Source organism: Dendropsophus ebraccatus, chromosome 5 (genome assembly GCF_027789765.1).
Source record: "Dendropsophus ebraccatus isolate aDenEbr1 chromosome 5, aDenEbr1.pat, whole genome shotgun sequence".
NCBI classification, from domain to species: domain Eukaryota; kingdom Metazoa; phylum Chordata; class Amphibia; order Anura; family Hylidae; genus Dendropsophus; species Dendropsophus ebraccatus.
Genome location: NC_091458.1, coordinates 103743149 through 103993343, shown reverse-complemented (window position 1 = coordinate 103993343; position 250195 = coordinate 103743149). Strand labels below are relative to the sequence as shown.

The 250195-nt window shown below is 43.5% G+C and overlaps 5 protein-coding genes across 12 annotated transcripts; 4 read left to right on the top strand and 1 right to left on the bottom strand.

Moving 5' to 3' along the window:
- The first annotated feature begins 16493 nt into the window (after positions 1 to 16493).
- MGAT4A (alpha-1,3-mannosyl-glycoprotein 4-beta-N-acetylglucosaminyltransferase A) lies at positions 16494 to 62708 on the top strand. Of its 3 annotated transcripts, XM_069970861.1 has the most exons (16): positions 16494 to 16679; positions 20725 to 21059; positions 33820 to 33987; positions 40942 to 41082; positions 42804 to 42937; positions 44023 to 44069; positions 45518 to 45631; positions 46018 to 46093; positions 49989 to 50103; positions 52596 to 52726; positions 54243 to 54350; positions 54994 to 55187; positions 57069 to 57147; positions 57488 to 57554; positions 58952 to 59064; positions 61173 to 62708. In XM_069970861.1, the coding sequence occupies exons 2-16, from the start codon at positions 20966 to 20968 to the stop codon at positions 61200 to 61202; spliced, it is 1611 nt and encodes a 536-aa protein (XP_069826962.1). In that variant the 5' UTR covers positions 16494 to 16679; positions 20725 to 20965; the 3' UTR covers positions 61203 to 62708. The 3 variants fall into 3 exon arrangements, with proteins under 3 accessions (XP_069826962.1, XP_069826964.1, XP_069826963.1); XM_069970863.1 differs by lacking the exons at positions 16494 to 16679; positions 20725 to 21059; positions 33820 to 33987 and adding exons at positions 34516 to 34578; positions 36469 to 36509; XM_069970862.1 differs by lacking the exons at positions 16494 to 16679; positions 20725 to 21059; positions 33820 to 33987 and adding an exon at positions 35966 to 36054.
- Positions 62709 to 69315: 6607 nt separating this feature from the next.
- Positions 69316 to 81178, bottom strand: UNC50 (unc-50 inner nuclear membrane RNA binding protein). The gene is made up of 6 exons (XM_069972395.1): positions 81073 to 81178; positions 78090 to 78401; positions 76925 to 77045; positions 76191 to 76330; positions 74392 to 74493; positions 69316 to 70000 (listed from the first exon to the last, which is right to left on the bottom strand). Exons 2-6 carry the CDS (start codon positions 78367 to 78369, stop codon positions 69864 to 69866), a joined length of 780 nt encoding a protein of 259 aa, XP_069828496.1. The 5' UTR covers positions 78370 to 78401; positions 81073 to 81178; the 3' UTR covers positions 69316 to 69863.
- A 58-nt stretch (positions 81179 to 81236) lies between these two features.
- Positions 81237 to 84627, top strand: COA5 (cytochrome c oxidase assembly factor 5). Its single transcript, XM_069972397.1, has 3 exons — positions 81237 to 81476; positions 83228 to 83311; positions 84409 to 84627. Exons 1-3 carry the CDS (start codon positions 81378 to 81380, stop codon positions 84448 to 84450), a joined length of 225 nt encoding a protein of 74 aa, XP_069828498.1. The 5' UTR covers positions 81237 to 81377; the 3' UTR covers positions 84451 to 84627.
- A 6905-nt stretch (positions 84628 to 91532) lies between these two features.
- Positions 91533 to 164595, top strand: INPP4A (inositol polyphosphate-4-phosphatase type I A). 5 transcript variants are annotated; one of them, XM_069970855.1, is made up of 25 exons: positions 91533 to 91666; positions 115209 to 115390; positions 118251 to 118295; positions 118550 to 118668; positions 120024 to 120140; positions 120980 to 121059; positions 123658 to 123769; positions 124193 to 124283; positions 124473 to 124620; positions 126782 to 126912; positions 127978 to 128082; positions 128231 to 128339; positions 129874 to 129891; positions 131282 to 131465; positions 133319 to 133537; positions 135945 to 136197; positions 139032 to 139064; positions 140701 to 140873; positions 142192 to 142315; positions 144112 to 144238; positions 145895 to 146035; positions 146808 to 146905; positions 148262 to 148374; positions 154312 to 154466; positions 163412 to 164595. In XM_069970855.1, exons 2-25 carry the CDS (start codon positions 115300 to 115302, stop codon positions 163542 to 163544), a joined length of 2919 nt encoding a protein of 972 aa, XP_069826956.1. In that variant the 5' UTR covers positions 91533 to 91666; positions 115209 to 115299; the 3' UTR covers positions 163545 to 164595. The 5 variants fall into 5 exon arrangements, with proteins under 5 accessions (XP_069826956.1, XP_069826958.1, XP_069826957.1 ...); XM_069970857.1 differs by having other exon boundaries at positions 91534 to 91666; positions 135945 to 136083; XM_069970856.1 differs by lacking the exon at positions 129874 to 129891 and having other exon boundaries at positions 91534 to 91666.
- A 39313-nt stretch (positions 164596 to 203908) lies between these two features.
- UBE3A (ubiquitin protein ligase E3A) lies at positions 203909 to 249091 on the top strand. 2 transcript variants are annotated; one of them, XM_069970854.1, is made up of 11 exons: positions 203909 to 204106; positions 215924 to 215968; positions 222425 to 222735; positions 225091 to 226337; positions 237769 to 237913; positions 239416 to 239621; positions 240008 to 240172; positions 241118 to 241273; positions 241383 to 241456; positions 247163 to 247306; positions 247991 to 249091. In XM_069970854.1, coding segments are annotated over exons 2-11 (2571 nt in total). In that variant the 5' UTR covers positions 203909 to 204106; positions 215924 to 215966; the 3' UTR covers positions 248112 to 249091. The 2 variants fall into 2 exon arrangements, with proteins under 2 accessions (XP_069826955.1, XP_069826954.1); XM_069970853.1 differs by having other exon boundaries at positions 203909 to 204367.
- Positions 249092 to 250195: the final 1104 nt, after the last annotated feature.

The following is a 250195-nucleotide window of genomic DNA, read 5'->3' as shown; positions in this document are numbered from 1 at the left end:
CTTGCTGATATGCAAATGGAGCACCTTTAAAGGAAAACCCTCTGCTTTCCTTACATGAATGTTTTAGAAAAAAAAATATTTCCCCATAACAGTGCTCTAGCAATTTTACTTTATACTCTGCTTGTACTCTGAACTCTACTCTAAGGTAGACTTCTACCTTATAGAATAGATAAAGTAGGTCTTGTTAACTTAGCCTTGTCTACACCATGGGGGGGGAGGGGATTTATTAAACTTGTGCCCAACATACTTCAGGGAAAAAGGTGCAGATTTTTGCACAAACCAAATCGGTGCCTTTTCCCTGAAGTACAAAGTGGGGAGGGGGCATGGCTTTCTCCTGCGCCTAATCTATCATTGGCAAAAATCTACACCAGCTCACCTGATGTACATTTCTGCGACTGCCGTACAGCACCCTCGGACTCCCCAGAATTACTGAGAGACTTGCGCCTTTCAGTAAATCCTTGTGGGGTACTTTTACGTGGGTCTTGATAAATGTCCCCAATGAGTGTGACCGAACAAGACCAGGTGAGCTGACCTCATATAGTCCAGTATTTTACATATTTTACAAGGTCTGAATCAAGTTTAATATTTTATCATCAATATGCATATATTGTTGGTGCTGCATAAATGTTGGTGTAAATAATTTATAACACCTATGCCGGCTATTACTGTGCTGTATATATGTTTATTAGAATCATCTAGCCTGATGACCGATTGTTAGCTGATTGCTTTGCTTTATACAAGAAATGAATAAAAACAATTGTCAGAGCTTACTGTGCAATATCTGAAGTATCACTGGCTGTTAACTTACATAGGATTACATTATATAGAGACTTCACATCATCCATGTAAAGTGCTTAAACAGCTGCATAGAAGGTACCGGGTGACAGCATCAGATGTGCCTAGCCCGGTGTATTGGTGTGATGTCACTAAATCTCCTCTGCAATGTTCCCTGTCTCATTAATAGAAGATTGTTGGCAGAATAAGACCACTCAGTCCATCTAGTCTGCTCTTATATCATTTCCTTTCTTATTATCTTAGGATAAGTATATGTTGGCAAGGCATGTTCAGTTATTGTAGATTTACCTACCACATCTGCTGGAAGTTTGTTCCAAGGATCTACTACTTTTTCTATAAAATAATATTTTCTCATGTTGTTTCTGATCTTTCCCCCAACTAAGCTCAGATTAATAGCCGTAAAAAAAGCACAAAGTTACCCTGTGACTTTAGCTCCATTCTCCAATGGACCCAGTAGGTGCAAGCTGTTTCTCTACAGAACATTTACTGTAAGGAGGTAAGAAATTAGGCAGCGTAGGCATGTGTGTGTCTCCACTCTCTCCTGACCTCCGATGTTGAAAGAAAGAAGGGTTGGGACATGTTGAATTTAAACACCACAACCAGAAATGTCTTGCGGTGACTTGCACTTGCACTGACTTGCACTGAAAACACACGCATACCTGCCCCAGTTGAGTGTGCATGTGTATGGTGGGTTGGCAGGAGAAGCTATACAAGCTTAGAGAAATGTATGGCTACCCTGACAGTTGTAGTCTAATCTAGTCATGCCAACAGAGTTATATAAATAGACAGGACAGAATTGAAAGATAAGTGTAAATTGGTTTAACAGATCACCAGCAGCAGTCAGGCGAACAAGGTCAGGTAATGGTCGAAGACAATTCAAGGCAGAAATCCTAGGACATAGAGTCAAACTAACATCTCAGGTATGCTAAGAATAAGGATTTTTAAAAACACAGTTAATACATTTGCGCAGCCTGGAGTAAAACATCTACTAACCCCTAATAATAATAATATTAGATGGTTATATTCCTATTCTATGTTACATCAAACGTACAAAAGAAAAAGTACTTTACAAAACACATCAAACACGTAAAAATCACTAATGTGTAAGATGTATGTGTATGTATATGTGTGTGTTTATGTGGCGGTTTAAATTAGGATGTAATAAAAGAGAAGCCCCATGAAACTAAAAATTGACAGGAAGGCAGGGGGTGCGGGAACATAATAAAAAAAGTATACTTAGCAGTCCCTGTGCCTCCGTTGTATCGCTCCTGGGTCATTCTGACGGCTGGCATTTTTCAGCTAGCATCCGGATACGTCACTGCAGGAGGTCGTTGGCTGTCAGTGAGACCCGGGAGTGGCACTACAGGGCACGAGGATAGGTAAGTATACTTTGTTTATGTTCCCGCGCCCCCTGCCATTCTGTCATTTTTTTTATTTCATGGGACTTCTCCTTTAACCTAAAATATTAAAGAGGTTTTCCACTTAAAACTAAGGATAGGGGACAAGTAAGAGACCATCACCCCTTGGCGATCTCCAGATTGTTTACAGCTGTGGGTCCAGCACGTGACCCATGGCTCTATTCATTCCTTATGGACCTGTGCTGTACTCGGCCCTCTCCCTGACGGTTCCATAGAGAATGAATAGATACCAATCCTACTGAGGCTCTAGAGATCGTACACATGATGACCCTACACATATATGCAGTGACTTACAGGAGAAGTCATTCACTTATCTTTTTCATCTCTCTCAGGCCACAACTCCTCTGTAGAAGCGGCATGAGAAACATTTTAGGTTCCTTGCTCCAGCACATATAATATAAGGCCCCTCTGTGCCCCCATATAGTATTCAGGTCCCCTCTGTGCCCCATTTAGTAGTTAGGTACCCTTTGTGCCACATGTGATAAATCCTTTCTGTGCAGTACACCAGCATCTACTCTTCATCAATGCTCTGTGAGCACACTAGTTACGTCACTCAAGTGTTGAACTGATGGGGAAGAGAGTGGCCTCTTGTGACCACAGGCATAATGCTGTCTGCGGCCAAAAGAGTATTTGACTAGACAGAGAGCCAATGCCTCTTTGCCCTGTCAATCAGAGTGCCACATTTAGCAGTAAGTGCTCATTAGAAATGCTTACAGTTAAAGGGCCTGATGCAGCACCTGGCGAATGAGTAGCCCCCTAGGAGTCTGTTAAAGTCAGCCTCAGTGTCCTATTACACAGAGCGATTTTTAGCGATAAACGACTAACGATAAACGATCGCAAACGAGATTGTTTATCGTTAACCTGAAATCGTTCACCATATTACACAGAACGATAATCGTTAGTTACGATCGTTACTACGATCGTTATTGCGATCGTTCCTACGATCGTTTATTCCTTCTGATCCCAGTGAAACAATGAACAATGTGCTATTACACTAAACGATTAGTGAAAAAACGCAGAACTTTAGCGAACAAATGTGGAATTACAGCAAACGATTAAGGATAATTTTAGGTTCAGATCTAAATCAACGATCAACAACATATGAACGATTTTTCGATCGTTGCCTGCAATTACACAGAACGACTATCATTTAAATTAGAACGATTTTCGCACGATAATTGTCCCATGTAATAGGGCCCTATTACATGGAATGACACGCAGCAGACTGTCACTGACATAATTGTGATCTTTTAGTATGTTGAAAAACCACAATCAGTCAACATCGTGCACTTAGGCTAACTATTGCCTTTCAACATATAACACTAAACTATTATCGTCCTGAAAGGACAGTAATCGGCCAAGTAAGGCCAATAATCGTTTAGTGCAACAGGGCCTTTACTTGTACCAGGTTGTAATGCTCCCTTGCATCTCATTTTAGTTAGCACCTTTGCAAGATTTCTCTGTTTTAAGGTATGCTTGCCTAACAAACCAACAATTGTTACTAAAATGCTATGAACAATGCTCTGTACTCTAATAATAATATTCTGTATGCAAATCAGGGTTTGATATTAGGTGTACATACAAGATAAAATAAGTCAACAACCCGCATATAAACCATATAAACTCATATTTACTATAAAAAGTCTTAAATGTGAATTTTTTAATGTGGGTACCAAGGCTGGACCTCTAAAGCAATGTGTCACTGTAAAACACCTATCAGAGATGCTCTCCTCTGTTACAGCTATTTTGGGACAGGCGAGTGACAAGTTTTATGCAAGTCATTACAACTCCCACATGGGTTTTCATAAATTCCTGTTTGGCAATCCTGGAAATTTGATTTTCCATTTGATTATTCATCATGAGTATTTTTCAGTGCTGTGTTTACAAGGCAACAGCTGGATAAGCTTGGGGAATTATCATTAACAGCAAACAAATGAGAACATGTACTGATATTACGTACTACAGGAGCCTGAGAATGTGTGTAACTATCGCCCGCCCTTGGCTGAACTTTCATTGCCCGGATTCCACCTAGAAGGTGAACAATGAAACCCAGCACCATAATCAGAAATTGGAATTATTTACTGCTGATGTAGTTAGCACGGATGAGGGCTAGGAGGATTCTGTCACGCAGCTGGAGACTTCTTCCATTATCGGTATATATTGTTACCAGCTCATCAAAAAAGATGTAAATAATGAAAGCAAATCTTCATTGTTCCCCTTCGAGAGACTTCTAAGCCTCACTAATAGCATGTGTGGTGGTTATCTGGAAATCCCCTTTAATTGCTAGTGGAGTCACTTTTAATTCATACTCATTTTGTGCAGATCACTAAGACCTTGTGTGGTGGTTACCTGGAAATCCCCTTTAATTGCTGGTGGAGTCATTTGTAGTTCATGCTATAATGTTGTGCGGTCTGAACAGAGAGGATTTAAAACTGCTGCTGGTTCTAGACCACAGGTGTGAACCCTGTGTGCAGTAACCTGGAGTGCTAGGTGTTGTATTTAGCAGTGGGCTGGGTGCTAGGGGTACCAACTAGGCACTTGTCATGGTGGCCATGAATGGTATGCCCACCCCTGGGTATACTAACACAAGGCTTTGTAAGGTTAGAACAATTGTAGATGTGGGTGCAGAGTAAACACAGGACTCCAGTACTTCACCATTTTGAGCAGTTTACTGAGTATATCTTTAGTGCAAATACACAAGAACACAGTTGTGAGCAATAAGGTTCAAAAATACAGTGAACAACAATCTTATCTTATGACCAGGTAGTCAGGGATTTAAGTGTAAGGCAGATCTGTGTACTTTAGATTTCGGGTTAGGCTAAGGATTTAGTCGACTTAACAGGCTAGAGGCTACCAAGGGGCCTTGTCTAAGTAGCACAGTACTCTATTGGGGGGACTAAACATTGTGAAGAAATCTTTATAGTTAAATCACATACTCGCGGTTTTGATAGATACCGCCTACTGCCAGAAGAGATCACAGAGTGCCAGGTCTGGTAGTACAAGTCAAGGTGTAGCGAGCCACTCAGGATTCTTAAAATGGCCGAGCGAAGATCAACGGAATACTTTGCCTTTATCTGCTCTTTGCTCCGCTGCAGAGGAATCCTAATGCTTTCTGGAGCATTCTGACTAGTGTAGAGAATGTCACCCCTGACATAGACAAGGTTTTCACTGTTGGATACTTACCTAAACTTTAGGTTTCGCACTGCATAGCGTACTTGCAATAACTCTTGGAAAGAATCAGTAGCATTTAGGGGGAGATTTATCAAAGGGTGTAAAATTTAGACTGGTGCAAACTGGTCAAAGCAACCAATCACAGCTTCTCTTTCCTTTGACCAGAGCTGGAAGCTGAGCTGTGATTGGTTGCTGTGGCCAGTTTGCACCAGTCAAAATTTTTCCACCCTTTGATAAATCTCACCGTCACGTCCGGGGCAGGGAAGAGTGAGCCCTATTCTGAACCCAGACCCCTATCCCTACCTGCTTGGACGACCTGCCCTAAACAGCAGTCCCCAACTGGGCGGCGTTCCCTACACTGGCTAAGTGCAGGAGGGGAGATGAAACAGTACAAGTCTGGAGGAAGCAAGGGCAACAACAAAAACAGGAGAACTACAAGTCCCAGCAGACCTAACCGTTAAGGCTAGACAAAGAAGAAAGATAAACCAAATACCAACAAGCCAGGTCAAACCAGGAAGTCACGTCATACACAGAATCACAATCCAGAAGTACCACAAGTCCAAGCCAGAAGTCAAACAGAGAAAGCAGTCCAGGGAAACAAAGAACAAACCAAACAAGCCGAGTCAGAACCAGGAGGTCACGTCAAATCCAAATCAGAATCCAAAAGGCAAGTCCACAATATAGATGAAGAGGTCAAACACAGAAAGGAGCACACAATAAACGCACGAGCCAGCCAAAAGACTTGATCACGGGCGAAGCATGGAAGCCTCCACCTGTTTAAATCAGAGCAGGGAGGGAGTAAGGAGGCAGCATCAGCTCTGATTGGACCAGCGTCTCTGTACTCTGACAGGCTGAACAGCATGCCTGTCAGACAGTCCAGACGCCTCCCCCCTTTCCAGCTGGTGTGCTGAGAGAGCAGTGGAGGCATCTGCAGGTATGTTCATAACACTCACCCTTAGTCCCTGTCAGGAGACCTAGCCTCCAGGCCAGGCCCTGAGGTAAACTTCTGCAAGAACAACTTTTTCTCTTCACACTAAGTAGAAGAGGACAAAAGACCCTACCCAGGAACTAACAGTGAGTTAAAAAAGTTTGAATCACCCCCCTTTTCCCCATTTTATAAATAAAAATAAATAAATAAAAAACAAACAGGTAATGCCGCGTGCGTAATTGCCCAAACTATTAATTTCTTTCATTCCTGATCTCTCACGGTAAATGGCGTAAGCGCAAAAGACTGCGCATTTTTGGTCGCATCAAATACCAAAAAATTTTAATAAAAAGTTATCAAAAAGTCGCATATGCACAATCAAGGAAACTATAGAAAGTACAGATCATGGCGCAAAAAATGACAGTTCAGACGGCCTCATAGGCCAAAGAATAAAGCGCTATAAGCATGGTAATAGGGCAATTTTAAGGAACATTTATTTTTTTTAAAAGGTTTTAATTTTTTAAAAGCCATAAAATAAAATAATCGTTAAACAAGTAACATATCGTTGTAATCATAACAACTTGAGGAAGATGCATAACAAGTCAGTTTTACACCAGCTTTTTTTTTTTTTTTTTTCAATTTCACCAAACATTTAATATTTTTCTGGTTTCGCAGCGTACTTTATGCAAAAATTCAGCCTGTGATTGCAAAGTACAATTAGTAGAGCTCAGAACATCCTAGATAACAACCTTGATCTTTACAAGTACATTCGGAACTATGTAAACAACATAGTTTTCATGGGAGAGTTGATTGCAATGGAATTTGCCATAACTCCAGGCAGCTTCTTCCCTGCACTGGACGTCGGTAGTCTAAAACCGACAGACTACACAGAAGCCTAATATTATCGCGTAACAGCGTAGGAAAGGATAGATTTAGTTCTGGCATTGCGCCCACAAATACCTCTTCTCCAATCAGAAGACTAACGTTTACACGTCTGTAGCCCTCAACCAGCAGCTATGGACAGCACTATGGATGAGCATCTGTACCTGTTTGCAATACACAGACCCATTCATTGGTGAATGGTGATCTGTGCTGCAATTGCGGCCTGTACTAGGACCTGTCAGGATCATGGCCTGGGGCCATTTAAATGAATGCGCCTGTAGTCTGTCCGCAATATTTTAAGGGGGGGGGGGATGCTGGAACAAGATCCCTCCTTTTCTTAATTGTTCTTTTCATGTATAATACTGGCTCCAGTCTGGTTTCATATCCATAGCAGCACATCATCACATCATCACAAGTTTGTCAGGTCAATGCGTTGGCACTAATCGTATCTTTAATCATTCATTTTTCTGCCTATGTAATGCTCTTATCTTATTTTACTTTGTATATGCTGCTTTGAAGTTAAACATTAGATAGCTAATTACAATCAAATATACCTGTAGAAGAAAAAGCGCCAACCATTGTGCTGCACCCTGTATCCTAGAAAATATCAGTCTTGCGTTGAAGCAGTGAAATCATTTACGGATTGGGAGGCTTCATTTATTTAAACAAAGACATGTTTTTAGACTAAAAAAGGAAAAGATATGCCTTTAAAGTCACATCCGATCTGGAATCTGTTGGTGCTATATAAATAAAAATTATTATTATTATTATTATTATTATTATTATTATTATTATTATTAACTAGCATGGTGGTCTATGCATTAGGAAGGGAAGTAAAAAGAGTTTATTTTATTCAAATCAGATTAGAATCATTGTTGTTTTCTTCAAACTGCCACATGTTGCATACAAGTATATTGAGGGCGTTCTTGACAGAAGGTCAACCTACTTACTAGACTTACGATAGGCCCATCTTCTTATATCAGAGTCTCATCTGTATACAGTTTACATATAAGGAGATTAGCAAGCAAATAATATATATGCTGAATAGGTGAACTGTACAAATCACACTTCTCTGTAAATTGCAGTGACAGAACCATGGTGCTAGATATCTCAAAACAGCCCTGTCCCTGGGGAGGACAAGTTATCCTCGTACAAGTGCTCATACCCTTGGTATTTGAGGTTTAGTGTGACAGCTACTTGTGCCTTATGTATATACCTTACATATACCTATGCATACCTTACATATAAAATGGTGATGTGGATGAGAAATATCCTACTAAGCATCTTACACTATGTTTGGGTATCTTATGTTTGTTGTGTGTACTGTTACTTTATCAAACACTGCTAAACAGCATAAACTGAGATATATTGTCAGTGCAAGGGTTAAAGGGGTTGTCCGGGATAAAATAACATTTAAAGAAGGAGTTCACTTTTTTTTTTTGGGCCCCCCCCTGGTAGCCTGTGGCATGTATACTTACAGAAGATGATCGGTGTCCTGCGGCGTAGCTCCGGTCCCGTCCCGCGGTGCCGTACAAATCCGGCGCGCGCTCACTTCCGCCGGCTGCTGTCAGTCCTCTGCTCTGTCCTGTCATTATACGCCGGAAGTCACTCGCTTCCATGCATTCTCTATGGAAGCGCGTGACTTCTGGCGTTCAAATTGCAAGGCCGAGAAGGAGTCACAGCGCCGGCGGAAGTGAGCGCGTGCCGGATTTGTACGGCACCGCGGGACGGGACCGGAGCTACGCCACGGGACACCAATCATCTTCTGTAAGTATACATGCCACAGGCTACCGGGGGGGCCCAAAAAACAAAAAAGTGAACTGCTTCTTTAACTATGCTGGGGGAAATGTTAGTGATACTTACCTGTTCTGTTCCACCACTGCTGCTGAATTTGGGGCCGCTCTCCGCTGTTCACAGTGATTTTAAAACATTCGGTGACGTGCGTTCCCACCGGAAATTGAAGCTCAGCACAGCACGCTGCTGACAGCGGCGGAGAGCAGGCGTCCCGGAACCCAGCAGCAGGGGTGGAACGGGACAGGTAAGTATCACTAACAATACTCCTGCAGCCCCGGCAGCATAGTTAGATGTAATTTTTCCCAGACAACATATATCATCACATGTAAGAAAGATTAAATGAAGTGAGCTCTGGGGGAGTAGTCTCCCAGATCCAACTCTTTCCGGGTGAAAATCAATCACTGCAAAAAGTCCCCTCTCCCCAGAATGATGGAACTTTCCAGGTTAGTCCTGCCTTGAAAAGGGAAGTGGGAACAACTCCCCCAGTTTGAGTACACAGCGCTTTGCTCATCTGCAAAGAGATGGTGACAAGGACCAAAATCCACAAACTATGTAAAGTGCTGTGGAATCAGTTGGTGCTATACAAATAAAAGCATTATTAGTAGAGCTTAGGCCTCAACAAGTTTTTAGTTCCTTGCAAACCTGTTAAAGCAAGTAATAAACTACATTATCTATCATGGGCTGTACTAGTCATAACATGGCAAGGCTATGTGCACAGTTTTCTGGGATTGTTTTAGGTTTTTTTTAGAGCTTTTGCTGTAGCCCTAAAAATGTCTTTTTTTTTTGTAAATCCGTTTTTATTGAAAAAGTTTTTTAGGAAATAACAGGAAAAGAAAAGATGGTGATAGGTAGCACATTGTCACACGGGACACCGTCCCAGAGGAGCACAACATATAGTTCAACCAAAAATAACATCGTTAATGAGTACAGCATTATCACATCAACAGACAGTGACGAGGAACACTGAGTGCACCGGCATTGGTCATATCTGTATTCTCTTTCAATCTACCAAGTGCTTACTCAGACTGTCGGAACTAAAAGGAGTATACGGCTTCCAAAGAATAAAAACAAAAAAAGGGGGGGGGGGGGCACAGGAGGAGGAAGAGGGAGTAGGAGGGAAGGGGAGCAGAGGGGATAGAATGGAGGGTGGGGCAGGAGGGTGAGAGAACCCCAACACCATGTCATCTCCAGGGAACTGCGAAGAACTGGGCCCCCCTGAGGGTGCTTACGTGAGGTGTTGTGCAAAGAGCGGACCAGTCTTATACCACGTCCAGGGCAGTTACAACCTCTCTACCCTGGAGCCCTGGGCCTGGTCCTCTGCCATCAAAGACTCCATTCGAGACAAAAAGTCCATTTCGTGTACCCACTCAATAATGGAGGGCGGAGCAGTGACTTTCCAATGACGAGGGATGACCGTACGGGCTGCCGTCAAAAAATGACGCAGCAGGCCTTTCCTCACTGCAGAGACCGGTCCAGGGATCAAGGAGAGCAGTGCCAAACCCGGGGTGGGTGTGATGGATTTGCTAGTTACCTGTGTGTAAATTGCAAAGACCGCTCGCCAAAACGGGCGCAAGATTGTGCAATCCCACCAGATGTGTAGCATCGTGCCGACCTCCGTGCCGCACCGCCAGCATAGTTCAGACACCTCAGGGTAGCACCGGTGGAGTAGCTGAGGGCACCTGTACCACCGCGTCAGTATTTTAAAATTTTTCTCTTGGGCCAGACAAGCCGTGGGCATTTTGTGAGTCAGTGTGAAAATCTTAAGTTGATCAGCGGCCGTAAGGGAGACCCCAAGTTCCCCCTCCCAAGCAGCGATATAGGATAGGTCTCGGTCAGCATCGCATTCCAAAAGAATGCGGTATAACTGCGAAATGACTCTACTGGGCTGGGCGGACTGTAGCAGCAGGGACTCCAGGTCAGTAACAATGGCCATCCTGATTCCTTCCGGAAATTGCAGCCTCAGGTAGGCCTGGAGTTGGGCATACACCAGCGATGACAGCGTCTGCTCGGGTTTAATCAGTTGAAGCGCAGCAAGAGGCTGCAACGAGTTAGACCCACTAAGCACCTGTATTATCCGGACACCCTCGGACGCAGACCAACACAAAAATTGGCCTCTGCCACAGGCCGGTGGGAAGGCCGGATTGTCAAATAATAGACTCATCAGTCCCGGATGATGGGACAGGCCCAAGCGGGGCAGAACAGTGTCCCAAACCCGCAGGAATTCACTGGTCAGTAGGGCAAACAAAGACGTTTGTGGGCGCTGCACTGGCATGATCCATGGAAGTGATCTTAAAGCTAGGGGGGTCAGTTCTGCCTCTAGCCCTAAAAATGTCTTAACGTGACCCTATCACAACAAGCTGCTGCTGGATCAGCAGTGGTTTCTTCTGTTATTCCGGAGGTTTGGGTCTCCATGGATTGGGAGACGCAATAAGACCATAATGCTAAATAAGATCCAAATAAGTCCTAATGCAAAAAGAAGGCTTCTTTAACAAGCACCACTACATAAGGTAGTACTATAGAGTGTGGGAGATACGGTCGCTCAAATGCTTGTGTTCGCTAGCCTGTGCCCCCTCCTTGATATCAGCCTAGGTTCTCAAACTCCTTACCCTAAATCTAGCCTTGGCTGCGCGGGACATGTCAGTAATGTATACTTGCCTGTCCTGCTCCTGCTCCACCGCTCTGCACCGATATTAGTGTTTTCATAACAGCCAATGATGTACCGCCTCCACCGGAAATGGCTGGTCAGCATAGAGTCTATCCTGTCACCCATTTCGTATGGGAATGGGATGTCAGCAGATGTTATAAAAACAATGACAGAGGCGCAGAGCAGTTGTACGGGAATCAGCAGCGGCGGGGAAGCAGGCCAGGCAAGTATACATTACTGACATGTCCCCTGCAGCCTCAGCAGCATGGCTAAGTATGAATTTTTCCCAGACAACCCTTTTAATTATTTAGTTTTAGACACAACCTAGTGTGCTATCACCCTCTCAGCTTGAATAATGATAAAAGAACACTGTGTTTGAAAACAGTTGCGTGATGAAACATTCATTGCCGTGTTTCTGGGAACTCTCCCAAGGGAGTTAATGCACAATAACCACTGATTTCCATTATGGCCCTACAGAGAGAAAGCACAGACATTCCCTGTATTTTCCCTGTCTCCATCATTTTCTGATGTGTCCATTTCAGTGGACATCATATCCAACTCAGAACAAAATGAGACACAATCATAGATATTGTTTTACATTCCTTTCTGAAATCTAAGGGCATAAAAGGTCTTTGAAGGGGAAACTATCGGCAGGTTGCACCAATCTAACCTACTAATAGCCCCCTATCGCAGCACAGGGCGCTAGGAAAGTCTCTTATCTTCACGCTCTGTGCCATTCCTGTGCAGTTTCAATCTAGTGCTTTGTGACGTAAGGCCATTTTGAGCACTGACCCACCCCCAGAGCGCTGATCTTGCCTTTTTAATGATTAACAGTGGAATGGGCTGGCAGGGGTCAGGCCGGATAAGCTCTCTAGGGTAAGGCATTACTCAAAATGGCCTTACCGGATACAGGACTACATTGAGGCCAGGTTCACACGCTGCACACTCCGTGTCACAGAACGGCCGCAGTCTTAGAGGTTCATCCCGGCCAGGACAGTAGTTTGGCTGGATGAACTTTATTTCTTTTTATTTGGAATGCAGGCGCATTCAGGTGTGCAGTGTAAAGCCGGAGCCCCACTTTACATTGTCTGCACTGTCAGTGTACATTTCAAATTTTTTGTGTGGCAGCATGGAATCCCAGTCAGAGTATATACAGTACAGTGTGTATACACTCCAGCTAAGATTCCATAGCAATTAAAGTAGGTTTAGATTCCTGAAGACTGTCAAGCTGCAGCAACTTGTGTCTCATTTTGATTAGTAATGGTATTGGTAACATTGTATTGTGATCATCTAGATTTTTAATTAATTAATTTCTAATTAAATTCTGGACAATACCAAGTTTCTGTATAGAAAGCATACCTGTCACTATAAAAGCTTCTGATGTGTCCTCGGTACATATCAAAAGTCTTTATTATCAGTCGGGGTGTGATGTCGTGCTCATACCCCAACTGATCAGAAGAACAAGCAGGGAGAGACATGCTATGCTCTCCTCTCCCTGCTCTGTGTCTGAGACCAAGGGGCCCAATAGCCATTTTAAAGGGTTTTCACTGTAAATATTGTGATCATTGAGGTGACATACTGGGCGCTAGCTTAAAATAGCATTGAGGGAAAAGCCCTATAGAGCCGGGCCTGAGAGATAGACAGTTGGCAGATAATTAGTGAGAAATGTGAGACTAGTAGGGACCTGTGTGGAATAACACATGCCAGCAAGAGGCTTGTTAAGTCTACAGAGACCTCAAACATATACTGAACTGGGGATGATTGTTATTCTCCTCTTTTAGTTGTCTTGTTAGAAATGTTCCAGCCATAGCGCCTCTTACTGAAATCATGAATATGGTGATTAATATACAATATAATATAATAAATACTGCATGCTTATATATATACTGTGTACAGCGTATTGAGAAATGCCTTTCCAGGCCCGGTAGTAAGTTGTATACAACCAGGCTCATATGGAAAGATCAATACACAATATACTTACAGGCTACACATATCATCTTGTGTTATTTGCACCTCCCAGTGACACAGCCATCACAGGCTCACTACTGGTTACAGGCCTCCGCCGCTCTCTGTTCTCTCCTCTGTGGCTTAAGGTTGCTTTCACATTATTAGCAGGAGACGACTTGGTTAACAATTCCTATCTGGCTAATATGGCAATTGTTGGTCTTCCCAGAGAATGTCTATACAGTTAAATTATTTTTGCTACAATTGGCTCAGAGATGTTAGATTGTGGATGTTAGATCACTATGTTCCGATGACCTGTGCTAAGGTTCTGGTGTGATCACTGCTATCGTTTGGTCTTGTAGATATATTGGAGTGTAGAATTGCCAATATGAGGACTAGCAGAGCCGGTTTTTACAGGGATGGAATTAAAAAACAATGCGTCTATTCCTGTGGGATTTTCAGACAGGGCCATTGCAATTGGTATTATACAGCAGCTGTAAACCAATAGTAGGGGAGGAACCTGCACAGAGAATATAATGGAAGAATGTAATTGAAGGATCTGACTTGCTTCTATGTTTTAGATCTTTGAATAGTTTGCAAAATACAGAACAAATCATCGCTATGTTATACATGCCTTAGGCCACTTTCCCACAGTAATGTATGTATTTAGTCTGCACTTTGCCTTGGTAACCAAGATTAGTGGCTGAATCCAGGACATGGAAGAGGTTGAAATTCTGAAACATCCGGTTTGTGCAAACATGATTATTGGCATTTGAATCCAGCTGCCTGGAGAGGTGAATGCAGCCTGAGGACTGCCTGGAAAACATGGCTACAGCCATAGATAGCCAGGTTCGCTCATCTCTAGTTGAAATCCTTCCATTACATTTTTTCTCCATTTTGGCTTATAAATGCCAATGCAAAATACTGACCAAAATCCTACTGTTAGGGCCCTATTACACCAACAGATTATCTGACAGATTTTTGTAAGCCAAAGCCAGGAATGGATTTGAAAAGACGAGGAATCTCAGTTTTTCCATTATTACCTGTTCTCTGTTTATAGTCCATTCCTGGCTTTGGCTCAAAAAAATCTGTCAGATAATCTGTTAGTGTAATAGGGCCCTAAAGCTATGTTCAGACTATGCAAGAGACCGGCCATTCTGTGAGACGGATGATCTCTGAAAAGATCATCCCTGCAGTACCAGCCGGATGATCTTTACGGCTGCCGGAGCCGCTCGCTCCACAGTGTGCACTGACAGGGTTTTCTATGGCCGCTATTCAATGTCACACTGTTCTGCTGTCATTGCTAGCTATTTACCTCTCTCATACAGTTTCCCTGAGGCTTACAGGGAGTGCACAGGAGGCATCCACCTGTATCTGCTTTTCTGAGTGTCCTCTGTATATCCTGGCTGATAGAGACAGAAAACACTTAGCAACAGTGAGTAAGCAGAGAATTTGTAAGATAGAAGCCTCTTGTGACATGCTTTTCAGATGACTTTTTTTTTAGTTGTAAAACATTTGTAATTCAAGGGATTTCCAGTTCTCTTTAGCATGGAATGGGCTGTCGATACTGCATAAAAAATTTGTGATCATTTTGTGCCATTTTACGCCATTACGCCATTTTGTGGTCTATATTATGGCCATGACAGAGTCCTGCATTGTTCCGAAAAGATCACAATAGGGATACTTTGCAGTTTAGTTCAGGTTATTAGTCCCTGTCAGTTCCATTCAAATGAATGGGACAGATGTAGACATTTCTATAATATGTAGACACCCTATACAAGCTTACAATACTATACAGCCACTGATAAAGGAGATATTGATGCTGCCCTGTTATAATTGGGCATATGCCTCACTGATATAGGGGTCATCATTTTCATGCTGCCTGATCTGCAAGTTATTGGGGAGGTCCTCAGTGGCTTTACCCACCCTGCCAGCCTTGATTAATGAACCCACCCTCTACTATAGCAACAAGAAGAGATCTATCAATCTTGGCTGTTGAGGTTGGGAGAAGCTGCTGAGGATCACTGTGCTTCAGGCAGCATGAAATGAATGAGAGGTGCCCTCAGTGTTGGACTGGGGTATCTGGGGCCCACCAGAGGAAATGATCCTGGGGGTCCACCAATGAATAACCAGTGAGAAATGACATGTCAGTCAGTGTTAGTGCAAATTCTAAAGCTTGGGGCCCACCGGAGGATTCTCCGGTCCTCTGGTGGGCCAGTGGTTCCCTTGGATGAGGTAAGTCGTGTATACACACTGTTGCTTGGTAGTCTAATAGCTTATTATACAGCCAGCTCTTTATATACTACTGCCAATGGCCTTCTTGCTGTATACAAAAACCCTTTCTCTTTTGGATTTCCTTTGGGGTGGGGGGGGGGGGGGGGGGGGTAGGGAGCAAGTGACTGGCTGGTACAAATGGCCCACCAAGCCCATTAGTATCAGGAATTTCATGACGTTCATGGTTAATGTTTTGTTATGAGGTTTATATAAGTCTCTAGTTTCAACGTCAATTTATCCGAGTTTCCCAGGGACGGTATGGACTCCACATAAGACTTCCATCGCTGCTTGTCTAGCGAGTAAAATTGGTGATACCTTTGCAATATATGTCTGGTGCTTATTTCATATGTATTTCTACACCTCTTCTATTGTTTCTATGGACTTAGTGTGCTGTATTACCTGCCTAATAAAATATTGGTAAAGAGAAAACCCCTTTGTAATGTAAAGTCCACTACCCTCCCAGCTTCTCCTATCACATCTCTGTGAGGGTGGCACTAGCAGCCCCGGCCTGTATGATGCTCTCAGCCCTCATCCTCCCCCCGGCTGGAGCACTACCAGGGGGGCGTGGCTTTGTTGACAGGCCTTCGGGCGGCTCCACTGATGCCAGTTAGGGCTCCGCCCCCGGCTCTCCGGGATTGGACGGCGGTGATCGGTGGGCGTGGCGCGGGCGCACGGCTGTTGTCGGTGTAGGTGTAAGCGGAGGCGGCAGTGAGGGACAGATCTGGGGTGACGGGATGTACGGGGACCCAGCTAGAGTCGGACACAGCATGGAGACCGGGGTGTGGAGTACGGCGCTCAGGGGATAGACCGTCCCCGGAGGAGGAGGGAAGAGGTGAGTGGCCGCCGCACGGTGTGTGTGATGCGGGACAGAGGCTGTGCCGGAGAGCTGGCAGCCATGCAGGGCAGGGTGTAGAGCACAGAGAGGGCATGCGTGTGTACTAGTCAGGTCTGCGGGCCCCGGGCAGGAGGTGCTGGTGCTGCCCTGTGCTCCCCGGGGATGCTGAGCGGCGCTGCAGGGGTTAATGCACGCTGGGCTCCCGGCCTGTCCTCCGAGGTCACCCCGTGTCCTACAATAGTCCTGAGCGCCAGACCCTGTACACACCGTGCGACTTCTACTACAGAGAGAGATGGTGCACCACCACGGCTACTGTGCTCCACAGCCATAGAGCTTATAGTGATCCCCGCACATGTGGTCCTCATCATTTACCAGCCCCAAACTACTGGCATAGGGGGTACGGGCAGGGTGGTCATATCATAGGGGGTAAGGGCAGGGTGGTCATATCATAGGGGGTACGGGCAGGGTGGTCATATCATAGGGGGTAAGGGCAGAATGGTCATATCATAGGGGGTACGGGCAGGGTGGTCATATCATAGAGGGTAAGGGCAGGATGGCTATATCATAGAGGGTAAGGGCAGGATGGCCATATCATAGGGGGTAAGGGCAGGATGGCCATATCATAGGGGGTAAGGGCAGGGTGGTCATATCATAGGGGGTAAGGGCAGGATGGTCATATCATAGGGGGTAAGGGCAGGATGGTGATATCATAGAGGGTAAGGGCAGGATGGCCATATCATAGGGGGTAAGGCCAGGATAGCCATATCATAGGGGGTAAGGGCAGGATAGCCATATCATAGGGGGTAAGGGCAGGATGGTGATATCATAGAGGGTAAGGGCAGGATGGTGCATTCTATCATAGGGGGTAAGGGCAGGATAGCCATATCATAGGGGGTAAGGGCAGGATAGCCATATCATAGGGGGTAAGGGCAGGATAGCCATATCATAGGGGGTAAGGGCAGGACGGTCATATCATAGAGGGTAAGGGCAGGATGGTCATATCATAGAGGGTAAGGGCAGGATGGTGCATTCTATCATAGAGGGTAAGGGCAGGATAGCCATATCATAGGGGGTAAGGGCAGGATAGCCATATCATAGGGGGTAAGGGCAGGGTCATATCATAGAGGGTAAGGGCAGGATGGCCATATCATAGAGGGTAAGGGCAGGATGGCTATATCATAGGGGGTAAGGGCAGGACGGTCATATCATAGAGGGTAAGGGCAGGATGGTGCATTCTATCATAGAGGGTAAGGGCAGGATAGCCATATCATAGGGGGTAAGGGCAGGATAGCCATATCATAGGGGGTAAGGGCAGGGTCATATCATAGAGGGTAAGGGCAGGATGGCCATATCATAGAGGGTAAGGGCAGGATGGCTATATCATAGGGGGTAAGGGCAGGACGGTCATATCATAGAGGGTAAGGGCAGGATGGTGCATTCTATCATAGAGGGTAAGGGCAGGATGGTGATATCATAGGGGGTAAGGGCAGGATAGCCATATCATAGGGGGTAAGGGCAGGATGGTCATATCATAGGGGGTAAGGGCAGGATGGTGATATCATAGGGGGTTAGGGCAGGATGGTGCATTCTATCATAGAGCCTAAGGGCAGGTGGCTGTATAAGGAAACCCCATAGACCCCCTGTAAACCTACACTATATAATCCGCTCTTATAAATGTTATTAATGATTGGTTGTTATAGGGAACAAGGCCGCACCTGTGTGCAAATACCTAGGCTACGAAATCCAGCAGGGCTCCCGACTGCTATCATGCACTTTCCTGTTGTTTACCTCTTGGGTGGGATGTAGCCGATCTGCTGCCCAGAAGGTGATATGCCCTGCTGGGATGGGGAGATAAGAAATCCTGTCCAGCCATGGGCTGTAGGATAACATGCGGCCCCTGTAGCCAGAACAGGGAAATAAAAATAGTCTACATTCCATGACTGCCCTTCATGCACTTACCTAACCTTGTAGAGTAGTATTCTGCATCTATTGCAAAACTACAACTCCCATCCTGCCATCCACGTGCTGTATGATAAGATGCGGCCCCCTCCTTAGAGCAGGATTGTGCCTATAGTTAGCACCATGTTATGTAACAACCTGGATAAAACTAAGGGCTGTATATTTATTTTTTATAAATAAGTATCAATGTATATGGTTCATTGCACTGACACTTTATATGAGGAATATCCAGCATATACTATAGCAGAAGAAAGAATTTCCTTTAAGAAATCCAGCACTCTGCTTAAACACAGAGAAAGAAGCTATAACAAGAAATCAATCCGTTTAGTACTAGGCTGACAGAGTGGAGGAGTAGGGTGAAGTCATTGGAAAGCTAACCCCCCCTTGGGGACGCCGTGGTTGCACCTTGTAGATTTTGCTCCATTAACATCACGTCTTGCAGGTAGCATTAGCACTGACTTCCTTTCACAGTATGGTAAGCAGCGAGCAGTGCTTGCAATTTCCCACCATAAAGAGATGATGGATGTCATTTTCTTGTAATATTCCCGGTGATTGGCACCGCAGTTAGGCATTAAACACTTTCTTTTGCGGAGTGGCTTTAGCTGAGCACGGTGAAGACGTCTCGGGGGTTAATAATTGATGTCTTCTCGCAGTACTTTGACACCCGTGTAGGCTCAGGGCTTTTTCAGCCGCACTCTTAGCTCATCATGTCAGTCTGAAATAACATTGATGCCTGTGTCTGATGTCACAGCAGTCACCGCTAAGGACATCTCTTGCCTTCATGTATAGGGGAAGTGTACTGTGAAGACCCAATTCCCATCAATGACACACAGTATCTGACGCAACACTTTAGGCTTTTATCCTACACAGAAATAAATAAGATATCTATATATTTTTTTTGTATAGGTAATTTTGTATATTTATATATACATACATATTTTTTTGTATAGTAGGTAATAATACATTATGATGCAGTAGCGGCTTCTATCATCTGGAAGTCACTGACCTGTAGAAAGGGACTGGTACACAGTGAATGTCCCATAGCAGACAATGTCTTGTGGCATAGAAGCATTTGTTCCTGCCATAGGATGAAGAATAGGAGGCAATGTTTGCTGAACGCATTAACCTGTCATGGCATTCGTGCCGTCTTACCCACAAGCCATCAGGGCGGTCCACGATAGCTTCTGCCTGCCCTGCTGACCTTGATTAATAGATGTCTCCCTATACCCCAGCAGTAAAGGTCCCCATACACCTCAGACTTTGTATTGCCGTCAGTCTAAGATGTAAGGGGCTCTCCGAAACAACCACCGAGAGATTGTGTCATTACAGATAGGCGTTTGGCGTGATAGAAAAGCACTACTTAACCCCTTTGTTTCGGGAGAAATAAGCCCCAGCGAGAACTGTCACTGCAGCTTACTCCATCACTCCCTATGGAGAACACAGAATTACTTGGCAGTGCCGAATGTGGGGGGAGAACGGGGGCCAGACAGGAGAGATAACTGATGGCCGAACAATCATTTAGTAAAGGCGTATGGGGACTTAGATGTCGTGCATGTCGGCTGTTTATTGCCTTTCAACATGACCTATTACACCAAACGATTACAGTCCGGAACGGCCGGTAATCAGCCAAGCAGGGCCGATAATTGTTTCATGTAATAGGGCCCTAAGAGGAGAATATCACAGCTGTAGAGCTGTAGTCCTAACAGTGGCATAAAAAAAACAAATTATTCTTTTTAGCTAAGAGGAGAACGGACAGAATACAGTGCTCTCCTAGTTATGTATTGATGGGTGTATACCAGTCACCATGCTGGGGGGTTTTGGAGTGTTCTTATAATGGCTTAGTATTATGGTACGTTTACTCAGAGAGATTTATCTGACAGATCTTTGAAGCCAAAGCCAGGAACAGACTATAAACAGAGAACAGGTCATAAAGTAAAGACTGGGATTTCTCCTCTTTTCATATCCATTCCTGGCTTTGGCTTCAAAAATCTGTAAGATAACTCTCTGTTACGTGTGAACGCACCCTTATGCTCAGCCATAGCTCCAGACCTTCCTTTACTGATATATACTTTCTTGTCTTTAGATTGAAGAGAAAGAAAGTAGCCAAGATCTCCAGGTGAAGTTGGCAGGAGCTGGTCTGGAGATGTAAAAGGACGTCATTATGTTGTGTGTAAACAGCCGAGCTGAGAGTGCCCTGTGCTGCCAGCCGATGCCCTTCCATTGATGCCGACCTGACGCTGTGTAAATAAAGTCAGACCTTTTTCAGTTTTTCATCGCTGATACCTAGAGCCGACATTACAGAACCACTGTGATGGTGCAATGAAATGAGGCTCCGAAATGGAACTGTGGCCACCGCATTAGTGTTCATCACTTCTTTCCTGAGCTTGTCCTGGTACACAGCCTGGCAAAATGGGAAAGGTAAGGAGTACTATAATAATAATAATAATCTCATGTATCAATAGTCTGTAGGGTTAAAGGAGATGTCTGGTGAAAATTGTTATTAAAGTATTGTATTGCTCCCCAAAAGTTATACAAATCTCCATCATACACTTACAGGAAATGCACATAAAGTGTTTTTTTCCCTGCACTTACTACTGCATCAAGACTTCACTTCCTGGATAAAATGGTGATGTCACGACCCGACTCCCAGAGCTGTGCGGGCTGTGGCTGCTGGAGAGGATGATGGCAGGGGGATGCTCAGTGTCCCTCCAGTGCCCTGTGTCCCTCAGTGTCCCTCTGCCATCATCCTCTCCAGCAGCCACAGCCCGCACAGCTCTGGGAGTCGGGTCGTAACATCACCATTTTATCCAGGAAGTGAAGCCTTGATGCAATAGTAAGTGCAGGGAAAAAAAGCACATTTCCTGTAATAAGTGTATATTCGTGATTTGTATAACTTTAATAAAAATTTTCAATTTTTCAATTTCACACGGTTAGCAGTGTAACCATATTACACGTGAGACTTTTTTATGGTCAGGTGGCATTGGACAGATAATGAATGCCCTTTACTTTGTCACCTGAACACACACAAACTATTACACTAACATTTTAGAAAAAGACAATGTTTTCCCATCATAATATTTACGTTCTCACACATTGACATAAAATTACTATCACTTTGATCTGTGCCGTGAACACAGTGATCCAAGATACTTGTGGTATAGGCAGCTCTGGATATGCCTTCTGATAGGATATACCTTAAAGGGGTTGTCCAGAGAGCATAATGGCTTCAGTGCTTTTCTCCAATTAAGATATGGTGCCCATAGCAGACAGTCCAAGGTCCATTAACCATACACAGGATATGCTATTGCCATATATATTCCAGTACAGTAAAAAAGGCTAAGTTAGTCTAGCCAAAGTAATAATAATAATAAAAAAAAAACAATACAGACATAGGCTGGGTTCACACTACGTATATTTCAGTCAGTATTGTGGTCCTCATATTGCAACCAAAACCAGGAGTGGATTAAAAACACAGAAAGGATCTGTCCACACAATGGTGAAATTGAGTGGATGGCCGCCATATAACAGTAAATAACTGCCATTATTTCAATATAACAGCCGTTGTTCTAAAATAACAGCAAATATTTGCCATTAAATGGCGGCCATCCACTCAATTACAACATTGTGTGAACAGATCCTTTCTGTGTTTTTAATCCACTCCTGGTTTTGGTTGCAATATGAGGACCACAATACTGACTGAAATATACGTAGTGTGAACCCAGCCATATATTGTAAAGGAGTTATTCAAGGATTGGTTAAAAACAGCAACTTATAAAAGAAAATAAAAGCATATATAAAAGCAAACAATACTCACGACTTAAATACATATATATTCTTCAAAGACACGTGTCATATCAGAGAATGATGAAAGACTTAAAAAAGGTTTCAGGCTTTATAAAATTCAAGTGTCCTTATAATGTCAGAGAGACATCTTAAAAGTTTTGATTTAGAAGGTTAGAGTTGGGAGGAGAGCTCTGTAATGGAAAAGCCAGCGAGCCCAGAACTAAAGCATTTAGCCCAGCGCTTGTCCCAGCTCTAATATTCAGATCCCAACTGATCAAAAATTTTTACATATCTTTGTGACCTGTTAAAAGTTGTTAAAATTGAAAGGGACCCTTTCAAGGGGTTATCCACCTAAGCGCCAAAAAAAGAAATTCTCCCAAACCTAGCTGCTCTTACTCACCAAGCTCCTCCTGAGTATTTTGAGCCGTCTCCCATCTTTCTAGCTGCTGCCGTTCCTGAGTTACAAGTTTTCTAAAAGCCGATCTATATCCATAATAGGAAACTACATTTCCCATCATGCATCTCCCTGATTGGTCCACTTGCCCCCTTAACTTTTTTCCTGTCCTGACCGCCGTCCCCTGTTTGTTTTTTTTTGCCCCACTGATTTAGCATCACATTACACTAAAATGTATTCCATACTAGCTGATGATGTAGCAGAGCTGACATGTGCATAGTGTTGCTATGTGCTGCATAACGTGCATAATCGGGGGTGGGGGTGTAGTGTAGGTTTAGATATCTGCTTGCTGACTGTAAATGAAAACATTCTAGTTCTATCCAGGCATCCCAGAAAATCAATAACACTTACACTATACAGAGCTGTGGCACAAAGACAGGTACATATGCCTGCATTCACTGACAGCAAGCAGCGATAGAACTATACGTTTTTTATATCACAGAAACCTAGGCTCAAGGACACAAGGAGATGATACAGATAATATCTCCTGGAATCTGGGTTACCAAGTGAATAGACAGCTAACCCAACCCACAGAGAGGAGATCACATGTCCTGTGTCTACAAAGGGAGGGGGGGAGACAGAAGATAATTTTCGACTTCCAGAGCTGGTAAGTATGAGGGGAAAAAAACAGGGAAAGGGTGCAGGATAAGTTATATATGTATATTAGACATGGGGTGGTATCGGGAAGCGGGATAGTTTTGAGTATTATTTGGATAACCCCTTTAAAAGTGACATTCCCATTTTAACTAACATAATCTTGTTAATGAGAAGTCCGGCCATTTACATCTGTCTGACAGGCAGCAGGGGAGAACATAACAATCAAGCAAGCTTACCTCTCTCCCCGTTCTGATGGCATCCTGCCCCAGTCACTGACTCACTGTGTGGGCTGTCCATCAAGCGGGCCGTGACGTCGGCTGTGCAGGAGATCCCAGATCACTGGAGAAGCAGAAGGAGAGTTTGTTAGGTCCCCCCTCCAAACTTGCTTCCTTCTTCTCCTAACCTTGCTGCTCCTGCTGCTCTTTCCCTCTTATTGTTGGCAGCTCGTTGTCTAGATCAGTGCTTCTCAAACTGTGAGGTGGGCCTCACCAGTGAGGCGTCCCCTAGTTGCTGGTGAGGCCCAGCTGAGGAGGCAGTTCTCACAAAAGTGACCATAAGCTGCAAAGTCCTTTCCCTGACTCCAACAATCTCTGCTTTAGGAACATTTTTGACTCATTTTGTACTTATTTTATGCTATACAGAGATAAGGAGACAAATGGAGGGTAGACTGAGCAATAGTTTTTATATTTGCATGGACTTCCATCACAAATGATGAGGCCTCAGCTACCCCTTGGTCAGTCTGTGAGGCCCAGGCATCATTTTGTCTGTTGGGTGAGGCTCCAGTAGAAATAGTTTGAGAAGTACTGGTCTAGATCATGGGTCTCCAAACTGCGGCCCTCCAGCTGTTGCAAAACTATAATTCCCATCATGCCTGGACAGCCAAATCCAAAGCTTTAGCAGTCCAGGCATGATGGCAAATGTAGTTTCACAACAGCTGGAGGGCTGCAGTTTGGAGACCCATGGTCTAGATTACCGACCACCACTCTGCTCTAAAAGCAGCAATCTGTCTGCAATATACATATTTATATACATCCTATATACACTATGAGGGACTGGCATACTCGTTATGGCAGTCGTAGATAAAGCCCCGCCCCCTTTTGTCCGGACAGATTTATTAAGAGGCACACGCCTCTTAGTAAAGCCAGGCATTGCGCAAAAATCTACACCTGCTTTGCATCATACAGACGATGTTGTCATAGTGTTTTTGGTTTCATATGCTATAAATATTATAGGGCTGAGCTGTAAATGGTTTCTATGGGAAACAAAGACAGTTTCCTTCTCCTTCTTGGGTTTTCTATGTCTCCCCAGCGTCTTTTGACTTTCAGTTCCTGTTCTGTTGCATCCTGTAATATGGTTACTCTATTTCTGTAATGTTAATAAACTAAAGGTTATTCCAGGTTATGTGTCTGCACTGTAAAGCAGCATGTCTTATTGCAGTTCTATCTAGCATGTTACAGACTTGCCAATAGCAGTTACCACCGGGATTTTCGGCACGCTGTGGAATGTATGTATAGGAATTTTTCTCTATTGCTGGACTGTTTCCTGAGTGGCAATAGATGTGATGCTATAGGCATCACCAGGCCGCAACCAGAGCACATGTAGTAAGCAGCGCACACTGCTGATGTCCTGTGCTATGCCTCACTCCAGTTATTGTGTGCTACATCTCTATATAGATCGCAGGGAGGGAAGGGCACATGCCCTAGGGCAGTATTTCCCAACCTTTTTCACCTCAGGGCACCCCTTGGAATTTTTTTTTTCCCTCGGGACACCCCTACCAAATGACATTCTCCCCTTCTTTGCCCCCATAGTAATTATTCTCTCTGCTGCCCCATGATACCCACCGACTGCAGTTAACCCCCTCTGCCCCTGGCTATGATGACACGGGTCAGCTCCAATGCAAGAGAATGGTTTTTCTGCAACCTTATTTCATATAAAAATAATTTTGTGATGTAAGGGTACAAACACACACAGCAGATACGCAGCTGATTTGATACTGTGTTCAGTTATTTAGATCTAATCTGCTGCATATCTGCAGCGTATCGCAGCAGTAAATACGCATCGTATATGCCGTGTGTGTTTGTACCCTAAGGGTACCTTCACACGTACCGGATTCGCAGCTGAGAGTTTGAAGCGAAATCTGCTGCGAATCCATGTAGTGTGAAGGTCTATGGGGTTACATATCCGCAGCGGAATTTTTATTCTGCTGCTGATATGTAACCAGGCCCATGTCTCTCCCCCCCCACGCTAGACCTGGAAGTGTGATGCATTATACATACCACATTTGTGTCGACCCCTGTCCTCCATCTTGTGACAGTGACGTCATCTTCGGGAGGCCGCTCCAGCTATCCCTCATGCCGGCCCCCCTCTGGCATTTCATCAGCTGCTCAGCCGCGATTGGCTAAGCATAACTGTGCTCATAACTGAGCAGCTGATGACACGGCAGAGGGGGGCCGGCATGAGGGACGGCTGGAGCGGTCCGGCCGGCCTCCCGAAGATGACGTCATTGTCACAAGATGGCGGACGGGGGCGACACGAATGCTGTAAGTATAATGCACCACGTGGGGGGGGGGGGACACGGGGAAGGGGGCCAGTCACATACATAACACACATTACAAATGTGTGTTATTTTGTGAATTAAAGTTTAGCGCCGCACTACCCCTTTAAGTGTATTACAGATTAGGTAAGATCACATAATATATACAAACATATTCACAACATGAGATTTAGATGACAGCAGTGTTGGCATTCAGTGAAGATTTCGCTTGGCATTTCCTTAGAAGTTCTGTGGGATAATTACGTTCACTGTTCATCCATTGTGTTCTGCTTTTGAATCTACAAGTATCCATTTTGCTTGATTTATTGTGCTGTCCTATTCCTGCAGACATCATAAGGTTTGGGACATGAGGAGCCCCATAGGATTGGTCATGCTTCCCATTACATAATAGAATCTATTTAGTCATTGAGAGCCAGAGAGTATTTTAAAAAAAACATTTTACCCCTAGGTATACTTAGTTATTGCATATATGTTACAATGAATACTGTTCATTAGAGATGAGCAAATAGTATTCGATCGAATACTGCAGTATTCAAAAGATTGGAGTTCGATTGAATATGTGATCGAATATTCGAATCTAAATTAACTTTACTAAAACAGCTAAACAATTTTTTAGCTGTTTTAATAAAGTTTACTGCTCCCTGGGAAAGCAGGGAAGCAATATTACAGGGATCGCTATTACTGGAGTTAGCGGTCCCCAGCTATGATGACGATTCGTGTAATAGTTAATATTTAATTAATAAAGAAAATTTTTGTTCTAAAAAAGTTATTTTTGTTGTTCAATAGCTTAACCCTTAGAGGACCGGGCCAATTTAAATTTTTGCATTTTCGTTTTTTCCTCCGTGTTTAAAAGGCCATAGCAGTTACATTTTTCCACCTAGAAACCCACATAAGCCCTTATTTTTTGCGTCACTAATTGTACTTTGCAATAACAGGCTGAATTTTTGCATAAACTACACTGTGAAACCAGAAAAAAAGTGTGGTGAAATTGAAAAAAAAAACGCATTTCTTTTATTTGGGGGGTTTGTGTTTTTACGCTGTTCGCCCTGGGGTAAAACTGACTTGTTATATATGTTTCTCAAGTCGTTACGATTACAAAGATATATAACATGTATAACTTTTATTGTATCTGATGGCCGGTAAAAAATTCAAACCATTGTTAACAAATATATGTCACTTAAAATCGCTCCATTCCCAGGCTTATAGCGCTTTTATCCTTTGGTCTATGGGGCTGTGTGAGGTATCTTTTTTTGCGCCATGATGTGTTCTTTCTATCGGTACCTTGATTGCGCATATACAACTTTTTGATCGCTTTTTATTACAATTTTTCTGGATTTGATGCGACCAAAAATGCGCAATTTTGCACTTTGGGATTTTTTAGCGCTTACGCCATTTACCGTGCGAGATCAGGAATGTGATTCATTAATAGTTCGGGCGATTACAGACGCGGCGATAGCAAACATGTTTATTTATTCGTTTATTTTTATTTATAACATGGGAAAAGGGGGGTGATTCTGACTTTTATTAGGGGAGGGGGCTTTTTACTTATAACATCACTTTTATTTTTACTTTTACACATATACTAGAAGCCCCCCTGGGGGACTTCTAGTATATGCACTCAGATCTCTCATTGAGATCTTTGCTGTATAGATATACAACAAAGATCAATGAGATCGGCACTCGTTTGCTTTTCGGCAGCCGAAAAGAACGAGTGCCGAGTCGGGGGACGGCGCCATCTTGGAGCGGTCCCCGGCCGGCATCAGGTACAGAGATCGCGCCTCCGGTATAACGTCCCGGAGGAGCGATCTCCCCACTATACCACCACCGATCATCTGCAGCCGGTAATCGGAGGCAGCTGTCATCTTTGACAGCTGCCTCTGATTACCTAATTAGTGGGCACTGTGTGATCGCTACATGCGGTACCCTGGATCGCGGCGGTTCAGAGCGCGGCCCCGCTCTGAACGCGGGTAGGCGGCCCTGGACGTACGGGTACATCCAGGGTCGCCTATGGGTTAATTAAAACGAATACATACTTTTGCAATTAAATATACTGTAAATAAATATGTATTTTTTTTTTATTAACAGTATATTTAACTGCAAAAGCATGAATTTGTTTTAATTAAGCTATTGAACAATGAAATAACTTTTTTAGAACGGAATTTTTTTTTATTAACTAAATATATTAACTATTACAGGAATCTTCATTATTGCCGGGGATCGCTAACCCCGGTAATACCGTGCCCTGTAATACTGCTTCCCTGCTTTCCCAGATGCATTCCAGAGGTGTTTGCATCACTTTCTAAAGATGTCTTGGACTTGGTGACCTCCAATTCGTCGAATCTTGATTTCCAGGTCCCAAGGATTTTTCTCCCATAGACTATAATGGGATTCGATATTCGATCGAATAGTCGAATATCGGGAGCTATTCGAATCAAATCGAATATTTCACTATTCGCTCATCTCTACTGTTCATATAATAGTGTACCATTAGACTAGGGGTAAATCTGGATGTGCACAGTCAAACAGATTATGTCTCTAATCGCTGATGTTCTTCTCTGCTACAACAATGGTATTAAAGCCAGAAATTCAGGTGTGACTGCAGGTGACCCACTTTGAAACAAGGGCCTACAGAGCTGAGATATGAGGAGTAGTTTAGTGGGGTTCTGTTCTGGCTTTTTCCAATTTTAAAGCAAACAACATAAATTTCACGCCCCCCCAAAAAAATGCCTGCAAAAAATAATGGACACAGGAAAAAAATGCAGTTTGACTGAATGATAAATTTTGCCTATTGTGTCTACACAGCCTTAGGCTATGTTCAGACTACGTAAAAGTACGGCCGTTGTTGCCATCGGCAACAACAGTCTTACTTTGTACAGAGTGGAACACTGCCCACTTAGTATACGCTCCGGCTGGGATCCCATGCGGCGCCGCAAAGAACTGACATGTCAGTTTTTTGCGGCCGCAATTCATGGAATTGCGGCCGCAGAAAGACCTGTCAGTTCACACAATGAAGCGAGCTACTCCGGCCGCTTACTTCATTGTGTGCTATGAGAGTTCTGATGCGGGCATGCGCTGATGCCCCGCATCAGAACACTGCGGCCGGAAAGATCATCCGGCCGGTACTGCAGTATCGGCCGTGATGCTCTTTGCAGAGACTGGCCGTTCCATGACCCGTTACGCCATGTGAACATAGCCTTAAAATGTATGGCAAAAATAAAGCCACACTGTGCACATCACCTGAAAAGTAACTCATTGAAGGTTTGATCCAGTATTCTAGGAACAACAGATTTAAATTTTTATATGTTGCTGGGGGCTGGTAAAAATATTAAATAAATAATACTCGCCTACCCAGCTCCTGTTCCAATGGTTTTTGGGCTCCTGCTGGTCTCCGCTTGTTGCTATTTCTGGGCAGGTCCATGTCGCCTTGGACATAGCAAAGAGCAGTGGGAAACCAGAGGCTGCTGGACTGGGAGTTCTGGGGGACCAGGGTAAGTGAGTACCCATTTAAAATGTGTCTTCCTTATATGTGTCTTTAAATGTACTTGCTGATTTTGTTTTGTTGGTCTGTGGAATTAAATGTTTGTACATTATAAGTTTATTCACTGTAGTTTTTACTTTTTTACACAAGTTTGAGTATTTTTCCATTTGTACTATTACAGACCACATACAACACCAATGCTTGTCTGTTATTGCATAACATTAGTTTCTCTATGAACTTTCTATGTCCCATTGCCTAAATGTAACGTTTCTCTGTTCACATGGCTCGTAGTATAAACTATTTTAGGCAGGTTTTGGTCCCCTCCCTGTTGCACATATGGGAGGGAGTAGAAAGCTCTCCTTTATTCTTGGCTGGTGGCTACAGTGCCCAGCTGTGAGATGTGTGTGATACTGTGTGGGGCAGCCGACTGCAATCTACTGTACACAAGAGTTGCACATTTTCAGAGTGGAAATGCAAACATTGCAGAACGTGAAATGAATCAACCTATTGACGTGCACTGAATAAAGAGCTCCTTTCAGCCCTATGTTTTTATAGAAAAACTCTAGCACTTAACAAAAATGATATGTTCCACAGGCAAAGGCTTCATTTCTGGAAGCTTTCTGCTTCGGCTTTTGAAAGGGCAGAAAAGCAAACATCACATCACATGGTTATTTCCTGGAAAATGGGTGTTGTGACTTTATTAATGGTGGGCTATAAGCTGAAGCAGGAGTAGCGCTGGTGGGCGCCAATCTGCCAATATGGCACGCCTGGCACCAGCTTTGGCGGACTTGTGATTTCATATAATATATAAATCCTGTTTTGTTATAAGACATGCATGGACCTAAAGTATATGAAATATTTGTCGCCGTCAATAGAAATTCCATAATGTAGGCAATGTCATTTTATATTTTTAGACACAGAGGCCTTTTCTTTGATAAGCTGTGTGAGCTATCCTGTACTATTGACTCATGGTACATTGTGTACAGTAGGAGGTATAGGTTGCTATAGGCTGCACCCTTGCCTTTTGTCTTCTAGTATTTATAAGTAAAGTTGTCAATCTTGCATTCAGCTTTCCTCCAATGAGTCTCCAATATGTTCTTACTGCTGACCAGCAAAGCTGTTTTTATTGGCTATCCTGCAGAATAGCACAGGGCTGCCGTCTAGACACAGATCTGTCTAGCGCAGAGCGAGCAGCACATTCCTTGCCCACTTGAATATCATGGTTTTCTCTTGCTCTTTTCTTCATTATTCCGCATATAGTGGGTACTGCATCATGTCGCTAGAATCATGTCACATCCTTCCCAAGAACTTCTACCTCTCCTATTTCTTTATTTGCTGTTTGGAGGAGAGAATAATACATTAGTCAACCTTAACACACATACCTAATGTACATGATCCGCCCTATTCGGGCGATAATCGTCCTGTGTAAATGAACAATGTCGGCTGATCGTTGCTGTCGTTTGTCTTACAACATGTTGAAAGACAAACAACTAATATAGCAATGATCTGCTGCCGTCGCTTCGAGGAATACGATCAGCTGCAGCAGACCGCTACTATCTGCTATGGGATGCCCAGACGATCTACCGATCACCCAGACAACTAAACTGCCCGCCCCCCGTGATGGCAGCAAGCGAGAGCTGACAGGGCTCTATGTCACCCCGTGTAATAGGGGCTTTAGTGGAACACTTGCCCTAAAAATAATGACTCTGAACAACTGACCCCATTAACATTCTAAACACTATACAGATTTCTAGCTGTGTTTTATCTAATAGCGTACCTTTAGCAAAAAAATGTTTAAAAGAAATCATCAAAGGTCGTGATGGCAGGCAGTTTCACCATATACTCACTTTTTTTTTTTTTTTACGTTTTCAATGTTTAAATCAGTGTTATACATACGACCAAATTCTGTTAAAGAAAAAAAACAAAAAAACAGACCAAACAGGGGTAGTCCCAGTCCTGAGCTCACGCAAGCAAAGACACCTGTTCATCATGCAGGTTGTATCAACTGAGGACAATTAACTTGGGCTAATTATATTATAAATTTTTGCAAATTATTTTATGAGCTCTGTAGCTTACCAGGACACAATGCTCTTTGTTATGCAACAATTCAGTCTGTATAATGTCACTGTGTGGTTACAGAGTTTTGGTGCTGTGTGACAGGAGAGCTGACCATACAATGCGAGCACACCCAGGATCCTCTGCTTCTGAAAGTGGATGCACAACACCTGTATACATGCACAGTGAAGGAAAACACCTAGTGGCTATTTGTATAACATTGATTTAAACATAAAAAATAGAGAGTACTGCATATTGCAAAACTGCTTGCAATCACAATCCCTGTTGATTTCTTGAAGTTTGTTTCCCATGACAGTGCCCCTTTAATGTACCAAGATTCCCCAGGAGAGAAATTGGGGGTTGGTGTCAAGCAGACAAGCCTCTAGTATATATGGGATTGTGTTTTTCTCATATATTGGCAGCTCTGCACTTGAACGCAGCACTTGTAAGTGTATTGAAGTTGCCCTATATTGGGAATTTCTGTAAAACTTTGACTCTTCGTGCGTACGGAAAATTCTCCGGAAAACACACAAATATTTTCAGTTTTAGCAATCTAGTGATTTTTCTCCCCTCCTACTCACAACCAATGAAACATGTGCTTTAGTTCCTTTTTCCTTGTTGTTCTTGATATCTGTTTCTCCAGCTCGTCTTGTTTGATGCATACAGACAGCCGCCTCTATTCCCACCGGAGAGAGCTGCTACAATTCTAATTAATACGGGTCTGCAGGCGGCTTTATTCACTAAGCTGGAAAGTCGCTGATCACAGAATTCTAGACGAAAATCGTCCACTTTGTTCTGCTTACAGTGTATATTTATAAACCTGAAAGACAAAAAAGAGGAATGCTGGCAAATAATGGGAATTTCACATGGGATGCTCCATTAACCATGTAGTCACTGGATCTGAAGCTCCAAGTAGGCAAGGAGAGACATGGTGGAATGGCATTGTGAGCCTCATTTCTTGCTAGTGTGCCTCCTTTTTTTTTTTATCCATGCCCAGCACAGTGGAATATGTCAGCATTATTACGAGAAGCAGTATATGCATTTATATACTGTAAAAAAAATCATTGTGAAAATTATGTTTCCTAATTGTAGTGAGACATTTAATGCATTTTTTTTGGGATTGGTATTGGAGGTCATTAAGTGGTTAAAGGCTGACTTTAAATAGAAGTGATACTTGCCTGCCTAATTCCGTGCCACTGCTGTTCCTGTTGTGGCCGACTACCGCTGATCAGTGCTTCCTGCGCCATGTTTTGATGCACAGGAAATACCCACTAATGGTGCGTTCACACCTACAGGATCTGCAGCTGATTTTCTGCAGCAGATTTCATTTAAATAACTGAACACAGCATCAAATCTGCTGCAGATCTGCTGCAGATCCTGTAGGTGTGAACGCACCCTAAGGGTGCGTTTACACGTACAGGATCTGCAGCAGATTTGATGGCGCAGATTTGAAGTTGCAGATTCAATGCAAAGTAACTCTGGGCCATCAAATCTGCTGCAGATTCAAATCTGCGCCATCAAATCTGCTGACGATCTGCTTTAGGGTGTGTTCACATGTACAGGATCCGCAGCGGATTTGATGGCGCCGATTTGAATCTGCAGCATATTTGATGGCCCAGATTACATTCAAAGCAAATCTGCAACTTCAAATCCGCTGCAGATCTACTGCGGATCCTGTAAGTGAGTGTTAGTCAGTATGTGGCTGAGGTGGTTTTTACTGTGTTGAGACACCATAAAGTCAAGATCAACAGGATGGGTCACAATTGGATAGGCGTAGCAGAGGATCAGGTAGGTAAGCGTCGCTTATTTTTTATTTTATGGAGAGAGGTATCCACATGATTTTCATTATTATCTATTGAGAACACAAAAAAGTACAATAACTACTGTTTCTTAAAATTTCTGAAATTCTAAATTGTAGTGATTTTAATTTTTTTTTTTTTTTTAAAGGAAAAAAATAAAACTTTCTTGACTAGCCAATTTCATATGGTCAGTGGAAAAACTGTGTTTTTTTGTTTTGCTTTAGCCTATCACTAACTATATAGCAAATCTGAAGTAAGGAATATGTAGTACAAGTATCCCAATGGGGGAACAGTTTTTTTTTTTTTTGTATGTGTTCCAAATTTTGTTGGTCATATTTTTGTGACCAGTGTTTGTAGTGTAACCTGGTGATGGGGATTATTCTCTATAGTGATAATGAAGTAGGAAAGCCACTAATGTAACTAATTGGAACCCATTGGTATTATTTGTATTTCTGCAGAGAAATTGATTGCTTATCAGCGTGAATTTCATGCTTTGAAGGAACGCCTACGTATTGCCGAACATAGAACTCTCCAGCGCTCATCGGAGCTCCATGCTATTCTGGAACAATTTCGGAAGGCAGTGTCAGAGGCAAATGGGAGCAGAGACGCATTAAGTCATTTTTCAGGTAAACAGGCCCGACTTTAACTATTCAGAAGGTATCTTACCAAGGGGGTATCCCCATCTCCTAAAGTAATTGCATATCACTAGGGTATGCCACCATGAATGGTGAGGGGCCAGTTGATCATGAGAATGAAGGAGATGCAGTGCTTGTGTACTGCTGCATCCTCCTCTAATTTTCCTGCACAGCAGCGCTCCTATATGTATGGGGCCATGGTACGGTTCTGTAAGCCCTTGTGGCGAGGAAAAAAATAATAAAAAGAGGACACAGTGTTCCCAGAGGTCAGACCTCCACTGATTATCAGGTGATGGCATGTCCTAGTGATCCTATCCGTGATTGGGTATATTCCTTTATATGGGTTATCCAGTAGGCATATGTGGCCCCCAAGGGTTGATCTTGAGGCCACATGTATGTGTGTGTATATAAGATCTATTTATATGCCTTTTCCAGGACTCTGCATTATTTCAGCTTCTGTTTTCTACTTTCTTACTTGCGGGATCTTCTATAAATAAATCTAGCCCAGGCCCGGCTTTTCCATGATATCCCAGGCCTGGCTTTTCCATGGCTCCAGCATTTTTGTCATGTTGCAGAATCCAGGTGCTTATTTTCTGATATATGTAAACTGTGCTCTTGGTAATACACGTCTGCTTTATGCGTTTGTATTTGTGCATAGATGTGAAAGAGGGCTCCATTAAGATGTTTCCGTTCTTGGGGTCAGTGTTTGCCTGCAGTCTCGGCAGCATATACTGACTGGAGATTACATTTATCTACAGATGCCATGTTATATACAGGCCAGTGGTTTGTGATGACATACACTAGGAATCCCCTGTAGGCCTATATTTAAAAAGCATTTGGTATTCTAGGATTTATCTATGAGGATAGCGTTGCTGAGTGTGCAGAATAAAGTAAGAGTATTATTTGGTTGCATAAGTATGGCTTACTTGTAACACTCACACTTTGGTCAGATACACACCAGTCAGCCATTACCGGGGAAGTGACTAACATTGTTAATCTATAAGCTGTCGGTTCTTGATGATATGTTAGAAGCAGGGAAAACAAGCAAGTGTAAAGCCTTGTAAGGGTAGGTTCACACTGCGTTTTTGCAGTCCGTTTAATGGATCAGTTTTAAAAAAAAAATTATATTGTAAGGCTGGGTTCACACTTCGTTTTTCAATCTGTTTTTTTTCTTTCCTTTTATGCACAAAAAAAAAAGGAATGCATTTTTGTACATCCATTTTCCATTGATTTCCATTATAAAAAAGGGGATCAAATCAACGCACATCCTTTTTTTAAATTTATTTTTAGCGTACACAAAAATGTGGTTGACCCCTTTTTTTTGTACATTAAAGGGTGGCGTCATAAAGCAAAGAAGGTACAGTCAGATGTGTGCCACATACATATATGTGAAGGAGAACAAATGTGTAAAGTAGCTTACATCACTGTACCATTTTTCATCCTTATGCATCTATAATCACTTCCTGGTTTTCTCTCTTAAAGGGGAGCTATCAGCAGGTTAGATAAATCTAAGGAGGAGGACGCTGAGGAGGAAAGTATGTATCTTACCTTCCCCCTGCGCTGTTAGTTGGGGTAGACTCTGAACCGGAGCACCCTTAGGAGCGCCGCCGCATCATCTGGCCCGCCCCTTCTAATGATAATGGGGGGGGGGCAGGCCTGATGACGGGTCAGTGCTCCAGAGGGGAGTTTACGGCCGACTAACAACACAGGACCAGCGCTGAGAAGGAAGATAAGACACATACCTTCATCAGAATCCCCGGTTCTATAGGGGGATATCAGCAGGTTAGATTTGTCTAATTTGCTGATAGTTCCCCTTTAATTGTGACCTGCTGTTTCCATGCAACTGTGCAGACACTTTCCCACAATCCCCCTTTCTGCATGTCAAGGAAAAACCAGCTGTCAGTACTAATGGCACAGATCATGTGACTGTAATTGACCACAGCATTATTGACTCGAGAAAGTGGTGGTCTGTAACCAAGGGCAACCGGTTTTGAAACAGCAGCACCTAGGGGATTGGTGAGTCTATATCCCTCAAACAATACATTGTAAGAAATACTGGTACGTTGGAAATATGTTTTATTTAACATAATGCATCAGTATATTTGTTAAACAACCCCTTTTAAAATTTAATGTACTGAAACGAAAACTGTGAAACAGAAAGAAAAACATTGTGTGAAGCTAGCCTAACTATAAGGCGGCTTGATAAATCTCCCTCTCTATTTGTACACATTCATATATGACTTACAGATGTATTACAGATCATAGTGCATCCATATTACAGATCTATAGTATTGATCCATTACACTGATGGGATAAATGACACGCAAATGGTCCCTTTAAAATATGACTAATACGGGGGCAGCGTGGATGAAGTGGTGTATTCTTTCCAGTGTCTGCTGCCACCTCTGTCCGTGACAGGAACTGCCCAGAGCAGTAACAAATCCCCATAAAAAAACCTCTCCTTCTCTTCAGACTGGAAACTATACCACTCCCTGCAGAACATACAGCAGCTGGTAAGTACTAGAAGGCTTGAGATTTTTTTAATAGAAGAAAATTAGAAATCTGACACTTTCTGGCTCCAGTTGATTTTAAAGAAAAGTTTTTGCTGAACTACCCCTGTAAAGGGGTTATCTAGGGCTACAAAAACATGGCCCTTTTTCCTTCTCTCTTGTCTCCAGTTCAGGTGTAGTTTGCAATTAAGCTCCATTTACTTAAATGGAACTGAGTTTGAAACTCCACCCAATCTGGAGACAAGAGCGGGGGAAAAGTGGCCATGTTTTTGTAGCGCTGGATAACCCCTTTAAATCAGATAATTTTTAAAAACACATTCTTTTTCATAACCGTAAAGACATAAACCTAAAAAGAAAACTCAGAATGATCTGATGCATTGTACATACTGTATATGCTTTCTCTGAGTAACATGTTATTTAGTCAGTATCGAAAACTATGCCATGACAGTCAAAGGACCATGAGACAGTATAAGTAAACAACAAAAAATGGAATCTCAAAGCAATAAAACATAGAAGTGCCTGATATGCTTCATTAGTAAAACTTGTCTTCAGTCTGCACATGAGCTCCCCTTAGTGGATGCTGCTGGCAGTAAGAAATGTATCATGTAACTTTGTAGCTGGATACAGGGGATTTAGAGCTTTGCATGAAAAAAAACATCTGTGTGTGTATCCAATATATATGATTAAAGTGACACTGTCACCCCCTATTTGCCTTTTGACTGCTCTCCACAGGTGTAAAGGGTAAATGTTACAGCTTTCATTACTTATTTAATATCACACCTCATGGTGCTTGTTCTGGTAAAAAGTCGTTTTTATCACCTGTGGATTGGTATATGTGGGTGGGGGCCTCGCGGCCTATGTGCCACATCGCTCCGCCCCTAGTGCCACTTAGCCCCGCCCCCATCCGTGATATAATTGCCGCATAGGCCCTGCCCCCTCAGTCAGGGCCGCCATCAGGAATTTCGGGGCCCCATACAACCAAAGTGTCTGGGCCCCCCACATTAATAAAAAAAAAAATTGTGTGTTCGACCCACGCCTTGCTGGGAGGTATAATTTGGTTCAGATCAATTCTAGAGAACTGGCTCATATACCCCATTTTCCCCAGTGGCTTAAAATGTAACCTCTGTTATACAGTTATAAAATTGTAGAAACTAAATGTGAACAAGGTGCAATTTAAATGTCACCATACAGACACTTACTTGTATAGCTGTCTCTTGTGCTCTGTATGCAGTGCATTATATTCACCTCTGCAACGTACAATTTATAGCGTGTCTACAAGCCCAGCGGGGCTCATTATGATGGAGACTAAAACTTATACAAGAGTGGGGTAGGGGTTCCCCTGTATTCAGAATGCTGTTGAGTTTCGAGGGTCTGGGGGGGCTGTTTGATTTGTATATGTTCACCAATATCCCACCCGGTAAGCTCACTAACATAGAATATGTTAATAAGGCTAATATAATGAGGCTGTTCCATGTTAGTGAGCATATACAAATGACCCCCCCCCCCCCCAGGCAGACTAGTTTAGCTCACCCAAGACAGTGATAGCGAATACATGGCGGTGAGAACGCTTTCTAGGAGATCCTGTTTGTGCAGCAGAGGTGTCTTTATCCTGCTCTGCATAGACCCTCGAAATTCAATAATCCCAGACGGGGCATTGCCTAGCACTCAACAGCATTCTGAATACAGGGGAACCCCTACCCCACTCTTGTATAAGTTTTAGTCTCCATCATAATGAGCCCCGCTGGGCTTGTAGACACGCTATAAATTGTACGTTGCAAGGGTGAATATAATGCACTGCATACAGAGCACAAGAGACAGCTATACAAGTAAGTGTCTATTTGAATTGCACCTTGTTCACATTTAGGTTCTACAATTTTATAACTGTATAACAGAGGTTACATTTTAAGCCACTAGGGAAAATGGGATATATGAGCCAGTTCTCTAGAATTGATCTCACACACAGACACCAGCACACATGTATACAGACACCAGCACACATGTATACACACATACAGACACCAGCACACATGTATACAGACACCAGCACACCAGGGCATGATGAAGTTTGAACTTCTGCAACCTGGAGAAATCACCTGATATCACCTGCAGTCCTATGTAACACCACATAACACAGTGGTATCTCTGAGTACAGATAATGTAGTAGATTTCACCTGCAGTCCTATGTAACAGCACAGATAACACAGTGATATCCCTCTGAGTACAGATAATGTAGTAGTCACCTGCAGTCCTATGTAACAGCACAGATAACACAGTGATATCTCTGAGTACAGGTAATGTAGCAGATGTCACCTGCAGTCCTATGTAACAGCACAGATAACACAGTGATATCTCAGTACAGATAATGTAGTAGCTGTCACCTCGGGGCACCCCTACTAAATAATGTTCTACAAAAAAAGGAAAGTGTCATACAGTGACTCACAGGTGACGTCTTCTTTGATCTGAGGCGTCACTTTCCCTTTTCCTCTCCATCCAGTCCAGTCCTCCATGATGATTCCTTCCAGATACGTTTCATCTTTTCAGAACCTGCGAGACAAACAATTTAGGCTCCGCACATTTCTAACAGCTTCCTTTCCTTTCTCCCCCCTGTAGGCTCCCATAGTAACTGCACTGTTTGGTGTTATGTGCAGTAAAGCGAGTAGGAATGTGGGATGCCCCCTGTATGTAGGATCCCCTGCTGTGCCCCCTGTATGTAGGATCCCCTGCTGTGCCCCCTGTATGTAGGATCCCCTGCTGTGCCCCCTGTATGTAGGATTCCCTGCTGTGCCCCCATGAGCTAATAATGCCCCCAGAGGTGCCCCCATGAGCTAATAATGCCCCAGAGGTGCCCCCATATACTAATAATGCCCCCAGAGGTGCCCCCATGAACTAATGCCCCCAGAGGTGCCCCCATGAACTAATAATGCCCCCAGAGATGCCCCCATATACTAATAATGCCCCCGGAGGTGCCCCCATGAACTAATAATGCCCCCAGAGGTGCCCCCATGAACTAATAATGCCCCCAGAGGTGCCCCCATGAACTAATAATGCCCCCAGAGGTGCCCCCATACACTAATAATGCCCCCAGAGGTGCCCCATACACTAATAATGCCCCCAGAGGTGCCCCCATATACTAATAATGCCCCCAGAGGTGCCCCCATATACTAATAATGCCCCCAGAGGTGCCCCCCATGAGCTAATAATGCACCCAGAGGTGCCCCCATATACTAATAATGCCCACAGAGGTGCCCCCATATACTAATAATGCCCCCAGAGGTGCCCCCCATACACTAATAATGCCCCCAGAGGTGCCCCCCATATACTAATAATTCCCCCAGATGTGCCCCCCATATACTAATAATGCCCCCAGAGGTGCCCCCCATATACTAATAATGCCCCCAGAGGTGCCCCCCATGAGCTAATAATGCCCCCAGAGGTGCCCCTAAAAAAACAAACATCCTACTCACCTAATCCACGCGGTGCAGGCAGCAGCTCTCCTCCTCCTCTTCGGGCTCTATCTTGCGAGCCGCAGGGACGGGACTTCCGGCAGGCGTGATGACGTCACATGATCACGCCTGCCAGAGAGGTCACGGCCCGGCCTCCCATAGGCTGCTGGTATGAAGTGCCGGCAGCCTATGGGAGAGAATACAGGAGGAGGACGCTGACAGGTCCTTCTCCTGTATTCTGATCGCTTTAATGTTCCGCCCGCTCAATGTGCAGGCGGAACATCAAAGCGATCTGTGCATCCCGAGAAGCTGCGCGGCCGCAGCTTCTCTGGGTGCTCAAAAACAGGTGGCAAGGGGGGCCGTGCCCCCCCCCCATGTCTCTTAGGGTCCGGGCCCCATAGGGCAGTACCACTTGTACTGCCCTATCGGCGGCCCTGCCCTCAGTAGCCATTGGTGTGGGACAATCTAAGGGATGGGGCCTAGAGCTTTAGGCAGGCCCTTCCAATGGCTGCTGAGGGGGCGGGGCCTATGTGGTGATTATGTCACGGATGGGGTGGAGCTAAGTGGCGCTAGGGGCGGGGCGATGTGGCACATAGCCCGCGTGGCCCTGCCCACATTTACCAATTCACAGGTGATAAAAACACCTTTTTACCAGAACAAGCACCACGAGGTGTGATATAAAATAAGTAATGAAAGCTGTAACATTTACCCTTTACACCTGTGGAGAGCAGTCAAAATGCAAATAGGGGGTGACAGTGTCACTTTAAGCTGCACATGGTTTATACTTGGTTGGATCTTTAAAGAGGTACTCCACCACTCCTTACTATGTGCTGGATTATAAAGCTTGTATTTATCAGCAGTAAGGAAGTCTTCCAGCAAAGCATTTATAAAATATGACCTGTTACTTTATATCATGTTGTTCCGTTTGCTCCATAATAATTCAGTGTATTACGTTGTACTAAACTACGTTTCCTGTCTTTTTTCCCTTTCAGATGAAGCTCAAAAATTGTTAAAGGATTTAAATTACAGAAAAACTCTTCAAGTGCCAAATATATACTACCATATGCCTCATTTATTAAACCATGAAGGAAGCCTCCAGCCTGCTGTGCAGGTTGGTCTTGGAAGAACAGGAGGTATGAACTTCCAAGATAAATGCATAACTTGTATCTGCCAAAACCATCAGTGCGCAGTGTTTTTCTCATTTTTCTGTTCTTTTCTGTCTCCGTACTGCTTTCCCGTCTTTCATTACTTGGTTTTCCCTCCTATTTCTGGATCTCCTTTAGCATGTTACTTTCCTATTAGAGATGAGCGAACCTGGAGCATGCTCGAGTCCATCCAAACCCGATCGTTTGGCATTTGATTAGCGGTGGCTGCTGAAGTTAGATAAAGCCCTTAGGGCCCTATTCCACTGGACGATTATCGTTCAGATTATCGTTAAATCGTTCGAATCTAAACGATAATCGTTCGGTTGAAATGCAGTTAACAATTAACGACCGAATGAGAAATCGTTGATTGCTTTATAAGACCTGGACCTATTTTTATCGTTGCTAGTTCGCAAAACGTTCGCAAATCGTTTGCATTGAATAAGACGACGTTCGCAAATACGATCATAAGTAACGATTATCGTTCCATGGAAATGAGTGAACGTTTTCAGGTCTTTCGCAATAGCGGTCGTTTGAGATTGTTAATCGTTAATGAATACGCGATAATCGTCCGGTGTAATAGGGCCCTAAGGCTATGTGGAAATCATTGATATAGTCATTGGCTGTATCCATGTTTTCCAGACAACCTTACAGCTTTATCCAAGTTCAGCAGCCCGAGCTAATCAAATGCTGAACATTCGGGTTCGGATCGACTCGAACCCGATTCGCTCATCTCTATTTCCTATGTATGTAATACAGGTATAAGGATTTGTCAGCCAATCCTGATTTTGCTTGGTTCCATTTACATGAAGTACAAGCTTCATCATCATTTTCCGTGAAAAGGACTGGATTCTCCTACTTACTTGGTTGTTTAGCCATGTAAGGGGGGTGATTAGTTGGGATTGGGATTAGTTGTAGCCCAGAATCTCAGATGTCAAAGTAGTTGTCTATGCTTGTGAATTACTAGGGTTGGAGAAATGTTACACTTAATCTTAGCGTAATTATTTAGGGATTATACAGGTTAAATGAATGCGCACCTCTCAATAATTGTGATCACAAGAAATGGGCATTGTTCATATCCAGCATATTCAGCCACATTATGTAGCAAAATACTTTTTGTTTATAAAAACTAGCGTTTCAGAGTGACAGAGATGTCCTTTATACATACTGCCTAATCCTAAAGGGATTTATCCTGTAGATAATTACAGATCTTGCCAAAAATTATACCCCGTTTTAGGGCCCTATTACATGAGAAGCTTATCGCCCCAAAAATCGGTATATTTGAATTTAAGCAATAAAAGTTTCCTGTATATGGAGGCAACAATCAAAAAATCACTAGTGTGTCGTTAATCGCATCTTTTTAGGCTGACCATAAAATTATTGTTAATCGTTCCCTAATCGCTAGTTGTACACGTCATTAGTTCTTTTGCTTTGATCAGAAGGAATAAAAAGATTGTGAGTGATTTCAGGTCGTTCCCAAAAGCTCTCGTTATTGTTAATCAGTAATTGTTAAAAACTTTTTTGTGCTCTTCTGATAAGAGACTCTTAGATCATTAGATGTCTAGTCAGAATCCATGGGCTGTGACATCTGCGTGAAGAAAACTAAGGTTACTTTACAGGAAGCTATGTCATTTAGGTTTCTTTACATGTCAGAGAATTCTGTGTACACATAAAATTTACACATTTTTGTCTTTATTGTTTTCTCCTTTCAGTGTCAATAGTAATGGGCATCCCAACCGTGAAAAGGAAAGTTAAGTCGTATTTGAGTGAAACTCTACATTCATTGATAGATAAATTGTCTCCTGAAGAGAAACTTGACTGTGTTATAATAGTCTTCATAGGAGAAGTAAGTCCGTCTCTTTACTTGACATATAATACATTGCAGCTCTGGGGTCCAGTCAATGGCAACATTTCCATGAAGTCTTAGTTTAGTCTTCATGTTTCCATCTTCAGAAAGTCAATTGGCGTCCTATATAATTGTCCCACAAAGTACTTAGAGACTGTATTGACTGGTTAGCGACAGATACTGGATCATGTTCTTTTTTTGTTTTCTGTTATTTATATTGACATTTTTTACATTTTAGTTGTAATACATTACTATGGGGGCTGCCATCTTGCCTGAGTTTTTTTTTTTTTTTTTTAACAGCATTTAATGACACTTTATGGTAAGCCCCATGGACATAGACACAACATTTATACAGAGGGGGGGCTTGAGTTGTAAGCACTAGTTACTGTGTGTACCTGTGTTATCCATATACCGGTGGCGCCTGTCACTGTACTCCTGTCTGTGTTGATAAGGAGGGCACCACTGGTCTCAGATTAGTTTTAGCCTGAGTAGCCAAAATGAAAACGGCAATATTTCAGGATTATTTTAAAATACAGATACAAGAATTGCCTCACCAGAATACCTCTTAATTCCCAATGGGGGCAGGGAGTGATATTAGTGATTAGAATTCATTTTCACCATTGTGATCTTTGTGGACCCCTTCAGTACCTATAAACACCAGTGGTCACCTACCCTATATTTCCCTTTTATTAAAATTCTTTTGTTATGTCAACTTTATTAGATTCCTCCTCTTAAAGACAGTTTTAAAGTATCAGCCGCCAGTCATCAATATTCATGTTTCTAAGATATGCTGGCACTGAAAAGCCAGCCACTAGGGCTAGGAACCGATTGCTAACAAAATACTATATGACTAGGCGGATATGCCAAAGCTGTTAAATTGTGACCCTCCTCAATATGTTTCACCACCTCAGTGGCTTTGTCAAGAGGCAAGCAGGCTATGTCCAGCGCCATTGCACTGCTGCATATCTGAAACGTAGGGCAAACAATACATGAACCGATCCTAAGGTCTTTGAACTAATTTTGCTATGTGAGCGACAAGAATGATTGTGTGCTTTTATTTTCTCTAACATGTTTTGTTTTTGTAGACAGACCTTGAATATGTCCATAGCGTGGTTGGCAGCTTAGAGAAAGAGTAAGTTCTTGATGATAAATGCCTGGACCTGTATAGCATGTGTTCTCCACAGATCAACTAGGATATTGATAGGGATTTGGTAATTATTCATGACTCTTAATATCTGCTTCAGTAATCTGTTGACAGATGCTGGATTGTCATCCTTTCCCTTTCTGGGAGATTAGATTCGTTTTGTTTCCATGTAGAGTCATGAAAATGGTTGCCATGTTACTAACACTTTCACTATAAGGGTGTTTTGGACGTTTTGTGCCTCCAGTAGCCAGAACGATTCTTTAAAGGTTTGATTTACAAATTTCACTATGCCGATAACAGGAATAGAGTAGATCGGTAGGTGCAGTAATAAGGATATATCGATGGAAAGTCCTGTGACAGTGAGGGGTAAGCGGTTAAAAGCCATGGCTGCCCGAGCAACACAAAAACAGTTGGTGTAGGACATAAAGTCAACTGGAGCAGTCCCATTAACATTCACATGTAAAAGGAAAAAATAGATTAGGCTATGTTCACACATAGTATTTCTGTCAGTCTTTTGGTCAGTCCTTTTTAACTGAAACCAGTAGTGGATTGAAAACATAGAAGCTGCAAAGCTTTCCATTATATTTTTGCCCTCTCATTTCTACCCCTGATTTTGGTTGAGAAAAGACTGACCAAAACACTGATGGAAATGCTGTGTGTGAACATAGCCTAAATGTGGGATAAAGTCTACCCCTCCTGTTACTTTCTTTCATTTTAAAGGGATTTTCCACAAAATAAGTGTAAATGTTTATTGGTACTGTAGTGAGGCAACCTACTGATCTGACTACACTTTTCCTTGGTCATTTAGTTGTAAGGGTATGTTCACACTGAGTAAATCAGGCAGAATTCTCCCGCCTGCCTCAGTGTGCCATAGCCTGTCTATGGGAGAGCTGTCGCACTTCTTTCTGCGGATAGCGGAATACGCCGGCCCATAGAATGGTGTCTCTGGGGCTGGCGGAAAGGCGCGCGGCCGTACGTGCGGACAGACAGCGGAGTTCCGCAGATATTATCCGTGAGAATTCCTCAGTATGAACCCACCCTAAGAGTGCAACATTCCCTGTTACAGCAGGACGTCCTGTCTGTTGATCAGGTGCCTTCTCCTCCAGGCTTGCACTATCCTCTTAGAGCAACTTTTGTGATCATCAGCCATCCGCTAAATGCTGCATGTGTCATCTGGATACATTTTATTTGCCTGTTTGTTATTACTTGCCGGCTGACAGTATGTGTTCTGTCCCTCATCTTCCTACCTACAGTCAGCAGCAATACCTGGCTGTTTAATCAGAACAGCTTGTGTATAGCAGTGCCTTAGTATATAGAGATAATGTAATTTGTGAGGTGGGAGCTCTATTAGAGTTTGTTTTTATAAACTTATATAGTTTTCTTCATGGGCGTAACGTCCAGAATCAGTAACCTTAATATGTTATCTGTTTTATCAGATTCTCCACAGAAATTGGTTCCGGTTTGGTGGAAGTGATTTCTCCGCCTGCTACTTACTATCCAGACTTAACCAATTTAAAGGAGACGTTTGGAGACTCCAAGGAAAGGGTTAGGTATGTATTACAAAGTTACACTGTAATGTTTATGGAAGAAACACTTGCGGGGTTTAGCGCGCTTGTCTGCTAAGAAATAGATTCACGTCTTCTATGTTGCCAGTGTATTTATAGTACTTTACCGTCTGTGTTTAGGCAAAAGCCACTGTTTAAACACCAGTAAAAAAACTGTTGGACAGGGCAATGCCGCAGATCAAACCTTCCTTTGTAATGTTACAGCTGCAATGGCACCACTTTGCTTTCTGATATCTTTCATATATATTAGTCATGAAATCCTTTTAGTATTATATAGTATAGTATATTCTACTATTAACATATTTATATATTTGTCCTCGTGTAACTAAGGTATGATAATATATATTTTGTGCTGTTTTATTCTGTTACAGATGGCGAACCAAACAAAACTTAGACTATTGTTTCCTAATGATGTATGCTCAGAGGAAGGGTATCTATTACATCCAGGTAACTATATTACACTTGTTTTCATTGTAGACTATAATATTAAAATATTCCACACTAGCACGTGGTTTTAACAGCTGTATCTTAGCATTCCTAAGCCAAGCACCTCTTAGGCTGGGTTCACACTTTTTATGCCATTGTTTTGCTCTGTTACTGGAGCAGAACAATTAAAAAAACTGTAATAGCAGATCCATTGCACACTGGTTGGTGCCCGAGGAACCCCATTGACATTTATTGGGGCTTAAGATGGCTTTATAGACATATAATGGAACCTGTCTTATGCAACAAGATGGGGAAAGCAGCAACCTGGGGAGAGAAGCTTTCAAATGAGCCTCTCTAGCCATCAGTGGAGGTCACCTAGACCCTGACCAATCAGCACTATTTAATAAGTCTGCGAGAAGTCAAAATTGACAGTCGGTGTTCCCTCTAACCTTTGGCAGCCACCGTCAACATTCCAGCAATGGTTGGCGAACCAAAAACCTATAAGATATTATAAGATCAGTCAGAAATCTAACGTGGCAAAGTCCTGCACCTACTAACAGCTCTATTCAAGGGTCAAATAATTCCCCCATATAGCAGGACATACTGGTATCATGTAGTAGCTTTGCAGCCTATCTAATGATTAGTTACATCCTTCCCTGTGCCTCTATACCGTAAAAATGCCCCCTGCACCTCCTCATAGTAATAATGCACCATTGTGTCTCCATATAGTAATAATGTCCCCTTAGCCTCCACATAGTAACAATGTCCCCTGTTGTGCATGGCCACGTGCTTGCACGCCCCTAGAAGCTGCATGGCCACGTGCCTGCACATCCCAAGAAGCTGCATGGCCACATGTAGGGCTGGGCGATATTGGCCTAAATCAATATTGCGGTTTATCGCGGTTGTAGCTGCGGTAACGATAATTGAACGATAATTATGACACGCCCCTTTTTTGCAAACCACACCCACTTGCTATGCCAAACGAGCAATATTTTGATTAAAAAAAGTAAAAAAAAAATAAAAGTAATGTCGTCATTATTAGGGGGTCTCAGCAGAGACCTGGACGTGTATCTACAGGGGGTTACATAGGGAAAGGGGTGTATGACTGTAAAGGGAGGGGCAGATATGGGGTGTATTACTATACAGGGGGGCTGATAGCAGTGTATGTCTATATGGGGGGCTGATAGTGTATGACTATACAGGGGGCACGGACAGGGGTGTATGATATACAGGGGAGTGGATAGGGGTGTATGACTACAGGGGGGATGATAGCAGTGTATGACTATACAGGGGGGACGGACGGGTGTATGATATACGGGGGGCAGATAGGGGTGTATGTGTATACGGGGGCTGATAGCAGTGTATGGCTATACAGGGGGGACGGATGGGTGTATGACTACAGGGGGGCTGATAGTGTATGACTATACAGGGAGGACAGATAGGGGTGTATGACTATACAGGGAGGACGGATAGGGGTGTATGACTACAGGGGGGCTGATAGTGTATGACTATACAGGGAGGACGGATAGGGGTGTATGACTACAGGGGGGCTGATAGTGTATGACTATACAGGGAGGACGGATAGGGGTGTATGACTATACAGGGAGGACGGATAGGGGTGTATGACTACAGGGGGGCTGATAGTGTATGACTATACAGGGAGGACGGACAGGGGTGTATGACTACAGGGGGGGATAGGGGTGTATGACTATACAGGGAGGACGGACAGGGGTGTATGACTATACAGGGAGGACGGATAGGGGTGTATGACTATACAGGTAGGACGGATAGGGGTGTATGACTACAGGGGGGCTGATAGTGTATGACTATACAGGGAGGACGGATAGGGGTGTATGACTATACAGGGAGGACGGATAGGGGTGTATGACTACAGGGGGGCTGATAGTGTATGACTATACAGGGAGGACGGACAGGGGTGTATGACTATACAGGGAGGACGGATAGGGGTGTATGACTACAGGGGGGGATAGGGGTGTATGACTATACAGGGAGGACGGATAGGGGTGTATGACTACAGGGGGGCTGATAGCAGTGTATGTCTATACGGGGGGCTGATAGCAGTGTAAGTCTATACAGGGGGGGCTGATAGCAGTATATGACTATATGGGGGGCTGATAGGGGTGTATTACTATACGGGGGGCTGATAGGGGTGTATTACTATACGGGGGGCGGATAGGGGTGTATGACTATACGGGGGCTGATAGAGGTGTATGACTATATAGGGGGCACATAGGGGTGGATAGGGGTGTATGACTATATAGGGGGCACATAGGGATAGATGGTGGATAGGGGTGTATGACTATAGGGGGGACGATTAGGGCTTTATTACTATATAAGGGGCACATAGGGATGAAGGTATGGGAAGTACAGTGCTGCAGCTTAGGAGGAATGAATGGGCTGCAGCAGGCAGGATGCCACACACATAACTTATAGGAGACATTTCTGTGTGCTGCAGCCCATTCATTCCTCCTAAGCTGCAGCACTGTACTGTTAATGATGCTGATGGAACTACAGTACGGCAGCCTCCCAAATGCTGCTCCACCATATCCTGCCCGTGTCCTCCCTGCACACACAGGACAACAGGTGCAGCGCTTCCCGGTCATGTGTGTGTGGTGTGAGATCGCTTGTACGGGACAGGACTGATGGGGGGGGGGGGGGGGGGCGCTCGGACGGGACTGGGGCGGGGGCGTTCGTACGGTACTGATTCGGGAGGGGATACTGGGACGGGTGCAGGCGCATTGGTAACGGGCGGGGGGGGGGCGCTTGTACGGGCCGGGTGCAGGAGGATGGGGCACTCAGACACTCTCACCACTGCTGCTCCTCCTCCACCTCCCGCTCTGATACCGGTGTCCCTGCACATAACGTGCAGCGCTCACGCCGGGCCGCACGTGTGTGTGTTGGGGGACGCTCTGACAGGGGGAAGGTACTGACAAGCCGGGACTGGAGCGGGGAGGAGGCGCTCCGACAGGTCGGACAGCTCAGACCAGGAGATAAAAATACAAAAATACCGCAGATACCGTCCTGGCCAAGTTGAGGTCGGTTAACCGACGCCAGAGACGGTATCGGTATTTTTGCGGTATACCGCCCAGCCCTAGCCACATGCCTGCGCAGCTTAAAGGGAGCACACTGACATTTTCTTCTTCTGTTACTCCCCTTCTCCCATATTAGTTGGTAAGGTTGCGTTCACTCGTACAGGATCTGTAGCAAATAAGCAAATCTGTAGCAAATAAAATCTGTGTTATCAAATCTGCTGCAGATACTGTGTGTGAACTCGACCTAAAGCAGTAGAAATACACTAGATACATGGCATGTACCTATTGTGTTACTTGTACTACAGGTTGACAACCTAGGCTTTAAAGCAAATGTACCAGGTATCGGGTAAATTCGTTTTCAGTATTACCCATGTATAGTAAGTCGCCGACGTGGGGAGGCCGGCGTCGCGGTCCTTTTTTTGAACTGTGGCCCGACTCTCGTGTACAGCGCCGTTCTATTCACGGGTACCGGACCGGGGGTGAAGTACTGGAGGTGGGCCAGCCCGTCCCCAGTGGGAAGGAACTCCCGCCCCTCTGACGCAGCTCCATTGATTCTAATGGAGCTGAGTCATAGAGGGGAGGGGGTGTCCTCCCACTGGGGACGGTCTGCCCCCAGTGCTTTACCCATGCCCCAATACCCGTAAATAGAATGACTCCGTAGACGGGAACCGGACCACAGTTCACCAAAAGGACGACGACAGCGGCCTCCCCGCGTCGGAGCCGTTCTATACATGGGTAATACTTTAAGCAAATGTACCTGATGGTACATTTACTTTAAACCATATTGGTTTATACATATTTATAATGATTTCCCATACACTTTACTGAAAAAATTGTGGGAATAATTTCTTCTATCTTATCAGCTTGAAGATGATATTGTTGCCAAGCAAAATTATTTCAGTACAATAAAGAACTTTGCTCTTCAGCTGTCTAATGAAGAATGGATGATACTGGAGTTTTCTCAGTTGGGATTCATTGGTAAGGACATTATAATTCTATTAGTTTTCTGTATAAGTACTATAAACATCAGTAATTTGATCTGTGCGAGCTCTACCTGAACACTGTAGCTACAGAAATAGGACTAATGGTTTACATCTAGAGTTGCCATTATATTGTCGGAGTTGCCCATGGCAGCCTGACACTGGATTTCCAGCAGTTTTCAGAAAAAACAAGAGCTTCAATCTGTCTGGTTGTAATGGACACAGCATTTATTTTACTCTGGCACTAGGTTTGATAAATCTCCCCGTTAGTTTTAGGAGTACCTGGTTTTAAAGGGTACCTATTAGAGATGAGCGAACCTCGAGCATGCTCGAGTCCATCCGAACCCAGACGTTCGGCGTTTGATTAGCGGTGGCTGCTGAAGTTGGATAAAGCCCTAAGGCTATGTGGAAAACATGGATATAGTCATTGGCTGTATCCATGTTTTCCAAACAACCTTAGAGCTTTATCCAAGTTCAGCAGCCACCACTAATCAAATGCCGATCGTTCGGGTTCGGATGGACTCAAACCCGAACCTGGTTCGCTCATCTCTAGTACCTATCATTCCGCTCATGCAGCAGGATACCTACTCCAAACCCCAGCAGGTACTCAGTCTTCTTCTAAAGCGGAACTGCCAGAAGCTCTCAATACATTTAGGCTATGTTCACACTGCGTATGATTCCGTCCGTAGTTCGTACGCCGCCGTACATGTGCGGCTGAAACTACGGCGTGGGAAAAATCGAGATGCGGCCTGATGCGTACGAACCACAAACATACGCCCGTAGTACAGTTATGCTTCCCTAGCTTGTTTCGAGGCGATCTGAGGCAGGTCATTTACTTGGAAATCTTCGCCCAGCCCCGTAAACCACACAGAACCTTTTGGATCAAAAAATCAAGTTCAATTTGGCTGAAATAAGTACTTTGTACGGGACTGCATGGAAATCCACGGCCGTGAGTTTCAACATTTCCGTCCTCAAACAGTGGTCTTGTTCATTTTTTACGGCGCCGTATACGATCCGGCCGTAAGCTCATACGTAGTGTGCATTGTGCGGGCGTATATCGTATACTTGCAAGCAAACGCATCAACCTCAAAACTACGGGCGTATATTCGCGGTTCGCACTACGGACGGATTCATACGCAGTGTGAACATAGCCTTACAGTGCAGTCTACGGCACTTCCAGCTTTATACTGTGTACCTACTAGGTTTTAAAAGGGAAGGTATCCTGCTGGGTATGCGGTTTTGTAGAAATCTATATTGCTAACGTGTATGTAGTCCCTAAATTCAGCTCCTGGGGAAGGTTTTCCAATAAGTAGTATGTCTCATAGATGCTCAATATTAATATTTATAAAAGAAATGAAGAACATCCTCCCATGTTGGTTGACAAAGCTGTTCTTTTCTCTAGTCCTTGGGTGCCCCCAACTGGTCACATTGTGTAATTTTTCCATTAAAGTATACCTCCAGTGACTGACGGGATGCCGATCGGTTTCCAGGGCAGCAGTAAGCCATCTCCTTACCTCAGTGCTGTCTGATTGTCAGTCTGCTCCTAAAGTCTGCATGAGACAGACTCTACCAGCAGAGCCGCATACGTCACTAATCAATGCTATTCTATAGCATAGCATTGACCAGTATAAACTATCTGATTGCTTTTAAAAGTCGTATACACTAGTTGGCTCCTGGTAAACCTGGTAATTTGTGTGAGTGGAAATACAGTGTCGACCCTTAAGCCCAGATGGAGGACCCTCCTATGCTGTAGTGCACCTATAAAAAAAAGTTTGAAATCATCCCCTTTTCATTTTTCAAATACAAATATGTAAAAAATTTCAAATAAACATATTTGGTATTGCAGAGTGTGGAATTGTCCAAACTATTCTGATGCAATGATATTATTCCTGCACGGTGAACAGCTTAAATGAAAAGAAGAAATAAATGCAAGGATTGCATCATCAGCATCATCTCATCATATTTTAGAAGAAAATAAATAAAAAGTGATTCTCAATTACACTAATATGGTACCAATAAAAAATATTGATCATAGTGCAAAAAATTTAATTTTTACTATTTTTATTTTAATTTGGGAGTTTTGTCATACATGGTAGAGTTTTGAATCTAAGAAGGCGAGGAAGAAAAAAATAAAAATTGTCTACAATGATTCAGTCATTTTTTTAAAATAAAATTTGGGTAATGCACATAACAGTGGATAAGTCAGGCTGTGCCCTTTGCCTGATATGTTACACCCTCTTATAAAACGAGGTAAAAAGCGTCAAAACTCATAATAAATGTAACACATTTTATCTATATTGGCACAGACTACACAAAAAGATTGCTATTGCAAATGTGCCAACAATGTGGCTAATGAAAAGTAGCTTAATATCTGTCTGTCCATCTATCCAGACACCTGTGCTTTTGTCATGCCACATCTGCTTCATACTGAGGTTCAGTTTGCTCTTTTATTGTACGGATACCAATTTTATTTTTGTTCTATTCTTTCAGGAAAAATGTTTCAAGCTCCTGATATTACACTTATTGTCGAGTTCATCCTTATGTTCTACAAAGAGAAGCCTATTGACTGGCTCCTGGACCACATATTATGGGTAAAAGTTTGTAACCCAGAAAAAGACGCAGTAAGTATTGGTAAAATGGCAATTATATTCTATTTAGGCTTGAATGATGTTCAACAATTGGGTCCTGCACAGGACTGTTCAGTTATGGATGTAGCTAGCATCTGCTGGTATAATTATATATTTGGTATAATTGCTGGCATCACCACTCAAACCAGTCAGGTCCTAGGGACAGCACCCAGATCAGGGGATAAATAAGATAAATAAATAAAAAAAAACTGGGGTAAAAATTATGGGGTGATTATTATTGATGAACTAAAATTAGATGATGATATGAAAATGGATAAAGGGGTTTCTGATCATTGCTCCCTAATTAAGAAAATGACTAAAGGTGCCCATACATTTTTAATAACTGGTGCCCAAACAATTGTTCAGTGGACAGTTATCTCTCCCAGCTTACCCATACATACACCGAACCTTCATGTGTTCCTTATGGGGGTAAGCTGCAACCCGACTGCTTATCCCTCCTTGAACAATAAGGTCAGGCGTTGAAAATTCACTGCCACTCACATCATCTGTCAGTGGAGGGTCAGGAGGCCACAATAGACCTTATACTCTCAGCCGAATCTGCTGGTGGCAGTGAGTTTGGGTGACTTTAGTATATGGTTTATGGGCATCTTCATAAATAAACAAATACACGGTTTAAATGCAGAATTATATTATGGTCATCAAGGCCCAAAATACCCCTCTTCAGTCCTACTTGGAGGGGTCCAGGTAACAGCTGTGTATTCTGCTGTCTGTGCCATTTAATGCAATTTGTAGTTAAATTCCTATGCTAATAAGACTGTTTGGTGCACTGGGGGTGCCACCACCACCCCCAGTGCACCGATCCACCCTGGCCAGCCCGCCCCACTCTGTTGATATTCATTAGGAGGGTCTGGGGGCTTGCATAGGGTTAACTACAAACTGCCCCCAATGCTCCAAACTGCCTTGCCGGACACAGGATTACACTGCAAACTGCACGGCGCCACTTCATCCTCAGTGCCCTGTGCGCAATAGGGAACTATAAGTAGGTTAGATTCGCCTGCTGCCATTTCATGCAGGGTTGACACGTCATGGGATGCAGTGATCAGCGTGGACAGGGTGCTGTCAGAAGACCTGATGCAGGGGATGGGGCAGGTATGTTTTTGTTTTATTATTTTTAAAACATCCTGACTTCATTATAATAAAAAAATGTAATTCCATTGAAAGAAACAACAGACATGGCCACACATCCAAATGCCTAACAGTGATAGTGCTGAGAGTTAATAATAACCTCATGATAAGCAGTGTTTGGATGTGCGGCCATTTCTTTTTTTCTCTCCATGGAATTACTTTTGTATATTCTGTCTATTTTCTTTTTTTTTCTCTCTTCATGGAATTATAACAACAAAATTGTATTACCAGATTACCACTATAACTAAACCGTAAATTAACCCATGGCTATATATTATAAGAGAACTCATCTTTTAGCTGGATCCATTATGTTTTGGAAGCAGATGTAAAGTAATACGTTTGTTTGTTTGTTTATTTTTTAAAGAAACATTGTGACAGACAAAAATCCAATCTCCGAATCCGGTTCAGACCTTCCCTCTTCCAGCATGTAGGTCTGCACTCCTCCTTAGCAGGGAAAATACAGAAACTCACAGTAAGTAGAAGTGATGCTTTCCTGTTTCTGGGAAACACATAGTAAGATGTGACATGAACAATTTATGCCAATTTTACAGCGAGGAAGGATTGGGCCTTTATATAGTGACTCCTAGTCATAAGTTACTGGACCCAAGTAGTTTTCTACATATTCTTTTTTAGCAGCTCAGCTCTTGTACTGGGACTATAATATAGATGTAACCATTAATTCTGGGGCAGTAACTGGAAAAAAGCCAAGTCGGGATTGGTAGGGTATAAAGGCATAAAACTATCCTTAACCAATCTGGAGACTGTCATTTAAGGGGCATTCCCATCTAATGAGAAAGTATTACACAAGGATATTCCTTCAGTTTATTATTAGTGGTGGTCTGATCTCAGGGACCCCCAGCAATGTTTAGAATGAAGCACTGGATCTCTGTCACTTTCTTGCAGTCTTAGTTTGCCGCCTGACACTTCTGTTTGTTGTCAGTGGGTCTTTCACTACTAAGGCCTTATTACATGAAGCGATTATAAAAGGGGTTGCTGTATAATACGGCCTTTACTGCATATCCTAGTGATATAACAGCACTTAATGAGAATGGTATTATCCCTTTAATAGTCACTGCATGTTTGTTACTAGATATCAGTATTTGTTTCTCTTTTAGGATAAAGATTTCTTAAAACCATTATTACATAAAATTCACGTGAACCCTCCTGCTGAAGTCTCAACTTCCTTAAAAGTATATCAGGGTCACACTCTAGAAAAGACGTACTTGGGGGAGGACTTCTTCTGGGCCATAACCCCAATGGCTGGAGACTACGTTCTGTTCAAGTTTGATAAACCAATGCATGTTGAAAGGTTAGTAGTTCTTTTATCTTGGAGTGCTTCTTTAAACCTTTCAATTCACTAATTTCACTAAAAGTCAGACCTTTGCTTAGTGAAGCCAGGCTTCCTTTCAGAGTAACATAGCACAACTTATTTGATATGCAAATTAACAGAAACCTTGGCAAATAGTCTGCAGGGGGGAATTATGTAGGCTGTGCACAAGTACTGAGAGAAAATAGAGCTCACATAGCAAGCTGTAGAAGCAAGAGTCATTTTTAATAAAGACACATAGAGAAAATGTGTGTTAAAAAGCAACAATAAGGGAAATAGCTTTTCAAAGCTGTTCATGGCCTTTCTAGTTCTATTTTTTTATATTTTTGGTACAGAAAAGAGCTCCCAAATCTTTTGGGTTGTCCTAATGATAAATTCATCAATGTAATGTTTATAGGTCTCCCTGAACAGTATCTGAATTAGTGTAAGGATCCTGATGATCATCTGGATAATATCACTTGAGCCAGCATATTAACCCTTACATACCTCTTCAGAGGACTGCGTATCAGACTGCTTGCACCTTTCTTACAGCTAGTTAAAAACATAACTTTTCCCACTAGTTAGCTTGCTTACTTACTACAGTATAGTACAGTATTATTACTGTATCCTTGCTTTACCCTGTATCTGTATTGTGTTATCTGTATGCATTTCTCTACTGGAATTGAAATTGTATTTTTACCTCAGAATTACAGCCATATTTTACCTCTATCTTAAGGTGTGTGAACATGGCCATAAAGCAGATCCATTTGAAAGCCATGTTCAATCCAAGTTTGGTCCTGTTGTCCATTTGTCTGCTGGTGCCTTTATTTAAAAAAAAAAACATCTCCTTTATCTCGGTGGCAGTGTCAAAGAGGCAGGGCCTACAGGATCCATGCCCTAGGCCTGCGCCGTCTCTCATGTCTTCTTCCTCATCCTCTTTCTCTAAAGTCTCAGCTCCCAACACAGGGGAAGTAGACAGCACAAGCGCAATAACAAGGTAGCCTAGAGCAAAGAAGCCCAGCCATGTAAGTGCGCCTGCACAGTTTTGGGGTGCAAAGGTGCGTGTGCTGGATTCTCTTGTGGCCGAAGATGATGATTCTGCTTGGGGGCATTGTTTTAGAGAAGAAGGGTGGAGAGGAAGACCCAAGAGGCAGTGAAGGCCTAGGGCACGGATGCTCTAGGTCCCCACCTGTTTGTCACAACACCACTGGGATAACAGATGACTTTCATGAAAACATAGGCATCAGCATGCACGTGGCTTTTAAATGGTACCAGCAGGGTGGTGGGGGTCGCAGGGGGGTACAGATTTGCTTTAAATTACTTTTTTCATTAAACTGAACCAGATAAGCTTTCACACAAAGCTGTTACAGTGTGTGTACAGGAGTAGCATTGTTTTCATATTATATAAATTGTATATGGCATTTCCATCTCTAAGATATTAAAATGAATCTTCTGTGGAGAGGCTTAATAATGGATGAAGTAGTACAGTGACATAATAACCCCCTAGAGGAACATGAAATGTATTTATTGAACATAAGTGGTGTAATGGATGGATGTGTATCCACTATTTGTTTGGATTACTCTGAAGACGTCTTTGCTTTGAGAATGTAATGTTTTAAATGATTTAGAATATCCTTTATATTAAAATATATTTCGTGTTTTTAGTGTTCGGACAGCTTCTGTGATGCAGTGTTTCTCGTTAGAACGGGTATATGATTGTGGAGTCTGCTGTGATTAAGTAATGGTCATATTTGACCAATAATACATGTAATTGTATTTACCTTGTGCTTATTGTGTTTATGTGTACTATAGTCAGTGGTATCAACACTGAACATATGTGATGACATTACAGTGATCTGACCAAGATTTTGCTTTAATTTTTAGGTATCTCTTCCGGAGTGGAAATCCTGAGCATCCTGGAGACTTGTTAACAAATACTACCGTGGAGATTTTACCTTACCAGGTATAGGAACTGTATTGAAGAGTTAGGGTGAAGCTGTTTTTTTAATGTACACTGCTCCAAAAAATAAAAGGAACACTTAAACAACACAAAATAACTCCAAGTCAATCGCACCTTTATGAAATCACCATGTCCAGCTATGAAGCAACAGCTGTGGGCTATATTCTGCTTCTCACACAGCTGAGAAGAACCTTTTGGAGGAGCGTTATAAGATGTCTGTACTCAGCTATTTTGTTGGGCCAAAAGATAGTAGCCCACATGGTTGTCCCCCAAACTGTCATGGTAGTGCTCCTTTATTCCAATAATAATGTTTGACATGGTGATTTATTTATTTATTTTTTAGAAAGATATTTTGGATTTAAGGAAGGAAACCAAAGACAAGCGCCTTTCCGATGGGTTTTTTAGAATAGGTGAGTGTTTGTTAATACTGCTTTTATTGTCTTTGTACAGCAGGCTTATTGTCAGTTTACAGAGCAAGTATTGACTCAATGCTGACATCCTTAAAGGGAATGTGTCACCTAGATTTTTCTTATTGACTGACTAGAGCTAGATACTGAAACATCTTTATCCCAAACTCACTTTTTTAATTTACTGACTGCATTTTTCTATTTCATTTTAGTGCATTATTATGGGGGCAGCTGTATTGCTAGAGCGTCTGCAGCCTCTTCATACAACTTATTTGTGAATGTGTTGGGAGTCAGACCTTTACCAATCTAGTAATGATGACCTATCCTGGGGAAATTACAACAGTTTTTAAAGGCTGGTTAACCCATTTAAAGGGGGAACTTTATTGAGTAGATGTATAGAAGCCTTAAAGGGCATATGTCACCTAAATTTTCTTTTACTGATTAGAGTCAGATACAAAAACTTTTTTTTTTTACTCTAATCTGTTTCAAATTTATGGCTGTATTTTTTTGTACATTGTTATGGGGGCTGCCATCTTGCCTGAGCTGTTTCTAACAGCTTTACAGCAAGCCTAATGGGCATAGCCGACAATGGACAGAGTCTGTCCCCTTGAGATGAATGTGAGACATTACTGAGCATGCTTTGTGACCTTTGAAGAGGTCACTCTACAGGGAGCTGCTGTTGTCTTTTCTATCTACTGGTGTCACATGTTGCTGCAGTGCTGTACAGATCACTTTACAGCAGCCTCCTTTTATCACCACAGACAACAGGAAGTCACGTCTTAAGGCCCTATTCCACGGAACGATTATCGGGCGTATTCAAACAATAATCGTCCCGTGGAATAGAAGGCAAAGATCAGCCGACATCGTTAATGTCGGCTGATCGTTGCAGTCGTTTGTTTTTCAACATGTTGAAAAACAAACGGCTGATACAGTAACGATCTGCTGCCGTCGCTCCGTGGAATAGGAGCGTCTGCAGCAGACGCTGCTGTATGCTATGGGTTGCCCGGACGATCTAGCGATCACCCGGGCAGCCCCCCCGCAGCTCCCCCGGGACTCAACCGCTCGCTGCTGCTGCCGCCGCGTGGAGTAGCGGCGGCAGTGAGCGGGGAACGAGGAGTGAACGAGTGCTGAGAGGGCACATTTGCTCCTCAAGTCGCCCCGTGGAATAGGGCCTTTAGTTTTAGCCGCCATGGTGAAAAGATTTCAGGATTATTTTAAATAATAGATAAAAAAAGCGAAAATTTGAAAAAATGTCACCAAAAATTCTTAAATATGTTTAACATAAAATTATTTTAACAATAAGTTATTTTCTGATAACACATTCCCTTTACGTACTTATGAGGTTGTAAAGTTATCCTTTAACCAAAACTAAAGACACTTTTTTTGTAATTTTATTTAAGGAAAATTCGAAGATGGGGTTGCAAAAGGACCTGTAGATCCTGAGCTAAATCCTATTACAGCATTCCGACTGTCAGTTTTACAGAATTCCGCAGTTTGGATCATCCTTAATGAGGTAAGTAACTCTACTACTTGGTGTGCTGTTGGCGCAAAAGTTGAAACTATGGCCTCTCCAGCTTACATAATAGTCTTATATCATATAAACCTTGTTTACAATTAATCCCCTCCCGCCGCTGCACTGTAAATTTACGTCGCTGCAGCCTATGCCTGATGCTGCAGAAACGTTAATTTACGCTGCAGGATGACAAAGGTGCAGGAGCTGCGCTTGTGTCATCCGCGGCGGGTCCCGGCTATCAGTGTAACAGCTAAGATTGTAACAGTGGCAGGGGACAGAGGAGAGGGGGCAGACATAGGGGCATCAGTTTATGGGATCATTATGATCCCATAAGCTGATGTCCTAAAACGACCTGCATCAATGACCGATGGTTGTGAAAGGGTTGATCTATGTTTTGTAACTATTTTTCTCCAGTGCATCTAAAAAAAAGCAACTTTGCCAATAGTATGTGTTTTTGTGTCTATGAACTGTCTTGTTTGTGGTAGCAGACTACAAATAAACCCTGTGTCATCTGATCCTGCAGTCATTTTTAACGTTAGCCCTTTATGTGGTAATGCATGGCTGAGGATCTGACAATATAGATTTTGTTTGTAGTCTGTAACCATGGGGACACAAGTTTGCAGAGGAGCCTTAGGTAGTTTTTTTTTTTTTTTTTTTTATAACTAGTCGCAAATGTAGTATTTATTCTAAAATTGTTTTTCAAAGGGGTACTCCAGCAGCTGAAAAAAACTGTCACAAAGCTATGCAGATTTGTAAATTGCTTCTGTTTAAAAATCTCAAGTCTTTTTGTACAGCTGCTGTATGTGATGCAGGAAGTTTCTTTGGCATTATGCAGTGCTCTCTGCTGCCACCCTTTGTCTTTGTCAGGAACTGTCCAGATCAGTACAAAATCCCCATAGAAAACCTCTCCTGCTCTGGACAGTTCCTGACATGGACAGAGGTGGCAGCAGAGAGACGTGTGTCAGACTGGAAAGAATACACCACTTTCTAAATAGAAGTAAATTACAAAATTCTGCAGAAGTAACCCTTTAACCCCTAGACGACCCTGGACGTAGGGTTACGTCATGGAAGTCTGTCCCCCGACGACCCATGACGTAACCTTACGTCCTGGGTGTTTCTCCCGCTATGAAGCGCGCTCCGGAGCGGAGTGCGCTTCAAAGCAGGTGGGGGCCGGCTGCAAACAGCAGCCGGGACCTCACCGGTATTGACACGCTGCAGCGATCACAAATATGGTATTAATAAAAACTAGAGATCATGGCTGAAAAAATGACACCCCATACAGCCCCGTAGGTGAAAAAATAAAACCGTTATAAGCGTCACAATAGGCCCATTTTATTAATATTTAATTGCCCAAAAAAAGGATTTCATAAAAAAAATACATATATAACATTAGAGAATCTGTGTAACCTGCATATGGTTGTGTTCGGACTGACCTATAGAATAATAGTATCATGTCGCTGTTACCATATAGTGCATTACGTAGACACAGGAACCCCCCAAACGTTACCATATTGCATTCTTATTTACGATTTCACCTATTTATATCTTCATAAATAATATATTTGGAATTCCATCATACATGTTATGGTAAAATGAATGACGCCATTACACAGTACAACTATTCCTGTAAAAAACAAGCACTTACATGGCTTGTAGATAGAAAACAGAGTGCTAGAGCTCTTAGAAGGGGAGGAGGGGGAAACGAAAACAATAAGATCAAAATTTGCGCGGTCCACTGGGTCATTTTGGGCCTGGTCCTCAAAGGGTTAAATACAGTACAGCAGGCAAATTTGGTAGCAAAGGAAAAATAATTAGGATTATTAAAAATATAAAAGTCGCCCATAGTAAACCAATTCCTGCTCACATTTTTCTATGTCCCTTTGTAAATAGAAAACAGTGACTTCATTCTTCAATTTCCCTTTGCGACGAGCTTCAGAGCAGTGTATGGGCTGAATGAGGTCATGTTTAATACAAGAACTTGATTGTTGTTTGACTGCATTTTAGAGAAGTAAAAAAAAAGGCCATCACTTTCTGTAGAAGCCACAGCCAGTGTAATTTTCCGATATGACATTTGCATATTTTTTTTTAATATATATACTTTATTTTAGATCCACATTAAAAAGGTACCAACTGACTGATGCCAATATTTCTGTGGAGGGGCCAACTCAAGGAGCTGCCATTGATGACAACACCCCAGTATCATCACTGCCTGTTAAATACATTTGCATGCGTCTTCATTTCAATATTTTGTTTTGTTTTCCCCTATTTTAATTCTACCTCTGTGTAACCTACTGTCAATAGAAGATTGTACGTATTCTTCTCTAAGAAATTCTCAACAGTCCTAAGCATTATACTGTGGCTATTCTTCAAAGGGTTTTATTGTTTCCACACATTTTCCATAAGAATTTATATGGTTTCAGACTATCACTTGTCCGGTGTAATCTTTTAGGATGCAACACAGTTTGTGGGTTCTCTTTGTACCATTTTTATATAGGGACTGGCAGAAGAATACCATTTAAGCATATCGCAGACAATGCTTTTTGTGTGAGGGATGTAATTAAAAGAAATCTATTTTGTTTTACTACTTGTGTATTTTGTAGATAATAAAGGACAAAAATCTATGAAGAAAATATATATTAAATATATACACAAAACCAGCTAATATATTTATGAGTGAAAACATCACATCTGTGGTGCTGTAGCGTTTAATGGGGACCTGTCATTCCTCCTTATTTGTCTATTTTAGTAAACACATGTGTCCCCCAGGAAATACCAATGCTGGAACACCTCGGGTATTCTTCCTGGCAGCTGGGTGTTACAAGTTGGGGTTGTGTCCCTACACTGTCTATCCCAGGGATGGGGAACCTTCAGCCCTCCAGCTGTTTTTTAGGGCATGCAAGTTTTCTGCTAAAAGACAGGACAAGAGAGGCATCAGATCTTCCTGAATGACAGATCTTAGTTACTGTCACCTTTGTCTGTATATATGACATGCACATTTATTATATAAGGGGAGAAACAAGCTGGCTTTAACTGGTAGTAACCCCATTGTAAATCTGTTTTCCATTTTTAAATATTTAAGTCAGTTCTCATTTTAAGATGTTTCCATCTACATGATAGGAGGAAATTGTATTCCGCTCCCCTTTCTTGTAATATATATACTTTGAGAGGGGAGGGTAGATAAAAGAACAAGGCAGTCAGCATGAAGAGATGAGATTTTCACCAACAAGGTTACCATGAAAGCAAAGCGTTTATGGGCAGGCCAAGTGTGTCATGCAGAATCCCACCATGTGAAGGGGTTGTCCGAGATTATAATAACGGGCCTCTTTTTTATCAGAAACAACACCATATCTGTTCATGGGCTGTTTGTTATTACAGCTTAGCTTACATGCCTATTTACATATTTATGGCTGAGCATTTATGGACAGACATGGGGCTGTTCCTGGAAAAAAGTGCCCCTCCACTGTTACTCCCAGTCTGGTCAGATGTGGACAGACGCAACTCCACACTGCACAGCTGTAGAAGAAGACCTTACACAAAACTCACTGGTTGTCATATGGTTGCCTTAGTCACCTACAAAAAAAAACTAAACCATTTTTGCAATGTTTTTTCATTAAAGGGTTGGCCACTTTATAGTAAAATAGGTCAGTGCAAAGTATTAGTAAGTGTGATCACTGTATATACTGGCAGCAGCTCCCTGTGTACCTCATAGAGCTAAAAATCAGACTCCCCTTCACCGAGCTGGGCTGCCCTGCTCTGTTTTGTTTCAGTCCATAAAATGGCTGACATGGAGGAGCATGTGACCATGCCCTGTCCCCTGTGTCCTCCATAGACATATACAGGCTCAGTGGTGGACACTGGGGGGCAGGGCATGGTCACATGGTCCTCCATGTCAGCCATCTTATGGACAGATACACCAGAGCAGGGCAGCCCAGCCTGGAGGAGAGGAGTCTAATATTAGCTCTATGAGGTACACAGGGAGCTGCTGTCAGTATATAGTGTGAGTACACTTACTAATACTGTACACTGTACTATTTTACTATAAAGTGGCCAACCCCTTTAAAAAATTTTAACGCTTCCAACATATTTGCAGGGTGCTGAGTGCCGTTTTATTTGTGTGTCGTCACACTGCTCTGATTTATTTAGACATCAGATTAGATAAGCATTAAGGGAAACAACAAGAGTGGCTGGAGACAGAGCTGTCCAATGGAATTGACACTACTGTACAGTAGTCAGTGGTTTGCAATGTATTCGAATACACACAACTTCTTTTTTTTTTTTTTTTTTTAACCACAATAATCGGTAAATTACAATAACAAAAATCTAAGTGGTCTATAGCCTTTAAGGAAGAATCTAACTCAAAGTATAACCCTACAAGATAAAACTTGTCATATCTTTACAAGGAAGTGTGCACATGTAAAGAAGGCTGTAGGTGTGAAACTTAAAGCAATAGGTCAGCCCAACTGCTTTATATTGATAATTTGCAAACTTTTCCACTGACTTGAAATTCTATAAACATACCTACAGCATACCCGTCATTTCAGGCAACTTCTTAGGTTAAAGCGAACCAATCACTAGCAATTTGGTTCTAAAGCTACTAGCCGCACCTAGTAGATGGGGGTAAAACGCTGCCTTACCGTGTGTTCTATGCGGTCTGTGGTACCCTTTATCTGCAGAAATTCATTCTTTTAGTTTTCTTTAAAAATATATATTAGAGTTTCTTGAGATATATTAGAGTTACAAGTGACTTGTGCAAAGTCTGTTGAAATGACAGTGACCACAAACACTCAAAACAACCAGGTGCTGCAAGAGTGTGAAATAGGGTCAAGTTTTCTCAATAGTCACATGTATAATAGAAGAGCTGTTGCACTAAAATGGTATCCTTAATGAGAAAAGAAACATATACATTCATCATGCCCCAGAGGCAAACATAAGTCTGGTTGTCTTATTTATATTTAGATGCAATGTCTGGATATGCTTTCTTTTCATTTTTGTTTATTTGTATGAATAAATCCCCTCAAAACTCCTGTTGATTGGTCGGAGGCTTTATTGCATTGTATGTGTTATGCTTTTTTTCTGAACAGTGGAAGCATTGTGTGCGAAGAGTCTCCATTACAGGTGTCACTCTCGCAGCCCTCCAGCTGTTGCAAAACTGCAATTCCAATTGTGCATGGACAGCCAAAGCTTTATCTGTCCAGACACAATGAGAATTGTAGTTTTGCAACAGCTAAAGGGCCGCTGATGTGGATGATGGACTTCTATTCTACTTTTTTTTTTTTATTCTGCATATGGGTAGAATTACCAGTTGTTCTATTTTGTATGGAGCAGATTTATAAAATCTTGTGCAGAGGAACAGTGGAGAAGATATCTAGAGCAACCAATCTGATACAAGCTTTCATTTTTAGGGGCCTTTTCTGTCTGTGCACTGTATTTACCAAAACTATTTTTGCACACATTATATATGTTTAGATCTTTTCGTTTCAAAGCTTCCAATCAGTTGCTATCTTTTATACAGCAAAATACAATTTTGCCTGGAGCTATATCACTAGCTAGTGTTTTACTATTCAGTTTATAAGTCATGCACAGTTTTTCTCAGCTCCTCCTAGTGGTGGCTCTAGGTAGCCCAGGCTTTCAATACCCGACCAGGTTGTGATTTCAGTATTTCCTTAGTATTGGCTATACCATCCATTATAGCTATGTAAACAGTTTGCAACTCTGTATCCTAAAAAATTAGTCTTAAAAAAATATTTTAAAATAGACCTTTGGACCCATTTAGAATAAAAATAACAATTTAAAATTGACATTTATTCAAGGGAATTTATCACCAGGTTAGGGCATCCTAACCTGGTCATAGATCCTAATAGAGGACACTGCACAAAGACACATGCCTTTTAATATGGTGCCCGATTGCACCATAGTTATTAACCAAGTTTTTATTTTTATGCAGAGAAGGCAGCTCGGTGCACTGGGGGTGGTACCTTTGCCCTCAGTGCATTGATATGGCTGCCTGTCTACTCCTTTCTTAGCACAGTCCTAATGAATATTAAGTTGCTGCACAGACAGCTGTGTCAGAGGGGCGGCCTTACTATTCATTAAAAATGGCACGCCAGAGCACCATGTGCCTCTGCTTAAAGGAAAACTAGCAGAGGGTTTGTGCAGACAAACCTGCCGATAGCCCTCAGTAGCCCCTAACTCCTCTTCATGTTCCTTTCCTTTAATCCTAAGAAATAAATTTAATATCTGAAATTAAATTAAGATATTTGCTCTTTTAACACTACTATCAAATTTATTTGTAAAATAAAAAATTCCTGGAAGTGAATGAATTCTGGATTATTGACCCGATATGTTGTTATATCCATCTCTAGAGCAGCTGGTCAGGTACACACAGCTACATTGTGTAGAAGCTGCTGAATATGCTTTTGTACATTTTACATACACATCCTAAATTTTAACAAATGAAATGTTACATAATAGAGATCTGTACTAATAAAGTGGTTTTGTATTATTTGCAAAATTGTTCACTTGTAAAGTTATTGAAGTTCAGGTGTGATAAGTGCCTACAAATAAGCTAAGAAATTCATTGTATGGGTTATTGTTGGTTTATGTTTGGGTAATGAGGTTCCATTTTGCCATGTAGTTCCAATGTACTTTCTTTTTGTTAAAGGGAACCTGTCACCCCCCGTGCCGGGGTGACAGGCTTCCGACCCCCCGTTAGAGCCCCATATACTTACCTAATCCCGCCGGGTCCCGCGATGAAGATCTCAGCCGCTGCAGCCCGGCGCGCGCGCTGAGAGAGGAGTCCAACGCTCATAAAGAATGACTGAGCGCTGGACTCTCCTGTCATTCTCTATGGGTGTTGGACTCATCTCTCAGCGCGCGCGTTGGGCTGCAGCGGCTGAGATCTTCATCACCCGACCACCTCCAGAAGCGGGACCTGGCGGGATTAGGTGAGTATATGGGGCTCTAACGGGGGTCGGGAGCCTGTCACCCCGGCACGGGGGGGTGATAGGTTCCATTTAAACAAAGAAAACAGTATATATCACTTACTTGTGCGAGTGTGAAATTACCTCTCTGGTCCTCAGCTTCTTCAGTATGCCCCCACAGAGCCTATTAGGCCGCATTCACACGTTCTGTGTTCTGCACGGAACACGGACGTGGAATGCATGTAATGCTGATTTATTACAGCACAGTGCATATGAATACAGTTCCCCCGCTCCCAGCATCTTATCACAGATGCGGCGGGGGGGTCAGAAAACTGTTACATGCATTCCACGTCCATGCGTGAATGTGGCCTTACACTGTTTGATGATCATGCAGCAAGGGCTGCATGGACATGGTTAGCAATGTCTATGTAGCCCTTGTTGTGTATATACAAAATAATTTTCACTTACCTCTCTAGGTTCCCCCGGTGTCCTCCTGCCTGTTCCCTGCTCACCGCGGCCACCGCTGGGACTTCTGATGCCGTCTCTGAGACAGTGCCGTGGCCAGTGACTGGCTAAGTGCCTTGTCACTTCAGAGAAGGGTTAAAAAGTGTCAGCAGCAACTGCAGAGAACAGGCAGGAGGACACCGGGGGAGCCTGGAAAGGTAAGTAAAAATGTTATTTTCCATATACTTTCATTGGTGGCTGACTGCGCACCTCCTTTTACACAGAGCGATGCGTGGTTGGCAGTACATTATCTTTGAACTTGCCAAAAGGCAACGATCAGCCGATTATCAGCTAACTGTTGACTTTATAAAGGTCCCTTTACACAGAAAGATTATCTTACAGATTATCTGCCAAAGATTTGAAGCCAAAACCAGAAACTGACTAAACAGAGATCAGGTCATCAAGGAACGCCTAAGATTTTTCCTCTTTTCAAATCCATTCCTAGTTTTGGCTTTAAATCTTTGGCAGATAATCTTTTAGTGTAAATGGACCCTTACGTGGGACAATATCTACCCAATTATGCCTGATTGGGCAGATAATTGCCCCATGTAATAGGACCCTTTCTTGCAGATGCTATAGAAATCCAGGCCCCTTGAGATGGAAGACACAGGTCCAAGGGGAGAGCCGAGATTGAGAGGATAGCAGCTGCAGCCTGATACACACTGATAATAGTATATGAAGATATGAGACCATTTTCTAACAATTTTACTCAGCTAAAAAGTAGCTAGCCAAAGTACCTCTTTATTTAAGAGTCTTACATAAAGACTTGTTTTTGAAAATACTTGACTGGGAATTTATTTCAACTTGTTAGAGGAGCATCATACTGAAAAGACTTAGCAGGATTTAATATGAAAGACTTTTCTGTTGTGCTTAAAAAGTGGACCTAAGAGCCTGTTTACTTACAATAGATCCCATGTCATGAAACAAGCTGAATCAAATGGCAAGCCAGGGAGTGAAGCAGTAGACAAAGATAAATCAGCAGAATTTAGGGTACAAACACACACACCAGATACGCAGCAGATTTCATGGTGCAGATTTGATGCTGTGTTCAGTTATTTAGATCTAATCTGCTGCGTATTTGCTGCGTACCGCAGCAGTAAATACGCTGTGTATACGGTGTGTGTGTTTATACCCTTAAAGGGATTTGAAGTTCTAGTTAAGAGGAGGACTTTTAATGTGACTCCATAAAGGAAAATTCTGGACCTATCTTGTCTCCTGGATCCAGCATTGAATGAATGCTGCAGGTAGGGCATCATATTGACATATCAGCTGAATATCTTCTTTTGTTCCCAGACTTAGGCCATGTTCCCACTCTGTTTGACACCGACCATTCCATGACCCGGCCAGGTCATTAATTGGCCGGTGTCAGAAAAGATGCAGACCGGACGATCTTTACCGCCGCCGAATTCGGATGCAGGCGCCCGCATCCGAATTCCCCGCGGCTCACAATGGAGCATGCGGCCGGAGCCGCACATTCCATTGTGTGAACTGACAGGGTCAGTTTCTTGTGGTGCTGCTAGGGATCCCGGCCGGAGTGTATACTATGTGTATACACTCCAGCCGGAATTCTATGCTCTTACATACATGTGTGCTGTATAAATCACGGCCATTGTTGCAATTTGCAACAACGGCCGTGATTTCTACAACACATACGTTGTGTGAACCATAGCATTCACATGTTCCGTACAAAACACAGACGTGAAATGCCGGTAACACTGGAGTGTCCCTCCCCCAGTCCCGAGCAGCTTCTGTGATAAAATGCTGGGGGCAAGGGAACTGTATGAATATGCGCCGCGCTGTAATGAAGCAGCCGTGTGGCTCTATTATTACAGCATGGCGCACATTCATAATTCCCCTGCTCCCAGCATCTTAACACAGATGCTAGCGGGAAGGATGAAGGAGACTCTAATTACAGGCATTCCACATCAGTGTTCCATGCAGAACCTCAAGTTTAATCGGTTGGCTTTTGCATTATCTGACCTTGTCTTTTTTTTGGACTAGTACTAGAGAAGATACCTCAGTTTTTTAATGTTTATGTATCACTATAAAAAACTAATTTCATACATTTCTGCCCATATGCAATCGAGGCAGAGGCAACATTCTAAAAAACACATCCTTGTGCTTGTTTACCGCCTTGCCACAGCAATATTTAATTTATAGGCATGTTATCATCCAGAAAGCGCCAATATTAAGGAGAACATCTTGAAGAGCATGTGCCACATATTAGCTGTATTCTCCACTAAGTTCGCTGCTGAAAATGGTTTAAAGTCAGATGATAAAGGGGACATTTCACCATAGCACTGATTGTGCTCTGAGTATACATATGTTACCATATATTAAAGGGGTATTCCGCTCAAAAATAACTTTGCTGCTGGTGGGAATAACATAATAAACAGCGTATTCTTACTTTTCTGCGCTCCCCCAGTGTCTTCCTACGGCATCTTTGGGTCCTACCTCCACTTTCAAAAACTGAGGTGTCTCGTCAGTGACAGCCTGCTCAGCCAATCAATGCCACGGCGCTGTGTCGTATGAATATGCTGTTTGTTATTTAATGTCATCACCATTAGCAACAACATATCAAGTGTTATTTTTGAGTGGAGTACCCCTTTAATTCATTTACACATACTCACATTTTGAGACAACCATGTAAGTATGATTCTTAATCCTTCTTAATGTGTATGTGAGGTTTGATTTTAGGGAATATAGTAAATAGGTCATTGTAAAGACAGTATTTTACAGCAGCAACCGTCGTTTCTCTAATGTAAAAGAGAAAGTCAGCTGCAGGCACCCTATAGGACTGATCTGAAGTAGAATATACAACATTACATGATAGAAGTCACATAGCATCTTTAATTGCAATTTGCTTATTTTGGAAATGGCACCAACTAGCATGAAATATACAGCCCTGTGTAACACGTATGTGACATATAAGGCATAACAGACGACAATGTCTGTTGCTGTAGTATAAGGTTATGTTCACACAATAAAATTTAAGTAAATAGCTGAAATTTTGAGTGAAAATAAAACTGTACATGTAAGTCATTCAGTCGTTACTGTACACGGTGTCCGCATTGCCGCCCAATTTCCCACTGACCTCAATGGAGCGCATTACATTGAAAATATCACCATATTTTGGTATTATTAATACACTGTGTGTGAACATAGTCTAAAGGTGTATAGGTCCCATGATCTTTAGCCCTGAGTTTTGTTTCCTTTCGTTGACCTAAGCTTCTACATAAAAACGTTCCTTTCATCACCCTTCCCAAAGTAAAAACCAAACAACTTTTTTTTTTTTAAACCAGAGGCTTTAACTATATTCTACAACAAAAAAAGGATATTTACAATTTATACAAAAGCAAGAAATCCACGTGTTCTTCACTTCACTCTGTACTTGTAGAAAGCATAGAGCATGGCTGTGAAGTTCCATCCCAGAGCCAGTGACAAGACGTAGAGTAATATCAAAGCAGCAAATGGATATAGTAATACCACCGTGTTTTTCAAAAATGGCAGCGCTGGTGAGAGAAAGGTATAATAATCAGGACGATTCCTCTAGAAATACACAATATTCTTTCACTTTACATATTAAACAAGCTTTCCAATTAAAAAAAAAAGTATAACATACAGCATAAACATATGTAAGCATGCCCTCTTTGGTAAAAACATTGCTATTATGGACACATATCTATATCATAAAAATCAAAGTCTGTCTGTCCTCTATAGACTTCTAAACGCCTGAACCGTTTGACCCCAAATTTGGCACACAGATACATTGGGTGCCCGGGAAGGTTATTGCGAAGGTCCCGTCCCCGCCAGATGTACAGGAGGGGAGGGGGAGGGGAAAGAGCGCCCCATAGAAATGAATGGGAAAATCTCCTCACTGCAAACACAGGTGATATAATTAGCTGCAGCAGACACGGCAGTTGGAGCCTTAGCAACCAATAGGATTACTGCTTTCATTTCCACAGGGAGCAATGGTTGCTAGGGAAGCTGCCTCACAACATCCACAGTAATAACTGGTAGACCCCCTACTCCATCTATACAGTACATGTATACAGGACCCCCTACTCCATCTATACAGTACATGTATATACAGGACCCCCTACTCCATCTATACAGTACATGTATATACAGGACCCCCTACTCCATCTATACAGTACATGTATATACAGGACCCCCTACTCCATCTATACAGTACATGTATATACAGGACCCCCTACTCCATCTATACAGTACATGTATATACAGGACCCCCTACTCCATCTATACAGTACATGTATATACAGGACCCCCTACTCCATCTATACGGTACATGTATATACAGGACCCCCTACTCCAACTATACGGTACATGTATATACAGGACCCCCTACTCCATCTATACAGTATATATATATACAGGACCTCCTACTCCATCTATACAGTACATGTATATACAGGACCCCCTACTCCAACTATACAGTACATGTATATACAGGACCCCCTACTCCATCTATACAGTACATATATATACAGGACCCCCTACTCCATCTATACAGTACATGTATACAGGGCCCCCTACTCCATCTATACAGTACATGTATATACAGGACCCCCTACTCCATCTATACAGTACATGTATATACAGGACCCCCTACTCCATCTATACAGTACATGTATATACAGGACCCCCTACTCCATCTATACAGTACATGTATATACAGGACCCCCTACTCCATCTATACAGTACATGTATATACAGGACCCCCTACTCCATCTATACGGTACATGTATATACAGGACCCCCTACTCCAACTATACGGTACATGTATATACAGGACCCCCTACTCCATCTATACAGTATATATATATACAGGACCTCCTACTCCATCTATACAGTACATGTATATACAGGACCCCCTACTCCAACTATACAGTACATGTATATACAGGACCCCCTACTCCATCTATACAGTACATGTATATACAGGACCCCCTACTCCATCTATACAGTACATGTATATACAGGACCCCCTACTCCATCTATACAGTACATATATATACAGGACCCCCTACTCCATCTATACAGTACATGTATACAGGGCCCCCTACTCCATCTATACAGTACATGTATATACAGGACCCCCTACTCCATCTATACAGTACATGTATATACAGGACCCCCTACTCCATCTATACAGTACATGTATATACAGGACCCCCTACTCCATCTATACAGTACATGTATATACAGGACCCCCTACTCCATCTATACAGTACATGTATACGGGGCCCCCTACTCCATCTATACAGTACATATATATACAGGACCCCCTACTCCATCTATACAGTACATATATATACAGGACCCCCTACTCCATCTATACAGTACATATATATACAGGACCCCCTACTCCATCTATACAGTACATGTATATACAGGACCCCCTACTCCATCTATACAGTACATGTATACAGGACCCCCTACTCCATCTATACAGTATATATATATATATATATATATATATATATATATATATATATATATATATACAGGACCCCCTACTCCATCTATACAGTACATGTATATACAGGACCCCCTACTCCAACCATACGGTACATGTATATACAGGACCCCCTACTCCATCTATACAGTATATATATATACAGGACCTCCTACTCCATCTATACAGTACATGTATATACAGGACCCCCTACTCCAACTATACAGTACATGTATATACAGGACCCCCTACTCCATCTATACAGTACATATATATATATACAGGACCCCCTACTCCATCTATACAGTACATGTATACAGGGCCCCCTACTCCATCTATACAGTACATGTATATACAGGACCCCCTACTCAATCTATACAGTACATGTATATACAGGACCACCTACTCCATCTATACAGTACATGTATATACAGGACCCCCTACTCCATCTATACATTACATGTATATACAGGGCACTACAGGTATACCAAACTGTGACTGGGTAACACTGCCACACCAGACCTGACCAATACCGCCATACTGTGACTGGATAACACTGTCATACCAGACTGGACCAATACCGCCATACTGTGGCTGGATAACACCGCCACACCAGACCTGACCAATACCGCTATACTGTGCTGGATAACACTGTCATACCAGACCTGCCCAATACCGCCATACTGTGACTGGATAACACTGCCATACCAGACCTGACCAATACCGACACACTGTGACTGAATAACACTGCCATACGGGTAAATACAACCCTGCAGGTATACAGGGCACTACAGATATACAGGACCCCAAAACTATACACTACAGGTATACAGGACCTTCACCAACTATATACTTCAGGTATACAGGACCTCCACCAACTATATACTTCAGGTATACAGGACCTCCACCAACTATATACTACAGGACCCCAAACTATACACTACAGGTATACAGGACCCCGAAACTATACACTACAGGTATACAGGAACTCCACCAACTATATAATACAGGTATATAGGACCCCAAACTATACACTACAGGTATACAGGACCTCAAAACTATACACTACAGGTATACAGGACCTACACCAACTCTATAATACAGGTATACAGCACCTTCACCAACTCTATAGTACAAGTAGACAGGACCCCAAATATACTACAGGTATACACAAACTCCACCAGCTATATACTACAGGTATATAGGACTATACAAACTATACACTACAGGTATACAGGACCTCCACCAACTCTATACTATAGTTATACAGGACCCTCAAACTATTCACTACAGGTATACAGGACCCCCAAACTATATACTACAGGTATACAAGACCTCCACCAATTATACACTACAGGTATCCCGGACCCTCAAACTATAAACTACAGGTATACAAGACCTCCACCAACTATACATTACAGGTATACAGCACCAACTATATACTACAGGTATACAGGACCCCCGAACTAAACAGTACAGGTATACAGGACCTTCACCAACTGTACACTGCAGGTATACAGGACCTCCCTCAACTATACACTACAGGTATACAGGACCCCCCCCCCCCAACTATACACTATAGGTATACAGCCCCCCCAACTATGCACTACAGATATGCGAGACCCCTAAAAACTATACAATGTGGGTATACAGAACCCCTCCAACTATGCACTACAGGTATACACTAATTCCACTAATTAACTCAGATGAAACAATACCTTTAGCTTGGCTTCCTGGGCACCTTAGAACAAATCTAATTTACACACTGACACTTTATACCCGGGCAGCGCCGGGTACATTTTCTAGTATGCAATGAAATGTGAAGATTTTCTGCACAAACTTGGATGCTCTTGGGCCTTTTCGTTGATCGGTGTCTCTAGGACATATCAAAAGTTTTCCTTCAAGTGACATTTTTCTTTAAAGGGAACCTGTCACCCCCCGTGCCGGGGTGACAGGCTCCCGATCCCCCGTTAGAGCCCCCTATACTCACCTAATCCCGCCGGGTCCCGCTTCTGGAGGTGGTCGGGTGATGAAGATCTCAGCCGCTGCAGCCCGGCGCGCGCGCTGAGATGAGTCCAACACCCATAGAGAATGACAGGAGAGTCCAGCGCTCCGTCATTCTCTATGAGCGTTGGACTCATCTCTCAGTGCGCGCGTCGGGCTGCAGCAGCTGAGATCTCCGTGACCCGACCGGATCCAGAAGCGGGACCCGGCGGGATCAGGTGAGTATAGGGGGCTCGAACGGGGGGTCGGGAGCCTGTCACCCCGGCACGGGGGGTGACAGGTTCCCTTTAAGAGTCTATTTAATATTAAGCATGTACTGAATGAGATTTTACCTATTATATGGGATTAGATTTACACTAATAAATTTTAGGATAGTAAATACTGCAGAAAATAAAATAAAAGATGGATCTGTTAACTCACCACTGTACCCAAGAAACGTTATGTAGATGTAATATCCAATTGCAACCAACCAGAATGTGTTCCCAACAAAGTATCCAATAAACCAATCTGACAAGACGACATCTGCAAAGGACAATGGAGACTGTGTAAAACTCATGTGGAGAGCAAGAAGAAAATGACAGGAGACTGCAGATGTAACAAAACATTTGGTATAATATCATGATGAACAAATCAGTGTAACTATAAAGCAATTCCTCAAATTAAAGCTATGCCTTATAATAAAGCACAGATAACCTGCTGTGAATGACAAGTAGGGCGGTGGATGGGAAGGAAATCTTCCTCTACAGAGACTACTATCATTTTGAATTGTAGACTATTTTGCGAGTCAGAAGAAAATGTCAGTGAGTAAATACACTCACCGGCCACTTTATTAGGTACACCTGTCCAACTGCACGTTACCACTTAATTTGTAATCAGCCAATCACATGGCGGCAACTCAGTGCATTTAGGCATGTAGACATGGTCAAGATAATCTACTGCAGATCAAACCGAGCATCAGTATGGGGAAGAAAGGTGATTTGAGTGCCTTTGAACGTGGCATCGTTGTTGGTGCCAGAAGGGCTGGTCTGAGTATTTCAGAAACTGCTGATCTATTGGGATTTTCACGCACAACCATCTCTAGGGTTTACAGAGAATGGTTCGAAAAGAAAAAACATCCAGTGAGAGGCAGTTCTGTGGGCGGAAATGCCTTGTTGATGCCAGAGGTCAGAGGAGAATGGGCAGACTGGTTCGAGCTGATATAAAGGCAACAGTGACTCAAATAGCCAACCGTTACAACCAAGGTACGCAGAAGAGCATCTCTGAACGCACAGTACGTCGAACTTTGAGGCAGATGGGCTACAGCAGCAGAAGACCACACCAGGGTGCCACTCCTTTCAGCTAAGAACAAGAAACTGAGGCTACAATTTGCACAAGCTCGTCGAAATTGGACAGTAGAAGATTGGAAAAACGTTGCCTGGTCTGATGAGTCTTGATTTCTGCTGCGACATTCGGATGGTAGGGTCAGAATTTGGCGTCAACAACATGAAAGCATGGATCCATCCTGCCTTGTATCAACGGTTCAGGCTGGTGGTGGTGGTGTCATGGTGTGGGGAATATTTTCTTGGCACACTTTGGGCCCATTGGTACCAATTGAGCATCGTTGCAACGCCACAGCCTACCTGAGTATTGTTGCTGATCATGTCCATCCCTTTATGACCACAATGTACCCAACATCTGATGGCTACTTTCAGCAGGATAATGCGCCATGTCATAAAGCTAGAATCATCTCAGACTGGTTTCTTGAACATGACAATGAGTTCACTGTACTCAAATGGCCTCCACAGTCACCAGATCTCAATCCAATAGAGCATCTTTGGGATGTGGTGGAACGGGAGATTCGCATCATGGATGTGCAGCCGACAAGTCTGCGGCAACTGTGTGATGCCATCATGTCAATATGGACAAAAATCTCTGAGGAATGCTTCCAGCACCTTGTTGAATCTATGCCACGAAGAATTGAGGCAGTTCTGAAGGCAAAAGGGGGTCCAACCCGTTACTAGCATGGTGTACCTAATAAAGTGGCCAGTGAGTGTATATCGAGCTGGGATCCCACTAGCGTGTTATAATCACCGGGAGTCCACCCAGAGATTTCCGCACTGCTCAGCTAACATGATGTGGTCTAGATAGAGACAATTGTGCTGTTAAACATTCATCAGCAATGAAGGGTATTCAAACAAAAGCTTTCCAATAAACACATACTTATCCCATAATGTCCTTACATTTGATAAAGAACAACTGGATAAAGTGCAGAATGACCAAAAGTGGATAGAATGCATTTAGGTGAACATCAAATGCATAACCCCATTCCACGTCATACTCCCTTCCCTGATGTTTTACCAGGTACTTGTTAGAAATGAACCTAAAAAACAAAGCACAAAACAGACACATGGTGAATCATAATGGCCATTAAAAAGAAGGCCTAATGTGTTACAGCTTGGTTAGCCTACTGAAGAAGATGTTGCTCGATTTGGCATTTAGGACCTTGGGAATTTCTTTTACTTGTGCTTCTTCATATTTAAAGGAAATTAATCACTCAAAAAATGCCTATAACGCTAAGGAAACGTGCTGCTACATCACCCTGCACACCTCAAAAACATTTTCATGTAGCCTTCATCCCTGCCCGACATAACCAGCAACTGCGCTTTATGTAAATGAGACCAAACTAGTCATCTAGGCATCTTCCTTTTCGGCAAGTGGTCACCGGTATGACGTTCTGTGAGCATCATTTAAAGTGGAGCTAACAGATTCCCTTTATTGGGAAAATGCACAAATGTTCACTTCACTTGTGTGGCTTAAAAAACACGCCACACTGATTGACTTTGGAAGTGCATAGGTACTAACTGAGATGCAAGCCTTCTGAGTTCTAACACACAGGACTAGTATGGTAACGCAGGCAATGCTGCTGGAAGTCAATATGGAGTGTGATATACACGGTGTCCAGGGAATAACTTACCACATAAAGGTTGCAATCAGTAGCCCAACACCAACGCAGTCAACAAACACAATCCACAGGAGAAGCTTCAGCGTTTCCACAAATCCCATTTGCAAAACAAACCCAAACATTAAAGTGGACACTGCAGGAAAAAAATAATGGAAAAAAAACATATATATAGATAGATATACACACAAAATAGTGTTATATAAGAAACCACGCTTTGATGTCTCCATAATAAAAGAAATAAGAGAATATTCTTCTGGATTCTGCTTACTTCATTACTTCCACAGCTTCCATAGATTTTAAAGAGGTTATTCAGGATTAGAAAAAAATGGCTGCTGTCTTGCAGAAACAGCATAACTCGTGTCCAGGTGGCGTCTTGCAATTAGGCTTAAAGGCCTTTTACACAGGCCGATTATCGGCCAGGGGTGTTGCAAGAAACACTCCTGCAGCCGATCATCAGTCCGTGTAAAAGTGACAGTGATCAGCCAAGGACGGGCAAATCCTTTGCTGAATATGTCTTAAGAAGATGCTATCGGCCGCACCTATTCCTGTGTTCTGTGCTGTCAGTTTGCAGATGAAACAGCAGGGCATACTTACCTAGTGCGCTGCTGCTATGATCCGGTCTCCCGTTCCTTGGCTCTCTCGTCAAGCTGCAGTATCTTTGGGCCGCCGCCTGCTCCAGAATGATTGACAGCTTGAGGGGGTGGGACCTGAAGACACCGCAGAAGACGATGCCGGATCACAGCAGCACCACACTAGGTAAGTATGTATTGCTGTGTAATCTGGAAAATAACATCACAAATATATGTATATATAGCCCGGTTGCTTGTTTTGTCATGTAAATGTCATTTTGACAGCAAACGAGTGCTGATCTCGCTGATCGGCGCTTGTTTACGGCCGCCCATGGCCCACAAATCTTCTAATGTAAGAGGACCCTTATTCTTTTTAATGGAACTAAATTGCAAAACTCCACCCAAACTCTTGGGAGACAACAGTGGTGCTCTTTCTGGGAGAAAGCAAACATGTTTTTCTAAGCCTGGATAACCCCTTTAAGGAAGAATGTGACAGACAACAAATAGAGCACCCGAAGGAGGGAACTGCATGTATAAGTAGTTTAAGGCAAATCCTGCTGATGTGCTTTAAGTTCTTATGCTTCCAATACTTCCATAACAGAACTTACCACATAGCCAAATACTGAGAAGCACTAGGAATGCTGGGTCATCTCTTGCCCACTGATCTTTGGTCTGTTTCCTATATTGGAAGTTTCTGTACACTTTCTGTGGTGAAGTAAAAAGATAAAGCATCTGCCAGAGTGCAAATTCAAAGTCCATGTGCCTAAAGTGAACAAGTCTCCGCAGGTACTTATAGCGCTTGGCTCCGGCTGTGTGTCGCGCTGCATCCCGAGAACTCAGCGTGCCATTGCCTTGTGTCCGAGAATTCACCGATGTGGTGGGAAGCATCTTAAGGGCAATGAACTAGCTTTACATAAAGCCTGCAGGAAGGACAAGACATAGGGTGTTACAAAGCCAGACACACACAGCAGGCCGTAAAGAGAGACCCACATGAGCGATAGTAGAATTAAGGAGAAAACTATGCTTCTGCTCCACTAAAGGTACTAAAAACCTGACATTCACCCTCATCTTTGCTATAGATCCTAATTAACCATGTGATCCTAATAAACCATAGGGCTGAGCTAATCCATACATAAATCAAACATTACACTAACCTCCAAAGGTGCTGGATTATTATAACTAACCTGCTAAAGTACTAAGAAGGACAACTCCCAGCAGGTCCTAGCAGAAGATCATGGAGTGTGATCCTAGTATATGAACAAGATAAAACATGTACAAATAGAGGCCATCACAGTCTATGTGCACTAATGTCTTATCACTATTACTATAGAGGCTATTACAGTCTATGTGCACTAATGTCTTATCACTATTACTATAGAGGCTATTACAGTCTATGTGCACTAATGTCTTATCACTATTACTATAGAGGCCATCACAGTCTATGTGCACTAATGTCTTATCACTATTACTATAGAGGCCATCACTGTCTATGTGCACTAATGTCTTATCACTATTACTATAGAGGCTATTACAGTCTATGTGCACTAATGTCTTATCACTATTACTATAGAGGCCATCACAGTCTATGTGCACTAATGTCTTATCACTATTACTATAGAGGCTATTACAGTCTATGTGCACTAATGTCTTATCACTATTACTATAGAGGCCATCACAGTCTATGTGCACTAATGTCTTATCACTATTACTATAGAGACCATCACAGTCTATGTGCACTAATGTCTTATCACTATTACTATAGAGGCTATTACAGTCTATGTGCACTAATGTCTTATCACTATAGAGGCTATTACAGTCTATGTGCACTTATGTCTTATCACTATTACTATAGAGACCATCACAGTCTATGTGCACTAATGTCTTATCACTATTACTATAGAGGCCATCAGTCTATGTGCCCTTATGTCTTATCACTATTACTATAGAGGCTATTACAGTCTATGTGCACTAATGTCTTATCACTATAGAGGCTATTACAGTCTATGTGCACTTATGTCTTATCACTATTACTATAAAGGCTATTATAGTCTATGTGCACTAATGTCTTATCACTATTACTATAGAGGCCATCAGTCTATGTGCACTAATGTCTTATCACTATTACTATAGAGGCCATCATAGTCTATGTGCACTAATGTCTTATCTCTATTACTATAGAGGCCATCACAGTCTATGTGCACTAATGTCTTATCACTATTACTATAGAGGCCATCACTGTCTATGTGCACTAATGTCTTATCACTATTACTATAGAGGCTATTACAGTCTATGTGCACTAATGTCTTATCACTATTACTATAGAGGCCATCACAGTCTATGTGCACTAATGTCTTATCACTATTACTATAGAGGCTATTACAGTCTATGTGCACTAATGTCTTATCACTATTACTATAGAGGCCATCACAGTCTATGTGCACTAATGTCTTATCACTATTACTATAGAGACCATCACAGTCTATGTGCACTAATGTCTTATCACTATTACTATAGAGGCTATTACAGTCTATGTGCACTAATGTCTTATCACTATTACTATAGAGGCCATCACAGTCTATGTGCACTAATGTCTTATCACTATTACTATAGAGGCTATTAGTCTATGTGCACTAATGTCTTATCACTATTACTATAGAGGCCATCAGTCTATGTGCACTAATGTCTTATCACTATTACTATAGAGGCCATCAGTCTATGTGCACTAATGTCTTATCACTATAGAGGCCATCAGTCTATGTGCACTAATGTCTTATCACTATTACTATAGAGGCCATCAGTCTATGTGCACTAATGTCTTATCACTATAGAGGCCATCAGTCTATGTGCACTAATGTCTTATCACTATTACTATAGAGGTCATCACAGTCTATGTGCACTAATGTCTTATCACTATTACTATAGAGGCCATCACAGTCTATGTGCACTAATGTCTTATCACTATTACTATAGAGGCCATCAGTCTATGTGCACTAATGTCTTATCACTATTACTATAGAGGCCATCACAGTCTATGTGCACTAATGTCTTATCACTATTACTATAGAGGCCATCACAGTCTATGTGCACTAATGTCTTATCACTATTACTATAGAGGCCATCAGTCTATGTGCACTAATGTCTTATCACTATTACTATAGAGGCTATTACAGTCTATGTGCACTAATGTCTTATCACTATAGAGGCTATTACAGTCTATGTGCACTAATGTCTTATCACTATTACTATAAAGGCTATTATAGTCTATGTGCACTAATGTCTTATCACTATTACTATAGAGGCTATTAGTCTATGTGCACTAATGTCTTATCACTATTACTATAGAGGCTCTATTTTACAGACTTGATATATCCTATATAGTATAACATGATACAATATATCTGGGCGCAGCTATATGCCAGTGGTCACACCATGATACTGCTATGGCAGAGGGATAATACATACTGGATCATATGATAAAACAAGATGCCAATGACGACATGAAACCACTGACAGTATGTCACGTGACTGTGGCCCTTGATATCCTACGTCATAGCATCACTGCTGTGGTGGGCACCATGTTCCTTATCTCACCTGGTAAGCTCAGCACCCTGACAGCTTCCTGCAACACAGCCCAGAACACGTAGTGCCCAGTGACGTCATGAGAGAGCGGAAGTGTGGCGACGGCAGCTTCCGGTACGTGGCCTCACGGGAAATGTAGTCTTTTGCACCAGGAAGTTTTTTTTACCCCCATATTGTCGCGCACAATTATGATGTAATAAAGCTGGGAGACCTCTCTGCGACAGAACCGCTCGCATTGCATTTGGGGAAAACATGGCGCTGCCCATGTAAAAGTGTCAATAAAGTGTCAAATGTAGCAGCTGACGGACACAATCGCCATGCCGAAATATTATGAGGATAAAGTGGAGGATGGGCATCCCTGTGCTGGGGTGAAGGAGGATCTGAAGAGCTGCCTGCTGGAGAGTGCCTGTGTACTGGTATGTCTTTACTGATGCCACTCTGCTGCCAGTGCTCAGGAGGGCACCGCTGCTCAGTCCATAGTATACACAGTGCCAGCCTGCCAGAGGGTGCCTGTATACTGTATACACAGTGCCAGCCTGCCAGAGGGTGCCTGTATAGTGTATACACAGTGCCAGCATGCCAGAGGGTGCCTGTATACTGTATACACAGTGCCAGCCTGCCAGAGGGTGCCTGTATAGTGTATACACAGTGCCAGCCTGCCAGAGGGTGCCTGTATAGTGTATACACAGTGCCAGCCTGCCAGAGGGTGCCTATATAGTGTATACACAGTGCCAGCCTGCCAGAGGGTGCCTGTATACTGTATACAAAGTGCCAGCATGCCAGAGGGTGCCTGTATACTGTATACACAGTGCCAGCATGCCAGAGGGTGCCTGTATAGTGTATACACAGTGCCAGCCTGCCAGAGGGTGCCTGTATAGTGTATACACAGTGCCAGCCTGCCAGAGGGTGCCTGTATACTGTATACACAGTGCCAGCATGCCAGAGGGTGCCTGTATAGTGTATACACAGTGCCAGCCTGCCAGAGGGTGCCTATATAGTGTATACACAGTGCCAGCATGCCAGAGGGTGCCTGTATAGTGTATACACAGTGCCAGCATGCCAGAGGGTGCCTGTATAGTGTATACACAGTGCCAGAATGCCAGAGGGTGCCTGTATAGTGTATACACAGTGCCAGCCTACCAGAGGGTGCCTGTATAGTGTATACACAGTGCCAGCCTACCAGAGGGTGCCTGTATAGTGTATACACAGTGCCAGCCTGCCAGAGGGTGCCTGTATAGTGTATACACAGTGCCAGCCTGCCAGAGGGTGCCTGTATAGTGTATACACAGTGCCAGTCTGCCAGAGGGTGCCTGTATAGTGTATACACAGTGCCAGAATGCCAGAGGGTGCCTGTATAGTGTATACACAGTGCCAGCCTACCAGAGGGTGCCTGTATAGTGTATACACAGTGCCAGCCTGCCAGAGGGTGCCTGTATACTGTATACACAGTGCCAGCCTGCCAGAGGGTTACTGTATAGTGTATACACAGTGCCAGCCTGCCAGAGGGTGCCTGTATACACAGTGCCAGCCTGCCAGAGGGTGCCTGTATACACAGTGCCAGCCTGCCAGAGGGTGCCTGCATAGTGTATACACAGTGCCAGCATGCCAGAGGGTGCCTGTATAGTGTATACACAGTGCCAGTCTGCCAGAGGGTGCCTGTATAGTGTATACACAGTGCCAGCCTGCCAGAGGGTGCCTGTATACACAGTGCCAGCCTGCCAGAGGGTGCCTGCATAGTGTATACACAGTGCCAGCATGCCAGAGGGTGCCTGTATAGTGTATACACAGTGCCAACCTGCCAGAGGGTGCCTGTATAGTGTATACACAGTGCCAGCCTGCCAGAGGGTGCCTGTATACACAGTGCCAGCCTGCCAGAGGGTGCCTGCATAGTGTATACACAGTGCCAGCATGCCAGAGGGTGCCTGTATAGTGTATACACAGTGCCAACCTGCAAGAGGGTGCCTGTATAGTGTTTACACAGTGCCAGCCTGCCAGAGGGTGCCTGTATACACAGTGCCAGCCTGCCAGAGGGTGCCTGCATAGTGTATACACAGTGCCAGCATGCCAGAGGGTGCCTGTATAGTGTATACACAGTGCCAACCTGCCAGAGGGTGCCTGTATAGTGGATGCAGCTTTACTTACCATCTTACATTTGCTTCCTGTACAGGAAGGAAAGACTCCTAAGGAGTGTCTGAAGGAAGGCCACTGCAAGGCTCTACAGGTCACCTTCTTTGAGTGCAAAAGATCAATCGTGAGTGTCTCCTATATGTCCTCTATATGCAGGACATTTCTTCCACCTTATTTGTTTATGCCGGTCTATGTCTATTTCACTGTTTTTCTCTTTACCGTGCAGCTGAAGCTTTATATAGCATTTGCTTTGACTAGCAGAGACTACATTTTTCTTACATAGAATAATCCTAAACCTGTTTATTTCATCTGAAAAAATAGGTCATATAAACACCTTGTGTAAGAAATAAAATATAGTATATACATACGTGTTCTGTATATTAAATATAGCTGTAAAATTCTCTGTAAAAAGTATAGTCAACTGAATTTGTGGAATTTGTGGATATGGCCACAGGCCATAGCTTCTACTTTTTCATGGACCCTTTTTAGAATAGATCCAGATGGATCCATTTAATGTGTAATAGGTCCATTAGGTTTCTATTACATGGGCCAATGGCAGCCTGATCAATATTGTAAACGAGCTCCGATCTGCTAGATCTGCTGTTTATGAAGCCTATTACACGGCCTGATAATCTATTGTTATGGATGTCCGTGCAGCCCTTACCCAAACAGCAAACACTTCACCTATCCACGCTCCCAGTCTTATCCCGCACACTGTATGAACGGCCAAAGTGACCATCACTAGCGGTCCCATCCAGTGATTGGCGGAGCAGCCTGTCATTTTAGACAGGCCGCATTGAAGCCTCATCGCGGCCGGAAGGGACGGATACAGAGCGCAGGAAGAGACCGGGAGCGTGGATAGGTGAAGTATTAACTGTTTGGGCAATCGTTAGCCATCGGCCGTGCATCGCTATTACACGTATTAACCAATGATCTTAGGGCTGGGCCTAAAGAAACGATCAGGCAATGATCGTTTAATCGACTGATGATTGTCTCTATTACACGGAGCGATAATCGGCTGAATTGATCCGATTCAGCGGATTATCGCTTTGTCTAATAGGGCCCTTAGTCTCTGAACCCACCCAGAGCCCCTCACTGCTTAGTGATGTGTTATCCTCATTTGCACCTACAATGGGTTAAGTTATATCCTGTAGCAGGGCTTCTTTCCTAGTGGCATGTTCCCTTTGCTTTCAGAATGTCTTATATATTTATATTTCATAGTTGGATAACAGAGCACGCTTCCGAGGAAGGAAGGGTTACTGAAGTGAGAAGGATGATGGAGGATCATGACGTGATTTAGAAGAGTTCTGCCCTGTGAAGATAGAAGATAGCTGGTGCTGTCACACCTCTCGCCTGGGAATGGAATCAGGTTGAGAAGCATTATTGGGAACAATTATTAAGTTTGGGAATTATTTAGTTTTAATAAAATATATAATAAAGTGTTTTTTGTTGCTTATTTCAAAAGATTGTAGATTTTGCTTAAGACTAGATTTTTCTCATCTTTTATGTGTGCTGTAATCCCCACTTTATGGTATATTCACATATCAAGGTGGTGGTGCAGCATAAGTTCACCAGAGTAAGAAAAGCAATCTTTATATAGTGCTAGCATATTCAAAAAACATGTGAAGAACAGCACCAACAATAATATCACGTACAACTCTTTCTATAAGGTTCTCCATGTCACGTTTAGTCCCATATGAAATAATTATGTTGAAAGGAAAGGTGGCTGTTTTTCTGGTCCTGATACTGAACTGTACCAACAAGGTGGGCAAAACACTAGAATTAGAATGCATTTTTAGGTACATGTTCACACACTGTATAGACACTGACCCTTATTTGGCACTCAAAACAGCGGCTGTTGTTCTGAGTATTGAGCAACGGCCGCTGTTTTAAATGCAAATGCAACAGCATACTGCTACTGCTTGTAAAGGAGGCGTCAGAGCCGCCGACCTGCACCTCATTTAAGGATCCTAATCTCCTTGGATTGCCAGCCACACACTATTAGTATATGTCACATCCCAAAGTACCCAGAGAGGACATGACAGATCTCACACCTGGGGATGGAATCAGGTTGAGAAGCATTATTGGGAACAATTGTTAAGTTTGGGAATTATTTAGTTTTAATTAAATATATAATAAAGTGTCAGAAGTCGCCAGAGAAGCTGTGAAATTCACCTCATTTGTGTAACCATCACATCTCATGGGCTCCAAGAACTAAGCTGGGGACGGAAGAAGTCACAGAAGCGGTACAGAGTGGCAGCAGGCTGTGTATGTGTGTGTTATGACTGCAGCAGGCTGTGTGTGTGTGTGTGTGTGTGTGCGCACTTTGGCTGCAGCAGGTAGTATGTGTGTCCTATGGCTGCAGCAGGCTGTGTGGGTGGGTTCACATTACGGAATTTGCGCTGAGAAATTCCAGTGTTCGTACCCACTCGCAACGGCTTGTATCTCCGTCTGTGCCATAGACAGATTCTGCCATCCGCCGAAATAATTGACAGGTCAGTTCCCTTGGCGGACAGCGGAATCAGCTCGGCCATAGAATGGTGTCTATGGCACGGACGGGTACGAGTGATGGAATCCGCCAAACTTCTCTGCGTGGATTCCATAATGTGAACTCACCCTTTGTGTGTGCAAATGTATTTGCATGCTCTGGAGTTGTGATTTTAGATGGTAAAATATGCTGAAAGTTACCCAATAACTGTTGAAAGGGATTCTCCGAGGTCAGATAAAGCAAAGAAAATGCAGCAGAAGCGTGTAGCATTGCTTATTACTGCCACAGTTCAGAAAGCAAAAACCCTTTTTTTTTGGTAATCGTCTTCCCTACCATATGCTCTTACTAACTCCTGGCTGAGCAGTTTCCCCTCACCCCTACATCACAGTCCTTCCTTCTGTTTCTACACTTAGGGTAGCTTCACACATACCATATTGCAGCGGATTTTCTGCTGCAGATCCACAGCAGATTTGACAGTGCGGATTTAATGCTGTGTTCATTCATTTAGTCAAATTTGCTGCGAGACTGTACGTGTGAAGCTACCCTTAGATTACAAACACACTGGGCGAATCCGCAGCGGATTTCTCACTGCAAATTCGCAGTGAGATGCGCTGCAGATCTGTGCTGTGTAAACTTTATGGGCAGACAAACTCGCAGCGGGATGGACATAGGTATGTCAGCAGCCCGCCCCATTAACCCCCGCCGCGGAAATGTATACGCTCCGGCTTGCTTGAGGGGTTCCCGGCACGTCCCTCTCAGCCAATCAGTGCGCTGCCCCGTCGCAGCGCACTGATTGGCTGAGTGGGACGTGAAGACCCGGGAAGCCCCAAAGCAAGCTGCAGCGGGGAGCAGGTGATGTATACGCTCTGGCGGCGGGGGGGTTAACGGGGCGGGCTGCTGACATACCCATGTCCATCCCGCTGCGAGTTTGTCTGCCCATAGAGTGTACAGGGCAGGGATCCACAGCGGAAAAATCTGCTGCGGATACGCCCAGTGTGTTTGTACCCTTAACCCCTTAAGGACGGGGCCCATTTTCGTTTTTGCGTTTTCGGTTTTTCCTCCTTGTGTTTAAAAGGCCATAGCACTTGCATTTTTCCACCTAGAAACCCACATGAGCCCTTATTTTTTGCGTCACTAATTGTACTTTGCAATGGCAGACTGAATTTTTGCATTAAGTACACTACGAAACCAGAAAAAAATTCAAAGTGTGGTGAAATTGAAAAAAAAAACGCATTTTTTTTATTTGGGGGAACTGTGTTTTTACGCCATTCGCCCTGGGGTAAAACTGACTTGTTATGCATGTCAGCATTAAAACGATATATAACATGTATAACTTATATTGTATCTGATGGCCTGTAAAAAATTCAAACCATTGTTAACAAATATACGTTCCTTAAAATCGCTCCATTCCCAGGCTTATAGCGCTTTTATCCTTTGGTCTATGGGGCTGTGTCAGGTGTCATTTTTTGCGCCATGATGTGTTCTTTCTATCGGTACCTTGATTGCGCATATACGACTTTGATCGCTTTTTATTACATTTTTTCTGGATTTGATGCGACCAAAAATGCGCAATTTTGCACTTTGGGATTTTTTTCCGCTGCCGCCGTTTATCGTGCGAGATCAGGAATGTGATTAATTAATAGTTCGGGCGATTACGCACGCAGCGATATCAAACATGTTTATTTATTTGTTTACTTTTATTTAAAACCTGGGAAAAGGGGGGTGATTCAGACTTTTATTGGGGGAGGGGGCTTTTTACTATAACCAACACTTTTTTTTTTTTTTTTTTTTACACTTATACTAGAAGCCCCCATGGGGGACTTCTAGTATATATACTTTGATCTCTCATTGAGATCTCTGCAGCATAGATATGCTGCAGAGATCAATGAGATAGGCACTCGTTTACTTCCGGCTGCTGCAGCCGGAAGTAAACGAGTGCCGAGCCAGGGACGGCGCCATCTTGGACGAGTCCTCGGCCGGCATCAGTAACGGAGATCGCTCCTCCGGGACAACGTCCCGGAGGAGCGATCTCCCCCACTAGACACCAGGGAAAGGTTGCCTCCGGTAATCGGAGGCAGCTGTCAACGGCGATCAGACCGTGCCCGCTAATAGCGGCGGTCCTGGGCTACACGCGGCACCCGGGACCGCGGCGCTTCAAAGCGGGGTCGCCACGCGGCCCCGCGTTGAAGTGCTAATGAGGACATATGACGTACCGGTACGTCATATGTCCTTAACCCTTTGAGGACCAGGTCCAAAATGACCCAGTGGACCGCGCAAATTTTGATCTTAGTGTTTTCGTTTTTTCCTCCTCCCCTTCTAAGAGCTCCAGCACTCTCAGTTTTCTATCTACAGGGCCATGTAAGTGCTTGTTTTTTTACAGGAATAGTTGTACTTTGTAATGGCGTCTTCCATTTTACCATAACATGTATGATGGAATTCCAAATATATTATTTATGAAGATATAAATTGGTGAAATCGTAAAAAAGAATGCAATATGGTAACGTTTGGGGGGTTCCTGTGTCTACGTAATGCACTATATGGTAAAAGCGACATGATACAATTATTCTATAGGTCAGTCCGAACACAACCATATGCAGGTTACACAGATTCTCTAATGTTATATATTTTTTTTTTTTTAATGAAATCCTTTTTTTTGGCAATTATAAATAAAATGGGCCTATTGTGACGCTTATAACAGTTTTATTTGTTCACCTACGGGGCTGTATGGGGTGTCATTTTTTCCGCCATGATCTCTAGTTTTTATTAATACCATATTTGTGAAGATCGAACGTTTTGATCACTTATTTTATTATTTTTTTTTTATATATATAATGTAACATAAAATCGGTAATCCGCTCACTTTTTTCCCTCTTTTCGTCTACCGTTCGCAATGACGCTTGTTATATTTTAATAGATTGGACAATTACGCACGCTACGGTATATTATATGTTTATCTATTTATTTATTTTTATATGTTTTATTTATATAATGGGAAAGGGGGGTGATTTAAACTTTTATTGGGGGAGGGGCTTTGGGGCAGTGTGTTTAGTGTTTTTAACTTTTTTTTTTTTTACACATTTGAAGTCCCTTTGGGGGACTTTTACATACATTAGTTTGATTTTTACACTGACCATTGCTATGCCATAGGCATAGCATTGATCAGTGTTATCGGCGATCTGCTCATTGAGCCTGCCTGTGCAGGCTCAGTGTAGCAGATCGCCGATCGGACCGCACGGAGGCAGGTGAGAGACCTCCAGCGGTCCGTTTTACCGATCAGGACCCCCGCAGTCACACTGCGGGGGTCCCGATCGGTAAGTGACAGGGGACTCCCCCTGTCACTTACCCTTAAACGACGCGATCGCGGCGTTTAAGGAGTTAATGACACGCGGCAGTGCGATCGCTGCAGCGTGTCATTACCGGTGAGGTCCCGGCTGCTGATTGCAGCCGGCCCCCACCTGCTATGAAGCGCGCTCCGCTCCGGAGCACGCTTCATAGCGGGAGAAACACCCAGGGCGTACAGTTACGCCCTAGGTCGTCTGGGGACAGACTTCCATGGCGTAACTATACGCCCTGGGTCGTTTAAGGGTTAAGAGGTTAAAGTGTCACTGTCGTTAATTTTTATTGCAGAAATCAATAGTACAGGCGATTTTAAGAAACTTTGTAATTGGGTTTATTAGCCGAAAAATGCATTTTTATCATGAAAAAGCAGTTTGAAGCTTCTCCCCCGTCTTCATGGTTTTCCTATAAAGAGAGAAAGTAAAGGCAGCAAAAGCAGGACAACAAAGAGTTAATTTACATTCACATTGCGGGCTCTCTCTTCTGACAGTCACCACTGACCTCTCTGACCACTAATTAGGGCTCTGAATAGCTCCCCTGCTGAGCAATCTTTTGTTCTAGGCTTTCAGCTGCCTGCTCCTTCCCCCTCCCCTCTCCATAGACCAGACAGGATCCGACTGATGAAAGAGGTGAAAAAACAGTCGAGATTTCCTGATTCTGAGGAGTAGACGGCAGAAAGGAGAGGAGGGGGGGGGGGGACCTAGGAAAAGGCTTTTTACATGCAGATAATGGCAGATTTGGCTAATAAACCCAATTACAAAGTTTCTTAAAATCGCCTGGACTATTGATTTCTACAAAAAAAAATTTAACGACAGTGACACTTTAAAGTGTAAGTGTAATTTAAATGTCATCTTTCAGGAATCAATAAGTATGAATAGTTCAAGGTTTCAAGAAGCTCTGTAACAGGTTTTATTAAGCAAGAACGTCTGCCGCTCTGTGTCCCTGGTGCCGACGCTCTAGAGGAGTCACTGGAGCGCCGGTGCCATGACAACGGGAGAGCAGCCTCTTGTGACCGCAGGGAAAACACTTCCCGCGGCCACAAGAGGGAAGAGAAGAGACGAGAAGAGGAGACGCCCGAACCCAGGTGAGTAAAAGTGGGTTTTTTTTGTGTTATAAACTATATGGGAGGAAGAGCACACAGCGGGGGTCTATATAAACGGGGGGAGCACACAGTGGGGGTCTATATAAATGGGGGGAGCGATATAAACGGGGGGCACACAGGGGGGCTATATACAAGTGGGGGAGCTCACAGGGAGGCTATATACAAGTGGGGGAGCACACAGGGGGTATATAAAACTGGGGGCAGCACAAGGGGGGCTATATACTAGTGGGGGAGCACACAGGGGGTATATAAAACTGGGGGCAGCACAAGGGGGGCTATATACTAGTGGGGGAGCACACATTGGGTATATACAATTGGGGGCAGCGCACAGGGGGTATATACGACAGGGCAGCACACAGGGGGTCTATATAGTATACTGGGGGAGCACACAGGGGGGTCTATATACTACTGGGGACAGCACACAAGCGGTAAATACTACTGGTGGCAGCACACAAGGGGTCTATATAACTGGGGGCGGCACACAGCGGTCTTTATTACATTGGGACTGCACAGAAGTGCCTATATGCCTTACTACTATACTGGGGCACAGAACATACCTAATTATTAAGTGGGGGTACAGAGGTGTGTAACTACTATAGAAGGGTACAGGGGACCTAACTACTGTATGTGTTGGAGCCTAAAATATTTCTCTGACAGATTCTGGAGGGAAGATTCCCAGCCGGGAGAAGACTTCAAGGTGGCCCACGCTGGATGAGAGAAGACGCCACCTGTGAGTGACTGGATGTATCTGCACTCTGTTATAGCTTGTAGTGATAGGGGTCATGGTGTGGCAGTATTATGTTATGGCATCATTGGTGATATCTATGTAATCTCTGTATGGTGGTAAGAGGCTTATAAGAGGACTACTGGGGGGGGGGGGGGGGGGGGGTCCCGGACATGACTTCGCTTGAGGCCCCAGAAATGCCAAGACCGGCCCTGATTGTTGGACCCCCCTCAGTTCATTTTCTCTTATCCTATAGGTAGGGGATAAGCTGAGATGGTTATACCCCTTTAACAGCTAAACAAAAACAGCCCAAAATACTGTCTGTGAACATCGCCTAAACTAATGAATTATTTACTAAAAAAAAAACAATGCTGGAACTGAGTATTTGCTGGAAAGCATAGTAATAAAGAAAATCTATGTACCCCAAATACCGCCAGTAAAATTTACTGCTCACCCCACAAAAAACAAGCTCTCCTGTGGCTGGGTAGCTGGGAGTAGCAGTGATGCAGCAACAACAGACAGTGCGTTGTGCTCAGCACCCGGAGGAGCCGGCCTTTCCCGTGCACACAGCCGCTGTGTAGCCGGAGGAGGTGACAGGACCGGCCCCCGGGCTCTGACCTCAATACACACCGCATGCACAGTCCCCGGGCAGCGGCAGCTCCAGGGGCGGGGCCAGTGACGTCAGGGGGCGGAGCAGGAATCTGTGCTGGAGCTGTAATGCTGCTGAGAAGAACGCATCATCAACCTGCAAGGAGTGGCTGCTTCTTCCCTGCTGCAAGACACCCTGGTCTCCCCTGCAGCCGCACACCTGCGGGCACCCCGCATGGAGGTACGTCACACCGGGGCAGCAGCCGGCTGAGTGGCAGCTGTCAGATGTGACTGGCAGGCTGTCACTGTGCTGAGTGGATGTGCTGGGCTGTGCACGGGGATGAGAGAGAACAGTGCAGCCGGTGATGGAGAGCACGGTGGCCTGCAGAGCCCTGGGCTGGCTTACTGGCCCGGAGACACAGTGCAGTCCATATACCAGCTGTCTGCCGGCTCCCCTCTCCACACTGCGCCCTCTAATGGTGGGGCCCGGGCATATCATCCGCTCCATTCATCCTGCTCTGCTACAGGACTCTATAGGCTGCTCTGATATACGCACTGTTATCCCGTCATATAGTGTCATACCGTATATATGTATGTATAGGGTGCTACTCACTATATGTGTGATGTATATAAGAGAGCAGTAACCTATATATCATACTGTACGGTATATGTGTGATGTATATAAGAGAGCAATAGCCTATATATCATACTGCACAGTATATGTGTGATGTATATAAGAGAACAATAACCTATATATCATACTGCACAGTATATGTGTGATGTATGTAAGAGAGCTGTAACCTATATATCATACTGCACAGTATATGTGTGATGTATATAAGAGAGCAGTAACCTATATATCATACTGCACAGTATATGTGTGATGTATATAAGAGAGCAGTAACCTATATATCATACTGCACAGGATATGTATGATGGATGCAAGGAGGCAATGGCCTATATATGTTATTTCTGGCCATATATACATGATGTAGGTAAGGAGGCAATGGCCTATATGTGGTGCTTCCCAGTATATGTGTGATGTAGGTAAGGAGGACACAGTCTATATATGGTACTGCCCCGTATATGTGTGATGTAGGTAAGGAGACAATGGCCTATATACTGTATGTTACTTCTGGCCATATATACATGATGTAGGTAAGGAGGCAATGGCCTATATGTGGTGCTTCCCAGTATATGTGTGATGTAGGTAAGGAGGACACAGTCTATATATGGTACTGCCCCGTATATGTGTGATGTAGGTAAGGAGGCAATGGCCTATATGTGGTGCTTCCCAGTATATGTGTGATGTAGGTAAGGAGGACACAGTCTATATATGGTACTGCCCCGTATATGTGTGATGTAGGTAAGGAGGCAACAGACTATACCATATATGGTACTCCCCAAAATATGTGTAATATATGTACAGGGACATTAGCCTTAATATAGTAATGCTAAGTATATGTGTGATGTGTGTAAGGAGGTAATTAATGTCACAGTACATGGATTTTACATTACAGAGATGACCCTCGTAGTGATATTACAGTATAACTAGTATACCGCACACACCAATTTCACAGTAGTGAAAAAAAGGTAGCACAGTGATGTCACAGTACAGGGAGAGTGATGTGATGTGGCAGTACAAAGCCTGATCTAGCCAGTGACATTGAATAATATAGACAGTGATATCACACAACAGGAATAATGTAATGATCTCACAGAACAGAAACAATGCAAAAAGTAATAATCATCCATATTGATTACCAAGTGCACTTTATGTCTAGACTAGATATGAGTGAAATGACAGTAATAAAGCCTTGCGTTGTTATCTCTGAAATCCGCTTATTAGCTGGCTGCCATTATCTCACTGTCGCTCCGTGCTGCTCCGCTCTGGGTGCTGAGAGAGCTGGATCCAGTCCTGGGAAACTGGGAGAAGTCAGCGTACTTGTGGCGGCTTGTGACCCCCTTTTACTGCCAAAAGTGGCAACAAGAACTGAACCATGGAGCAATGGTAAGGGGTGGCCTGAATTGATGTGGATAGCTGTATGGGATTGTGTCACTAACCTTAAAGGAGAAGTTCAGTGAAATGTTAAAAAAGCATTAAGGAAGGGGATGACGACATAATAAACAAAGTGTACCTATCCTCATGCTTCATAGTGCTGCTTCTGGGTGACAGCCTCCTGCAGCTCTTCCAGCTGCAACATCACATACCCGGCTGAGTGATTGCTCGCTCAGCCAATAAGAGACTGGGAATGGATACTGCCCCAGTCACCGATATAATGAGCTGGCATTCACTCAGCCGAGTTTCCGGGTTGCAGCTGGAGGAGCCAGGTATGTGATGTACCCAAATTCCATTCACAAATGACATCCGGTGGCAGTCAGTGGGGCCTTGCAGCGGCGCTATGGAGACAGCACTATGGTAAGTCTACTTTCTTTATTAGGTTCCCAACCCAATTTCACAGGATGGTACTGATCCTGCTTGTTGCAGCCCGTCACAGCGGCATGATCAGAGGGCCCTGCTGTGATTGGCTCTCCAGGTTTCCTCAGTGACACGATAAGATCAGGGAAAATGCTCCACAGGTGGCTCTGGAGACCTAGAAAGGACCCCAGGGCTATTTGTTTGCTCTGCCTACTGCCAGGGCACAGTAAGTGTAGGCCTTGCAGCAGCATGTGGCACAGAGACACAGACAGAATGTATTACAGAAGTATTCCAACACATTATAGCTGGGTTCACACTACGTATATTTCAGTCAGTATTGTGGTCCTCATATTGCAACCAAAACCAGGAGTGGATCGAAAACACAGAAAGGCTCTGTTCACACAATGGTGAAATTGAGTGGATGGCCGCCATATAATGGCAAATATTTGCTGTTATTTTAAAACAACGGCTGTTATATTGAAATAATGGCCGTTATTTACTGTTATATGGCGGCCATCCACTCAATTTCACCATTGTGTGAACAGAGCCTTTCTGTGTTTTCGATCCACTCCTGGTTTTGGTTGCAATATGAGGACCACAATACTGACTGAAATATATAGTGTGAACCCAGCCTCTAAGTGTAAAATAAAGATATTAAATAGTAATCCCATGTGGGGATAAAGAAAAGTGTTAATAAAAAAAAGTAGGAAAAAAAGCAATAATAAAAAAATGGGGAAAATTAGCTGGGCATTAAAGGGAACCTATCAGCAGGTTAGACCAGTGCTTCTCAATTCCAGTCCTCGGGCCTCACCAACAGGTCATGTTTTGAGGATATCCCATACAAAGAACACCTGTGATAATACCTGATGCACTATATCACCTGTAAAATACTAAAGAAATCCTCAAAACATGACCTGTTGGTGAGGCCTGAGGACTAGAATTGAGAAGCACTGGGTTAGACTAATCTAACCTGCTAATAGTCTCCTATAGGTATGAGGCTTACCTTCCTCCTCAGCACCAGTCCCGTACTGTTATGCTGCATTTACACAGACAGATTTATCTGACAGATTTTTGAAGCCAAAGCCAGGAATGGATTAGAAAAGAGGAGAAATCTCAGTGTTTCCTTTATGACCTGTTCTTTCTTTATAGTCTGTTCCTGGTTTTGGTTTTAAAAATCTGTCAGATAAATCTGTCTGTGTAAACCACCATTAGTCAGGGTAATCTTCATTTAGGAGCACTACCCCGCCCCCACAGCATCATCCGACCCGCCCGGTTCTTTTGATTTATCTAACCTGCTGATAGCCCCTTTAAGGCCTTTTCAGGCCTGGTCATTAAGAGGTTAAGAAGAAATATCACTATAATTGCTATAGAAGAAGGCTAGCTGTCAGATACTCCGGGCAATGTTCTTTTGGGACACTTTCACTCCTGACATTTAAGAGGATGTTTTCCTAGGATTACACTTACGCTCGCCTATCAAAAAGCTAGATGGTAAATGTTTGATTGGTGGAGTCCGATCACTGGGACCTTACTGATAAAGAGAATGGGGGTCCTGAGAGCCCCTGTTTGAATAGAGTGGTCATTGTCTCAAGTCCAGTACAGTGCTTGGCTGTCTTTGGCAATCCTATAGAGTTTAAATATCCAGGCACTGCTCATATTTGACTGCTGCTCCAGCTGATCTTGGGATAGACCCTTGCTGGTAGGTATGACACACAGGAAAGAAATTGCTAACGTTATGGTTTGTTTCTAGAGCTGCGTACCCAATTCTGATGTCTCTCTCCCTGTAATCCCTGCTTGTTCAATCCCTTTACATAGTTTACGTTAGTTGCATTTTGTCAGTATTATTGGACATATTTTCCACAGAGCACTGCATTATTAGATCATACGGTTATGCTCCACTACGAGGAGTCTACCAGTTTGTTTACCACAGGTTAATAGAAATTTCTGACTTGGGAATACATACAGTATACCAGCTGGTTTGCATGGTGATTCGCTATCTGAATAAACAAATCAGCCTTCCATGCACGCTTATGTTGTGTTTGCATTCTGTAGTATGGTTCAGGAACCCTTTATAACTCTCATTGCATATGCAAATGAAGTAAATTTAAAGTGATGTCCAGTGCCCCTAAAGGGGTATTCTGACAATTGCTGTGGGACCCCTACCATTTATTACCTCTCCAGTCGATAGGTGATAAACGTTGATAAACGCTAAACTCTTTTGACTTTCTTTTTATCTTGCATTTTTTAAGACGCTCCATTCCTAAAGAAGCAAGGGAAGTGTAGTAGATTGTCCTTCAGCCGCCTTATCTGCCCCTGAAGAAGTCCCTAAAGTGGTCATTCACATAATCTGCATTTTGTAATGTTTTACAGTAGAATAATAGTTTGTTCCTATCTTAAGAAATGTAATGGTATCATTGCAATACCGAGCAGTTACTGAAGCAACGTATAGAAGTTCCTTTTTGCTGCAGCAAAATGTTAGTTCCTTTTCCACCCACATTTGCGGTTTTCAAGTGATATTTCTCTATGGTTATTGAAGCAGTATCAATCTAAGGTCCAGAGCTGTGGCCTAGCTGCCATATCCATGTACTTTGCAGCCAGGACCAGAACGGGTATGAATTTGAGATGAGCATAACCAGGTTTTCCAGGACTCCTCAGGGCTGCATCTAACTTCTTCAGCCACCAGTAATCAAATGCAGAGAGTTTGGATTTAACATGAGTGTGCTTGTGTCCTGCTCATTTCTATTATTAATACATGCACCAAGTCAGGTCACTCATCTTAGTGCACATGTGCAGCACACAGGTCCAAAGTGCACAAATAGAAACCGGCGCAGATCACTGGAACCGGGCGGTATTTTAAAAAAGGGACCGCGTCACTGTGATTTTGAATAAGCGAAGTGGTACATTTGCTTTAAAATGAGGTAAACAACAGATTTCACTAAGTCATTATTTATTTAAAGGAACCTCTCAGGGGGATTGGTTTCATCAAAGGGATTATCCAGGATTCAATAAAAACACAGCTACTTTCTTGCAAAAACAGCACCACCCCTGTCCCCAGGTTGTGTGTGTGTAATACATTTCAGATCCATTCATTTTAATGATAATAATAATTTTTATTTATATACAGTAGCACCAACAGCACTTTACAATCCTGGGGGTACATACATAGACAAAATCAGACATTAAAGAGATATACATGTAATTATCAAACCATACATGAGGAACAAGGGCCCTGCTCGTGAGAAATGGAGATTACCCAGGACTGATCCCTGAGGAACGAAGAGAGAAGATGAGGTGGAGCCAGCAAATGATACACTAAAGGAGCCGTAAGAAAGTTAGAAGGAAAACCAGGAAAGAGCAGCGTCCTTGAGGCCAATAGAGTGGCGCATGGAGAGGAGGAGCTGGTGGTCTACAGTGTCAAAAGCTGCAGAGAGGTCCAGGAGTATTAGTAGAGAATGGTCACCTTTTAGATTTGGCGGTGAGGAGATTATTAGAGACTTTAGTAAGGGCAGTTTCTTTATTATTGAGAGGATGGAAACCAGACTGAAGGGAATCAAGAAGGGAGTTTTCAGAGAGATAGTGGGTAAGGCGGGAGTAGACCAGATGTTCCAAGAACAGGATGGGTCTAGAGAGGGTTTTTCCAGTAATAGGGGGATGATGGAGTGTTGAGGGAAACATGCCATAAGAAAGGGAGAGGTTGATAATTTTAGTTAAGTAAGTACTGGGAGCAGTAGAGAGAGACTGGACAAGGTGTGAGGGAATAGGGTCACTAGGGCAGGTGGGGGGCAAGAGGAGTCTGGAGACTTCTTTCTCCATCACTGGTTGGAAGACCAAGAGGGATGAGGAGGGAATGGGATCAACACTACTTGGGGGCTGGGAGATGATCTCTTGACGGATGGCATCTATCTTGTTTTTGAAGTAGGAGGCCAAGTCTTCAACACAGAGGTCAGTGGTGGGTGTCTGTACTTTGGGTTTGAGAAGAGAGCTGACAGTATCAAATAGGTGTTTTGGGTTATGCAATAGAGAACAGATGAGAGTGGTAAAGTAGGATTGCTTAGCAGAGTGATGAGCAGAGTAGTAGCTTCCGGGCAAAATGGAGAAGGTCTGCTGTTGTCTTGGATTTCCTTTCACATACATTCGGCACACCTAAAGCACCATAGAAGAAAACAAGTTTTAGATGTGTGCCAGGGTTGTGTCCGTCTACGTAAGGCAGTTTGATGTATGGGGTTAGTGCAAGTTTGTCCAGGGTGGTTTTGAGAATGTCCTGGTAGTGTTTGGCAGCCAGATTGGGACAGGAGAGGGAAGAGATAGGAGGCAGTGATCACTGTACAGTAGTGTTGGTTGTTTATGGCATGTAGGTTCCTGTATATGAGTGAGTTCGGGGTGTCAAGAGGAGGTTGAGAATTTGTGACCAAGAAAGAGAGGCGGTTGTGGTCTGAGATCTCAGTGGTAAAATTAGTAAAGTGAGAAACTGGACAAAGTCTGGAGAACACCAGGTCCAGGGTATTCCCATCCTTGTGGATTGGAGAGTGTGAAAGCTGAGAGAGGCCAAGGGAGGAATTCCGAGAAAGAAACTGAGCGGCTGATGGGCAGATTGGGTTGTTAATGGGAATGTTTAAATTGCCCATTATGAGAGCAGGAGTATCAGAAGATAGAAAGTAAGGAAGCCAGATGGAGAAGTGATCAAAAAAGTTACTAGGTGAACCAGAAGGGCGGTAGATGACTGCGACTCTTATGGAAAATGGATGGAAGAGACATATTGTGTGACCCTCAAAAGAGGAAAATGAGAGGGAGGGTACAGGAGGAATGACCTGGAAAGAGGAGTCTGGGGAGAGAAGTACACCCACTCCTCTACTCCACAAATCTAGGGGTATAGGAAAGGTGTAAACCACCATAGGTTAGAGTGGCGGGTGAGGCTGTGTCAGACTTGTAGCCATGTTTCCGTTAGAGACAACCGGTTGAGCGATTTTATAATGATTATGTCATTAATTTCAGTGAGTCTGTTAGAGAGAGACTGAGAATCCAAGTATTGCAGTTAAAGGGGTTGTCCGGCGATAAAAAATTATTCACAGAATAACACACATTACAAAGTTATACAACTTTGTAATGTATGTTATGTCTGTGAATGGCCCCCTTCCCCGTGTCCCCCCACCCCCCACCCGTGTACCCGGAAGTGTGGTGCGCTATACATACCTGTCACGTGCTGACCACGGTCTCCGATCCTCAGCAGTGACGTCTTCTTCGGGCGGCCAGCGGATCTTCCCGAGTGCTGGCCGCCCTCTGCAGCGTCATCCGAAGCTCAGCCGCGATTGGCTGAGCATAACTGTGCTCAGCCAATCGCAGCTGAGCAGCTGATGACGTGGCACAGCTTTAAGAGAAACTATCAGCAATTTCGTGCAAACAAACCTGCTGTTATGTCCCTGTAGCCCCCACCTCTTTCCAGGGCCACTCTTGTTATCTTTGTATGTTCCGCCATTTTTAAGTAGTTTAATCCAAAGGAAATATGTAAGTGATCTCCTTAGGTGCACTGGGGGAATTCCCTGGGCCCCCATTGCACCGATCAGCATGTCCGCCCCCTTCTGTGGTCATGCCTACCTATGCATAAGCAGGCCTGTCTTTTTTTATGCATGCGCAGGAACAGCAGCAAGTCTCCTTACACATGCTGTTAAAGACCAGCTTGCTTAAGGCCCTATTCCACCAACAGATCTGATGACAGATTATCTGCCAAAGATTTGAAGCCAAACCCAGGAACAGACTATAAACAGAGAACAGGTCATAAAGGAAAGACTGGATTTCTCCTCTTTTCTAATCCACTCCTGGGTTTGGCTTCAAATCTTTGGCAGATAATCTGTCGTCAGATCTGCTGGTGCAATAGGGCCTTTATGCTAACCTGAATATGCATAAGTAGGCATGACCGCACCCTGCCTGCGGTTTGGGCAGCATTAAACTAGTGACCTTTAGGAGGGTGGGGGGGGGGGGGACTAATTAAAACAGAAAAACCCACATTTATTAATAATTTAATATGCAATGTTTTGGGCTTGGGATGGGGGTGGCAGTTGTATACTGCATGCCAACTGCAAAATGCCATGGTGGCCCTATAATGATGTTAGGCAACATGTATGGATAAAAGAAAAAGTGGCTGGCATTTCCGTCTAACCTGTTCTCTTCAAATGGCAGCTGTCATTTAGTTGATATAGTCCAGTTTACATAACCACCCCCTTTCTCCCCCCTCCCCCTAAGCTTTCTCTTATGGACGTACATTCTGCATGTTAAATGTCTGGCTACTCTTTTTGCTGTGACTGATTTCCTCGTTCACTGACTCCATGTGACCTCTGATCATGTGCTGACAGTGCAGAAATCACATAGTTACAGCATGAGAACTGTAACTATCAGTAGTAAATGTGACCTGACATCTACCACCAGTATAATGTTGTTGATGTGACCGGTAGCCCCGGTAGCGTGCATCAAGCCGCCTAATATACATGATTATAAAACTGAAGATTTTATGACAATGGTGCTTAGGATGAAGGGGTAACAAAATACCTTCATTCTCTGTGTTACTGTATTCTCTATGGGGAGGGGCTGCAGCTTATCTCTCCCTGAAAAAAGGGGTCGGACGGTGATTTTCCATCACACAGGAAGGCTGCCACTGATCATAATGCTAGGGATGGGCATGAATTTGACACCCACAGTATAGATAGTAAAACGAAAAATTAGAAAAAAATAACCCACCCTAAAAAACAAATAGAGTTGAGTGGAAAGTATGTGAGCTAATTTGTTACTATGTGTTACATCACATTCACATATGCAGCAGTTCTAGTAAACGTCCTAGGATATATTCGCAACCCCATTCAGATGCACGGAACAGACAGTCATAGAGGGATTCATCATTGGTCTACAACTCATGTCATGCGTACATTTGTTTTGCATAAAAGTTTGTGACTTTTTGCCTTCTGCAGCAGAAGAGGTTTCTATGTTGTTTGTGGTTTCATATCCTCCATGTCCAATTTGCAAAAAAAATAAAAAAATTTCCCTGCAAAATCCACTCTAGCGCATGTTTTAACAATAGAAAAATATATTATTAAAACTAGTGAATGTGATAAATTCATTTTCCACTCTCCATAAATATGTAAAGGAATAGTCTGACCGGGATCTTTTTTTTTTTTTTTAGAATGCCCAGGGAAGGAGTAGGTGAAAAAAATAAGATCCACTTACCCCCCTGGCACTACCACCCGCTTTCTGCCACTCAGGTCCCTGCTGTGTGGCTGATTCCTGGTATTGAGACAAAACTGGAGATGTGGCTGGCTCGCTTAGCCATTCAGTAGCTGCCTCTGTCGCTTAATGGCTGAGTGGGCCTGCTATCTCATGTCTCAAGTTCCTTCTCAATACCAGGAAGCAGCCGCACAGCAAGGACCGAAGGTGCAGAATGCAGGCGGTAGTGCCAGGGAGGTAAGTGGATGTAATTTCTTTCACCCACCCCTTTCTTTTCTCTCGTAAGAGATTACAAAGTGTTTTATATTCTCATCTTGTCTGTTAAAAGGCCACCATATTTTTGCAATTTTTTGCATTCCTGGTGTGTATAGTGGGTGGCTTTAATAGAAGGGAGGTGGTCTCTTGCTGCCTGATATTTACTTTAATTTCTGCCTTATTTGTGGCCATCAGACTGCCTGAACAGCCACAAATGTGACAGATCTATTAAGAGGCTGTCCCTTTTAAGGCCCTATTACACAAAGCGGCCTTATTTGACCTATATAGATAATTGTTTCATGTAATAGACAACAACAATCAGCCGACATGCACGATGTCGGCTGATCGTTGTCTTTCAACAGGCTGAAACACTAAGGGTGTTATTACACGGGCCGATAGGGGCCTGATAGTAACTGTAAACGAGCAATGACTCAGCTGACAGGCCGCTCAGCCAATCACTGGCCTCGGCGGGCCGATTTGACCGATTATCGTTCCGTGTAATAGTACCCTAACTATCAGCCTGTTAACGATCTGCTGCCACCACTCAACGTAATAGGAGTGGCGGCAGCAGACCCCTGCTGTCTCCTATTGGCTGCTCGGACAATCTAGTGATCACCTGGGCAGCCTCCCTGCGGCCCCCCGGCTCGCTGCTGGCGCATGTAATAGTGCCGTCAGCGAGCAGGAAACGAGGAGCAAGCTGTGTTTTTTTTTTTTTTGCTTTTTTTTCTAAACAAGCATTATTAGCATTACAATGATGGCCTGTGTTATGAAAGATGGACACTGTTTTTACATAGCGTGAACCTAGCCTAAATTTTTTTTTCTTTTTGTATAAAACATATATGTTAAACAGAAACGAGAACTCTGTGTGAACTGAACCCTAATAAATTTGGCCCATCTTTCTCCACTGACCTTCTGCCAGACTTAATAAATCTCCATCATTGTATTTCAAGTGGATTTGTTGCATATAGCAGTGATTCACAGTCTATGATTCATCCTTAGCATTTTCTTGGAAAGACGGAATAAGAGTTGTACATGAAAAGTTAGCTGGTTGCTGCGGTCAACATGGGCACTTTTCCCTGGAGGCAAGCAGTTTTAGAGGATTCCAGCCTAGTATGGTTCCCTTTCTGTTGATAGTGATCCCAACCACCTACGTCAAACTTCGCAGGCACAGCCAAAGCAGTTCTTTAAATGGAATTAGTGAAAACTGAGCAATCCTGCCTTCGCCTGACCTTCTCCAAAGCCTCTCCGCTCTCTCTCATGTCTATTTATAGCAGCTCATTTGTCTCCAGGACAATAACCAAAGTATAAATTCATTGCATTTTACATAAACCCAGAGTCAGACACTTTAGGTGTACAGCTGTTTTATGCCTCAGATTTACCAGCTTCACTGTATCTGTACGGATTAATAGCGGGTAATTAATGGTAGCGCCAGCATTATGCTTGGCAGCCTCTCCATGACTGAAGCCTCCACTTACACAATCCCCATAATCTGTAGTGTTAGGGCTCTGGCACATTGCCATTTGTGCACAATAATTGTTATTCTTTAAACAACGATAATAAGTGTCGCTGTGTTGTCAGGGGGTAGTATTGTTGGATCATAAAGGATCTTTTTTTTTTCTGTCATACTTAAAAAAAATTTTTATAGATGTTTTTGCTTTTTTTTTTTTCTTTTTCTTTTGTATCGTATAAAGAAAAAGTTATGTTTATATCAAAGTGACTCTGTACCCACAATCTGACCCCCGCAAACTGCTTGTACGTTCAAATAGCTGCTTTTAATCCAAGATCTGTCCTGGGGTCCATTCAGCAGGTGATGCAGTTATTGTCCTAAAAAAACAACTTTAAAACTTGCAGCCCCGTGCCTAACGGCCGGGGCTTAGATTGTGTATGCATTAGGCTGGCACACCCTCTCTGTCCGTCCTCCCTGCCCTCCTCATCTTTAGGAATGCTCCAGGCAGATTGTCTTCTATTCGTCAGCTGTGTGAATACTGAACATGGGCTGGATCGTTAAGCAGCTGTGCAATTTTCAGACAGGAGAAATTGTTCCAGTGGCATTCCTAATGATGAAGAGGGTGGGACGGAGGGGTGGTGCAAAGTTAGGGCGCAGATACTCTCAGCCCCAGCCGTAAGGCACTGAGCTGCAAGTTTTAAAGTAGTTTTTTAGGACAATACCTGCATCACCTGCCGAACAGACCACAGGACAGATCTTGGATTAAAAGCAGCTATCCGAAGGTACAAGTGGTTTGGGGGGGGTCAGATTGTGGGTACAGAGTCGCTTTAAGCAACATAGATGAAGACAGCAGCAGATGAGCTGAGGTGTATGCCTCAAGGAATGTAAAATAAATGGAATAAATTAGGCTTGGATTCAGGAAACTGAATGATGTTCTACTATAAGGCCCCGTTCACACTACGAATTGGCACCGAGATTCCATACGAAACCCTCCTGCGCGGACTCAGCACTAAATCCTGCCTTCAATCTCTTTGAATGGTAGGGCTCGTGCGCCTCCGCTCTCGTGTCAATTCTTTAAGCGGAGAGGTGCGGAGGTGCTCGAGCCCTCCTATTCAAAGAGATTGAAGGCAGGATTCCATAGTGTGAACAGGGCCTTAGGCTATGTTCACACAGTGTATTCTTTTTTGGCTGCTGTTGTTGCCGGTTATAACAATAGCCATTCTTGCCAAAAAAAGAATACACAGTGTTGAATCCTATAGTGGCCCCACAAAGCCTGTATAGCATTGAATGAAGGCTGTAAGGTTCTCTAGTACAGAGCTGCAGCCTGCACATGTTGCTGTACAGACTGGCAGTATGAACTTGTATTACAGTCTTAGTGATGCTACACTCTATATGCATCTGTATTCGTTAGGAGTGCAAGTAAGGCTCATGAGGAGGAATCTCTTTGTACTATAGCAAAAAAAGAATCATTAAAATAAACAGGATAATATCCCCCCTCTTTTGTTGTATAGTTAAACTCAAGTGAGTCTTAAAATAAAATCCTGTTTACTAATAAAGCGGTTCTTACACATTTTCCTTTATTGCTCCTGGCTCAGGGAGATTAACATTCCAAGCCGTATAATCTCTCACTTTCTCTCATTAAACACAAGAGTTCTAGTAACATATTTAGTAATGTTAATTTAACTTCATTCTATGGAGATACAACGTTGCTTAATTGTATCACTTAAAATAATGACCTATTTAACAGCAAGTAAAGGGTCTGTTTAAATTAAAATATTGTCTATGGGAAGTGATGGATGCTTTCTTAAAGGGAATTTGTCACCTACATTTTCTTTTACTAATTGAAGTCAGAGACTAAAACTTATACTCTTATTCTAATTTGTTTCTATTTTCTGACTTAATTTTTTTTTAAATTTCAAATTCTGTACATTGATATAGAGCTGCCATATTGCCTGGGATGTCCTTAACAGCATTTAGTGACATGCTTTACAGCAAGGCTCATGGACATAGAGGGCAATAGACAGAGTCTGTCCCCTTGAGATGAATGTAAAGCATCATTGATGGTGGTGTCACATGTCACTGTAATGCTGTACAGATCACTTTACAGCAGCCTTCTCTTATCACTACAGACATAACAGGAAGTCTCAGATTAAGGCCCTATTACACGCAATGATTTTTGGCCATATTTGGCCATGTCGGCTGATCGTTGCAGTCATTTGTCTTTCAACACATTGAAAGACAAACGACTGTGATAGCAGCGATCTGCTGCCATCGCTCCGTGAAATAGGGCTGGACAATACCAGATAGCCATGGGATCATAGAATTAACTAAACAATACTACGTATGTTAGGGGCAGCTGTACTAGGGTCAATTTGTTAGTAAAAGGGCCTTGGCCACCCTCTATGGAATATTCCTGTCCAATAAATGCTAATGATCCCAAGGTTCATCACAACTATCACAGATGTTACTTTTTGTGTTAATGGCCTGCCCTTAGGTTAGGTCATTGATCTCTTAACCGTAAGGGTCTAACTCTTTGGGGGCACTGTGGTGGTACCTTGGCCATATGGTATGGAGCTGTAAGAGAGGAACAAAGTCATCCATTCCATGTAGAGGGACTACTGCATGCAAGTACAACATAGTAGATTTCAGCTGGCCAGGCATATGGGGTTCCTGTGTCTACAAAATTGCAAGGATAGAGGAAGGAGCTGGGTCTGTAGCTGGTGTCATGGCTGATATTTTAGCAGGGAAAGCAGATGTGGCAAATAGACCTCATTAACCACCATGATCTGTGTATCTTTCCAGGATAGCATGTGAGCTGGTAGGTGCTGTGACAGGAGGGCATGCTGGTAAACTCTATTATTTTGATTTTTGTCCATTTTAGCATGAGAAATCATTAAAAAGTGTAACCTGATGTGTGCCATGTCAGAGGTAGAGAGAAAAAGAAGAAATTAAACTCTTTTCCCCACATAATCTATTTCTTCTGATAGTTGTCCTCCCACGTCTAATTTATCATGGTTTACGTCTGTAAAGAAGCAGAGACCATGCAAAAATCTGCACCAGCTTTGGAGCAGGTCCGGCTAGCTTTTCTAACAGGTGTGCACCTCATACTAAATCCGCCCGGGGGGGGGGGGGTATTTCAGACCTGTATACGAGTAAATAATCTCCCCCATTGTGTTAGATCTAGGGTTACCATGAGGTCCTCCTTTTATCATTTGTCTACAGGTGCTTGCTTGGCATCGGTGCAGTGGGGTTTGCAATTCAAATTCTCTGCGAACATGGAATGGTTGGATGCCGATGTGAGAATGTGTGTGTCCGTGCAATGACAAGCAGTGTCACACACAATGACATACTTTATATTTTCGCTTTGTAACACATAATTTGTGGATTGTACTACTGTAGCTTAGACAACTACAACATTTGAGGAGGGTCAGAGTATTAACATAACCTAACAGAGTAGGTCATTAATGGCCATTATTGCCCTATCGCATCATGTCTTTGGGACACGTTGCTGGCAAGATGCTGCAAAAAGATATTTAGAGTTGGCATACCTAAGGAGTATTAAAGTTTTTTATTGCCCCCCAAAAGTTATACAAATCACCAATATACACTTATTACGGGAAATGCTTATTAAGTGCTTTTTTTTTCCTGCACTTACTACTGCATCAAGGCTTCACTTCCTGGATAAAATGGTGATGTCACGACCCGACTCCCAGAGCTGTGCGGGCCGTGGCTGTTGGAGAGGATGATGGCAGGGGGACAAAGAGCACTGGAGGGACACTGAGCATTCCTCTGCCATCATCCTCTGCAGCAGCCACAGGCAGCACAGCTCTGGGAGTCGGGTCATGACATCACCATTTTATCCAGGAAGTGAAGCCTTGATGCAGTACTAAATTCAGGGAAAAAAGCACTTTATAAGCATTTCCTGTAATAAGTGTATATTGGTGATTTGTATAACTTTTGGGGGGCAAAACAATACTTTAATAAAAATTTTCGCCGGACTTCTCCTTTAACTTTAGTGGACTAGTGTAATAGTGACTGTTTTTGGTCTATTTCCTGAATTCATGTATTCTTTAGGGTATGTTGAGACTGAGGAATCCGTGTGAAAAAGTTCCGGCAGATTCACTTTTTCCCCCTCACGGCCACACGCATCTCCGTCTGTGCCAAAGACTCCATTCTATGCACAGATGAATTCCGATGTCTGCTGAAAGAATTGACATATCAATTCTTTCAGCGGACAGCGGAATTCACCCGACCATAGAAAGGAGTTTATGGGATGGGTGGAAATGCACACCACCGCGAGCGGGGCCGAGTGATTGAATCCCCTGGGACCTCTCAGCGTAGATTCCTCAGTCTGAACATACCCTAAGGGTATGTTGACACTTAGCAAGCGGGACGGAATTCCGCATTGGAACTCTCCACTGTGGAACTCCCCCTGCTTCAGTGTTAGACTGCATCTCTATGAGAGGGCTCGCGCACCTCCCATAGAAATGCTGTTTGGCACTGAAATAGGCGGGATTCCGAGGCGGAGAGTTCCATTTAGGCTTGTAATATGTAACTGTAATTTGAGCAACATTTCGGATGACAAAGGTATGATGGTGGTATTCATGACCCTATTGAAAATACAGTACAGTCATATTTTGGCCCCTGTGACAGATTGCATGTAGTGTGATTTGGAGGTTCATATTATGCATGGGTGTTTGCCGTCTCTAAGCAGAACACAGCTTAAATATCCTTAAATATCCATGGGAGTTGTGAACAGAAGTGACTTTTACCAAGCCATGCTTTGGCACAAAAGTACACATACAGTGACCAGTGCATACACACAGACAGACAGGCATAGTATACTCATAATAAAGGCATAGTATTCATCTGATCTGTGGATCCAACATTTCTATGTAAAAATGTTATAGAACCCCATATCACCTAGTGTATGTTACAGGAAGCAGAAATACTCTGGGCAATCTCTTAATAGTATCTGATCAATGGGAGCTGTGTGTTTTCTTGTATTTCATTAGACAAATTGCTCAATTCCAAGTTAAATGTAATACTATCTAGTGGCCTCTCCAGTGTGTAATGAGCCGACATACATTTTCATCAACCTGCTTAACCTGCTCTGGCAGAATACATACACAATTCACACTGCCTAAATGGGATTTTTCAAAGGTTTGCCCTCATTTTGTGAATCTCTTGTGACAAGACAAATCATTTCTGAGTTTGAATTTTACATTCCCAGCAGGTTTATATCTCTTAATGGAAAATTGAAGTACTAAAAATGTATATTTCTTTCCCTACCCTAAAGGGAATGTTGGTTATCCTAAATACATAGTTACATAGTACAGACAAGACATGATACCTATACATTGCCAAAAACACTTTATTCACTGCTGCCCCAGTGCTGCTGTGTAACTAAGAGACTGGACGTCTGGTCACCATGGGAGTGAGACACCATTTGATCCTGATAGCCAGAGGCCAGATGCTACTCCTGCTTCTTACCTGGTTTGCTCCTAGTTTCTGCCTTGTCTTGTCCTGGTATCATCCAAGCCTTCTCCTTGGCTCTACCTTGCCTCTGTCCCACTCCTGACCCCACCTGCTCCTGTTGTTGCTGGTTTTTACTCCTGATCTGCTCCTGGCCTGACTTCCTAGTACCATATCTGCTCCTGTTTCTTTGCTTCCTTTTATCACTTGGGGCTGTCCAAGGCCTGTCCATTATACTTCCTAGTTCCAGCCAAGGCCTGTCCCTTATACTTCCTAGTTCCAGCCAAGGCCTGTTCCTTATACTTCCTAGTTCCAGCCAAGGGCTGTTCCTTATACTTCCTAGTTCCAGCCAAGGCCTGTTCCTTATACTTCCTAGTTCCAGCCAAGGCCTGTCCCTTATACAACTTCGTTCCAGCCAAGGCCTGTTCCTTATACTTCCTAGTTCCAGCCAAGGCCTGTCCCTTATACTACCTCGTTCCAGCCAAGGCCTGTCCCTTATACTACCTCTTTTCAGCCAAGGGCTGTTGCTGACTGCTGCTCCTGGTGTCTTGTGGTTCTGCCCAAGGTCTCTTCTTGGTTGCGGCTCCTGGTGTTTCTATTCCTGTCCTTAGCCTCCCCCTGGACACTTCAGCTACATTCACACAGATCTGCAATTACAGACAAATTTAGGACCCATTGATTTCAATTTCAACTAAAAAATAACGTCCAGTGTTTGCCAAAGACATCCGAAAATAATTGTCATAATCATAATGTACCATCAGGTACTTTCACTTTAAGAGCTTCATTTGGATAGAACGGCGCTGGCGCATGGAATCCAGTGGCACACTCCTTTTTTTTTTGAACCACGGTGCGATTCCCACGTACAGCGCCATTCTGATCCGGGGTACCGGCCGGGGGTGAAGCATCGGAGGCGGACTGCCCCCCCCAGTGGGAGGAAACCTCCGCCCCTCTATGATGCAGCTCCATTGGTTTGGTAATATTCATATACCTGTTCATAGCTCCAGGAGAGGTTCAATATCTCTATACCGTACACTCTTACCAATATCTGAAAAGGAAGTTAACAGAGAAGACCATAAACAGAGTACATATGCAAATATCTGGAGTTTATGTAAACTGCGTTCTGTCAACTAAAGGGATTCTATAGAATGTGTTTTCTGCAGCAAGGAGATAGCAGGAAGAAACGATATTCACCTGACCACTTCTCCCAATTCATTCTAGTGATTGGTTGTTGTCTCAATACCCAAATCCACATAGATTAACACTTGGGATTTGTCTTTATGGCACATCAAATGCTTCTTTAAAAGACAGTAACACTTTTTTTAAGCTGCTCCTTATCTGTGGCAGGACCAAAGGATCAAGCTTCATTCCAGTGCCTTGGATTCTCAGACTATTTGGACTTTGCTGCGAGGGAACCTGTGTGGTTCTGGCAGACCTGACCTGGCCAGTACAGGGGGGGATATATGTGGGCAGCTTCAGGGATGAAATGATGTGACAACCCTTCTAAATGTCTCACATTCATTTTGGGGCTTTCAGTCCATCAAATATACTGATCAGGGTCCAGGTCTTGAGGGCCCCCATTTTGGGTTCAAGCAATTCTCCAGAAAATGACCACATTTGAGGTGTTTATCATTAAAAATTATATTTTTTTGTATTGATACTGATACTTCCCACTGTCCTTTTTATATGCGTATGTGTAGGATGCGCAACATCCAAGGGGGAGAGAGGGGTAGGAATGGGGACAGGACTGCTGCACTGTGGTGTTACTTTGCTACAAGTGAAGTAGTAATTATTGCTGCACTGTGCTGCTGGGTTGGCACCTGGGGATATTATGTGCACTGAATGGTGGTATTCACACAGTGCTGTTGTATGTGTTTATTGGGGAGGCCCTAGCATCAAAATGGATTGGCTGGTGAGACCCCAGTACAAGTTTAAGAAGCCCTGATCTGTACTCTGCTGGGGCAGGCAGGTTGTACCCTCTGACTTGGTTATGTGAGGCTGGCATTCATACCGCGCTCTTTCAGGATGGTGATAGCTTCTGTTATTTCAGGCTTAATTACATATGTGTTGAGGGACTTAATGTCCATTGCTGAAGAACTAAAAATAACAAACCACAGCCGGAACATTAGTTCAGAAGGGAATGGAAATGCCATCCCCTACTGTTAACTGAGGATTGCAGCATATGCCAAATTGCTTTGCTGCCACTGTACCATACTGCTAGTTATATAATAATAATAATATAAAGAACCCTATTGAACACAAATTCTACTAATATCCAACAAGCCCAACAAAGACTGGCATGGTCTGAATGTCTTGTCACTGTTCTAAACCTGTCATTTATCAGAATTCTCGATGTGGTTTGTTTTGCAGTGGTACTGTAGGATTAGGAAGCGCTGCAATCATGTGGAATTGACAGAAGATGAAAGTAGTAGTATTTTTAGCTGGGTTGCTGGATGTGACCTTAGGCATTCGGTGGGACATGCAGCAGGATGTGGGGGCCATAGACCAGTGTTTTGCCTGTGGCGTCATGAGTGGAGGGTGGCGGTGGTAGAGGGTAGCAGCATGGTGGTGATGTTAGTCTTATTTTCGGGGGTTTGCCTTAGTTTAAACTATCATGTAAATCCTCCACTATGCCTTATTTTTGGAGGGTGTCATATTTTTGGGTGTCATATGGAGGGTGTCATATTTTTTATATATAATATGGTTACTCTGAAAGTGTAGGGGAGGCCTCTAACTGTTTATATTAAGCTGCCCTGGATGTTAGCGGCTTCAATCGGTTATGGCAGCAGGGCCTATGTACAATCCAGAATCCAGCACAGTTGTTCATACAACACTTTGCCAGACCACCAGACATATGTACATCTGGCTGTTCATCTCACTCCCTATCAATTATTTTTTGTTTTCTAATTTGCCTATAAAAATTATGCCTATCCATAAGTCCTCATGAAATAAAAAACAAACAAAAAAAAAAAAACAACCCGGGTTGCACACAATGTTTTCTCAGATTTTCTGTTTAGTTTGTCATTTTAAATTTGTAGGAGCACAATTATTACCACGTTGTTGTCGTTGTTGACAGTGACTGCACTTATATAAGCTGTTTTTGAGTGGGATTGTACTTGGGTATTTGTGCTTGGAGACAGAGCCCTGCCAGTTTGCTTGGCAAGGAGCCCTGATGTTTTCCTAAAGCTAATGGTAGTGACCTATTTTATTGCACTTATTGTATTCATTGTTGGGCACGTTGCATAGTGTAGCCATGATGATTACCTTTGGGAGCAGAGTCTATGCTAAGTGTGTCATGACTGTGTTCTCTCATTATACAGCATCACACATTGCACTGGGTTATTTTTCATTGCATTAGAGAATCTCTGGCTCATGCTACCCTCTATATGACTGTATATACTGCCTGGAGCAATCTAGCTGAATTCCCAGACCAGAGTGAACCACTAATAAGTGTTGAGTCATTGCAACAAACCATCACAAGTGACCTCATTTCACTTCTGCATTTCCAATAATGTCTATGTACAAATACAACAAATAAAAACAATACAGGCATTAGGATATATTCACACACAATCTGTTTATTCTGCAATATGTGCAAGTATTTCTGTAAGCCCCATTCAGATGAATGGGAGCGTTTTGAGAAATATTGGCACCAAATCCACCTCCTGTAAAAAATACCTTTTAGGCTATGTTCACACACTGTAATGAATTTGGGGAAACTACGTCCGTAGTGGTTATTGAAAACAGCGGCCGTAGGTTTCTGAATTCATTAATTGATTTCACGGCTGTTGTTGCCCACACAGTGCATTAACTACTGCTGTTTACTGTGACTGTACAGAATAATGAACGCCTGTTTTCTATGGCCGCACTTCTCGAACATTGTCCGTAGGAAAATAGACTGTTCACACACTGTGTGGCTGTCCTGCCGGCTGTAGTGTGAATAAACGTCAATGGTTTATTGAGTTTCATTCACACCCATACAGCCGGCAGACTTCTATCGGGGGAAAATAATGCAATATCGGCTGGAGGAACACTTAATACAGTGGCCGTTGTTTGACACTAAAACCAACGGCCATGTCAAACAGCTGTTATATTACACTGTGTGAACATAGCCTTACCATGTTCTTGAGTGTTAACCTTTTTGTTTAGCTGCTTCTTTTGACAGCCATCATTTTGGCTCCAAATTACGAGTGTATGATGCAAATTACGCATGCAAAAAACGACATTGTGGGAACATAGTCATAAAATGTATTCGACTTTCTCATGTTGCTAATTTGCCTTTCTAGGTTTTAACGTCCCCTTCCACAGTATCTATTTTATGCTTCAACCAGTGTGATAAATTTGGCTAATGCATTCAAAACTGTGGTTGACTATAACTATCAATATTAAAAAAAGAAAAATCTAACTAGTATTTCATGTGTGTTTTTTTGCAGATGTATTTCGGCATATATTTCAGCATTTATGTTGGGCTTTAAAATTTAAAGGGAACCTGGCTCCCGACCCCCCGTTAGAGCCCCCTATACTCACCTGATCCCGCCGGGTCCCGCTTCTGGAGGTGGTCGGGTGATGAAGATCTCAGCCGCTGCAGCCCGGCGCGCGCGCTGTGAGATAAGTCCAACACCCATAGAGAATGACAGGAGAGTCCAGCGCTCCGTCATTCTCTATGAGCGTTGGACTCATCTCTTAGAGCGTGCACCGGGCTGCAGCGGCTGAGATCTTCATCACCCGACCACCTTCAGAAGCGGGACCCGGCGGGATTAGGTGAGTATAGGGGGCTCTAACGGGGGGTCGGGAGCCTGTCACCCCGGCACGGGGGGTGACAGGTTCCCTTTAAAATTTGTAACTGAAAATGGGCGATTTTTGTGCTAGGGCCCAAAAACATTTTAAAATGCATCCCAAAAAAGGGCTGTATTTTATGGCTTCAAAATTTCATAAAAGCAAAAAATCACTGAATGCTTCAGGTGTTTTTTTTTTTTTTTTTTTTAACCTTAACCCCTTAGCGACCCATGACGTATCTGATACGTCATGGTGCCGCGGGGGGTGTTCAGAGCTCTGAACGGCGCTGATCCCGGCTGACATGTGCAGCCGGGCAGTGCCTCTGTTAGCCGGCGCGGGTCCCGTTGCCGCGCCGGCTAATTAAGCACTTCAATGCAGCTGTCAAACCTGACAGCTGCATTGAAGTGCTTTATGCACAACATCCCTGGTGTCTAGTGGGTCGGATCTCCCCACTAGATCTCCCCAGATCCGTTCTTCTGGCCGTGCCGGGCCTCAGCGTCGGAATGATGCTGATCCCGGCTCGGCAATAGATTGCTATGGCCTGCAACAGGCCATAGCAATCTATGACCGATCTCATGGATCTTTGCTGTGTATATACACAGCATTGATCTCTATGAGAGATCAGTGCTGTCTATATACAAGTCCCCCAGGGGGACTTCTAGTCCATGTAAAAAAAAAAGTAAAAAAGTGTTTTTATTAATAAAAAATCCCCTCCCCTAATAAAAGTCCAAATCACCCCCCTTTTCCCATTTTATAAATATAAATAAATAAATAAATATATTTAGTATCGCCGCGCGCGTAATCGCCCGAACTATTAATTAATCACATTCCTGATCTCGCACGGTAAACGGCGTAAGCGCAAAACATGCATAACAAGTAAGTTTTACCATAGGACGGACGGCGTAAATGCAAAACTCCCCGAAATCAAAACAAATTCGTTTTTTTTTTCAATTTGACAGCGCAAATCATTTTTTTCCGGTTTCACAACATATTTTATGGAAAAATTATGCCTGTAATTGCAAAGTACAATTGGTTTCGCAAAAAATAAGCACTCATATAAGTCTCTAGGTGAAAAAATGCAAGCGCTATGGACTTTTAAACATAAAATGGAAAACGCAAAAACGAAAATTGGCTTGGACCTTAAGGGGTTAAAGTGACTCTGTACCCACAATCTGTCCCCCCCAAACCACTTGTACCTTCGGATAGCTGCTTTTAATGGAAGATCTGTCCTGGGGTCCGTTCGGCAGGGGATGCAATTATTGTCCTAAAAAACAACTTTTAATCCGGCAGCGCTGTGTCTAACGGCCGGGGCTTACATTAGTATATGCATTAGGCTGGCACCACCTCTCTGTCCTTCCTCCCCACCCTCCTCATGATTAGGAATGATCCAGGCACATTGCTTCCTATTCCCCTTCTGTGTGCATAATGAACATGGGCTGGATCATTTAGACACCTGTGCAAAGCTCAAACAGCAGTAAATGTTCCTGGATCATTCCTAATGCTGAGGAGGGCGGGGAGGAGGGAAGGAAAAGTTGTGCCAGCCTAATGCATACACAAATGTTAGCCCCGGCCCTTAGACACAGCGCTGTAGGATTAAAAATTGTTTTTAGGACAATAACTGCATCACCTGCCGAACGGACCCCAGGACAGATCTTGTAGTAAAATCTGCTATCCGAAGGTACAAGTGGTTTGGGGTGGGGGGGGGGGTCAGATTGTGGGTACAGAGTCGCTTTAATGTCAAAAACCTCAATAAGCACACAGGTCTGATGACCTTGTTGCCTCTGAAGTGGCTGTAAGAAAAGCAATAGATTAGGAAGGTGCTTCCAGGGAACGCTATGTAGTGTCTGGATTGTATGGAGATGATCTATATCTATAAACCCTTATGCGGCTGTACTTGTGAGATAAATAGATAACATAGGCGTGTCCAAGTAAAATTTGGGCCATAACCCTTGCACTTTTAATAGAGACAAAACTTATTAGGCTGGGTTTGCTGCTTGTCGTATGATTGGCTGGAAGGTTACACTGACTAGTACAGCTGAGAGACCTTGTATTGAGTGAATCCTAAGTTAACCCCTAATATTGTATACTTATTAGTGTCAGATCTTCCAGTCTCCATTAATGATCCCAATGCTCGATACAAGACTAAATACATATAGTTTACTAGACTATATATAGTTACTTTTGTTTTTGTTTTTTCTCACTTGACAGGTTTTCGGTTGCGGCTGACAGTCCAAAATCTAAGCATCAAATCTCTTGTCTGAGACTTAGAAGATAGTGAGAGCGTCCTCCTCATGCCGAAATGTCCACAAGACAACGCAGTCCTCGCCATGCGGCCAGGCCTCATTCGACCATCGATGTCACTTCTGAAATGTTAGGCTTGTCATTGGCAGGTAAGTAGCCAGTGTGGATTATCAGTACTTCTGGTCATAGTGAACTGCTTTCTTTCTACAATTAAACATATCTTTCTGTGATGCCATGATTATTTGTCATGGGACAAAAGGACTATCCCTTTTAGGGTAGCTTCACACAGGATGGATCGCAGCAGCAATCTCACTGATCCTGGCAACTCCTTGTGAATACATACTGGCAGCGGATCTTTCATAACACTGCAAGTATGTAAATCACCTGCCCCCTTAACCGACTGCCGCTGTATACATTACTTGGCTTCAATCTGGCTTGCTGCATGGGGTCCTGGTTTCCTGTTCTCCCGCCCAGCCAATCAGCGGCTGGGGCTGGGCAAGCACTGATTGGCTGGGCAACGCACTGTGCAGCAAGCCAGATTGAAGCCAGGTAATGTATACAGCGGCAGTCGGTTAAGGGGGCAGGTGATATAGATACTTGCAGCGGTCTGAAAGATCTGCTGTGACTATGTATTCACAAGGAACTGCCAGGACCTTAGATCGTAGCAGATCTTGCTGCAAAACTCGCAGCAAGATTTCCGCTGCGATCCGTCATGTGTGAAGTGGCCATTACAATTATTTATGATGGTTCCAATAACTGATTGGTGGAAACATGGTGTAAAGTGAAACTGGCTCAGTTGCCCCTAGCAACCAATCAGATTCCAATTCAGATTTTAAGTTTCCGAAACAGGTTTAATATTGTGTCCTATTGCCCTTATTAAATCTGACCGGCCGTTGTTAAATACATATGTCGGTTATGGCAGGTTTTTTTTTCGGTATAGTTTTATTAGATGGAAAGACACAGAAAATTCCAACGGATCTCCAAGGTTAGCACAGAAAAATAAAATATATATACATATCCATGTTGAACAAGCTTATCATAGTCAAGAAAGGAGAATCACAAAAATAGGTTATGGCAGGTTTTAAAGGGACACATCCACGTCTTACTTTTCGATTTCAAAGCACAGAATAATGGGTTTGATGTTTTTTAGAAATTTTTGTGTCGCACAACAAATATGGTAAGACAAGAAACAGACAGGGTAAAACTAACACAAATCATCAATTTAATGATGGAAACACATTAGTAAATCAAGGCCATTGTGTTGGAAGTCAGTTAATTTACTCAGGAGGCCTTATAAGTGTATTTATAGATCTGCAGAGTATCTTCGAGAGTTCCTTTTGAGACTGGCTGATATGGGGCCGTGCAAGGACGCAAGTGAGCGCCAATCAGTGGAATTAATATTAATCACGTGGTCAGGCACTATTACTTTATCCTTCATAAGGCCAGTTACTTGTATTGCCATTGGCTGCTTATCCCCTGTTTACTCAAGGAGATAAATTTTGGAGCTGCACAAAAGATGCGTCAACCAACAAGCGTGAGTTTTCCTGCTCCCTGGCTGATTGCTGACACTTTTACATGGGTCGATCATCGGCCAAAGGAGTATATGTCCTTGCTGATAATCTGGTTGTAAAAGGGGCTTTAGAGTGGATGACATGAACCCCACATTTTTTTTCTTTTTCACTACAAGTCTGAGCTTTGCTGTGAAAACTTGCAGAACATCCAAAGCATGTCCGATATTTCTACTTTTCTTTAGGGTATGTTCACACATACCGGATCCGCAGCGGATTTCTCGCTGCGGATCCCTGCCCAGTAAACTCTATGAGCAGACAAACTCGCAGTAGGATGCACATCCCGCTGCAAGTTTGTCAGCAGCCTGCCCCGTTAACCCCCCCCCCGGCCACCGGAACCTATACTTCACCTGGTCCCCGCTCCGGCTTGCTTCGGGGATTCTTAGCTGCGGCAGGGCAGCACACTGATTGGCTGAGCGGGACGTGAAGACTCCGGGAGCCCCGAAGCAAGCCAGAGCGGGGACCAGGGGCCAGGGCTTAACGGGCGAGCTGCTGACAAACTCGCATCGGGATGTGCATCCTGATGCAAGTTTGTCTGCCCATAGAGTTTACTGGGCAGGGATCCGCAGCGGATCTCGCTACAAATACGCGATAAAGCTTCAGATTTTCAGTTAGGAATCTGCTCTGTAAATCCATAGTTATTGCCTGGAACTTTTATTGATGCATGTAGCCAAAACTGATGGGTTACAAGCTACAGCAGGAGTGTATATTGTCCTGTGTACCTGACTGTGTAACTCTGTTCTGGAGTACTAGATGTGCACAAACTACAATATCAACTAGTTCTTTTAAATAATGCTCACATCTCAAAATTGCAGTAGACTGTGCATGCAGGTTACCCCAAATAATCCATGTGCTAAACCTCTGTATAGTGCAGCATGTACAGCTATATGCAAACTTTCTTTCCATGATGTCATTGATGCATTTCCCTGGTGGTGTTTTCAATGACCGGAATGCAGTTATACAACATATGTACTCAATGTTGTTTTGGTGAAACAGTCTTTCATGAGTCACTGTTTAAGGGCTAATGGTTGTTGTGACTGCTCTTTCCATGTGGCTCTGCCTCCATTGCATTGATCTCCGTGGACTAGGCTTATTCATGGCATGATGTGTATACGCACAGCAATGTACACAGACATTGTCAGCCCCTCAGTAGAATGTCCAAGATATATGCTTGTCTGAATTGGTAAGTCTTCCTACTTGAAACTTTGTCTTCTAGACTTTCATATTCAGCATGGAGCATTGCTGAGCGTCTTTACTTACAAACAATAGGGTTATTGTGATAGAGGTTATATGACTGAAGGCGAGAGAGATAAGATGAACAGCGATGGTGCAGAAACACAGTAGACCTCCGGATAGAAGACCAGCTGAATTAGAACCCTTTAGAATCTGTAACATTGTGTCTCATTATGTTTATGTGAATATATTTACTTTACATTCTTAGGAAATTTCCAGGATCCAGATGAACCAATCTTGGAGTTTAGCTTGGGTAAGTGTTAGAATTTGCACTTATAAATGTATAATATCTACACAGTTTATTATGATAGATATCAGGATACTGAATGCAATGCACTAGGTTAGTGCTTGCCTTTAGGTAATGGGCATGTTTCATCACATAGAGGAGAGATGAACCTTTCCATTACAGTTTTTTCCCTACTTGTTCCCTTGCAAGTTAGTTGGCTGAGGAATGTTTTTTGTCAATGGTTATACAATATATGCTGTATATATTTTTTGCTTTTACAGCATGCAGCGAGCTCACTACTCCATCACTTGAGCGGAAGCCGAATAGTTTTGTGGCTGTTAGTGTCACAACCCCTCCTCAGGCTTTCTGGACAAAGCATGCACAGACAGAGATCATAGAGGTGAGAAGGGCCTCGTCTACGTTTCCTGTACTAAAACCACCAACATACAGTGATGTTGGCTATTTGGTGGGTAGTATAAACCAAACAAGGGAAGTAAGATAGAAAACAGACTGGTGTATGACGAGCTTATGGTAGCTCTGGAGAATGGGGCTCTCAAAGCTCCCATCTGATTGGGGCAGCAGTGTGTGTATTTGATGGCCGCTCCATTCTGACAGGAACGTTGGGAGTGTCATTCTTGGGATTGCAGGGGGAGATCCAATCAGATGGACCACCCATGTAATCATACTTTTATCCCCCATCTCTGTCTTGCTGACTCAGTATAAGTTAATGGGGCAGCAGGACAGAGGTTATCGAGAACAGGCAAGTGAAATGCATCCTTTTCATGCACTTGTCCTTGCTTATTTTCCGGATCAGTGGGGGTCTCAGCATGTTCTTGTGTCATCAAAAGTTTTCTGCGATGACAGGTACACTTAAAGGCAGCAAATGGTCACTTAATCCTGTGTACTTTTTATTTCAATCCAGTGAAATGAGATATCTGAGTATTGAGCAAGAGAGTATGATGCTAAACATATCATCCTAGGGACTGTATTGAAGGGTTTATTACTAATTGTACACAGTATTAACACTGTACTCAATCTTCAGGAACAGCTATAACAGAAATTTCAGGTTACCGATTAAAACATAATTTTACACGTGACCCTGTGTTGTGTCTACAAGACCAGCATTTTAAGTTTGAGGTGCCATTTGCTGTACGTTCTATGTTGATAGCAGGAGCTGGTGCTATATAAGCAATTGTATTAAAGGAGAAGTCTGGCAAAAATTTTATTAAAGTATTGTATTGCCCCCCAAAAGTTATACAAATCACCAATATACACTTATTACGGGAAATGCACATAAAGTTCTTTTTTCCCAGCACTTACTACTGCATCAAGGCTTCACTTCCTGGATAACATGGTGATGTCACGACCCGACTCCCAGAGCTGTGCGGGCTGTGGCTGCTGGAGAGGATGATGGCAGAGGGATGCTCAGTGTCCCTCGAGTGCCTTTGTGTCCCTCTGCCATCATCCTCTCCAGCAGCCACAGCTCGCACAGCTCTGGGAGTCGGGTTGTGACATCACCATTTCCCGTAATAAGTGTATATTGGTCATTTGCATAACTTTTGGAGGACAATACAATACTTGAATAAAATTTTTCGCCGGACTTCTCCTTTAATGAAATATTGAGTTATCATTTCGATTTGCCTTACTGCATGTGGTCTAGTAACAGAACAAGTGTATTACTGCCCTACAACAAGTGTATACACTGCAGACTGAAGCAGTGAAAAAGAAACCCATTGTTTGCGTTTTGTCTTACAGGGAACAAGTAATCCTATATTTCTTAGCAGCATTGCCTTCTTCCAGGACTCTCTTATAAATCAGATGACCCAGATAAAGCTGTCTGTGTATGATGTCAAGGACAGATCTCAGGGAACTGTGAGTATCTAATTCAGATTCAGTTCAATTTGGAAAATGAAATAAAGAAGTGTCAGAAATAACTTGTACATTTCAGCAAAGATCCTGTTTATCAGCACACCATAGCTTCTATTAGCAAATAGCAATACCAGCTATTCTCTCACCTATTATTATCAAACCCACTTGTCTAGGTAGAGGGGGATTCAAAACTGAACTAGTGAGTGTTCATAGCGGAAACAGATCCTATTCCCTATCATGCCCCTAAAGAATAAAGGTAGTATTACATGTAGAGATTATCATTTAAAGATTCACGATAACGATCGACTGCTAGTGAAAACTAGTGATTTTGTAGCAAACGATTCTGAGGTTATTACATTCCCGGACCACGTTACGTCGTTATATGGTCGCTAATCGTTCCTCAGGATGACCCACACAACATGTTTTATAAGTGAACGACTTATTACACGAACAGATATGTGAACAATTAGCAAACTACCAACCATAATTTTTCAACATGTTAAAAGACAAAAATGAACGATTTTCCGTTCGTCGTTTGATCGTTGGGTGTTATTACACAGACAGATAATGGCTCATTTCCAATCGTTATAGCAAATCTTTCAATGATTGAAAGATATTGTCTGAAAGATTTTTCATCCTTTTATTAGACATATGTCTCTCCCTTATGCTGCCTTGTGGCTAGTGTATATTAGTATAGTGTTTCCTACCCCAATGCATACCTTCACATTTTACAATTTCACAATGTTTTTAATGCTAAAAAATAGTAGGTTATACACATTTTTAATATTTATTAGGTTTATTATGGTTTATTTTAAAACTATTTTTGTCTTTTTTCCATGCAGATGTACTTGTTGGGCTCCGGAAAGTTCATAGTGAAAGATTTGCTGCAAGAGACGAGTCACAGGTTACACTTACCACTATGGTCAGTGTTCACGTATCTGATTTTATCTACTTCTACATGTCTTTGACATTTACAAAGTTTACACAGATCTGGCTCAGAATAAGATATGAGTCAACAAGAAAGTCTTCTTTTTAAAGGAAATAATATATAGAGAGCAGCAGGTGTAAGGTGGCATTTACACCTATAGTGTGTGGTAGATGTTTAGTTCAGTTATACATTAATAACTATCGCTTTAATAAACTTTGCATAAATTCAAAGTACAAGTGAATATAAGGAGCCTTGTCATATATCAGGTGCTTTTCTTATCTTATAAGGCCTCATTCTTGTACCCTTCCCCCAAAACTTTCATTCACTGTGGAAAAAAAACAGCTACTGTATTTTTCACTTTATAACGCACCTGATAATAAGACGCACTCAGGTTTTAGAAGGAAAAAGTAGAAAAAAAATATTTTAAACCAATGTTGGCATTATTTTTGTACAGGTCCTAACAGGAGCAGGGGTGTAACTACCACTGTAGCAGCCATAGCGGCTGCTATGGGGCCCACCACATCAGGGGGCCCGGTGAACCACTCCTGCAATACACTGGGCCCTCTGAGCAGTCTCATTTGCAACATCCGATGGCCGAGCAGGGCTCCTAGGTTCTGAAAATGTCCCTTTAACTGCACGCACTCTTAATGAGCGCTTGCAGTTATGAAGTTATATTTACACGTGATGGCTTAGTGGTCAGTTGCGAGAGGAGGCTCAATCAATAGTTTGCTATGGGGCCCAGCAAATTCTAGTTACGCCCCTGAACAGGAGCAATGATTAGATACAGTAAAAGGAGCAATGATCAGGTACACTTACTGGTGATAGGTGCCTGGCTAGTTGCTGGCATCTGTCAGCTGCCAGTTGCTGACCACAGTGTAAGTTAAACTGCCACTGTGGGATGTCACACAGTACATGGGATTCGCTAAAGTGCAGCAACCAGATGTACATGTACTGTATGTAAAATACCTCCACTTGTATTAGTTACAATATATAAGGCTATAAATAGCACTTCTAATGAGTGTTTAACCCCATCACTGCAACAATATTTTAAAAACAGTTTTAATCACTGGTAATTTCCAGACATTTAAGGCTGGGTTCACACAGCATTTTTGCAAACCATTTTTTTTCCATCCGTTTTATGCAAAAAAAGATGCATTTATGTCCATCCATTTTTCATTGACTTTCATAATAATAAAAAAAAAAAACCATCAAAATGCATAAACTATTTTTGGAGTACACCACATGCACACAAATGCATCGGTTTTTTTTTTATCCGGATTGCAAAAAAGCATTGTGAACCCAGCCTAACCCCCTCCCCACTACAAGAGAAAACACATAATCATTTTTGGTTAGTGAGTCACAAGGTTCCTAAACCGTTTAACAGTAACCAATCACAACTATAGAGCTGCCAAAGTATTCTTTTACCATACTTTGTGTGCTGTCCTCCTAGGGGGTATAAAGAAGAAAACATTTCATTCCATTATGTGCTGCAGGGAGAAAAGCGGAAACTAGTCATCTGGGCGGAGTCAGCCCGTAACTAGTCACGGCTCTCTGCTTGTCAGCACATTCTGCAGTAATGATTGACAGGCAAAGAGGCTTCTAATAGGCCTCTGCTTCGCAGTCATCCTCGTAGAGCGTGCTGACAGAAAGAGAGAGCTGTGACTAGTTCCGGCCCAGGTAACTAGCTCTGGCCTATCGCCCTGCAGAGAGTGCAGAAATAAAACAATTTTTTTTTCTATATACCCCTAGGAGGACCGCACATAAAGTATGGTAAAAGAATGCTTTGGCAGCTCTATAAGGAGATGCTAACAGTGTTATATGCATTATAATAGTAATTGGTTCCATTTAACATCCTGACTAGTAGCCTCCCAGCTACTTAATCCTGCCATAATCAAGCGCAGTGATTCACACACCTTGTGATTCTGCCGGGGCTGGTGAGGGGGATCCAGATGCACCACTAGTGCCGTCTTCTAACTCAATGGTGAGGGTGCAGAGAAAGCAGGTAAAGAGACCACGACCTCATTGCCTCACCACGCTCACCAACACAGAAGACAGCAATCGTGGTGCATCTGGATGACAAGAGCCCTTATAAAGCAAAAAATATGGTAATTTCCCCCTTGTATTACTAGCAGCTTTTTGAGGATTATATGCTCTGGAGTAGGGAATGGATAAAGGAGAAGTAATTTGGGAGAGCCAAAAGCAAACAGGGAAGTGCACAGAAACTGCGAAGCGAGTATAAGATCTCATGGCTTGATTCACAGATCAGACTGCTCAGTACTGCTCTATAATGTCCTCCATGCAGCTGCTTTCTAGGGTATAGAGACATAGTGATAATGATACTCCTCGTGCACAAACACAACAGCTTATCCTGAGAATATACTCAGGTATGCTTTGAGGGAATGATTGCTAAATGGGAAAATGGGAAAGCTTCCCATTATCTTGAATTTTTTTTTGAAATGAGATACTCTATGTTTTGCACAGTAAAAATATATAGTCATAACAGGAAAAGCTAAAATTTTAAGGCGTATGTGAGCAGTAGGAGAAGCAGTTCATTTTGATGATTTATATAGTAAAGTCTGTTTTCTTCAACAGGTCAGCTGAGCAACAGCGTGTTGGTAATATTACAGTAATAGGTTGGCAAATGGAGGAAAAAGTTGATCAGCAAGCGCCTGTGTCCAGATCGTCAGATACTGTTAATGGGAGAGTGAGTATTCTTTCAAACATCTAGAAGTTTGATTTTTGAACCAAATGGTGTAATAAATTGATGTTGTACAGACAGAACCATCCATATAAATGAGTCTAAATGGCTGCTTCCAGTGCTCTCATTCATCCCTGCTCTTCAGACAAGAACAGAGATTTGAGACCTTCACTCTCTGTGGGAGTCCTAAAAAATGGCCCCCTATCTCTCTCTATATATTGATTCCAAGATCTCAGTGTAAAAGAATAACTAATTGATAAAAAAAACATGCAATGCAAATGTAGTTGGTTATTGTGATATTTTTTTTTCACTAGCCTCTTAATGTGAGATAAAGTAGTGTCAGTCCATCCAGTACTTTGCTTTATCTTGGAGACTGGCTTTTGTTTTACCCTGATATCTGATTGATAACTGATGCTTATTTTTTGGTAGACTATAATTCCCGTTGATGAAAGTCTAACAGAATCTTTAGGAATTCGCTCAAAATATGCATCACTGAGAAAAGACACACTATTAAAATCAGGTAAGTATGAAAACTTTTTAAAAAAAAAATCTAATAAATTAAGAAATTTATCAGGACAAGAAAAAAACAGGTAAGTACAATGGTTTCCAGAGTTCTGATCTACACTTACCTGAAAATCAATGTCAGCTGGTTATCTGGCTCCTTTCCTAAACCCAACCAGCTTTCATTATCTATCTTTTCACGTTTCAGTGTTTGGTGGTGCAATCTGCCGCATGTACCGTTTTCCCACAACCGATGGAAACCACTTGCGTATATTGGAGCAAATGGCTGAGAGTGTCCTCTGCTTGCACATACCTAGGCAATTTGTCAAACTCCTGCTTGAAGAAGATGCAGCACGGTGAGATGTGATTGCACATAAAATTCGATTTTCTTTTTTTAAAATGTATATGGATTTTTCAGGACACTCCTAAATCCCCCCCCCATAGGAACCAGCATAAAATAAAAAATAAAACGTTTAAGATACTGTCAAATAGGCCCTGACCCTCTTACCACAGGTGGTTGCATGATGTAATCATGTGACCTCCCCTATGCATGCTGTTAAGGTGGTTGTCTGGGGGTTTTCTGTGAAACAGCAGCAGTCTTGTCACCAGCTGTGTCATCTCATTTAAAGGGGTATTGGGGCCTTTTAATTTTTTTTATATATTGCTGCCATAATAAACAGAATATTATTACCTCACCATGCATCCCTAGGGTTCCTGCTGTGCCGTCTTCAGGTCACCACTCTGCAGTGACAGCACGCTCAGCCAATCACTGGCCACAGCGTGTCCTTTCTCAGTCAGTGGTTGGTTAAGCAGGCTGTCACTGACAATATGTGTCCGTTAGGTAGTAGCAGCTGACAGGTTCAGTGAGGAAACTAAAAATGCCGCAGGAGGACCCTGGGGGAGTTTGGTGAAGTAAATTATGGGGCAGCAATAAGTTTAAAAAAAAGTTGGGGTTGTTCAACTATTTTTTTTTCCTTTCAAATCAACTGGTGCCAGACAGTGAGATTTGTAATTTACTTCTGTTAGAGTGTTTTTTTTTCAAGTCTTGCAGTACTTAGTATCTGCTGCTGTATGTCCTGCAGGAAGTGGTGTATTCTCTCCAGTCTGACACAGTGCTCTCTGCTGCCACCTCTGTGCATGTCAGGAACTGTCCAGAGCAGTAGTAAATCCCCATAGAAAACCTCTCCTGTTCTCCAGACTGGTAAGAATACAACTTCCTGCAGGACATACAGCAGCTGATAAGTACCGGAAGACTTGATTTTTCTTTTTAATAGACGTAAATTACAAATCTCTGGCACCAGTTGATCCTAAAGATTTTTTTTGGCAAACTACCCCTTTAAAGGGCCAGAGTACCCCTTTAAGTGAAATATGCTAAACTGCAATACCAGATACAGCTCATGCCTAAGAGGGGAACAGTTTCATTTTGAATGTGCATACTGGTCCAAACCCAGTGACCGTGTGGTCATGTAGTCAAATGCTGTCTTTAGATAATGCTTTTTTGACAGAATATCAAAGTGGACATATAGTTTATGAAAGGGTACAGGTAGAAATTAAGGATGTGTGTCCTTTGTTTGTTTTTTTTATAACAATAAAATTTATAATTTAGAAGGATGCTTAAAACATAATATTTGAACTTTCCCTGGGGTGTAGAGCAAGAATTGTTCTTTTATATAAACATGCATAGGCTTCTTTCTGCTGAAGAAACAAAAAACTGTGTGAGCTGTCTCACCCTGTCTCCCCCTCCTCCCCCTCTCTTCCTAGACAGCTCATGTAAATAATATCCCTGGCTGTCTGTTTATACACTGTGTGAAGCCGGTAGGGTAATCTAAGGTCAAGCTTGTGACCTTACTGTGATTAACCTTCCTGGCTGACAGAGAGCAGAAACATTGCAGAAACAGCCAGCCAGGCAGCTGTTTACATGTGTCGTCTCTTAAGGGAGGGGGGAGGAGGGGATTCAGAGCAGAGACGGACTGAACAGCTCAGATACAGTTTTCTGTGTCTTCAGCAGAAAGTAGCAGGATCAGAACTGAGGGAAGGTGACATAAAAGGTAATGTAGAAAACTGTTAGTCTCCAGGATTCAACGTATATTTTACCGAACTGGATAAGCCCTTCAAGTTTCTTTGTTGTTTGCTATTTATGGAAAACTTGGGAAAAAAAATAATAAGAGCCAAAAGTTTCCTGGACTTGGCAACAAATATTGTCAGCCTTGAGCTGTGCATGCTGGGTGTAGGATATCAAGTCTATGTCAGTGGGGAGATATAGAACACACAGTAAGTGACTGGGGTAACTGCATCGTATATAACATGCATGTTCCTAGAAATAAACGTGACCATTTTCCCTTGCAGCGTCCCTTCCAATGTATATTATATACTGTGGCAGACTTTTACTTCAGGGCCGTTTAATCCATATACAATATTGAAGGTTCTCTGTAGAAATAGCCTATTTTATATATACTTTAATATTGAAGTGCTGATTCCCTTCCTTATAAGAGACTTTCTCCATCTTGTCTTCCACAGAGTGTGTGAGCTTGAAGAATTGGGGGAGCTGTCTCCATGCTGGGAGAATCTTCGTCGGCAGATAGTAACTCAGTATCAGACGATCATTCTAACCTACCAGGAGAATCTGACTAATCTGCATCAGTACAAAGGTCCGCTGAAGAACTTACCATTCAGTCTTGGGGGATGAGGAATTGTTTCTTTAATACGGACCTGGAGAGAAAGGAGCTGATGCACATCACACCTATGGCTGACACTAATGTCTCTCGGCTACATTTCAAAAACAACGCCAGGATGTTGGTATATAATTTGATCAAACCATATTGCCTCATGTACCACAGGCAGGTCCCCTGGCCCACGAGTCCCTACACTAAATCAACACTGTGTGGGTCAGCGACCACCAACCCCGCAAAGCGAGCGCAAGCATGGAAGGGAGGCCCCTGAATGGCCCTGCAACCCCACTGTAACAGGACCAAACCCCAATGGTCCTCCCAAACCCAGCAGGCGCCGCCGGCGGAGAAAGCGGTCACCAAGCAACACAAGTGTGAACAAGGTCTTACTGCTCACCACTGCACCGGAGGTAGAATGGGAGAACTAGGAGATACTTAACATATGTACACAGGTGCTTCCTGCTAATTGGGGTCACATGGGTCTTACCAGGAGAAGTGCTAGCCACTCTCTTCCCTGCTTGCGCCCGCTTTGTGGGGTTTGGCGGTCGCTGGCCGACACAGTGTTGATTTAGTGTAGGGACTCATGTGGGCCAGGGGACCTGCACGTGGTACATGAGGTATTATGATTTGATTAAATTATATACCAACATCCTGGCGTTGTTTTTTAAATGTAGCCGAGAGGCATTAGTGTCAGCCATAGGTGTGAGGTGCAGCAGCTCCTTTCTTTCCATATTGTTTCTTGATGAAGAACAAAAGAGCTTCATATAGAGTATGCCAAACTAGGCCTAGTTACCTAGAATGATAGGATAGAGAAATGCAGAAGGGGGAATATAGGAAGAAGTAAAGTAGAATAATATGAGGCAGAAGACTCAATGCTCCATTCCAAGCTGGAGTTATAGATATGTCTTCTCTGAAATGGCGCAGCCATATATCACTGCGGTATAAGAACCTGTCAATATTTTATACTGTCCGTTGTTCAGGCAGCAAGGAACTAGTGGCAAATTCTCAATACTGTGTTATAAAGTAGTCTGTTTTTCTGTTTTTTAGGTGTTTCTTTTAAGGCAAGTAGCTTAAAAGCAGACAAGAAACTAGAATTTGTTCCTACCAATTTACACATTCAAAGAATGAGAGTTCAGGATGAATCCACATCAGGTAACGCACACAATTTCCACCATATAGCCAATGTAATAGTGTGTATCTCTGCAACCAATTTATGATTGTTATGTCATGGGAATTGGCATTTTCTATAAAAAATTTTTTTAATAAGAGTACTAATATTCTATTCCACCTCTAACTTCAGATCAGAATTATGATATAGTGACTATAGGAGCACCGGCTGCACATTGCCAAGGTTTTAAGTCTGGTGGTTTGCGGAAGATGTTACACAAGTTTGAAGATGCAAAAAAAAAGTAAGTGCTTATCCATCCTGGTTAAACTACATTACTGATATATTTATTACCTATAATTTTGTTAATCATAATCGATCATTAACTGTTTCCATAGATCGGGTCTAGTGACAAGACTAAAATGTCCCTATACTTTAGTTCTCTGACCCAGCCTGACATTTGGCATAGATAAATGCAGCCATATACGCTTATTACAGGAAATGCTTATAAAGTGCTTTTTTCCCTGCACTTACTACTGCATCAAGGCTTCACTTCCTGGATAACATGGTGATGTCACGACCCGACTCCCAGAGCTGTGCGAGCTGTGGCTGCTGGAGAGGATGATGGCAGGGGGACACTGAGGGACACTGGAGGGACACTGAGCATCCCTCTGCCATCATCCTCTCCAGCAGCCACAGCCCACACAGCTCTGGGAGTCTGGTCGTGACATCACCATTTTATCCAGGAAGTGACATCACCATTTTATCCATGTAGTGAAGCCTTGATGCACTTGGAAGCCTTGGTAATTTGTATAACTTTTGGGGGGCAATACAATACCTTAATAAAAAATTTTGGCGGACTTCTCCTTTAATAATACACTGTTGGCATATTAGTCATATCTGTTTAAAAAAACAAAAACAAACAAACAACTCCCGTATACTATATGCTGATGTTGACTCCAAATGTGGTGTAAGCCTACCATACATAGTATTCTATTTAAATACTAGGTATTATATAATACTACTTTTGTGTATCTGTCCACAACTTCCTCAGGCAATATAAGCTGATTTCTAAGGGATTTACAGGTTATGGTCATCTGAGAGAGTTTTTTGTTTTTTTTTATGGTGCAAAATTAATTTTTAAAGGGGTTTTCCAGCAAAAATCTTTTTCTTTCAGAAAAAAGCTGGTTTCAGAAAGTTATATCAATTTGTAATTTACTTCTATTTAATCTATTTTCTCGAGTCTTCCCTTACCTGTCAGCTGCTGTATGTCCTGCAGAAAGTGGTGTATTCTTTCCGGTCTGACACAGTGCTCTCGGCTGACCTCTCTGTCTGAGATACGAATTGTCCAGAGCAGGAGAGGTTTTCTATGGGAATTTGCTGCTGCTCTGGACAGTTCCTGTCTTGCACAAAGGTGGCAGCAGAGAGCACTGTGTCAGACTGAAAAGTAAAATACTTTTCCTGCAGGATATACAGCAACTGATAAGTATGGGAAGATTAGAGATTTTTAAATAGTAATAAATTACAAACCTGCATAACTTTCTGAAACCAGTTGATTTTCGCTGGATAACCCCTTTTCATTTTTTTTTTTTGTTACTATAACAAGTACTATGCAATAAAAATAAAATGGATAAATTTAAAGGTGTCCATAGACTTTAAGAGTCTGATTTTATCAACGAGGAGAGTTATATCAAACTATGTGTTTTGGGTATCAGGCTAATGCTCAGCTGCAACCCAACATCCCCCATGGAGCTTATTTTTATTTCTTTTTTTTTATAAATAATATAAAAAAAGCATTTATGATCTAATTTTGCGCTTTGTTTCTTGGCTCCTTATAGCAGTTATGAGGAAAGTTGGTGAGTTGGCTTTGCAGCATCCATGACACCATATGTTTCTTTCTCCATGCATTGTAGTACTGTTTGTGTGTGGTTTGTGTGGGTGTTCTCATTCTTGCATTGTGGTGCCTTTCCTTTAAATACACTTTTCCAGCCTTGCAGCTTGTAGAATGGGCAGAGGTCACTGCCATGCCGCCGCTGCTGCTTCTCTCTATAGCCGCCACACTTGGACATGATATATTCTCTGGCATAATTGTGGGTGCTTTTAGAAAAGGCTGGGGTTCATTTTGAAGCATGTATGCCATGTGAACTTTACATTAAAGACATAATATTGGAAGCATTGTGTTCTATTTTTTTCATACCGTGTTCTTTCGTACCGTTTGTTTGTTTTTTTTTTACTTTAAATTGATTATTTGTATTATGTGTTTACTGTGTGTGGTAACTTTTCTTTAGCATAGTTGTTTTATGAAAAAACCTCATCATACTTCTACATCACAAATATGTAATAGTCAAAAATGGGTAAACTCTGGAGGTTGCTTTAATAAAACATTAATAGTTCGGACTACCCCTTTAGGTGTTTAATCTGAAGAAGTTATTCCTTATCCTCATTATACGGCATAACAAGCTGGGACCCCCACCGATTTAGAGAATGGGGACACAATTGTCCTCTGGAATGAATGGAGCACACCGTATCTGTGCAGCCACCTTTCTGTTCATTCTCTATGGGCCTTTAAACACTGTGTATGTGGGTAGGGGATGATGTCTTATGGTGAAAGTACACCTTTAACCTTACTGCTCCATACAAGCTTATGCCAAAGGAGCTGAAGGAGGTTCCAGCAGTTGGAACACCATAAAGCTACCATTAATCATCTGTCTATTGATTGCCTATTAACCTGTTGTAACCATCATGCCCTTAGGCTGTGCTTACATTCAGGTTTGGGATGAGTTCAGACCAGGTCCAGCCATGGCACAGCTATGGTAGAGGAACTGGTTGTATGGTGTCAGCCATGTTCAGAACACACACACAGATTTTTCATTCCTTCTACTCTTGAGACTGTAGAACAGGGTTCTTCTCAGAAGGATGGCTGCATGCTACTTTCACAAGGCCATTGCCTGATCTCTGCTTCTTTTGTTGTTCTCTGTGTGAAGATAATCTGGCAGATACAGTTATATCTTTGATGCATTTTATAGTATTAGAGCGAATGAACTTTGTTTTGCAAGATGAAATGTAATTGTGGTTTGTTCCTATTTTCACTGCTCTTATTTAGCTGCTCTCATCTCACGATAACATAATTTGTGCACCATGTCAAGTAGAGAACAAGCACTTTGAAGTCACTGTGACATGTCAGCCATTGTATGTATTTCACTTGGTGGTAATTCCTTTATTCTCTATGGTGTTATTTATTTCCAGCACAACGGCTTGCCCCCAGTCCATTGTTTACATACCACAAGACATCATTCGAGCCAAGGAGATCATTGCTCATATTAATACTCTGAAGACACAGGTCAGTTATTATGCAGAGAGGCTTTCCAGGGCAGCAAAGGATCGATCAGCCAATGGTATTGAGAGGACGCTTGCTATTTTAGCTGATAAGGTAAGGCGAATTAGATTTTATTCTTCCTGATTGTTAAATTTTCAGATTTAGGGCCCCATTACAGGGAGCAATAATAGGCCGAGTCAGCTGATTTAGCTGAGTATCAATCAGTGTAATAGAAACAACGATCAGCCCAGACCTAAAATCATCGACTGACGACCATGCATCGCTTTGTGTAAAAGCGATGTGCGGCCAATGGTAAAGTATTAACTGTTTGGGCAAGGGCTGCACAGACATTGCTAACAATGTCCGTGCAGCCCTTGCTAAATGATTATCGGGCCGTGTAATAGGTCTAGTAAACAAGCGAAGATCTAGCAGATCAGCGCTCATTTACACTATTGATCGCTCTTTGTAGTAGGACCCTTTCAGACACAACTCTTTTCATTTGTACGTATATAAATAAAAATTTATTTGCAAAAATATTTACAGTACCTTGATGTGCCCCGCAAGTTTACCTCTAGTTGAGTTATATTAGCCGTTTAAACCATTTTCAATTTATTCCTTTATTATTTCATTTATTATCGGGCCGTGTAATAGGTCTAGTAAACAAGCGAAGATCTAGCAGATCAGCGCTCATTTACACTATTGATCGCTTTTTGTAGTAGGACCCTTTCAGACACAACTTTTCATTTTTCATTTATTCCTAATAAAAGTTTTTAAAACTAAAAAACTTTTAAACTAAAGATTTGTCAAAAGTTTTGATTGGTTTGGGTGTGCAGATGTCTACTGATAGAGCTGTTATATAGAGCTGGAAGAAGCACTTGGATAAGAGCTTCACTCCCCAATAGCAACCTCTAACTAGCTGCAGGAGACAGGCTCGTATATTGCAATTGAAGCTCCTTTACAGAGCCTTTACAAGGCATGTCAGGCAGGCAGCTGAACTGGGGAAAAATAGGAAAAAGACAGACAAGGGCAGCGGTTCTTTGTGTATTACTGTGGGGCGAGCCAAGTGGAATAAGCACTATGGGCTTGATGCATATCACCCCCTTAAATAAGTGGGGTACTAGATGATGGTAGAAGTCACTCACTGGCTGATGGATCCGGGTCAGTAGACATGGGGCTGCCAAAGCCGACAGAACTGTAACCGGGATACTCCCAAAATGGGGCCCATAGTCTCAGAGTTAAACAGAGGAAACAAAGAAAAAAACAGCACTTTTAATTCTCAGCGCTGCCCCAAGCATCCAGATGACCACATGGGAATTGCATAAATAATTAAAATGTATTCTAAAAGCACAGAGTTTACATGTTTTAGGAGCATTCACAACTGGAGAGGGGGGCGGGAAGAGAATGCATGAGAAACAAAATAAGTATAACAACAAGAAATATATTAAATGTGAGACATAAAACATAGAGGACGTTGTACTATTATGCCTCACAATTTATACATTTCATGTTCTTATACTTATTCTGTTTATCATGCATTTTCTCATAGATTTACTTTAAAAGTCTGTCTATGACATAGGACACAGAGTTGGCAGTGAATCGCTGTGCGCAGACTTCTCCCGCCGTGTTCTCTTGATTGGTTGCAGTCCAAACACTCAGACCCCAACTGATCTAAACTTTTTGATATGTCTCTCTTCATACTAATAATGACAGTAGCCATTTAAAGGTGTTGTCCGGGCTTAGAAAAACATGGCCACTTTCTTCAGGAAGCAGCACCACTCTTCCATTGAAGTCAATGAAGCAGAATTGTAATACCACACGCAGCCTGGGGGTGCTGTATTTCCAAGAAAGTAGTTGTGTTTTTTCTAATCCATGGTATCCCTTACAGTTGTGTAAAATACAGAAACATTATTTTTTTTATTATACATTAGTCTATTTACACTGTTATTTATGTTTTATTTTGTGCACAGACAAGACAGCTAGTCACTGTATGTGACTGCAAATTGTTAGCCAATGCAATACATGGACTTAATGCTGCTCGCCCAGACTACATAGCCTCCAAAGCCTCTCCTACATCAGGGGAGGCAGACCAAGTTGTGCTGAAGAACGACCAGGATACTCTAGTGGCTCGGTGGACTGGGAGAAACAGTAGGTCATCGCTACATATGGACTGGCATGAGGAGGAATGGGTAGGAATCTGCTTTTCTATAATAATTCCAACTAATCATGTATTGTGCATTCCTAAAGGGATTGTTTTATATAGCCCACCCCTCTTCCAATGAGCCTTTGTAATCGCTATGTTATAAGCCTATGTTGTCTCTGGAGGAGGCCATGTGATGAAACTACTACTTTTCAATAAGACATCTTTATTGATTTTTACAGCAGGTTATGGTTACTAACTAGGAACTATACATTGAATTATTGTGTCCAAAAAAAAAGTTGACAGAGAAGATTTTATAGCACTGGTGTATATGAATGCAGACAAGCAGACAAGAACTGTGATGTCTCCACCAAAGCAGACAGGAAGCTTGAATGACTGACCACACAGTTCTCTGTAGGATAAATGGACACAGGGTAGTGTGTCTCGATTCCAAAAAAAGCTGTATGCCTCAGCACTAAAACATTTACTGGAGATGGCTTCTTTTTTCATTGAATCTACCATGGCTGGCTATGTAGGTGAATTTCAGGCTAAGCTAAAGCAGTTACATAACATATGAGATATAATTCTGAAGTGAGGTAATAGGTTTCCTAAAGAATTTTTTTCAGTGGCAAAACTACCATGTAGCCTGACCATGCAACGGCTGCGGGGCCCAGGTGACAAGGGGGCCCGAGCGCAGCCCCCCTCCCTGGCAAAGTGTGGTCTTCCTGCATAGTACACCTCTGACAGCAACCCAGCAGCAGTTGCACCTATCACCAGCAGGCCCCCTCCCTCACACACACATTCACATGGCCCGGTGCAGTGTTCCTTCGTTCTCCCAGCTCCCCAGCGCATGAGTGACATCACTCGTGTGTCGGGGAGCTGGGAGAATGAAGGAACGCCAAGGGATTGCTCCAGGTCAGGTGATTATATGGGATGGTGGGGGTTAGTTACAGGATTTATGAGCCCCCATACAGTGTTTTTGTAACAGGGCCCCATGAATCCTAACTATTTCCCTTATTTTTTTTTTTATATGTATCTAAACTTACAGATTACTGTATAAAATGTTTGTATATAATCAAATACTTACAGTATATAAATTATGTTTGTAGAGAGAGATTTTTTTTCCCCTGTGACCGCAGTTCTAAATGCTCATAATGGGGACACAGGCCATGGTAGGGGTGCTTCACACTATATCTGTATTGTCTCTTGGGAGATATTCAAAGGATTTCCCAATGGATCTCTCAAATGCATGCCATTGTCTAGGCATACAGCAGTATCTGACACCCATAATTTCCCTTGTTTAAAATTAAAATATACACTGTATGGAATAGCACAGCAGACAACAGTATTGTTTAAAGCAGAAAAAAAGGAAAACCAACATACAAGAGAACACTTTTTTGTCATCTTTTGGGTGAACGGGAGCCTATGGATTTGTTTGCAGTGTGCGTCTGGAGCTTTACCAGTGCACATGACAAATGTTTCCGGCAAAGCAATGTAAAAGGATTGTAACAGTAAGGGTGCGTTCACACCTACAGGTTCTGCAGCTGATTTTCTGCAGCAGATTTCAGTTAAATAACTGAACACAGCATCAAATCTAATGCTGTGTTCAGTTATTTAACTGAAATCTGCTGCAGAAAATCAGCTGCAGAACCTGTAGGTGTGAACGCACCATAAGGCTGGGTTCACACACTGTATACTTCAGGCAGTATTTGGTCCTCAAGTCAGGTCCTCATAGCAACCAAAACCAGGAGTGGATTGAAAACACAGAAAGGCTCTGTTCACACAATGTTGAAATTGAGTGGATGGCCGTCATATAACGGTAAATAACTGCCATTATTTCAATATAACAGCCGTTGTTTTAAAATAACAGCAAAAATTTGCCATTAAATGACGGCCATCCACTCAATTACAACATTATGTGAACATAGCCTTTCTGTGTTTTCAATCCACTCCTGGTTTTGGTTGCTATACAGCCTCACAAATACAGCCTCAAATATACATAGTGTGAACCCAGCCTTAGGGTGTATTCACAGCATATTCAAACCCTTTGTTTGGTGCATATGCTGGTTTATGCTTCAGTCTTAAAGCTCTTACCTATGTCCGTGCATGCCATAGAAACATATGGTTTTTTACAGTTGCCCAATGCATAGGAAAGTGCATCTGGCTAAAATAAAAATACATAGTGGTGTATAAAAAAAGACACACTTGGGATCTGTTAGGTCCATGGGCCTGGTTACATAGTCCTGGTCGTGGTGAATGTGACAGGAGGAGTGTTGAGTCCGAACCTGAACAGTTTCACAGCACATACATGGTGTGGATAGTCCCTGAAAGAACTCCATTCACAGTTCCTTTTTTAGGAGTCCCAGAAGGTCAGATCCGAACTGATCACAAAACTGAGTGCCACCAATGGGACTGAGTGCCACCAATATTAACTATGACGTTTCTGTTGTTTCTAGGAGAAAGTGTGGTCAAATGTTGAGAAGAGCCTGGAGTGTATCATTCAGAGGGTAGATAAGCTTCTCCAGAAAGAACGTTTACATAGTGACAGCTGTGAAGATGTTTTCCAATGTGAGATAAGCTGTACTAGCAAGAAAGGTAATGAGAGACAGCGAGCATATTGGATAAACCCAGAGGCCTCAGATGAAGAGGCCATGGTATCATCCACATCATCTCCATCCCATCCTGCATGCCATCCTTCCCAGTTGACAAGTGCGTATGGGTGTGACTTTACTCAGCATACTTACTCTTACAATACCAGAAGGGCTTACAGTGACCTCCAGAGCTAGCAACATACACATGTGAGCCTATGTTCAACTTGAAATCAGAGGCTCCAGAGGAACCCTGTCGTCAATCTTGGCAGATTTAAAAAAATAAATATATATCTATATATATATATATATATATATATATATATATATATATATATATATAAAATCACTATTCCTCTGTCAAAATGACATGAAGCACAACAGAGCTAATTGGTTCTTATTATAATGCAGTGTGGTTCATCAGGGCCACAATGCAAGTATAGACGCAGCCTTTATAGTGTCATTCATTTTCTGTATATTAAATGATTTCTATACAGTGACAATACATGTAATAATAGTTCATTTTAAGGTTATTCTCATCTCAAGACGGTATCCCTTATCCACGGGATATAGGATAACAAGCTGATTTGTGGGGTTGAGCCCCACCTATCAGCTTGTAATCCTCTAACCTGTGCATAGGGAATAATGTCCTGAGGTGGGACTGCCTCTTTAAAGGGGAACTCCAGGTAGAGGTTAAAAAAATTTAAACTTCTGCAGAAGCATAAAGCATTACTTACCTACCTATCCCAGTCTTGAAACTACCAAAAATCCATTTGTTTGGGGGGGGGGGGGGGTTGCTCTTTTTTGTGTTTCTGTTCTTCCTGCTTTGGAATTTCCCAGAATGCAATGCTTTCCCTCATGTGATCATCACAGCCCCCACCCATTACAATCAGTAAAATTAGTGCAGCAGCTGCTTCTGTTCGGTCAGAGATGGTGAATCAGTCAGGGGATTGGGTTATCCAGCCAAGCCTCCTGTGACATCACGCCCTGCCCCCTGTCTGTATCATCAGCAAACACTGACAATGGGAGGCATGGAAGATTTGTCTCCTAGGGGGGGGGATAGCAGCAGGAGACAATGTGGATTTGCACAGGGGCCATTTTTATCACTTCCTGGATTTCTATCAGCTACCAGTGTGGCAGAACCGTACAGATACAGTAATACATTGTATAGACACATCTATCTAACTTTTAATGTACTTTCAATAGAAAACAAGTTTTTCTTATCCGGAATTCCCCTTTAAAGAGACTCTGTCAGTAGGTTTCTATTGTTCTATCCAAGGGTAGTATAAACTAGTGACAGAGAAACTGAACAAAATGATGTATTACTTATATTGTTTTGTGCAGATGATCCAGAGATATCCTCCTGAATAAGATGGACAATAAGTAGTTCTTTCCATTATGTGCGTGAGCCAATTAGTCCTCAATATTCATGAGAAGCAGAAAACTCCACCCACGATCTGCTGATTGGCAGTTATCTTTTTATGGTGTGTATAGTCAGCAACTGTCAATCAGCAGCTGGAGGCCGGGGGGAGGGGTGCGTCAAGAATCCTATTCTCCTGCATATTAGGAGAACGGCTGAACAAAATAATGCAAGTAATACACTGATTTGTTCAGCATTTCTGTCACTAGTTTATGCTGCTCTCATTTAAGTCATTATACACCTAGTGACTGATTCCCTTCAAACTGATCACTAATTTCTTGACCTATTGTTACATGTCAGTGTTTTTAGTAGGTAGGATGAAACACATTTTAGCACTTTCCACTTGTAGTCATTTCTGGTATTGCAGTTATCTCATTTTTCTATCTGTAAATACAGTACTGTGTGCCTGCGTGCTTGGGATTTCTCTGCTCCGTGTGTGAACATATAACAGAATCTCTGTGCACGCTGTTAGTATTGCAGTACATTTATTTGTGTAAAAAACATTGACGAGAGAGTTGACAAGTTGACTGGGTTGTAATACTTAGTTTATCACACAATGTTATTACCGCATGGTTCTGACTATGCCAAGGATACTTTAGCACCAGACATGAACCAAGATAGTCTGAGAGCATCCACCAGTTTAGTTGCTATAGACATCTGCTCCAGTTTTCACTAGTTTTGGTGAATCTCCATTCGAATACCAGTTGTGGTCACCCGCAGCTTCTCCATGCCTCACCAGTCTTTATTAATAGATCTCTCCCTTTTCTCAGGGTGGGCAGATGCCACTGGGCACAGCCCCAATGATTCCCAGCTCAGGCAGCAAGAAAGTGATGACAGGCTCCTTTTATGGCCAGTGTCTCAGTAAAATGGATAGACCGCTTTTAGCAAATATGTTTTAGTTTTAGTAATTTAAAAGTCTACTAAATTTATTTCCAGAAGTTGATATTCCTGCTTGTGCTTATCTAGTAGAAACCTTCATTATTTGCCTCCACTGAATAAAAGTCTGGGTAATTTGATGGACACAAAAGCAGGACTGACTCCAGTTATATCAGAGCTCTGTAAGAGAATCTCTGCGCCCAACACATGGCCGGGACACAACTTTAACCCTTGGAAATAAACAATGAAAATTTCTATTAAATAACAGAAACAGTAAAAGCTTGAAAACTTTAAAGAATTGGAGTCCCATGATGACAGATCCCCAAAGGTCTTCATGTCTACTGAATGGACTGGTACCATTAGGTCACTAAAGACTTGATATGCTGCCATCTATGATGAACTTACATTAAATAATTAAATCCCTTGCATGGATCTACAGCTAGAACTAAATCCCGGCTTGCTTCAAAACTACTATATATGCAAGCTTCTTCTGCTTTTTAGCAATGCTCTTTTGCAAGCTTAGTATTATGTTGTCAACTACAATGCCTAAACCTAATTTGCTAGCAAGTTTTTAAGTGTTTATTATTTATTTTTATTTTTTATGAAAATTTTATTTGCCGCACCTTAACCATGCATGTTGCCCCTCCATTTCTGTGCAGATAGCAGCTCGGGTGCTGAAGAACCAGGACCAGGTATGTGCTTCTTTTTATCCATTGCTGTCCCCCCACTAATTCTGATTTCCTCCATTTGAGCTCTCAGTTTGCTCCAGCGGGTCATGCTGCTTCTGCTGATATAATAATTCTGGATTCATAGCTATGAATTCTATAGGGCTGTTACCAGGGTGCTTTCACAGAAGTCTAAGGAGAATGCAGACCCAATGCAGAATGCAGCCTTCAATGTAGGAGATGGCACATGCTTACGAGTGTCACCGGTCCACAGCTGTGTGCTTCACATCATGTAACAAAGGGACCCCAGCACTATGATGGTATAAAAACACCTTCTTTATTCCAATGTTACTTTAAAATGGCGCGTTACATTTCATGGGTCGCAATTCACATGTGGTGTCAAATGCAAGGTGCACTTCATGCCTTGCTAAGCTCTGAGCATATCTCATGCTCCCGCCTGAAACACTTCTTGCTTTTGGCACAACCATTTTTGACACCAAAGAAATGTAACAAACCTTTTTTAAAGAATATTTGGAATAAAGAAGGTTTTATTTTCTGCAGCCTCTTCCTATGTTATTTGATTCTTTTACACGTCTTGTTGGACGTAGAATTATTTTAAAAGTTACATCAGGAGTGGGAATTATTTTTGAAAGATTCTAGTCTTGTATTATCAGCACATCAAATGGTCAAGTTTCCAAATTAGACTGAATATTTTTTCAAAGTTTTTTTTTTAATAAATGAAAAACATTTGCCAATAAAAATGCTTTATAATAGAAAAAAATATTCAGTATTTGTATTAGTATTGCCATTTTGTTGTATGTATTTTTCGGGTTATTTCAGTAAGTAAATGTTAGGCTGGGTTCACACTGCGTTTTTGCAATCCGCTCAATGTATCCATTTTTAATTGGTTACTTTTAACGGACAGAAAAACGTAGTCAATGCTATTTTTGTGTCCGTTAAAAAAAAACGCATCCGTTTCGATCCATTTTTATATAATGACGTCAATGGAAAAACGGATCCAAACAGATTACACACTATTGCATCCGTTTTTTCCATAAATGTATACGTTAAACGCATTGCAAAAACAAAGTGTGAACCCAGCCTTATTCCTTGTATAATTTATTCAGTTGTTACACCATTTTCCAGTATACTCTGTATGTGTTCTTTGTTGGACTTTGTTCACACATGAGATTTTTCCTTTTAAAAAATAAATATGAATAGAGCAGAAATCTGAGGCATACCCTTAAGCTCAGTTCACACTGCCATCATGTTCTGTTAGTAGAGGCTATGACAGCAGTGCCTGATCCATTGAATGATAGACACCAACTGTCTCAACAGATCCCATTGACATATGGCCAAGTCCATCAGCTTCCAGCATGGTGTCCTTCATTTTGATAGAAAGAATAGTGCAACTTGCTCTGCTTTCTCTACCCAACAAATCTAATACAACTGCTGACAGAAGGCTTGCCAGGACTATAGCTCTACTCTATGAGCTTCTGGTGGAACTGGGGCCAGGCCTTCTGGACTTATGAATTACCCACACCTTAATATTTGTAGCACACCCAATACAGGGAATGAGAAAGTGTGCCCTACCACTCACATAGTTATAGGTGGCAGTCAGCAATGCTTACACATTATAGTAATAAGCTCTGATTTTCTGTAGGGGAATGGAGTGAGGCCCTCTACCCATTGCTGAGTACACTGACGGACTGTGTGGCCATGATGAGTGATAAAGCAAAGAAAGCCATGGTCTTTCTGTTAATGCAGGACAGCGCTCCAACTATCGCCCTGTGTTTGAGCCTCCAGTATCGCAGAGACGTTGTCTTCTGTCAAACGGTAGGTTTAGGTTCGTCACTCAGTCTCTTTCTGCGGTTTACACTGCCTAATCCATTCTATATGTTATCAGGATTTCAACTGTGCTTAAGGTTTTAAGATTTTCTTTCCAAAACTCTTGTCATGATTTTTTAATTCTGAATAACATGTAGAACAGATAAAACAAACATTTATAGGCAGCTGAATATGTGATGTTATAAGTTATTGTACAGTAAAGCAATCAGCATGTGGTGTATAATGTATAGTTAGTGCATAAACCTGATAACACAGCAGCAGTTTGTAGATACAGGATGGAGCTGCAGATCCCCATAATGCAGTAGTGTAGTACAACAGGCTAGAATAGAGAAGCAGGGCTGCTGTCAGAGGACTGTGTGGTCACATGACAGCAATGGGGAAGGGGTGTGTATTCAGCATGGACCAATCAGGAAGTGAGAATCACAGAGCTGTGCAGGAGGACAGTGACAGAAACTTTTCTATACATCAGTATAACAGAAATGAGCTGGGCATATGTGGGCACATACATGCAGCACTCTGTCTGGGGAGAGAGGGGTTACAGCTATGGAGATATTACCTCCACAGTCCTATCCCCTGATGCAAGCCCCAGCCTGAAGTGGATCTGCTATGTCTTTTAAGGTGAGGGAGACTTCCTGGGTCAGAGTACAGTGCTGTAGACCTCTCTATGCAGCCCATGTCCCTCCCACCCAGTACAGGGCTCTTAAACCAAAGCAATGCTGTTAAACCAAGTTACAATTTTGAAAAACTGTGAGCTCTTCTTGCAAAACGCTCTTAATCCAAATTACTCTTAAACCAAGGTACTACTTTATTGATTTAGTTTTTCCGAGCGCTTTGTTTTTTTTCCCTCTTATCACCTTCTCTCTTCCATTCCTCGGAGGCGGGGTGGGGGAGTATGGTTTTCTAAGCATGTGATTATAGTGTGTAATTTTTGTTATTGTGAGTTTTGATGAAATTTTGATAAAATATAAATGTCTTTACTCATTTAAGGGAAAAATAAAACCTTTTGTCATGTCACAGAGACATTTTCAAAAATTTTAATCAGTTGAGGTCTGGGTGATTGGACCCGCACCAACCTCTAGAAAAAATTGGAAGAAGCACACAGCTGGGTGCTTCTCTCCCTGGCTCTCTTCAGGAGACTGGTTCCCTTGAGTAACTATAAAATGTGTCTCCTGCAGCAGTATGGGGAGAACAGTGCTGAGCGGCGTTCTAACGAGGTTCTCCGCACAAGACCTCAACTGATCAAAACTACATACAGTATGTCACTAAATAACTTCAGTGTTCATTTAACCCATTTTATCTGTTACAGTTAACAGCCCTGATCTGTGGTTTCATCATCAAGCTGAGGAACTGTCTGCATGATGATGGTTTCCTGCGCCAGTTGTACACTATCGGTCTCCTGGCACAGTTTGAGAGCCTTCTCAGCACTTACGGTGAGTGAGCAGGATAACCACAATCTATAGGGTACACTGCAGCTGTGTCTTGGTTCATCCCAGTAATATAATTTGGGGCCAGGATTGAACCCATGAGTCTAAAATCTGTTTAACTTCTGCATAGTGTGTCACATTGCTAGAGATGGTGATACAAGATGCAGTCTCAAATAAGAAATATCTGTGTGAACCCAGTTTAATGTCCCATGAATTTCTCAGTCAATGATGTATAGTGTGCACTCACAGTCTATCAGGCTGCCACAAGCCCGTTCATGTGCATCAGTATAAAAAATGTGTGCTGAAGTGCCATAACGATATAACTTTAACTTTTAATATATCCAAAGCAGAACAGAGATGGACTCACGTTTCAGTCGCTGAATTTTTCAGTTTTATTCTCAGTAGTATTCACATGATAGTTCATGCTGGTAGCTGTGGGCTCTCTGGATTTGCATAGAACGGAGTGGGTGTTCCTTACTGCCGTGACGCGACGTTTCGGGGCTGACCCCTTACTCATGTGTATTGGCTAGTAGGACGTGCTCCTTCTTATTCACTTCAGCCCGGCCCCCTACATGTCGTCATTCAGACTATAATACGATGTAAGTTATACATGACATAAATTATTGTGCATAAATATAATACTTGATACCAATGTATACATATATAAATCGTACAATATCTAGATTGCATTAGCCAAGCCTATGATATAAAAAGCAAGCCGGGAATCGATCTCATAATATGTTACAGGAACGGTTTAAAGCTACATATCTCGTTTAACCCTTGCGGTTCAAGACTATTTAGTCTTAGATCAGCACACAGAGATTCTTACAAACTAGGAAAAAAGGCACATTTGCATGCCTAAATTGCCAAAATTGTTCAGCAATAATAAAAGGGGAAAGTTTACAACATCCCACAAGAGGGTACACAATACCATATAGAGGATATTATACAACGTCATATACATGTTAAAATGTCCCTGTGGCAAATGTTATGTAGGCCAAACAAGTCGACAAATTAAAGTGCGACTCAATGAACATAGAGCACTAATAAGAAAATATGCAAAAAAAGATATAAGAGAAGAAGAAAAAACGTACGGGGAAACAACAGTGGGCCGACATTTTAAACTAATGGGACACCATGTATATGAGTTAAAATGGGTAATATTGGAACAAATAAATATGACTGGCACACAGACAGAGGTTAGAAAAAAGCTGTTACAGCGAGAATGTTATTGGATCAAAACACTAAATAGTCTTGAACCGCAAGGGTTAAACGAGATATGTAGCTTTAAACCGTTCCTGTAACCTATTATGAGATCGATTCCCGTCTTGCTTTTTATATCATAGGCTTGGCTAATGCAATCTAGATATTGTACGATTTATATATGTATACATTGGTATCAAGTATTATATTTATGCACAATAATTTATGTCATGTATAACTTACATCGTATTATAGTCTGAATGACGACATGTAGGGGGCCGGGCTGAAGTGAATAAGAAGGAGCACGTCCTACTAGCCAATACACATGAGTAAGGGGTCAGCCCCGAAACATCGCGTCACGGCAGTAAGGAACGCCCACTCCATTCTATGCAAATCCAGAGAGCCCACAGCTACCAGCATGAACTATCATGTGAATGCTACTGAGAATAAAACTGAAAAATTCAGCAACTGAAACGTGAGTCCATCTCTGTTCTGTTTTGGATATATTAAAAGTTAAAGTTATATCGTTATGACACTTCAGCAAACATTTTTTATACTGATACAAGATGCAGCTCTAAAATTTCCACCTTTATTCTCAGGAGAGGAACTGGCCATGTTGGAAGATATGAGCTTGGGTATCATGGACTTGAGGAATGTGACCTTCAAAGTCACCCAGGCCATATCAAACTCCTCCACTGATATGTTGCCAGTAATAACAGGAAATCGGTGAGTTAATACATTCTACTTGTTCTGTTTGAAGAAAAGTAATAGAAGTGCAAAAATAACAATGCGAATTGGCAGATTTAAAGGAAATGTAAAAGTGAGGAAATCCAATTATTGTACATTACTTCATGTCACGGGTATATCAGTGAGCTCTTGTACCCTTTATTCATTATTACACAGAAATTACTTGAAGGTTTGCAGTAAAGCAAGTACGGCATGTCATCTTTCTAATTGAATTTTGTACATTTTTTTTTTACAAATTCATAGAATGATTGAATTATCTGATTTATCTAAGGGCGTTTATGACTTCAGGGGGAAAAAATGCCCATGGGGCAGTGGATGGGGGTTGAAATTAAAAAAAAAAAAAAAAAAAAATTGAAAACCTTACATACATCTCTCCACTCTCTGTGCTCCTTCCCTGCTGCCGTGAAGCCAACCTGCCGGCCGAGCCTCCCTTTACTTCTCCCGGAAGCTGAGTTGCTCTGCGCTTGGGGAGAGAGCAGAGGAAGGACACAACCTGCTCTCTCCCCAAGTGCACAGTGACATAACTGTGGGGAGAAGTAAAGGAAGGTCCAGACAGCGGGACGGAGCACAGACTGACAGGTCTGACAGAGGAGAGGAGAGCTGGTGAGAGCAGCTCCCCCAGCAGTCGTCTATCCAGGTCTACTGGCCGCCCACACAATACATATAATGACAGCTCCGGTGCAGGGATGGGAGAGAGACCACTGGTGTGATGATAATTCACATGTCACCTCATCCCGGTGGTCTCTCTCCCATCCCACACCAGAGCTGTTGCCATAGCTTACCCTGCTTCACACTTTTGTCCTCGCCGCCGCACAGCCCAGCCCACACCTCTGTATGGTAGACAGTGTGACATGACGTCACCATTTTTGTTAGGAATAGAAGACTTCAAGCTGTAGCAAATGAACGAATAAAGCACTATATGTGCATTTCCCATAGTGTATATTAAGAATTTGTATAACTTTTGTTGGGCAATAACATACTTAAATATAGGTTTTGGCCAGAATTCTCATTTAAAGGCAATTGTCATCTGTAATTCATTTTACAAACTGCTGACACTGTTAGATGCTAGTAGGTCAAGGTGACACATGTTACCGTTCATATATCCAGCTGTGCTTCCAGAACATAGAAAAATTATTTTATTTTCTAGTGGAAAGCATCAAAGAGGCTTTCCCAAACTCCTTGAACTGCATACTCCCCTTTCCATACCTGACCCTGCTTGGAGCCCAGGTTTTACCTGACTGTCAATCAAGTATGGCGATAGATGTCAACCGGAGTGAGGAGGCTTTTCAGCTTGTTCCCCTTAAAAGCTTGGAAATGCCTCTTTGATGCTTTGCACTAGAGAATAAAAGCATTTTTCTATGTTATGGAAGCACAGATAGATATATGAAAGGTACTATGTGTCTCTTTGACCTTATGGCTATCTAACAGTGTCAGCAGTTTGGAACCTGAATTTTAGCTGACAGATTCCCTTTAATGATGAAAATTCATTGGCGTCACTCGGTAACCGTTTCTTTCTGTACTTGATACCTATATATCCCTTTAGCTGAAGAAGAATAGAAACCTGAATGAAGTGAACCTATTTCCCGTGTGTCAGTCATTTGTTTGATATGTATAATTTGTTATGTATTTTTCCAGCGATGGATTTAACGTCCGCATCCCATTGCCGAGCGCCTTGTTTGATGCCCTCCCTCGTGAGATTCAAAGTGGAATGCTGCTAAGGGTTCAACCTGTCTTATTCAATGTTGGGATCAATGAACAGCAGACCCTGGCAGAAAAGTAAGCTGATAGATAGATGTTTGCTTTTGTTGTTAGAGTACTTCCTCTGGTTACCATTGTGTTGTTTCTTTAGCGAAGCCTAAGGTTAGCTATACTTATTAGACATCTGTCAGCCAAATTAGGCTCTCCCAACTCTCATCCAATTGCAAATGTCAGAGAAGTGAAGAATCAGGCACGTTGGATTTCAACTGCCCAGTCCCTTTGTGTTCAGAGAAATAAGTTGCCACCAAAAGAAGAGCATGGCAGTGGCTTACCACTCTGTCCTCATTCAGTACACGTCCCATTCATGCATGTTCAGCCGAGTATATATATTTTTAGAGGATTGGGACATATAGCCGCCAGGTGAACAAACGTTTATGTGTATATTTGTTGGCTTGGGCCACATATCAGAAAGACCTTCCGTTTTAGTTTCTTTGATCCAAATGAAGATTCATGATAAAATTGTAATTCTACCTAACCTTTCCTATGGTATTCACAAATGAATGCCTCAGTTAATCTATACGTGACTTGTGTGTTGTGTTCAGGCTCATTCACACCACGATTTGTGCCTCTGAGCACAAAGTGTCAAAACTGAGACTCGGGCTCACTACCCTTGGGCTATTGAAGTGAATGGTGTCTGTGCCAATCTGAGCAGAGATACATCAGCATGTCATTTTGACAGTTTTTCAATGTATCCATGTCTTAAAAACGCAAATCGCGGTGTGAACACTGCCTTCAAGTACCTAATTTGACAAGCACTAAAAAATATTGTATATGTTGTTTATTAACCAAGGTTTGGAGATACATCGCTGCAAGAAGTTATTAACATTGAAAGCTTGGTACGACTTAATTCCTACTATGAGCAGTTCAAAGAAGTCTTACCGGAAGACTGTAAGTTTCTTTTATTATAGTGATTTATAATTTTCTTTTATTATAGTGATTTATAGCTATACAATAGAAACAATAGGTGAATGTGCTGCTCCAACCTTACTAACCTGTACTTGTTTATCCATAAATAACAATAATTTTTGAGTGTATTTCCACGTATTTCTTTTCACTGTTTTTGCTCCTGGAAACGTATGAATAGATTTACAACTGTCTGTTACCAATAGTGTTTGTCCAGTCAGTTCTGGACTGTTTAGGGACATGTTTTATTTATACCGGTGTTAGTTTGTTAATATATTTATAGAAGGGATGACAGAATAACAGAACAATGCAAAGTTCTGGGAAGAGATGTCCTAGAATTGTTATTTCTTGGGGAATACAAGAATATACTACAAGAGGCCAGGGGAGGTCACAGGTTCTTTAACAATTCATATGTAGACTTGCTAATTATTTTCCTGTCTTCCTCATTTTTATATTGCTTGTGTAATGTTATTTTCTGCACCTTGAACATTTGTATATTAACCTTGACATGAGCCTTTGTACTGCAGTAGGAGTCATAGTAATATAATTTAAAGTGAATGTGCCATTTCCAAAGTGAGATCCTGGTGGTGCAGTCCAATTTTGAAAATGTGTGGAGCTTGATGACCAGATAGGCAACACACTGTTTGATGACCCCAGTCTTTGTTACAGTTTGCACTATCTGTCCCTCTAATAGTGGGAGTCCCCCACTACCAGTACCTGTCTGGCCTTGTGCTCCCATTCACCACCTTCCTGCGGCAGACACCCCCCTGGCTGTCAGATGAAGTGTCCTGCTGAAGCAATGCCACCCCTGAACTTACATCCCCCTCATCTGCCGACTTGTGGTGTGCCAGATCAGGACTAGGCACTCTTCCCTCTACCCCACGTTCTACCTGTCACCCAATTAGCTACCTCATCTTCTTGCCCCCCCATGCTGTTACTCTCTCCTCCCTCTGCCCCAGTGAGTGCTTGCTCAGTGGGCAGCAGACTCTTTTCCATGTTGTCAATTCATCTCAATGTTGCAAGCTGCTCTTTGGTGCTCAGAATCAGGGCTTCCGAACTAGCAGTATGCACACACCTCACACAACAAATATGCACCCTCAAAAAGCTGTTCAAGGATTGCATACATGGGATGTCCATTGTCAATTGTCAACAATTGGGTATATTAGAGATACAGTGGTTAATGGACAACAAACAGGAGGGGTAATTACTGGTGAACATCAAAGCTGAGCTGTGGGTCAGGCAGGTGAGGTATCGCTTTTTATAAAAACTTTTCTTTAAAAAAAAAAAAGCCACTTTAATTCTGTGTAACCAGCAAAGTGTAACTCTTTGGACTTATTCTAGGCCTCCCACGGTCCCGGAGTCAAACATGTCTTCCTGAGCTGCTCAGGTTCCTTGGACAGAATGTCCATGCAAGGAAGAACAAAAATGTTGACATCCTTTGGCAAGCTGCTGAGGTAAGTTATTTCAGTGAATGAATTAGTGAGCTAAAACCTAAGCTATGTTTTCACACACAAAATTGGGCTGACTTTGGGCCACAAAACAGCCCAAAAGCCAGCCATATTTTTTCCAGTATGTTGCATTGAACTCAGTACTGCAGGTAATAATTGATACAGCCATACAGATTGGAGTAAGTGTAACGGCCGGAGCCATCACTTACTCCAACCCAGTTCCCACACACAGTGTTTCCTAGAACTCATAAGCACAGTATACCATGTAATAACTGAAATGTCCACAGCAGTGATATGGTACACCAAAACTTATGTTAAATCCTTGCTACCTGTGTTGGAAACTGTAAAAAAAAATATATTTTTTTAAGTGCATAAAATAAAAACATAAAAATTAATGACAACTTGACAAATGGTGTGTACATGATGTTCCTATATTTTGGCTCTTATTTTTGGGCAGTTTAATGAAATACAGCTGTAATTTGGAACATGTTTTTGGCTGTACACAACCCAAAATACGACTGTTGGCTAATGCCACTTTGGGGGTTTTATATCTTTAGTTCCAGAAAATTGCTGAAAATGTGGACAAAAGTTGCCCAAAAAATGTGTTTAAAAAATACAGATAAAGGTTTTAGATTTTTTTTGCTTAAAAAGTCATGACATATAGCCATTCATCAATCGGTCATTACAATAAAACCAAAAACACGTGAAGTGAGTAATATTGACCAGTGTTGAGCAGATCTGTGAAAACATTAGGGTTCGAAGTTGGATGCCGCCTAGGGTTGCCTGGAGAACATGGATACAGCCTATGGCTGTATGCATGTTTTCCAGGATTCTTTAGGACTGCGTTTTGGATGCAATTGTGGTAAAATCACTGCAAAATGGCACTATTTTACAGAAATTGTGCTTGAATTATACCAAAATCGCATTAAAAAAGGCAGCAAGTGAACAGTCCACTCTTGCGATGAAGCGTTAAATGCAGGAAAAATGAAGAAGCGTAAGGATCTGAGCAACTTTGCCGGAAAGCAGATTGTATTGGTTAGGCGAGGATGATGAGCATCTCCAAAACTGCAAATGTTAAGGGGCGTTCCTGCTGTTTAGTGGATAGCACTGTAGTTTTAATGGTATAGCTGATCAGTGTATGGATGAAAATTACAGTATTTCAGTTTCCAGGGCCGTCTTAACAGCATTATGGGCCCCTGGGCAGAGGTGCGATTTGGCCCCCAGCCCCCCCTGGCCGCCACCATCAAAACCCCCCCATCTATGCAACCCCGCCCCTAGCCAGTACAATTACGTACAATAAAAAATACAAATTATTGTTAACATAAACTTTAATTCACAAAAAAGTCTCTCAGCAGCACAGCACACATAGCATACCCCAGCACACATACCCCAGCACACATAACATACCCCAGCACACATAGCATACCCCAGCACACATACCCCATTACACATAGCATAGCATAGCACAGCACACATACCCCATTACACATAGCATAGCCCAGCACACATACCCCAGCACACATAGCATAGCACAGCACACATACCCCAGCACACACAGCATAGCACAGCACACATACCCCAGCACACACAGCATAGCACAGCACACATACCCCAGCACAGCACAAATACCCCAGCACACATACCCCATTACACATAGCATACCCCAGCGCACATACCCCATTACACACAGCACAGCACACATACCCCATTACACACAGCACAGCACACATACCCCATTACACACAGCACAGCACACATACCCCATTACACACAGCACAGCACACATACCCCATTACACACAGCACAGCACACATACCCCATTACACACAGCACACATACCCCATTACACACAGCACACATACCCCATTACACACAGCACACATACCCCATTACACACAGCACACATACCCCATTACACACAGCACATATACCCCATTACACATAGCACAGCACACATACCCCATTACACATAGCACAGCACACATACCCCATTACACATAGCACAGCACACATACCCCATTACACATAGCACAGCACACATACCCCATTACACATAGCACAGCACACATACCCCATTACACATAGCACAGCACACATACCCCATTACACATAGCACAGCACACATACCCCATTACACATAACACAGCACACATACCCCATTACACATAACACAGCACACATACCCCATTACACATAGCACACATACCCCATTACACACAGCACACATACCCCACATAGCACAGCACACATACTCCATTACACACAGCACACATACCCCATTACACACAGCACACATATCCCACATAGCACAGCACACATACTCCATTACACACAGCACACATACCCCATGACACACAGCACACATACCCCATGACACAGCACACATACCCCATGACACACAGCACACATACCCCATGACACATAGCACAGCACACATACCCCATTACACATAGCACACATACCCCATGACACACAGCACACATACCCCATGACACACAGCACACATACCCCATGACACATAGCACACATACCCCATTACACATAGCACAGCACACATACTCCATTACACACAGCACACACTCCTTACTTCATAGCACAGCACACACTCCTTACTTCATAGCACAGCACACTCAGCAGAGAACACTTACCCCATTGCATACTCAAGAACACTCCCACTCTGATGCTCTATCCCGGGTGAGGGCTCGGGGGGAGGGGTTGTTCTACTGCGTCCTCCGAGGGGGGGGGGAGGGGGAGTGCAGGCCACTCTACTGCCCGAGTGGGGGAGAGCAGACTCCAGCAGCTGTGCACGTGCACTGTGCTGCTCTTCTCTGCACTGCACAGGTCCTGTGTTAGGGGCTAGGAGGTCGGGAGGCGGCTGTGAGGCCACCAAACTCCAGCTGCTCACTTAGGCACCGAGGAAATTGCAGAGTGTGCGTGCGTACCTCAATGTAGCCAGCCGCAGCCTGCTTGCTTTAATTGATTAGGGGACGTTTGGCTGCAGAGATCTTTATAAGCAGCCCCAGGCCCCTGTTTTAAAACCTTGCCTGGCAGGGAGCAGCGGCCGCAGCTGGTTCCTCTCCTCCTCGGGGCCCCGGCTGCACATGTGATAGGTCTGCCACTGGGGCAGGGGCCCCCTAGGATGCAAGGGCCCCCGGGCAGCCGCCTACCATGCCCAATGGGTAAGACGGCCCTGTCAGTTTCATCATCTCTGTATAGTTACTTGCGGCACGACACTGTCCTTTCTTCAAAGATCGGAAGGGTGGGCAGTACAACCTGATGGGTTGTTTTGGTGCACGTTGCCTAGAGTGGTTTGATCCATTTCACCTTCACTAAGATGTAGCAGAAAGATAGGTGGTGACAGCAACACAACTTTGAAGTATTTTTCTAAATATTTATTCAGCAGTGCATCATTTTGGCTGTATCATACAGCCTTTGTCAAGCATCACCTATATAGATTTCTGTCAGATTCATCTGAGACCAATATACGAATCTCTGCAGAAATTCGTACCCTGCTGAATACTCTCCTTGATCTTTCTCAATGTGGAAACTGCAGCATTACTTCCTTGGTATAGTTTATAGATATATATGTTGGATGACCCCAGTGGATTGCTCCATGCTCTGAAGTTCCCCCACATTGTTTTGCCTGCAGTTTTCCACATCTCTCATTGATTCTTTAAAGTTCATTGAAAATTTTTATTAAAGTATTGTATTGCCCCCCAACAGTTATACAAATCACCAATATACACTTATTATGGGAAATGCTTATAAAGTGCTTTTTTTCCTTCACTTACTACTGCATCACGGCTTCACTTCCTGGAGAACATGGTGATGTCACGACCCGACATCCAGAGCTGTGCAGGGTGTGGCTGCTGGAGAGGATGATGGCAGGGGGAAACTGAGCGACACAGGGCACTGAAGGGACACTGAGCATCCCTCTGCCATCATCCTCTCCAGCAGCCACAGCCCGCACAGCTCTGGGAGTCGGGTCATGACATCACCATTTTATCCAGGAAGTGAAGCCTTGATGCAGTAGTAAGTGCACGGATAAAAGCACTTTATGTGCATTTCCTGTAATAAAAGTACCGGTAATTTGTATAACTTTTGGGGGGCAACACAATATTTTAATAAAAATTTTCAACGGACTTCTTCTTTAACTCTTAGGCGACCCTGGACGTACCCGTACGTCCAGGGCCACCTACATGTGTTCAGAGCGGGGCCGCGGTCCCGGGTGCTGGTCGTAGCTCGGGACCGCGGCTATAAGCGGGCACGGTCCCATCGCAGTGCCTGCTAATAAAGTAATCGGATGCAGCTGTCAAAGTTGACAGCTGCATCCGATTACTTGATGCAGCCGTTCCCTGGTGTCTAGTGGCGCTGATCCCGACTCGGCACTCAATTGCTTCCTGCTGCGCTGGAAGCAATCGATGTGCCTATCTCATCAATCTATGCTGCATGTCTATGCAGCATAGATTTCAATGAGAGATCAGAGTACTTATACTAGAAGTCCCCGAGGGGGGCTTCTAGTATAAGTGTAAAAGAAAAAAAAAAGTGTTATTATCAATAAAAAGCCCCCTCCCCTAATAAAAGTCAGAATCACCCTCCTTTTCCCATGTTTTAAATAAAAATAAATAAACAAACATGTTTGGTATCGCCGCGTGCGTAAGCGCCTGAACTATTAATTATTCACATTCCTGATCTCGCACAGTATACGGCGTAAGCGCAAAAAAATCCCGAAGTGCAAAATTGCGCATTTTTGGTCGCATCAAATCCAGAAAAAGTCGCATATGCGCAATCAAGGTACCGATAGAAAAAACACATCATGGCGCAAAAAATGACACCTCACACATCCCCATAGACCAAAGAATATAAGCGCTGTAAGCCGGGGAATGGAGCGATTTTAAGGAACATATATTTGTTTACAAGCCATCACACAATATAAAAGTTATACATGTTACATATCGTTGTAATCATAATGACTTGAGAAACATATATAACAAGTCAGTTTTACCCCCGGGGCGAACGGCGTCAAAACAAAAAAAAACGCACATAAAAGAAATGCGTTTTTTTTTTCAATTTCACCACACATTGAATTTTTTTTCTGGTTTTAGTGTAATGAAAAAATTAGTTTATGAAAAAATTCAGCCTGTCATTGCAAAGTACAATTACTGGCGCAAAAAATAAGGGCTTATGTGGGTTTCTAGGTGAAAAAATGCAAGTGCTATGGGGAAAAACGCAAAAATTTTAATTGGCCCGGTCCTCTAAGGGTTAAAGAGTCACTGTCATGAAATTTTTTTTGCAGAAATAAATAGTCCAGGCGATTTTAAGAAACTTTGTAATTGGGTTTATTAGGCAAATATGCCATTATCTTCATTTAAAAAGACTTTTTCCAGGTCCCCCCCTCCTCTCCTTTCTCTCATCCACTGTTCAGAATCAGGAAATCTCAATCAGACGCATCCTGTCTGAGCTATGGAGAGGGGAGGGGGGAGGAGAGACGGAGGAGAAATGTCGGCAGCAGAGAGCAGAGAAGAAAGGATTGCACTGCAGGAGAGCTATTCAGGGTGCTATTTAGAGGTCAGATAGATCAGTGGTGACTGTCAGAGGAGAGAGCCGTGATGTAGGTTTTAATTAACTCTTTGTTGTCCTGTTTTGGTTTTTTATTCCCCTCTCTCCATAGGAGAACAATGAAGACAGGGGGGAGAGCTTCAAACTGCTTTTTCATGATAAAAAGGAATTTTTCGGCTAATAAACCAGTTTAAAAGTTTCTCAAAATCGCCTGGACTATTGATTTCTGAAAAAAAAAAAAAATTCACGACAGTGAAACTTTAAAGGAAAACCGTCACTAGGAATAATTCTGAAAATATTTTTGTAAAGGAAATTTTCTTCTGTTTCTTTTACTAGTAGCTTCTTCTGACTTGTGTTGTCATATGATTTCTTCCATGTCCTTAGATTTGTAGGCGACTAAATGGTGTTCGATTTACAAGCTGCAAGAGTGCCAAGGACCGCACTGCCATGTCGGTGACATTGGAGCAATGCTTGATTCTGCAGCATGAGCATGGAATGGCCCCACAGGTCTTCACACAAGCACTGGAGTGCATGCGAAGGTAAGCAGATCCTGCTTGCTCAATGGTGCTTTTCTTTCCCTTCATTACAGAAACTAGGTGAGCTACAGATGTGTGTTTCCCAGAAAAATCCAGGTAATTCATTTAAAGAGAGAAAGTTTATATATTGGAATAAGTAGTATTTAGTGCAAGGAAGGTGAACCTATTATAGTTAATAGAATATGCTAGTAGTATAACATGAGTCTGTTCTAAAACAGTGCTCCTAACCAGCATGTAAGTCAATGTTAGAAACCAGTAAAGAGGCCTGGTCACTGGGCTGTAAATGCTAGAAAACAGTGATGGTTGGGAATGCATCTGCAGGTTGCGCTGGTTCTCTAGTCATGTCCTCTAGAGAAGGATCAGGTAACCTGTTCCTTTCCAGATGTTGTAGCTATATGACTGGAAAGTGTCAGGATACCCACCTCTTCTCTAGACGCATCCCAGCTTTATTTGTCGGGTCACCCAGGCTGTGTGGTTGTTTGTCATGACTGTTCCTACCCTTACCATCTCGCCTTATTTGTGCAGCATATCCGCACTTATGTTCTGTGCTCAGCAGCAGAGATGTTACTGTGGAATAAAAAAGGAATAGTGGTTTTTATCCTTCAGTGTTTTCATTTAAGCATTGCATTGGCATCCACCCCTGCACTTCACTTGCCACGAAAAAGCATAAGAAACCGGTTTGCAGCCTTTTTTTCCTTGTATAGTTTATAAAAGCTGTTCAGTCTTGTTCCCTCCATACATGTCTTTGAAATGTCTGCACTCAAATTCTCCTTGCCCTCTTATCCTTTCTGTTGAGTTTTCTTATTTGACCCTTTCTTTCTTAATTTCTTACTTTCTTACTTACACTTCACAGACAAGACACTTTCTCTTACTGGCACATAAACTTTAATCATGTTGTTTAAGTCCTTTAAATACACAGGGCTGCTTTCTTCCAGGTACAGTGCCACTCTTATTCACCAGCTTTGTCTGCTACCCATCCAGACCGATCTGACAGCCTCAGTGCAAGGATGGTGTGCGACGAGCAGCTCTGGAAGCCGCCATGTTCCCTCTTCTGTGCCTGGATAGCAGTCATGTATATATGGCATGCGCACCGTAATTCTTTGTGTGTATGCATCACTGCTTGCAAGACGGGAGAACAGCATCAGGGAGACGGGAGAAGCACCAGGGACCGAACTGATTCTCTGTATAGAGGACTTGTGGGGTCTTCATAAAAACTTCATATGTTAGGATCCACCTATAGACTCTGGGGCACTGATTCAAATGTATTTTTTTCACCTCCATATTGACAGTCTGTGGATCCCAACATCTCGAGTTTTATTTTACGATTGTGCTGATGAGGTTCCCAGAAGCACAGTATAGATCTACTGTGCAGCTTGCAGAGCATACCAGCCGTGGCTGCAGCAGTAGCTGTATAGAGGTGGAAAAAAAAATTTTATTATGCCATGCGAGGTGGCATCTAGTCATCTGCGCAGAGAGCTATCCATGACTAGTCACGGCTTTATGTCTTTCAGCACGCAGTGCTGGTATGATTGACAGACACCGATTAGTGGCCTCTCTGCCTGTCAGTCGTCCCTGCACTGTGTGCTGACTGGCAGAGGGCTGCGACTAGTCATAAATGGCTCCCTGCCCAGATGACTAGTTGCCACCTTGTGCGGCGTAATAAGACATCTTTTTCTCCTTTTGTAAAGCTACTGCTGCAGACGTGGCTGGTATGCTCCACGAGCTGCACAGGAGATCTGGGAACCATATCAGCACAAGCCTGCTCATTTGTTTCCTTTAAGACGCTGCTTTTTAAAAGTTATGTCTCATAAAGACCCATTTAAGCATATAGACATCATAGAGGCAGGATCCCTTTTTATGACAGAACAGAGAGTCTCTTTAAATGATCATCTCCTGCTCTGTTTGGCTGTAGTTATCCTTGGGCTACCATTCTTGTAATGCCTGGTTGCCAAGGCTTTTCCCAGCATGGTCAGCTATTGGCCAGGGTTGCCTGGAGCAGAAAATGAAGCAATTAGCTGATTGTCCCGGGATAGGACAGGATTAGAGATGAGCGAACCTCAAGCATGCTCGAGTCCATCCGAGCCCGAACTTTCAGCATTTGATTAGCGGTGGCTGCTGACCTTGGATAAAGCCCTAAGGCTATGTGGAAAACATGGATATAGTCATTGGCTGTATCCATGTTTTCCAGACAACCTTAGAGCTTTATCCAAGTTCAGCAGCCCCAGCTAATCAAATACCGAATGATCGGGTTCGGATGGACTCGAACCCGAACCCGGTTCGCTCATCTCTAGACAGGATATCTGATGAGAGCACCCCATATGGAGATCTGCGTCTGCTCAAATCAATCTGCCAGCTCGGCTTTCATATCTTGATGTTCTCTGGGAAAAGAAAGTTAAGCAGTGATTGGTTGCCATGGACCAACCAGAGTTTTGGTTTCCAGCTAATTGGTAAATCAGGGGCATAGGGGCAGATTTATCAAACTGGTGTAAAGTAGAATTGGCCCAGTTGTCCCTAGCAACCAATCAGATTCCACTTTTCATTTTCCAAGGAATCTGTGAAGAATGAAAAGTGGAATCCTCTTGGTTGCTAGGAGCAACTAAGACAATTCTACTTTACACCAGCTTGATAAATCTCCTTATAGTGTTTTGTAGAATCCCATTAGTAGATCATGTTGAGCTTTTTTAGGATTTACCTTTCTAATGAAGAATTACCTACTGGATTAGATGTGGGTTGTTATACTTTATAATTTAACCTTCATATCCAGGGTAGCAGCCTCGTGTAGACATAGCTGTTGTTAGATACTTAGCTTTTTATACATCCATGTTTACAGAGTGGCACTTACATTCACTTTCCACCTTGTATATCGAATTTCACTAGGGCACAATCCGTTTTAGTAGTAACGTCTTTGACCTTCATGCCATCTGTACCCTCTCTTATAATTAGTTAGATGTTCTCCCAGAAGATCAGACAAGTGGTGTGGCTTTCATCAGGCAATTAGCGTTAATGCCCGGAGGTAATGTCACCGGAATGTTACATTTAAAAAAAAATAAACAACCGTCAAACACCTGAATACAACTTAGATGATGCCATATGGCAGCTTTAACATTTCTTTCTTGAAAATTGAAAGGGTCAAATCCTGTACTGGTTTGTTTGTGGTCTGTTTGCATTTCAGATGGCCACAGCTTAGCAGCATGTTGATGCATGGCAGCATGGACTAGTGGCTGTCTGCACTAAATCAAACTTGGAAATCTGCCAGTCTTTTTTTTCTTCTTCACTTGTCTACAATGCATTCTTATGATTTCTCTTTTGTTCTCTCTTTTCTCTTCTTTTTACTCCACATTGCTGCTTTTGGTTTACTTACACCACCTATTATGTATGTTTCCAATGTTTTGACTTTCCTTTGATGCATTTGTTCCTTTTCTATGTTTTAATTTGCCTTCTCTCTTTTGCTTCTTTCTATGATCATTATGTATGTGTTTTGTTTTTTGTTTTTTTTGTTTTTTTTTATATCTTTTTGTCTATAACATTTTCCTTTGCAATCCCAAACTGTCCTCTTCACAGCATTGGAACTCGGGAAATAGTCACCCAGAAGAACTTGTGTGGCTTGGTTCCGATCCGAGATTTCAGGCTGGACCCCAGCCTCCTCTACTCTATCCCATTGTTAGCATTCAGTCCAAATTTGCTCATAGTGTGGCTGTTCCTCAGTGTTGCCTATTTGGTTTCCAGATTTCGTTGCAAGTGAAGATAAGGCAGAAACATTGATGCCTGGAAATACACAGTCCAATGGGACTGAGAATGGGATTTTCACACTATTGACTGAGCTATGTCTTATATTATGCCTTACAGTTTTCATTTTACATTGGGAAATTTTCTAAATCTGGGCCAGCTCATTGAAATTGGGTAGACCCTTCTTGTGTGTATATATATATATATATATATATATATATATATATATATATATATATATTTACATTCTGCTTACGATTTACCTCATGTCCTTGATGCTGCTTTGTACCTATAGTACCATACATGGAAATGGCACTATGTAGCTTATGTACCAACCTTCTATTGAATTTTGTACTATACATGCTGCTTTCATAACATACTTTATAAGCGATATGGTATCCAACAATCTCTTCCTCATTGGCCAGCCATAGTGGCTGGTACTACCTAAGCTTCATGCTTTGGCAGCATGTTGATAACTGCACACTTGCTTTTACTGTTAGTTGATCGATATAGAGCTTGACTACAGATGCATGCACTTTTAAAAATTATATTTTTATGTATATTTTTAAAGCAAGAAAAAAAACTATCTTCCTCATCTTCTGCCTATTGTGCTTCCATGTTTAAATAGTATATAGAGATAGATTAGCAATATAGCTCATGCACCTTCTCCAGCTTTATTACTCTGGGCACCTGTGCCATCTGGAAGTGACATGGATGTCTAAGGCCATAGTTTGCTTCAGAAAAGTGCCTTTTGCACAGAACTGCCCAATATCAAGTTTTCTTTTGAATTATTTAATGTGCCACGTTTCCATTTATCTGTAACATATCTCAGTATTCTGTGCTCAGTATCTATTACAGAGGTTACATTCTACTCTGTGTAATGCTGGACATGCATTATCTTATGCTGTTTATAACTCATATATTAGATCCAATATGATTCTATTCATGCAGTTACACAGAGCTAGGTGTTGGGAATCATTCATTACTGGGGTTAAACTGGGATCGGAAGATGTTTTAGGGACACACATTGGTATCATTTGATACTTTACTTCACATTTATCACATTTTATCTTTGCTTTTAAAAAAGGAAATGAAACTTTACATGTTATATTGTAAGACCACAAAAATGTATAGGATTCTGTACCTTGTAAATGCTATTTCCACTTTGTGTTGATATGTTCCCTCAGCCATCTGTTTAGCCTGTCGATGCAGCTATTTTATACATTAAATAGGCTTAAAGGGGTTCTCCCGCGGTCAGCCTTTTTTATTATATTGCTGCTGGTGCATGTAAAACAATAAACATGTTATCCTTACCTGTTGCCAATGTCCCCTGCTGACTGCAGAGCCTCCACTTCTGAGCCTAACTCGTCTTGGGATTGACATCCCACAGCCAATTACTGTCCTTTGGGCTTTACCATCTTAGCAAATGGCTGCGCAGGCTGTCACTCAAAAGACGAGTTTGTCTTGGAAGTGGAGGCTCTGCAGTCAGTGGGGGGACATTGGTGACACCAGAGAAGGACACAGAGGGAGCTTGAACAGGTAACAATAACATGTTTATTATTTTATATGCACCAGCAACGATATATTAAAAAAAGGCCGACCGCCAGACAACCCCTTTAAGACTGGCACTAGAGATACTACCTTACAAATACTGTCTAATAGATTTCAAAGTCCAACTAAGCATATAAACCTCAGAATAACATTTATCCTAACTAACAGAATTAGGAAATATGTTAAGTACTAGATTTAATGAACCACATCCTCTTTTATACAATGACAAAGGGCCCAAATACAAAGAGTGATTATCAGCCGAATCAAGCAGATTATCGCTCCGTGTAATAGAGACAACGATCAGCTGATCACAGCGATCATTGGCTGATTGTGTCTTTTGGTCCTCATCTAAAACGTCAGATGCCGATTGTGCATCACCACATGTAATAGCGATGCACGGATAACAATTGTGTAAAGTCCATGCTCCCAGTGTTCTTCTGCACTCTGCTCACCTCCCGGAACTGCTGGCGTACAAAAACACTGGAAGCGCGGAAAGGTAAAGTATACAGTTTGTTAGCAATGTCCGTGCAGCCCTTGCCCTAATGTCGGTGCAGCCCCCGCTAAGTGATTATGGAGCTGTATTATAGGCTCAGTAAACGAGCGCCGATCTAGCAGATCAGTGCTAGTTTACATTATCTTTCTGGCTGTCATTGGCCCATCTAATAGGACTTTTATGCCTCTGATCTTTGGAATGCAAAGCCTCTTCACCTTTATTGGTAATTCATATGTTTTAATGGATACTAAAGATCAGTGAATTTACAGTATGTTTTGCCAAATCCAAATCTCAGGCATTTTTTTTTTTTGCCTAGAAAATGTTGTTTTGCAAGCGCTCCACATACCTGGAGAGGTCCAGTATGGTGCTCTGAGATCTTCTAGGACTCTAATGAGATACACGATTTGAGGATTTGTACAGTATATGGGTTCATCTTCAAGACCTTTCTTATAGTAAATGGGTGAAAGTGAAGCTTGTGTTTGCTTTCCCCATCTGTATTCCGTGTATTTTGGAAGTTTCTGACCTCAATATTGTGAACTATATATCAGTCATGATGTTGTTATTTTTTGTAGACAAAATGTTAAGATATAGTTCTTTTCTTTTAAAGAGTCGCTGTGGTGTTTTATTTTTGCAAAAATCAATAGTCCAGGCGATTTTAAGAAACTTTTTAATTGGGTTTATTAGACAAATGCCATTATCTGCATTCAAAAAGACTTTTCCCAGCCCCCCCCCCCCCTCCCTCCTCCTTCCATTCACTGCAAAATATCAGGAAATTGGGACTTGTTGCATCAAAAAACAAAAAAAATCCAACAGCACCTTGCAACGTTTCGGCCTATTGGCCTTTGTCAAGCATACAGATACAGCGCTAACAGGGGATATATATATATATATATGTAGTAATTGGAAAAACCAACCCAAGGGGAGGGACAAAAAGGAAGGTGGGAAGGGGTGGAGAAAACAAGGGGAAAAGAAGGAGGGAAGGAAAATCCGGGATGGAACAGCAGGGTATACTAGACCTAATAGTAAACAGTAGTATAATACATAGTACACATTGAGTATAATGTCCCTTCACCGCATCGCCAAGAGGCGATCGATCTAGCAATAAAGTATGATATGTCATCAAACTGCCCTGTACAGTAGGGATAGGTCATACTGAATGATTCATTCAAATAACGTGGTGGAGTGCATATTACCTGGTTTTGGATAGAGCCGGCACGATAGGAGACGTTGCACGCTGACACGCTGACAGCTTCCGGACGCCAGTATAGGCTGACTCGTGCTATCGCGCGCGTGTGTGGTCATGTGACCAGCAAGATGACGTGGACCAATCAGAAAGGAGAGGGGGCGGATCATCAGAGAGGGGTTGTTGCATTAGACACAACTCTGTCTGTTCTATAGAAAGGAGGGGGGAGGAGGGAGATGAGTCAGCAGCAGAGATCAGAGAACAATGGATTGCACAGCCGGGAGCTCCATGAAAGCAGCAGAGGTCAGAGAAGTCAGTGCTGACTGTCAGAGGAGATAGCTTGTGATGTAGCTGTAAATTAACTCTTTGTTGTCCTGTTTTGGTGCCTTATCTCCCTCCACCCCTCCCCTCTCCATACACAATGATGAAGACAGGGGGGAGAGCTTCAAACTGCTTTTTTGTGATAAAAATGCATTTTTCGGCTAATAAACCCGAATACAAAGTTTCTTAAAATCACCTGTACGATTGATTTCTGCAAAAAATTTAAACGACAGTGACACTTTAAAATATTTTTTATTGAGCATAATGTTATCAATAGCATTTACATATGAATCGGTACAATTTTGCAAGAAACAGTTACTATGTCAAGTAGAAGTCAGATATACTTCTCACTATATATTGTAGCATCTATACATAGTAAATGCTGGTGATGTTCATTTTTTCTATTATAAAAAGAGAACACTATAACAAAAAAGAATACAGGTAGACATAGTTCTTAGTCACTAAGTAGTAAAACATTTCAAAGATAAAGGACATAACTTGAGCTGTATAGTACTATATTACTATATGATGTGGTAGAAAGTAATAAGCATGCCATTGACAAGTTAGGGCTGGTGTTGGAGTCGGACTAAACTGAAGGTAGCGTCCATATTGTTTGTAGGTAGAAAACAAAATATTTGTTCTAAAAGGGTTTGTCTCATAACAATAACCCTTGTACTTAGATGTAGGTCCTCTTATGACCCCCCTCCTATAAGCACGAATGGATAGCTACTGTTTAAGACACCAGATGTCCATGTATTACACATAACTGACTACCATTTAATATTACATTTCCCCTGCAGTCTGCCCTACAAAGTGGCTTTCTCCAGCAAGATCAGCTGTTTACTAGGGTGCCAGGAGCCAAACCTACACCCAGTTGCCACTGTAGCTCCTTCCCGAAAGGGATGTCTCTGGCTAGGCAATCCCTTTAAAAGTATTTTATGTATTGAAACATGGGAGTCAATAGGAGATACTGTTTTGGACCCAAACAGAGGTGAAGAATATCTTCTGTTTTGTAAGATCTCTGGTATTACATGGATGCCCTTTATAAACTAGTGGCCAGGGACCTGTGTATTAAACAAAATGTTGTCCCAAGTATTAATAATCACTGTAAGTTTACCATATAGTTAGCTTGTCTTCTTTTTATGTGGGTGCATTGCTTTTCTTGGGTTACTGAATTCTAGGCTCCATTTTTGATGAAGGCTTGATGTGGTCCCAACGTTGATGAGGATGCGGGACATGGCTTGCTGAGAGTTGTAACTCAACAGCTATGTACAGTGGGTTATAGTGGATAAGGTTCTGTACATATTCTGTGAAAGGAAAGGAAGGGTGACTTGTGTTTTTGTTTTCCATCTATGTTGGAGGCCTCCAAGTTTGCACCTTTGTAAAAAAAAAGTGACTTGATCCTTTTCTCCTCTCTACATAGCTGCTATAGACTAGTTGCTGTCATGCTTTACATCTCGGCACAATATATATTAGGTGACACTTTTTTATTCCACCAGGAAACGGCTGCTGGATATGTTAACCTGCTTATTCCGCTCCCTTAGCATGTATCCTTGAACATCCCCATTGAATACGCTGCACTTGCTACTGCTTCTGTCCATGCTTTTCATTTGTTATTTGTGCAGGTTTTATTTTCCTTTGTTTTGCCTGTTTTGTCTTTTTGTTTTTCCATAGTGAGGGCTGTCGTCGAGAAAATACCATGAAGAATGTCGGATGTCGCAAATATGCCTTTAACAGCCTGCAGCTGAAAGCTTTCCCAAAGCATTACCGGCCTCCTGAAGGAACCTACGGAAAAGTGGAAACTTAGGTTTTGCCGTTGGGAGCTCCTCTTGCAATATTTGCAGATTTGCATTAATTTATGTATATATTGAAGATTACGGTCCTGATGGTCCCTGGAGAGACCGATTATATAAACAGAGCATGCACAAGAAGATCATTTTGCGTAATGTGTTAGGCTCACCTCTCACATACAAGGCTGCTTATGAGTTGATGTTATGTTCTAAACCTAGTGTACTTCAGGGCTGACTGGTGGAGTAGTATAGTTCTATCCACCGCCTCAGTACAGTGGTTTTACTATTACCCTACTGGGTTCTTTTGTAGAAAAAGTGACTGTTTCAATGTGTTGGGATGCAGATTTCATAGGCTAACCTGAGTTTTTATGTGTTCAAGCAGTTGGTCTGAAACTTAGTTTCTATGTAAAACTTAATTTAAAGGGATGTGAATCAGTTGCTTTGAGTACAACCATGTTCAGGAGCAAATATTAGTAAAGAGTTTGAGTTTTGAGATATTTCCTTATGGTGGGGGGATTAATCAAGAGCAGTATATCTGTATGTCGGTTTTAACTAAATCCCTCCCCAATGTCCTATGTCGAATTTATTGAGAGGTGCACGCCTCCCAATAAATCTGGCAGATCTGAGGCAAATTTTCGTGAAACCAATCGTGTTGCATCAAAGGTTGCGATTTTGTTTGCTGATGTACACAAAAAGCAGGGATCATAAGTAGACCTTTCCTTTGTATATTTGAAATACAAACAGTACATAAGAGTCCCATAATCACTCTTGTCCATGTACTCTACCTGATCACCCATCATTATATATATTTTTTTCAGTTCAGCTGGTTGTAATATTTTACCGTCAGTACTAAGTTCCCCATCTTTTATTTACATCTTGCATTATAGATGTAATTTCATTATTGGTACACAGCCATGATACTTAGAACATGCAAACACTCTTATAAGCTAAATCCTATAATAAATGTGTTTTAACATTTCCCCAACAGATCCTTAGTCATACCCAGCAGTTTTTCTCATATGCTGCTAAGGTAAAAATGATGGCAAATACTCAGTAAATCCCAACTAAAACCTCTAACCTAGACTAAGGAGCCTATTACACCAACAGATGTCTGACAGATTATCTGACAGATTTTTTTCAGCCAAAGCCAGAAGTGGTTTTAAAAAGAGCAGAAATCTCAGTCTTTCCTTTATGACCTGTTCTCTGTTTACAGTCCATTCCTGGCTTTGGCTTCAAAAATCTGTCAGACATCAATATCTGACAGATTATCTGACAGATTTTTGAAGCCAATGCCAGGAGCAGAAGACTATAAACAGAGAACAGGTGATAAAGGAAAGACTGAGATTTCTACTCTTTTTAAATCCATTCCTGGCGTTGACTTTGGCTGTCAGATAATCTGTGTGTAAGAAGAACATAAGCAAGATTATCATACACCCAGAGCCCCCAGGACTCGGTTCAACACGGTTATCGCATCTAGTTATTTATATTATTGATAAGTGTACAGTTTAGAATGAATTTAGTTATTGGATGTATTGATTACCTGTTGAGTTTATGACATAAAGTTAAAGATTACATGTGATCATCTTTCAGCCTTAAAGCTTCCCTTTGCTACTTTTTACCATCTACCTCTTTCATCCTGTTTGCCTCCATTCCCCTTTTCACAATATACCGTCAGATACATGCATCATCTAAGCTCAGAGTTCAGTTTACAATATGTGATTTTATATTTTAATAATTTATAATCAATAATTAGAAAATTTACCATCAGTTAGTGCCCTGTATGTTGCTCTGGATTTGGAACTGATAACAGTCAAGAGCCATTATCAACTCCAAGTATAGACGTTGGACCAGATTTACCAAAACGTGTACAACAAAAACTATTATAAACTGCCCAGAGCAGCCAATCACAGCTCAGCTGTCATTTAACCAGAGCTGTAGGCTGAGCTGTGATTGGTTGCTGTGGCCAGTTTACACATTTTGATAAATCTGGGCAATCTGATTAATTTTCATATCTAGTTAAAGTTTCATTATTCTTGGAGCAACCCCCATTCTTTACTATCTACCTAAGATAGCCTAAATACTATACTAATGCCCACTATATATAGATAAAGAATGATTACAGTGCCTTTATGTAATATGGCTCTATGTACTAGAAGATTACATTTAGCCTATTTTATTAATGTTGTGTTCATTTTCAAATAGTAATTGATTAAAAACCACACATTTGTAGCTCAGTTTGAGGGACCCAAGCTAGGGGGATTCAGTTAGCATGGTCCTTTACAGTAGCATCTAAGCCCATGACTAATATGGATATAGCATGTAATCTTTGCAAAGTTTCTATGCTGCATTAAGATTCATTGGCCATGATATAAGTAAATCCTTAATCTGTCCTAGATAGCAGGTTGTTGGTGGTTTGGAGTATAAATTCTCTTGATGCGTTTCCTATAGCATATGATTGTTATATTCACTTGTAATTTTGAGTTAAATCTATATAAAGTGAATATACTATCAGGTACATTCACTTTTAGTGTTGCCATTCTCCTTTTTTTTTTTTTAACCGTGGCTCGGTCCCTGCGCACAGCGACCGACTATTACCATGCACCGGCCGAGGCTGAACCACTTGAGGCGGGCCGACCAGCCGCCAGTCAGAGGAAAACCACCGCCCCTCTGTGATGCGGCTCCATTGATTAAAAAAAAGGACTGCAGCATTGGCTTCCCTGCGACTGCGACGTTCTATTCAAATGCAACACTTAAAGGGAATGTACCATCAGGTACATTTGCTTTAACCACCATTTAAAGTCTATTTACACTCGTCATGGATTCTGTCTTTAGACGTGGCAGGTTTGCTTTAAAGGATCCCTTCAAATTCTGATGTACAACATTGACTTCTGAGGAAGTGAGGATTCCTCTGAAGACTACACATTTCTTGCTGTCAAAAATACCTGAACCTCTGACAGAAACCTACAAATGGTCTGTAAGGAATATCATGGCTCTCTTTGATGGATCAGTTATAATCTGTTCGGATATAACCCCCTTCCCCCCTTGTTACCACTATTTTTTAACGTGGGGTTGAATAGTGAAACATTCTACCATGTTATAACCATCTTAAAGCACACCTGAAGTAAAAAAGAAAAAAAATTTGTAAACTACAATATGTGCATAGAAAATATTTGTGTATGGAATAAAAAAACTCCCATGCAGAGTGGAAAGTTATTTGTTCATGCTGTACATTAGGTTCTGGATGTATAAGTAGTCTTAACATAGTATAACAAATGCTATAGCATTAACTTCCAGCCAAACAGTAGTGGTGTCATATATTAGCAGACTCTGAATTACAGTATGACCAAAAAACTAAGGTTGGTGTCAAGGGAAAGGTTTATACCAAACTGAACTCTGTATCTATTTGATAATTTGGGCATGGGTTAAGACACTGGTTCATTTTTTAATATAAGGATATAAATACTGTATAATATTGGAAACATGTACATAGGTTAAAAATGACAGATTAGGGTCTGTTCACACAGGTGCAGAGCAGCGGAGAGTGGAGGCACGTGAGGCATTGCATTGACACACTGAGGCAGGAGGGTATCCGAGTCCGCGGTGGGGGCTCCTGTGAGGAATTCCACCAGTTTTACTCAGTGTGAACAGACCCTTAAAGTGTAAAGTTCCATGTTTAAATATTCCACAGTCCTTATCTTTATGATATGTAAAAAAAAACATTCCAGCATTAGACTGGCTTCACACAAGTGTATTACTGTGTGTATGCGTCTGTATAGTCCAGGCCTGACCACTAGTCTGATGATCTCAAGTGACAGGTGTCTATTCAGGTTATCAGACCTGTGGTCATGCCGGGACTTCCAGCCATAATAAACTGATGTGAAGCTGGCCTTAAAGGGGTGCTCCGGACCAGCTGTGTAATCCGTATCTGGCCGGGGAGGGGGTGAAAATAAAAGGCTCTGGTGACTTACCTCCCCGTTTCCAGCACCAACTTCCGGATCGCGCCGCCCCTTACTCCCGTCCTGCAGCCGCTTCCTGGACTGAGCTGCGGCTTGAGGCGTGACGTCTCAAGGCAGCTCAGCCATTCATCGGCCGAGACGGGACCCTGCTATGACCGCTGAGTGGCTGAGCTGCCTTGAGACGTCATGTCATGCAGCTCAGTCCAGGAAGCAACCGCGGGACGGGAGTACGGGGTGGCGCGATCCGGGAGTCTTCGCTGGAACCGGAGTACCCCTTTATGTGAGTTATAACAAGATCAATAATTATCCTCTAGCTAACCAGCTGATTGGTGGTGATCTAAAGGTCCATTTACACAGGAAGATTATCTGACAGATTATCTGCCAAAGATTTAAAGCCAAAGCCCGGAATGGATTAGAAAAGAGGAAAAATCTCAGGCTTTCCTTTATGACCTGATCTCTGTTAATAGTCTGTTCCTGGCTTTGGCTTCAAATCTTTGGCAGATAATCTTTCTGTGTAAATAGACCCTTACTGATTAGACACTGATCATTGGAAGAAAGGTAAGGTGTCCCCTGAGTTAAGGGATCAGCTCTCCAATATTTGTATATGCCATAGAGAGTGAATGGAACAGTGGTCAAGCTTGTGCAATGCCACTCCATTTATTCTAGACCATTGACCTCCACTCTGATGACCCCTGGGGGTCCAAGCAGTGAGACCCCCACTGATCACCTAGTAAGATGCGGAGAGGGGATATTTTTGAATCTCTTGCTTCCATCAAAAGGGAACTACAACAGCATGTTACCTAACTGTTGTGTTACTATGTTACCATCATGTACGACTTTGTATATATTAAGCATGTACCTCCCTGAATTGCAGAAAAATATTTATTGTACAATCTGCCAATAGAAGACAACTTCAAATAATCTGTCAGTCAGTATAGACATTAATGAAACAATCGCTATTCGGTGTTTCAGTCATATACAGATGTGCTTCAGTAAGGGAGGATAAGGGGAAAGCTTTAGTGATTATTCTGTTGTACTGACAACATTCTCTGACTACATTTCTATCTGGCATCAAATTATCTCATTGTAAATTAAAAGGGATATCCGGAGAGCAGGAAAGGTCCTCCACTTCCTTCATCTGTACTGATACTTCTGCAGATGACAGGAGGGCAGAAGCATGTTGTGGCCAGTGATCAATAGCTCCCCAATAGCTCCCCAATGACATTGAGCAGCTATTGGACATTGCGTGCGGATGTGGTCTCTACTGCACGCAATACCCACAACATGCTCCCGCCCCCTCTCATCTGTGGAAGAATCAGCACAGACAAAGGAAGTGGAAAGTTTGGGAAAAAATGGCTTTGCTCTTCTCCATAGCCTGTTTGTGGTATTACAGGATAGTGCTTTAAAAAAGAATGTATACAGTGGTCCTTTAATACTAATTGGTTCCAGGACGACCATTGTATGTTGAAAATATTGTATCTTCAGACCAAAACTATAATTAGTAGAGATGAGCGAAACGGGTTCGGGTTCAAGTTGATCCAAACCCGATCGTTCGGCATTTGATTAGCAGTGGCTGCTGAACTTGGATAAAGCTCTAAGGTTGTCTGGAATATGACTATATCCATGTTTTCCACATAGCCTTAGGGCTTTATCCAAGGTTAGCAGCCACCGCTAATCAAATGCCAAACGTTCGGGTTCGGATGGACTCGGACTCTAACCCGAACACGGTTCGCTCATCTCTAGTAATTAGTTCTGAAGCCCCCAAAATGTATTCCCAAAATTTTAAGAAAAATAAGTAGATAATGTACATGAATAAAGCAAGTCCTCATATACAACAGTCAGAAGGATATTTTGATCTTTTGTAGTAACAAGTAACTATAATACCATGGCAGTAAAAGGAGACATTAACTCAGCATTGTATTTACACCAGATTTCTGAAGCCCCTGCCCCAAAAAGACCCACACTTTTGTGGGTTTGGCTTCAGATCAAAGCCGCTTGTGACTGATATGGCACAGTTTTCCACCATTGTTAGAACATTTGGAATTTTTTAGCATATGGAATGTACTGTACAGCGCTTTTAAACCGGCTGATTATCAGGCGATCAATGGTTCACAATAATTGGCTAGTGTAAAAGGGTCAGCGATCGGCCAACAAACAAAACACTAGGTTGTCAGCTGATCAGATCAGCCCTTTAAATCGTTGTGACGGCTGCACGTCGCTCTGTGGAAACAGTGTACACAGTGATAAAGTTGCTCATGTGGCCCAGTCTGAAGTTGACTAAGCACATGATCCCCCCTCATTACTTTCACACATTATTAATACTACCAGGTTTTGTATCATAATAGAGAAAGGTTCTTGAGATTTGTGTAGAAAATGTCTAGAAAGTTGCACTTTGATATACAACCAATGAAATCTCCAGTCCAGAGGTAGAAAGAGAATACAAGGCAGCAAGTAGTAACAAATTAGAATTATTTTAATGGGATTAAACAAACTCTGGAGTTTTTTTATATTGTAAAACACATTACAATATCATCTACTCATTAACATTAGTGTTTTGTTAACGTTTCCTAGTAGTCTTTGTACAGATCTGTGTTCCTTGCTGTTTCTATAGTGGTTATGATCTAAATACTATGAGGTAATTAAAGTAAAGATCAAGTTCAGACTAGAAGTGCGCACAAGCACGTTGTGACAATAGTATTGTTCAGACTTTCAATTGTTGTAGCTGCCTGATGAAGCAGAATGCCTTGTAAGCCTGACTGCTAAACAAAAACTGCATGTGGATTCCCTTCCTGATAGACCACAAAAGGTTGAGCTATGAAATGTACAAATGTTACAAAGCACTTTGGTGTAAAGAACGTCTCTGCAGCCACTTGTTATATAGGGTTACTTTCATAACGTCAAGCTGTTAAGCCCAGTATATGAAGGAGATGCCTACTAATACAGCTGGACGATCTGTTGATCTGGTCTTGTTTTGTAACCTTTGCACTTGTAAAGATATTGTATGATACAACACACCTTTTTGTTGATGCCTATTCACTTGCCAAACTCTGTATACTTTTTTTTTTATGTATTTAATTTGGCCAGTATTATGTATATGGTTATTGTTTTCTGTAACCGTCTTTCACTTGCTCAGTGTATCTGCTGTAAATGTGCTAGTCTTGAAATAAACAACTGACAAATGTTGTCCCGCCTCTATGGTGTTCTTGATGGTCGCCAGTCTTGAGAAATTATTACTTTCCTGTTTAGACCACTGAGATGCAAATCCAAAGTTAAAAATGTTGATATGTCATATGAAAGTAGTGGATACACAAATAATAATGGGGTTGTGCATTCATAGGGCACAGGTGCCCTGGCCTGGCCTGTATAGCATTCAGAAGCATCCCTCTGCACTCCAACATCAGGTAACACAAATATACATGCTACAGAAGAAATAGCATGGCTTACTTTCTTGGGGCGGGGGTGTTTTGTATTTCATGGTTGTACTTCCTGGTTGAGCAGTTGGTGTCAGGGCTCGAATAAACAGACAACAGAGGAACGTGAGCCCTGAGCTTACCCCAACCTCTGTTCCTGCCTATTGCCCCACCCACGCTAGACCTTGGGACAACAACCATGATGACTGTGATATACACTAGGGTGCAGGGGATCGGAGATAAGAGACAGACAAACAAACACAGAAGAATGGTCAATAAGGCCGAGTCAAAACCAGGAAGGTACGTCAGGACAAAATCGCAAAAAATAGTCAAAACTAGCCGAAATCAAACCAACCAGTAGCGAAGTACAATGGGATTAGGCAAAGGCGATGGTCAGAAACACAGAGCAAGGTCAGAACTGCAGAGAACAAACCACCAAACTAGCTAGTGCAGGGATAACAAACACTGGCAGCCAGCAGCCTGTTTGCAGACCTTAAAGCGTAACTATAATTTCAGTAGCCAAAAATGAAATTCCTCAAATAAAAAGCCCATGTGTTACCCTTTAAAAAGAGCCCTAAACTGCGTTGATAGCGTGTACGCTCGCTGAGATATCCCCAGTTGTTTGGCTCAGAAGAATAAATGAATTTTTCTTCTGGCTGAGAGAAAGTGGGTGTGGCCTATCCCTTATCTCCCTGGCTGCCTCCTTCCATTCACTGACCAGCAGTTTAGCAGATGTATCACACATAGCAGGATCAGATAGAGCTCCAGCATACAGTATCACAATGAAAGATTAGATTCAGAGCCCCAGCAGATGGTATCACACACAATGGGATTAGATACAGTCATCTGCTCTCATAACACTGTAGGATAATGTTACCTGCTGCAGACATCTGATAGTGAATGTTATATGTACTGTGGAAGGACTACAGCTGTGTTGTGCTGGGACTTGTAGTCCTCCCCTCAGTGAGTCACCCACTCTGCCTCATGCAGTACATTGGAGTCATGGTGGCACTGGATACACTTGTCCCTCCATCCAGCTCTTCCCCTGCGCTGCTCCTCACACGCAACACCCTCAGCTCTGCTAAATCACCTCTGTGAGGGGAGGGGGGAGAATGTGCTGCTAGGAGGGGAGGTTTTATTTATGTTTCTCTCTGTGTCAAGGCTGTTATCTGATCCTCCTGTCAGAGTCTGTACACTAGGTACAGATCTCCAGGGAGGGGGCGTGTCCAGCAGGAATGCAGAAATAAGTCAGAGGCAAAGAGAGCTCTAAAGGGACTTTTGGCTTAATGTATATAAAAAACTGTTTATTTTAGCTTATTAATGTATATTGCAAAAAGTCTTATCATGACCTAAGCTAACTAAAACTGAATGGTCAAAATATTTTATAGTTGCGCTTTAAATGCAGCCTGAAATCCCCACCTCCACAGGTGAGAGGAGGAGAAACTCCAGAGAACAAATAACCCTTGGGTGACCAGTTCTATACAACATGGCAATAGATTACAATGCTCGCGTTCTCTGGTGTACACCTAATGAACGCAAACAAGCATCTACATCACCTGCAGAGTCAGAGGCAGGGCCGACGGCACGGACGCCATGACGACAAGTCCTTTCGGTTGGTCAGTACTACAATCCCCAAAATGCACTGCATTCTCTCAGCTGTTCATCGCAGTCATCCCCATGCCTACTTCCCCCGCCAACCCACCTGCTTGTTTGCCAACCAAAGCTATTCCAGAACATTTGATTTTACTGCAGACTATTGCACTGATTGCATCAATGAAGTTGCAGCACCTGCTGCTTAAAATTCCTGTCGGCTCTTTCTGTGGCATTATTTATCATAAGGCAGCATGGTATAAACACTTCTCATTTTTCCATTCAACTACACAATTTGTACATATTAATTTCCCATATCCTCAGTGACGAAGCAAACAATTGCATGCTGAAGCCAGTACTATTAGTAAGTTATATATATCTTGGGTGAACATATTTCATTTTTTGCACTACAAAACAGATTGACAGAAATTTCCTTTGAGTTCCTGTTACATTACATTAAAGCGGGCCAGTGAACCTACTAATATGACCCAGCCGCTATTTACCTCATGAGTCCAGGGCTGTTTGTCATATTCCTGTGTGGTCTGGTAAAAGGTAGTTTTCCACTAATTGCTCATATGCTAATTAGTGGTCCCAGAGCATTTGGGGCGTTCCCCATGCTCCTGGAGCACCCGCTCTGCCCGCCTATCCTGCCTCCTCCCGGCCCGCCCCACTATGCATATTCATATTTGCATAGCTAGGCCGCTTGTTACGGTGCATGTGCAGGAAGAAGCCCGTTACAAGCGGCCTAGCTATGTATATATGAATATACATAGTGGGGCGGGCCGGGAGAAGGTAGGTTAGGCGGGCAGAGCCGGTGCTCCGGAATAATGGGAAACGCCCCAAATGCTCCGGGACCGCTAATTAGCATATGAGCAATGAGCAGAAAACACCACTATACCGGACCGCAAAGAAATATGAATTACAGCCCTGGATTCATGAGGTAAATAGTGGCTGGCTCATATCAGCAGGTTCACTGGTCCAAACCTGCTGATAGTGCCGCTTTAAGCCCATATACGCTGAAAGGATGAACCCGAACGCTCGGCATCAGATTCCCGCTGTCTGCCCGCCCCGTGGAGCGGGCGGATACAGCGGGAGGAACGCCTGGAAAACTGGGATACAGCCTATGGCTATGGCTGTAACCCAGTTTTCCAGGCAGTCCTCCCGCTGGATCTGCCCGCTGCACGGAGCGGGCAGACAGCGGGAATCATTACCGAGGGTTCGAGTTGGTACGAACCCGAACCGAACTCTGTTCGAACCATCCTTACTTTGCACATAAAACTGGTGATTGCCACTTAGTTACTATACCTTGCACATTTTTTCATAAAATGTGGGGTCTGTATGCCAGGGCTGCTTTTTAGGTACTTGGGCTCAGCAGCTCGGCATTGAAATTATGTACTTTGGTACACCAACTAAGCAGCTGGCACTGAGGAGCCCCCAGGGCAGGAGAGATCCAGAGCGCCATTATCAGAGAGTGGATGAGGACCCGTCATTGTGTCCCTCCTCTTCCCCACCACGGCGATCAAGTAACTGCTATTACTACTCCAACTACTGCTACTACTACTCCAACAACTACTGCTACTACTACTACAACAACTACTGCTACTACTATTCCCGCTACAGCAACTCCCACAACAACTGCTACTCTAACAACTGCTACTACTCCAACTATTGCTGCTACTTCTACTACTAATACTCCCACTACTGCTGCTTCTACCAGTTTCACAACTACTTCCACTCCTGATACTACTGCTTATCTACTCTTATCTACTACTAAACCCCTCATCCACTATCCCTCTACTACTACACCCATTTCATTACCAAAAAAATGAGATCTTAAATTGAGAATATATATATATATATATATATAAAATTGGAGAAATATTTTAGTCATGTATCTTAGGGCCCTATTACACCAACTGATTATCTGACAGATTTTGTTAAGCCAAAGCCAGGAATGGATTTGAAAAGAGGAGAAATCTCAGTCTTTCCTTTATGACCTGATCTTTGTTTATAGTCCATTCCTGGCTTTGGCTCAAAAAAATGTGTCAGATAATCTTTTCGTGTAATAGGACCCTTAGGGCCCTATTACATGGGACGATTATCGTGCAAAAAATTGTTCGTATGTCGTTGATTGTTGAGTTAGGGTACTATTACACGGAGTGATAATTGGCTGAATTGGCCCGATTCGGGCGATTATCGCTCCATGTAATAAATACAACGATCAGCCGATGACAACGATCCTCGGCTGATCGTTGATATAGGTTTGGACCTATTTTCGTTGGGCGCCGACTGCGCACCGCTACGTGTAATAGCAGTGCGCGACCGGCGACTGACGATATACATTACCTATACACGTTCCGGGGCTGCTGCTGCGGTCTTCTTTTCCCCGGGTCCTGCGCACTCTAACTTCAGAGTTAGAGCCTATCAGCTGACAGGCCACTCTGAAGTTAGAGGGCTGGACCCGTGGAGAAGAAGACCGCAGCAGCAGCCCTGGAACGTGGATAGGTGTTGTATAAAGTTAAGCAAGGGCTGCAAGGACATCGGTAACGATGTCCCTGCAGCCCTTGTTTAACGATTATCGGGCCGTGTAATAGGTCCAGTAAACGAGCGACGATCTAGCAGATGGCTGCTCGTTTACAGGTATTATTGGGCCCCCATCGGCCCGTGTAATACCACCCTTAGATCTGAACCTAAAATTATCGTTAATCGTTCGATAATCGTTCGCTGTAATTCCACGTTCGTTCGCTCAAGTTCCGCATTTTTTCAATAATCGTTCAGTGTAATAGCACATTGCCCATTGATTTCATGAGATCAGAAGGAATAAACGATCGCAATAACGATCGTAATAACGATCATATCTAACGACCATCCTTCTGTGTAATATGGTGAACGATTTCCGGTTAACAATAAACACTCTCGTTTGCGATCGTTTATCGTAAGTCGTTAATCGTTAAAAATCGCTCCATGTAATAGGACTCTGCATCCCAGTCTAATCAGCACAAAACCAATTGTCTTCTGAAAATCCACTATCCAATCTGAAGATCTCAACAGTCTTCAATTCTGGATGAGGGCAATAGTTGGAAAGAAGCAGCTCACTGTTGGAAGTCCTAAAAGTGTCATCATAGAGACTTACTGATGACTAGATGGAGGCTCCTGCTCATCTCTTCCATACACTGCTTCTCTTGATCCTGTAGCTTCGTTCCCCTTTCCTGGTCTGTGGCTTGCCTCGTTGCCTCACTCTCTAGAGTTAGTTGTTGCTTCAATATTGGTAGTTATGTAAAGAAGCAGACAGGTGCCTGTGTAATAGGCAGCAAATATGGACTCACTGTGCTAATGAACTAATTTGGCTTTGGGCCACACCAGGTACTGGAGTCTAAGTGCAGAAGTTGGACGGTGGTTAAAGGACACCAGAGCTGTCCACAAGTGTGTGCTCCTGGTGTTGGGTAGCGGCTGGACCAAGAATCAGGCAGTGCTGATGCAAGGCCCCAGAGAATAGGCTCAATAAGTATACTCAGCAAGCCGAGTCATCGAAGAGAGATTCAACATTGTACCAGGAATGAGACAGCAGCGTAGTCTGAGTAGGAGGCGCAGGACCAGGGAGGGTGGCTTCAGATGAAGGTCAGGCAGTTGGCAATAGGAGAGGCAAATGGTACAGAAAGGGCCAGGTAGTAGAGATGAGAGAATCAGATTCGTTCTCCTTTTGTAGAAAGCAAAACTGATCTATGCTCATCTCCCTTAGGCTGCTGACCCCGAGAACGCCTGAAAAACATAGATACAGCCATAGTTGTATCCATATATTCCAGACAGTATCCTCCCTCTGCACAGAGCTGGCAGCCTGAGAGAGATGAGCACAGATCATTTTCGCTTCATATGAAGCTTTGTGTATGATGTGTGGACATAATGTGAGGTTGTATTCACCTACCTGTCCCTTCACAATCACTAACTAGATTGAGGAATGAGGTTACAGACATGTATTCAAATCAGACAGGAAGGCTCCTCATTTGTCCTGTGAAGTACATCACTGAAATAACCCAACACAGTCAGCTGATATAATGTTTTAGGGTACGTTCACACGTACCAACTCGTAGCGGAAATCTTGCTGCAAGTTTTACAGCGAGATCCGCTACGAGTCAAGGTCCTGGCAGGTGTCTGTCAATACATACTCGCAGCGGTCTAGAAGACCGCTGTCCTGCAGTGAAGTGACCTAGAAGAGGTTGGCTATACAGGAATAGGAACAGTCTGGGGAGAAGAGGGATAACACAATAAGGTTTGGTCATTTTGATGAAACCAAGAGAGGTATTTTCCCCAAACTAACCTCAAATGATGTCCTCTTGTTCTTCAGTGTTTTGTTGTTTTTTTGTTTTTTTTTTTAAATAAAAACCATCTCCTTCTTCCTACTGGTGATACCTCTAGCTATGCAGCCCAGCATACAATTTGATTTCTCTACTGCCTGGCTGCACTGGTAACTTATTTTAAGGCTGTCAGAAATCATAATCCCTAAACCCCTCTCTTCTTAAGTCTGTGCTAACACAGAACCACCGATATGATACTGAGGTGCATTATTTTACATTTGGAAGCATTGAACTAATTTTCCATTGTTTTGACCACTTATCTAGTGAAGCTAAATCATGGTTCATATTACAAACACCTCCAGGTATATTAGCCCTATTGCACACTTTTGGGTCATGAACAAACAGATGTCACTTACAAACATATTAAAAAGAACAGGACCCAGAACAGACCCTTGTGGCCACCACTAGTAACCAGTCACTGATATCTAGTAACGACCCTTTGATATCTATCCTTTAGCCAACCACAAATTCACTGAACTAACTGGGGATAGAGCCCAATTCTCACTAACTTCTCTATCAGCTCTTTATGGGGAACTGCTGGTTAATCAGTGATTGAAACTAACTTGATGCTTATAGATATTTTTCCAAAAGGAAGGACAACACATGTTCAAGGAACAGCCAGATGTTTTAACCATTCCAGATGTTAAGAGACAACTCCAGCTATGTATGCTGATTTCCCCTTCTCAGATGATAAAGAAGAATCCAAAAGCCAATGAACAAAGAAGAAGCAAGGCCACCCCCATTCATTTCATATTTCAGATGAATAGACCAGAATCTGACTTTTGACCTTGCTTTGTGTTGAGCCCATTAAGAGGTAGCCTTATATAAGTAAACACTAGAGCTATGCAAGTAACTCTTTTTAGACCTCAGCTAATGAAGTCCTGACAAAAGCCTTAGTAATAGAGTAATAGAGTAATAAATAATAGATAGTAATATATCGCCCGCCCCATGATATATAAACTTGCTGCCATCTTTGAAAACAAGATCCACTTAAAATATCAGTGTGTCAGTGTAATTTTTTTGTGCACGAGATAATACTTTTAACATGTAATTTAAAACAGACAGTCAATATGACAGCACTCTTGAAGTGCATCCATTTCAAGAGAAAGCAAGACTTTACTGTACGACATGGAGAGAAAGGAGCTGTGGCACATCACACCTATGGCTGACACTAATGCCTCTCGGCTATATTTAAAAACCAAAACCAGGATGTTGGTATATAATTTGATCAAACCATATTGCCCCATGTACCACATGCCGGTCTCCTGGTTCACATGGGTCATTACACTAACTTCACACTGTGTCGGTCAGCGACCGACAACCCTGCAAAACATGCACAAGCAGGGAAGGGAGGCCATAGAATGGCCCTGCAACCCCAGTGTCACAGGACCAAACCCAAAGGACCCCCCCAAAACCCAGCAGGCACCACCGGCGGAGAACTAAGCCTATAAACCACATCCAAACTGAGGGCAAGAGTGATGTTGTTTCTGGAACAAAGGGGCAATGTTATTCTAAGCCTGGATAACTCCTTTAATACTGTCTCCTACCAGGCCCTACTCAACTATTCACATGTCTGATAGCGGCACTTTCTTATTCCAATCTGAGGTTCCCAATTTCCCAAGAAATTTACTGAAAAACAATTACGAAAATTAGGCTAAAAGTCCCCCCCTTTCTCTTTATGTGGTGGGGAGATTCTAAGTTGCGATCATGATGTACGGGTAGCTCCGCTCATAGGCAATGATTACAACCCTGCCCCTCCTCATCTCATAAAGCTTACTTCCGAATCGTGGTCACTCAGGAAGCAAGTAGAAGGCTTCCTCCCTACACCTGGGCGCAGACCATAAAAAGTCACACATCTTTGTGCAAACTTAGTTTGCGCAAATATAGGGACTTTTTTTTCTGCTGTGCACAGCATACACCTGATGGGTGGGCAAAAGGGGGCTGCATGGGGTGTGGCCCCTTCAAGCATACCTGCAAACAAGCGCAAGGCCTTATTCCCACGTTCCATGCACATGCTGTATATAAGGATGATGTGCAGCAGAAAGGATTATTGGGACTCCTGTAACAGTTTAAATCTTCATAGTATTGTAATGACACAGCCATGTCACTTTCAAGCATACTTTAGTGAATAACAGACCTTCCTTTTATACAGGTGTAGTGATTACACATAACATGTGATAGATGCAAATAGTTGTCAATCATTGTAAAAGTCTGAAAGCAATTACTCAGATACAACAGCTAATGAAGAGCATGCGTATTTACATATGAGACAGTACAGTACTGCGCATGTATCACACAGTCTATCACTGCTATCAAGATTGTTGATTTTTCAACGTGTTGAAAGACAAGGATCAGCTGACATCAAGCATGTCGGCTGATCGTTGTCTTTTATTACACAAGACAATTATTGGCTGTAACAGTCGATAATCGCTTTGTTACTAGGGGTTTAAGCCGGAATGGTTGGCTTCATCAGAAGGGCGTACCTTCAAAAATACTATCAGTCCATTCATAGGTAAGTATTGCACACAAACAAACAGGCTAATAGTTACAGTATAATTGACTATAGCTGACATTGCAGTTAGTGCACAAGCATACCATACTGCATGTACAGGTTATTTGATCACGATATTCCATGCTAGAGCCTTATTCCCAAAGGTATGCTTGAGAACGCTGAAACGCTGTATCCTTTAATTTTGATGGGCTGCACTTTATTAGCTGGATTTTCTATGAAAAAAACAAACATTTTTGGTTGATCACGAATTGGATGTGCTGTGGGACGTTCTTTGAACTGTAGCTATCGAGGTGTTTGGTCACGACCATCCTACTGGCACCCATCATCACGAGTGTAGTGCCGCTTGAAATTCTTTCTGCTATACACTACCGTTCAAAAGTTTGGGGTCACCCGAAAATTTTCTGTTTTCCATGAAAAGTCACACTTATTCACCACCATACGTTGTGAAATGAATAGAAAATAGAGTCAAGACATTGACAAGGTTAGAAATAATGATATGTATTTGAAATAACATTGTTTTTACATCAAACTTTGCTTTCGTCAAAGAATCCTCCTTTTGCAGCAATTACAGCATTGCACACCTTTGGCATTCTAGCTATTAATCTGTTGAGGTAAGCTGGAGAAATTGCACCCCACGCTTCTAGAAGCAGCTCCCACAAGTTGGATTGGTTGGATGGGCACTTCTGGCGTACGATACGGTCAAGCTACTCCCACAACAGCTCAATGGGGTTCAAATCTGGTGACTGCGCTGGCCACTCCATTACCGATAGAATACCAGCTGCTAGCTTCTGCTGTAAATAGTTCTTGCACAATTTGGAGGTGTGTTTAGGGTCATTGTCCTGTTGTAGGATGAAATTGTCTCCAATCAAGCGCTGTCCACTGGGTATGGCATGGCGTTGCAAAATTGAGTGAAAGCCTTCCTTATTCAGAATCCCTTTTACCCTGTACAAATCTCCCACCTTACCAGCACCAAAGCAACCCCAGACCATCACATTACCTCCACCATGCTTAACAGATGGCGTCAGGCATTCTTCCAGCATCTTTTCATTTGTTCTGCGTCTCACAAACGTTCTTCTTTGTGATCCAAACACCTCAAACTTGGATTCATCCGTCCACAACACTTTTTTTCCAGTCTTCCTCTGTCCAATGTCTGTGTTCTTTTGCTCATCTTAATCTTTTTCTTTTATTGGCCAGTCTCAGATATGACTTTTTCTTTGCCACTCTGCCCTGAAGCCCAAAATCCTGCAGCCGCCTCTTCACTGTAGATGTTGACACTGGTGTTTTGCGGGTACTATTTAATGAAGATGCCAGTTGGGGACCTGTGAGGCTTCTGTTTCTCAAACTAAAGACTCTAATGTGCTTATCTTCTTGCTTAGTTGTGCAACACGGCCTCCCACTTCCTTTTCTACTCTGGTTAGAGCCTGTTTGTGCTGTCCTCTGAAGGGAGTAGTACACACCGTTGTAGGAAATCTTTAATTTCTTAGCAATTTCTCGCATGGAATAGCCTTCATTTCCAAGAACAAGAATAGACTGTCGAGTTTCAGATGAAAGTTCTCTTTTTCTGGCCATTTTGAGCGTTTAATTGACCCCACAAATGTGATGCTCCAGAAACACAATCTGCTCAAAGGTTTTGTAGCTTCTGTAACGAGCTAGACTGTTTTCAGATGTGTGAACATGATTGCACAAGGGTTTTCTAATCATCAAATAGCCTTCTGAGCCAATGAGCAAACACATTGTACCATTAGAACACTGGAGTGATAGTTGCTGGAAATGGGCCTCTATACACCTATGTAGATATTGCACCAAAAACCAGACATTTGCAGCTAGAATAGTCATTTACCACATTAGCAATGTATAGAGTGTATTTGTTTAAAGTTAGGACTAGTTTAAAGTTATCTTCATTGAAAAGTACAGTGCTTTTCCTTCAAAAATACGGACATTTCAATGTGACCCCAAACTTTTGAACGGTAGTGTATATCTATATATATAATACTATAAATGCCTCTGCTTACACAAACCAAGCAACAGAAAGTAAATGGCTACTATAAAGGAAATGGCTTATAATTGTTTGTGTTCATGTTTTTTGTAATTTGAATACAAAAAGAAGAAAGAAGGTGTAGGTCCTCTAGTTAGAAATGTAAATTGGTGGTATGAATATATAGTGGGATTATCAAGTGTACAAGTCGGTAAACTTTGGTTTTATTTGTAACAGAAAACAATGTAAACCAGATATTAAGTATATATCTAAAACATAGACAGCCTAGAGATCTCTAGTTTAAAACATCAAAAAATAGGATAAAGAAAAATATAAAAATAGTTAAGAAATTGTAGATATCGAGGTATTATAAAATATGGACCAATGAGTTCATATATTAGTCTTTTGTAAAATGAAATGATATATTCATAAAATAGTCTCTTGTAAAAGATTAATCACATTCATTCATCTGTATGATTGCTGATATCCTGTATTGGAAAGCAGCGGTCATATATTGTTGCAAGACAGCGATATCCAGTGGTTATCCAATTTGGCAATAATTGTAGCTAGATCATGTATTCATAGGCATTTGTAAACAAGATTATAGTGCTTGTATGTATAGGATATTTAGTAGCAGACGATTTGTAGCAAATAAATAAATACAATATCGGCAATCCCTTGTTCCGTGCTTGTAATGTGCTGCAGTTTGCCGGTATTAGTAGCAATGCATTCAATGCTTAGGCGGCATGTAAAGTATATGTTAATAACTTGGCAGCATATATTTGGTGTCACAGACACCTCTCACCAGTCCTGGGTTGCGGTGCGGTCCTCACACTTGTCCTGGGTTGCGATACAAACGCAGGAGGTAACTGGTTAGGTGGAGTGACGTCCCAGCGGTGTTGTTCTTTCTAGGCGGTAAGCGCTGGTAGCGCTGAATCGCGCTCAATTAGTAGTATCCCTGGTCTACGCTTGCGCAGATGGGGATGTTGCCCGCGGGACCTCGTGGGTTCTGGCGCCAAAATACTTGCTGTTACTTGGATTGAAAAAGTTCTTTTTAGATGAATGAATGGGATTGTAAATTTACTGCTTGTTTACGCAGAGATGGGTGGATGATAAATGGAAAAATATATAAAGATCAAAAAAAAAAAAAAAAGTATGAAATGAGTAATAAAAAAATGCAGATAATACTATTGGTAGGTAAACAACAAAGATAGCATTAAAAAATGGTGAGCTGGACGCGTTTCGGAGCCTTCTTGGCTCCTTTCTCAACAGCAAAAATAAGTTCAGTCCTGAACTTAGAGGACCTACACCTTCTTTCTTCTTTTTGTATTCTAATTTTCCTTGGGGTATACGAACAATTTTAGGTTAACCTCGTTAGAAGTGCACTCCAGCAGTCGAACTCACACTCCCCTCCCCTTTTACTATATTTTTTGTAATTTTGCCTGAGCACCCACCCACTTTGACACTAAAAGTAAAAAAGCTTTGTTACACTACTGTATTTGCACATACATATACTGCTACAATCTCCTAGTCACTTAGTATCTGGGTTACTAAGATACTATCAACACAAGTTGTAAGACATGGCCTCTCATGTAACCATGACACTGGAACACCGTACCTTAGGCTGAGGATCTACTGGCTACAATTCATATTCTGTGCAGTACTATAGAAAAGGTAGTGATATGATGCATAGTAATTTTATTTCACCCTAAAGGGATACTCTGAATAGATGATTCACTCATACCTCAAACACAATCCATTCTGGAAGGCTGTTTGAGAATTGAGTCGAGCAGTGAATTCACAGAAAAATAATAAATTGCAGCACTCACAGTACTGCTACTCTTGAGGCTTTATTGTAGAAACACACTTTCAGGTGAAAGGAAGGGAGGACAAACCAGGCAGTATCTCCCAGCGACAGCCGATTCATGTTCTTGTGCACTTCTTACGGCTGTGAAGATAAGTGTCTGAATCATGCTGGGAGCTCATGTAGATGGTGACTGGAGCTCCAGCCACCATCTACATGAGCTCCCAGCATGATTCAGACACTTATCTTCACTTGGCACTTGTTCCCTATCTCTCATCACCAATAGTATACCCTGTTGACAAAGGTCCCTCATGATTGGGTATACTATATGACCAGACAATTTGTTACATAAATGTGTTTAAAGAGTGTCGTTGAAGTACAATGTGTATAAGAAATAAAGAGATGGCATAATAAACAAAGTATTTTCTGGAGTCGAGCGCGGTTGCTGTACAGCTGGGGTGTCAAACTCAAATACACAGTTGGCCAAAATAAAATACTGGACTAAGTAGCGGGCCAACCTTGATAATTATTGAGGCGCGAATGATGCGGGCCTGGCACTGTCAGAGAAGCATGCGGCATTCCTGGCAATGTCAGTGGTGTGAATCTCCCATCGCTGTGCACTATGATAAATTACATAATATATTGCTTTGCCATGATTAATTAGCCAGCCCTCCCAATAGTGCCCAAATAGTAGCCAGCCCACCCAATAGTGCCCAAATAGTAGTCAGCCCCCCAAGTGTCCCATATAGTAGCCAGCCCTCCCCCATAGTCTCTTTTATAGTAGCCAGCCCTCCCTGTAGTCTCATATATAGTAGCTAGCCCTCCCCAGTAGTCTCATATAGTAGCTAGCCCTCCCCCCGCACTCCCCCAGATCTGGCCCGCGGGCCAGAGTTTGACAAGACTGCTGTACAGGCTTTCGTAGAACAATTAATCAACCTGCTCCAGAAGAAAAATGCTGCTGGGAAGCGTGGTGAGAATTCTTTTTTTTTCTCTACATGGGGGCTGCACAGCTGGGGGGAATGTTGCACTGCAGGGAGGTATTCTATATGGGAATGCAGCACATAAGAGGGTATTCTATAAGGGAATGCTGCACAGCAGGGGGAATATTCTAAGTGGGAATGCTGCACAGCAGGGGGGTATTCTATTTGGGATGCTGTACAGCAGGGGGGTATTCTGTATGGGAATGTTACATAGCAGAAGAGGTATTCTACAGTACTGGCCAAAAGTATTGGCACCCCTGCAATTCTGTCAGATAATACTCAATTTCTTCCAGAAAATGATTGCAATCACAAATTCTTTGGTAATAATATCTTCATTTATTTTGCTTGCAATGTGAAAAAACACAAAAGAGAATGAAAAAAAGCGAAATCATTGATCATTTTACACAAAACTGGGCCGGACAAAAGTATTGGCACCCTCAGCCTAACCGCTTCCAGTAACCATCGAGTTTCTTACAATGCTATGCTGGAATTTAACCCCTTCAAGACGAAGCCTATTTGCACCTAAAAGACCAGGCTCATTTTTCAAAATCTGACCTGTCTCACTTTATGCGCTTATAGCTCAGTGATGCTTTAACGTATGCTAGCGATTCTGAGATTGTTTTTTCGTCACATATGGCACTTTATATTAGTGGCAAAATTTGGTCACTACTTTGTGTGTTTTTTGTGAAAAACATCAAAATATCATGAAAAATTGAAAAAATTAGCATTTTATGAACTTTGAAATTCTCTGCTTCTAAAAAAAGAAAGTTGTATTACATAAATTAGTTACCAAGTCACATTACCAATATGTCCTCTTTATTCTGGCTTCATTTCATAAACATATTTTACTTTTTTAGGGTGTTACGGGGCTTAGAAATTTATCAGCAAATTACCACATTTTCGTGAAAGTTTCCAAAACTGATTTTTTTAGGGACCAGTTCTTATTTTAAGTTGATTTAGGAGGTTTGTATACTAGAAACCCCCATAAGTGACCCCATTTTGGAAACTAGACACCTTAAAGAATTAATCTAGGGGTATAATGAGCATTTTAACCCTACAGGGGCTGGAGGAAAGTATTCACCATTAGGCTGGGTTCACACACAGTATATTTCAGACAGTATTTGGTCCTCATGTCAGGTCCTCATAGCAACCAAAACCAGGAGTGGATTGAAAGCACAGAAAGGCTTTGTTCACATAATGTTGTAATTCAGTGGATGGCCATCATTTAATGGTAAATAATTGCTGTTATCTTAAAACAACGGTTTTTGTATTGAAATAATGGCAGTTATTTACCGTTATATGGCGTCCATCCACTCAATTTAAACAGTGTGTGAACAGAGCCTTTCTGTGTTTTTAATCCACTCCTGGTTTTGGTTGCTATGAGGACCTGACATGAGGACCAAATACTGCCTGAAATATACTGTGTGTGAACCCAGCCTTAGGCCGTAAAAAAATGAAAAATTAAAATTTTCCAATAATATATACATTTAGATTAAAGTTTCTCATTTTCAAAAGGAACATGAGAGAAAAAGCACCCCAAAATTTGTAACACGGGTTCTCTTGAGTACTACGGTACCCCATATGTGGGCGTAAACCACTGCATGGTCACACAGCGGGGCTCAGAAGGGAAGGAGCGCCAATTAGCTTTTCCATTGCAGATTTTGCTAAAGAAGTTTCCGAGCGCCAGGTGCATTTGCAGAGCCCCTGTAGTGTCAGCAGAGAGAAAAAACCCCATAAGTCACCCCATTTTGGAAAGTACACCCCTCAAAGAATTCATCTTAGGGTAGGATGAGCAATTTGACCCCACAGGTGTTAGAGGAAAGTATTCAAAATTAGTAAAAATGAAAAAAATTTTTCCAATAATATGTTCGTTTAGTTTGAAATTTTTCAATTTCACGAGGAAAAAGAGAAAAAAAGTACCCCAAAATTTGTAACGCAGGTTCTCCTGAGTAAAAAGGTACCTCATATGTGAGCATAAACCACTGCATGGGCACACAGGAGGGCTCAGAAGGAAAGGAGCGCCAATTAGCTTTTTCAATGCAGATTTTGCTGAAGAAGTTTCTGAGCGCCAGGTGTGTTTGCAGAGCCCCTGTAGTGCCAGCGGAGTAAAATCTCGCCATAAGTCACCCCATTTTGGAAAGTGCACCCCTCAAAGAATTCATTTAGGGGTGTGGTGAGCATTTTGACCCCACAGGTATTAGAGGAAAGTATTCAAAAGTAGACAGTAAAAATGAAAAACTCGAATTTTTCCAATAATATGTTCCTTTAGTTTGAAATTTCTCAATTTCACAAGGAACAAGAGAAAAAAAGTACCCCAAAATTTGTAACGCAGGTTCTCCTGAGTAAAAAGGTACCTCATATGTCGGTATAAACCACTGTATGGGCACACATCAGGGCTCAGAAGGGAAGGAGCGCCAATTAGCTTTTTCAATGCAGATTTTGCTGAAGAAGTTTCTGAGCGCCAGGTGCGTTTGCAGAGCCCCTGTAGTGCCAGCGGAGTAAAATCTCGCCATAAGTCACCCCATTTTGGAAAGTGCACCCCTCAAAGAATTCATCTTGGTGTGTGGTGAGCATTTTGACCCCACAGGTATTAGAGGAAAGTATTCAAAAGTAGACAGTAAAAATGAAAAACTCGAATTTTTCCAATAATATGTTCCTTTAGTTTGAAATTTCTCAATTTCCCGAGGAACAGGAGAGAAAATTCACCACAAAATCTGTAACGCAGGTTCTCCTGAGTAGAACGGTACCCCATATGTGGGCATAAACCACTGTATGGGCACACAGCTGGGCTCAGAAGGGAAGGAGCGCCAATTAGCATTTTCTCTGCAGATTTTTCTGAAGAAGTTTCTGAGCACCAGGTGCGTTTGCAGCGCCCCTGTAATGTCTACAGAATAGACCCCCCCAAAAGTCACCCCATTTCGGAAAGTACACCCCTCAAAGAATTCATCTTGGGGTAGGATGAGCATTTTGGCCCCACAGGTATTAGAGGAAAGTATTCAAAATTGGCCAGTAAAAAAATATGTTGGTTTAGTTTGAAATTTCTAAATTTCACAAGGAACAGGAGAAAAAATGTACCCCAAAATCTGTAACGCAGGTTCTCCTGAGTACAACGGTACCCCATATGTGGGCATAAACCACTGTATGGGCACACAGCAGGGCTCAGAAGGGAAGGACCGCCAATTTGCTGGAGCAAAACCACAGCTAGTAACAGTTATTAGAATAGCGCAGTTACTAAAATACAATAAAAAAAATTAGATTACAGGTAATGTGGGGTGGTTACGGACAGTCTGGGGTGGTTCCGGGTAATCTAGAGGTGGTTACGGGCAGTCTGAGGTGGTTACGGGCAGTCTGAGGTGGTTACGGGCAGTCTGGGGTGGTTACAGGTAATCTGGGGTGGTTACGGGCAGTCTGAGGTGGTTACGGGTAATCTGGGGTGGTTACGGATAATCTGGGGTGGATACGGTCAACATGGGGTGGTCACAGGCAACCTGCTGTGGTTACGACAACCTGGGGTGGTTACAGGCAACCTGGTGTGGTTAGAGGCAACCTGGGGTGGTTAGAGGCAACCTGGGGTGGTTACGGGCAACCTGGGGTGAATACGGACAACCTGCTGTGGTTACAGACAATCTGGTATGGTTACAGGCAACCTGCTGTGGTTACGGACAATCTGGGGTGGTTGCGGACAATCTGGGGTGGTTGCGGACAATCTGGGGTGGTTACGGACAATCTGGGGTGGTTGCGGACAATCTGGGGTGGTTACAGACAATCTGGGGTGGTTACAGGCAACCTGCTGTGGTTACGGATAAACTGAAGTGCTAATAGGTAATCTGAGGTGGGTACCTGTAATCTGGCGTGGTTACGGGCAATCTGGAGGGGGTCACTGGCAATTTGGGGTGGTTAGAGGCAAGGAGCAGTGTTCAGAGGCAAGGTGCGGTGGTCAGATGCAAGGTGCGGTGGTCATAGGCGACGTGCGGTGGTCATAGGCGACGTGCGGTGGTCAGAGGCGACGTGCGGTGGTCAGAGGCGACGTGCGGTGGTCAGAGGCAAGGTGCGGTGGTCAGAGGCAACCTGCGGTGGTTGCGTGCAATCTGGGGGGTTACATGTAATCTGGCATGATTACGGGCAACCTGGGGTGGTTACGGGCAACCTGGGGGGGTTACAGACAATCTAGAATTGTTACGGATAGAGTGAAGTGCTTATAGCTAATCTGGGGTGGTTACATGTAATTTGGGGTGGTTACAGGCAATCTGGGGTGATTACGGACAATCTGGAGGGGGTCACTGGCAACGTGCGGTGGTTACGGGCAACGTGTGGTGGTTACGGGCAACGTGCGGTGGTTACGGGCAACGTGCGGTGGTTATGGGCAACGTGCGGTGGTTACGGGTAATCTGGGGGGTTACGTGCAATCTGACGTGATTACGGACAACCTGGGGTGGTTACGGGCAACCTGCGGTGGTTACGGGTAATCTGGGGGGGGGTTAGGGGTAATTTGGGAGTAAACTGCAATTATTACTATAATAAAAATTGTGTGTTTTATTTTTTTGTATGTTTGTCACTTTTTGTACTTTATACATTCATGTTCACTGTATTACTATGATTACTGTGATATTTTCTATCACAGTAATCATAGTTCATAGTTCAAATTGGTCTCTGTCACTTTAAATTTTCAGAGCTTGGCTGGTTGTGGAGCGCATGCGCACTTCATAACCAGCCAGGACACGGAAGAGGAAGGAGCTCCAGGAGCAGGTGAGTATATGGGGTAGGGGAGGGTGACTCGGGGACGGGGGGGACTGGGGGGGGTGGGGGGCGACTGGGGGGGTGGGGGGGCGACTTGGGGGGTGGGGGGGGACATCACTTTTTATCCCCTGTCATCAATCATTCATGGTGACAGGGGATAAAAAGTGCCGGCGGCACATGGCACAAGCAATCAGCGGTATATAGTATATACCGCTGATCGCTTGTACCGGGACCCCACAAGGGGGGTCCCAATGACTGCCCCATGCTCTCCGCTACCTCCGGTGGCGGAGAGCATGGGGCTTTCATTCATTTTTCTTTTTTGATCACTGTGAACAGACATTAGTCTGTTCACAGTGATCGCGGCGGCTATCTTGGATCCGATGGCCGCCGCGGGAGGGGGGGGTTAGTGACTGGGGCACTAGGGGGCTGATCTGGGGTCTGATTTTTACTTATTTCATCTCCCCCCACCGTGGATTCACGGTGGGGGGAGATGAAATACAGCGGCGGCACCGGCCCATTAGTGACCGCCGTTTCGGCGGTCACTAAGGGGTTAATGGGGGTCAGCTGCGGAATCGCAGCTGATCCTCATTATCTCCGGTGCTGTACACAGATGAGAGCGGGATCGCTGTCCCTGCAGCGATCCCGTTCTCATCACAAAGTCCCCTCAAGTCAGGAACGTATATGTACATTCCTACTGCACGGGGCATGTGCAATAGGAACGTATATATACAGATGGCTGACGTGAAGGGGTTAAAACCATTCTTCTTTGGCAAATTGCTCAAGGTCCCTGAGATTTGAAGGGTGCCTTCTCCAAACTGCCATTTTGAGACCTCTCCACAGGTGTTCTATGGGATTCAGGTCTGGACTCATTGCTGGCCAGTCTCCAGTGCTTTCTCTCAAACCATTTTCTAGTGCAGGGGTCCTCAACTGGCAGACCGTGGTCCGAACCCGGACCCCTGCTGCTAGCTCCCCTCTGCACAGTAACTATAAGCGCTCGTAACGAGCGCTCATAGTTACTGTAGAGCCGCACTGGCAGAGAGGTAGCCATCGGTTCCCTCCCTGTCAGTCACTCTTGTGGCCGCAGCAGTCACAAGAGGCTGCTCTCTGCCTCTGGTTTCAGCACTCGAGTGACATCACTGGAGCTCTGATGCCAGGACAGGGGAGAGCGGCCTCTTGTGACTGCTGTAGTGAAGCCACAAGAGGGGAAGAGAAGAGGAGACGCCAGACCCAGGTGAGGTTGTGTTTGTTTTTTTAGGCTATGTGGGGGTGAGAGCACGCAGGAGGACTATATGGGAGGGGGGGAGCACACAGGGGGGCTATATGGGATGGGGAGAGCGCACGGGGGGGGCTATATAGGAGGGGGAGAGAGCACAAGGGGGCTATATGGGATGAGGAGAGCACACAAGGGGGATATATGGAAGGGGGAGAGCGCACAGGGGGGTCTATATGGGAGGGGGAGAGAGCACAGGGGGGGCTATATGGGAGGGGGAGAGAGCACAGGGGGGGCTATATGGGAGGGGGAGAGAGCACAGGGGGGCTATATGGGAAGGGGAGAGATCACAGGAGGACTATATACTACTGGGGGAGAGCGCACAGGGGGGCTATATACTACTGGGGGAGAGTGCACAGAGGGGCTATATACTACTGGGGGAGCAACTGGAGGGCTATATACTACTGGGGGAGAGTGCACAGGGGGGCTATATACTACTGGGGGAAAGTGCACAGGGGGGCTATATACTACTGGTGGAGTAACAGGGGGCTAAATACTACTGGGGGAGAGTGCACTGGGGGGCTATATACTACTGGGGGAGAGTCCACAGAGGGGCTATATACTACTGGGGGAGCAACTGGAGGGCTATATACTACTGGGGGAGAGTGCACAGGGGGGCTATATACTACTGGGGGAAAGTGCACAGGGGGGCTATATACTACTGGTGGAGTAACAGGGGGCTAAATACTACTGGGGGAGAGTGCACTGGGGGCTATATACTACTGGGGGAGTAACAGGGGGCTAAATACTACTGGGGGAGAGTGCACAGGGGGCTATATACTACTGGGGGAGTAACAGGGGGGCTATATACTACTGGGGAGAGCATTTAAAGGGGCTATATACTACAGGGGGAGAGCGCACAGGGGGCTATATACTACTGGGGGAGAGTGCGCAGGGGGGCTATATACTACTGGCAAATGGAGCACAAGGCTATATACTACTGGGGGCAGTCACCCCCTTTGTACCTAATTTGAAAGGACTGGTGAGAGAGAAAAAAATGCCAGTTCTCCCACTAATAAGCACCAATTCTGTATGTAAATAGCTCAACGTTTGTGAAAAGTAATAAAACACGTTTCCTACTGATGTTCAGCTCGGACCTTCACCTGACCCTGGTAAGTGGACCTTCACTAAAAGTTGTTGAGTACCCCTGTTCTAATGCTTTTTGAAGTGTGTTTTGGGTCACTGTCCTGCTGGAAGACCCATGACCTCTGAGGGATACCCAGCTTTCTCCCACTGGCCATACATTATGATGCAAAACTTGTTGCTAGTCTTCAGAATTTATAATGCCATGCACACCGTCAAGTAGTCCAGTGCCAGAGGCAGCAAAGCAACCCCAAAACATCAGGGAACCTCTGCCATGTTTGACTGTAGGGACCGTGTTCTTTTCTTTGAAGGCCTCTTTTTCTCCCCTGTAAACTCTATGTTGATGCCTTTTCCCAAAAAGCTCTACTTTTGTCTCATCTGAGCAGAGAACATTCTTCCAAAAAGTTTTTGGCTTTCTCAGGTAAGTTTTGGCAAACTCCAGCCTGACTTTTTTATTTCTCTGGGTCAGAAGTGAGGTCTTCCTGGATATCCTACCATAGAGTCCCTTTTCATTTTGACACAGACGGATAGTACAGGTTGACACTGCTGTACCCTCGGACTGCAGGGCAGCTAGAACTTCTTTGAATCTTAGTCGAGGTTCTTTAGCCACCATCCGCACAATCTTTAGTTGAAATCTCTCGTCAATTTTTTTTTTCCTTCCACATCTAGGGAGGTTAGCCACAGTGCCATGGGCTTTAAACTTCTTGATGACACTGCGCACGGTAGACACAGGAACATTCAGGTCTTTGGAGATGGACTTGTAGCCTTGAGATTGCTAATGCTTCCTCACAATTTTTTTAAATAAATTCTTTATTTATTAAACAGACAAACAAAACCACATTTTCTGCAGACAAATGCCAGTAGCGGGGACGCACCCCCAGTCATTGAAATAAATTGACATTGTAACGTGAACAGGTAACAGGATGAAAACAGTACCAGGTCGCAATGATGAAAAGCAGAGATGAGATTATGGTACTATAAAATGCCAGACCTGATACAAATAATACATATAAAAAATTCCAACTAGAAAGTGAGACCCCGTCCGGTTTAGCTGCTTTTCCAGACACATAAGGAGAAGGGTCCCAGGGACAGAAAATGCCCACTGGGTAGATTCTGAAAGAAGGGGGAAACAAGATGTAGAGAGAAGAAGGGGGAAGAAAAAGGGGAGAGAAAAGGAGACCGGGAAAACGTGAGAACAAAGAGAGAGAGGTCCATGAGGGGGGATGAGGGGAAGGGAAGGATGAGGGAAGGATAGGAGCCCAGAGTGCAGCCAGCAAGTCGCCATAAGACAGACCTCTACATTGGTTGGGTAGCAGCCTCCCCGGCCTGAAGGCTGGCATATTCGGAGGTATTCTGTAACTCCATCCAGGCGAACCATGTTTGCGTGAAACGGGTATTGGAGTTGTGCAACGAGGACGTCAGGTCTTCCATTCTCATCAACTCGTTGACTTTGTTTACCCACAGAGACAGAGGGGGAGGGACTGTGCGCTTCCAATACAGGGGTATACACGCCCAAGTGGCCATTGCCAGAAAGAGTAAGAGAGAGTGCCTGTACTTCTTTACTGCCATTTCGCTGTGATGAAGAAGAAAGAGAGCAGGGGTGAACTCTATGGAGAGCCCCTTAACCTGTCGTGAGACCTCCTTCACCTGATCCCAGAAAGCAGAGAGCAGGGGACAGGACCAAAAGATGTGTAGGAACGTGTTTTGAGAGTCCTCACACCTCCAGCACAATGGATCAGACTCAGGCCAAATTGCATGTAGCTTCACAGGAACCTGGTACCAGCGTGATGAGAGTTTATATCCTGCCTTTTGCAAGCGTGAGCTCACTGAGCTTTTGTGTGCAAGAGTCAGGAAATTGGTCCTTTGGACCAGAGTCAAGTCTAATTGCAGATCCTCTTCCCATTTCACAAGGAATAAGGGGGGATCCTGGTCAGACGGGGACACCAAATCAGAGTAGACCAGAGATAAAGAATGTCGCAGTGTGTCAGAACTGTCACATAGAACCTCAAAGTAAGTCTTTGAAGTGGAAAATTGAGATAGCGGGGGGAGGGACCAAAAGTAATGAGTGAGTTGGGAAAGGAGGAGTATGCCTCCAATTCTCTCATCAAAACCAGGAGTTTAATTCTCGGAGAGGAAACAAGGAATAGCAAGTCCTCCGCGTAGGCGGCCACTTTATGAGCAGTGTCTCCCACCCGAATTCCCCCGAGGTCCGCATTAGCACGAACTGTGCGTAAGAAGGGCTCCAAAGTGAGTATAAATATCAGAGGGGAAAGGGGGCAGCCCTGTTGGGTCCCGTTGTGGATCGTGAACGTCTCAGAGAGGACACCATTCACCCGGACTCTGGGAGAGGGATTGGAGTATAAGGACAGGACCCAGGACAAAAAGTTTGACCCAAGGCCTGGGGCCCTTAGTGTTTCCTCCATAAACGTCCAGTTGACCCGGTCAAAGGCTTTTTCTGCGTCGGCGGATAGCAGCATTAATGGGGTGTGTAGGGCTCGAGCCCTATGGACCAGGTCAACTGTGCGTATAGTGTTATCGCGGGCCTCACGGTCACGGAGTGGATCTAAGAGGCGTTTGGTCTTGACGGCCTTCTCTTTTTTAAGGCACGCTCCATGCCTCACCAGCACCCCTCTGGCTACTCAATTGTGTGCCTCCCAGACCACCATGGGGGAGGTGTCGTCTGGTGGATTCAAGCTGAAATATTCCTCAAGAGATTGTTTGAGGTCTGCGAGGACCACAACATCTTGTATCAGAGTGGAATTTAGGATCCACTGCCACTGTGTGGGAAAGGGTTCAGGGAGGGTAAGAGATAACGTGGTGAGGTTAACGTGGGAAGCGCCTCTGGAGGTGTCAATAGTAGGGTCAAGAGCCAGATTGATGTCTCCACCCAGGACCAGGACCCCCTCAGTAAACTCATCCACCCTATTTAGATAGGAGGTAAAGGCCTGAGCCTGACCCGAATTAGGGAGGTAAAGTGAGGCAAAGGTAAATACCTGAGATGCAATCCGACCTTTAACTAGCAGAACTCTCTCCTCTTCATCACAGCGAGACTCAGTCAATGCCCATGGCAACGACCTGGAGATTAGAATGCTTGTTCCTCTGGCTTTTGGAATGTGAGAGAAACTGTGATATGCAAAAGGAGACCAGGATTTAGACAATGTAAATTTATAAGTTAACATGTGGGTTTCCTGCACAAAAGCAACATGTAGGTTTTGTTTCTTGAATAAGTTCAGCATGATAGAGCGTTTCCCACAAACATGTAGGCCATTAAAATTCAGGGAGCCCACCTTTAGAACTGTCTGCGGGCGGGCCGTCATCTGGGCACCTAGGGGAGGGGAGGGGTGGAGAGGAAAAGGGTGGAGAAATGAACAGGAAGAGAAAAAGAGCAAAAAAAAGGGGGGGGGGGCAGGGGCGGTAGGGGAGGGTGAGTGGTAGTGGTAGGTGGAAGGTAGGGGTAGTAGTTAGGAAAGGGGGAGAAGCCAGAGAGGCAAGAGGGTAGAGAAGCTAGAAGATAGAGGAGGAAGAAACGCAAGAGAGTAGAGTAAGATAAAGAGCACTAAGATGCTAGAAAGGGCAGACCGCAGGGCAGGGCAGGAGAGGATGAAGAAGATGAAGACGTGTAAAATCAGGGAAGTGGGGGCCCCAGGCCGGCAACACAGCCTAACGGTTTCACTGAGAACCCAGCGCACCCCAGAGGAGGGTCCGGTACAAGCAAGGATCCCAGGGCTGATTCTTAAACTTTCCGTTCCAATCAACTAAAAACATAATGCAACATGGGGAACAAAGGACCAGGTAACTGAGGTGGCACTGGTGTGAAATGATAAGTCAGGGGGGGTATAAGGAGAGGAGAGCACAGGAGGGGGGAAAGGGAGGGGAAGGAGAAAGGGAAAAGGAGGAAAGAGAGGGAAAGGGGGGGGGGACATGGAGGGGAGGGGGGACATGGAGGGGAGGGGGAACAGGGAGGGGAAGGGGAGGGGGAACAGGGAGGGGAAGGGGGGGGGGGGAGACAGGGATGTGAAATGTGGCCTGCAGAGCTCAATGGTTACAGACACTTTAGGGAGAGATGAGAAAAGACATATGTATGGTAGAATCCCACACAGACCATTATTAAGCTCTGAACTCTTGTAGCTCATGATTAGGGCAGTCCCTGCACTTCTCCAGTGAGCTACTGCAGTGCGACATGGGGATAGTCAGAATGACAGAAGCATGTCTGGAGAAGGAGAGCAAAGCTGTCACTCCCATCAACAACATACCCCCCAAATAGTAGGCAAAAGACACACAGAGAGACAGAGCCATATTAGCAGTATGGTCCTGTTGAGCTATTGGACCACTTCAGGCACCCGTGGAATATGCGGGGGAGACCACATAAGGGGGGGCAGGATCAGGCTTCCATTGGGAGGTTCCCCAACAAGTCCATTCCAAGGAGCCGTGGAGAGTGTGAGGAACTTTCTGATGTGGAGCGCATTTGAGATCTGCGACGACGAATCGGCATGGCAGGATCTGGCAAGCCCACTGTCAACCAGTCAGGTACTTCCACCGGGGAGATCCCCAGAAATCTGAACAGTTGTGGCAGATCTTTATGTCGACGAAGGGAAAAAATCCCAGACGGACCAGGACTTGTAGTGGATGTCCCCATTTTGGCCACTCGTCGGGGGAGATCATCTTGGGGATGACGTTCGCGTAGCCCTTTAAGGCGGATGTTGTTCCTGAGCCTCTAAGTGTGTGCGCAGGAGCACACCATTTCTTGCTCGAAGATGTCCACCCGCTCTGACAAAATGGCGGCCGCATCCTTAGTGGCTGTTGTACAGGTAGCCAGCTCCTCCACATCTGCCCTAACTGCTTCCAGGGCTTGTTGCTGTGCTGCCTCTATTCTAGCCACTACAGTATCTAAGTCCCTTTATTTGGGAGTGCTTGTGTGAGTTCCCTGAGGAGATGAAATTCAGACTGTGGCAATGTACCTCGTGTCGGTTGGTCGCCCAGGGCGTCCGAGCTTTGTGTGAGGTGCCAGTCAGTGGGATCCTGTTCCTCAATGGACATCTTCCGGTCTGGATCGAGCGGTGCTCCCTGAGTGGAAAGTTGACTCCAGCGTTGTTCTCTGGGTGGAAGCGGTTGCGGGCGGGACGCCACCATGCAGCTGCCCCATGGGCCTGCTGAAGACCTCGTTGTTGGGTGGTTCAGGGTGCCCCCCCCCCCCATTTGAAAGGCATTGGATAGAGGGCAAGCAAGGGAAATATTCAGCTGAATCTGTGCCACGCAGCCAGGAGCTCCTCCAGAGTGCGACCTCACCGCGCCATAGCTAAGCCACGCCCTGCTTCCTCACAATTTTGCGTCTTAAGTCCTTAGACAGTTCTTTGGCCTTCTTTCTTTTCTTCATGCTCTATATGGTACATACAAAGACAAAGGACAGAGGTTGTGTCAGGAATGTGCACTAGCCTGGTGTGAACTGGGACTGGTATTTGCTTCTGTATGACAAGTCCGATTACTTCTCAGCTTCCGGCAATGCAAGAGTTACTACTGAACTCTCCCAGCCTTGATTGCCACAGCTGAGCAAGTCTGTTTGATTGTTCTTCTCTACCTGTCTGGAACCTGGAAGATCAGAGCGCTGGTCCAATGGGGATCCGGACTGGGCTCTTGGTCATCATAAAAGAAAGCTGAAGCCAGTCTTCCAGCGCTGGCTATTAGGTTTCATACTCTGGTCCCAGCTACCCCTGTCTATTCCTGCAACCCCCATCCTAACTCCCTCTGCTTGCTCAACTTTGTTACCTGACCTCTTGCTTGACTTTTTGACTATCCGATTGTTACCTGATTTTGTACTGCGCTGCCTGTTTGGTTCTGACCTTGCTTGCCTATCTATCCAAAATTGTGTTTGTTTGTCTGTGTGCACGTATCTAGAACAAGGAACGTCTTTGTGGTTGTCCATGGCCACCTAGGGCAGTTTGAGGCAAGTAGGTAGGGACAGTTGGTGATTTCAGCATCAGGGCTCACTGTCGTGTCTTGTCCCTGCCTCCCCGTCCCTGACAGAATATCCAGCCAGCTGGTTTTACCTCATGGTCACCCTGGACGCCATGACGACCATAGTGGACATGCAGCAGCTCAACACTATGGTGCAGGAGCTGGATGAAAGGGTCCAGGAGCAGGAGATGGCCCCCCATCAGCTTACTATGACCTCCCCAACACCTCCTGAGCTTCCCGTCCAGCTCCCCCTAGAAGTTTAAGGGGACAGGAGAAGCTTCTGCACTTTCCGGGAGGGAAGCTGTTTTTTTCGACTGCATCCTCGTTCCTCCGGAGATGAGGCTCAGAGGGTGGGTATAGTTTTGTCCCTCCTCCAAGGGCCACCGCAGGAATGGGCATTCTCCCTGTCACCTGATTCCCCCGACCTGCAATCAGTTGATTGATTTTTCTCTGCATTGGGTCTGTTGTATGATGACCCGGATAGTGCAGCCAATGCGGAGCGACAACTAAACAGACTACGACAAGGCAAACGTCCCATAGAGGACTGTTGTTCCGAATTCCGACAGTGGAGCGGCCCTTCCACTTGGAACGACTCCGCTCTCCGGTTTCAATTCCGGGCCGGGCTGAGCGACCAACTAAAGGACATGTTAGTGGCCTACCCAACACTTGATACCCTCAAGGAGAGTATGACCTTGGCCATTAGGGTGGATCGACGGTTGAGGGAACGACAAAGGGAGAAGGGTTCCCCAGACATGAGTCGACCCTCTTTGTCTCACCTTCCCCTCCTGTCTCATCCTCTCTGGAAGAACCTATGTAAGTAGACGCCACTGATGCGGGGGCCAAATGGGCACACCGCTTACAGTACAACCTCTGCCTGTACTGTGGGAATGCGGGACATAGAGTACGGCAATGTCCTTCCAGGCCGGAACCACCGCCAGAAAGCTCCATGCACTGAGTGACTGTCGAGGGGGGGTCACTCAGGTGCACAGGTAACCTGCACCCAAACTAAACTTCTACCGCCTATTTTTCTGGTATTGGGGAATAGATGTATTTCTGGGTATGCCCAAGTGGATTAGGGGTCCTCTGCTAATTTTATTAATCCTTTGTTTTGGTCAGGTTCAGAGGCATGTCCCCTGAGACTCATGTGTCCAGTGAATGTCACTGGAGCGGAATCTGCTACCTTTGCTTAGGGGAATGTGCGGTATATTACCCCCTGCCTTGAAGTTAAGGTGGGGTCTGTTCATGTGGAGACTCTCGATTTTCTCCTCATGAACTTATCTTCTAATGTTATCTTGGGGTTGCCCTGGCTGGAAGCACATAACCCCGTGTTCAATTGGTCCAGCAGGGAACTGGTTCAGTGGGGGCTTAAGTGTGGTCCTCATTGTGTTCCTGTGTCGCTGGTGGAAGGTTTCCTTGTGGAGGGGAATATTTCAGAGTTTTTGAATGACTATGCTGATGTGTTTGATGAGAGTTCAGTGGAGGGATTACCTCCCCATCGAGCCTATGATTGCTCCATTGATCTCTTACCTGGTGCCAGGTATCCTAAGGGAGGCATATTTTACTTGTCCTTCCCTGAGAGGAAGGCCATGCGAGAGCACATAAAGCAGAGTCTACGTAAAGGTCACATTCGCCCCTTCTCCTCTCCTTTAGGGGCGGGATTCTTTTTTGAGGGGAAAAAAGATGGTGGGCTTCGGCCTTGTATTGACTTGTATCGGAAACTGAATAAAATTACTGTAAAAAAACAACATACTCTACCCCTTTATTCCTGATTTATTTAACAAAATTGTGGGAGCTAAGTGGTTTTCTAAAATTGATTTGCGGGGAGTATACAATTTAATAAGGATTAAGGAGGGTGATGAATGGAAGACTGCCTTCAATATCACCGAAGGGCATTCCGAATACCTCGTTATGCCCTTCGGACTATGCAGTACCCCGGCAGTCTTCCAACACTTTGTGAATGATGTATTCCGCGAGTACCTGGGTCGCTTCTTAGTGGTGTATCTTGATGACATCTTAATTTTTTCCCCCGACTGGTCTTTTCACATTTTGCATGTCCACACTGTCATGGAACTTCTGAGCGCTAATCAGTTGTTTGCCAAGCTAGCTAAATGCTTGGAATTCAGGAGGTCCCATTCTTCGGGTACAAAATAACAAAAACTTGTTTAGTATGGACCCTCTTAAGGTCCAAACCATTGAGGGCTGGGAGCGACCCAATAACCTTAAGGCTCTGCAGAGGTTCTTTGGTTTCGCCAACTAACAGAAATTTATTAAGGGCTTCTTGCTCATAGCTAAACCCCTTACCGATTAAACCTAAAAGGGGGCGGATCTGGTTAATTGGACCCCTGACGCTAACTTGGCATTTGACAGACTCAAGCAGTGTTTTTCAGAGGCTCCGCTGCTGATTGAGCCGGACTTTGAGCGTCCTTTTATAGTGGAAGTGGACACATCCGAGGTGGGGGTAGAAGCTGTTCTATCTCAGGGGACCGCAGCTCTTACCAACTTCCGACCCGTTGCATTCTTCTCGAGGAAGTTCTCAAAGCAGAGAGCAACTATGACATAGGGAATAGAAAGTTGTCTATTAAAATTGCTTTTGACGAATTGAGACACTTCCTTGAGGGAGCAAAACATAAGGTAGTGGTTCTCACGGATCACAAAAATCTCATGTATTTGGACCAAGCTAAACGTCTGACACCACGTCAGGCCAGATGGGCCTTGTTCTTTATTAGGTTCGATTTTGAGATAACCTACCGGCCTGGTTCCAAGAATGTCAAGGCTGACGCTCTGTCCCACAGCTTTAACATTGAGACCATGCCTAGGATCCAACCTGACACCATCTTGTCCCCTGGTGTGGTAGTGGCCCTTTTGTAGCCGGATCTGGTGACTCAAATCGCTGAGTCTCAGTCCTTGGCACCCCAGAACAATCCAGAGTCGCTGCTGTTTGTGCCCCCTAACCTTCGTCTCCGAGTTCTGGAGAAGGTTCACAGCTCTGTGAGCTGGGCACCCAGGGGTAGCAGGAACCAAATACTTGCTTTCGTGCCACTACTGGTGGCCTTCCTGGGCCCAACATGTGAAGGCCTTTGTTGTTGCATGTGAGACCTGTGCTAGGTCCAAGGTCCCTAGGAGGCCAACTGAAGGGTTATTACATCCTTTACCTTTTATTACTGACTTGCCCATGTCCAAGGGAAAAACTGTCATTTGGGTAGCTGTGGATAGATTTTCCAAGATGTGCCATCTTACCCCTCTGTGTAAACTACTAAATGCTACATTTATTAATCACATTTTACACTTGCATGGTATTACTGAAAATATTGTGTCCGACCGGGGTGTTCAGTTTGTGGCGAAGTTGTGGAGAGAATTATGTGGTCGGTTGGGTAACTCCTTGTCCTTCTCGTCTGCCTTCCACCCGCAGACGAATGGGCAGACAGGATTAACCAGTCTCTAGAACAATTTCTGAGATGTTTTGTGACTGAGGCCCAAGACAAATGGAGGGATTTAATACCTCTAGCGGAGTTCGCCTTATACAATCATGAACAGTGCTCAATTAAGATGTCACCGTTCTTTTGTAATTATGGTTTTAACCCTAGGTACTCCTTTACTCACGCCGCCGAATCAGTTAACCCCTAAACCGAAGCCATATTCTTGGCTTGGTCAAAGCCCAAGAACAAGTCCAAAAGCATGCTAATAAAAGACGCATACAAGGCCATCAGTACATAGTAGAGGAAAAGGTTTGGCTCCCTACCAAGAACCTAATGTTAAAGCGAATCAGTACCCACAATCTGACCCCCCCAAAACCACTTATACCTTCGGATAGATGCTTTTAATCCAAAATCTGTCCTGGGGTCCGTTCGGCAGGGGATGCAGTTATAGTGATAAAAACTATTTTTAATCCGGCAGCGCTGTGTCTAACGGCCGGGACTTACATTTGTATATGCATTAGGCTGGCACAACCTCTCTGTCCTTCCTCCCCACCCTCCTCATTAGGAATACTCCAAGCAGATTGCTTCCTATTCCCCAACCTGTGGCAGCCTGGCACATGGGCTGGATCGTTAATACACCTGTGCAAAGCTTAAACAGCAGTAAATGTTCCTGGATCATTCCTAATGATGAGGAGGGTGGGGAGGAAGGACGGAGAGGTGGTGCCAGCCTAATGCATATACAAATATAAGCCCCGGCCGTTAGACACAGCGCTGCCGGATTAAAAGTTGTTTTTATGACAATAACTGCATCCCCTGCAGAACGGACCCCAGGACAGATCTTGGATTAAAAGCAGCTATCAGAAGGTACAAGTGGTTTGGGAGGGACAGATTGTGGGTACAGAGTCGCTTTAAGGCTACAGTCTGGCAAACTGGCAACCAAGTATATCGGTCCATACACTATTGTGGAGATCATTAATCCTGTTACATTTAGATTAAAATTGCCTGCTTGATTCCGAATCCATAATGTGTTCCATAAGGCACTGAAAAAAGTATGTTCCTCCAGTGTCCAGTGGGAATACTGCATAGCAGGGGGGGGGGTAATTCTATATGGGAATGCTGTGTTGCGAGGGGGGCAGGGAGGGGTAGATTTTAAGCCCTCACAGGCACACTTCCCCAATGTACCAGTCGGCCATTTACCTTTATGTAATGGGTTTTGATCTTTGTTCCTGATAGTTAACCCTATCGCTTGTATAGCCGCTCTGGAATTAAGGGTGCTTTATAAATAAATAATAATAAAAATTCCACATGGGAATGCTGCACGGCAAGAGGGTATTTTGTATGGGAATGCTGCAAAGCAAGGGGGGTATTCTATATGAGAAGGCTACACAACAGGGGAGCTTATATTATATGGGAATGCTGTACAACGGGGGGGGGGGTGTTATACTATAGTGGGTCTGCTGAACGTGGGGGGCCATATAATATATGGGGACTGCTACATGTGGGCCTATAAAATACAGGGGCACAGAGATGGGCGTAATTACTGTGTGCTGGAGCAAGGAGTCTAAAATGTTTCTCTGAAGAGAAAAGTCATGGTTCCGGACAACTGGAAAAGAAAAAGTGAGCGACTCTGAGAGAAGACTTCAATTTTGAGTCATCATATATAAGTCACCGTTTCAAATCTTAGCTTGTTTGACCACACACAGACACACACACATATATAAGTAGATCATAGCAAGATCTCTGCACACACACCTTACACACACACAGACACACTTAAAGGGGTACTCCGGCGGGGGGGGGGGGGGGGGCACTTTTTTGATGGGATCTGGGAGGGGGTGGCTGAGGAAAAAGACGTCCACTCACCTCCCTGGATCCAGTGGCAGGTCCAGCATCGCGGCACTCCGGTCCCCGACCTCCTCCTGGTGTCTGACGCCGCCCGAGACGCTACGTCTCAGGTCCGCTCAGCCATTCAGTGAAGGAGGCGGGATCTGAGCGGACTTGACACGGATCCCGCCTCCTTCACTGTGGCTGAGCGGACCTGAGACGTAGCGTCTCGGGCGGCGTCAGACACCAGGAAGCGGCCGGGAATCGGAGTGCCGCGATGCGGGACCCTCCCCGATCCCATCAAAAAAGTCCCCCCCCCCCCCGCAGTACCCCTTTAAAGGGGTTGTCCGGCGATAAAAAATTATTCACAGAATAACACACATTACAAAGTTATACAACTTTGTAATGTATGTTATGTCTGTGAATGGCCCCCTTCCCCGTGTCCCACCACCCCCACCCGTGTACCCGGAAGTGTGGTGCGCTATACATTACCTGTCGCGTGCCGACCACGGTCTCCGATCGTCAGCAGTGACGTCTTCTTCGGGAGGCCAGCGGATCTTCCCGAGTGTCGGCCGCCCTCTGCAGCGTCATCCGAAGCTCAGCCGCGATTGGCTGAGCATAACTGTGCTCAGCCAATCGCGGCTGAGCAGCTGATGACGTGGCCGCGTCATCAGCCGCTCAGCCGCGATTGGCTGAGCACAGTTATGCTCAGCCAATCGCGGCTGAGCTTCGGATGACGCTGCAGAGGATGGCCGGCACTCGGGAAGATCCGCCAAGCTCCCGAAGAAGACGTCACTGCTGACGATCGGAGACCGTGGACGACACGATATGCGGTGAGTATAATGCACCACACTTCCGGGTCTAGCGTGGGTGGGGGGAAACACGGGGAAGGGGGCCATTCACAGACATAACATACATTACAAAGTTGTATAACTTTGTAATGTGTGTTATTCTGTGAATAATTTTTTATCGCCGGACAACCCCTTTAACCTCAGTGCAGAGATCTCGCCATGATCTACTTATATCCACTAAGGGGGCCCATGCCTTCCATGTTTCAGGACCCTTGCAGCGCCGCTGGGTTACAGGGTTATATTACATACTGACCGACCACAAAACTCTCTTGAAAAAAAAGATTAAAACCCTGTTGCCAAAACTCTGCAGTGGAGAGGAGTAAAAAAAAAAAAAAAAAGTCAGTGTGGAGACAGAATGTAAGAGTCCGGTGCTGTGTGGGCATCCCTGGCACAGTGAGGAGGCGACCCCCCCTGCCCTCTCTCCCAGCACATTCCACCCCCGTGACGTCACGGCGCACTGGAGTATTCTTAGCGAAGCTGTCAGGAGAGCGGCTTCCTTTCCATCGCGCATATCTGCGCATGCTCCGCCTGCACCCTGCCCAAACCATAGAGAGAAACTGCCTTTCCACTTCCGCCCACCCTTCTGGACTGTCACCGTAATGAATGAAGGTTTGTCTAAAATCTATGGTACCGTACCGCGGTGCACGCCGGGATACCCCCGCCCTCCTCGCCGGTCCTCCTAGTTTGCGCTGCCCGAGGTCCGTGTCTTGTAGCAAGATGGCGGAGTTGGGCTCGGGGTGACCAGACAAGAAGAGAGAGAAGCAGCCAGACGTCGTTGTAGTGTCCAGTGACAGTGTGTGACAGCCCCGACACCTCCGCCATAGCGGGCCCCGCTCAGCCCCATGTCAGTGTGACGGACGGAGCTCGGTGCGTGTCGCTCATTCATCGGCGACTTTCGCAGCCCGCGTAGAGAGCTGTCACCCCGTGCCCCAACCCTGTGTGCATGGCCCTGGCGGCCGGCCTGCTCAAGTAGTTGTGTGCCGGCTGGATTGTGTCGGGTTCTCGCATGAGTTCCCCGGACCAGAAGCGGCGGCAGCAGCAGGAGAGAGAGGGAGCCCCGGAGCCCGAGGAGCGGAGCGCACACACCCCCTGCAGCGGCAGCCCGGAGCACAGCCCCGGGGGAGACAGGTCAGCCGGGGAGCGGGGCCTGCCAACCGTCTGTGCCCGCCAGGGGGGGGGAGGGAGGGAGGCGGCGTGTGTGCAGCGTGGGGTGTGTGTGTGGCCTCAGAGGCCCTGACAGGTGTCATGTGACCTCCCAGTATAGGGCCAGACACCATGTCTGCAGAGCCGGGGAGATCAGGCCTATATACTGCTGCAGAGCCGGGGAGATCAGGCCTATATACTACTGCAGAGCCGGGGAGATCAGGCCTATATACTGCTGCAGAGCCGGGGAGATCAGGCCTATATACTGCTGCAGAGCCGGGGAGATCAGGCCTATATACTGCTGCAGAGCCGGGGAGATCAGGTCTATATACTGCTGCAGAGCCGGGGAGATCAGGCCTATATACTGCTGCAGAGCCGGGGAGATCAGGCCTATATACTACTGCAGAGCCGGGGAGATCAGGCCTATATACTACTGCAGAGCCGGGGAGATCAGGCCTATATACTGCTGCAGAGCCGGGGAGATCAGGCCTATATACTGCTGCAGAGCCGGGGAGATCAGGTCTATATACTGCTGCAGAGCTGGGGAGATCAGGCCTATATACTGCTGCAGAGCCGGGGAGATCAGGGCTATATACTACTGCAGAGCTGGGGAGATCAGGCCTATATACTACTGCAGAGCCGGGGAGATCAGGCCTATATACTACTGCAGAGCCGGGGAGATCAGGTCTATATACTACTGCAGAGTCGGGGAGATCAGGTCTATATACTACTGCAGAGCCGGGGAGATCAGGTCTATATGTGACTGCAGAGCCGGGGTGATCAGGTCTATATACTACTGCAGAGCCGGGGAGATCAGGTCTATATACTACTGCAGAGCCTGGGAGATCAGGTCTATATACTACTGCAGATCCGGGGAGATCAGGTGTATATACTACTGCAGAACCGGGGTGATCAGGTCTATATACTACTGCAGAGCCAGGGAGATCAGGTGTATATACTACTGCAGAGCCGGGGAGATCAGGTGTATATACTACTGCAGAGCCAGGTCTATATACTACTGCAGAGCCGGGGAGATCAGGTCTATATACCACTGCAGAGCCGGGGAGATCAGGTCTATATACCACTGCAGAGCCGGGGAGATCAGGCCTATATGTGACTGCAGAGCCGGGGTGATCAGGTCTATATACCACTGCAGAGCCGGGGAGATCAGGCCTATATGTGACTGCAGAGCCGGGGTGATCAGGCCTATATGTGACTGCAGAGCCGGGGTGATCAGGTCTATATGTGACTGCAGAGCCGGGGAGATCAGGTGTATATGTGACTGCAGAGCCGGGGAGATCAGGTGTATATGTGACTGCAGAGCCGGGGAGATCAGGTCTATATTAGAGATGAGCGAACCGGGTTCGGGTTTGAGTCCATCCGAACCCGAACGTTCGGCATTTGATTAGCGGCGGCTGCTGAACTTGGATAAAGCTCTAAGGTTGTCTGGAAAACATGGATACAGCCAATGACTATATCCATGTTTTCCACATAGCCTTATGGCTTTATCCAGCTTCAGCAGCCACCGCTAATCAAATGCCGAACGTTCAGGTTCGGATGGACTCCATGCTCGAGGTTCGCTCATCTCTAGTCTATATACTACTGCAGAGTCGGGGTGATCAGGTCTATATGTGACAGCAGAGTGGGGGAGATCAGGTCTATATACTACTGCAGAGCCGGGGAGATCATGTCTGTATACTACTGCAGAGCCAGGGAGATCGGGTGTATATGTGACTGCAGAGCCGGGGTGATCAGGTCTATATGTGACTGCAGAGCCAGGGAGATCAGGTCTATATGTGACTGCAGAGCCAGGGTGATCAGGTCTATATACTACTGCAGAGCAGAGGGGGTATCAGGTCTATATGTGACTGCTGAGCCGGAGAGATCAGGTCTATATACTACTGCAGACCCAGGGAGATCAGGTCTATGTGTGACTGCAGAGTCGGGGTGATCAGGTCTATATATGACTGCAGAGCTGGGGGTGATCAGGTCTATATGTGAATGCAGAGCCGGGGAGATCGGGTGTATATGTGACTGCAGAGCCGGGGAGATCAGGCCTATATGCTACTGCAGAGCCGGGGAGATCAGGCCTATATGTGACTGCAGAGCCAGGGAGATTCGGCCTATATGTGACTGCAGAGCCGGGGAGATCAGGTGTATATGTGACTGCAGAGACGGGGTGATCAGGTGTATATGTGACTGCAGAGCCAGGGAGATCAGGCCTATATGTGACTGCAGAGCCAGGGAGATCAGGCCTATATGTGACTGCAGAGTCGGGGAGATCAGGCCTATATGTGACTGCAGAGTCGGGGAGATCAGGCCTATATACTACTGCAGAGCCGGGGAGATCATGCCTATATACTACTGCAGAGCCTGGGTGATCAGGTCTATATACTACTGCAGAGCCGGGGAGATCAGGCCTATATGTGACTGCAGAGCCAGGGAGATCAGGCCTATATGTGACTGCAGAGCCGGGGAGATCAGGTCTATATACTACTGCAGAGCCGGGGAGATCAGGTCTATATGTGACTGCAGAGTCGGGGAGATCAGGTGTATATGTTACTGCAGAGCCGGGGAGATCAGGTGTATATGTGACTGCAGAGTCGGGGAGATCAGGCCTATATACTACTGCAGAGCCGGGGAGATCAGGCCTATATGTGACTGAAGAGCCAGGGAGATCAGGCCTATATGTGACTGCAGAGCCGGGGAGATCAGGTCTATATACTACTGCAGAGCCGAGGTGATCAGGTCTATATGTGTCTGCAGAGCCGGGCTGATCAGGTCTATATGTGACTGCAGAGCCGGGGGTGATCAGGCCTATATGTGACTGCAGAGTCGGGGAGATCAGGCCTATATGTGACTGCAGAGTCGGGGAGATCAGGCCTATATACTACTGCAGAGCCGGGGAGATCATGCCTATATACTACTGCAGAGCCTGGGTGATCAGGTCTATATACTACTGCAGAGCCGGGGAGATCAGGCCTATATGTGACTGCAGAGCCAGGGAGATCAGGCCTATATGTGACTGCAGAGCCGGGGAGATCAGGTCTATATACTACTGCAGAGCCGGGGAGATCAGGTCTATATGTGACTGCAGAGTCGGGGAGATCAGGTGTATATGTTACTGCAGAGCCGGGGAGATCAGGTGTATATGTGACTGCAGAGTCGGGGAGATCAGGCCTATATACTACTGCAGAGCCGGGGAGATCAGGCCTATATGTGACTGAAGAGCCAGGGAGATCAGGCCTATATGTGACTGCAGAGCCGGGGAGATCAGGTCTATATACTACTGCAGAGCCGAGGTGATCAGGTCTATATGTGTCTGCAGAGCCGGGCTGATCAGGTCTATATGTGACTGCAGAGCCGGGGTGATCAGGTGTATATGTGACTGCAGAGCCAGGGTGATCAGGTGTATATGTGACTGCAGAGCCGGGGAGATCAGGCCTATATACTACTGCAGAGCCGGGGAGATCAGGCCTATATACTACTGCAGAGCCGGGGTGATCAGGTCTATATACTACTGCAGAGCCAGGGAGATCAGGCCTATATGTGACTGCAGAGCCAGGGAGATCAGGCCTATATGTGACTGCAGAGCCAGGGAGATCAGGTCTATATGTGACTGCAGAGCAGGGGTGATCAGGTCTATATGTGACTGCAGAGCCAGGGAGATCAGGTCTATATACTACTGCAGAGTTGGGAAATCAGGTCTATATGTGACTGCAGAGCCAGGAAGGTCAGGTCTATATGTGACTGCAGAGCCGGGCTGATCAGGTCTATATGTGACTGCAGAGCCGGGCTGATCAGGTCTATATGTGACTGCAGAGCCGGGGAGATCAGGTCTATATGTGACTGCAGAGGCGGGGAGATCAGGTCTATATACTACTGCAGAGCCGGGGAGATCAGGCCTATATGTGACTGCAGAGCCGGGGAGATCAGGCCTATATGTGACTGAAGAGCCGGGGAGATCAGGTCTATATACTACTGCAGAGCCGAGGTGATCAGGTCTATATGTGACTGCAGAGCCGGGCTGATCAGGTGTATATGTGACTGCAGAGCCGGTGTGATCAGGTGTATATGTGACTGCAGAGCCGGGGTGATCAGGTGTATATGTGACTGCAGAGCCAGGGTGATCAGGTGTATATGTGACTGCAGAGCCAGGGAGATCAGGCCTATATACTACTGCAGAGCCAGGGAGATCAGGCCTATATACTACTGCAGAGCCGGGGAGATCAGGCCTATATACTACTGCAGAGCCGGGGTGATTAAGTCTATATACTACTGCAGAGCCGGGGAGATCAGGCCAATATGTGACTGCAGAGCCAGGGAGATCAGGTCTATATGTGACTGCAGAGCAGGGGTGATCAGGTCTATATGTGACTGCAGAGCCAGGGAGATCAGGTCTATATGTGACTGCAGAGCCGGGGAGATCAGGCCTATATGTGACTGCAGAGCCGGAGAGATCAGGTCTATATGTGACTGCAGAGTCGGGGAGATCAGGCCTATATGTGACTGCAGAGCCGGGGAGATCAGGTCTATATGTGACTGCAGAGTCGGGGTGATCAGGTCTATATGTGACTGCAGAGTCGGGGTGATCAGGTCTATATGTGACTGCAGAGCCGGGGTGACCAGGTCTATATGTGACTGCAGGCTTGGTAGGCTTACTTTATATGTGAGGATACAGAATGTATGTAGCATGCCGTGTAAAGGAGCAGAAGGACATGTAGAACCCAGTGTGATGTGCTGCTTCCCTCGCATTAGCAGTGTCTGCATTGTGGTGGCCATGAATGTAGAATATACCACCAATGGAGGTCTTTGAAGCCAAAGCCAGGAATGGATTTGAAAAGAAGAGAAATCTCAGTCTTTTCCTTTATGACCTGTTCTCTGTTTATAGTCTTGTCCTGGCTTTGGCTTTAATAATCTGTCTGTGTAAACACACTATTAGATTTAGCAAGTCTGAGGACTATCTCAGGGCTCCAGACTAAAAAATTTACCTGGGAGCCATTGGCTCCTAACCTGAAAAATTTAGGCGCCAAATAGAATATTTGGTCGCCAACATTTTAAACCATGTAAAATTAATGTTATGTTAAATGGGACTTACTGTGTGCAGAGGCCACGGCAGCCTCCTCCTCCTTTAGATTCTTTCTTTTCTTAGTTTGAAAATGTTCAACATGGAAACTTGCAACTTGACAACCATATACAGTCTGACTCAGTACTTCAGCTTCACTTGGTTAGCCTTTTAATGAGGCTTACTCTTCTGAACTTGAACTTAAAGGGAACCTGTCGACCCCCGTGCCGGGGTGACAGGCTCCCAACCCCACGTTAGAGCCCCCTATACTCACCTCATCGCGCCGGGTCCCGCTTCTGAAGATGGCCGGGTCACGGAGATCTTAGCCGCTGCAGCCCGGCGTGCGCTGAGAGATGAGTCCAACGCTTATAGAGAATGACGGGAGAGTCCAGCGCTCCGTCATTCTCTATGAGCGTTGGACTCATCTCTCAGTGTGATCGATGAGGTGAGTATAGGGGGTTCTAACGGGGGGTTGGGAGCCTGTCACCCCGTCACCGGGGGTGACAGGTTCCCTTTAAAAGCTTGCAACAGTCTATACATACTGAGCTAGACTTATGACTGCAGCCATAGTGACCCCCCACAAGATGTGTATATAGATAGATATATCTCTCACCTAGTGACTAATGCAAGTGACCCCCTACAATACAGACACCTGAGGGGCCCTGATAATAATAATTGTGCATATATCTATCTCCCAGTGTCTGCAGCCAGTTTGCCCTACACTTATAGATGGCCCCCTCCCCTTATAGATGACCCCCTCTACCCCCATTATAGATGCCCCCTCCTCCCCCCCATTATAGATGCCCCCTCTCCCCCCCATTATAGATACCCCTCTTCTCCCCCCCTTATAGATACCCCCTCCCCTTATAGATGACCCCCTCTACCCCCATTATAGATGCCCCTCCTCCTCCCCATTATAGATACCCCTCTTCTCCCCCCCTTATAGATACCCCCTCCCCTTATAGATGACCCCCTCTACCCCCATTATAGATGCCCCCTCCTCCCCCCCCCATTATAGATGCCCCCTCCTCCTCCCCATTATAGATGCCCCCTCTTCTCCCCCCCTTATAGATACCCCCTCCCCTTATAGATAGCCCCCTCTCACCCCCTTGAAGATGGCCCCTCTTCTCCCCCCATTATAGATGCCCCCCCCCCCCCTTTCCTCTATGCTAAGCAGTATTTAAAAGAAACAAACACACAAACTCACCTGACAACCCGCTCCCCCGGCGATCCTCTTCTTCTTCGGACGCTGTCCCCGGCTGATGCGCGGCTGCCGGGGGTGTCCCGTCCTATCCCCGGCAGCGCGGCGCGTCAGTGAGCTCCCTGTACGCCGGGGCTGTGACTTCTGACACAGGAAGCGTCTCTGACGCGCGCTTCCTGTGCCGGAAGTCAGGGCCCCAGGCAGCTCACTGATGCGCCGCGCTGCCGGGGATAGGACGGGACACCCCCGGCAGCCGTGCATCAGCCGGGGATAGGACGGGACACCCCCGGCAGCCGCGCATCAGCCGGGGATAGGACGGGACACCCCCGGCAGCCGCGCATCAGCCGGGAATAGGACGGGACACCCCCGGCAGCCGCGCATCAGCCGGGGATAGGACGGGACACCCCCGGCAGCCGCGCATCAGCCGGGGATAGGACGGGACACCCCCGGCAGCCGCGCATCAGCCGGGGACCCGGACTTAAAGATACAGCACGCCGCCGCCGGGGCCAGTCGCAAATGGTGCCCAGATTAATAAATCTGGGCGCCATTTGCAAAATATCAGTCGCATTGGCGACCATTTTGGTCGCCATCTGGAGCCCTGTGTCTGACTTGCCCATAGTAACCAATCACAACTCCGCTTTCATATCTTAGAGCTGTGTAAAACTGAGCTGTGAGCAATTGGGTACAGGCCCTGCTAAAATGAAATGGTAGAAGTAATAGTCTATGCTCTTACTAGTCTTTAAGGGAGGGGGAAGTGATCAACAGTAGAAATGAGCAAATTTACAGTAATAATGAAGCGAGGTGAGGTTATCTCGGCAGTCTGCTTATCAGCCTGCTGCCGCTAGTCTCCGGGTGCCTGAAAAAGCTTGATCCAGTCCTGGGGTTAGATCTGGTCTTTCCTGGCACTGAGTTAGAAGGCAGCCGACTGCCGAGATAACCAGTCGACTCGCTTCATTATTACTGTAAATTTGCTCTTCTCTAAACAAAACTATTTGTAGGTCAATAGCAGCACAATTGTTTTCACGAATACCACGGTTTTACTGGCAAACTCATGCCTTCGTCTTTGGGTGTTGGTTTGTCAACGTGCAGCAACTACAAAGTGGTTTGGACATGCAATGGTCACTAAAGCTGGCCACACACCTAAGGTAAGGGTTAAATTCCGCCATTTCGGCTGACCACGATCTTTACATTATGATCGTTTGCAATGGCAGACTTATGTCTGCTGGCGTGTTTCTTGCACAATCGTTCGTGCAGTCCATCCCAAAGAACCTTTATTGGCCGTATGTAGCAGATTAAGGTTGTATGTGCATGGGCTGCTTTAGGCTATGTTAGTCTATTCTGTAGTTTTCTTTCTTATTGAATTCAGTGAAAAAATACCTGACAATTCACATGTATTTTTGGTCTGCCTAAGAATAAGCACGTGCGAAGAGATTTTTAAAAACTGGTGTAAAGTTAAACTGGCTCAATTGCCCCTAGCAACCAATCAGATTCCACTTTTTATTTTTCAAAGAGTCTGTGAGGAATGAAAAGTGGAATCTGATTGGTTGCTAGGGGCAACTGAGCCAGTTTCACTTTACACCATGTTTGATAAATGCCCCCTTGGTACATATTTTGATATTTTGGGCTGCTTTAAAAGTTTTTTTTATTTTTTTTTATTATTATTATTTTACAGTACGTCATGCTTTTTTGACTTATCAACACCTCAGAACAGCAAGCAGCAATCAAATACTTGATTTGCAGCAAGCAACTAAAGAAAAAAGAAACAAACGCGTACATAAAAATGCAACATACATTAAAAGTACACCATACATGAAAGCTTCTGCTCCTCTTTTCTGCTGTGACCTGTGGCTTGTGTAGGCACTGTGTTGTGAGCAATGTTTATATGAGCTTGGCCCCCTAACTACGTGAGCTGTCACTTTTCAGTCTGAAGCTGGTGCTATGGAACATCTGTATCAGTTTACCAGACAGGAATGCAAGTGTGCCGTGTGTCAGCTGCAATGGTCTCCTGATATAGGACATCATGTTTTCAGTCAGCTATGGGGCAGTGACTTATTTAGGCTTGTACTCTGAATTGGCGTAGCTGGTAGTTCAGTAAAAAGAAAAGGACTTTTTCTTCTTCCTGCTGGATCCACTTCTGGCAATGGTAGTTTGCTGAAATCTGCAGCGTGACTCCAGCCTTAAAGGGAACCAGTCAGCTCAAATAACACTGTTAATGCATTAAACATTGCACAAACATGAAACCCTGCCCAAACATATATATCTTCCCTCTGGCCCTGTCCGCTATAGTCAGCAAATGTACTTCTCTCTACAATCTCCTGCACTGTATGTAAATGTGGCTTAACTAGTCATCGGGGTGGTCCCTATGATCGAACTAGTCACGGTCCTGGGGCAGTACAGCGCTGTAATCACGCCTCTCTCGACTATGATTAGCTGTGACTGGTGTGAACCAGGTAATAGGCTGAATCCCGGAATTCCAGGCGGTCCCGGGGCACTCTCCTCCTTCCGCACAGACCGGGAAGGCATCATCAATCAAATGTGGCAGGTTCAAGAATATTCGAATTCGATCGAACCTACGATTTTCCAATGTTCGATCATTTCTACTTTAGAGGGCAGAATAAACTATTGATATAAATGTATTACTTACATCATTCTGTTTAGCTGTTCTCCTAATATGCAGGAGAATAGGATTCTTGCCAGCTGCTGATTGACAGTTGACTGCCTATACGTAACAAGAATAGATAACTTCCAATCAGCAGAGTCTTCTGCTTCTCATGAATATTGAGGACTACTGTGCTCATGCACATTATGAAGAGGACTACTTATTGTCCATGTTATTCAGGCGGATCTCTCTGAATCAGCTGCACAGAACAATGTAAGTGATACATCTTTCTGTTCAGCTTCTCTGTCACTAATTTATGCTGTTTATACTAGATTCCCTTTAAGCTTCTCCTGGCTGGTTGGGACAGCTAGTGACATCATTATATGCCCCCCCTGCCTTACTGAACACTACGGATGATATTTTGTAGATTGCGGAGAAAATGATCACAAATTTTATCCTTGAAAATATACCGATGTGTGAATGTAGCTTAGATTAACAGTTAAATGTGCCATGAGTGGTGGGTTCAACTGACTAAAGTCTAAGGTGTATAGAGACCTTAAAGGAAAAGTCTCACGAAATTGAAAAATAGCAGACAGGCGGGGGGAGCTGCCTTCTAGCTGCAACATCACTTACCCGACTGAGTGATTGCCCAATAGGAGCAGCGGCAGCAGACCGCTGCTATCCTCTATGTGCTGCCCGGATGATTTAGCGATTGCCCGGACAGCTCCCCACGCGCCCCCCCCCCTTCAACCCGCTCGTCGCTGATGCGTGTAATAGCGCCGGCAGGGAGCAAGGAGCAAACAAGCTCTGACAGTACTCGTTTGGTCCTCAACATTGCCCTGTGTAATAGGGGCTTTAGTTTTTAATGCTTAAAAAAGTCATCCCCATTAACACTTGGTATCTCTCAGAGCCGGGGGATCTCAGCAGATTTTGGTCATTATATGCTGTAGCAAAGGTGAACTCTCTCCCTCTAATACAGAGAAAAATCTTCCATCTTTCTTTAAACTTTAAACAAACTGCTTTAAAGGAGAAGTCCGGCAATTTTTTTTTACTAAAGTTGTGTATTGCCCCCCAAAAGTTATACAAATCACCAATATACACTTACTATGGGAAATGCTTATAAAGTGCTTTTTTCCCTGCACTTACTACTGCATCAAGGCTTCACTTCCTGGATAAAATGGTGATGTCACGACCCAACTCCCAGAGCTGTGCGGGCTGTGGCTGCTGGAGAGGATGATGGCAGAGGGATGCTCAGTGTCCCTCCAGTGCTCTGTGTCCCTCAGTGTTCCCCTGCCATCATCCTCTCAGTAGCCACAGCCTCCACAGCTCTGGGAGTCAGGTCGTGACATCACCATTTTATCCAGGAAGTGAAGCCTTGATGCAGTAGTAAGTGCAGGGAAAAAAGCACTTTATAAGTATTTCCCGTAATAAGTGCATATTGGTGATATGTATAACTTTTGCGGAGCAATATAATACTTTAATAAAAAATTTGGCTGCACTTCTCCTTTAATCAGTACAGTGTGTGTACATAAGGACTATATCACTTGTATCAGGTGTTAGCAGACTTCCTTTGTGTTGTGTAGTCAGTTCTTTAGGACGTTGGGTAGAGACTAGCTGCATCCACTGTATATGCGTTGTATTTTTACCTTGTAGCCTCAGGATCATGCAGGGCATTACACAGAAGTGCTGCGTTGTATGGTTGTGCTATAAACCTTTTATGTAGATGTGCCGTTTGAAAGTCATGTAAAAGTGCAGCTGCTATGTTCAGACACCATGGGTGCCCTAACATAGCAGCTGCACTTTTTACATGTTTCTTCTAGGACAAATATGTGTGTTATATATTATAATTTTTTTTTTTTTTATTATTATTATTAAATGCCGCAGGTTTCTTCTCTTAGTGCCGGTCTTTTCCCAAGCACTGGCCCAGTTCGGGGCACTGGGGCAGGCACACTGTCCCCTAATGTGACCATATTCCCTCCCTTCTGTGGCACGGCTCCATTGATTTGAATTTATTGTGGGTCTTCCCTTAGTGTTCTAAGTCGGACAGATGCTCAGGAAAAGATTGTGAACTACAGCTTTATAGCATACCACAATCAAAGGGGTTATCTCAAGATGCAAAGCTCTCCCTTATGTATATGATAAGGAGCTGATCAATGGAGTGTCCTGCCATTGGGACCATCAGTGATCTTGGCAATAGAAGTCTGTTGTCCACTGAATAAATGGAACAACAATGTTTGTGTGTGGCCACCGCTCCATTCATTTTTCATGGGACTTCCAAACATTGCAGAGTTCAGCACTTGGTAGCAGGAGCCCCATAGAGAATGAATTGTGCCCTTGCTGCACAAACATGCTGCTGCTTCATTTATTCAGGGACAATTCTCCTGTTTTTGGGATCAGCTAGGCATAGGGGATAACTGTGCTTCTTGTGATAGCTCCTTTAAGACTAACAGCATTATAGAGGTCCTTGGGGTTAATAGTCTGCATGATTAAACCCGTGGCCTGGCTGGGACTTGTGGTATTTCAATGCTCCCCTTCCCCATGTTAGGCTTGTGAATGCTTGTATGCTGTATGTATGTTTGGGGGAAGGCGTTGTTCTTTTGAGGAGGTGCTGTCTTTGCGTTTGTATTGAAATACTTAGTATAACACATATAAAGCCCTGATGTCTATGTTTTACAGATCACCAGGAGATCCTAATTCAGAAAACCTAGAAAATAGCCGAATGTAAGTATGATGGATGTTACAGAAAAATACATGCTGTATGGTTTTAGGACACATTCTTGTTTCTGGTTACCTTAGGGCCCCCTAGACCAATCTTGATGCATAAATTTGATAGACAGAACTCCAAATGGGTAAGGAAGCAGTGGTGGCATCCTGAGTACAGCAGCCAACCTATTACTGTAGTTATCCGACTGAAGACAAGGTCTGCCAGGGCCTGCAGCTTACTGGTCAGCAATTCACTTATATGGCTCACAGAACACATGAATCCATCCTCTCCACCGCATTGCTTTTTCTAGGCAGTCTGTGGCGCAATAGACTGTGTGTATAGTCTCCCCAGATAACTGATGACCCATTTACAATACTGCTCTTATGCTTACATACTTGCCATAAAACTGTAACTTTATGCATTTTACTAACAAGTGTACCTCCACTTTAATTTCTAGTATAATACAGTACTTTTATGCCTAGGGAGTGTTCACTGTACTGCTGTGCCCTGCTGACATAAAACTACGTGGGTTCAAAAAACACTGTAAGGGTAGCCTCACACATACCGTATTGCAGTGACTTTTCTGCTTTGGATCCGCAGCAGATTTGACTAAATGAATAAACACAGCATCAAATCTGCACCATCAAATCTGCTGCAGATCCGCAGCAGATTTTACAGTGCAAATTTGATGCTGTGTTCATTCATTTAGCCAAATCTGCTGCGGATCCGCTGCAAAAAATCTACTGCGATACGGCATGTGTAGCTTCATACATACTGTTTCGCAGCAGATTTTCTATTCATTCATTCAGTCAGTCAAATCTGCTGTGCATCCGCTGTAGAAAATCAGCTGCAATACGTTACGTGTGAAGCTAACCTTAAAGTGTCACTGTTTGTAAAACAAACTTTGTAAAAGTTAGTAAAAACTTTTGACATGTCATAGAGAAATGTAAATTGTTTTGATCAGTCCGGGTCTGAGTGTTCAGACCAATGCAGATCGGGAGAATGAGCTGAGCGTCTGTGTAAAAAAAAAAAAACAGGCTTTTGTAATGTAAGTTTTAGGAGCCCTACTTTTTTGTTCTGATCGCTGACATGTAAAAAGTTTTTACAAACTGCAGGTACACTTTAAGATCACAAACCTACATTTAAAAAAAAAAAAATGAATGCCCTTTGTTTGGCTTGCCATACCATGAACTACAGACACTTATCACCTGTGTGAGAACACCACCAATCATACAATTATCACCCATCATGTGACAAGGTGATAAATGTCTGGGACAACCCCTTTAAATTGATGAAACTACAGTATTTAACAATGTAAAAAACATAGATAATTTTTTCCCCAATGATATCTGTCAGACTTGTTCATGTCCGGAATGGTATAAATGTTTGGCATAAAATGGTTTAAATCTTTTGTTTTCCCACTATGCAAAATCTGTAGTGGATGGCCAGCTTAAAGGGAACCTGTCAGAACACAGAAATATAGAAAGTTGTCAGTAGAGAAAGAACACCTGGTCCATTTAGTCTTCCCCCTATATTTCCTTTCTTATTATCTTAGGATAGATACATGTTTATCTCAGGCAGGTTTACTTTCAGTTACTGTAGATTTACCAACCGCATCTGCTGGAAGTTTTTTCCAAGTATCTCACAGTTATGCCTTATTCACACATTTAGGGGGATATTTACTAATATATCTAAAAACACGATTTTGTCAAAGATGTTTTGGCATAATTTATAATCTAATGTGTTAAGTCAAATTTATGTAAATTGTCTAATTGCATAGTAAATGTGTCTTAAAAATAATGGTCTTTTAATTAGTCTAATAAATTCACCTGGTTCAGAGCAGACGTAGCGATGCGCCAATATATGCGACTTTTTAAAAAATTGCGCAGTTAATAAATTTAGCTAAAAAAGAATTCTGGCGCACTTTCGATCTAATTAACAACAAAAAAATCTCATTCAAAAAGTCGCATCTAATTTAGATAGTCTTGTCTAAAAAAAAAAAAAGCTTTTTTGAGCGCAAACTAGATATATTAGACTAAAAACAGGCGCAATTAGTTTGATAAATGTCCCCCATAGTGTCTTTATTTTTGCCGCAATCCGCCAAAAATATATCTGTTAAATCTGTACTGCACTAGTTTAAAATAAGTTGTTGGGTTAAAAAAAGATGTAACCAGTTTGCCTATTCCAGATCGTCTCTTTGTGGAAGATACGGATGCCAAAAGGTTACAAATCCCATTGACTTCTATTGGTGCAGACTCATGTGAATAACCCCATAGAAATCAATGGGTAATAACTCAAGTACGCAGTTGCGGACACAATTATGGAACGTGTAAATAAGGCCTAATGCTGCATGAACCATAAGTCGTTGGGGTGGTGCATAATGAGAGCATCACTTGGAAGATGCTAACCTTGGCCTTGCTAGGAACAGGAAACAGATTTAAATGATTCCCCCCCCCCCCTTCCTCAGTGTTTTATTGTCATTTGAGATCCTGAATAACATGTAAAACCTACATAACAGTGAGCTATATTATAAGAGACTGTCTTTCCAGTAACACTCCCATCACCCCCGCAATCTCAAGAAGTGGGAGATCCCAGGTATTTTGTTAAATGGAGGAAAGGTTATACATGGGGACCGCTGAATTTGCTGTCTAATGGATGCTGAAGATGGTGGAGTACAGTAACTTGACAGTTTCTGGCAGTCCTGTAGACTATGCGGAGAGTAGCACTGTAAGCGTTGAGCGCTGATACATTCCAGTGGAAAACTTGGGAGCCCCCTTACTCGAGATTTACAACTAGAATAACCCCCACACTCCCCACCATTATACACTCTGTCAGTGGTGGGACAACCCCCTTTAATAAAAGTGGAGGAACACTAGTACTACATTTCTCTGCAGCCTTATAACAAAACTACTACCATATTTGCAATTTCCATCTTGCAGAATAAGGAATAAAGCCTTACAGTTGCATTTTCTATTCTTACTTCTATAACCTGTCAATGCCACTATACCACCCAATGTTTTCCTGTGCGCTTGCCTTACAAGAATCTGTAGTGTTTTGCATGTGCTGGAAATGATTTAAGAGTCTATTCTTTGCATGGCTTTTGCTTGTTCCATTATACATGCATCTAGCTATGTTAAGCATGATAGTTTTGCATGCTGAAGCTGTAAGGATGTGGCCATGAAGAGGACGCCAAACACATTAAAGTGAAGAAGCCCGTGCTTTTAGTGGCTGTGTATTTATAGAAGAAACTTCTGGCATGGATCCCTATTCTGCATGTCTCTAGACATTGCTTAGCTTGTGTTTAGCGGAATGTTGGCTATGGAAATGTGCAGAGTTCTACTTAAAATATTGCTATAATGGCCTGACTGTACATCCTATTAATACTTAGCTTAGCCATAGTTTAAGCTGCCATCAGTGGGGTTATGGAACCATGAACCCTCTTTGTGAACAGTGTCCCACACAGAGATGAGAACACAAGGTAGAAAGGCTTACAATGTAGTCTTGTAGTTTGTGTGTAGTAGACAAGGTGAATTGAATTTTTGGGCATCAGTATTTGTACCATACACTAGCTGAATCCATACAAAATGGTCAAGGATGAATGAACCTTTTAAGAACAACTTGGGACAGTGATGCGATACCAGTGGCTAGGTGTGGTGACAGTATAACTCCTAGATTGCCGTAGGCTCCTTGAAGGATTTGGGGCTCAACAAACACTGTTACAAATATTCATGTTAGCATAAAAATAAAAACTTGCAGAAAATAAACTGTACTTTTACACATATAGAATATCTAAGGTTGCACCTGCTGCGGTTTAGAAGTACTCAAACGTGCCCTATGACAGACAACACAAGTGAACACAGGACCCAGCCAGACAGCTATGTCAGTCACGTAACCCTATGTCGGGGTCATCTAATGACACTTGTGCAGTTAGCACAATTTTGTTCTTTCTGGGGGTATCCTGTCTTCAGGCAATGGCAGATCACTAGCATATATCATAACTTCTTTATTTCTAGGGTCTGACCCCCGCTCCTATCTCTCTGCACAGGGGCACATTGGTCATCCTCTTTGCAGAGACAAGCTCTGTGGCCTCAGTCAAGTCTTCCCTTCGTAGCTTATTTTCTATACTGTGGAGGAAAAATATATATAAGGGTTTCAGGGATGAATAGCATTGTATCACTTTTACTTTCAGGTTCATTGTGGCATATCTGGGAATAACTGACTAAAGGAATATTTGGGGGGGTGGGGTCTAAGTTTTTCGAACCAGCTGGTGTCAAGTTATACAGATTTGTAAAATTACTTCTATTTGAAAAAAATCAAGTTTTTCACGATTTACCAGCTGCTTTAAGCCCCAGAGAAAGTCCTGTAGTTCTTTCCACTAGGTCAGTGCTCCCTGCTGCCACCTCTGTTTGTGTCAGGAACTGTCCACTTAAACTCTCAGAGGAGACAGTGGGGAGCACTGGATTGACATGAACTGCGTAACTTAAGCTGGTATATACTGAAAGGCTTCAGTATTTTAAATGGAGAATTTACAAAACCTGTAAAACTTTCTGACACCAAATTTAGAAATATTCCTTTTTTTTCCAAATACATCTTTAATGTCTAGAATGTGGGAAAAAATGCATACAGATCCCAATAACCGATGATAAGCTTTTCTCTTATTTAGAAGAGAAAAAAAACAATTAACTTTGTCATGGTCTTTATATAAGAGTGCCAACACACAATGTATATTAATAGGAAGAACATAAAGTGTCCAATGTTAATTGTGTGTGAAAGGAAACTGACAGCAGGTTTGAATAATCTAACCTGCTGTTACATTCACATGGGGCAGGAGACTGAGGAAGAAGGTCGTTTTCTTACCTTCATCCTCAGTGCTGTTTTCCAGAAATCCTTTGATTATTAATACAATTAGGTGGTTTGGTGCCCTGGGGGCGGGACTACAGCCCTCAGTGCTCCGATCCGAATCTCCCTAATCATGAAAATGTATCCAATGCTCCGCAGTGATGAGCGGGTGGTGTGACGTCATACCTTAGAAGTACCATATTCATGCCTGCTGGCAATATGTTTACAACAGTGTACACTATATTGCAAGTTATACTGATTTTACTGTCTTGCTGACCCCTGTTTATAATACCTCATGCTATTTAAAGTGTCATGTCCAGTCTTAAGTGTTTTAATGTCCACCTTTTTATCTATAGAAAAGTTGTCTATTTTTGACTTGTTACCGATGTCATACATGCTTGTCTTTGTGTTTTGTGTATTAGTGCTAACGTATTTCTCTTTTTATTTACTTTTCCATGGTAGGAAAATTCTAATTCTTGATTTCTGAGCTAACATAAGTTGACCTTACAGGGTACATATGTCTGTGACTACACTTCTACAGCTGTGCTAGACAACGTCAGTAATAGTATAGTGTCAAATAATCAAAACCCTGCCATATTTATTTTTCTTAGCACAGATTAGCCAAAGGTAAAGGTCTGATTGATCGAAGTCTATTCTTACGATAAAATTGAGCTAGTAGATCACTTGTTCACAAATTTTGTCTTGGTCACACAGCACAAATTCAAAGCTGTCAAAAATTACTGCCTGAGGGTCTGTGCACTCTAAGCAAAAGAGGCGGAATTTACATGCGGATTCCACTTAAAATTCTGCCTGTCCTGTTGCTTCAATGGGATATCTCTTGTGCCTCTGCTCTCCACTCAAAGAATGAACATGTTCATTCTTTGAGCGGAGGTGAACGAGAAATCCTATTAAAGCAATAGGACAGGCCGAAATTCAAGCAGAATCCGCTTGTAAATTCCGCCTCTTCTGCTCAGTGTGCACGGGCCCTTACAGAATACAATGTGTTCACCACTAATGTTTAAGCTGCCTGATATATACATGGAAAGTTATAGTAATTTAAAGTTGTGATAAAGCTTAAAGGTTTTTTTTTTTTTCCCACCAACAACTTTCATCACTTATCCTTAGGATGGGGGATGGGTCTCTGACCGGTGGGGGTTTGGCGTCTCTAGGTTGAATGGAGATGCTAAACAACGTGTGCTGCTTCTCCCTTCAACTCTATAAGCCTGACAAAAGTAGCCGTGTGTGTAACTGCTCATAGGGGTAGATGGAACACCTCTTTAAAGTATGTAAAGCAATACCACCCTTCCCAAACTACAACAGAATTATGGATGACTAGTTTGTACTAGGTCGATGGTGTATTGAGGATATCGTACATGGAGATGTGTCACGTCAGCTTCTTCTAGACAGTCATTGTGATAACTATGATTTATTATATATTTTTAGAAAAAATGTGAAAGTGTTAACAGCTGACCTGTTAGAATATATAAACATATATATATTTGTGTTGAAGGTCATTCATCTCACGATTTGTTATTCTGTATGTGCCACACTAACCAAGCTTTACTACTAATATGAATGAGCTTTGTATATGGAAGCTGTACTAATCCTCATGCCTGTTCGAATGTTTGCTACAGGAAGCGAGCAGCTGCAAAGCATCTAATAGAACGCTACTACCACCAGTTAACTGAGGGCTGCGGAAATGACTCCTGCACGAATGAGTTTTGTGCTTCCTGTCCCACTTTTCTCCGTATGGATAACAATGCAGCAGCCATTAAGGCCCTCGACTTATATAAGGTTAATGCAAAACTCTGTGATCCTCATCCCTCCAAGAAAGGAACAAGCTCATCTTATCTAGAGAACAACTCCAAAAGTGCCCATAACAATCCATGCTCGGAAAGAAAGATGAATAAGAAGGAAGTACACGGACCCAGGGATGACTTCAAAGGTAAAGCTTACGCCTCATAATTCACAATTACCAGCTTGAATGTTCCCTGTAGGAGGAGGAGTATAAGTAGCTAAAGGACACAAAAACCTTCCCTCTCGGCAGTCTAAGCACTCTTGACATGTTTCAATCATAATGGAAGGTGCAACATAACCTAGTGCAGTGTAACACTGTGGTAATGTTTTGTTGAGTGGCACTGCTGTTGTAGTCCTGATTCTATGATAAAGTTCTTCCTGGTATGTACAGAACAATTCAGCTTTGTTGCATATAGCAACCAATGCTGAGCTGTGATTGGTTACCATGGGCTACAAAGAACATTCCTATTGTAAGAAGGGTTGATAAATCTCCCCAGTGTGCACATTATGTTCTGCTGCGCCCCCCAACCATCAGATAGATTGCTGCTGGGGAGGCTTAGAGAGCTGTGTATATGCCTCATAGTAGAGATTGTGTCTTTAAAGACATGACAACCTATTTTGTGAAATTAGGCATTGTGGGTCTTGCTCCCAGCAAATATCTTAGTTTGCTAAAGGAACCCCCTGCCAGGCATGTTTCTTCAGGGAAAACAAAGTATTATACACAGGACTAGCCATCCATGTAATGTGTGGCCTGACATCCATGGGAAGAGGTACAGTAAAGTTAGACCAATCCCCCACAGCTTCCCGGACTTGCTGCTCTCCACCTATTTCTGCTTCCTCCAATGTTTTGCTCCCGCGGGAACTGCATGCTCAGCGAGTCACAGTCCGCAATGAGCCATCTCAGTTAGTGATTGGCTGAACAAACAGTTCTTGTGTAGACATTTTACTGTAAGGAGGAAAGAGAGAAAGCAGATGGGACTGAGAGGTAATTTGATAGCAGCAGCAGTAGATTGGGGCAAATTAGTATAGTTGCTTTTTTATTTTCAAACCTCCCTGACCCAAATTATTTTTAACCCAAATTATTTTTAAATAGTGTTATATAGCCCCAAGCACTTTTTCCAAACATATAAGTAATTGCTATCAGCATTACTCATATGGCCTGAGAATGCACTTTGTAATGCTGCGTTTAGACGGAGCGATAATTCGCCCAATTGATCGTTTAACGATTTTGAAGTAACGATTTGGCTTTTATAACGATCAGCGTTTAGACGAATAAATCGTTAGAAAAATCGTTATTGCGATAGTTTTAAGTTCGCTTAAGCTCATCTCACACATAGGGTGATTAATTGAAAGACTGCTTACACTAAGCGATCTGCAAATTTTTAGAGAATGATCAACGACGATTTGAGAACATGTCGAAAGATCAAAATGAACGATTTCTCGCTCGTCGCTTGATCGGTCGGTTTACACGAGCCGATTATCGCTCAAATGCGATCGTTATTGTGAAAATTCGAACGATAATCGTTCCGAGTAAACGCAGCATAAATCGTACCTATTTAGGCATCAGGTCCATCTTAAAGTGACACCGTCACCCCCTTAGTGCATTCTGACATCTCTACACAGGTGTAAAGGGTAAATTTAGTGTTTTTCATATCTTATTTCATATCATACGTCATGGTGCTTGTTCAAGTAAAAAGTGTCCTTTTATCAACTGCAGATTGTATTAAGTGGGCGTGGCCTCGCGGCACTAGCGCCACATAACCCCGCCCACAACGGCACGGTTGGCCCCGCCCCCTTGACGCCCATTGGTTGTCCAACGTAAAGGGGGTGGAGTCTAGACCTTTCGGCCAGCCTGTTCCAATGGCCGGCGAGGGGGCGGGGCCAATTGTGCAGTTGTGGGCGGGGTTATGTGGCGCTAGTGCCGCGAGGCCACGCCCACTTAATACAATCTGCAGATGATAAAAGGACACTTTTTACTTGAACAAGCACCATGACATATGATATGAAATAAGGTATGAAAAACACTAAATTTACCCTTTACACCTGTGTAGAGATGTCAAAATGAACAAAGGGGGTGACAGTGTCACTTTAAGCAGCAGTATTCACAGCTGGCAGAAAACCTCTTCAGTAGTCACCCCTCTTTTTAGCATAGCAGCTAGTAGCGTCACAGAGGGCCTGCCCTTCTGGCCAGCCGTGACTACTTGGCTGCTAAAGACTGCCCTGATGCCTACATAGGTATGATTTACAAAGTGTGTTTCCGGGCCATGTGAGTAACGCTGATAGCAATTACTTATACTGCTGGAAACAGTGCTGGAGGCTATATAACAGTGTGTAGCTGCATGCACAGTTTTATCATGGTTGGTTCTCCTTGAATCTCAAAGAAGCCACTTAGTGCTGAATGTATATGTGTGTATATATATTATATATAATAATTTTTTTGGGACACTTTTGCACAGTTTCTCTTTAAAGCTGCATTGTCTTAGTTGCTCTTCTCTTCTTTTAGATGTATCTTTTCTCTCTGAAGAAAAGGTGTATGAAATTCTTGAGCTATGTCGAGAACGGGAGGATTATTCTCCCCTCATTCGGGTGATAGGGAGAGTGTTTTCCAGCGCTGACGCCTTGGTTCAGAGCTTCCGAAAAGCAAAACAGCATACTAAGGAGGAACTGAAATCTTTACAGGAAAAGGACGAAGATAAAGATGAAGATGAAAAGGAAAAAGCAGCTTCGTCTGCTGCTGCTATGGAAGATGATTCTGCAGCTTCATCCTCCAGACTGAATGACGGTACACAGGGAGATAACAATATACCGAAGCTAGGCCCAGAAGAAGTATCTCTAGATATTGAAGCAGTTAGACGGGTTTATCACAGGTTACTTTCTAATGAGAAAATAGAAACTGCCTTTCTTAATGCACTTGTGTATCTATCTCCCAACGTCGAATGTGACTTAACTTATCATAATGTATATTCAAGGGACCCCAACTATCTCAATTTGTTCATTATAGTCATGGAGAATTGTAATCTCCATAGCCCAGAATACCTGGAAATGGCTCTACCATTGTTCTGCAAAGCTATGAGCAAATTGCCTTTGGCAGCACAAGCAAAGTTGATCCGATTGTGGTCAAAATATAGTGCTGAGCAGATCAGAAGAATGATGGAAACATTTCAGCAGCTAATAACTTACAAAGTCATAAGCAACGAATTCAACAGTCGCAACCTAGTGAACGATGATGATGCCATTGTGGCTGCAACGAAATGCCTGAAAATGGTTTACTATGCAAATGTTGTTGGAGGGGAGATTGAGACAGATCACAATGAAGAGGAAGACGACGAACCCATCCCAGAATCTAGTGAGCTAACCCTCCAGGAGCTCCTGGGAGAGGAGAGGAGAAATAAGAAGGGGCCCCGAGTTGACCCCCTTGAAACCGAACTTGGTGTGAAAACCATTGACTGCAGGAAACCCCTCATCCCTTTTGAAGAATTTGTTAATGAACCACTCAATGATGTTCTTGAAATGGACAAGGACTATACTTTCTTTAAAGTAGAAACTGAAAATAAATTCTCCTTTATGACATGTCCCTTTATCCTGAATGCTGTAACAAAGAATTTGGGACTGTATTATGACAACAGAATCCGCATGTATAGTGAAAGAAGAATCACAGTGCTTTACAGTCTTGTTCAAGGGCAGCAACTCAACCCATACCTAAGGCTCAAGGTCCGGAGAGATCACATCATTGATGATGCTTTAGTGAGGGTAAGTCTTACCTAACATTTTAACTCTTTAAAGTGTTCCTGTACTTTTGAACAATTAGAAAAATGTGCATGGTATTTTTAGATTACTCTTTAGACTGGTAACAAGGTGGTTTTAGTGCACTCATCCTTATTCAGCTCCTGAGCATCCCTTACATAGTAATTAATTTCTCATTTACTTCACAGTAGTACCCACACATAAACTTTTCCTTAATTCTCTGGCCAAGTGCATAACACACTCCTCTCTGTTATGCCATGACATACTGCTGGTAAAGGTGCAGTAATAAGGCTAGCACTGTGCTGAGAAATGACTTGGTACGTTACTATAGATGGCACATGGAGGAAGAAGGGGTTACTGATGTACTAGCTTTCAAGGAGGTATGTGAGCAGAAAAAGTTAAGGGCCTTATTACACGGAGCGATAATCGTCAGAATCAGACTAATTTGGCTGATTATCGCTTTGTGTTTATAGAGAGAATGATAGCTATCATCGGCTGATCGTTTCTTTAGGTCCAGACCTAAAATCATCAGGCGTGCATCGGTACTTGTAATAGCAATGCATTGGCCGACAGCTGATCATTGTAGTGTAAAACGGGGCTGTGGAGTCGGAGTTGGAACTAGTTTTGGCAGGAGTCAGAAAAAATGTACCGACTCCAGCTTTAAAAAAAAATCTTAGAACAATTTAAAATTGAGTTTTGATATGAATTTTGTAAGTTTTGCTCATCAATATATATTATGAGCAACTTTCTAATAGGACACTGGCCCTGTTACATAAGGGTGGTCGGGGAGATGTTGTCGGTCACTATTTGGCAGCTTGTTTCTGAGCTGGAAGAGTCCATTGTGTGGGGGGAGATCTGTGTTGTTCTCTTCCTGGATGCTGGGTGGTTGTATATGAACAGCAGCGGAATATAAAGATATCCTGTGTAATATAGAGGAGGAGGAGAAGACATAAGTAGTGTAGCAGTAACCTCTGTCCTCAGTGTGGTGTTTTTCTTCAGTGTTCTATGGCTGCAGCTGTGTGTTTGTGTATGTTATGGCTGCAGCTGTGTGTGTGTGCTATGGCTGCAGCAGGCTGTGTGTGTGCGTGCTATGGCTTCAGCTGTGTGTGTGTGCGCTATGGCTGCAGCAGGCTGTGTGTGTGTGTGTGTGTGTGTGTGTGCGTGCTATAGCTTCAGCTGTGTGCCCGTGCTATGGCTTCAGCAGGCTGTGTGTGTGCGTGCTATGGCTTCAGCTGTGTGTGCGTGCTATGGCTTCAGCTGTGTGTGCGTGCTATGGCTTCAGCTGTGTGTGCGTGCTATGGCTTCAGCTGTGTGTGCGTGCTATGGCTTCAGCTGTGTGTGCGTGCTATGGCTTCAGCTGTGTGTGCGTGCTATGGCTTCAGCTGTGTGTGCGCGCTATGGCTTCAGCTGTGTGTGCGCGCTATGGCTTCAGCTGTGTGTGCGCGCTATGGCTTCAGCTGTGTGTGCGCGCTATGGCTTCAGCTGTGTGTGCGCGCTATGGCTTCAGCTGTGTGTGCGCGCTATGGCTTCAGCTGTGTGTGCGCGCTATGGCTTCAGCTGTGTGTGCGCGCTATGGCTTCAGCTGTGTGTGCGCGCTATGGCTTCAGCTGTGTGTGCGCACTATGGCTTCAGCTGTGTGTGCGCGCTATGAATTTTGTAAGTTTTGCTCATCAATATATATTATGAGCAACTTTCTAATAGGACACTGGCCCTGTTACATAAGGGTGGTCGGGGAGATGTTGTCGGTCACTATTTGGCAGCTTGTTTCTGAGCTGGAAGAGTCCATTGTGTGGGGGGAGATCTGTGTTGTTCTCTTCCTGGATGCTGGGTGGTTGTATATGAACAGCAGCGGAATATAAAGATATCCTGTGTAATATAGAGGAGGAGGAGAAGACATAAGTAGTGTAGCAGTAACCTCTGTCCTCAGTGTGGTGTTTTTCTTCAGTGTTCTATGGCTGCAGCTGTGTGTTTGTGTATGTTATGGCTGCAGCTGTGTGTGTGTGCTATGGCTGCAGCAGGCTGTGTGTGTGCGTGCTATGGCTTCAGCTGTGTGTGTGTGCGCTATGGCTGCAGCAGGCTGTGTGTGTGTGTGTGTGTGTGTGTGTGCGTGCTATAGCTTCAGCTGTGTGCCCGTGCTATGGCTTCAGCAGGCTGTGTGTGTGCGTGCTATGGCTTCAGCTGTGTGTGCGTGCTATGGCTTCAGCTGTGTGTGCGTGCTATGGCTTCAGCTGTGTGTGCGTGCTATGGCTTCAGCTGTGTGTGCGTGCTATGGCTTCAGCTGTGTGTGCGTGCTATGGCTTCAGCTGTGTGTGCGTGCTATGGCTTCAGCTGTGTGTGCGTGCTATGGCTTCAGCTGTGTGTGCGTGCTATGGCTTCAGCTGTGTGTGCGTGCTATGGCTTCAGCTGTGTGTGCGTGCTATGGCTTCAGCTGTGTGTGCGTGCTATGGCTTCAGCTGTGTGTGCGTGCTATGGCTTCAGCTGTGTGTGCGCGCTATGGCTTCAGCTGTGTGTGCGTGCTATGGCTTCAGCTGTGTGTGCGCGCTATGGCTTCAGCTGTGTGTGCGCGCTATGGCTTCAGCTGTGTGTGCGCGCTATGGCTTCAGCTGTGTGTGCGTGCTATGGCTTCAGCTGTGTGTGCGCGCTATGGCTTCAGCTGTGTGTGCGCGCTATGGCTTCAGCTGTGTGTGCGCGCTATGGCTTCAGCTGTGTGTGCGCGCTATGGCTTCAGCTGTGTGTGCGCGCTATGGCTTCAGCTGTGTGCGCGCGCTATGGCTTCAGCTGTGTGTGCGTGCTATGGCTTCAGCTGTGTGTGCGCGCTATGGCTTCAGCTGTGTGTGCGCGCTATGGCTTCAGCTGTGTGTGCGCGCTATGGCTTCAGCTGTGTGTGCGCGCTATGGCTGCAGCAGGCTGTGCGTGTGCTATGGCTGCAACTGTGTGTGTGTGTGTGTATGCTATGGCTGTAGCTGTGTGTGTGTATGCTATGGCTGCAGCAAGGTGTGTGTGTGTGTGTGCGCTATGGCTGCAGCAAGGTGTGTGTGTGTGTGTGTGTGCTATGGCTGCAGCAGGCTGTGTGTGTGTGCGCTATGGCTGCAGCAGGCTGTGTGTGTGCGCGCTATGGCTGCAGCAGGCTGTGTGTGTGTGCGCTATGGCTGCAGCAGGCTGTGTGTGTGCGCTATGGCTGCAGCAGGCTGTGTGTGTGCGCTATGGCTGCAGCAGGCTGTGTGTGTGCGCGCTATGGCTGCAGCAGGCTGTGTGTGTGCGCGCTATGGCTGCAGCAGGCTGTGTGTGTGCGCGCTATGGCTGCAGCAGGCTGTGTGTGTGTGCGCGCTATGGCTGCAGCAGGCTGTGTGTGTGCGCGCTATGGCTGCAGCAGGCTGTGTGTGTGCGCGCTATGGCTGCAGCAGGCTGTGTGTGTGCGCGCTATGGCTGCAGCAGGCTGTGTGTGTGCGCGCTATGGCTGCAGCAGGCTGTGTGTGCGCGCTATGGCTGCAGCAGGCTGTGTGTGCTATATTACTATGGCTGACATCTATATTACAGGTATCTGGCATTGTTGGCAGTGTTTCTGTGTGTATGGCGAATATTTAGTTAGAAACTTAGAAGATTGTCAGCAGGAAAAGACCCCCTGCTCCATCTAGTCCAGAGCTTCTCAAACTTTTTCTACTGGAGCCTCCCCCACAGACCAAGGCAATGCCTGGGCCTCATCAGACTGACCAAGAGTGTTCCTGGGCCTCACCATCTGTGGTGAAAGTCCATTTAAAAGCTGAAAATAATGCTAGGGCTGCCTGTCACCTGTCTCCCAAGCTCTATATGCTAATAAAGCAAGTACAAAATAAATTAATAATGTTACTAAAATGGAAATTATGGAGGACTGTGCAGATCATAGTCACTTTTATGAAAACTGGCTCCCCAGCTGGGCCTCATTAACAACTAGGGGGCGCCTCACAGTTTGAGAAGCACTGATCTAGTCTAGTTGTGAGTTTTTCAGGACATGGAGGCTGAAGACTGGCTGCATCCACTGCAGACACATTAGAATCTGCTTTATATCTTTCCTCATTGCCTCAAAAGTCGCCCCAGGTTTTGTTTTAGGACATTAGGGAGAAGCTGCTGAGCAAGTGTGATAAATAACTCCCTGGTATCTGACTGGCCATTTATGAAGGAGCAGGAGTCTGAGTCGGTCCTGATAAAATTCAGGAGTCTGAGTTTGAGTCGGAGCTGCAGCTTACCAACTCCACAGCCCTGGTATAAAATAATAGTGTTTATTACCTTACCATGTTCCCTGGTGTCCTCGGGCCTTCTCTGCAGCTCTACCTTCTGTTTCCTTCTGGTCTAGTCTCTGCACTGACAGACTGCTCAGCCAATCACTGGCCAATGGAAGACTGATGCCAGTGATTGGCTGAGCTGCCTCTCAGTGCCAAGACCAAAACAGAAGGCAGAGCTGCAGAGGTATGTAAATACTTCTATCATTTTACACTAGGCAAACCGGTTAAGGAAAGGAAAGCCAAAGCACTCGCCAATTTCAGCAATAGTGGTGTTTATTCAGCAAGCTATCAGGTAGTAACACAGATACTGAACAGGCAACAGTTGCTTCACACGTCACGGCGTGCTTTGGAGGCTGTGATAAAGCATGCTGTGACGTGTGAAACTTGCTGAATAAACACCACCATTGCTGAGATTGGTGAGTGCTGCGGTTTGCCTTTTTGGAAGATCATCTCCTTTCAAGCTGAAAGCACCTCCATATAGCAGGGATCACATCGTGGAGAGTCCAAGAACACGGTCTGGAGAGCGGAACTTAGTGGTGCAGGGGTCTGTTTCTCCATGCTGTCATTATTTTACACTAGGCAAGGGCTGCATGGATATCGCGAACGATGTCTGTGCAGCCCTTGCTGCCCGATAGTCGGCCTGTATAATTGCTCAGTAAACAAGCGTCGTGTACACTTTAGGAAAATAAGAGAACTCTATTCCTGGTCTCACTGTTATTAGAGACTGATTTCCCCTAACGGGCAGTGACAATCAGACTTCAGAGAAGTGAGATGCCTTGTGGGCTAGACTTTAGAGCTGCTTTTCTGGGTTAAGGAGCATTTTGTTTGGTAAATGAAGTGATTTATGAATGTAAGGAATAACAGTCGATCATATTGGTTATCGTATAATAGGGATAGCAATGACTACTTAAAGAGGACCTGTCACAACTGTGATTGTGACAAGTACAGTATGAGTTCAGATGACTATGTTGGAGGATCCTCCATTTTACCTAAAAAAAATAAAAATAATAATAACCACACATTTTGCCTAAAGCTGTATTCACATTTTGTTCAGTATTTGGTCTATATTTTGTATCAGTATTTTTAGCCAAAACTTAAACTGACACAGGGAAAAACTGAAAAGATTTGTACCTTTTTTCTGTGTTTTGGACTGGCTTCAGATTTTGGAAAAAATACTGACTAAAATAAGGCGCCAAATACTGTGCGTGCACTTAGCCTAAGGCTACTATTATACGGAACGATAATCGGCCAAGTCGGCCGATTATTGCTTCATGTAATAAATACAACGATCAGCCGATGACAACGATCATCGGCTGATCGTTGATATAGGTTTGGATCTATTTTCGTTCGGTGCCGACCGTGCACCGCTACGCGTAATAGTGGTGCGCGACTGACGATCTACATTACCTATCAACGTTCCAGGGCTGCTCCTGCGGTCGTCTTCTCCCCATGGAGAAGAAGACCGCAGCAGCAGCCCTGGAACGTGGATAGGTAATGTATATAGTTAAGCAAGGGCTGTGTAATAGGTCCAGTAAACGAGCGACGATCTAGCAGATCGCTGCTCGTTTACAGGTATTATCGGACCCCCATCGGCCCGTGTAATACTAGTCTAAGTGTTGTGCAAGCAGACTTTGCTGATGTAATGGTGTGTGGTAAGCAAGCAGTTCTAACCAGTCTTATAAGGGGTCTTAACCTATCAATAGACATCAGGGAATAGATGGCAGATTCCACCTAAATTGGCCAACAGAGGCAAAGATTAGAACTGGTGACAATAATTTGTATCTAAAGCTGCCATGCACCTTAGATAGTTGTCAGCTGACCTTGTTTGGCCCACGGCTAGTCCAACTTCCCCAGTAACATACATGTATACACGACCGCTACATGTTGGATCCTTGGAGGATTTGGAGGATTTAATGTGTATGTGTGCCTCAATTAAAGCTGGGATTTTTTTAACAACATTGCATGGTTTTTGGAAACCACACGAGAAGCTGCCTATGCATCCCTGGGGCCATGTTTCTCTGCAACTGGTTTGTTACATAGGCAGCAATGGCTGTGTTTCATTTTTCCTAAGCAAAGTACTTAGTAATAGTCTTAACCCCCTCATGACCAAAGGTCATTGATGCATGGATGTTCAGGTCACAGTAAACCACCTCCAGGGCTGGTTGGGGCTATTTTTTTTATAGCCATCAGCTATAGTTTTTGTTGGCTTCATATTGGTGTATATGGAAATTTTTGAGCATATATATATAATATTAGGGCTGGGCTGTATACCGTGAAAATATTGATACCGTCTCTGGCGTCGGTTAACCGACCTCAACTTTGCCAGGACGGTATCTGGGGTATTTTCACTTTCATCTCCCCGTCTGAGCCCTGAGCTGCACAGGTTGGAGGATGTCTCGTGTGCTGTGTATGCAGGGATGCACAGACAACACATAGGGGACTGTCCCTGTGTGTCAGAGCGCCCCGCATCACCCGCCCGGCACAGCACAACGGAGCCGCCACCCGCTCGCCCCCGCGTCCCCCAACCTCCTGACGTGTCAGAGCGCGCCCCGCGTCACCCGCCCGGCACTGTACACCGCCCCTGCTCTTCTCAGCCAGTTCCCGCGGCCTGGCACACCTGCACGTCCCAGCGCCCTCCGCCTCCTGTATGTATATGTATGTATGTATGTGTAATAAATATATATATATAATTATTTTTTTTCCTCATATATAATAGAAGAAAAACTGATTTGACAATTCTGATATCAAATATGTTTATCCTTTATTTTTATTTGTATTATGGGAAAGGGGGTAATTTATTTTCTATTTTTTAAACTGGACAAGAGTTTTTAATATTTTGAAGACTTAAACCCTTTATAAGTCCCCCGAGGGGACTTTTATAAGCAATCACTAGATTGCATGTACTGATCAATGCTATGGCATTAATCAGTATTATTGGAGCTCTTCTCATAGTCTGCCGACGTGACAGGACAGAGGTAAGTATTAAACTATGTAGCAAAGTAGAAGGTGGTACAATGTAGTAGGAGAACAATGCAGGCGCATTCCATTGACAGTGTTGCCTATGATTACTCTATACCTGTGAAGTATTAGGGTATGTTCACACTGCAGAATCTGGAAGGAAATTGAAACTGTATCCACGATGCGGATTCAGCTTGAAGTTCCGCCTGTACCATTGATTGAGTGTGATTTCTCAAGTGCAATCCGTGCTCCGTTGACATCTCAGTTCCATGGGCAGAGTGTGGATTCGCTTGCAAAATCGCATTGAATCTATGGTACAGGCTGAACTTCAAGCATTATCCGCAGCACTGATGCCACTTGGAATTCCTTGCCGATTCCGTAGTGTGAACATAACCTTACTCCACCACCTGTCAGGGAAAGTGATCCTGATCAGTCAATGACAGGTACATCTCCTGTCACTGACATCCCATTTAAGGAGTGATGGCAGCTGCCTGATGTTATCCCTGGCTCCTGGGACACTAATGTGTATGGGGCTGTTAACACTGAAGCAGCCCTTCACACCAAGAACGCTTATACACAGTCATGCTATGTGCACACGTATTAGACCAACCGTTCTGTGACCCAGCCGGGACACGGAATGGCCAGTCTCTGACAAGATCATCCCGGCCGTTACTCGGCCGTAGTGTTCTGATGCAGGCACATCCCTGTGCACCTGCATCAGAACTCTCCATTGCACACTATGGAGTGAGCTGCTGGATCCGCTTGCTCCATAGTGTGCACTGACAGGGTTTTCTGCATCCGCTATTTACTGAATAGCAGCCGCAGAAAACTAATATGTCAGTTGTTTGTGGCGCTGCGAGAGATCCCGTCTGGAGCGTATACTATGTGTATACGCTCCGGCCGGGATCCCATAGAACAGTAGGCAACTTTTCGCTAAAAGTAAATCCGTTGTTGCCGATGTCAACAACGGCCGTACTTTTATGAAAAGATACGTTGAACATAGCCTCATACTGCATGGGGCATCGGCAGTAGAAACTATACAGCCTGATTACATGAAGGGGTTAAAGAGGTAATGTTGGCTTTGCCTTACTTGCACTTTCAAAACAGAAACACATGTACTTTGCTCTTATCTTATACTTGTGGGTTGTGTAATTTATTGCTTATTGAGCTAGCACAGAACAGTATAAAGAGGTTCCTAGAAGGACTGACCCTCTAATATAAGGAAGATCTGTTTAGAGGAGTTGCCCCATGAATAAACACTATTGCATAAGCAAGTCATTCAAAACAGAACATATTTACTCATTTAAATTATTAAACAAAATACTCCAACACAGCTTTCTCTTATACAGCAATAACCTTTTCCTGTAGACAGATTAAATGAAACAAAGTTATTTGAGGAAACTTCCCAGGAACACAGTTTGTTTTGCCCATAGCAGCCCATCGGAATAAGCTACAGGCAGCACAGACTGTAATTCTTACAGACCTGTTTAATGAACCTTCCCCTTCTAGACACAGGGGACTACTTTTTTTAATTGCCTTATTCTAAATGGAAGTGTGTTGGTTTTTTCAATGTGCTTGAGGGACAGCCCCTATAATTAATGATATTTTCTGTCTTAGCTTTCAGTCTCCATTTTCCTTATGTCCTTATGTAAGCAGTTACTCATTCACTACAGAAGCCTGGCAGTCAGCAGGGACTTAGTATTAGTAATATTGCTGTACTTGATATTGGTTAACCTTTAATACTGCAGATAAGACAGACTGTTACACAACCATATGCCAGCAGAGCCAGCACCGTAATTAATGGAATTGTTTCTCAGTTTTCCTCAGTAAGATTTAACCCTTGTATAAAAGAGACGCCATATAATGAAATCGAGACCAATCAGGTTTAAGGGTTTTTGTACGCAGGCCGATTCTCAGCAGGCAGGACTCGCACTTCTGATGACCGGCTCATGTAAAAAGCCCAGCTGGCCCCATCTTATATGTGAGCATTAAAATCATAAGTACTTTTGTCTGTACATCCGCCAGTGTAAAAAGAAATGTGTAAGCGACTGGTGTTGATAGGCTTCCGTATAACGGCTCTGCAAACAAGCGCCAGTCTCTCTGATCAGCGGTGCTACATCGAGCCAAGGGCCTGTTGTCTTTTCATTTCTGCAAACCTAGGAATACTGTTCATTATAGTGGTCGATCACATTAGAGGAAAATACGTGTGTGTGTGTGTGTATAATATATTTTTTATTTTATTTTTTATTATGATTGGACGACAATAACGGCTATGATAAATCTGCCCCATAGTGCTTTTACCCTTAGGGTGCCTTCACACCTACCGGATCCGCAGCTGATCTCACGCTGCGGATTCGCAGCGAGATCCACTGCGGATCCGGTACCATTCACCCCAGTGATGGCACATACTCGCAGCAGGATTGACATCCCGCTGTGAGTATGTGCTTTAACCCCCTGCTGCCCGCAGTCCCGCCATATCCCCACCTCTTGCAGCCCCGCCACTGCCCGCATCCTCCATCAGCCTCGCATCTCCCATCCCCACAGCCCGCTGGTCGCCACCGAGAGCATACATTACCTGCTCAGCCGATCAGCGCTGCCGTGCGCTGATCAGCTGAGCAGGACCGGAGCCGGGAACTTAACTGCAGCCGTGCCGAGGAGCAGGTAATGTATGCTCTCAGCGGCGGGCTGCGGGGATGGCGGATGCGAGGGGCAGCGGGGCTGATGGGGTATACGGGGGAGGCGGGGATGGGGGATGCGGGGCTCATGGGGGCTGCGGGATGCGGGCAGCGGGGGTAAAAGCACATCCACAGCGGGATGTCAATCCCACTGCGAGTATGTGCTATTGCAGGGGTGAATGGTACACGATCCGCAGCGGTTCTCGTTGTGAATTCGCAGCGCGACATCCGCTGCGGATCCGGTAGGTGTGAAACTACCCTTAGGGTATGTGCACACTACAGAATCCCGACAGAACACCCGCTAGCGGATTTTGGCAGCCGCGTGCATCTCCGCTGCTCCCATAGGCTTCATTCTGTGGTTTGCCAGATTCCACTGTCCGTCCGAAGAATGAACCCGCTCATTGTTCGGGTGGACAGCGGAATCTTGCAAACCATAGAATCAAGCCAATGGGAGCAGCGGAGATGCACATGGCCACCCCGAACGGGGGCAAGCTGCGGAATCCGCGGCTGTTCCTTCAGGATTCCATTGTGCACATACCCTTAGAGGGAATCGCAAGTAAAAAGCAGATATACGCCTAGGGGGAATTTTTCATGCATATGTCTTTTGATGTAGAAAAGCTAATTTTTGTGCAAAATTGCACAAAAATTTGTGACTCATAATAGTTCTCATAGTTCTCTTGGCATGTACGTTTTCAGTGCCCTGTCTAATTAAACAAATGCAACTTTTTTAAAATGGCACTTGCATAATCATTTTGGAGTGTCCATGGAAGACAGAGTATCGAGGCACTCACCACAGCTGCTTTATAAAATCACTTGCTTTATTCACATGAATACAGGTACATGGATGCAGACAGGTGAATGGGTTATAATTAGAGATGAGCGAACCGGGTTCGAGTCCATCTGAACCCGATCGTTCGGCATTTGATTAGCAGTGGCTGCTGAACTTGGATAAAGCTCTAAGGTTGTCTGGAAAACATGGATACAGCCAACGACTATATCCATGATTTCCACATAGCCTTAGGGCTTTATCCAAGGTTAGCAGCCACCGCTAATCAAATGCCGAACGTTCGGGTTCGGATGGACTCTAACCCGAACCCGGTTCGCTCATCTCTAGTTATAATCATTTTGGATCCTGCTGCCTACAAAAGCCAGAGCTGCGCTCACAATTCTGCTAGAATCCAGAGCTGCATTCACCATTTTGGGAAGTATTTGGAACAGCTGAAGTAATTACCCATAATGTTCCGCTTGATAATCCTTCAAGTTTTTCATAGATAACGTGGACAAAATTTTACTTGTAGGTTCCGGAGAACCAGCAGAGCTTTTCTGCCCCTTCTTTTCACAATGTTTCCCCAACTTGAAAAAATACCAAAATGGCAAAAGGCATAATATAGACTGTTTCCATTTAAAACTATTTTAAAAATGCAAGTGCAAGTATGGTGTCTGAAAAATCCCTGACTAATATGACTGTCTGTGACAGATGAAATGACATTAAGTGCTCTATTATTACCAATAACTATATTATAAATGTCTTTTCCATCTTTTTAGCTAGAGATGATCGCTATGGAAAACCCAGCTGACCTAAAGAAGCAGTTGTATGTAGAGTTTGAAGGCGAGCAGGGCGTAGACGAAGGAGGAGTTTCCAAAGAATTTTTCCAACTGGTTGTAGAGGAAATATTTAACCCTGATATAGGTAAGTTTCTCCTTTTTGTGCGTGTGCAACAGCAGCATTCCAGAACTATTCCTCAACTTATAACTGTGTAAATGTTGTGCTTTTTTTTTTTTTTTATATATATATATATATATATATATATATATATATAAAGTGAATGTACCATGAGGTACATTCGCTTTAACATGACCCACGGATAAATCTGCGCCGGTGCCGCGGCCCATTTTTTTGAACCAGTTCCGGTGTACGGGGCCGTTCTATCCACGGTTACCAGGCCGGGGCAGAAGCACTGGAGACGGGCCGGGCTGCCCCCATTTGGAGGAATTCCTCACACTGGGGGCGGCCCAGGTCTCCTCCAGTGCTTCAGCACCGGCCCGGTACTCATGGATAGAACGGCGCCCTACACGGGAACTGGGCTTCAGTTCAAAAAATGGGCCGCTGCATCGGCGCCGATCTATCCTGATGGTACATTTGCTTTAAATAACATTTTAAATCTCCTACTGTTAATGGAATTTCCAGAAAGTCGCTTATCTATCACAGTTTTATTGCTTTTGATAGTTATTTATCCCTTGGAGGACTACCTACAAATCCACAGACTACTGATTTTCCCAGTTGGGGCTAGTTTTTACAAAGTAACTGTAATGGAACACATTTATAATCATCTGGACTGTTCCATGTTAACTTAGGAGCGATGCAGGTGGTAGGTGTCTGCTGCCATGTGCACAGCTAGCGACTGACATCAATGACCATGGGGTGTGATCAGATGCCTGTGAGGCAGGATGCCTCCCCTTAGGGTTTCTTTACACAGAGATTTATCTGACAGATTATTGAAGCCAAATATAGAAACAGACTATAAACAGGGCATAAAGGAAAGCCCGAGATTTCTCCTCTTTTCAGATCCATTTCTGGCTTTGGCATCAAATCTCTCTGTATAAAGGCACCCTTATCCTTCATGGTTGCTGTAGTGACTCTGCTAATAGAGTACAGCTCAAGGAAGACTCTTCTAGCAGAGCACTGATCTGATCCATAAGATGCCATAAAATTACATGGTTCAGTATCAATTATTGCTTATGACACTTCCCTTGCGGGATTATTAAACAAAATGTAACAAAAAAACCTAAACTTTTTTTTTTTCTTTTTTTTTAAACCTTCCATCATAGTAGTTAAAGTTCACCGCCTATAAGTAAAATAAACATATTTGGCATAATTTTGTATGGCATTGCCCAAACCTTTAAAATTTTATGTTCTATATCTTGCATGGTAAACAATGTAAATAAAATGCCAAACACCAGAATTACAGATTTTTGGTCATATCATGTATCAGAAAAAAAAGTATTAAAGCATTCAAAGTACCAAAATGGTACTGATAAAAACTATGGATAATGGCGCAAAAAATACACCCTCATACCGCCCACCCCTCTCCTATATACCCACAGAAAGAAACCATTTCCTGCCTGTGTGATCAGGGATTTGCAGCATTGCGTTGTATTTGTGCTCACTGAACGTCTTTCTTGTGTTTGCAGGCATGTTTACCTACGATGAGTCCACTAGACTCTTTTGGTTTAATCCATCTTCATTTGAAACTGAAGGACAGTTTACTCTCATTGGAATTGTGCTGGGCCTTGCAATTTATAACAATTGCATTCTAGATGTGCACTTTCCAATGGTGGTGTATAGAAAGCTGATGGGGAAAAAAGGAACGTTTCGTGATTTGGCCGACTCTCACCCTGTAAGTCTTTGTTATCTTTGGTGTCCAGAGTGTCTTAAAGTTTTATTTACTTTGGCCTATACATTGCCTGAAGCAGTGCATTAATATCTGTGTACTGTACTGTGATATATTATAATGAATGTCAGCTATGTATCTTGCATGTATTTCCACTTTCTGCTGTCTTCTGTGAGAATTCCTCTTTGAGACTGAACTGTGCTTTCTATTTTTAGAGGGATTTTCCACCTTAAAATTCTAATTGAGTTCAGATTGAGACTGCATGGATATGTGCAGTTTTCTGTCTTGCTGTAAGGAGAACACTTTGATCTGCACAAGCAGAGGATTAGTTTCTGCATGTCATCAGTTTCTTCAAGGTTTATCAAGTTGTGCAATAAAGATGTGTTTTGCAGGTCCTTTACCAAAGCTTGAAAGATCTTTTGGCGTATGAGGGCAACGTTGAAGATGACATGATGATGACGTTTCAGATATCTCAGACCGATCTCTTTGGGAATCCTCTGATGCATGACTTAAAAGAGAATGGAGATAAAATCCCCATTACAAATGAGAACAGGAAGGTAATGATGTTTGGTATACTACTTAACAGGTCTCCTTAAAGTGGTGGATGGCTCCTTCTGTTTCCTCTGGGCACTTTGAAGGTAGAGAGAAGCATAGAGCTGCAGAGAAAGATGTTAGTGCTATGGCAGACAGCCGACATGCATGCTTGCCAACTTGCCCCTTTAAGGAATGGTTCAGATGTACCGTATTTACAGCGGTTTTCACACTGCGAGTTGCACTGCAAAATCCGCTGCGGTTCCTGGCACTCTCAGTTTGAATAGGTTTACATATTCTCAGCTGAGTTTTCATTATGCTGCGAGTATGTAAAGCGCCATAAATTTTTTTTTTTTCTTTTTCCAATAATTTTACATTGGCAACCTTTGCAGAGTGATGGACATTAGTATTTATCACCCGCTGTCACTGTGGGGACCAGAGCCTAGGCAGCCCTGCAGTTCCCTACACAAGTGTTGGTGGCAGCAAAGAGGTCTGTGAATATTGAGGTATGTATAATCAGGCCTGTCTTTGTCGCGCATAGGCAGATACAGCAGCCCATCTTCGTACAGGTGTTCTTCCTGCCCATGTGTGTCAAAGACTAGCCTGAATATCCTTACATAATTATGCGTAGGGAAAGCGTCACTGAAGTAAGCAGGTGGCGGGCCGAAGGGGGTGCTCTCTGGGACCAAGGAATGCCCCCAGTGCTCCTTACTAGCTCATTTGCATATGTGCTCTAAATCAAATGTCTCCAAAATGATGGGACCTAGATAAAAAAGACCAATGTCTGAGGTAAACCACTACTGGTGGGATATTAGCAGGTTTATTTGCACAAATAACATTTAACAAATAAAAAAAAATTATAACATTTTTGACATATTTACATCTACTTGAAACTAATGAAATAATAATAAAGTAACATTAGGTATGTGAGAGATTCCATTTTAAAACTTTTATTTTAATTTTTATTCCAGGAATTTGTCAGTCTCTACACAGATCACATTTTAAATAGATCTGTGGAGAAACAATTTAAGGCTTTCAGGAGGGGATTCCACATGGTCACCAATGAATCCCCACTCAAATATCTGTTTAGGCCAGAGGAAATTGAGCTGCTCATCTGTGGAAGTAGGGTAAGTGGTTTCTGGCTTTTTTCCATCTCCTTTTGATATGCTGCACTTTTTATTTTTTATTTTTTTTTCTTTGTCGGGAGACTTTCTCATTCCAGTGTTTTCTCCACAGAATTTAGACTTCCAAGCTCTTAAGGAAACAACGGAATATGATGGAGGCTACACCAGAGATTCTCGCATTATTAGGTAAAGAGATGGGATTGTGATGAGAGAGCACTTGTGATAACACTTCTGGGATTCAAAAAAGGAACGTCCCTTTATCTTGCTTTGTGTTCAAACATGCTACCTACCATGGTTTACCATCTAATAAAGTCATAGCATATCCCCAGGATATGCCATAGATTTATGATCGGTCAAAGTTTGACCTGCTAAACCCCATCTGATACTGAAAAAGAATGGTTAACTGCAATGATTTTGATCAATGTCCTCTTACTAACCCAACAAGGAGTTCTGCGTCTTCTCAAAAACATTAGAATCCACAAATCACCGGGCCCAGATGGCATTCATCCCAGAAGTTTGCAGGAATTAAGTACTGTCTTAGACAGACCCTTATTCCTAATATTTAAAAGATTTTGTAATGACAGGGATCACAGGTTCCACAGGAGTGGTGTATAGCCAATGTAATACCAGTATTCAAGAAGGGGTCAAAAAGTGATCCTGGAAACAATAGACCTGTAAGTCTAACATCTATTGTGCGTAAAGCAATTTGAGGGTTTTCTAAGAGATGCTAAACTGGAGTATCTTAATGAAAATAACCAGCACCAGCTATCCTGTCAGACTAATCTGATCAGCTTTTATGAGATGAGCATTTGATACTGTGCCACATGAAAGGTTGGTGTATAAAATGAGGATGCTGGGACTAGGGGAAATATATGTAAATTGGTAACTGGCTGAGTGATAGGAAACAGAGGATGGCTGTGGATGGAACATACTTGGGTTAAAATTACTACTTGGGTACCACAGGGGTCAGTATAGAGTCCACTTTTTAATATGTTTGTTAAAGGGGTTGGCCACTTTATAGTAAAATAGCTCAGTGTACAGTATTAGTAACTGTACTCACTGTATATACTGACAGCAGCTTCCTGTGTACCTCATAGAGCTAAAATCAGACTCTCCTCCTCCAGGCTGAGCTGCCCAGCTCTGTGGTGTTTTGGTCCATAAGATGCCCGACATGGAGGAGCATGTGACAATGCCCTGCCCCCCAGTGTCCACCACTGAGCCTGTATATGTCTATGGAGGACACAGGGCATTGTCACATGCTCCTCCATGTCAGCCATTTTATGGACTGAAACAGAGCAGGGCACCACAGCCTGGATAAGGGGAGCTGCTATCGGTATATTCAGTGAGCACACTTACTAATACTTTGTACTGACCTATTTTACTATAAAGTGGCCAACCCCTTTAATGACCTTGAAGAGGGGCTACACAGAAGAATTTCCATTTCCAGTGTCAAGAATTTCAGATGATACTAAACTGGGTAAAGTAATCACCACAGAGGCGGATAATATTACAAAGGCATTTGGGGAAGCTGGAGGCTTGGGCACTTAAATGGCAAATGAAGTTTAATGTGGATAAATGTAAGGTTATGCACATGGACCGTAGAAATAAGTACAGTTATGCGCTAAAGATTAAAACACTGGGTAATACTGCTTCCGAAAAGGACCTGAGAGTATTGGTGAACAGTAAACTCAACTTTGGTGATCAGTGCCAGTTTTGGGCATCTCTATATAAGGAGGACACATTGCTTACCTGGAGTGGGTGGGTTGCAGTACCAAGACAGATTATCAAGCTTGGGACTATTTAAAAAAAAAAAAAAAGACAATATACAAATATACAAATGGACAGTACAGAGATCTTTTTTGGTGATCGTTTTACACCTAGGCCGCTAACCATGACAAGGGGGCACCCTCTGTGTCTAGAGCCAGGATGGGGAACCTTCGGCCCTCCAGCTGTTGCAAAACTACAATTCTTATCATGCTTGGACAGCCAAATCTAAAGCGGATCTTGGTGGTCGTAGCAAAAATTGTAGTTTTTCAACAGCTGGAGGGCTACCCATCCCTGGTCTAGAGCAGTGCTTCTCAATTCCAGTCCTCAGGCCTTAACCAACAGGTCATATTTTGAGGATTTCCTTGGTATTTCACAGGTGATATAATTACACAGTGCAGAAGAAGAGGAAAGAAGGTTTCATAATCAGCAAAGACAGGGGATTCTTTACTGTAAGAGCAGTTCATGAAATAAGTTCAAGGGAGGCCTGGATGCTGTTCTCCATAAATATAATATTGTAAGATATGGGCATTAGTTTACAACGCTGATCTGGGGATTTATTCTGATTGCCATAGTGGAATTTTTCTCCTGGGATTGGGTAATTGCCATCTGCCTCAGGCTTAAATTGCAAATTTTTTGTGACAAAACCAGAAGTGGATTCAAATGAGATGGAAAATATAAAGGGAGGACTTGTTTTTGTCTTTAATCCACTTCTAGTTTTGGCACAAAAACTGTTGGACAGTTTAAAAATAAAACCTGCTGTGTGTGTTTCCAGCCTCATGAGGCAGTAGGGCTATAGGTTGTCTTTTTTTCAACCTTATTAACTATGTAAATACAGTGGTGCCTTGAATTACAAGCATATTTCGTTCCAGGACTGTGCTTGTAATCCAAATGGACTCTCAAACCAAAGCACATTTTCCCATAAGAAATCATTAAAAAGTAAACAATTTGATCCAAACCCCAAGAATATTTTTTATTCTGAATAACATGTAGAACAGATGAAACAAACATTTATAAGCAGCTGAATATGTGATATTATAAGTTACTGTACAGTATAGCAATCAGCATGTGGTGTATAATGTATAGTAAGGGCATAAACCTGAATAGCTGCAGTTTGTAGATACAGGATGGAACTGCAGATCCCCATAATGCAGTAGCGTAGTACAACAGGCTAGAATAGAGAAGCAGGGCTGCTGTCAGAGGCCTATGTGGTCACATGACAGCAATGGGGAGGGGGGGTGTTTTCAGCATGGACCAATCAGGACTGAGAGAGACTGCAGGGGGTATGAAGGAATGAGCAGGCCAGATTTGGGCACATAAATGCAGCACTGTCTGTCCCGGGAGAGAGGGGTTACAGCTATGGGGAGATTACCTCCACGGTCCTGTCCCATAATAATAATATTTATTTGTATAGCGCCAACAGATCCCGCAGCGCTTTTTTAAATATATAAACCACCACTGGATTTGAAAAAGAATATTTAAAGAGTCACTGTTGTTAAAAATTTTTTTTGCAGAAATCAATAGTCCAAGCGATTTTAAGAAACTTTGTAATTGGGTTTATTAGGCAAATCTGCCATTATCTGCATTTAAAAAGCCTTTCCCAGGTCCACCCTCCCCTCCTTTCTGTCATCCATTGCTCAGAATCAGGAAATCTCGACAGTTTTTTCATCAGTCGGATTTGTCTGGTCTATGAAGAGGGGAGCGGGAAGGAGGGAGATTAGTGGGCAGCTGAGAGCTAAGAACAAAGGATTGGACAGCGCGCTAGCTATTCAGAGTGCTATTCAGAGTTCAGTGGTGACTGTCAGAGGAGAGAGCTCGTGATGTGAATGTAAATTAACTCTTTGTTGTCCTGTTTTGCTGCCTCTACTTACTCTCTCCATAGGAAAACCATGAAGACAGGGGGAGAGCTTCAAACTGCTTTTTCATGATAAAAATTCATATTTCCGCTAATAAACCCATTTACAAAGTTTCTTAAAATCGCCTGTACTATTGATTTCTGAAATAAAATTTTAACGACAGTGAAACTTTAAAGCGCAACTATAAAATATTTTGACCTTTCAGTTTTAGTTAGCTTAGGTCATGATAAGACTTTTTGCAATGTACATTAATAACCTAAAATGAACAGTTTTTTTAAATACATAAGGCTGATTATGCCCTTAAAGCCCTCTCTGGCTCTTACTTATTTCTGCATTCCTGCTGGACACGGCCCCTCCCTGGAGATCCGTACTGACTGTGACAGGAGGATCAGATAACAGCCCTGACACAGAGAGAAACATAAACAAACCCTCCTCCCCCCCTCCTAGCAGCACGTCCTCCCCCTCCCCTCACAGAGGTCACTAAGCAGAGCTGAGGGTGTTGTGTGTGAGGAGCAGTGCAGGGGAAGAGCTGGATGGAGGGACAAGTACTCAGTGCTTCAACAAGGAGGGACATCCCAGCCATGACCCAGCCAATGTTCTGCATGAGGGAGAGTGGGTGAGTCACTGAGGGGGGGACTACAAGTCCCAGCACAACACAGCTGTAGTCCTTCCATAGTACATATAACATTCACTATCAGATGTCTGCGGCAGGTGCCCCCACCTCCATGGCTGACATAATCCTACAGTGTTATGGGAGAAGATGACTGTATCTAATCCCACTGTGTGTGATACCATCTGCTGGGGCTCTGTATCTAATCTTACTGTGTCATACTGTATGCTGGGGCTCTATCTGATCCCTCTGTGTGTGATACCATCTGCTAAGGTGCTGGTCAGTGAATGGAGGGACCCAGCCAGGGAGATGAGGGATAGGCCACGCCCACTTTCTCTCAGCCAGAAGAAAAATTCATTTATTCTTCTGAGCCAAACAACTGGTGATATCTCAGCGAGCATACAAGCTATCAACACAGTTTAGGGCTCTTTTTAAAAGGTAACACATGGGCTTTTTATTTGAGGAATTTCACTTTTTTGCTACTAAAATTATAGTTGCACTTTAAGGTTTTCAGCACCTTCATTGTTTCTGCAGTCAACACCATTCACTTAAATATAGCTATGCTGCAGTCCCTTGCACTACAGGTGACTAGGAGTGCCATTGTAAAGTGGCTGCAGTCTGCTCTGCAGCCCCTTTTTTCTCAGTATTAGTGTGTGTCCTGGGCCATAGAGTAATGGTATATTCTATCAATGTGCCATCACTGTATAAGATGGGAATTCACTTTAAGGATGCCTTCACACTTATCGGATCCACAGAGGATTTCATGCTGCGAATTCGCAACGAAATTCACTGCTGGTCCAGTGCCATTCATCCCTATGAGAACACATACTCGCAGCTGTGGCGCTGAGCAAGTAATGTATGCTCTTGGCGGCTGGGGGTTAACTCACATACTCACAGCGGGTTGGCAATCCTGCTGCGAGTATGTGTTCTCATAGGGATGAATGGCACTGGACCTGCAGCGGATTTCACTGCGTGAAATCTGCTGCAGATCCGGTACGTGTGAGGAAACCCTAGATGAAATTGTCAGCTGCAGTTCATGACCCAAACCGCTGACTGTTAGATACCGGAGCAAAGGACACATGGTACCTTTCATATATCTTTGCTTCCCGAACGTAGAAAAATATTTAGAGCAAAGATTCAGTCTTTCCCAAGTTCCTAATCTGCTGCAAGCTGAAATGCCTCCTTGCTCCCCCCATCATTGATTCTGCTTTTCAATCATGGCTCAGCTTCGAGGAACAAGAAGGCATTACAGCCCTTGTTGCACTGAAAAATAAAATAATTTTTCTATGTTCCAAAAACATGGATGGATATATGAAAGGTATCATGTTTGAACCCTGAATTGCAGCTGACAGATTAAAGGCCCTATTCCACCAACAGATCTGACGACAGATTATCTGCCAAAGATTTGAAGCCAAAGCCAGGAATGGATTTGAAAAGAGGAGAAATCCAGTCTTTCCTTTATGACCTGTTCTCTGTTTATAGTCTGTTCCTGGGTTTGGCTTCAAATCTTTGGCAGATAATCTGTCGTCAGATCTGTTGGTGGAATAGGGCCTTAACTTTAAAGTTCATATCACCCACGTCTTATCAAGCTGATAAAAGAGTAGACTGTCAGTTTTACATCTGCAGAATTGTGGTAACATCTCCATTGTTTTTCCTTTTCAGGGAGTTCTGGGATATAGTTCATTCATTTACCGATGAGCAGAAAAGATTGTTCTTACAGTTTACAACTGGCACAGATAGAGCACCTGTGGGTGGACTAGGAAAACTAAAGATGATTATAGCCAAAAATGGCCCCGACACAGACCGGTAAGCTATGTGTATGATATTAAGAGGAACATAGGATTTTGTTTTTTGGCCTTAAAGAGGTATTCTTATCCATAGGCTAGGGGATAACAAGCTGATCGCTGGGCCCAACCACACAGTCCCACACTGATCCCCAGAATAGGGACACAATCTCCCCACAATGAATGGAAGTGCTCCTGCTCTGCTACCTGAGATGGTGCTCTTCATCCTGTATGGAGCCGCTGAATGCTTCCAAGTTAAGTGCTTAGCGGCCTCATAGCGAGTGAATTGAGCTGTGGTTACGCAGGAGCGTGCCATTCCTTATGGGCTGATTTTGTACATTTTTTCTCAGGATTGATTTTTATGTAGTGAATTGTTTTAGAAGTTTTTGTTGAATCCTGGGAATCTGACTCTTAAAGTAAACCTGCTGTTTTATGACTCATCAACATTTTGATTGGTCAAAAGGGAAGCTGGAAGTAGGTTTGGTTTCTGTAGATAATGTTAGTTTTTTTTTTTTTGTTTTGTTTTTTGGTCATGTTCAACATGGCCATTTGTTGGCTTCATCCTTTAAAAACAGATTTTAAAAATGTTAGTGTTGTGTGAAGGTGCATCAGTCCTTTTTACTATGTTGCTGGTTTGTTATATATGTAAAATCTGCATGGCTAGAACTGTGTACTGAATTTGTTTATTTTGTTTATTTGCCTGCAGGTTACCAACATCTCATACATGCTTTAATGTCCTTTTACTTCCGGAGTACTTAAGCAAGGAGAAACTGAAAGAGAGATTATTAAAGGCTATCACATATGCCAAGGGATTTGGCATGCTGTAACATGGAAAGGCAAAGGAAGCTAAACAAAAGGGATAACAATCAGTAATATTGAAGTCCCTGTCCACAAAGGCCATAAGATAGTCAGCTACATGTAGTCAACTGTATGTGTGCCTCCCTTCTTCACTGGGACATTGGGCTGGAACAGCAGATTTCTGCTGCTTATATGAACAAAGTCTTTCTCCCTCCCCTAGCGTGAAAGTGTTGTACAATCTTTCACATGTATGTACAGAGAGGTTTTCCTAAATATTTATTTTAAGGGTTAAATCACTTTTGCTTGTGTTTAATACTGCTTGAAGTTGAGCCTACTTGAGTCTTTGACAACCGATCATGAGATATGCTATCATGTACCAGAATAACTTTCAAGACTTTCAAGTTACTGCTTCAGTTTGTCCCGCATCTTCTAAAATCATGAACTGTATTTTTCCTTTTTTTTTTTTTTTTTTTTTTTTTTTTTTACAGTTTGCTTATAAAACTTGAATTAAAGGAAACAGTGTGATGCAATTACTGCTGTTCTAGCCCCAAACCGTTTCTGTGACGGAAAAATAAAACAAGAAACCTAGTCAAATAAAGATGGAAGGAGGTACTTGGAATGTTATACTACAGCCTCGCAGCCTTTTACTTAAGCCACAGCACAAAAATATACAAATTAAAGATACAACAAAAAAAAATCACAATTTGTTGTCTTCACGTCTTGTAAGGTATACTGTGTTCATTAGGAAATCTTTTATCCTTGTCTATGAAAAGGGGGGTAGAATTTAGCGCTGTTTTACTTTTTTTTTTTTTTTTTCCCCCCCTATGATTTGTGTTTACTGACAAGTGCATTTTCAGCCAAACTATATATGGGTAGATGGTGGTTTGCCTGAGGGGGGGGGGGGAAACAAAAATGAATATTTGCACCCGAAACATAAAAATAAGCTTGTGAAAGTGCACTTACATGAAGAATATGAATTGCATATTAAATAAACCTTTTAAACAGACAATCCAAAGTCTTCCCTATACATTGTCAGTATCCTATTCTTTTCTTACGACTCCATTTATTTCCCATACCTAAGGCACATGAGCATTGCTGCAGTTATCATCATTAGGGTTCGATATCTTGCTGGAAACACACACCCTTCTATTCAGGCCGGTCTCCTAAAGCGATATACACAGGAAACTAGAATTAAACCTGCCCTGTAATAAGTTGTAGGGAACGTCAAGCGTACTATACCCAAATGTATTTGTTTCTCTATCCTGGACTTCTGCGTGTGTATTGTTAACTTCTCATGTTGCAATATGAAATAAAGGGATTATCCATTTTTAACCAACAACATAATTGTTATATCATTTAGCATAATGGGATTTTTCACATGTAGAAAAATTTATTGCGGCCTATAGAGAAGTTTCTTTTTTTTTTTTTTTTTTTTTTAGATGTGCAGAATCTCTACAACATAAATTAGGAATTCATTGCAATAGGAGAAAGCAGACAGCACTCACTGGCTCACACTACGACGCCTTAGGAAACCAATCAGTGGATATTCTCATGAGGGTGTCGTGGTGTGAGCCGGTGAGTGCGTCTGCTTTCTCCTATTGCATTGTGTTAACTTACTGTTAAATATTGTGCATCACCACATAAAGGAGATCTCACAGTTTCCCACACTCCTGGTCCACAGTGGTTCCGGCTATTTCATCTCTCACTGGGCTTTATAAATTGTGCATTTACACCACATGTTAGTTTCCATGCAGATTCATTGCATTGCATTTATACTGCTACTACTATAAATGCTGCAGCTTTTTCAGCAGGAAAATCTACATTGTGGGTATAAACCCACACACCGTATACGCAGCGTATTTACTGCTGCAATACGCAGCAGATTAGATCTAAATAACTGAACACAGCATCAAATCTGCACCATCATATCTGTTGTGTATCTGCTGCGTATATGGTGTGTGGGTTTGTACCCTGTATCTGTCATGTGTGGACATTTACTCCTCATTCTTTAGAATGAATGTCAGCTGCAATTCAGCTTTCAAGCTGCTGACACTTTTGGTTAACTGATAGGTCAAGAAAACGCATATGGTACCTTTTACCTTATTTTATTCCG

Bases quoted from the DNA above. Each gene is read 5' to 3' on its own strand.
- MGAT4A (XM_069970861.1), top strand. From the start codon at position 20,966: ATGAGGCTCCGAAATGGAACTGTGGCCACCGCATTAGTGTTCATCACT. The intron at 46,094-49,988 runs GTAACTATATTA...CTATCTTATCAG, and splicing joins AGGGTATCTATTACATCCAG to CTTGAAGATGATATTGTTGC. The intron at 57,148-57,487 runs GTATAGGAACTG...TTTATTTTTTAG, and splicing joins TGGAGATTTTACCTTACCAG to AAAGATATTTTGGATTTAAG.
- UNC50 (XM_069972395.1), bottom strand. From the start codon at position 78,369: ATGCTTCCCACCACATCGGTGAATTCTCGGACACAAGGCAATGGCACG. The intron at 74,494-76,190 runs GTAAGGACATTA...TGTCCTTTGCAG, and splicing joins CCAGTTGTTCTTTATCAAAT to ATGTCGTCTTGTCAGATTGG. The intron at 70,001-74,391 runs GTGAGTTAACAG...TTCTCTCACCAG, and splicing joins AACGTTTCTTGGGTACAGTG to CGCTGCCATTTTTGAAAAAC.
- COA5 (XM_069972397.1), top strand. From the start codon at position 81,378: ATGCCGAAATATTATGAGGATAAAGTGGAGGATGGGCATCCCTGTGCT. The intron at 81,477-83,227 runs GTATGTCTTTAC...CTTCCTGTACAG, and splicing joins TGGAGAGTGCCTGTGTACTG to GAAGGAAAGACTCCTAAGGA. The intron at 83,312-84,408 runs GTGAGTGTCTCC...TATATTTCATAG, and splicing joins TTGAGTGCAAAAGATCAATC to TTGGATAACAGAGCACGCTT.
- INPP4A (XM_069970855.1), top strand. From the start codon at position 115,300: ATGTCCACAAGACAACGCAGTCCTCGCCATGCGGCCAGGCCTCATTCG. The intron at 124,284-124,472 runs GTAAGTATGAAA...TTCACGTTTCAG, and splicing joins AGACACACTATTAAAATCAG to TGTTTGGTGGTGCAATCTGC. The intron at 148,375-154,311 runs GTAAGTTATTTC...CCATGTCCTTAG, and splicing joins TCCTTTGGCAAGCTGCTGAG to ATTTGTAGGCGACTAAATGG.
- UBE3A (XM_069970853.1), top strand. From the start codon at position 204,246: ATGAGTTCCCCGGACCAGAAGCGGCGGCAGCAGCAGGAGAGAGAGGGA. The intron at 215,969-222,424 runs GTAAGTATGATG...TGTTTGCTACAG, and splicing joins AACCTAGAAAATAGCCGAAT to GAAGCGAGCAGCTGCAAAGC. The intron at 226,338-237,768 runs GTAAGTCTTACC...CCATCTTTTTAG, and splicing joins TTGATGATGCTTTAGTGAGG to CTAGAGATGATCGCTATGGA.